This window comes from Myotis myotis, unplaced genomic scaffold, assembly GCF_014108235.1.
Source record: "Myotis myotis isolate mMyoMyo1 unplaced genomic scaffold, mMyoMyo1.p scaffold_m19_p_7, whole genome shotgun sequence".
In the NCBI taxonomy this organism is placed as follows: domain Eukaryota; kingdom Metazoa; phylum Chordata; class Mammalia; order Chiroptera; family Vespertilionidae; genus Myotis; species Myotis myotis.
The window spans coordinates 62964166-63175789 of record NW_023416379.1 but is presented as its reverse complement, the minus strand read 5'-3'; the positions used below and the strand labels follow the sequence as shown (position 1 = coordinate 63175789).

The window sequence follows — 211624 nt, the reverse complement described above, 5'->3', positions numbered from 1 at the left end:
CTGTTATTACTTGCAATTTACATGGTACTGTATATAAAAAACCCTAAAGATTACACACACACACACACACACACACACACACACACACACACAAACTATTAGAACTGATAAATAAGTTCAATAAACTAGCAGGATATGAAATAAATATTCAGACACTGGTTGCATTTTTGCACCAATAATTAACTATCAGAAAGGGAAACTAAGAAAACAATCTCATTTACAATTGCATTAAAAAAATACCTAGGAATAAATTTAACCAAGAAGGTGAAAGACCTGTACTCAGAAAATTATAAGACACTGAAGATAAAAAATGGAAGAAGATACAAATAAATGGAAGCATATACCATGGTCGTGAATAGGAAGACTTAGCATTATTAAAATGACCATAATAGCCAAAGCAATCTATAGATTCAACACAATTCCTACCATAATATCAATGGCATTTTTTACAGATAAAAACATATAATCTAAAAATGTATATGGAACCACAAAAGACCCCATATAGCAACAGCAATTTTAGAAAGAATTACAAAGTTAGAGGTATCACAATACCTGATATCAAACTATGCTACAAAGCTATAGTAATGAAAACAACATGGTACTGGCACAAAAACAGACCATAGATCAATGGAACAGAATAGAGAGTACAGAAATAAATCCATACCTATATGACACAGGAGGCAATAACATACAATGGGTAAAGATAGTATTCAATAAATGGTATTGGGAAAATTGGACAGATACACCCCCCCAAAAAATGAAACTAGACCACCTTCTTACACCATATATAGGAATAAACTGAAACTGGATTAAAGACAAATGTAAGACTCAAAACCATAAAACTCCTAGAAGAAAACATAAGCAGTAAAATCTCTGACATCTTTCTTAGCAATATTTTTTCTGATATTTTTTCCTTGGGCCAGGAAACAAAGAAAAATAAACAAATGGGACTACATCAAACTAAAAAGGTTTTGCATAGCAAAGGAAACCATCAACAAAACAAAAAGACCTACTGAATGGTAGAAAAATGTTTGCTAATGAAATATCCAATAGGGGGTTAATATTCAAAATTTACAAAGAATACATATAGCCCTAGCTGGTTTGGCTCAGTGGATAGAGCATCAACCTGTGGACTGAAGGGTCCCAGGTTCGATTCTGGTCAAGGGCATGTACCTTGGATGCTGGCTCAATCCCTAGTAGGGGGCATGCAGGGGACATCCGATCAATGATTCTTACTCATCATTAATGTTTCTATCTCTCTCTCCCTGTCCTTTCCTTTCTGAAACCAATAAAAATACATTTTTTAAAAAGAATACATACAATTCAACACCAAAAAAAAAATACAATTTAAAGAATGGGCAGAGGACCTGAATAGACACTTGTCCAAAGAGGAGATAAAGAAGGCCAATATATATGAAAATATGCTCAATGTCACTAATCACAAAGGAAATGCAAATTAAAACCACGAGATACCACCTTACACCTGTCAGAATAGTTATCATCCATAAATTTACAAACAACAATTGCTGGAGGAGATCTGGAGAAAAGGGAACCCTCATGCACTGTTGGTAGGAATGCAGATCGGTACAGCCACTATGATAAATAGTATTGAAAGTTCCCCCAAAATTAAAAGTGGGACTGTCTTATGACCCAGTAATTCCACTTCTGGATATGTATCCAAAGTAACCTAAAACACTAACTCAAAATACATACAACTTTATGTTCATTGCAATGTTATTTACAGCAGCCAAGATATGGAAGCAACCCAGTGCCCAACAATAGACGAGTGAATAAAAAAAGGGGTGGTACATATATGCAATGGAATATTATTAGCAAATATTACCATTTGCAACAGCATGGATGAACCTAGAGAATATTATGTTAAATGAACCAGTCAGAAAGAGAAATATAAATACCGTATAACTTCACTTACATGTAGAATCTAAAGAACAAAATAAACAAACAAAATTGAAATGGACTCATAGATACAGAGACTGAGGGTTGCCAGAGGGGAGTGTGGATGGGAGATGGGTAAAAAAAAGTTACAAAATAGTCATGGGGATGTGAAGTACAGCATAGGAAATGTAATAAAAATATTATAATAGCTATGAATGGTGCCAGGTGGGTACTTAAAATGTGGAGGGAATATTTTGCAAAATAGGATTGTCTAACCACTAAGCTGTACACTTGAAACTAATACAAAACAATATTGAATGTTAAAAAAAGACAGGTATTTTTAAAACTGCGTGATATTCTGCCATCAATTAGATTAATCAGTTTTATATTGTTGATCACTCAATCATTTGACTTTTTAAAATAATAGAAACAATTGTGAAATGATAAAATTTTCACATAAATTTTTTTTAAAACCTAGTGTTTTGAGTGTTTTTTGTTTGTTTGTTTGGGTTTTTGGTGTGTTTTTTGCTTTTATTTAATGAAGCTGCAAACACCATCATGGACAAAGGAGAACAAGGCGAATATCATTCCCTCCCACCACCTTGAAGAGTGGTCATTATGAAGAGGGCAAAGACAGGAGGAAGCAGGAAGCAAAGGAAGTACCTTGTCAGAAAAGGAACAGAGGGCACATGGATGAGCAAGACTCATTAAAAAACACTTCACAATGAATGCCCCAAAGCCAAGGTGATAAGCAAATCCTATTAATTTCTGTATCCCACAGAAATGTAGCTGTGGGCTCACCAAGGGCAAGAAGGAACCTGAGTCTGAGGAAGGCACATGTTGAATGCGGAAGTAGGGAGAGAGAATATATGGTATCAGTTAAAATCTTCAAAGGTACAGAACCAAGTGTGCAGTGTGCAAATGTTGCTGTGAGCCAGTCTGAGATCTCTCAAAACAAGAAATTCCTGGAAACAGAGCGGGGAGGTTGATCATGAAAGAGGTAGAAGAATTTTATTAGCCAAAGAAAAGGCTTTCTGCAACTTGGAACTCCCTTCAGGTTAAGCTTACATGCCAAGAAATTATTCATGCCAAGGGTTTTTCAAAGAAGTCTGCAAGTGAAATAAAAACACCTGTCATGACTGTGGGTGAGCCCTTCTGGACAGTTTGGCACAAAAGAGATCCCCGTTCTCCGTGGGGGAGAGTGCAACCAATTACACGTTGTAATTATTGAGTAATCTGTTGTGTAGAAGGCATGGTCTACAGAGGCCGGCCTGGCACCTGAATTATACTCTTACATTCTGTAGCCCAGAGCATTTCTCCATCTTTAAAAGTGTGAGAATGTGTTTTCTATTTGTATGACCCAGTTGGGCCCGCTAACTACAACAAACTGCAGCATCGGCTCCCAACCATGCCTCACCACCCCCACCCGCTGTGCCTTCCACAAATGCGTGGGCCATGTGTGAGGCCTACAGATGACCCTACTGAAGTCTATATAACTGGCTGCCAGGCCCTCCCTGGGAAAACTAAAAAAGTAGGCAAAATTAATATATTTCTAATACTTGCATGAGGTAACAGCTCTCTCAGTGACTCAGGGTCAAAGTGATAATTGCCCAATGACCTGGCCAGCTTCCATTATTCCAGACCATTGTAGCTCCTTCCCCTAAAATCGGCTTGCCTGGCCTTGGTTACCCTCATTTTATTAAATGCCTATTGGTTTTATGCACTTAGTATTCTCGGCAAGCTTTAATTTGATGAAAGGGTTCTACAATGCTATCAGTGTTCATGACTGCAAGCAGCAAAAACCTACTAAGAAAAAAACATTTTAAGCATTTTTTTAAAAGGATCTATGCAGAGGCTCTCTAAGATGGCTGCAGAACCAGGAATAACACCCAATATCAAGGCACAGACTTAATCCAGTGAAGACAGCACAGGCAACACAGGCCCAGGCTCAGCCCACTGACACTACCCAACCTGGACATGGTAATCAACATGTGGTCTCACCACTCCCACCATCTTTTGCCAGAATTTAGTCCATATCACCCCTTACTCTTCTGTCACTAGGTCCTTTAACAATTATAAACTACATTTGTATTATTCTAATTTTACTTATGTGTGGATATTATAAATAAAACTAAATGTCTTTTTGAAGAATCTACAATTCAAAGTTTCTTGTGAGTCACGTGGGCTTTTTTTTCCCCTATAACTTATACCAAATTAATTATCTTTTTCTTATAATCAAATAAATTGTAGTTCACATCACGAAAAATTAGACATCATGTACAAAATGTCTGAGAAGACAGAAAGATAGGAAAAGTTTTAATTTTTAAAAATCCATGCTTGAACCCTGTTGTCTCAATTCAAATTTTTGATGGTTTGAGAGAAAACATGAAGTAGTGGACCTAAAAACTTGGTTTAAACTCATCCATGTGCATCCATGCAAAATAATATTTTGGAAATGATTTAATGATATGGCAAAATGCTCATATTTTTTGTTAAAGAAAAGGGCAGGTGACACTATAGTGTGACTACTATGATCTTAATTTAGAGTGTGTACCTGTGTACAAACACATCCATGTGTAAAGACTAGGGATAGATATTCCAAAATTTTTAATATTTTTTAAAACAAAGTAATTTTAACTCACAATATGTCATCTTTCATCTTAAAGTGGTAAAGTGGTCTACTATTGGGTGGTAAGGGTACTTAATTTTTTATATTAGTTTGCAATCAAATGCCTTTGGTAATCAAAACTTCTTGAATTATTAAACCAAGTATGGAAGAAGTAAAAAATATCTTCTACCCACTTCTAGCACTCTTTCCTTTTGTACCTAATTTTAAATTAAAATGTATACAACTTTAACCCTCATGAAGTTCTAAACTTACGGGGCTCAAAAGTGAGACAATATGGCTATTTTAATAAATTAAAGAATTTCAATATTTACTTCTGTCTCATAATGTTAAAAAAGGGTGCAGTTCATAACATCCAGCAACATTCTCCATAGTCCCCTTACCAATAGCCATACGATCAGACTCTGGAGACTTTCATTCCATAGCACCAACTCTTGATTTTTCCTTCTTTGCCTTTGATTTTACCTCTCTCTTTTCTGATTTCTCTCTTTTTTTACAGCAGGATTTGATGCTAGTTAGGAATGACAGAAAGGAGGCTGTCACTTGAGAAATTTGGTACAATGTGATAACATTCACTGATATAGGAAACAAAGAAGAAAAAAGGAGAAAATAGTTAATATTCATTGAGCACTTATAATTGTTGAAACCTTGCACAAAGAACCTTAATGAATTATCTCACTTGATATTTACCACCAACCAATGAAATGGATGCTATTGTAATCTTCATTTTATAAATAAGCAAACTAAGGCTTCAAGAAGCTAAATTACATGTGCAAGGTCACAAAGCTAACACATAACAGTAGCATTGTCATTTGAAAGGCAAGTGAGCATGTCATCTTAAATTTTTAGCCACTGTGAGACAGCATATATAATGACTTCTAGTTGGAATTTGGATAAACAGTTCTGACTCACAGAGAAGAACTCAAAGGAGGTGGATATTAGGTAACTGGAATGAAATCTTTGAAGAATATCATAAACCACTTAGACATTTTAAAGTAACACTGGGACTCTGTTTCGATCGCCAACATTCATAAGCTATGAAACTCATAGATAAAATGAGAGAATGGAATAATAGATATGATTTTCAAGGACTTTCTCTTTGACAATTTATACTTGTAATATTCACATAAAAATTGCATTTCAAAAATAAAAGCAATTTACTTTTCCATAAAGAAAAATCAGAGAGAATCATATTCAAACTGCAAGAATTCTTAAAGTTACCCAGTGAGTCAGCAATTTTGGGATTTGCACCAGAGAAAGAAGTGAGAAAATCAATAGGAAGCATAAACCTTCTCTATCCCAAATAAGTTCTTCCTCAATCTTCAAAACTGATTTTTTGTATTTCAAATATCTTGTAGGTAGCACTGAAGATTAAAATGAAAACAAATCTATTTAGTCATTTGGAAAGATGACTACATGCTATAATAACATTCAACTTGTCTATAAGTGTCTATGATTCATTCTGTCTCCTAGACAGGTTAAATGAAAGTCACCGTGTGTAGAAACTTGTCAATGAAGTAAGAGGGATAACTAGAAATAGTAAGAGGGGGAAAAACTGGAAGAAACTAAAACAAACTAAGCATTGGATAAATGATCTCAGCAAAATCATGAGTCTATGATTTTTATGGCACATAAAGCTTTATAGAGGTAGAATTTACATACTATATAATCCACCCATTATAAGTGTAAAGGCCATTGATTTTTGTAGCGGATTTACAGAGTTTTGGAACATTTTCATCACCCTAAAAGGTTCCCTCAGCCCATTTGCAGTAAATCCCTGCTCCCATCCCCAGCCTCTGGCAACCACCACTTTGATTTCTGCCTTTTGTAGAAATTTTATGCACTATAAGTGAAATCATATAATATATAATGTTTGTCTGGCATCTTTCTTTTAACACAATTTATGACATCTGTGTATGGTACAGCATATATCAAACAGCTTGTTTCTATTGATTCCCAAATAGCACTATATTGTATGGACATATCACCTTTTGCTTATCCTTCCACTAGTTGATGCAGGTCCGGATGTTTTTCTATTTTGGGGGCTACTGTGAATAATGCTGCTATGAGCATTCATGTTGAAAGCCTCTGAGAGACATATCTTTTGATTTCTCTTCAGTAGATACTTTGAAGAGGACTCCCAGATTTGTATTCCTTGACCTTCATCCTACCTCAAGACTTACATTTGCTGCTTCCTCTTTAATCTTCTTCTCAGTAACCTACTGCAGCTCCCCATTTCAGCAAATTCCTCTTCTTCATCCAGAGTCCTGATTCCCCCACTCAGTTTTAGGAATTGGGATCACCTTGCACCTAAGCCAGCAGCATAAAAGTCATCCTTGACTCCTACTCCTCTCTTTAATCTTCATATGTAATAAAATACCCATTTTGTGGATTTTCTCTCCTTAAGTTCATGTCTGATCCTCCCCTCCATACTAAATTCTTTTTTTTTTTTTTACCTTGGGGGGTGGGGGTTAATCCTCACTTGAGGATATTTTTTCATTGATTTTTAGAGAGAGTGGAAGGGAGCGGGAGAGATAGAGAGAATCATCATTGTGAGAGAGACACATTGATTGGTTGCTTCCCACACAAAGACCCTGACCAGGGCCAGTGATGGAGCCTGCAACCAAAGTACATGCCCTTGACCAGAATCGAACCAGGGGCCCTTCAGTCTGTGGGCCAACGCTCTATCCACTGAGTCAAACCAGCCAGGGCTCCATTCTAAATTCATATACCTTGGTTGTAGCCCTCTCATCTCTCACCTGAACTACCTTGTCCACAACCTATTTGTCCTATCCTTTGTATTGCTTCCAGGTTGGCCTTTATAAAATAAAAGGCTGATCATGTCTCTGCACATTTTTAAATCTGTCAATGGCACCTTATCACTTTCAGAAAAACAGCCAGCATCTTAAGAATGGTTTCTGTGCTTTGTATTATCTGGCCACTGTCTAGCTATTGTTTCATATCCTGCCTCTCTGAAGTCACCACCACAGGAAAAAAGAAAAGACAAATAGTATGAGATCCTCAATAATATGATGCTTGCTTCTCACATCATGTGTTTATCTTCTGCACATGCAGTTCTCTCTGTCTGGTGTGGTACTCGTCTCTGCCCTCTTCCCATCCCCATGTTAACAAATTTGATTCCAGGAAGCTCCCCCTGTATCCCTGAATTCCTTTGTGTTTCCAGGGTCTTTTCCATATCTTGTAATGACAGTCTCAGTCCATGTTGCAGTTTTCCTTAGTTTTCTGACTTCCCCACACCACTATGATTGGTTTGAGGGCATGGACAGTATTATAGCAATGTTAGGCACAGATTTCTTGGATTCAAACTTTGGCTCTGTCTCATAGTAAAACCATCATCTGGGCCAAGTATTTAAAGTCTCTATGCCTCCATTTCCTCATTGGAAAAATAATAGTATCCAGCGCATTGGATTTGGGGGGAAATAAAATTAGCTACCCCATCTAAGACACTTTGAAGGTTGGCATGCTTCATCATCATCATTATCATTATTGTCATCAGCATCTGTATATATCCAATTCCCAGCTAGGCACACAGCACATGGGATATGCTATTTATGGAAGAAATTCGTATACTAACAGCCTTTATGGAAATAATAGCCCAAGGAGAAGAATGTACTATTGCTCTCTCCCATCCCAAAGGCTACAAAGACAGAAATACACAGAGCCCATGAAACCCTAAGGAGTGCCCATGATTAGTGGGGGTGATACAGTGTTATAGGGGCAAGGGGAAAGGAGAGGGGATTGCTGATTGGTCTGGCATGTTTTGGAGGAAGTCAAGCAGACAAAAAACTGAAACTAGGCCATTTAGATCTGGATACTGATATTTTGGAGAGTGCACTTTTAGTGGAATGGGCACAATGTGAGTAACAGTGCTGGAGGCTGAGTGAGTGATGAAGAAGTTGGGACTTAGGTGCAGAACAGCTCATGAGACCTGACAGTCCATGAAAAGGGTAAAAGTAGGATGGAATTAAGGGGAGAAAGAGAATCACACCCGTCCATTAGTTTTCCCTTTTGAGGGGATAATGTTGCCTTTATCAAAGGAAAGAATTGCTCATCACTTCGTGGCCAGCTTTTCTATTCTCCAATCATTAGTATCTTGCCAAGAATAAAAAAAATAAAAGGTGACAAATCCTATGGGGAATGTCTCTTTTTTATTATCATTTTTTTTGCATTGCTCCATTTACTTGAAGAAATTCATCACACCACATTTTAAAAGTAAAGAGATAGATGTGGAGAGAGAAGAGCAAGGATGTCACCTGCTTGCTAAGACTTGTCAGGAATATATTAAATGACTGAGTCAGAGATATTAATCAAGACATGAGTCACTTTTACATCGCTGATCATGAGACACTATAAATTTTAAAATTCCAAGTAAACTAATCTTACTACTAAAAATAATACTGAATTTTAACTTTAAAATGATATTTTTCTGATCAAAAACTATACTAAATTTTATGTGAAAACTATAAAAAAATACAAAGTATACAACACAAAATTAAAATCTACTGCACAGCCTTTAAAATTTCTCTTCCCTTAAATTAATCCAGTCTAAACATATCAGTGATGGCATGAGCAATCTAAATGTAAGCATTCTCCACCAACTTGGGAAAGTACTTCCTTTTTTTGACTCTTTTTAAATTAAATTTATTGGGGTGACATGGGTTAATAAGGTTATATAGGTTTCAAGGGTACATTCCTATGATACATCATTTGTATATTGCATTGTGTGCCCACCACCCAAAGTCAAATCTTCTGTCACCAATATTTGACCCCCTTTACCCTTTTTTACCCTTACCCCCTTCCCTCTGGTAACCACTCTACTGTTGTCTGTGTCTATGAGTTTTTGTTTGGTTGGGGTTTTGTTGTTTGTTCATTTGTTGCTTTCCGTTTTATATCCCACATATGAGTGGAATCATATTATGTGCCATATCTTCTTTATCCAATACTCATCAGAGAACACTTAGGTTGTTTTCATGTCTTGACCACGGTGAATAATGCTGCAATAAACATAATAAACATAAACATCTTTGCAAATAAATGTTTTCAAAATTTTGAGGTAGGAATTCATATTCCAAAGAGATTGTTTTTACCTGAAAACATTAACACTGCTTAACCTTGAAAATAGCTCTGTATTTGACAGGAGAAAGCAAAGATTTTGGCATTTTTGAGAGGTTTGGGGTCTCTCTGTTTGAAGATGCTCTAATAGACAATTCTGAGACCTATGAATAAAAAAAAGATATGATAGTATTTAATATAATTCAATAAGCTTACCTTTGTTTTATTTGCAAAATAATTAGAAGAAATTATTTCTGTTCATTGTAAAAAAGTAACTTTACAGAAGATAAAATTCCTTCTCATGGTCCAATTACAATACTTACATTATAACATGAGAGGCCTTGAAGCCATATTTAATGTTTCCTTGTCTCCATATTTAATGCCTTTGGTTAATCAGTCCCAAATTTCAAAGCTAATGTTACTGATCCAAATCTTCTAGGAAATCTGTAGTGATTTGGCACTGGTTTTGATAGACTTTGACTTTTACTTGATATAAACTGTCCTATAGTTTCTTCTCAAATATCATTTAGCCTGAAGCTTTACATAAGAACTTAAAGAGATTTATGGTGATCTGAAAAATGTAAGTATTAGATAGGAGAGAATGGCTCTCATGTTGAATAATCAAATATTAGAATGGTTGAACTACCAATAGGATAGAGATGTTAGATTAAGCAATAGCTGGTGCCCAGAACCTAAAGTAACAAGGAAATAACAAGGAATCAGGTCACAATGGATGTGTGTATGTATGCATGTTGGGCAGGAAGAAAAGAAGGAATGGGGGAAGGGAAGAGTATGGTAACCAACGTTTTTTAAAAACTGATTAGCACATATTTGTAAACATAAAATAAAAATGAAATTTTAATAGGGCACTTAAGTGCTCGTTCGGTCCCACAATTAGCCATTACAACAAACCTCAGCTATTCAAATTAATGACTGAGCATTAGTTAGCATTTACTCTATGCTAAGCTGTCTTCTAAGTGCCATCTCCTCGACGAGCAATGAAAACAGTCTGCAGTATTCCAGCAGTTAGTATCCCCGGGCTTAAAATGAGTACGTAAAACTTTTCTATTGATTTTTCCTAATCAAGCATTGTGTTAACTTTTGTACAGCCACATATATTGAAGTAAATCTTTAAAGATTCATTTTCTAGGTTGTAACTTAAAATTCAAAACCTACTATATTTAAAATAACAAGTTCTATTTCCTAAATGCATTGTTAGTTATACTTAGTGACCCAAAATCAAGAAAACGCACTCCTGTATTGCATTGAGAAGGTTTGCCCCTATTCTGATTGCCTTTCAGAGGATAGAGTACGTTTTCTTATGAAGTATAAGATAATATCTGCCAAACCTGTATGATATTTATAGTGTCTGGCATTCAATCAAAAATTACCAGTGCTCCCAAGAAACAGAATCAAGAGAATAAATAGATTAAAATAATTTACTGGTGATGCAGAGTTTTGAGTTATCAGAAAAAAACCTTTAAAATAACTGTGATTAATTATTTAAGAAAATAGATGACAATAGAGACTATAGTTGCAAAAATTTAAATCTATAAGAAAAACATAAAATAGAAATTCTTACTTAAAGATAACTAAACCAAGAACACAGTGAATGAGTTAAACTTATAGAATGGCTATCACTGGAGAAAGAAATTGTGAACTAGAAGACAGATCAACAGAATGTTTCCAAACTTTCACATAAAGAGAAAGAATAAAGGATATGGAGTAGAATGTGAAACATATGGACCATAGTGAATGTTTACATGTGTCATTTGAGTCCCTGAGGAGTAAGGGAGAGAGAAAAAATGGGGAAGAAATTATGTTTAAAGAATAATAATGTTAACTAGGTTGACCAAAGAAAAAAAGATTTAAATTACTAAAATCATGAATGAAAGAGGAACATTACTACAGACAGTTGGAAAAAAATTATAATGGAATGTTATAAATAGCTATATAGCAACAAATTAAATAAATTAGATGAAATGGAAGAACTTCTAGAAATATAGGATTACCAAAATTGACTGAAGAAAAAGGTAGAAAATCTGAATAGAACTATAATAAGAGAGACTCCCTTATTAATTTTAAAACTCCACAGAAAGAAAATCCCAGACCTTAATAGATTCCTGGTAAATTTTACCGAACATTTAAGGAAGAATTAATACCAATATTTTCACAAACACTTGCATAAAATAAAAGAGAAAGGAACAATTTCCAACTCATTGTATGAGGATAGAGAATTACCCCTGATACCAAAACCAAAGACATAACAATAAAAAGTAAATAACTACAGATCAATAGCTTTTTTATAAACATACATAGAAAAATACTAGCAAACTGAATCTAGCAAACTATAAAAAGGATTATATCCTACTAGAGGCTGGGGTGCATGAAATTCATGCATGGGTGCAGTCCCTAGGCTTGGCTGACGATCAAAGCGCGGACGTCTGGCATGGAAGGGCAGGTCCCAGCTGACCTCTGGGCCCTGGGCAGCATCTGGGCCCCCAGGTCATGGCACCCCCCTCCGCCTGAGTCACGGTGCCCAAGTCCCCATGCAGAGGTGCAATGAGCATGGCTGAACGCCACAGGTCAGGGCACAGCATTGGCCTCTGGGCCACCCAGCAGCACCGCATGGAAGCCAGATGGGCAGCACGCTCTCTCCTGTCCACCTCACAAACCCACGGGGAGCCCAACCAGCCCCGATAGTCAAAGGGGCTGTGGCCTGGCTCACCTGGAAGAGGCCACGTGTGTTCGCGGGATGGGGCTCCTCATGGGCACCTGGAACCTGAGCACAGGGGCTTCCCCAGCATGCGAGCCCTGGCGTCCTGTCCTGGGAGAGGATAGCAGGGGGAGTGAGAGCGAGCTTGGCGGACATCCTGCATTCTCACCGCACCTGCACTTCCGTCCCTGTCACCCCTGCCCCCAGGTAGCTCGTGAAAGGTCGCAGTGCATCTCCTACACCCACCATATTCCGTGCTACCCCCTGGTGGTCAGTGCATGTCATAGTGAGCAGTTCAAGTCCTGACCTCCCAGTCCAGTGGTCGGCAAACCGCGGCTCACGAGCCACAATGGCTCTTTGGCCCCTTGAGTGTGGCTCTTCCACAAAATGCCACGTGCGGGCGCGCACGTACAGTGCAGTTGAAACTTCGTGGCCCATGCGCAGAAGTCGGTTTTTGGCCTGGGCGAGTCTATTTTGAAGAAGTGGCCTTAGAAGAAGTGGGGGGTGTCGGTCAGTCGCTACGGGAGAGGCGGTGCAGGCGGGCCTCGGGATAAGCAGCGTGGGGCAGGCGCACGCGATTCATGCACAAGTTGAGTGAGCCAGTCAGTCAGCAGTCTCATGTGCAGTGGTTAGTGCTAGTAGCGTCTGCAAATCGCGCGCGGGTGACAAAAGATAGACGAAACCATTATACAAGACGAATGTGGATGGGAAAGTTGGAAGGTGTCAACCTCAGCGAACGTACCTCAATCAGATTGAGAACACTTTTAGCAAAGGCCAGCATAGGAGTACCCTAATTAAGTTAATAACAATCTACCTACCTATATAGTTTAAGTTTAAAAAATTTGGCTCTCAAAAGAAATTTCAGTCGTTGTACTGTTGGTATTTGGCTCTGTTGACTAATGAGTTTGCCGACCACTGTCCCAGTCAAACTCCCTGTCAAATGATGGCCAAAGGGGACAATTTGCATATTAGGCTTTTGTTATATAGGATAATTATTTCAGGAATGTAAGTTTGTTCAAAATCCAATTACTATAACATACTCTATTAGTAGAATAAAATACAAAAACCATATGGTCATTTCAATAAGCACAAAAAAAGCATTTGACAAAAATCCAACACCCTTTCATGACAAAATAAATAAATAAATAAATACACACTTAATAAACTAGGAATAGAAGGAATCTTCCTAAACCTGATTAAGGGCATCTATGAAAATAACAACTAATAATGGTTGGAAGACTGAATACTCTCCCCATATGATAAGAAACAAATCAAATTATTTGCTCTCATTACTTCTGTTCATCATTGTACTAGAGGTTCTAACCAGAGCTATTAGACAAGAAAAAAAATAACAAAGGCATCCAATTTGGAATGAAACAAATAAAACTAAATTCAAAGAACATGGTGGTTTAAAGAAAACTTCAAGAATTCACTAAGAGATAATAAGTGAGAATTTTCCAAAACTAATGACAAGTACAGCCATAGATTCAGGAAGTACAAGAAATTCCATGCAAGATATAAACAAAGAAAACTACACCTAGGCACAATTTTTCATCACAAATAAAAAACAAAGACAAAAATATCTTATAATAACCATATAAAAAACCAACCATTATATTTAAAGTAGCAACATTAAGACTGACATCCCACTTGTGAACATAAAGAATGGAAACTTTTAAAAAATGGAATCACATCCTTAAAATGCCAGAAGAAAAAAAAAATTGTCTAGAGTTCTATCCCAACAATTTTTAATTGAAGTTGAAATAAAGATGTTTCTGAACAAAAGTAAATTAAAGAACTATTTGCTAGAAAGCCTAAGGAAACAATTATAAGTATAGTTTTTCAAGCAAAAGGAAAATGATCCTAGATGGAAACATGGAAATGCAGTAATGAAGAACAATGGAACGTGTAGATATGTACTTACTCTTTGGTCATATTTGCTAAAGCTGAACATCCTATGAACTAGTAATTTCATCTATATATATATATATATATATATATATATATATATATATATATATATAATGTCTCTTAAAATGCATGCTTATGTGCACCAACAGTCATGTATGAAAATGTAGAGTATAGTTATTATAAACAGGCAAATACAGGGGGGAAATATCCATCAACAAATGTCCACCTACAGAACAGATGAATAAATTGTAGGATTTTAATACAATGGATTACTATTCAGAAGTGAAAAGGATAAACAACTTATATACACAAACATGGATGATCCTTTAAAACCTAAAAAATACCTACTATATGTCTTCATTTGTATCAACCTCCAAAACAAGTAAAACTAATTAATAGTGTTACATATCAGAAGAGTGGTTAGTTCATTGGAAGTAAGCAAAAATGGGTTGCAATGGTCAACATCTTGAAACAGGCACTAGTTATATGAATACATGTATTTTGTGAAAATTCTTCCAGCTATACGCTAAAGAATTGTGCACTTTTACTTATGTACATTACATGTCAATCAAAAGTTTACTTGAATAGTCACAAAGATGTAGATTACAGCATAAGAAATATAGTCAATAATATCATGATAACTTTGTATGGCACCAGGTGGGTACTTGAAGCAGTGGGAGTTCCATTGTGTGAACTATGTGGTTTTCTAACCACTTTGTTGTACATCTAAAATTAATACAGAATAACATTGGATATAAACTGTAATTGAAATATTTTAAAAAGAAGTTACATTTTTTTAAACGTTTACTTTAGAAATACCAGTATGGTGGTTATGGTATTTGCAATGATACATTCTCACTTCACAATTTTACAAATAAGTTTCCAATGGTCCTTGCAGACCCTTATTGGGTGTCACTATGTCGGCCTCTTGATATCAGGCTTGAAAGTGGCCCTTGAATAGCCTGAGACTATGAGAACTTGACCACTATTTCAAATGCCTATTAAGGAGTAAAGGCCCAGTAACATCTTTATCTTCTTCCGGGATCAGATTCAGCCCTGCTCAAGATGGTCATATTTCACAAATACCTAAATTGTAACTTTTTAAAACATTTAATGTTAAGAGTATTAATCTTGATTACACCCCATTGCAGGAGATAAGAAATAATAATCTTTCTCATTGAAATAGAGCTATTACTTCTGTGTATTGTCTTTAGAATAAGATGTCAGTAGGTATCACAAACATTCATTACACAGACATGTTGGCTGATATTCATGCCAAAATAAGTTATTGCTCACTCTCTGCAGGATTTGTGTTTCATCTGCAATAGACTGGGTGGTTCCTCACACCCTACGGCTTTGCATGTAAGTGCAGGCCCCTGTAATCTCTCTCCATGCAGATCCATTATTTGGGTCTTCCATTTGAAATTATTTTGCACCCACCTAAATTCATACTGGAAGGGAGGGAGGCAGAGAGAGAGCAAGAGAGAAAAAGAGAGAGAGAGAGAGAGAGAGAGAGAGAGAGAGAGAGAGAGAGATCAATGATTGCAAAACTATCTTCGTAGTTAATCAGGTGTGTTGGACAGGCAGACCAAAGGCCATGCCAAAGCCATTTGTTCTACCTCAGATAACCCCTTCCTTATGTGATTGGGTATGATATACATCTTCATCTTTAAACTTGTTTGTTTTGGCTGCAAAAAACAAGTTCACACTCTTGCAGGAGAGCAAGTGAAAGAAAAAAAAATCTCTCTTTTCCAATGTTCGAGAGAGCCTAACACTTGGCTGCATTTTCTTGGCATTTTCTGGCTGGGACTCCATCTCACATCCTAAGTTGTTAGGCAGAATCAGAGGCTAATAAACCTGCCACACCGAAAGGGCACCACACTCCGAATGTCTCCTGGTCGCCTCCGCCAACCCCAGACCAGCTTCGAGTCCTAAGATCTGGCTAGAATAATGATGTCAACCACAAAGGTTTCCTGTAAGACATCACTGATTAATGGCTAAACACAGATATAATAACCTTCAATTTGTAAAACTCTGAGAATGAATCAACATTCTTTAACCAAACTCTGTGCTTAAAAACTAGAATTTAAAAGTAGTTTTAATTTCATAAGCCATTCATCTGCTTGGTACGGAGACTGCAGCCAACGCCAGTATCCCTTTAAACACCATCACATCAATTACTCCTCTGCTCAGTTCCTCCATGGTTTCCTCCTCCCTCAGAGTTAAAGCCAGAGTCCTTGCAATGGCGACAGGCCAGTGAGACCTGCCCATCCTTCCTCCCTCCCTAACCTCTGACCCCTTATTCCGGACACGCCCACCTTAGCATATTTGTATCGGCCATTCTCTCTGCCTGACATCCTCTCCCCAAGTTTATGCACACCTATGACACTTCCATGCCTTTCCTGAACTATCACTTTCTCTATGAGGCCTTATTCAAAGTTCTAACACCAACCCTACCCAATGCTCTTGATTCCTTATTCTCCTTATCTTCTATGGCAATTGCTACTTCCAAAAAAGTATATAATTTTCTTTTATATATCCATTATTTATTGTTGTACTCTCCCCTCCAAAATGTAAGCCCTGTAAGGCTAGGGATTGTTGTTTTATTTATTGATTTATCCTAAGCATCAGAACAGGGCTTGGGGCATAATGGTTGCTCAATAAATATTTTTGAATGAATGAATTCCTGAAACATACACATTTCCTCTGAATTCAGAAACTTGACAGTTGCTAGAACCAAGTTTCAAAAACATCCTCCCCACTTCCCAGGGGACTGACTCACAGGACACTGTGGCCATCAGAGCTCTGTCCTCAACTTCTAAGCAAGGTGCAGCAATCTTGAGAAAACAATAGAAAATAATAGTACTTGTTTAGTGCCTTAAAATTCACAAAACATTTTATAAATATTGTCTTGTTAGACCTTCACAGAAACTCTGTGGGGACCTTATTGTCCTAATTTGTTCAATGAAGAAATGCAAATCATATATTCAAATTTAGTTTTCCAAAGTCTCTTCATGATTGATAGGACTTAAAAGTGGATCCAGGTCGTGGTTTTCTACCATCCCCAGCCTCTCCTATGATAATACACATAACGGGGAATAGACCAGAGATACTTAAATTTAATAAAGATGTAAAAAAATCACAGAGTTCAGTAAAGGACAGACAAGCACTTCCCAAAATCACATCATGAAAGATCTAAAAAACCCGAGCCTTATAACCATGTGCATGTGACATAACTCTGGCCACTTCTCTTGTTGTGTATCAGTGAAAGATAATGTCAATATACTTATCAGACAAAAAGGCACCTTATGGAAAATCTAACTGATATCTGTAATATTTTTTAAAGCAGATTAATTTCAAACAACCAGAACAGTTTTGGAAAATGCCCAGAACTTAGCCACTATAGATCATTTAATATAAGAAAACTTATTTTATACACATAATAAATATAACATTTTCCATTATTCCACCATTTCACAAAAGGAGAATAATGTGGCTCAGTGGTTGAACATCAACCTATGAACCTGGAGGTCCTAGTTCAATTCCTGGCTAGGCACATGCCAGGGTTGTGGGCTGGATCCCCAGAAGGGGGCATGCAGGAAGCAGCCAATCAATGATACTCTCACATTGTTGATGTTTCTATCCCTCTCTCCCTCTCCCTTCCTCTCTGAAATCAATAAAAATATTTTTTTAAAAAAAAAAAAAAGCAGAAATGCTGGTGTGGACAGTCTAAGCATTTACTGGGGATTACTGAGTTTAAACAAATCAGTCATTTTCTGAAGTAACAACAGGTTAAGGCCTCGCCCATAAATTCAGAGTATCGTTTACTTTAATTCAACATCTATTTATTGGGCACTTCATAGATGACAACCACTTGTAGAAGTATAGAAAACAAAGACAAGCATTACAGTAGTCTCTATTCTCAAGGAGCTGACTTCGTGAGCGTTTCCAGGCAGCAGTGCCGAGAGGGGGGTCCCAAATGGAGCCCCGGGAATTCCGTGAGTTGAAGAGATGGAACTGAGACCAAGTGGCTAGAGCTGAGAGGACAGAGTGCTGACAATGGGAGAGCTTCACAGACAAAGAACTCAGGAGACGGCAAAGGGCTTCCCCCTTGAGTATTTAGCAGACTACTGATCAGCACATACATGTGACAAAACAGCCCTGGGCCAGGCACAGAGCCATGGGATTAGAGAGAAACATGAACAGTGCTGACACAGGACTGGGAATAGTATCTGGTCCTACCAGGCAGATAAAAAAGACACATAATCCATATGACCTTGGATAGAGTAATTAGAGGGATCTTGCCTCCGTGGTGGAAAATAACCTCTAGACTGGTCCCATTAACAAATCTTTTTATTTATTTATCTTTATTGTTGCAAGTATTACAGATGTCCCCTTTATTTGTTTGTGTGTGTGTGGTCCCCATTGACCCCCTCCACCCTGCACCCACCCCACCCATGCCTTCACCACTCTATTGTCTGTATCCAGGGCTATGCATATATGCATATAAGTTCCCTGGTTAATCACTCCCCTCGGACTCCCCCCATCCCCACCTTCCTTCTGAAATTTGTCAGTCTCTTCCATGCTTCCATGTCTCTGGATCTATTTTACTCATCAGTTTAGTTTGTTCATTGGATTCCACACATGAGTGAGATCATGTGATACTTATCTTTCTCTGATTGGCTTATTTCACTTACCATTAACAAATCTTAAAGGCATGGCAAAAAGAATCAAACAGCTTCCAAGTATTTTAACTGTGTCCCAGAACAAAGCTCAAGAATACTTACAGGCATACAAATATATCCATGTCTAAGAAGGCAAAATCTCAAAATATTCTGAATGAAGGAAAATAAAGCTAGACCAAGAACAAGTACATACTTTATGCTTCCATGTAGATGAAACTTTAAAGAAGCAACCTAATCTATGGTGATAGAAAGCAGATCAGTGATTAGTTGGAAAGGGGGTGGCGAAAGGAAGAAATTATAAAATGGCACAAGGAAACCTTGGGAAGTGATGGGTATGCTCATTATTTTAATTATAGCAAGAGTCTCTTTGGGTGTAAAAACTTTTCAAATTGCACATGTTAAGCATCTACAATTTACTGTATATCAATTATAGCTCAATGGCACTGTTTAAACAAAATGTATATAACTGCTTCACTAAAAATCTTTCCCTGCTTGGGTCCTATATTCATGTGAGTTTGCAAAAGAAGAGCATGTCATTTTGTTTAATGGAATGCAGAATATATTTGGAAAAATAGCAAAGGACACACAGAAGGGAAAGCTATGTGGATAGCTTTAAATGGCATCATGTTTGGGTGGGAAATGAGTAGGCTACAAAGGGTTTTGTTGTTTTAATTTTTTTTCCAAAAGATTATATGCTCAGAGTTACACTTGATTAAGCTAAATTTGCTAACTTGGGTAGTAGTGTTTCAAGATGTATAGAGAAGACTAAAAACATAAAAGTTATTTCAGAAACCATCCCAATAGCCTGATTAATGAAATAAAAGTTGAACCACAATGGTGCCTGTGTGATTTTCAAAGAGAGGATAAAGATAAACATTTTTGACGAAATAGAGGAGGAGAACAAGAAGGAAGGTCTTGATCCAGCATGATCAAAACAGAGGTGCTTTTGACAGAAATTATCCCAAGGAGTTGATTTGGGAATAGGTAATAGTAATTGGTTCAGATTCATAGACACAATTTCATTCATTTAATAGTGATTTAGATGTGCACCCTTATAGTCTATCTTAGAGTAGCCTAACTGGGAATTCACTGGTAGATCTGTGAAGGAAAATATGTTTCTAACTTCTCAAAAAGATAGTTTATTCCCAAACCATTGTTTCATATAAAATGTTCTTCACATGCATTATTTTTAGGATCACCCAAGAACTCTGTTACACTGAATCTCTTTTTTTTTTTCCTATTCACTCTGCTTATAAAAATCATCGCTGCCAAATATGCATAAAGTGTCCATTGAGAAGTTTATAGCATCATTGGGAGATTAAAAAGACTCATATCCTGCCAGAAAGGATCAAATCCAAATCAACAGATGTGATGGAGAAATAAATTTCTTTAATGTCCATACAATGTTCCAAGCTTGGTAACGGATTTGACAGACAAGAATGAAAATTCTGTTTGAGAAAAACTAGAAAGAGGCCATTACATTGATGTACAACCACAGGATTAAAAAAAAGAAGAAGAAGAAGTAAGAAAAAAAAAAACTGCTCTGTTTAGAGTCCATTTAGTTTTAGTTTAATAAATGGAACCACCATCAGTCTTTGAATTAATTATGTGGGTGACCAACTCTTTCAAAAAATTCACTGTAACTAGAAAATATATTATGCTGGTGGATTTTTTTAATATCCTTTTAATTGTGAGGGTTTTTTTAAAATACTGCGATAGGGTATCGGTTGCAGAGGAGGAGAGATGGATGGGGATGAGAGTGCCAGAGACCATGCGTAACAGTTTATATTTCCAAGGGAGCAGGAGAACAGGAGGAAATGTTCATGTGAAAGTTAGTGGGTTATATTTAACAGTCTCCAGGTGGATTTGCCATAAGCAGTTCCATTTTCACTTACAGGCTTTCAGCTACCATTTTGTGAAAAGGTGGTATAAATACATGGATTCAGTAAGTCAGATTTAACCAGCTCTTAGGCTGAATTGCAGGAGTTCACACTCTCAATCCTTTTATCCTGCCTGGCTGTGTTCTCAACAGTGGCATTAATTTACATTAGCAATCACATACGCCCCACCAGAAGTGCTGGAAACTTTACTCAGATTGAAGACAGGAACTTTGGATTAAATGGAAGCCACTAACTCTGACATGCTGAGAGTTAGTGTCTGGATAAATCAGATTCTCCTGTCCTTTAATTCTTAATATTTTGAATATGTACAAACTTTTGGGCTAAAATACTGTTCACTCCATTTTTATAACTGCACTTCTTTAATAAATCCTTCCATAGAGGTCTTCTGTGAATTGCAAATCAATAAAGCTGCAATTGAGCAAGGTATTGAGATGATGGAGGTGAGTAACAAAGATATCCTAAAGTTATAAAGATTTCTTCCCTGAAAATAAAGAGTATTGTAAAAAAATAAATAAATGACAAAATATTCACATGGTATTATGTTATCAGCAATATTTAAACTCCTTATATAAAAACTGTTTAAACAATAACAAAATCTTCATATCTTAAACTGCATTGCTGGAAAAGAGAGAAAGAAAGAAAGAAAGAAAGAAAGAAAGAAAGAAAGAAAGAAAGAAAGAAAGAAAGAAAGAAAGAAAGAAAGAAAGAGAGAGAGAGAGAGAAAGAGAGAGAGGAAGGAAGGAAGGAAGGAAGGAAGGAAGGAAGGAAGGAAGGAAGGAAGAAGGAAGGAAGGAAGGAAGGGAGGGAGAGAGAGAGAGAGGGAGGAAGGAGGGAGGGAGGGAGGGAGGGAGGGAGGAAGGAAGGAAGGAAGGAAGGAAGGAAGGAAGGAAGGAAGGAAGGAAGGAAGGAAGGAAGGAAGATTGAAAGAAAGGAAGAAATAGTTACATAGAGGTTTACCTAATACCACTGCACAGAACTTGTCAAATGGTCTGAGTTTAACATGACATTGTACACATTGTCCCATCAGCTTCCAACAAATACTTGTCTGTGACTGACAGTAATTAGAGAGAAGTAGAATTCTATCTCTCCTTCCCAAGCATTGCATTAATTTATGAGAGAGAGAATAATTACTATTGAAAACAGAAAATAAAATAGGTAAAACAATAAAATGGAACCTAATCTACATTTGTAATTTCACCTTTTGATTCATAGAGCCATCTGCCCATCCACCTGCTCTTTCCTCAGGTACACCCTTTTCGTGTTCTGGTGCCCTTAGCAAGTACTGTTTCCCTCTGAGACGCCCGCCCCATCTCCACTTGCTCTTAGCTTCAAAAGCAATCTCCTTTTCACAGTATTTCCTGACTCTTCCCCATAGCTCCCTAACACCTGGAGTGTACTGCCCCGCACTCAGCACGTTGCCTTCTTCATGTACTTTATGTCTCTCTGCTGACAACTAGGAGCCTATTCCGGCAGCAGCCACAGTCTATCTCTACATCTCCAGCATCTGGCACTGGGAGCATAAATGCAAACCCTGCATACATCACGCTCAAACTCTGAGCAGCGTGAAAAATTGGTTTTGGCTGCAACTGAGTTAAATGCTGTGATGCCCATGTCTGCCAGGTGGAAGCTGGAGCTGAGCAGGTCATGTGATGACTGGGAAGCACAGAAGTCACCTTCTTGGAGCACTCATGCTCCAAAGGCATGCCTGGCATTCCGCTCCAAAGACAAGCATTTGCTTCTCAACACCAAACTGGAGCTTGCCTTGGAAGCATATTGAAAAGTCAGGTCATAACATGGCAAACTCTGTTATCAAGAATTCAGAGCAACTCACTAATGTGGTTCCTCAGTTTGTCCTAGGCTACCCATTTGTACACAGTTTTTAACAAACACTTTTATGCTCTGTATGTTAGGACAGTTTTCACTGCTTTACACTTCTGATTTTGCAGTGATTTTCTTTTAACTCTATAGAACATTTTGGATTATTTTTAATAATAATTTCACTACTATACATACATTTCTTAGACAATGTCCAAATAACAACAAACAAATATTTTGAGACGGAATTAATCGGGAGAGAAAGGATTAGTTTTTCCTATTTTACAAATGATTACACCTGTTTGGGCCATGGTCAATTCTACAAAAACATGGACTTGAATCTCTTTGCAGTTTATAGTGGCATATTTCTAAGCCGGGGAGAAGAAAACTAGTTGACCTTTCCAGGAAATTTTTAAGCCCCATAATTCTATTTTAAAATAGTTTTAATTTGTCACTAGATCTTCTCAAATCCAGCTGGAAAATAAGTCCCTCGAAATCACTCTAGGAGGCAAATGAAACATGACGTCAGTAAGTATATTTTCATTTTGTTCTCTATGAGTATATTTAATGTTATTTACTGTCAGTTTAAAGATCATATGCTGATTCATTTGCTATAATTTACCATTACAAAAATGTTATTTTTAGTTGAACTTCTGAATCAACCATTTACATGAAAGAGTAAAGGTGATGATTTCCAATTTGTATGGTTAGCATTAGGGTTACAAATGGAATTCATTCATTTCTGTTGGCAACTTGGGGCTCTTACCAAGTGAGCTTGAAAGAGCACTAGAAGTTAAATAAAAACATTCTAATTAGCATATATCTGTTACACTTGGAATTTCCAGCATAAAATGGTTCCCATCTCCAAAGATCTACATGCTATTTAAGAAGACAAGATTGATGCAAATGCCATATCCAGAATTCAAGAAGACATCTGTCCAATAATGAAGTGTAAAGTCAGTGAAACAGATGCTAAGTGTCTAGGAATTTAGAGAAAGTGAGACCACCATGGCTGGCACTGTTAGGAAGGCTCCATTGAAAAGGACATGAGGTTTGACCAGGGTCCTTGAGAAGATGTAAAATTTAAGAAAAAAAAACAAGAATGAGTGGCATGGCATAAAGAAAGGTACAGATGTGCAAACAACTCAGTGTGTACAAATCACTGTGAGCATACCAGCCTCAACAAAACAATGTTCAAAACCAGCGTTTCCTAAAGTTCTTCCAGGAGTGCTAGATCCCAGGGAAAGAACAAATAATCAAATGGGTAAGCATGTGGTCACCAGAGACCAAATAATTGGTTCTGAATCCTACCCCTCCACCTCTGGATTGTGTAACCCTGAATGAGTTACTTAACCTCCCTTATAAAATGAGGATACCAAGGAGGCCTTGGTATTGATACATTAACTATTTTATTAGTACCTCCATACAATAAGCACATGATGTATGTTAATTCTCATTAGTTATTATATTTTTCTAAAATACATTGTGTGATCAAATATGCCTATGAAGAAGTAGTAAATAAAAGTTCACATGATTTTCCCAAGATGTTAATAGAACAGCAGATGTCTTGCGAATCTGAAAACACGCAGGGTTTCACATATTTATTAGGCTATGGAACTCTTTTGGTGTGGAGCACAGTTAACCTTCTGTGCAAAGTTTTGGAAAATACTGTCATATATAATATATGGTAACGTACCTACCCCACACAGTAAAATTGCTGACATATAAAATAGTTTTTATTGTTATTAACAATAACATACACTGTGCATCATGCTTTTAATTCTGCTAGCAGCAATCCTGTGAGATAGATTCTATTATGATCACCTCTTTTTCCATACAAGGAAGCTGAGGCTTAGAGAAGTAAGACTTTAAGGTTCACAGACCTAACACATGGCAGAGCAGAAATTCCTATCACAGTTCACAGACGTGACCAGCGATTACGCTGTACTGTACAGAACAGCTCTGTCCTCTTTTGTTTCTTATGATCTCACCTTAAGCTACAAGCTGGCTTATCAAGGACTTTCTTCTTTTTTATTAAAAAATATTTTTATTGAATTTATTGGGGTGACATTGGTTAATAAAATTATATAGGTTTTAAGTGTATGTTTCTATGATACATCATCTGTATATTGTGTTGTATGTTCATCCGCCCAAAGGCAAGTCTCCTTCTGTCACCATTTATCCCCTAGATGCTTTTTTCTTCCTCCCCCAACCTCCCTTGCCCTCTAGTAATCACCATACTGTTGTCTGTGTCTTATGAGTATGGTTTTCTCTTCTGAAAAATATAAAAAGAATTTTTATATTTTATAAAAATTATAGCTCGGTCAACTATAATTTTATCCATCTCTTTACAGAAAGCAGGCACTTAGGAAATTGCATTCCAAAGCATACACTGTAGGTTTTTCATGAGTTTGCCATTGGCTTTAGTTCAACCTTCCCACACACCATGAGCCCTTAGTTACTCAGCCTGTCTTGGCGCTTTAAGAAGTGTGCACATTTCAGAGCCAAGCATATTATGTTCTTTTCTTTGTCATTAATTATGTCCCATTATCATGTGCTGCTCCACACCATGCAGAATTTCTTTTCTGGGAAACTGAGCTTACTATGGACAGTAATGTCAAAGACAGTTCTCAAAGTGAGGTTCACTGCTGCCCAGGGCCAGTCCTGAGCTCTTTGCTGCTTTCTGCGATAGAATTCATCCAGAACTTGAAATGGGCGTTTATAAATTTTCACAGCAACCTGACAGAGTAATTTTATCTTTGTTAAATCTAATATAAAATGTGAGGGCTTATAACTTGAATGTTTTGGGGTCTTTTGTTATGAGTTCATTGACTTTCACAAAGATAGCAGTCTACAAAAATTGGGGGAAAGCTAGTTTCCTACCACACAGTTTAAGAAGAACCAACCTAGAAGATAGGAAACAACTTTAGAAAGCCAATTCTTGCCCACTCTAGACATTTTATCATAATCTAATATTCCCCTAAAATGCCCAATGAGTTCCTACCTAAAGTTACATATTCAAAAAAATTAGCCACTTTAACTCTGGAATGCAAAACTGAAAATGGAATGTGAGAATAAAATAAATTCCTATTTTGTCCCTTTTCTCTTTTTTACATAGCTTACCCATGCAGTTTATATAAAGCCATGGATACTCTAGGTATAGGGACTGATATTACAAACCAATATATTACAGGAAACTTTATTATGGAGGTTAAATTTTTCACCTTTTCATTGTGGTTTTATGAAGGGAACCATGACTTTCCACAAAATGCCCTGCATGCCACTGTCAGAAATGGGATTATGAGTTGAATGAATGACATCACTGCACAATATGACATTTATTAGATATTTCATGTCTTGCACCAATACAGAAAGAAGGAATAAGGTAAGAGTGTGAATGTTTCTTGCTGAAGGAGTGTGTGATCCAAAGGATGGGGGTGTTGGGAAGCACATGAGACTTGGTTGGAAAGTTTGTAAGGAGCACATTCTGAGAAAAGGGAAGTGTGCTGAAGGCAGCCTGTCCTGTTTATCAGAATTCCAACTTAGGGGAGACTAAGGTGAGTGCCAAAGGTGGTGCCCCTAATTATTCCTTGACCTTTTCAAAGAAGTCTGTGCATGAGCAGACCCCCAGGTGTTTACTGGAATCCTTATGCTTAATCTTTGGGTTTTCTTGCTTAAAGGACACTGCAAACACTTGTGTCCTCCCAAGATTACTTATCCTACTGATTGTATCTAAAGGATAAACTTTATCTCAAACTGCTGTTACAATAAAAGCCTAATGAGGCAGGGGATCGAGGCTGTCTGGTTCCTTTAGCCAAGCAGTCCCTTAGCCCTCTCTTTCACAGTGAACCTGTGTCAGAGTAATCATTCATCCTTCACTCAGGGTCTGCTGGTCAGCTCTGGCATGGGAGCTCTGAGAGAAAGCAGATGACCTGCCACGTTGCACATAGGAAAGAGCCAACAGCATGCAAAAAGGGACCTATACGCCAGGTAGATAAAAACGGTCTGGAGAAAGGAAAGCCAGAAGGCATCACCACAAATATTATATTACCTTATCCAAAGTGTTCAAAGAAATCCCTTCAGAATTGCCTATTAAAACTAATTATTCACTCCTCCATTTTAATTGATAATTCAATGTCACTCTAGAACGAAAAGATTAAGGGCCAAAATGGTTCTTCCTGCATTGTTGCAGAAAGAGACACAGAAAACTGAAAGAATTTCCAGACATTCATTAGTTGCTTTTCAGTATTTAAAAAAAAATAACACCTGTGTTTTTGCTGTTTGCTTTTTAAATTTGCTCAACTTGTATTGGCCTGGAATGACTTGGCTACTTCACTGGCACAGAAAGAATTTGTGTGTGTGTGTCTGCATGTGTAATATACATCTTTACAAACAAATTCTGTGTATCGTCTGCATTTCTATTTTCTCTCAACCTTCCTAATGCCGCGACCCTTTAATACAGTTCCTCATATTGTGGTGACCCCCAACCATAAAATTACTTTCGTTGCTACTTCATAACTGTAATTTTGTTACTGTTATGAATCGTAATGTAAATATCTGACATGCAGGATGTATTTTCATTGTTCACGACCCCACAGGTTGAGAACTGCTGGTTTATATGATGATCATATTGTATTTTTTCTAGTCTCACTCCACATTCTAAAAAAAAAAAGAACCAAAGGCCACAACAGCTATGTAATAAAAAAAACTCTAAATAAGTTTAACCCACTTTATAGTTTCCCTTCATGTAGTAGCTGTGCACTATATTACTCTTCTTAAGGACAGTTTTACTTTGAGATGCCTTGTTCTCTGACAGCTGTGTTTATGCTGTCCTTGCCAAATTATTTGTTGCCTTTTGCTGTTTAAAATTGCTTTCTTCTTACATCGCATGTTCTGAATTAATCTTATTCATCTTTTTACTTCTACTTATAGCCTCTATTTCTTTCACATTTCTGCTTTTCTTCCATTCTGGTAAGATTTTAGGGATTTAAAAAAAAAAGCCACAGTTTAACTCTGTTACTGTATTCTTTCTTTTAGCATAATTGTGCTTGCTAAATACAGAGAAACATGGATCGAGACATGTAAAACCCTTTTTATGCCTATATCACTACAACATCTTCCTAGCTACTCTTCATTCAAGCTACCTACTACCTACAGCCTCCTGCCAAAAAGCTTTGTTAAGCACATCTTTCTATTATGTGACTTTTCTGTTGGAAAGTCTATCCTAGCTGACTCTTTCCTCCAGCTAAGTTTCAGGTCTAACTCTCTCTCCCTTATCAGAATACCTAGTACACTCCTCTCCCATCCTACCAACCCAGTGTTACTTCTCCCCATTGTCCAGCACGGGTTTTCCATGGGGGACAAGCTTTTCTTGCTGCTCAGCAAACTTGGCAGCAGCACCCCTGCCTCTGGGAGGTTGTTTGTGCTGTTCCCATCCTCTGGAATGTTCTCTGACTTCTTTATAGTTCAGGAGTTCCCCTTAAGAATCTTTCTTACTGCCTTCACACTTAACTTTTCTCTTGTTTACATATTCTCTTAATCACCAGTCATTTTAAGGTTACATTTGTTGTATCTTCTTGATTAAAATATAACCCATCAATTTAGAGAAAGAAAGATTACATAGTGCTGGTGAGGATGCTGGTAAGTGGACAATCTGATTTTTGCTTGTGAAAATGTAAATCCCTACAATCTTAAAGGAAAGTAATTTGGTGATAACTATTAAAATGCAAAAATATTTCTCCTTTAACACAACAATCCTATTTCAGGGACTCTCAGAAGAAAAAAAAAAAGCACTAATATAGAAAGATGTATGAGCAAGAATGTTCATTGTTGTTCCTTTTGCTGTAACAAAAGTTCATAAACTTCCTCAATGTCTATCAGAAAGAGATTGATTAAATGAATTTTAGTACATTCATGCTATATGCTGTAGAGTTAGTTAGATCAAAATAGTTTGACCTTGGAGAAAACTCATATTATGTTGTTAAGTAAGAAAAGCCAGTGGCAGAGTTGCTGGGGTCCTGCCCCAGCTGTCCAGGGGTTCCGAAAGATGTGGACTGGACGGAGTCGGCGAAGAATGTTTTACATGGAGACAGCGTTCAGAACTCTCTAGCTCTCTTTAGTCTCCGTGGATCTTCCTGTGCCTGGCTGAGGCCACAGAAAAAGTTCCCGAGGCAATCTGAGCCTTTATTTTATAGTCAGAGGTAAACAAGGTAGTGGTTACCAAAGTTACACTGTTCTTGTGAGTTTCACTTGTTTACACTGTTCTTGTGAGTTTCACTTGCTTTTGTTCTTGTTGCACTTCCCTCAGCCCATTAGCTTCCCAGGTAAGATCTAGGGAGCGTCATAAGGTCAAGCCTAATTATGCTTAAGAGGACTGTGCCCTCTAAGCTGGGACTTGTTTGTGACTTTGCCAACAGGTCAGTCCGAGGTTTAACCCTATAGAGGCTCCCCACACAGAGTAACATATATAGAAAAAAATGGCTGCATTTTTATAAAAACACTAGAGGCCCACTGCACAAAATTTTTGCACTGGGGGCGGGGGAGGATGTCCTTCAGCCCAACCTGCACCCTCTCCAATCTGGGAGCCCTTGGGGGATGTCTGACTGTCTGTTTAGGCCTGATCCCTGTGGGCAGTCGGGCATCCCTCTCACAGTCCAGGACTGCTGGCTCCCAACTGCTCCCCTGCCTGCCTGCTTGATTGCCCCTAACCGCTTCTGCCTGCCAGCCTGATCACCCCCTAAACACTCCACTGCCAGCCTGATCGATGCCTAACTGCTCCCCTGCCAGCCTGGTCGCCCCTAACTACCCTCCCCTGCAGGCCCAGTCACCCACAACTGCCCTCCCCTGCCTGCCCAGTCATCCCCAACTTCCCTCCCCTGCAGGCCTGATCTCCCCTAACTGCCCTCCCCTGCTGGCCATCTTGTGGTGGCCATCTTTTGACCACATGGGGGTGGCCATCTTGTGTGAAGGAATGGCAGTCAATTGGCATATTCCTTCCTTATTGGCTGTGGGCACTGCCATCTTTGAGGGCGGGGCAGTCTATTAGCATAGGCCCTCCTTATTGGCTGTGGGTGCCACTATCTTTGCAATGGAGTGAGGGTCAATTAGCATATTCCCTCTTTATTAGATAGGATAACAAGTTGAAAGACATTCATTCACTAGATTGTGATACTGGCTTGGGACATAGAAAATTAAAAGGAGAGAGGGGAACAAAGAGTAAAGCGAAATGGAAAAACGCATGTCATGGTCATTCATTCTGCTCACTGATGCTTAGCACTCCTCACCTTGAAACACATGAAACACAAATTTCCTGGCATTTTTGTGGTTGGGTGGAGTCATGTGACTAGCTGACCAATAAGTTGTGAGATGCAGTAATGTGTGACACGTCTGAGCCAGAGCACTTAACTGCCAATTAGAAAACTCCAGAATGTCCTTTCCACTGCCACAGTGATTGATAAAGCACTAATGATACAAAGCCTCCATCTCAGGGTTTTAAGTGACTACAGAAGAACAGAAATCAGAGACTTTTGCTGAGTCATGTTAGACATGAGGCTTAGGCATGTCTGCTGAATTTGTGCAATTGTTTATTAATGCAAAATAACAACCCATCCTAATGGATATAATAAAAGGCCATTAAATTTTTTATATTTATTTTTTTATTTAATGCAGATACGTAGCTAAAAAGAAATTCAAAGAGCACTAAAATGTTATTAAAGAGAAAAAAGAAATCTTGCCTTATCTTTATCAAAACCAGTTCCACTCCCCAGAAGCAACTAATTTCAAACTGTCAGCTAATTTTATGGTAGCCAACTCTGTAACACTAAATAATGTGCTTTTACTGCTGTTCCTTGATATATCAATTTTAAATACTGCTTCTTATTATGGCAAATCACGATTGTATTCTCTTATACCACAACCACAACTCCCAACATCACTAACAATAATAAACTTACTTCACCCCTCCCTATCCTCCTAATATATCAGTTTTTTGGTTAAAAATAATAGTCAATGTTTACATTATTATGATTATGGGTATGATTGTTCACAAGAATAACTGTCACCCTTAGTGTTCCCTTGGCCACCATTCTGAGAATCCATTGTCTTTAAAGTTTTATGGATCCCATATTTCTATTTCCTAAATCCTCCAGTGGTTCTCAAAAAAGGAGCAAGGACAGATGAATTTCCAAGAACTTGAACAATCTAGTACTATAGTTTCTAGGGAGGATATAATTTTTCCTCACTAATCTGGTGTAATGAGCAAACCAAAATTAAATTTATATTGTAATAAAGAATAAAAAGCATTTATTTGAGCAAATTAGCCTGGGAGACAGATTTAGGTAGCAATGTAAATTGTTCTCCAGAGAGAACAAAGAAAGTCAGGGTTTATACAGGCAAAAATCATGGAATGTAATTCTTTCATGCAAATGAAGGACTGCAGACAAGGTTAACAAGGGTTGGTTAGTTTCAATGTGCAAATGAGAGAGGCAAAAACAAAAGGAGGAGGTAAAGCCCATATGTGTCCAGGCAGCAGCTATTCTTACAGGATGTTCATGGGTCCGCCTTGAGCTGAGTTCAGCAACAGGTTTAGCAACTTAATAGCAGCTCTGAGAATTGGGGCACAGGATATGCACAGGTCCCGCTTCCATAATATCCTCCCGACTCTAATTTAAGTGATTCTGTTAGCAAAGCTTATTCCATTTTAATTTTTTTCCTAACAAATGTCTCCAAAAAAACAAATCTCCAGGCCTCTACACTAGTAGAGGGGAGTACTCTCCAGTTCTCCAAGAGGGAACAAAGACCAAGGAGTTTGCTTCTACACAATTTTTCAATTAACCCTCCTATGTTTAGTCCCATGGCTTTGTGGCACTTGGGGCGCCTACCTTCTGAGGCTTTGCAAGTTCTGTGGGGAAAGCTCAGCTGGCTTTCCTGTAGACACTTTCAGCTGCATCTTTCATTTAAATCAGTTAAAAACCTAATTTCTAAGTTCTGAAGAGAGACTTGTTGACATCTCTCACATGCTATCTCCTCCCTCTGTCTCTTTATCCCTTTGCGTTTCTATCTATTTAATTTCCTTATCATTATTTCAGCAGTGTTCTGACGTGGAGCAGATACAAACACTTGTGTTACTTCTGTTAACATTTATCCAGAAGACAAGTATAAAATTTTAAATAAAATAACTAACAAGAAAATCCATGTTCTTTGAGGACAGGCTCACACCCCGTTGACCAGGTCACCACAGCACCTACTGCAGCGAGGAGAAGACAGGAGTTCCTCGCTAAGAGCTCCATTTACATTGAGAGGCGCTTACACCTTATTCTCTGAGTGGACTGGTATTTCAAAAACTAGAACAAAGGATTTCTCACATACTGTGATAGGGCCTCTTTCTGGAGGCATTTACAGTAAATTTGACCAGATCCTTCTCCCACTCATTCTTCTATTTGTTTTCATTTAGGATAAAAAAAGAACATAAGAACATTCTGTTTAGTCTTTTTCTCCTGCCGACATGTGTAGGGGTGGGAAATGGAAAAGGGGTTCGGTTACCATTACTCACGGGGGTTACAGTGGCCTGGGAACCCATGCACGTGGCCTGCCAAACCGCAGCCTGTGACCCACAGAGCACAATGCTGACTTTTTCCACGTAGCCATCCCAGACAAGTGTACGATATGTTAAGGATGTTGGAGCTCAACGGTCCTAGAGGACAGCAGTGGAAGGAGAAGGGCACATTTTTTAATGGTGTGTTGTTTGTCCCTTCCACTGCACAACCTGGGCCTCCTCAGAGCCTGACACTGAGGGATTCAACAGATGGGGGAATGTGGTTTTAAGTTTGCCGAGTTCATTGTACTTTTTCCTATTCACGGCCCACAGATTTAGATATCAGAGATGCCTGGAGCCTTCATCTAAATAAACAGACCCAGTGATTGCTGGAGGAGCATATCTGGGTGATGTCTAAGTAAATCCCTCCTCTATGTGCCAGTGTCACCACAAAACCCTTTCTATGTGATTCTCTTCATGGAGTAGTTGTGACTAGGGGTTTAGCTTATTACAAGCTGTGGGATCTCCATTATGTTATTCCTCATTTAAGAGTCCGAAAACAAAGATCTTTTCAAGAAAGCTTATAACAAAATTTAATCAAAGGAGCATTCTTGGACTTATAATTAAAATTCCAAAATGAACCACAAATTCAGCTATTTCAGCCTCAGCCCCAATCCCACCCTGCCCTATCACAAAAACATCACCATTAAGCAGTAGCAAGCAAAGAGAAGGGGAAGGAGAGAGAAATATTAGGTTTTTTTCTATGTTTACAGGTTGCAAATTTCTTTTATCATAAATTTAAATGGTATGGAGAATGAGTAAACCATCTGCTATTAAATATTTTAATTGGGTTTTATGAAGATCATATTTGAAGGGGAAGAGGAGAGGTTCATAATTTTTTTTTAGTCCAGTGCATTAAGTGGAGAAGCATCCAGCATTTGTTAGCTGTCTACTCTGTGCCAGGCACTTTGCTGTTCCTTTATATAGATCCTCTCCTTTAATCTTCGCAGCAACCCACTAGAATAGGGGTTATTGTGCCTATTTTACAGATGACAAAACCAAGACTTGGGTGGCTCAGTTAAGGCTGGGGCTAGCTGGGCTTTGAACCAAGTCTCTCTGAGTTTGAATTACGTGAGAGACGGCACAATATAAAGCACAGAGTCTGGCTCAAGATTGGCTTCATTTGAATCCTGACCTCACCCTTTCTAAGCATTAGGCAAGGTGTTTCTATTCTCTGTGCTTTAGTTTTCTCATCAATAAAATGGAGTCAATCAAATTAATAATCTCACAGGTACCTTGTAGAAATTAATGAAGAGATACAAATCCGTAAGCACAGTACTTTGCAAATAGTAAGCATTCATTGTATGTTAACTGTTATTATCATATTGTCTCAACTTCCATGAAAAGATTTTTCTTATTATTTCTACTATTAAAAATTAAGAAATTTTATAAATAATTAAACTAGTAATAAGACATTCACCTCCCAAAATGTACTTCATACATATGAATTGAATTTTCCCAGGCATTTAACCAAATTGGAAGCTACAAATAAACTTAGTCATCTTGCTCATTTATATATCCCAAAGGACTTCCAATATGTCCTTAAAATTTCAAATATTTTCATTGGGTCTGACATACATATTTTGATATTATAATATTTGAAGCATAAGAGCTTATTAGGAAGCAGTTGGCAGCCTTTATGGTCAGAAAGTACTTTTAGTTATCCATATTAAGAAGAAAAAAAGGCTGAAGTCTCAAGTACTGAATCTTAAGGGGAGGACCATGATAGACAAAATAGTACAGTGAAGTTACATCAGAGTCTACCAGAGATTTTAAAGAAAATAAATTTTACAAATTATGTCCTTTCTGTGGACACTGGCTTTCTTAGAATTGATTAAATTAGCTAAGCATTTATAGTCTTCAGGCTATTTCTTCAACCCATAGAAAGAAGCTATTCATAGGCTCTCGGGGGTCCCATAAATATTTAGCATATGCTGTTTTAATGCATCTCCAGGTTAATTAACATGTATCTAATCAACGTGACAATATAATAGGTGGGACAAAAACTGGAGGTTGGGGGGGAAGAAAACAGAAATTTTTCTGCCAACAAGAATGTGTTTACATTTACATATAGTCTTATAAAATTAAACAAATTGAGTCATAAAACATCAGATCAGGTATGTTCTTATGGTTTGTTAAGTGGTTTGCCTTTAAGAAAAACAAAATACTTTTAAGCTGTCCATCTATTTTCATAAATATCTTTTTTGAAGTATAAAAAATGATTACATTGCATATATGCTCGTGTGTGTGTGTGTGTGTGTGTGTGTCCAAAAACTGATGCCACAGCTGGATGAAGACAGATGTGAAGCAATGTGGAAGAGAATCAAAAAGAGTCAGGGATGGTAAATCCTCAAAACTGATAATAATTGAATCTTCAACCTCTTCCACAAATACTACCATTGCCCCACATCCAAAACAGCCCACAAAAATTATGCAAGATTTTGTGTCATACAATGAATCCAAGTATTCCTTTAAAATACAGTATAAGGGAATCTTACTTAAATATTTTTAGGTCCAAAGATATGACATTATGCCTCATATGTGTCTCCTTTTTACTAAGAGGCTTTAAGTGGCACCAGATTGGAGGACAGAAGGAAGTTGTAACAACTGTCTCTCTCTTCATAGTGACTGACAGAAATAAAAATAATAGCTATGAGTTATTTAGAACACCAATCTCTATATTTCACTTACATTAGCATCAATCCTCATAGTTGGTCAAGAAGGTAGTTTCCTCTTCCTTTGAAGACAAGCAATTGTTCTTCAGTGATGTCTCCTTTCCACCTAGTTAAAATGATTCAACTTGTGTCTCTTACTATGTGTCGCTATTTTAGAGCATTTTTCTTGGGCATTGAGATGCCAATTTTATTCTACAGAGGGCTGAGTTTCAAATATAGTGTGTTTTCCAAGGAGCTCAATCATATGACCTTGGGTTAAATTCAAGAGTAAAAATGGCCCAGCCAGTGTGACTCAGTGGTTGAGCATCAACCCATGAACCAAGAGGTTACTGGTTGGATTCCTGGCCAGAACACATGCCCGGGTTACAGACTCAGTCCCCATTAGGGGACATGCAGAAGGCAGCTGATTGATGTTTCCCTTTCATCTGATGTTTCTATCTCTCTATTTTTCTCCCTTTCTCTATCTCTAAAAATCAATAAAAACATATTTTTTAAAAAAGAGTAAAAATAAAGAACAATAGCACAATTCTAAAACAGGTCTTGATTTTTTTTATAATCAAATTCTCTATGTGTTATTTTTCTTTATATTTTTCTCAACCAGTTTTGGTTGGGAAGATCTCCCCTGACTCTAGATAACACATCTAGTCTCCCAAATTTTCTTGTAAACTTTTATTTATTTTTCAATTTTTGTTATTCTATCTGGTATTTATATTTGTGTATATATTTCAAGATAAGGGTTCAGTTTTATTTTCTTCCATATGACTAGCCAATTATATGATAGCACCACTTAATAGCTAAGTACGCATTTCCCACTAAACTGAAATACCAACTTTGTCACATGTTAATTTCTTATACCTATGGGAAATATTTCTGCTTTAGCTACTTTATTCTTTCTACTTATTTTCTATTCCTATATTAATATTGTATTGATTTCATGACAGAGATTTTTAGCATGTTAGACTTTTGGTAATATCTAAGGAAAACAAGTATGTATTTCAATCTAAATAAGCATTTTTCTATATTTTCTATCTATATGGGGTAAAAATATTGCTTGATATAGTTTAATTTATGTATCCTTCGGTAATTAAAAATGCAAAGTATCTCACACATTGAAAAGTCAATAACTAAACTAATTTTTTTCAGACTAATGCCAATCATGAGATTAGTTTCAAGTAAACAGGATACCCAAGCCTGGTAGTTGGCAATACCTTAAGTGCAAAGGACACATCGCTCTGCTTTCAACCCTGGACTCTATTCTGTGATTCTATTCTAGATTCTATAGTAATCCTATCCTACCCTTTGATTCCTAAGAACTAAAATCCTAATATAAGTACTAATGCTCTGCAATAGTTCTGATTCAGGAAAACAATCTTTGCAAACATCATACTGTTTCAAACTGAGTGCACACAAGAAAGGTAGTCAGGAAGAGAAAAGCCACTCAAAAGAAAGCCTTGGGCCTAACAGATGTCTGAACAGTGTCACTGGGGCCAAATCCATAAACAGGTTCAATATTAAACTAAACTGAAATATTATTTGTCCAGGCATCATCAAACAGTGGCCCTGAAGAAACCAGGCCTCGGAAAGAGCGCCATGCTCTCCTGTAGCAACATATTCCAGCTGCGAATGAGCAGCAAGCTCTGGAATTGTACTTTACCTGGGAAAACTGCAAAGACCCCAGGTAGGTCTGTTGGGTCAAGTTTCCTCATTAACATAGTTAGAAAACTGGAAATCGTGGTCCACGCAAATAAATGCTAATTGGTTTAATCTAAAGTACAATGTGTTTCAGACACTTTATTATAAATACACATAACAAACTTTGGTAATACTGAATCTTTTATAAACTAAGCATGCAATGTTTCTAAGGGGGAAATATTTCAGCCTAATGACCAAATTGACTTATTCTTCATCACAAAACTCTAATATCCAACTGATCTGAACAATCAGAAGTACACCGTGTACAAATTAGATTTCTAGGGCTCACTCCCCTCTTATTTTGTAGTGTATATTTTTGGGGGTAGAAAAACCAGTATATATATATATATATTTGTGGGTTAGAATCCCACCTTGTTCTAAAGCAGTGACAGCATTATACAAAATAAAGGTAGCATAAATTAAAAATAAATGAGAAAGGAAAATAAAAAAATAGATCCAGGAATAAAGCAAATACAAAAATTCATGTCACAAATTTCCATATATTTGGTGCCAGTACAACAAAGGTAGATCTAAGATTTCCAGCAAATAATATGGTAGCCTCATATCTCTAGTACTTTTTTGTAGATTATCTCACTACTACCACTGTGCCTGCAATGCAGGTGAGGTAATCCATTACTCTAGTGTATATTCTAACATTCAGGACATCATGGAACATAAAGCATTAAGGCTCTCAAAAAACAATATATCCCATAAACAACCTCAAAATTTTCTTAAAGAGTGCTACGGAAGTATGATACTTTAGGAAGCAAATGGAATATATACAAAAACAAAGAAAGTTATTGAAGGTCTATACTCTAGGCCAGTGGTTCTCAACCTTCCTAATGCCACGACCCTTTAATACAGTTCCTCATGTTGTGGTGACCCCCAACCATAAAATTATTTTTGTTGCTACTTCGTAACTGTAATTTTGCTACTGTTATGAATCATAATGTAAATATCTGATATGCAGGATGTATTTTTCATTGTTACAAATTGAACATAATTAAAGCATAGTGATTAATCACAAAAACAATATGTAATTTATATGTGTTTTCTGATGGTCTTAGGTGACCCTGTGAAAGGGTAGTTCGACCTCCCAAAGTGGTCGCGACCCACAGGTTGAGAACCGCTGCTCTAGGCACTTTTTATCTAAATAATTTATTACTGATGAGGCTCTGAGCTGGTTAGCAATAGCCTTGTTTAGACTATGCGAAAACAGAAGATTAGACAGGTGAAAAAACATACACAAGCTTGCACAGCTAGGAAGAGTTAACACTGGGCATACTAGTACATCCCAGCTTTGGGCCCAGCGCCAGTGTCCTTTCCACTGCTGTGTGCAAGTAATGGCTTATTTTAGACTGAGGACCTCCATGAAATACTAGCAATCCAAAATCTCAGTTCAAAATGGGCTACAAATTAAATATAAACTTCCTTACAGCTGTTTTCATTATTTGGATACAATGGAGTGTCTAATCTAAGCTTATTTTATACTTGGATTGGGTCTTCTAATCTATTATTTTAGTAGATTTAGTAAACATTTTACTCAAAAGGCATGAAATAAATGTCTATAACAACAATGATAATAACTGTAGTTTAGAGTCCCTTCTAACTCTGATATTCTATAATTACATTCCTGAATTTTATATATCAGTTTACATGAATCTCAGAATGACTCTAAGTTATGTTTAATAGGTTTTATACAAATTTTCAATTTCTATATCACAAAATAATTAAAGTGAGGTTCTTCTTTAATGGGTTCAGTATCCTGATGCTCATTTTCCTGAGAGAAAAGGAGAATTTCCAAAGTAAAGATTTTGTAATTGACATCAAAATAACTCTAAAACTAAAACAGATACTTTCTCTGCCTCAATAACCAAAGCCATACAACCTATAATAAACAAGCAACCATTTAACAGATATTATTATTGGCAGAATAACTAAAAAGAGCTTAAAGAAGATTTAGGTTCTGTTGATAGGTTTTAAAAAATCCATGAATAAAAAAGCAAATGAAAGTAATCAAATGATTCAAAAATGTAAATAGATATACTGAGGCAGATTAAATATCGTGTCAAAATAGTAGAGATTCTTCTAACGGAAAAAATTACTATGCAAATGAGAAAGGCAAAATTCTTGTTGAAAAAAAATAAGAAACATATACATAAACAAAAAATCTGTATTTCATAATAAAAATAAAGAGATTGTAGTATCAGTTAATTCTGCCCTCCAATAATTTTAAAATAGAGAATTAATATTTTGCTAAAAGTTAAATTGGAAATTTTAGTCCTGAATTTGATTTACCCTCTTTCCCATCCTAAATAGTCCTCAAATATTATGCTTTATTGGAAAATTATAAACATTTGAATAAAGCATTTCCCTTTGACAAATAAATTACATTTAAACACCCATTCTTTATCTAAAAGCAAAACTACATTTGAAACCTAAGTATAACACATAAAATTCTTATTCTTGGAACCTTCCATAAAGCTTCACTTCCTAGTGGATAGGGCCCTGTTAGGCAGAATCTCCCACTGACACTCAGTCAGCATGAGGCAGGCTCTCGGAGGAATCATCAAGGTCCAGCAGTAACAGGAATTAGAGGTTATCTCAGTCCAAACTCCTCATGGTAGAGTTGAGGAAACTGGAGCCAGAGGGTTTAAGTGACTCATTCCCATTTACATAATTACCAAGTGCAGAGTCTGAACTTGAACCCATATATCTCAACTCCTGGCCTGGTCTTCTTTCCACTCTGACCTTCTGACTTCTGGTTCAGTAGATAGAGCTCCAGACTACAAATCACAAATGGTTGCCAACTTCACTTTGATCACTAAGCACGAAGACTATAATTTCAGAGAAAAGTTAGGCACAGCAGGACTCATAGTCATGTACACCACATTAGTTTCCATTGCTGCTGTAAGAAATTACCACAAACTCAGTGGCTTAAAACACAAATTTATGGTAATATAGTTCTGTAGGTTAGAAGTCCAACAGAGGTCTCACTAGGCTAAAATCAAGGTGTCAGCAGGGCAGCATTACTTTCTGGAATCCAGGGGAGAATTCATTTCCGTGCTTTTCTGGCCCTAGAGATTGTCTCCATTTCTTGGCTTGTAGTTACCTTCTCCATTTTCTTTTCTTTTTTAAATATATTTCTACTGATTTCAAAGAGGAAGGAGAAGGAGAGAGAGGTAGAAACACCAATGATGAGAGAATCACACCTCCGGCACACCCCACGCTGAGGATCAAGCCCACAACTCGAGCATGTGCCCTGACTGGGAATCAAACTGTGACCTCCTGGTTCATAGGTCGAAGCTCAACCACTGAGCCACACTGGTTGGGCCTCTTCTCCATTTTTAATGCCCACAACATTGTACCCCTTGACCATTCTTTCGGAGTCACATCTCCCTCTCCTTTGACTACAGCATGGAAAAAAATCTCTGCTTTTAAATATTCTTGTAAATAGATTGGGTTCTACTGGATTGTATAATCCAGGATAATCTCCCCTGGTGGGTGGAAAGAGCTTGCTACTAGTCCATCTCCAAATAGAATTTTAAAAAGTTTTAAATTAGGAGTCTTGAGACTCTTGTGTCTGAAGGCCAGTGTCTACCATTACTGATGGAATTTCAGGTATAAAATCTGAGCAGTGGGGCAGCAGGAGAGCCCTCCAGCATTCCTGGAAATATTCTTAAATCTTACTCCATCTATGTAAGACCCTTCTAGCCAGAGATAAGATCTCCACTCCCCTTCCAGCTTCCTTACTGGCAAGAAAGGAGTTTATAGTCTATTACCATCAGAGAACAGAAGGTACTCTGAGTGAAAATTTCCAAGTATCAAGGAAGGGATCCCAAACTGAGTAACTAAAGCATCCTATTCCAGCCTGTCTCTCCTCTGAGTCGAAACCGGTATGGATCAGAAGGGGTCACTGTAACTCTGTCAGATGACCATGTCGTTCAGCTGCCATATTCAATATTGACTGAGGGTCCTTAGATCTTCAATCTAGAACCCTCTAGTCCCGAACATCCATGATTCCTGACTTTTACCTTCCTCTTTAGTCTCTAGAACTTACACTAACCAAATAATTATACCCAGTTAAGATTCAACAATATCAGTAGATTGGATGAATGCTAAAACTTGAAGGGAATTCGCTGATGGTATAATTCAATCCTCTTTCCCCTCCCCCACTTTGCAGACCCAGAAGTTTAAAGGTCTATCCAAAGAGATCCCTCTTTTGGTCACAGTGCCAGAGCTTGAACCCAAGAATGGGACCAGGGTTCTTTCTAAGGCATAATGCTTTTATCAGTCTACCCTCCTAATCTTTTGGAGTTTATAATAAAATCTTTGTCTTTATTTTAGTGTAGTCACTTTTGGCTGCAAGAAACACAAATTGCTCAAAGTGAGTCAAGTTAAAAGGAAGAGGGACTCACAGATCTGGGAGATAGCAGGCATCATGAGAACCTGGGAGTAAGAACCCAAAAGCCCTCATGTCCCCTTGTGGGACAAATAGTCCCTCTCCTCTGATCTCCTCTAGTGCATTTATACATCTGCTTTCTTCACTTACTCATAGTCCAGTCAAGCACATGGTACAATAGGTCACCAGCTCCAGTGTTCCTCTCATCATCTCTGTAACCCCAACTTCCTGCTTCCTTCTGTGCCCCCTATTTCTAAGTCTACAAAATGAAATCTGGGCAGATAAGACCAGCCATGTGTGGTCACAGTTCTCTGCTCTAGAAATACACATGAGTCAGTTGTCCTCTTTTGGTTCAATCAGTGGCCACATCTGAATAAAATCTTTTTCTGCTTGGTGGGTGGTGGATTGAGCTTATTGGAAATATGGATATAACAGGGATATTGACTTATATGCCTGGAACTATCTCTCTTTGACACATTTTTCCCTTTTAGATATGGAGACCAAATTTTCTTTAATAATTAGTTTTTTTAATTTGCCCAAGTTCACGTTGTATGCTGAAAGACTGAGTGTGCTTGATTCACTGTAGCCCCATAATATCAGCCCAGGTCAGAGACTAGGAACCAGTGGATTTTCTGACGCTCAAGGCCAGACAAAGACACAAGGGTGCCATGAGAAGGCTAAACATTTAGCAGCCCTTCAAACCATGAATAAATATAATCTCCTTGAACCTTTGTTTAATCAGATAAGGAGAATCAGATTTTTCTACTAATAAAAACTGTATGTTCTCTGTTCATATTCAAAATAAAGGATTTGTTATATGCATTCACTTCATGTACTTCTGAACCAGTCAGTATCTTGGGAGGCATATGAAAGGGTTTCACTTTAGATAATAAAACAAGCCAACTACCTTGGGAAATACCCCTATGTCATACATCATTTGGTTTCAGAATCGCTGCTAACTATGCCTGACAACTTGAGAAGAGGGAAACCCTTGTCACTTGGTGAAGTGGTTTGGAATCATTCCATTAAATTTGCACACATTCTTAATAGAGACAGACAGGCCCTGGTGGAAAGTGTTTGAATTTCTACTAAGGGCACTGTCTCTATCTGCTGGATCAAGACAACTTTCATCAATTATGTAACTCACAGTGGAAACCTCAGTTAACTAGTACCATATTTCTAATTTATTTTAGTGACTTTGTTTAGCACCTTTTAATCTGAATCTTGTTCAGATTGATGACTTGAGCCTATGAAGTCTGAGTTTCCTGACTGTAATCAGACCCACATATTTCCTTAAGTATTATTTAATAAAAAAAAAAAAACTTCATATATGCTTTTCATGAAGATCCTTGTCTATGAAAAAAGGCTTGGTACTCCACTTCCCGAATATTATTAATTTTAAGGAGATAAAGTAAATCCTCTCCCCCAAGAAAGTGGAAACAAATGTTTGAGCTGGTTTTTGCCTCACACAAATCTATAAAGAATCCTTGTAGGACTTCAGACAATATTCTAACTTTAAGTTATCGATCTCATAGAACAACTATTCTAATTAAATACAGAGATCCCCTACCAACTTTAATCCTCAATTAAGACTTGTTTTAAAACACATTAAAATGAGTGTCATTAATAAAGATGCTGACAAACTTATGACCATGGAGAGCAGAAAATGAGTTTTCAATGAGCGTGATGGTTACTGTTGCTATTATAATAAATGAGGTCCTATAGCAAGGAAGGTCTGAGCACTTCCCTCATGCTATTGAAATTAATCCATAAAACTCTGTATGTGCAGTTTGTTCCACACACACCCTGAAAAAAGAAAAAGAAAGTGCCTATGTCTACTGATTGTAAAGTATGCTCACTCAGAAATCCTTTGTAAAGGCTTGGATGTCCATGATTTAGGTCAATATTCATACATTGAGATGAAGAGAAACATCATGGATACTGCTCTAGAAACCTGGGTGCTCAAAAATCTCTCCCTACTTTACAGCTGAAGAAAAAAAAAAAAAGGAAGAAGAACAAATCTATGTACAATAATGACCCTCACAAGAGACTTTTGTTTCCTGGTTGTAAGAACTGTCTCCTTTGTACCTCAGTCACTCTTTCTTCCTAAAATCTGAAGAAATGAATGTGAAAGTGTAAAAGTTACATGGAGTAATTTATACCACTTGTAATTTTTAAATTCAAACTTTGGAAAAAAAAATTGCTATACGTAGTTGTAGGAAAACTTCTTTGAACCCAAAGTAATATTAACTGGTTAATAAATAGAACATGCTGCTTTATAATAAATGTACCAAAATATTATTTCAACCAAAAAAAAAAACTTACTGAAAGGGAACTAATGTGGAAGAAATTCATTCTTCTTCCAACAAATACACATCAAAAGTTGGCATTCTACAATCCTTAGGCAAAACTAGCATTCCATTAAGAATCAGAGATGCAATCATTTTTCCAGATAAATGAATTTTATTTCTGATCTATTTCTTTGAATAGTCTTACAACTTAGTTAAGTAGATGGCAGTGCAGGTACACTGCATCTAACACTCTCCAAGCCACAACATCCTGGGGGAAATCATCAGTCCTTGTTTCTAACATTTATAATTAACAAAAAAATTGTGAATTTTCCATATGCATTTCCACATCATAACAATATAGATTTTAAAATTATATCTGAGTGAGAAACAAAGAGGAGGGCATGCTACCTTCCTAAATGGGAATATTTACTACCATTAAAATGGTCATTTTATCTCAAAATAAAATACAAATTTAAGGAAATTCCAATTAGAATCCCAATGGGGTTTTATGTAGAACTGATTAAAATAACTATATGTTTCATGTGATTAAAATGTGTATAAATGAATAAATGAGTGAAAATTGCCAAGAAGTGTTTAAAAGAAAAGAGGAGGATTGAGGTGGAAGAGACAATTAGGGAATCTTGCCCTCCTGCATATTAAATATGACTATAATATTACTATAATAAAAACAATATTTTTTACATGAAAATAGACAAACAAATAACTGGGATTAAGTAGAAAGCCCAAAGAAATCTTGCTACATGACAAAAGTAGCATTTTAGCTTTTAATGAATATATTATTTAATGATATCAGCACAACTGCCATCTATCCAAAAAAATAAAATCATGTCATTAACATAAATTTCAAATGGATTAAAGATCACATTATATATGGGAGTGTTTTAAGCTTTTTTAGATTTTATTTTGGTAAGAACACTTAGCATAAGATGGTAGATTTTTAAGTGCTCAATATAGTATTGTTATCTATAGGCGAAGTGTCAGACCTCAGGTTTCTAGAACTTATTCACCTAGAATCACTGAAATTTTATACATGTTGACTATCAAGTCTCCATTACCCTGGCAACCACCATTCCATTCTCTACTTCTATACGTTTGACTATTTTAAATTTCTCATGTCAATGGAATCATGCCATATTTGTCCTTCCATGACTGGCTTATTTAATGTAGCATAATGTCCTCCAGGTTCATTCAAGCTATCACATATTGCACATGGAGGATATGTATAGACTTCCATCAGAAAGAAGAACCCAGAATTCCCAAAAGAGAAGATTGGCAAATTTGACTTCATTAAAATATAAAATGTCTCCATGATAGAGATTGCACTTTCTCACTAAAAGAAAATATTTGCAACCCTTGTAACTAACCATAGGTAAATATTCAACAAAAAGCCCCTCAAATTGTCCATTAGCAAAATGAACAAAGAACACAGAAGAAAAAAATTGAACTGCTAATAAGTATATGAAAAGTACTCAAATTCATTGGTAGTTTTTAAAATGGGGAGGAGGGGGCAGCTAACAAAACTGAGAGGCCACTTTTTACTCACCAGATGAATAAAAATTAGGACTCAATAATACCCAGTATTGGGAGGGAATACTGGTGGTGGGAATATGAGTTGATACATTTCTAGAAAGTGATTTGACCAATCTATCAAAACTACAGATGTGTGTAATCTTTGTTCCATGAAGTCCATATCTAAACTGCTACCCACAGAAATAAGATGACCAGAAGCCTAAGGTGAACGTTCATTAGTGCTTCTGCAGCACTGTTTGTAGCAGTAAAAGCTGTTAACCTATTATCTTCATCAGCAGAGAAAAGAGCTGGAAAAACTATCATAAGATCACCCTGAGGAATATATGCAATCTTTTATAGCTACTGAAAATAATAGATTTAATTGATATATAGTGACCTAGAAAGATATTCATTATATACTTGTCACATTAAAAAGTTACCAAATAATATGTATAGTATAATATTAAAAGTTTTAAAAACTTTGTGTCTGGGTCTATTTGTAGATAAACAGAAAAAAGCATGGAATGATATATACCAAGTGGTTACCATTGATTTCAAAGAGGACAGAGAGAGGAACTATAGATCAGAAAGAGAAAGGACAAGGCTAATATTTGATTTGCTACATTATTACTTTAGGAATTTAAAAATATAAATAAATTTATAAAAGCATCATAGTACCATTGCTCACTGATGCGTTTTTTAATTTAAAATTTCACCTGTTCCTTTGGCCTACATTTGTCCTTAGCCCTGTTTTCTGGCCTTGCAAACTTGGTCACTCAGGGATAAACTGATCAATCTAAGACTTCGTGTGAATCCAAGCATTTTACTTACTGAAACATTGCCCAAGTGTGAACTAATAGAGGCTCTCTAACAATTAGTAATAAAAAGGAAATAACTTAATTTTTCCTGTGAGTTTTAAACAAAGAGAAGAAAAAATATAATTCAGACCTCTGATATTCTTAGTCTTAGAAACTGTGAAAAATGATCTGTAATCTGAGCTTTCTGTGGACATAGGAGGAGATATCTCACACCAGCTCAGTTAGTTACCAAATTATTCTCTGAAAGCATATTCATGGACACATGAGTATTTTTATACACAAATATTAATATATTTTTACTTCCTAAAGAACAGGCAAAATTTCAAGCACTTTCTTATATTTAAAACAATAACTAGCATATGTTTTTAAGGCTTGCCTTGTGTCAGGTGCTGTGCCAAATGCTTCATATATATAATCGCCATTACAACAATTCCATTTGGCAGTTGCTATCATACGCTCTATTTTACAAACAAAGAAGCTAAGGTTCAAGATTCTATGTAATCTGTACAAAGGTACACAGCCATGAATTGCCACTTTGCCCCCTACAGAGTAGCAGAGGTCCCAACTTGAACATGGGCTCCCTCAGAATGTCCTTAGTGCTAGTGAAACAGATTGGTCAGAGGTCCACTCATAGGCAGGACCACAAATGTTCTAGAAGTTCCATTCATCCTTAGGGTGGACATGGTTCAAGAAAGTGAGCCATCTATCAGCCAACAAGTTTTTACTTCACTACCTAAATCCTATAGCAACAGGGCTGTGATAAATGAGCAGGTAAACACTATAAAAATAGAAACATTGCCAAAACCGGTTTGGCTCAGTGAATAGAGCGTCGGCCTGCGGACTGAAAGGTCCCAAGTTCGAGTCCGGTCAAGGGCATGTACCTGGGTTGTGGGCACATCCCCAGTAGGAGATGTGCAGGAGACGGCTGATCGATGTTTCTCTCTCATCGATGTTTCTAACTCTCTATCTCTCTCCCTTCCTCTCTGTAAAAAATCAATAAAATATATTTTAAAAAAAATAGAAACATAATATTTCCATAGGACACTGAGAATAAGAGAAATCAACAGACCTTAGATCTGCACAGGATAGCCATGGACACTTTGCTATTCATTCATTCCCCAGGAGCAAACCAGAAGCAGACACATTTAGAGATGAGTCACAGTGGTAAGAGTTATTACCCCAAGTACCAGAGCAACAGGATCGGGAAAAGCTGGTCAGCAAGCATGTGGTTCTGAGTAGGCCTACACTCAGTAAGCTTCTGAACTATGCAAAAGCTTCCATCGAATGAGTAACATGCAGAAAAATGTTTATAAACAAGCATCATCTTTGCTAAAGCTTTCCTAGATCTGACCTAGATTTCCCCACACAAAGAATTTTTGAGGAGTCTTCATCATCTTTTAATTCTTTCAGGGAGACAGCATTTAAGGAGAGAAGTTCATTCTATGTATATGTGAGACTCAAACATGGCATTAAGGTATATACAACCATAGATAAGAGAATTCCAAAAACTTACAGAACAGAATCTTGGGGCAACAAGTTTTAACCAGATTGTGTTCAATTAACTTTGTAAATACACAAAACTAAATGCCTATTGGAAATACAAGGTTGATTTTCCAGTTTTTTTATTGCCCACGGGAATTTTCTGATTAATTGATTTCAATTTATGGAAGCCAAGTTAAGAAGTATATGGCAAGGCATCAGAGAAGTAAAAAAAAAAGAGAGAGAGAGATTTGTGGGAGTGATCCTTCTATATCAGTCTAGATACCAGCAGGAAACAGATAATATGTTCAAATAAAGAAAATATGAGAAGTTTAAGAAAGGACTGTTTACAGAGATGTAGGCAGGGTATAGGGCAGTGATGGCGAACCTAAGACACGCGTGTCAGAGGTGACACGCGAACTCATATTTTTGGTTGATTTTTCTTTGTTAAATGGCATTTAAATATATAAAATAAATATCAAAAATATAAATCTTTGTTTTACTATGGTTGCAAATATCAAAAAATTTCTATATGTGACACGGCACCAGAGTTAAGTTAGGGTTTTTCAAAATGCTGCCACGCCGAGCTCAAAAGGTTCGCCATCACTGGTCTAGGGAAACCAACGAGGCCTCAAGGTTAAGCTGTTCTCATTACCACTCCCACCACCTAAAGAGGGAAGGGGAGACAGTGGATACCAAGACAGTGGATACCTGTGTAGAGGAGACCATCTTATAGGAGCTGTGACCCTCAAATGAGAGACATAATAATCAGCTACTTGAGAACCCACAGGTAGGAGGGCCTCCCCACTGACCAAATTTAACTCATAACCACATAGCAAGAGACTATTGATGCAATGCCCAAAGGGCAGCCTGCTTTCCATAGACAAAGGAGCAGTAGGATAGAGAGTGAGTCTGGAGAGACAAAAGGAAGATACCCAGTACAGCATGTATCTTACATCTCGGTGCCTGCAGCAGGCTCAGCTGATGATGGTTTAAAACACAGTATCTTTTGGCATAATCCATAGAACAGAAACATTTCATTCAGATCGCAAACTGAACGGCACAAACATGCCTTTGGCAGTGAGGTCGGAGGACAGGGATTCATTCACTGCTAGGGAATGAACCCTTTCCAAGAACAAAAAGATCATTAATTTTAGACTTGGCATCTTCTAATCTGTTTGTAAAACCCAAATATACTAGAAGCATACATATCCGCAGGATCAACATAAACCCATAACCCCATTTCCATAGCTGCTTTCTTTATGGCACCCAACCTAGACTAGAAAAAAATAACTAGGAAGAAACAGAAAGTAAGAACGATGAGTGTTCTTAAGGTGATTACAGGCCACACACACATATTTTAAGCATTATTTGTTTTCAACAGGTCAAACATTTATTTCTGGCTACATGTAGGGGAGGTTATTGTGATGGTCTCCACTTGGGCCAATAATCATCCCATGTGTCAAGGAAGGTTCATTTTCCTGTGATAACTATTGGCAAACTATCAGCATGTACACAGGGCCTGGACTTCCTATCTTGTTGGAATACTGCAAGAGTAATCTCAACTAACATCCAGGATTTGTGACTGTGAGATAAGACGTCACTATGAGATTACCATTTAACATATGGTAAGTTCAGATGTTAACCTAAGAGTGTCAGTCATATAGATTAATACCTCTATAATGAAAAGTATGCTAAAATATATTTTATATGTCTGCATGCTAGGGTTTGCAACATCTTAAAATAGTTTTTTCCTACTTTTCTACATTTTTTTAATTTAGAAAAATAAAACTTGGCTTATTTCTTATTTCTTATTCTAAACTAGAGGCCCGGTACATGAAATTCATGCATGGGTAGGGTCCCTAGGCCTGGCCGGCGATTAGAGCTGATCAGGTTCCCCTCCTCCCCACCTCCTTCTTCCCCCACACCCCTGCTGGTAGCCTGCCATGTTCCACATCGCCCCCTGGTGGTCAGCGCACATCATAGTGAGCGATCGAACTCCAGTTCTCTTGGTCGAACTCCTGAGGGGACATTTTGCATATTAGCCTTTTATATATATATATATATATATATATATATATATATATATATATATATATATATATCAAACTTTCATCAGAGAAAAGTTCACACTATACCAAAAGGAAAAAATTATCTCTTTCAGTAGTCAGTTATTTGGTTAAAAAAATTTTTTTCTTTGTCAGAGAGGGATTCACAATGAAGGTCTCCATCAAGCATCCCTCCTGACTATAATGGAATGAGCCCTGTCTCTAGAACCCAGTCACTGAATGAAGGCTGATTGAGAACTCCAGGCTCAGATGGTTTCACCGGTGAATTCGACCAAACATTTGAGGAAGAAATGACACCAATTCTGCACAATCTCTTCTAAAAAAAAAATTAAAAAGGAAAGAACACTTCTTAACACATTTTCTGATACCAACAGTATTGCCCTGATACCAAAATAGAGACATTACAGAAAAACTATGGACCAAAACTACAGACCTAATGAACATAGACCAAAGGTCAACAAACTAAAGTGTATGGGCCAACTGTCTGTGACTAAGTGTTATTGGAACACAACCACATCCATTCATCTGCCATGGCAGAGTTGAACAGTTGCAGATGCAACAGAAAATATGTGGCCCACGAATCAACAATATTTACTATATGGTTCTTTACAGAGTTTGCCAACTCCTGACGTAGATGCAAAATTCTTCAACAAAATAGCCATAAAGTTGAGTGAAGCAACATATAAAAGTATAAAATACACAGTGGCCAAGTCCACACAGAGGGAAGGGAGGTGGGGTGCACGCCAAGCTGAAGCAGGCTGAGGAGGGCAGGATGCATGGGGACAGGGGCAGCAGCCCAAGCAGACACAGAGAGTGTCTTTCCAGAGTGGGCAGGGACCCAAATAAAATGAAAAGGATGTCACATTGTAGGTGACAATGGCAATAAGAGAATAGTGAGTCACACAGGGTATTGAGAGACAACAGGTAAACATACAGAGAAAAATCTTCTAGCACCAGAAGGTAACTAAAATTCCTGAAATAAAGTCCCAGAAGAATTATGAGGATATGGCTACAGGTAACAGGTGCCAGATTCAAGGGCCTCCCGCTGGCCAAATTGTGGGCAATTTGAGCTTCAAAATAAATTATAATATTAATGGATTATAGTCGACTGAATAAAAATGAGTATCAATGAGTCCATACTTTAAATAAATAAATAAACAAACAAATAAACAAGCTGTTCTTTAGGGTTATAAGTCCAAATAGTAAGTGTCCAAGGAACTATTGATAATAATTAATTCAACCAAGAAACACCAATGGATATTCAAACTGGAGGCATTGGTGGGCTGGAGTCAGTTGTTAATATCTTAGAGATTTTTTGTGACTCAGTTATTAAAATTATCAAAATTTAAATTCTATGAATGTGCAATTAAATAAATTATATTTTAACAAAGGTAACAAGTAATCAGACTTCACCACTTGGCTCAAACACCTCTCTCCAAGTCACTACAGTCCTGAGCACATATTTATTTGCTTTGGCCCTGACATCCTGCACCACATCACTGCTGCCCCTGCCCCTGTATGGGTGCCTTCTTACCTTGCTCAGGTTCTAACACCCCATCCTCCCTCCCTTCCTCCTAGGTGGGTACCTATCTCATTTCCTTTAGTGGAGGTAAAATTGTCACCTGCAGCTCTAAACCTATATTTTAAGAGATCAACATTGCCAGAGACAAAATCTTTCCTTCCCAATAGTTCTAGCAATGTTCCAAGGCTGTCACTGATTGGCTCAACTTAGGTCACACAACTATTCCTCAACCAATCACTGTGGTAGCGGAGGGCAGAGGACTGAGGAGAAGTATGCTGACTATAGAGCTGAGTTGGTCCCTCTGGGACGACATAGGCTGAGAATGACATGCAAATTGATTCTCTGAAGGCAAACAGAGGTTCTAGAACCAGAAGGAAGATTGGAAACAGAGGAGGCAAGAAAAGCCTGTAGGTACCCAACAGAGTTAGGAAACAAAGGGGAATAGAACTATCAGACAAGAAGTTTGGCAGTAAAAGGAAGGAAAGAGATAAAGTGTGCAAAGCCATGATTTTTAAAAGGGTAAAGCCAAATACATTTACAGGCAGACAGGAAGCAACTCATAAATTGTGCCACTTTTGAGAATTCTCAAAGTTTATTCAGATAAAAGGATTAGATAGTTAATTGGCTATTATTTGAGCTGTGCTCCAAATAATGTTACTTTCATATTTTCTAAGAAAGTATCCCATGCTGTGTACAAGAACTTGTAAAGGACAGGGAGTACAAGTTCTTGTATACAGCATAGGATAATCTTACTTCCTGGGTTTACCAAGAGGCTCACGCAGTGCTTCCGAATAAATTAATAAGAAAAATACATATTTTAAGTGTGCTCTGTTAAAATAGAAGGCTCAAAATTAACACATTGCACTTGGAAAGCCTCAGATTTAAAATCTTCACTATCAAGCAAACAGAAGCAGGCGAAGTAAAACAAAACCTAGCCAAAGCTCTGAAAATCCCAGAGGATGTGTCTGAGTAGCTTAGCCTTGACACTGGAACATCATATGTCTATAAGGCAAGTCATTCAGTTCCCAGGAGGATTTTGCTCAATCATTTATTCAGAAAGTATCTGAGTACCTGCTATGTGTTTTCATAATAACACATTTATAATGGGTGTTACTGTAGATGAAGAAGCTCTTTTATTTTATTGTTTTTTACACAACTTCTCTAATTTTTCAGTATAACCTAAAAATATCCATCACTGGGACAGTATTCCTGTTTGGAAATCTTGATGCATTTGCAAATAATGAGAACACACTGTGCCTCAGGCAGGAACAGAATCTCCTTGTGTTCTCTATTCTCCTTCCTCCTTCCAGCAAGACTGGTTTAGAAGCCTGATTGTCCATTTGAATAGTGAGCATAGCTGCATGCTCCAGAGAGTCCTTCTAAGTCTCCCTCTGCATAACCCTCATGAAAAATGAGAATAGGGAAGAAGTGAAGAAAAGTCCCTTAATAGTAATATAATTCCTCTCTCAAGATCTGTAGGATTTGAGTGTCCATTTAGTCAGAATTGGCTAGGAAATTCAAATATGTGTTAAATGCAGCAAAGGGCAACAACAGATGCACCACAATGAAGAGCTATTGCTCTTCTGGTCTACTGACTCTACAAACAAAGAAATTGTCAGGTCACCTAATAGATATTTTATAAGCAAGCTTAGCTGTCCCTTTGAACTTAGCAAAGTAGTCATCATCCCCCAGGGAGGAAAGGAACTCTAAATAACCCTCTGCCACAGTCTCATCCTTCCCCTCTGCCTCCTGGCTGTCTTTCTGTTTCCCAGCCAATGACTGGAAGAGAGAATGCCTGAGTGACTGTGAGACCCATCTGTGCCAGGGAAAAGCCTGGATTAAATGAATGGCAACTTCTGACTATGTCACACTGAGAAGTAACTAGCTTCCTCTCCGTCATCTCCATGCTCATCCTCAAATAAACGCTGAGTTTCTCAGCTAGACCACAAGACCTTTGCTCTACCATCTGGCTCCTGTTTTCCTCTCCGAACCAAGCCCTGTGCCTGCCCCAGTCTCCCATTCCCTCATCCCATGTTCCTTGACACTATTTCACAAATGGCTCCATCAGCCAGCAATGTCTTTCCTCTGGGAAACTAAAATTGCCTAGTTATGTTGCAATGTTCTTATCTGGAATATAGAGTAACATCCCAAATGTAGGTGCCTCATTGGTACCTCTTGTCACCTACAAAATAAGCCTAAGTTTCGGTCTCAAGTTTTATTTTGGGCCTTTTTTAGGAAGCCTAAACTCTATCTTTGGTAATCTACTCTGAATTGGTAGATCATTAGGATTCTAATGGAAACGAGAATAACACCAATGAAACATTAAAGGAAATACTCGAAATTATATATATTATAGGCACAATTTGACTTTCAGTTAACTATGTATCTATATATATAAAAGCCTGAGCGACCGAATGACCAGAATGACCAGTCACTATGACATGCACTGACACCCTCAACACAGGAGCTGCCCCCGGGTGGTCAGTGCACTCCCACAGCAGGACCACCACTCAGCTGACGAACCCGTCCCAGCGGCCCACAGCCCGATGACAGACACTCACTCCCTCAGTAGTCCTGTAGGTCCAATCTCCTGAAAACAGGCCAGGCACTGATGGACCAGCGCTGCCAGCATGATCCTGACAGCACTGCTGGCCTCCTGGAAGTCAGCCTTGGGCACTGCAGCTGCTTCCCCCCCTAGACACTCTGCAAGGAAGAAACAATATAAAGGCAGCCACCAGGTGACTCCCAACAACCAGCGCGAATGTGGGCAGGATGGGTCCGGATTCTGGGCCAGCAAGGGCATCCCACCACCCACCCAGAAGGCTGATCAAGTCCCAGCCTCTCCACTCCCCGGGACCCCACCCATGCACAAATCGTGCACTGGGCCTCTAGTTATATTGTACACTATATTTGAAGCCACTATTGCTGGCTACTTTTGCTCACTTATAGCTGAAGCGCTGAAGGATTTATCAATGGCAATGACTGTCATCATTTTAAAATAAAAAAGCCATTTGAAAACCATAATTAAGCTCATCATTTTAATTTTTTTATTTTAATCCAGATTTTTTATTTTCTATTACTCATCATCTTTCTTTATTCTGAAGTCCTTGGTTTCCCTTTGCTGTCATTTCACTTCAGCTTAAAGAACTTCCTTTAATATTTCCTTTAGTAAAGCTCATCATTTTAAAAGTCTTTGGAACCTATAATTTAAGCTTCTGGGACACGTATGTATTCAGAAGTTCATTTCAAATAAACTCGCATAACCATTACACATCATTTCTATAAAGACGGCTATAGCACCAGAATAACCAGAAATTATTTATAGCTTTTAGTTTAGTAGAGCTATTTATTCTAGTGATTTATGAAGATAATGAACCATTAACCTGACTGGCTCAGTGATTGAGCGTCGACCTCTGAACCAGGAGGTCACAGTTTGATCCCGGTCAGGGCACATGCCTGGGTTGTGGGCTAGATCCCTAATGTGGTGTGTGCGGGAGGCAGTCAATCAATGATTCTCTCTCATCATTGATGTTTCTATCTCCCTCTCCATCTCCCTTCATCTCTGAAATCAACAAAAATATATTTTTTAAAAAGAACCACTAGAAATTTCTTCTAATCTATGATAAATAATAAAAGAGAATAATATCTTAATAATATTTATTGGAAGATAGAGAACTGGTCCACCAATATCTTCTTTTGTGTTCCTTCCATATACTTTTCTTTCTTACATCCCCAAATTTTCATGGCTTATACACTAAAACTTAGGCCTTCTATGGGTTTGCCCAAGATAATTTCTTGGTGTTTTGGAAAGAAGGAACATGAGCTATGGATAAAGCAACAAAGAAAAAGAAGATGAACACAGACTTAAGTGTCATAAATAATGACCATATACATGCCAAAAGATGACATACTAACAGAATGAAGCATCTAGGTCTTGATGTGCCAGAGTTGAATTGATTCAAGCTGCTCTTGAAATAAAGATTCCTTGGAACCTTGATGTGAAGATGATTCTGGCTGGGGGAAAAAAAATCCCAAATAAAATCAAACATTACTGATGGAAGCTGGAAGAACCTCAAAAAGAAATCCATATGGTATTGGAATAATAGAAAGTATTCCTTAGCTTTGAGAGCTAAAGAATTCTTACACCTAAAGAAGCTATTCCAATCACAGACATCAATCCAATGCTTGTTCTCAACTCTTAATGAGAATGCCTGTTCTCCTCTCAGTTAGCTTTCTTTTCTCATGCTGAATGGGAAACAATGAACAAAATCAAGGGATTGGTGTTATTCCATTTTGTTATATTTTCAAAATTTAGCAATGATATTAGACAACTGTCCTTGAGATTTCCCATAAATGCACCCACCCAATATTTATATGAATATTTTATTTTGGTAAATCACCATCTTTAGGAGATTTTAAAAGTATTTGAAAGTATTTCTTTAGGAGATTTTACTTCCAAATTAAATATTCCATAAAAAGTTCTAAAAATATCACTGAGATAGTTTTCCTTTCTTGTACATTTGGTCAATAAGCTAACATATGATAGCCATCATTCTTCTTCCCATTGTTGAGCAAAATTTAGCTCTCAATTTCTCTGTGTTTCTTTCCAAATATATTTCTTCTCTTCACCAATTTCTTTATTTGCTTATTTTTCTGCTTACTTTCCCTCCATACTCTCTAATTCATCCCTACATTTGACGTTTTAGTAGCCAGCCTTCTAAAAAAGTCCTAATAGCACATCAGAGCCCTCCAGGAAAGCAGAACTCTGTAAGCCTAATGAATAAATATGCTTTTATTGAACATTTGCTTTTTAGTAAAAAAAGTAATAGTTTTTTTTCAACCGTTCTTTCTTGTACTTTCTGAAAGCTGGGAATGGAAAAGTAAGTTTTAAAAAAAGGGTTCATTCGGAGTGGCAAAGTGGAGCCTGATTCGCCAGCTTCCACTATCTACAACTGTCCAGGTTTGTTATTCAGCCCAACCTGCCGCTTTGTCTTTCAGGTCTAAGAACTGAATGAAGACGCTGGACCTAGAGGTGCGAACCTTTTGAGCTCGGCATGTCAGCATTTTGAAAAACCCTAACTTAACTCCGGTGCCCTGTCACATATAGAAATTTTTTGATCTTTGCAACCATAGTAAAACAAAGATTTATATTTTTGATATTTATTTTATGTATTTAAATGCCATTTAACAAAGAAAAATCAACCCAAAAAATGAGTTCGCGTGTCACCTCTGACACACGTGTCATAGGTTCGCCATCACTGACCTAGAGCGTTCTAAATCTGGAGTCCACCGGGATGCGAAATCTTCCGGCTGCAACTCTCAATGTCTGCTGTTCAGCAATGATGGCAACCCACTGGTGCTCTTCTGTGGCATAATTCTCCTTCCAGCATTTAGGAATCAAGGGAAAAGCTGCCTTCTTCCACATGAACTTGCAATTCCAGTTCTCCCCAACTTTTGTGCCATTGCACCAGTTTTCCTTATCTAGAGGAAATCCAGCCTTAGATCATATGTGGCTTGAGACAATTTTCTTAGTGTTCCTCCCTTACAAAGATAAAATTTCCCCGCAGTGCCTGAGATGGCTTCCAGTTCAGCCTGTTTGTACTGTTCCCACGATCTAAAAATGATGAGACTTGTCATCTAATCCAACTCCCCACTTGCATCTTCAGCCTTTTATGCCATCTTTGGTTCTGAGCCAGAGAATAATTTCCTGTCCTTATTACACTAGGTGAAATAGAGGCTCAGAAAAGCTAAAGCACTTTCCCCAAAAATCAATGAATCACTTAGTGGCCAATCCAGTTCCAATTCTAATCCGGTGTTCTTTTCTTAAGCGTCGTTCCCTGTGTTATCAGTCAGAGTCTCAGAAGAAAAGAAATTTCTCCCAAAGGGCACAAATTATAAGGCTTTAATAAAGGGATAGTTTCTAGAGGTGTGAGCATGTTAAGAAAATCAACTAAGAATGGTAAAGCATCCAGAAACTAGCAATGGGGACTTGCTAATGGAAAGGCATTACCACCCTCAGCATAGAGACTCAGAGAGCAAATGTCAGGGAGGAACATTGCTATTGTTATTGTTACTGTTGTCAGAGTTCAGTGAGAGTGAAAGCTGAGGAGAGGAAGGCACCCAGCAGGAGGCCTAGTGTGGTAGGAAGTAGCTACTGCAGGAGGTGAGACTTCAAAAAGAGTGGTCTCCTCCTCCCTCCCTTCTCCTGCTGCTGTTTCTCATGCCTTGAACCCATCTGTGAACTAACAAATGTATTTTTCAAAGTGTCATGCATATCACTAAAGATGTGAATTATTCCCATTTAAAAGAATCAGGTTAACACTTGACTTGAAATGTCAACCTTGTGTAATCTTAATTATAAAAAGAACATATAACCTCAAATATTCCTAAAAACTAGAAGACTCTTGTTCTCTGGCCAACCCATCATCCAGCATCAGGCAACTCACGTTACTAAGCCCCGCGCTTTCTGAAGTGCAGGGAGAGCCTCCCTAGGAGATTCCACATAGACCACGTGAGTATGTTTAATGCCCTTTCTCATGGCTGCCTCCCCTGAAAAAGCTGGAGAGAGGTCTGAACATGGGCTCAACACAAAACATCCTAATTGGTGAGCTAACACTTTTTCTGAGCACTTACTAGTATAGTCACTGATTCAAGTGCAACCCTCCTTCCACTGCTCCAAGGACCAAAGCACCCTGCATCTCATCAAAGAAGAATTATAATTTGTTCCTGACTTCTATATTTTACTAGTCTACAGAATTCTTTATCAACACTTCCTATTCCACGTTTCTAGCAGTGCTTTGTCATTTGATCTGCATATTTGATCTCCACTAAGCAAGAGGACTATAGCGCTCTACTGTCTGCAATTTGTGTTACTAACAGAATAAGTATATTGAGCTTGAATCTGCAAATATCCACCCATTCCCATCCTTCAAATTCTGACAGGATGCTCACCCATCCCCAGGGAAAATGCTCCCTCCAGTAATTGAAAATTACTAACCTAGAGTCCCTGGCCACATAAGTAGATAGCGTTCAGGCTGAAGATACCTAAACTGTATTTTGCTAGCCCAATTTTCTCCTGCAAGTATTCCCAACATCCCAGATAGGAGTTCCCACAGCTTTCCATGATTTGGTCTAGACTGGGCCTGTCACACACATATATCTGATACAGCTATTGGCTCCAGAAATCCACATAAAAGTGGAACAAAGACTTTCTTGGCCAGTCAGACCCACATCGTATGGAACATTTACCTGTGGAATTAATTCATGTCTACAAAAATGTGAGGTCTAGTTTGAGCTGTGGTCTTAACATCTCTTTTCTATTCTTCTTTTCATGGTATCTGCATGGGGTTCCTGCCTAGTTCCCTGGCCAAATCTTTATTCAAAATGCATTTGCCCTGAAGTATAAATCATTAATAAGAACTTAAATTGTTTTCCACTGTCCTCACACTCACACACAAAATAGGACTTGACTAAAAGCAATGATCAAAATCAGACATGCAAGGACCAAGCCACGCACCTATGGAGACTGAGGGTGATCTCCAAAAGAAACACGTCTTTGCATTAAGTCCCCTGAGTCTATGACCTCCACTCAGCTTGCCCCTGCTTTTGCTTTCCCTTCCTAGAATTCTGGGATCCCTCTACCAGGCCCAGATGCTGGCCTCCTTTTTTTCTAATAGAATAGCTTTACTGAGACACACTTCACCCATTTAGTGTGCATAATTCAGTGGTTTTACTATATTTAGTATATTTAGTAATATTAAATTCATGTGTGGTGTGATATACTTTCTGGTATAGTTCCAAAGAAGTTGCATCATTTTGCATTATCATCATCTAATGTATGATGGATCCAATTTCTCCACATTCTTGCTAACACTTATCTCTTTTTTATTATAGTCATCTTCATGGGTATGAAGTGGTATCCTACTGTGGTTTTGATTTTCATTTCCCTAATGAATAATGATACTGAGCATTGTTTCAAATGCTTATTGACCATTTTTATATCTTCTTTAGAGAAATGTCTATTGAGGTCCTATGCCCATTTTTAAATTGGGTTGTATGTCTTTTTAATACTGAGTTGCAAGAGTTCTTCATATACCTTTATCAGATATATGATTTGCAAATTTTTTTCCTATATTGTTGGTTGTCTCTTTGCTTTCTGGATGGTATTTTTTTAAAACACAAAAGTGTTTAATTTTGATAAAATCCAATATATCTTTTTTTAAAATTTGGTGTTGTCTGGTTTGGGGGTTTTGTTGTTGTTGTTTGTTTGTTTTTTATTTTAGAGAGAGAGGAAGGGAGAAGGAGAGATAGAAATATGGATCAGCTGCCTCCTGCAAAGATCCAATTAAGGATTGAGCCTGCAACCCAGGCATGTGTCCTGAGCAGGAATCAAACTGGTGACATCTTGGTGAATGGGACAGTGCTCAACCACTGAGCAATACTGGCTAGGCATCCAATATATCTACTTTTTATTTTGTTGCTTGAACTCACATCTAACAAGGTTTTGCCTAAAACGAGGCTTCAGAGATTTACTCCTATTTTTACTTCTAAGGGGTTTATAATTTTACCTCTTACATTTAAGCTTGTGACCTATTTTGAGTTAATGTGTGTCTTGTGTGAGGAAGGAAATTATTTCATTCTTTGCATGTGTATATCCAGGAGTCCCAGCTTGAAAAGACTATTGAAAAGATTATTCCTTGCCATTAAATCGTCTTGTCAAAAATCAAATCAACATAAATGTAAGGGTTTATTTATGGACTTTCTATTTCATTCTATTGTTCTGTGTGCCCATCCTTAAGCCTGTACCACACTGTCTTGAGTACTGTAGCTTTGTAGGAAGTTTTGAAATTGGTAAGTTCAGGTACTCCAACTTTGTGATTCTTTTTCAAGATTGTTTTAGCTATTCTAGTCTCCTCGAACTTCTATGTTAATTTTTAGAAGCAGTTTGTCAATTTCTGCAAAGGAGCCAGCTGGGATTTCGATAGATTGTGTTTTATCTATAGATCACTCTGAAGAGTATTGCCATCTCAACAATGTTATGTTTTCAAACCATGAATTTGGAATATCTTTCTACTTAATTAGGGCCTCTTTCATTTCCTTCAACATTTTTTTTGTTTGTTTTCAGAGTATAAAACACTGAATGTACTTCTTTTATTAAATTTATTCCTATTTGAGCATATTTTAATTTTCATTTAATTTATTTGGGTGACATTGGTTAATAAAATTATATAGGTTCTAAGTATACAGCTCTATGATGCATCATCTGTATATTGTATTGTGTGTTCACCACCCAAAGCCAAATCTCCTTCTGCCATCTCCTATTTTATTCCTGTTGATGGCATTGTAAATGGAATTTTTCTCAATTTATTTATCACATTATTCATTGCCTGTGGGGCAAAACTATTGTATATTGATCCTGTATCTTGCAAAGTTGTACATCGCATTTAGTTTTCTTAGTTTTACACTGGATTTCTTAGGATTTTCTATACATTATGTCATGTCATCTGCAAACACATAGTTTTATCTCTTTCTCTTCAAACTGAAAGTCTTTAATTTCTTTTTCTTGCTTATTTCCCTGCTTAGAATCTCCAGAATAATATGAATGGAAGTGGCAAGAGTGATCATCTCATTTCCCTGATCTTAGGGAAAAAACATTCAGTCTACCACCATGAAGTATGACTTTTACTGTGAGGTTTTTGTAGAACCCTCTATGAGGTTGAGGAAGTTCCCTTTTATTCCAAGTTTGCTGAATGTTTTTATCCTGAGGTAGTACTGGCTTTTTTCAAATGCTTTTTCTGAGTATATGGAGGTGATTGTATGGTTTTTGGTTCTTTGTTCTATTGATATGGTGTATCACATTAATTGGTTTTCAACTGCTTAACCTTCCCTGAGTTCCTGGGACAAATTCCACCTTGGTCATAATGTATATAATTTTTTATATGCTATTGAATTTTGGTTTGATAGTATTTTGTTTGGAATTTGGGCTTCTGCATTCATAAAAGATATTGGTCTATAGTGTTCTGTTTGTTTGTTTTTTATGTATTTTAATCTAAAGTATGTCTCATGTAGACAGCATATAGTTGGATCTCAATGATTTATCCTATCTGACAATTTCTGGGTTGATTATATGTTTCTATTCCACATTTAATGTTATTTTGATATCATTGGGTTTGTGTCTGCCATCTGCTTTTTCTTTTCTGTATGTCTCATGTCTTTTAACTGATTTAAATCTCACTTAATTAATAAATTCTGTTTTTGAGAACATACAGCCTACTATCATGGCTTTTTAAAAAGTGAATAGCAATAGTTTAGGTTAAAGTAATGTGTATAACCTCATTTTTGCCTTACTATTACCTGATATGAATTTAACTTGTAGACTTTTAGTCACTAATTTTACTAAACTGGGAATAATATTATAATGATTTAGAGCCTGGGTTCTCAGAAATTCCTGAATTCCAATCCCAAATTTGTTATTATATAGCTCTGTTGTCTATAAGTAACTTACTCAATATCTTCAAACTTTGTCCCCTTATTATTACATAATATATTGTATATAATTAGTATCATTTTAATAATTATACTAATTGCTAAAAATGTTTTGAGCATTTACTATGTGCCAGGAACTGATTAAGTGCTTTCCATGTATTAACTCATTTATTACAGATCATATATTGGCACCATAGTGACACAAGATAAAGCACTTAGTAAATGTTTGCTATTATTAACTAGAGGCCCAGTGCATAGATTCATGCACATTGAAAGGAAATGAATTAGAAGAAATATTTTAACATCACTATTCGCCCTTTCTCTATAATAGAAGTGTCAACCAAATTCACAATTGACAATGACAGATCAAAACACACATGTGCAAAACACACACGTGGCACCAGCAAGAGCTTTGTATGTATCATGTATGCACGAGTCAACTTAGCCTTTTATAGATATAGAGTAAACTTGCTTAATTAGACCTGCTTTCTGATTTAGCTAAACTTTTTCCAGCCCAGTGAAGCACTCTAACTTCTCTTTCAGGAAATTGTCAGCAACACAGCAGTAAATATCAACACGAAGCAGATTATTATTGTAGATCACACAGGGAGAACAAAGGGTAAAATATTTAACTGCAGCAATGTTTGACTATATTCTGCACAGTGAGAAAACCTGAAGTCATTATCAAGGTCCACAATTTCTTACTTCTTTTTAGTCAGGTCAAGTTTCTAAACTTTCTAAATCTCTATTTTCTGGCTAATGAAAAGAAAATAGGATTCTACTGAGTCTCCCATCTACCTACTTCAGGATTTCTGTGAGGATTAAATGAGATGAGGCATGGGAAAACATTTCACAGACATTTGATTAAAGTGTGAAATGTTTGCACCTGGCTATAAAGCAAGTCGTGTCCCTGGGCTGAAGAAACTGCAAGGAGGCTGGTTGTTAGGGAGAGGATGCCGGGTGTTGCTATGTGACATCATTACCTGGAGCCCACAGCCACCATTTCCAGGCTGGGCTGGGCTGTGGGCCACATTTTGCACCATGGGGTCTCGGCAGTGTTGGCTGTGATTTAGTGGGGTGTCTTTCCAGGGTGGTGGCAGGGTCTGTGTCCCAATTGGAGGAAGCCGAGTGTTGCTTTGTCAGCACCAGGTCTGTGGTGCCATTTCTTTGTAAATGGCCAGTGTGCATCACAGCAGCTGCTGCATTGAACATCTACCCCCTGGTGGTCAGTGCATGTCATAGCAACCAGCCAGATGGTCAGAGGAACACTTAGCATGTTAGCCTTTTATATATATAGATGTTAATGAATCAACTTAAATGTTAACTACCCTTTAAAAATCAGAAATAAAACAAGGAACCCTCACTTTCTATAACAATAAAGACTTCCCTAGCCTTTACAGAAGATACTCATTCCACATATTTTTTCCAAGTATGTTGTAGGAATGATGCCACAATGATTCTAATTTTACAAGAGATTCAAATTAGCACAATTCTTGATGGTGATAAAAGGGAAGGCTTTTTTCTCTGTTTTAGCTCAGGCATAATCTTCTTCACGAAGATTTCCTCCTACTGAATCCCCCACTGCCCCTCACCCATCCTGCCAACCTGGTCCTGTTGTTCCCATATCACCCATAACTCTTCTCATATTATGACACTCAATATTTTTTGAATTTTTATAAGAGTTTATTTAAGTCACACTAACATGTGCCGAGGAGCAAGATCTCAAATGCTCCAAAGAATAACAGTTTTTAGTTTACTTTATGCATTCAAAATTATGTAGGAATCATAAGGAAGATTACATGGAGGTGGAAGAAGCAAGGCAGGGATTAGATTACAGAATAGTTAAGATTCTGTGCTCTCTTGAGGGTGGTTATTTCAAAGGTAGGTTAACCCAGATGAACAGAAACAATGGACAGGGTTTGCTTATGGCGAAACTAAACCTTTAACTAAAAAGTTATATGCATGTGGTGTGAATACTGACCAAGATGTGCCCAGTGAGGAATTTATAATCAGATCACACAGTGAGATTACTTTCCATAAAACCCCTTTTTTTCATCCACAGTTTCCCTTTTGGTCATAAATTGATCTGAAGGATTGATGACCAACCTTTTGAGCAGACTAGGCATCACACTCAATTTTAATAATCTCTTTAATAAGACTTCACTGAAAAATTGGTATATGAGTCCCCAGTCATTTTAAGTGCACTAGTCACCAAAGCTTTAATGGGCCAGATTTTTAAGGAAGTTTCTCGCTATCCACAAGTTCCAGGAACAGACTTTGGATTTCAAATGGAAAGTACTCAATGGTTATGGCTGTTGGCCCACAAGAATCAAAACCCCAACCAATATCCATCTGAAATAAAGTTCCTGTGTCCCACCCAGCCACATGCCACAGTATATCAAAGAGTGTTTTGACTCCTGGTTGACATGTGTGATTATTTTTTTATCCAATTCTGAAAGAGTGGAATGTTTTTGGTGGTTGAAAAATTAAATTTGGCCAAAAGACATTAAATTTGTCCATAAAGAGACTATGAAGCTCTAAATTTGTTGAAGTGATTTTCTAGACATGTATTTTATTCATCTGTAGATCAGAACATTTTCACATTGAATATGCTAGAAGCCCAAGGAATAATTCAGTCAACAATTCACTCAATGACCAGCCCAATTTGAGGAAGCTCTAAGAATGCCCAAGATAAAGATATCTATATCTATATATAAAAAGTCAGTGATTGGAATACTGTCACAACCCAAATGACCAGTCACTATGTCACTATGATGCCTACTGCAGCCAGCAAACCCGCCCATGGGGGTGGGGCTAGCTAGCCAACTCCCCCTCGGCTCCTCCCCCAAGCCTGTCCCGTCCCCTACCACCCACTCCTTCCCCAAAAGGGGGCAGAGATGGCTGGCCAACCTCCTCCTGCAGCCCCTCCCCCCAGCGGCCCCACTCCTGATGGACCCTCCACTCCAATCAGGGCCAGGGCCGGCTGGCCAACTGCCTGCAGTCCCTCCCCCCAGCTGGCCCCACTCCAATCACCACACACACACCAATCAGGGGCAGGGCAGGCCAGTCAACAATCCATGGTCCCTCCCCCCCAGCTGCTGGCCCCTGATTAGCCCCCCCACTCCATTTGGGGGTGAAGCCAGCTGGCCCACTACCCACAGCCCCTCTCCATGGCTGGCCTCAACCCCAATTCATCCCCCACCCCAATTGGGGGTGGAGCCCACCCGCCAATTACCTGTGGCTCCTCCCCCCGGCCGGCCCGGCCCTGATTGGGCCCCAATCAGGGTGGGCGGCCAAACTCCCACCATCTCCTCCTCCCAACAGGCCTGGCCAGCTGGCCCCCACCCATGCATGAATTCGTGCACTGGGCCTCTAGTAGTAAATAAGTGGAGTGCATCCAGCTCAGACAGTAAGTATAATTAACATCCTGGTGCCATTATATGAATTGATAGGTCTTATAAACTATTTCACTAGAACAATATCTATCATTTCTTTAAGACATGCCTTTACTAACATGATGGCATCTAATCTTTATATCAATTCTAAAGATAGTTACTAGCTTCCCTGATACTCCTTAAGACTTGAGATAGATCTGTGCTAAGAAATATGCCATGATTATAATGCTACTAAACAACTGATTAATTTGAGGACTGCGGAGGAATTTCCAGTCAGCTATAATTTAGACAGAGTATAAAGAATGTTTTTGAGGAAAACTATTTTTTTCTGGTACATTCTCTCTAACAGCTTGCTGGTATCACACTCATTATAATGAATGACAGAACATCCACATGGAAATAATTCCACCCATTTAGGAATTTCCATTAAATTAAAAACATTAATTACTATAGATCAAGTGTTTATACGTGTATTATTTCTAATACAATATTGCAAGAGAGATAGTATACCCATTTGTAGAGTAGAAAAGTAAAGCTCAGAAAAGTTTTTACTTTTCCAAAGCAGCTAGTAAGTGGCAAAGCCCACACTCACGTCTAGGTCTTCCTGGCTCCAGAGCCTCTCTTTTTCCACTCCTGCACTGCCAGTCCCCAGGTGGGCTCCTTGCCCTTACTATTTTATCCTTACAATGTAACCCTTGGCTCCACAACCTAAGAACACAGTGTTATTTAAGAAAGACATAATTCCAATACCTTTAAACAGTGTGGAAATACCCTCATTAACAAATTCTGATAGAGATTTTTTTTAAAGTATTCCCAGAATTTTCCTGTTTCACACATCACTTTTATTTTCCTCCTCTGCATTCTTCCATTTGGTTAAATCAAAGCAAGGACTGTTCAATTCCTGTGGTATAAAGTTCTTACTAAAACCTTGTGTACGCGTCTTTTCCATGATCTCCAAAAAGCATTGAGAAACCCAATCACTACATTAAGACAAATTTACTGGAGCTATTGGCTGGCAGGAGCAGGGGGAGAGGCGGCATTTATAATTATCTTCTGTCACTCCATTGATAAGAATGAAAAGATAAGGACAAAGCTATTAAAATGTGAAAGGAGAAACAGATGTTAAAATTTAAATTATGGCATGAAAACTGAAGAGAAAATAAGAAAGTGGGGTGACCACTTTCTGCTGGAAAGTGAACTGGAACAACCCTGTTAGGAGCTGAATGACGCCTGGTGAGTCTCTAATGCCTTCTCCCAGGATTGGTGTCTTGATTTTTTAATAAGCTAAAAAATATCACAAATATTGGCTTTGATCTGCCCACATCTCTAGAGGTAGGTATGAAGCCCAAGTTTTCAGAACTTTGGAACCAGAGAGGTTAAGAAACTTCTCAAAATTACATTTAGAAAGCATCTGTGTCAGGATTCAAACCCAGATCTATATGGAAGCAAGGTCTGCACTCTTAACCACATCATGATTTACAGACAGGATTATACTTGCATGGCTGCAGGTACACACTATAGACAGCATCATGTAGGAGAAAGGCATGGATTGGAAACCTCTGCGTGATCTTTGGCAATCCTATCTAATAAAAGAGAAATGTGGTAATTGGTGTACGACCGCTACCCTTCCCATTGGCTAATCAGGGGCGATATGCAAATTAACTGCCAGCCAAGATGGCGGCCGGCAGCCAGGCAGCTTAAACTGAACATGAGGCTTGCTTGCTTCAGTGACGGAGGACTGCAACGTTCCCCGCCTGCCTTGCCGGCCTCTGAGCCTGCAGTTTAAGAAACATAGTAACAAATATAGAAGCTAAACAAAACCCCAGAAACCAGCTTTCAGTGAGCTGGGATCTCAGAGCTGGAGTTGATACAGAGTTTCGATTATAGAACCCAAACAAACCAGATACCTGCTTTCAGCAGCTGAGGCCTCAGAGCTGGAGCCAGAGCTAAAGCTGGCCCAGAATAAAAAAGAAAAAAAAAAAAAAAGGAGCAGTTGGGAGCTTCAGTCACCCGCCAGCCTGAAAACAGCCCTCAGCCCCTCACCCAGACTGGCTAGGCATCCCAGTGGGGACACCCACCCTGAAGAGTGTGTGACCAGCTGCAAACAGCCATCATCCCCTCATCCAGGCTGGCCAGGCACCCCAGTGGGGACCCCCACCCTGATCCAGGACACCCTTCAGGGCAAACCAGCCAGCCCACACCCATGCACCAGGCCTCTATTCTATATAGGAAAAGGGTAATATGCCTCCCAGCACCGGGATCAGTGGAGCTGCGAGGCCTCCCGGCACCGGGATCAGCGTGACAGGGGGCAGCGCCCAAACCCCCTGATCACCCTGCGGCTCTGTGTGTGACGGGATGGGGCCACAACCTCCCTATTGGCCCTGCTCTGTTCCTGACAGGGGAAGGTGCCCCAACCCCCTGATCGGCCCTGCTCTGTGGGTGATAGAGGGCGGTGCCCCAACCCCCTGATTGCCCTGCGGCTCTGTGTGTGACAGGGTGCGGCGCCCCAACCCCCCCATCCCACGGGCCCTGCTCTGTGTGTGACGGGGTAGAGCCATAACCTCCCCATCGGCCCTGCCCTGAGTGTGACAGTGTCCTTGCAATAATTACACAGCTGAGAAAAAACAAAATACATGTTTCCAAGAACATCTAAAGTTTAAAGTTATACCAGTACACAGAAGAAAAAGTGCATAAGTTGTCTTTGTTAGTTGAGCTCCATTCTAACAAACTGAACTTAAACACCGTGTTCCAGTGGCATTTGCTTTGAGGGATTTACACAGCAGAAATCTAAACTGATCAATATCTCACATCTGCTTTGATCTGACAACCCTGGACACTGTTCTGATTTAAGTTATTTCCCATTTTACATGCTTGGTTTATCTTATTTGTGGTAACTTTAGCTACATTCAAAAGCGCCAGTGACTGACAACAGTTCTCACCAATAATTCTCTCAACAATTCATAACAAACTCAAGTTTATAACAAACTCCATTGTCTAACTACCTTGTTGGGGGCTGACACTTAGAGGAGTAGCTTGGGCAAAAGAGAACATCCTTTCTTTCTTTGGCATTTCCTGAACACCCAAGGCTTTTTTCATTAAACTCAATGAGACTTTGCAGCAACCACTATCTCTTACTTTCCAGTTATGAACCTTAAAGAAGAGAACATGAAATGTTTCCGATAGTCTAGCCCAGTGGTTCTCAACCTTCTGGCCCTTTAAATACAGCTCCTCATGTTGTGACCCAACCATAAAATTATTTTCGTTGCTACTTCATAACTGTAATGTTGCTACTGTTATGAATCGTAATGTAAATATCTGATATGCAGGATGGTCTTAGGCGACCCCTGTGAAAAGGGCTCATGACCCACAGGTTGAGAACCGCTGGTCTAGCCAATTATCTACTCTGTATTGCTCACATTGCCTAGGATTCATAAATATAGATGCTGATTTGAAACCTCCAGAGTTCTCCTGGTGAAATTTAAAACAACCCCATATATGGAGGGCAGGGAGAGACCCAAGAAAGAGACAGACCACTCCAGATTGGTGGGTGGCAGCTTTAATAAGCAAGGGAACTTACTTATTAGGCTTGTCTTAGGTGCAGAAAGATGAGTAGATGTCCGCACCTGCCCATCAGAATCTTAAAAGTTCATATAGAGGCCTTAATTGGGGTCAGTTACATATTCAGCCCAAATGGTTTCAACAACCCCTTACTATCTCAAGGTAGTGTTCTTGAAACAGCTCCTAGTGGGGGAATGGGCGGCAGGAAGTACATTCCAAGGATAGGGGAGGGAGGGAGGGAGGGAGGGAGGGAGGGAGGGAGGGAGGAAGGGAGGAAGGGAGGAAGGGAGGGAAGGAGTCTCTAATTGCCCAGGTCCAGCTTGCAGGTCAAGGGGTGGTCATATTCTCCTGATGGCCTCCTCCAACATTCTATCCCTTGTGACAAGCTTCTACAATCTTATATGTCCCTTTCTTCAGCAATGTGCCCTAAGAAGTCAGCAAGAGGTTTCACTAGCGCGCAGACTGCTCATTAGGCAGCTGTCTGGCTGCACTGGGGGCAAATACCACAGCAACAATATAGACACATACAATAGAAAACACAGATTACAAAATAATTCCCAAAATGAGTACCAATCTTTTTCTACCAAGAGCCACATGACCCAAACCATGGATTTAGTAAGTCTCCTAGGGTGTTCACTTGTGTTCTCATGTGATTTAATAAAGATGCTACATTAGCTAACTCATCAACATTCCACTTGGATAATGGCACAGGTGCCTCCTTGCACGGCAGTAATAATGTCCAAGGCCATCCTATCCTGGCGGACAGCTTTCCTCAGTAGATACATTTCAGGGTTCAGTAAGGACAGGCTATCACTTAAGGCTTGTTGGGTGAGTGTAATAAGGGCTTCTATGTTTACTCTAACATCCTCCAGGTCAATGGAAGGGACAAAGACAGTGGCCAAAGGATTGTTCCCATGGAAAACAGAACATGTTTATCCCATTACTGGACACTGCAGGGGCATCAGAAATCTAAGGTCAAAAAGACAGATATTTACTAGGAACTTGAATGGGAAGGTGGACCTCTTCTATAGGAATCACACTTGTGGCCTGCTCCTCAGATGTTCCTGTGGCTGTAACTTTAGGAATACAGCCTGGTGGTGCATGCTGTACATGCTGGCCAGGGGAGGCAGCACTGTCAGGTGTGAGGAGAGAGACTGGGAGCCAGATATGCCAGAACAGAATTCCCCCCTTTTCCCCCTTCTCAGTGGAGATGGAGTGGTGCCCCCACCACCAGGGGTGCAAAGCAAGTCATCCACCCCAATGGGGCAACCCATTGCAAATTCCGTCCCCAGGTGTGATAGGACTGGGTATGCTCAGCAGCATAGCACATTGAGCCACAATGAGAGTTGAGGCAACGGCTTGTTTCCCGAGATTTCCGTACCTTTAAGGTATTAGATCTCAGCAGGGTACCCAGGGAATGGGACAACAGTTCCTACAGGTTGATCATTCAAATGTACTAAAGGCTGGGATAGCACTTCAGTCTACCCAGCCAAGGTGGTTTTACCTGTTAGTAATGTAATCTGCTTCATTAATATCTCATTATTCCTTTCTGCCAACTCTACTACTTGTGGGTTGTAGAGGAGATGGAACCCCCATTTCATGTCATGTTCTTTTGACAGTTTTGCATATCATGACCTTTGAAATGTGACCACCCCCAATCAATAAGCATATACTTGGGGTAAGACAGGTGCATTTGCAGTGTCCACACAAACCGAAGCATATTTAGAACCTCACTCAGAGGCAGGGGGCCAATGTAATCAATTGCAATCCCTCCCTGGATGGGAACTTCAATTTATGGCCTCAGACTCCTTTGGCAGTTTGCCTTGGGCATGATTTAGAACACACAGGACTTGCTGTTAACTGCAATAACCAAATCACTGTATTTCAAGGGCAATCTGGCATATCTGTGGTAATATGCTATCCTATTCGCCCACCCTGGTGGCCATTCTTTCCATGCACCTGAGCTAGGGCATCAGCTTACTGATTGCCAGGGGGGTCAGCACCTGGCAGCCTGCCAGCCGGGATGTGGAGGACAGTGAGGAGTGCCTCAGGCTCTTGCAGGCAGGCAAACCTCAATGTCTTTCCACATATCTTGACCCCACAAGGGCTTATTTATGATCATATGTCCCTTGGTTTCTCACTGTCCAAGCCATAGGATTGGTTCCTTCCGAACAGCCCAACTGTCAGTGCAAAGAGTTAACAGCCAGGGCTCACTGGCCACTGCAGCTCATTCCTGTTTCCGCCCAGATGGTGTCAGTGTTGGGATGAATAGCAACTCCAGTCCTTGTGGATGCATTGCTCTGATTAGACCCGTCTATTTCTCAGGCATTAGTAGGAATTTCCCACCCACCCTCTCTACAGACTGAAGGGGTGGCCACAAGAATAAGGGCGGGGGCATTTGGAGAATCTTCATACCAGTATCTACAGGGCCTAGGAGCGCGCACATTTCTAACCAGTTGGCTGGTGGACAGGGTGCTTCTCTGCTGCAAATGGGTACGTCACTTGGACAAAGTGGATTTTGCGCCTTGGCGGAGGTGGGTGGGTGGAATGTATTTTCAACCCCACCCCTTGATAGGAAGGGAAATTCTAACCATGATGTGCTATCATTGGTGAGAGGCTCTACCTGGAGGAGTGCCATGAGCACAACTAGGAGCTGTTGCTTTATGGGAATGTATTGGGGTGTTTGCCCCCTTTTAGAACTGAGACCAAAATCCTAGGGGTACTCTCTCCTACTGCTATCTCTGCCACAGTGCCTGACCCATACCTTCCAGAGTCAGAGACACATGCCGCTCAAATGGTAGCCCTGCTTGGGGGATGCCCAGAGCTTTAATCTGCTTCACTGGAATATTTGCCTTCTCAAAGGTGGCTTTCTGATCAGCCCAATATCCTACTGTAAATGACTTGTCCCATAGCTAAGCTCAGCATGGTTATCAGAATCTCATACCAGGTGGGGGGAGCGGACTGGAGTGTTTTGGCTTTTATTTTGTGGTGAATGTGGCCTGACCAGGGCTTTCAAAGACAGGGGCATAGATGGCCTGTCTCATTCCCAACTCCCTAAGAATTTGTTGTGCCTCCTCTATAGATTCTCAGGGTCCCGTGTGATCTTCCTCATTGGGCCAAGCCACCCAACAGGCTAGAATAAACCAATCTACAAGGTAGTGTGTGCCTTGAAACGAACCCCTCTCCCTCCCCCAGTGCCATGCAAGTGCCGGTGGAAGGCAGGGTGTATGGTGATATTGCTCATTTTCTTTACCTCCTGCTGATCAAAGAAATGTTATACCCCACCTCCCCAGCCCATCCCTGTATCCCATAGCTGCACCAACCATGCCTGGATATTTTCCCTGGCCTTGTGCTGGAACTTGGCAGCTATATCAATAAGCTCAGTGGGAGTATATTCTCTCATCATGAACGCTTCTTGAACTGGGGGCTGCCCCCCTGGCTGGACTTCTGCTTTCCTTTGTATTAGGGGTCAGACAGCTCAGGGAGTTTGATCCATTTCCTGCCAATCACCAAATTCTGCTCCTGGTCCTCCTCACTTTCCCAGGGATTCCACCTGTTAGCATCCCAATCAGGCTTTGTCACAATGCTCGAACCTTCACTTGTGCCCTCCTAGCTTTTCAAAAATGGCACGCTAAAGTCTCCGACTTATTATCCTCCTCTCCACCTGTCTGCCAGCCTGAAGCGAGGAGAGTAGTAAACAACCACACATTCTTTTCTTCCAACTTTCTAACTTGAGCTTCAGCCTCTGGTTGGGCATAGGTGGCCAGCCGAACTGCCCATGATAGGGACCAGCCACGGAGACAGCCATCACATCCCTTTTTGGCTGCAGGGGACTAGGTGCAGTTCCTCAAACAAGCACATCAAACCAGCTGGTGTTTTCCAGGCATTCAGCACCCATGCAAGCATTTAGCACATGGGCCACACCTCCCCACATAGATGCTGACAGCCAGTGCAGGATTTCCCTCATGGATGCCTCTTTCCTAAGTGCTGGAAGCCAGTCCACCCTTGCTGCTTGACACAGTCGCTGCAGGGAAGAAACATCTGCACAGCATATGTTTCAAGGGACCTGGCTTAATGCATACTGTTCTTAATATGTTTGCTCCCCTTAGCTTTATGTGTTTTAACCAAGGTCACCTCTCCGAGAAAGGTTGTTCCCCCAGGTAGGGATTTTTCCCTGAAGTTAGGGAGGGAATAAAACCCCTTAACTAAGTGCCAGGCAGGTAGTTAATCACTTTAACTACGAACAATCACGCTTAAGCTACATAATCTTTACTCCCTGGAATGGAGATAAGAAACGCCCTAACCTTTGGAATAGAAATTGATAGGATTAAAATCAACTGGTATAAATACAGATGTAACAAGACAATAAAACACAGAACCTGGCTGGAGAACCTAGTGAGAGAACATGGCAAGAGAACCTAGACAGAACCTGGCTGGAGATCCTGGCTACAGAACCTGGCGGGAGAACCTCGCTATGCTGATCAACTGAAGGCAGCTTCCATGTCCTTTCTTCTTCGCTGACTCCATCCACACCTTTGGGGACCCCTGGACCTGCTGGGGCTGGACCCCAACAGTGAGGGAAACTCCCAGTATCCTCGGTTAAGCAATTGAGAGGGTGGTTGTACCATTCACAAAAACAAGAAACGTCTTGTAGTAAAAAGCTCCTATGGAAAGGAGGGTGAGGAATATCACTTTGTTCACATTGAATTTGAAATGCCTATAAAATGTCCAACTAGAGATGTACCAAGGCAGTTGAACAGACATGCCGAAGGTCAGAAGAATGGACTGGGCTAGAAATATCGTTTTGGCATGAAAATTGTATCCAAAGTCAGAGAGGTGTAAAAGTTTCCCATCCTGGCTGATCATATGACTCAGCTGAAGAATATATTTAAAGTAGACATATTCTTGGGCCTCCTTTTTTAACATGCTGAATTGGAATCTCTAGATAGCAGTTTGGCTCCTTATCTGTACTTTATAATTACTTAGAAAGCTTTTAAAAAGTCTTATCAGCAGATTTCACCCTAGTCCAATTAATCAGAACTTATGAGTGGGACTCAGATTTGAGGATTTTTTTTTTTTTTAAGTTCCAAGGTGATTCCAATGTGTATGAAAGTCAAGAACTACAGCTCTAGGGAGACAGCTGGTCATCTACATAATTGCAAAGCATCAGATTACACAATTATCAGCCAGATTTGAGCCTTGTGTTTGCAGCCACCCTTCACTTGGGTCTCTGCCAAATGAGCATTTCCTCACCACGCTACCTAAACTCAGGCACATGCCACATGTGCTCAGCATTATCTATCCTTCAGCCCTGCTCCCTTCCCTTCATCGCCCTTATCACCCTCTGCCTGTGTATGCTTTGCCTGTTTATTTGTTGTCTGTTTATCACTCGGAAAACGAGAGCTCCATGAGGGAAGCGACTTTCCTGTCTTCACTATAGAACCCAGCACCATTTCTAACAGCACCTAATACTTCTTAGGTGTATAATCCAGGATTTGTGGAAAGAATCAAAAGGGACTCAAAGTTCAAGGAGTAGAAAGGAAACAGGAGGAAAGGATGGGTCCATAGGCAGGCAGCTTTGTAGCCCTGATGGTAGAGAAGTGAGGTTCCAGTTTGGCTTCTTATTCCTGTATGAAATAGCTGCTTCGATGAGAAGTACCAGAAATCTCATAATCAGGATGAGGCATAGGATTGAAGTTTGGGAATTTTGGAAAGAGTTGGAAATATAGCTGGTCAAATTACTGAGCAGTGCTCACAGGCAAGTTGAGGTTGGTCATATGACTTTATAAACATAACAATCCACCCCTCCACCCCCCTCCCCACAATGGGTGATTTTTTCCAACTGTGCTTAGAATCCTGGGCACAGTCATGGAGACTGGAGGTGGGATTTTACTACATAAGTGTGACTAAAGGATGTGGGAGTAAGAAAGTTTGGCTCTTTTGATTAATGGGATATTAAATAGGATTTTGCCTTTGACTCAGAAGTGAACAAATGGCCATAAAGAAGAGAAAATTATGAAGCATCACCCTCATGTAAAGAGAATCATAAAGCACATTCCCTTGGTACTTCTAAGAATTGGAAGAACTGGCTCATCCAAACTATCTCGTCATCACCCCCAAGCAGCTTATATTTGCAAAATAAAGAATCTAGAAGAATCCACTCAAGCAAATTATCATTGATATAAAGCAGAACATTTTGGCTTTTATTTTCATTATAGAAAGAATGCTTCAGACCTTCACGCAGTGAGACACATGGGAGAATCTTTAAAAAAAAAAAAAAAGAAAAGAAACAACTCATAGAAATTGAGGGGTATCTTCAAGAAAAGCATATTATTCCGTGGATGAGCATTTACTACGCAGTAGACTTGCTGACCTAACTTGCAGGCCTATGTGCTTGAATGGGGAAAAATGAATGGGAGGCAGCTAGAAAGGGGGCGCTTGTGGGGGCAGACTTTCTTCTTTCATTTGGCTTGACAAGGATGCTTGGGTCTCCTGTGGTCAAATGAGCACTTAGAAAGTAGGCAGACGTGAGCCAGCTTACTGGAATCCCTCCTAGGAGGGCTTCAGGTTAGGAGAGAAGACCTCAGTAGCAAACAGCTGTGAAGTACTCCATGGGAACGAAGCTCAGCAGAAGTTTGAAGAGGTCATTTTGGAGATAACTGGACAGTAGACAGAGCCCCTGCACGCCCTTCTGCAAAGCAGGCACAGATACCCAACAAGAGGAGCAGCATGTGGGCACCTGGCACACAGTGAGCATTGACATTCAAGAGAGGATTCCAGTGGCACATGTAAATGGAAAAAGCCCTTACCTCCTTTTTCCCTAGTCCTCTTCTCCCACCTGAATTCTTAAGAAGCTGGGGTGAAAGAGCTGGCCTAGCATCTCTACTGTCTGCGTCCATAAGTCTAAGTTCTGACTTCAAGGTAGAAAGAAAAATGAGTACAAAAGTGAATTTGAGATTACATTTTTTCAAGTGGATTAAGTTGCACTGGAATGGACTGGAGTATTCACGCTCAGAATGATCTAATAGCAATGGGGCCAGCTGGTGTGGCTCAGTAGTTGAACATCAGCCTATGAATCAGGAGGTTGAGCTTGGATTTCCTGTCAGGGTACATGTCCAGGTTGTGGGCCCAATCCCCAGTAGGGAGTATGCAGGTGGCTGCCAATCGATGAATCTCTTTTATCATTGATGTTTCTATCTCTTTCTCCCTCTCCCTTCCTCTCTGAAATCAATAAAAATATAGTAAAAGCAATGAGATTTATCTGAGGTATGCTAAGGGATAGAAAAAGAATATATAATAGAACATAACTGAAGGAAATGACTAAAGAAATAGAAACTATTTTGTACTTCTTGGAGTTCAGTATTCAATAAACTGGGTATGTTACCAAGACATGGAATCCAAGTTGGATAAGGAAGGAAGTGAAGACAAAGAGGAGCTGATGGGTGGTAAGAACATGGAAGGCTCACTGCATTGAGTGTCATAATGAAGCTGAAAACAGTTTCAGTGGAGGTACTTGAGCAGGTGAGCTGGAAACCCAAGGAGAGTGGAGGGTCTAAGTTAGTGATTTTAAAGCACTGACAGTTAGACACAAGTCCAAGGTAAGTCCTTGGAGATACTGAGTAGCTTAGGCCAAGTAAAAGAAAATGCCTTTGACAATAAGTTCAAATAACTGAGATAATGTTAGGTTTGTTAGCCAATGGATACGATACCTAGAAGATGGCAGATACTGGGGTGGATAAAAGCACTAAAGCCTCTTCTGAATGAGGTGGAGTGACCATGAGGGGAATAGATGATAGTGATGGGAGTCAGATATAAGCCTCAAACAATAAAAGGTTTTTATAGAAGGAAGGATTGTTGGTCTGGAAACAGTGCTGAGGAATGAGGAGGACATGTCTCCATTCACCAACTCTGGGAGGCATAAACCGTCTCTACAGGTTCTTCAGGGTCATGCCAAGAGGAGCTGGGATTGTTCACTGCAGAGGCTAAGGATTTGGAGAAGTTTGTCAAAAATGGAATAGGAATTCCAGATGGTCCAATGAAAGTGTTGGTGATAAAGGAGGAATAGGGAATTGACAGATGGAATCAAGACTTGCAGAGAAGTCCATACACCATGTGAAGAATGTTAAGCAGGGGACATGACATGGTCAGGCTTGCATTTTAGATAAATCATTCTGATCTGTATGGAAGATTTATTTGAGAGCAGCCAAGTTTACAAGAAAGGAGACCATTTACGAGAATGTTATGATAGTCATGACAAGAATCTCAAGAGTCTGGAATTGAGTAGTAAAAACAGGGTGATTATGATATATGTAGAAGCTCAATCGGCTATAAAAAGTGAAAGAATGACAATTTTACAATGACTCCCCCAGGCCTGGGGAACTTGGTGGTTGGTGGGCTCAATGAAGGAAAATAAAATTTATGGGGAAATATATTTAGATTTGAACATTGTGTCAAAGACTAAAGACTTGAGTTGACCCCCCATATTCATTTCCCCTCTTATATTGTAACACATATAGTTTGATTTTAGTTTGGCACATGGCCACCCAAAATAAAGATAACATTCCACACTTACAGCTAGATGTAGCTAAATGACTCAATTCTGGCTAATGGTCTGTAATATAAATTTGTTGTTTCAAGTTGTGTAAGAAGCGTCCTTAAAAGAAGGGGTGGCATTTTCTTCACTTTTTTCTTCCTTCCTGCAGGGGGAATATGGACATAATAGATAGAGCTCTACTAACTATCTTGGACCATAAGTTTAACTTGGCCCAAGAAACTGCAAAAAGCACAGCAGCAAAATAGAAAAAGCCTGGGTCTTTGACATCTTAAACATAAGAAGTAAAAAAAAAATTCTATTTGTTTAAGTCACTGTTATTTTGTGACTTTCTGTCAGTCACAGCTGAATCTAATCCTAATAAATACCAGATGCGTAAATTTTGAAGTGTTTGTGGAACTTCAAGGGGGTATACACAGTTGGATATACTGATAGGACAAGAGATCAGTGTTGGCCCTAGCGGCTAGGTCCTAGCCAGTTTGGCTCAGTGGATAGAGTGTCAGCCTGTGCACCCAAGGGTCCCAGATTCGATTCCAATCAAGGTCTCATACCAAGGTTGCAGGTTCTTCCCCGGCCTGGGCCCTGGTCAGGGTGCATGCAGGAGGCAACCAATTGATGTGTTTCTCTCACATTGATATTTCTTTCTGTCTTTCCCTCTCTCTAAAAACCAATGGAAAAATATCTTTGGGTGAGAATTTTAAAAAAAGAGAGAGAGAGATCAGTGTTGGAGACAGGTCTGTGTGGCCAGCATAAAAGGCATTCCCTGAAAGCATGTCCGTGTGATTTTTTCCAATAGCCTTCAGCAGCCTGGATCTAAGAATGACATGTTAATAATGTTCATTTAGACATTCAGATCTAAATCCATTTTCTAAACACAAGTAAAAGGAGACTTAGAAATCAATATAATTTGTATTTAAAAGATTGCCTTTGAAAATAAAAGATTTACCACAGCTCTTCTTTGTATAATTGGTCACTCTTTATAAGGCACTCAGACCACGTGAGGGTATATAAAAACCCTTTTGTTATGGAGCAATTAGAACTAAAACCAAATGAAAAATAATCTTATATTCCAAATACAGGACCATGGACATAATAAATAATAAATACTCAGGGAAAACTACACTGACCTCATTTGTAATGTAATTTTGAGCAACTGCATAGACAGCGTAATTCTTTACAGACGCAAAAATAGACCCTTATAAATCTGAAAAAAATATATGAGTTAAATGTGCTAAATGGTTAATCCCATTGTACAAAATATTCTATAAAAAACATTCAGGATCTATTTAAGTGTATTGAAATTTTGAAACCTTTCTTACTATAGCCCCCTTTAGAAGCTGTCACCTCTTCCCACAGTTATTTCAAGCTAGTCTCTTAAAAATCAGAGCCTTAGTTTCAAATATAAATTATAAATAACAAATTTCTTATAATGCTTTTAAATTTAAAGAGCTAGAAGTTGTTCTGTAGTCCTTCAAAGAAAGTTTGAATAAATAAACCAGCACCTACAGGTTTGATTTTGTGGGGTATTAGCATTAATTTTTAAACCCAGACCACCTGGCCTTTTCTACCTACACTTTCAGTATGCGCTCACTCAGGGGTAACAAAAATTATTTTCATATAGATTCAGCAAACTTAATTACGGAAGAAATAGGCCAGTGATGGTGAACCTATGACACGCGTGTCAGAGGTGACACGTGAACTCATTTTTTTGGTTGATTTTTCTTTGTTAAATGGCATTTAAATATATAAAATAAATATAAAAAATATAAATCTTTGTTTTACTATGGTTGCAAATATCAAAAAATTTCTATATGTGACACAGCACCAGAGTTAAGTTAGGGTTTTTCAAAATGCTGACACGCCGAGCTCAAAAGGTTCACCATCACTGAAATAGGCTATGAAAATAAAACTTACAACATGTATCTCAGCTGGTTAGTAATTTTGTGCTCATCTCTGAGAGCACAGATTAGAAGTAGAAAATGGGTGACCACCAACATTAGGAATCAAACCCACATTTGCCACTGAAAGAAGATGGAATTCCTTTGTGCCTCAAATCCCTGTGGCCTTGGAACCCAGCTGAGTCAGTGACCAGGAACTGAACCCATCTTCATGCTCCTGATACAGAGGCTCTTCATCAAGGAGCATCAGAAACCTAAATGAGTCAGAAACTAATGAAAATAAATTCGTAGAACTTTGAAGTTTGAAAGCTCCTAACAAGGGAGTCAGTGTTCCCAGGAAAAGAGAAGGAGAGGGGGTGGAGGAGAGTATCTGATGATAAAACAGGGTTAAGAACCACAAGACCTAGAAGTTTAGTCTTGTTCTGATACTACAGTACTTAGCTGAGTCTGCTTCTTCCTGCATAAAGCAAAGAATTGAACTGGAATGATCTCAATGGTCTCTTCTAACCTTAAAAATATAGATATTGGGGATTACAGATGAATACTATGAATTTAGCAATCTGCTGGATACCTGGTGAACACAGTACATTCATTTATTATCTATTCCTTTTGATCTTGGTTGCCAGAAAGTATTTAACTCAGATGTTTTGCTCTGTGGAAAATTTTCTATCACTACCTTTCTCCAATTGGTGTTGGTTCTTACATTATTTTCTTTGATATTTAGAATGATGTTATTTGCATTTGTAAAATTGTAAAAGGAAGGTATTCAATGTAAAAATTTCCATTAAGGAATTTTCCATTTTGCAATTAAACATGCTACTGGGTAAAGTATGGTATAGGAAAGTGATTAAATGCATACTAAATCATGTGGCTTGTTAAAAGTTATTTGGCTGTTTGGGGTCTCCTAGGATACCTAGTTGTTTTTCCACCAACCCACACATCCTCTACATTCCTAATAGAGCCTTTGGAATCAGCTTGGCTTTTTGAGGTTCTCACCACTCTCTTTCTATGACTTCATCATATCATTAAAAATCTAAAGTTATTTAGCATAATTTAATATATTAGCAAGATCTGTAACCGTATCCAAGGATATAAACTTGTTTGTTGTAACAACTGCCTGAACAGTCCAAAAGGCCATTCAAAGAAAAAAACAGACCATGTCAAATTTTCAGTAGTTTTATTGAAAAATGCCTCTTTTGTTTCAGAAATAAATAATATAAGGCAGTGAAATTCACAATCTGCAGTTAAAATATAAAAGCAGCAATTCTATGTTCATAGTCTTGCAAACATTTCCAACTGCTTTTGATAACTAAGAAACATGTTCTGGAAAAAAAAAAAGTTCATACTAAATATACAACACAAACATGCAATTCCATCTCTGCAGAATAATCTGCAATTTGGCATAAATGTTAGTGTGTCTACAACAAGGAGGTTTAAGGCAATATGAAGTTGTATCCAGTTGATACAATCATTTCAGCTACATGGCTTAAGGTTTGTGGTTGTTAAAGGAGATGTATAAGAGCATTCTATGCCATAATGTGTAACAGAAGCTAGAAGAGGAAGATAAATACTTGCGATGCAGTTGACCTTTCCCTCCTTTTTGGTTTAGGAGGGGCATTCCTTGAATCGTGGTGTAATTGAATTGCAAATAAGTATTGGAAAAGATAAACTGCCCTCTCGAAATATACAGTAGTTCTGGGTTCCAGGACTCACTGTTTAACCTAAGAGTTTCACTGAGGCTGCCCGCTGTGCTAACGAAAGGCACCAGGCACATTCTCTCCTTGCAGCTTTTGTGAACAGAGTATTTTGCAAGCATTTCTGGGCGAAAGCAAAGACGCCTACAGACTGCGCGCGCGGCTGGCTAGGCTTCCTGCAGAAACAAGGTTCTCTACAGTAAAAAGGGGCTCTTGGACGAAGCATCGCCGGAAGAAACATCGCAGATACGGTATGCACTGCTCTAGTTGACCTGTAAATGATAATCTCAACACCTCCCCCAGCCTGGCCTCCCTGGGCGCCGTCTCAGGTTCACGGCCCCAGGCCGCGGGGCAGGGCGCGCCGCCAGCGCGCGTGGGGAGGATGCTCATGGGCAGGCTCGTCGGCGCCGTAGTCCTCGTACTCCTCAGTCCGCTCCGGCTCCACCGGCACGATGAAGGGCTCGCGCTCAGGCAGGTAGGCCCCGCCCTCGGGCACGTATGGCTCTGTCCGATTCAACATTACAGTTATGATTTGGGAGGTACAGACACAGCAAAAGCTAAACCATCACCCGAGGCGATGGCACTCCAGTCTTAATCTCCTAACTATAAATATATAAATTACAATGTTCTGATTACTAACATTTGCATAGAGAATTTGGTGATGCTCAAATAAAGTGACGGACTTAAAAAAAAAAACAACAAAAAAAAAAAACCTTCAAAGATCCAGCAGTAGATACAATCATTGCACAAATACCTGGGAAGGGTCAGACTGGGCCAAAGAACTGTAAACGCAGAACCTGGGTAGGATTTTCGCAAATCCCCAAGTACCTGTTCATGACTTCAACTCCTCAGTTCAGAGAACAGTTTGGAAAGGTGAGGAGGTGAGGGGACGTATTGTTGGCTCCTAGAAACTGAACTCTGAAGGTGAAAATCAGCTATCACCAGGTAATATACAGTACATGACAATTTCTGTGGCTGTCTCCCCCACAGACTGAGTTACAGCTGGTGGGCGAGGAACACCAGTGGCTACAGCGCAACAGGAAGAAAAGAAGTGACTAGAGAACTTTGGTTTGAAAATGGCAATGACAAAACCCAAATGAGAGTACATGTACAAAGAACAGTACTAATGAGTCGCATGCCCTGAATCAGACACATCGCCAACAAGCAAGACAGAGGAGGAGATTCCATTCGGTGTTATTCCGGCACAGAGCAGGCAGCAGGCTTGGGTGCAGAAGCTTACTGTAGAATTGTTAAGTGATTTTAGTGGACAGGATCACATACAAATCATGTACAAGCCACAATTAGTTTATTATTTACATCAGACATTTCTCTGTAACCAGGTTAATTGTTTTTCTCGAAATGGCACGATCTCCGCTGGTTAGTAGTTTTATTATGCGCCTCTTTCACAGTCGAGGCTCCTCATGGCTGTATGTTTCAACTTTTTTTTTTTTTTAATAATATTTTTCTACATTATTACTGAAATGCATCAGGCGTATAGGCTAACACCACTGCTTTTGTTGCATTCAAGTTAGTATAGAGTCTCCACCCTCCTTTATGATGTTGACCCGGTTCATTAACCATATCTGTGGTGAGATTTCCATACAGACTCATTTCCTAATAAGCATGTGCGCAAACATCTCAGAAACAGGATTTTCATGTATTCAAACTGTAAGCAGCACTGGCGACTTAGAAAATGTTAGCCGGAACCTGAAACAGGTCAAAGATGATAGTTTTAAAAGTTGAATTACTATGCAAAAAACATATATACACATCCATCTAAGTATGTAATGGTTAAAGTATATATACATATATATCCATATATTTCCAGTTATTTGTACATACCATAAGGCAAAGGTAATTTAAATTTATTTTATAACACATTATATTATAATTTTGTGAATGGGTTGTATGAGAAATGTACATTAAGATTAATTATAACTTTGGCCAGATGTAAGTTCTCACATAAATATATAGATATATAGATATTTAGATATTCAACTACTCATGCACTATTTGCTAGTAGCCAATCATATCAAACAGCAGTATCATTTTTAAAACTTGCAAGATGCTTGAGGGTGCACTGATGAAAAGGTCACCACTGACCACAGCATGACTTTCTTACTTCCAGATCAGCATATGTCTGTCCCCTGTCCCCACAGTCCCAAAATCAGACATAAGAGAATTGAAACACTGGAATTTCATTACTAACTCTTTTTAAAAATTACATTCCAGATCTTATAAATATTATTTCTACAATGTGAGTGAACTATTGTCAGTTGTCTGCATCATGTTATCAAATGCTAGTTTGCCTACACATTAGATTCCCAAAACAAATATATATGTGTGTGTGTGTGTGTATTCTTAGCATTCTACAATTTTATTCAACAAATCACTGTTCCCAATCTTTAGGTTAGGAAGAAAAAAGTCAATTGGTAGCTTTTCTTTGAACTTCTAGGGAAAATAAGGAGAGTTTTATTATGTGACTTGGTAATTGCAGAAATATTGGAAGGGAGAGAAAATAGTTATTTAACTCCTAACAGTGAAGTAATGGTGTATGCTTTGAGAGAGAGCAATATTACTACATAATCAAAACACACAACTGGAAGAGTTGCTTGCTATCTTCAAGAAATACTCAAATCCATCTTCCTTCAATCCTACGGCACTTCATTTCTATAAAGGTTCTTTATTCAGGTGAATTTGGGTTCCTACAATGACAACCACATACCTGGATAGCCTTGCCCGTTGTATGGGATGCTGGCACACTGGGATGAGTCACAGTATCCAGGAGGACCTGGGGGTCCTCGGATACCTGAGTTTCCAGGACGACCAGGGGGGCCTGGGGGACCTCTGGAACCTGTGGACCCTGGTGGACCCGTTCTGGATTCTCCTTGTGGACCTAGTGTGGGTTGAAACAAATATTTCTCCTCTTGTTAAATACATCTCCTGAGGCCGTCAGCAATACTTTGGCCCCTCCACTGCCTCAAGACTAGGCGGCTCCCTACTGTATGGTAAGAAAATATTTCCTTACGAAATCACCAATATGAACCTAAGTCTGGAAATTTCTTACCAGTGATTCATAAGAGTTAAAGACAGAAATCTAACTACTTCAATGATTTCATTCCAAGAAAACGGACTGAGCAAGAATGAAGCCCAACTAAAGATATCGATGAGTTCTCTGCTTGCTCCTACTCTCACAGAGATAAGACCACCTGAAGGAAATGGCTCTATTAGCCATATTAGACTGCCGGGAAAACACGGAAGTACCCGCTCCATACCTCTGAACTATGTGAGGCAATGTCATGTCTACATCGAGTGGTACTTACAGCTAACATAAACCTAAATATATTACCACTAGGGTTGACCTTGGGTTGCAAGGGTCTCATGGACACTATCATGAATAAAAAAATTCATTTTCAACCCAGTAAAAGAAATGCATAAAACAACTAGATAACTATTTCTTTCCAAAGCGTCAATAAAGAACCTGTAAGTGAAATCTGGTGATGTCTCTCTCCAACTTTTTAGTGAGAATACTTTTTTTTTAGTCTACTAGCAACATCTTGAAGAATACTAGAAAAAAACAGGAAGTGATACCATTCTTAAAAGCTATGAGGCCAAACAAAACAAATTAAGAATTGCATAAAAAAGAAAACAGCAACCCTCTGTGTCACTGAAACTCAATCCTTCACATATTAAAGTGACAGTGAATGCTTAAGAGAACACATGCAAACATTTTTTGAGCAAAGAGAACATAAAAATGAGGAGGTTATACGAGTTCAACTTCTTGCTAAAGTGTGAAAATACCATGATGATAGCCATGCCTGAAGCTAACATGATGAGGTTGTGAATCTCTTGGGGGTAAGGGGGCTGTATGCTCTCCCAGTAGTTACACTGTATTATTTTATGTACCAGCAGACCTACCTGGGGGGCCAGGCGGACCTCGAGCCCCTGGAGACCCAATACCCCTTTCGCCTTTCTCTCCTGGCAAACCTAAGGAAGGACAAAAAGATAACGCACAGGAGGAAAATGATCAGGAAACATGCAGTCTTCCTTTTAACTGGTATTACCTGATTCAAGTCATTGACTTCCCTCAGTGAAAGCACAACCCAATGTTTCACAGAAGTTCACTCTTTAAGCCAGATTCTTTCTAGACATTTGTGTAATTCCAGACTCATGGCCAGGAAACAAATGTGGCTACACGTCAGGGGAAAAATTATTTGAAGAAAGCAAACACATCTAACATATATTTTTAGAAACAGTTGTTACAAACAGAAATCAAATAAAGAGTTACAGCTCATTGAAAAATATCTTATCTTTAGCAGCCCTATTTGTGCAACATCCGAGCCATCAGAATTACAGAAATATCTAGGTTTTCTATGGAATGTTAACTGCAACTTTGACAAAATCAGTACCCAGAATCCTGAAACATCTGGAATCAGATAAGACTATTTTTCTTCTTTTCCTCCAATGACACTTATCTATCATGAAATTAAAGTGAAACAAACATGTAAGACCAGTGCCAGGCTCTGAATAAAAGAACAACAACAAAAAAATTGGATCTAAAACTGTACATTCAGTTGCTGCCCAACTCTTGCCAGTCACAACAATTAACAAGCTTCTAGTGCCTGATTTAGTTTGCCAAGATACAGGTTTTTCCCATTAACAACAACCAGAAATTCACACGATCTTTACTAAGATCCTAAGCTATGGGGCTCTGTGGCTTGTAGCCACCTAAACAAGACAGGTTCAGGGACCATAGCTCTTCTGGGACTGTTCAAACTGTTGCCAAGTTCAGTCTTCTATGCACTTTTTAACATCCCCAGGCTCCTACACGTGTAGTTCCTTCCTTTATGCTCATGCTGCACCCAGATACACCTACCTCGTTCCCCCGGGGGACCCTGCATGCCCGGCGTGCCCGGGAAGCCTGGTCGCCCCCCAGGTCCGGGTTCTCCCCTGGCTCCTGCGCTGCCCGGGGGACCTGGAGGACCTGGTGGGCCAGGCTGGTTCCGATTGGAGTGGTAATCATTTGGAATCTGATTTAGCATTTGATTGAATCTGTTCATCTGACCTATGAATAGAAATAACACTTGTTAGTAAGAACCCTAATAAGGGAGGGATGCAGGGTGAAATTGTTTTCTCTTAGTATCTAGTGAAAGACATCTCTATCCCTCCCCTGTCCAGGAGGCATTCCAACCTGAACCCTAAAAATAAAACTCTCCAGTCACCAAGGACAAACTGATCTCTGATAAATAGTTGTCTCCACAAAATACCAACCAAGTAGGCCACCAGGCTTACTATAAAGAAAAATGAGTTGTGGAAGTTTACTATGGCTCTGATAGAAACCCCTGAGATTTGCCCAACAATGTCACTCAAAAGAAAAACTTTTTTAAAGTAAGAAATGATGCCATGATTGTGTGTACACAAGGCAATGATCATTAGGATTTAGTGTAAACTGAAGTTGCCTGTTGGATATGTTGAAAATGCAGATTTCTGGGCCTCATCTTCAAAGACAATGATTCACCAGGTTTAGAGTCTGGCCCAGCAACCCTAATTTCTAAAAGCAACATAGGTGCCTCTACTGCAGGTGTTCCCAGGGCAGCACTTCAAGATACAGCGATTAAAACTTCTGACAGAGGGAACCCCGAGTTTAAGGCCACACTTGGTGTTCAGGCACTGAACTTTATGAATAAACTTAATAGGCCTCATGGAATATGAAGAAAGAGTCTGTAAAAAGTAAGGAGGCAATATTAAAATGTCCCCGTCGAGAAGGACTTTCTATGATTAAACTGGTCTGGGTGGGTGGGCCTCCTTCCTTAAAGTCATACAACAACTTAAAGGTTTTAACTTGAAAGATCCAATCGCTGCTGCTTCCAGATATGCCCAGATGGATGAAGATCACTAAAAATCCTACAATATGGAAATTGAAAAAGCCCCTTTAAAATGTGATTTTGTATCAAACCAAATGTAAGGATAACTGCCTTTATTTTACCTTAAGTTATTATTTTATCTTCAGGACAATCATTAAAATATCACTAACTGGCTACAAAATTGACAATGTATAAAAAAAAAGAAGATCATCAAAAATGAAATAGAAGCATACATCTTAGAAAATTTATGACTCAAACTTTGCATTTTCCTGCAATTAAATAAAAACTTTTCATACATTAAAAAGAAAGAAATTTACCATTTATCAATTGTTCACAGACTTGTCTTGCAACTGCCCGCATCATGTTCTGAGAAGCAATGTCTCCCTTGTTAATTAAATCAATGAGAATCATTAGCATATTACTTCTATAGTTTCAGACTTCAATGTTTTACACACAAAATAAATGTATGTCACATTTTAAGAAATACATACTCTATCGCCTTTCTCTCCTTTCAATCCAGAGGCACCCTAAAATGCAGGAATTTCATGTATTAGAAAGTGACAAACATGATCTAAAATGATTCATGAACAAACATGATGATGAAGATCTGCTTTCTAATGAATTAGCAAAATGACACCACAGTCACATCAATGTTATTCACATTGTCTCATCTATAAAAGCAATCTAATTCCCTCTCTCACCTCCTTCTCTGGGAAGCATATGACCTCCGAAAGAGTGCTGAGATGTGAATTTGAGGATAACAATTTAAAAGTTATGAACTATGCATACATTTTATGATGCCATTCACAATACAGGCCTGGAACTGAAATGCATGTGAAAATTGCTCTTGTGCCATTGTATTTTCTTTTATATCACCACAGCTGGGTAACTCAGCTGGTTATTGTGGATTCTCCATGACATTCATCTTGATTCAGTTCCAGTAAGAACTATTGAGCTTTTGTCAATTCCCTAACTAAACATATAACTACTTCCAGTGGTTTTTTTGTGTGCATTGAGTAAAAAGGAACCACATGTCTCCCTTATTAGATAATTCAATCCAAATGGTGGTCCCACATCCAAACACAACTACAGAATATTTGTCCCTGCTCTGTCAGGCTTCTCATGGGCCATGAGAGGATCCTGGGAAAGTTTTCCTTATAGTGCAAGAAGTTTTTGTGTTTTAGTAATGAACTCCCAGGCTGCCAACTGCTGTCATAGAAGGAACATCTGAACTATTGAAAAATCTGATCGTCAGATAATATATCCCAAACCAAACCACATCTTACAGTCTCCAATACTTTTGCCTGAATGACTCCAATATCCTCCTAACTGGTCTTCCTGCTTCCTGGATTGTCCTCCTAGAGCCTATTCTCCACACAGAAGCCAGACTGACATTTTTAAAAGGAAAATAAGATAATGTCACTCTTTTGGCTCCAGGGACCTCTGTGACACTTAGAATAAAAGAAGTCCTTCTCATTGGCCAGATGACCCACATAATCACCTCTGCTCAGCTCTCTGACATGATCTGTCATCTCTCTCCCTCACGCCCTTGATTTTGGGTACCCAGGGCTCTCCACTGTTCCTTTCATACACCAGATTCCTTCTTCATTCGGGGCTTTTATTCATGCTGTTCCTAGAGCCTGGAATCCCCTTCCCACAGCTCTTCAAACAGCTTGCTTCCTCAATTCATTTCACCGCCTCCAACAGGCTCTGACTACTATGTCTAAAATAGCCACCTCCCTGCCGTCACAATTACTCTCTAGCCCTCAGTCTGTTTCTGTTTTCTTCATGTCACTCATTATCACCAGAAATATTTATGTACATGTTTTTGGTCTATATCCCCCACTAGAATCTCCACGAGGGCAAGGATTTTGTCTTGTTTACTCTTATATCCCCAGACCCTAAAACACTGACTAGCTCATTTAGGCACTAAACAAGTAGGTGTTGAGTAAATGAATAAAAATAGTCCATAAGCAGTTTTTGAAAACGTCCACTGTACCACATCAGGTGTTGTAAGTTAGCAGGAAGATATCAGCTGGTTATAACAGCCAATGACATAACTGGTGTGCTGCAAGAATTTTTAAAATATGCAGTACCTGAGTAGTCAGGGGACACTGATCTCTTTTCCCTTAGATTGTCAAATAAAAAAAATGACAACAGCCATCATAACAATAGCCATACAGTATGAATAAATCAAAATTATACCTATGTTGTTGTTTTTTTGTCAGATCGGCAAAAAATAATTATATATTTTGGTGTGTCAGAATTTTACTAATTAGTTGATATGCGCCATGAAATGAAAAAGGTTGAAAATAACTGACAATAGCTAACTAATTGAATCAAGGTCTCTCCTAACACCTCTGCTACCTACTTTGGTGAATAGAAATGAAAGGTAAGATAGAATAGGTAAGAAAAGAAGAGGCAACTTGCCACCTTAAAGGACAAGAAAAATTAAAAGAAAAAGGTCAATAAGGTCCAAATAAATGTTACAAGTTACAATCATAAGATAAACTAGAGTTAGGCTCTCCCTTTGCCAAAAGTACCAGACACTGTTAATAGAAACATATTATTATTGACTTTGGAGCCTTATGTAAATTTCAGGGATTTTTTTTTTTTTTTACATTTACTGCTATTTTGATATCGTTCCTGGTGGTGTTGGGCTTTTTTAATTCACTGCCACTCTGAGATTGTTCTGGTATAGAGGGTGTGTGGAAGTCGTTGTCATTGCCAGGATCTAAGGTCACATTTCAAGTCAAGGAAGGGCCAGTTTCCTTCAGGTTTCCAGCGGCAGCCATCAGTTGCATCAGGAAGAGTCTTGTGTGAGACTCTTCGGTCACAGCAAAACAAAATGGAACCCTGAATAGGCAGAAGAGTTCCATGTACTTTAAACTGCTCTTATGATGTTTCTGCCATGATTCATTGAGGAAAAGAGAGTAATAAGATCATATGTTAGGGTACACACAGATTATAAAGTACTTCAGGAGTCCTTTAATCTTTACGTTGCTTGTTTAATTGTATGTAAACATAAAAAGCAACCAATGTTTCATAAAGATTCTACCCTAAATTTGAATGGCATTAAAAAAGTTTTTTAAACTCAGGTTTTTGTCAGTTGGACAATACTTAAGAAAACAGAAGTCCAGTCTGGAGAGCAGCTAATAGTTGGACTCAATTATCTTTAGGGTAACTTTTTTATATTTCAGAATTCTATTTAGACAAGATATATCCACAATTCATATGCAAAATAAGGAAGAACTTGTAAAGTATGTGAAGCCCAATAGCCATTACAAATACTTCTGGATATGTTAAGGACGCCAAATTCAGTTTTGGAGATACTAATACCAAATATAGTAGATGGTATGCACAATACCATCTCAATGACTATTTTAACCAAAACACCTGACTAAAGGAAAGGTAAAGCGGACATAAATTGGGCAGTATAAAAAAGTAAAATAGCAGATTCGATCAATGCTTTTAATTCTGGGACTAATGTTCTTAGCAACCTCGAGGAAAGAGAACAGAGCAAGTGGCCTGGCTGGATGATTCTGCCCCAGGGTAACATCCGCACACTCCCTATGGAAGCACCATGCACCACCACCATGTATTTTTCTATGTTAAGCAGCATAGCACTCCTAAATAAAGAGAATCATTCTGCTGACCCAGCTTAAAGTGTTAATACAGTGCAGAAATATGTGTCTTGGCTCATCATCCCTTTCTCCTTTTAAAGAAACCCTATAACCACAGTTTTCATCCCAGAATATTCTAACTCAGAGAGAAAAACTTTAGAACTAGTACCAAGTTAATTCCACTGGTTTGGCATGGTTTCGACAAACGCTTCAAACACATTACAGCAAAGATAACATAAATATGCCGGAGCCTTTCAGTGTCCTCATTATTGAAGGCAACAGTGAAATAACTCCAGACGTGCAAGCGGTCCACTTACTGGCCTGCCGTGGTCTCCGGGCTTGCCTGGTTTCCCACTCGGTCCTGAGACTCCTGGGGAGCCTGGGGTTCCCTACAACACGCAGGTCGGGAAAGAGGATGATATGATGAAATTAAAATCCCATCTAAAGTAAACTAGTAAAGTGGCAGCTTTAAAAGCTTTTCAATGAAGCAGACTATAATCACATTTTCAGGAAGAGGAAAACCAAACTTTAAGTTGACACAAAGAGAAACAAATCTTGAAATTTCCCATTTAATTTTTATTGACTGTATAGTTCTAAAATAAATGTTTAGGCCATTTGAAATATATCTATATCTATATCTATATCTATATCTATATCTATATCTATATCTATATCTATATCTATATCTATATCTATATATATCAGTTTTACAATTCACAGACTGTGATCTCAGTAAATTGGTACAAAATGACACTGCAGAAAGCAATTCCTGTTTTTTAGTGTATTTCTATTACATATCCAGACAAGCCATCAAAAGACAGCAGTGCAAACTTTGGCTGGGGAAGAAATGAAGAAGGTAGCCAGTTTTTTGCTAAGTTTGGCATCATTGTGGCAGAGTCTCCCCTTGTCTGCTGGAAATTGCACTCTCAGCCTAGAAATTCACTTTTTCTTTGGTGCATTCTCCACATTTCCACTTCCTTCTGTCACATCAGCACCCTTCACCCCATCAAAACCATAAGAATTTCTCCCTGTTTCTTTTAACCCAGCTTCAAGACACATTAGTCATCTTTTGTAGAATATACAGGGTGAGCCCTAGCTCAGTGGATACAGCGTCAGCCCTCAGATGGAAGGGTCCCAGGTTCGATTCCAGTCAAGGGCATGTATTTGGTTGCAGGCTTGATCCTCAGCCCTGGTAGGGGCGTGTGCGGGAAGCAACCAATAGATGTGTCTCTCTCACACCGGTATTTCTGTCTCTTCCTTCCACTCTCTAAATATCAATGGGAAAATATCCCTGGGTGAGGATTAACACAACAACAAAAAAGAATATACAGGGTAGGGCAAAAGTAGGTTTACAGTTCTGAGTCTATGAAACAATTTATTATTGTATTATTACTTATTAATTATTGTATTTTTCCGCATGAATGACTGTAAACCTACTTTTCCCCACCCTTGTATATAATACCTACTAAGCAATACATTATGTTCTAAAGCCTAAAATTTCCTTAAAATGAAATAATCAGATTTGGTAAAATAATTAATCCTTTACTTCCTCAATTATGCAAATTTTAAGCTCTGTAGTAAATACTTTAGATGAAAGTTTACTATACAGTTAAACTCCCCCTTACCTGAAAATATATATATTAGAAATAAATTAGATTATTTTAACATATGCTATTGAATCTTCATATCCCACCATTTTACATGAAAACTTCCATCATCTTAAACAATTTAACTGTGATCTCACTGGAGACAGGCATACAAATGCCACTTGCAAATCATTGGCTTTAGTATTGTCCCCAAAGATCTTAATTAGAAGACCTACTTGAATAAAACTTAATTCCTCAGAATGACTGATAACTATGCAGTAATAAATGTCCTTAAAACTCAAATATCATAGACCACAGATCCTTAAAATTGTATAACAGGAAGTAACCAGTCAGGTCATAAAATGCCACAACTCAGTGTGGGGATGGGGGGACTAAGGCACTAATAGCTAGTGACCAAGTCATTTAGGGATATTTTCTTATTTTTCAAATATAACTTGATTAAAAAACAAAACTGTATTTTAGCACATCTGTTTCCTCTAGCCCAGTGGTTCTTAACCTTCCTAATGCCGCGACCCTTTAATACAGTTCCTCATGTTGTGGTGACCCCCAATTTCATTGTTACAAATTGAACATAATTAAAGCATAGTGATTAATCACAAAAACAATATGTAATTATATATGTGTTTTCCGATGGTCTTAGGCGACCCCTGTGAAAGGGTCGTTTGACCCCCAAAGGGATCGTGACCCACAGGTTGAGAACCGCTCAGTTTTGATTTAGGAAAATAAAAACTAAATGGCAACCCCAATTGTGTACCCCCCAGCACAGGAGCCAGGTTACCAGGCTCTTCTCTAGCAAAGTGGAAAGACAGCGAGGTAACGAATCCTGTTCTTACCGGTGGCCCAGGTGGACCCCTGGGTCCCATTGCACCATCTTTTCCAGTAAAGCCCTATTGAAAAAATAAAATTAATTAGAGGGTAGTGAGAGAATGACCACGTGAAAAGGAAAAATGCTAAACAGGTTGCTAAGCATGAAGGGTGAAGAATTTAACCCAATTTGCTGTTTGCAGGTCATCTTGCAATATAAAGGCAAATATACTACAAAAAAGAAAAACACTTTCAAATTTAATTTAATGCCTTTCACTGAATACTTAATTTCTATACTCATTCATTTATGTAGTTATAAATACAATCATTTTAAGAGTCAAATTCATCTTCTGCAAAGAAAACATTTCTTTCTTAAAGATACTAGCTTTTGCTTTTGTAAGAGTATAAAGTCTAAAGGAAAAACTAACCCTTTCTACTGCACAGTCCATGTCCACACACTGGCCCAGGAAGGATAAAAATGGGATGAAAGATGTGTTGCTGAGAAAAGCACGCGGTCTCATAAAAGAGGAAAGAGAGCCCAAGCAACTGATCAGTAAACTCCCTTGCTCATTCCCAGAGCAATGGCCAGGGCAGGACTTGTGAAGTTTCCATTCCTGATGAACTCTCCTTCGTCCAAAAAAAGAGGCGACGAAGAACCCGCTCCATCAGAAACAAAGAAAACCTCAATCATGTAAAATTTTTTTAGTGGCCCATCTCTCCTCATCTCACAGAGAAGGCCAGACCGGCATTGGTGTCTGCTTGACTGGGAAGGAGAGAGCTGCCTCAGGAGCCCAGCGCATCTCCACACAGGCTCACTCTTTGGCTGTCTCGCCCCATCTGCATCCAGTGCCAAATGACCTCTGTCTGGAATGAGTCACTGCTACCCAGCTAGCATCCATCCCAATAGCAGGTCTCTGAAATCCAGCCGAGGATTTCTGAGTCAGATCGTTTTTTATGGTTGTCGCATTCCTCTGTTGAAGGAGATGTTTGTCTCATTTTCTGCAGAGAATAGGAGTGATAATTTCATCCATATTCCTGGATTCTAGCAAAAATCAGGAACATTTGGATTAAGTATCCATTGATTTTACAATAGGAAGTTTAAATTATTTCTTTAAAATGGTGCTACATATATTCTACTATAAAAATTTCTGAAAATGTTTTTCAGAAAATTATAGAGATAAAAATTTCAAACTATTTTCTGGAAGATCTAATCCTGCTTAAGGAAAAAACAGATTCCAACTTCATCTGCTGTAACGTCAACACTGCTTCTGAGAGCCACTTAAGCAAAAATGCGCTGGTAGTAGTATTGCTTGGGCAGTCTGAATAGGTTTTCTTCCATCTGAATTTCTCCAAATGCTATATAGGGCATGCCCTTTCTTTCTTTCTTTCTTTCTCTCTCTCTCTCTCTCTCTCTCTCTCTCTCTCTCTCTCTCTCTCTCTCTCTCCTTCCTTCCTTCCTTCCTTCCTTCCTTCCTTCCTTCCTTTTCTTTCTCTTTCTTTCTTTCTTTCTTTCTTTCTTTTCCTTCCTTCCTTCCTTCCTTCCTTCCTTCCTTCCTTCCTTCCTTCCTTCCTTTCTTTCTTATAACTATCATATTTCTGAATAACCCTTCTTAAGTCAGCCTAAGGACATTTTTTTCCCAGCTTTGTTGAGGTATAATTGACAAAAGTATCTATAAATTTATGGTGTATAAGGTGGTATTTTGATAGACGTATTCATTGTGAAATAATTACCACAATCAAAAAAATCACCTTAATCATGATTATATCCATCACCTCACATAGTTAATTTTTGAGTGTGCTGAGAACATTTAAGATCTACTCTATTAACAAATTTCAATATACAATATAGAATTATTGACTATAGTCACTATATATACTAGACTGTAGATCTCCAGAACTTATGCATCCTGCATAACTGAAATTTTGTACCCTTGACCAATATCTCCCCATGGTCCCCTCTGTCTGCCTCTGGCAACTACGATTCTCCTCTCTGCTACCCTGCATTCAACTCTTCTTTAGATTCCATACCTAAATAAGATTATGCAGTATTTGTCTTTTTGTGTTTGGCTTATTTCACTCAGCATAATCCTCCAGGTTTACCCATGTTTTCCCAAAAGACAGGATTTTCTTATTTTTTAAGACTGAATAGCAGTCTATTCTACATATATTACAGTTCTTTGTCCACTCAGCCATCAATGAACACCTAGGACTGACCAACTATCTTCTTTCAGGAGAAACATATGTAACTTGTCCTCAGAAGGACTCTCCACTGAGGCAGCTGCAGATCTTTGTGCTATAACTTTTTCTTTATTATCAAAGCTCAAAGCTCTGGCAGTTACTGCTGCTTGCCCTCATGGAAGTGGGGCTGAAGAGACTTATGGCTGTCTTCATAGATACACACGTATCCAGTACATGTGGTACTTTTGTTACTTTTTAACACTCCCCAAAGCTGTGTCTTGTTTTGAAAATTGTCTGTGTTGAAGACAACCCATGCATTCTGTTCCTAATAACTCCACCTTGGTAACAATCTTCCTTCTCCACCATGATCCTTTGGCTTGCTCTCCTGAGCGTTCTCTTCTTCTACCACAGGGTTTGAATTTTGTTCTTTCTTTCTCTCTCGCTCCTTTTTTTTTTTTTTTTTTTTTTTTTTTTGCTAACATGCTAACATGCTTGCACCCAAAGTCTACCTAACTTTCCAAAATCATGTTCTATCAGTACTGTACTTTCAGTATTAGTAGTAGAAAACTAAGTGGTAGATAGGTGTACAAGGCTGTGAGGAGAAGAGTGGAATGATTTTCTGAAAAATCTCCTTGCCCTAGGAGACCTGGGTGGCCTCACCACCAAGTTGGATTCTCAGGTTAGAATCTGAGAGTGAAAAGCAGAATCCTTCCCACTCCCTCATTTTTCAGGGCAGCAGTGACAGTGGTGATGGCTGCTGATTTCCAGTTCAAAGAGAGCATGTCGATGGGGTTTGCACTGGCGACCCACCATGTCTGCATGAAGCCCACCCTGGGTGGTGGCAATGGGCCCAATAGGTTTCAGTAGTAGCAGCTGCAAGCAATTCAGCCCATCATCACTTCTTGTATGTTTTTGGTTTTGGTTTCTAATTGAGTAGACTGACTCTTGCAATCTCACTATTGTCTTTTATTGTTAAATAAGAATTTTTAAAAAACTAATTCCAGTTTCAAGAGTCAGGAAAAAAATGCATATACACACACACACACACACACACACACACATACACACACTGATATGTGTGTGTGTGTGTATGTACTAGTATATATATATATATATATATATAGATATATATATATATGAGTATATTATATTATATATATATATGTGTGTGTGTATATATATGTATATATATATATCTCCAGGTACCAGACTCACAGAGAATACCATTTTCTCTCTGACTTGTCTCCTTTCCCAAACTCTAAAGTAGGCATAGGAGCAAATAAAATTCATTGCCATATCATTCACCATTTGGTATTATCTGGGAAAATCCTTGCTTCATCTGAATGACCTCCTTCTTCCATCCAGCGGTGTCTTGGAGGTATTAAGGTAAGCAAGTCAATGTTTTCAATGACAGCTCTTACAGCACCAAGGGCCCTCTCAGATTCTGCTGCTAGTCATATGTTTTAACTTTTGATTAGGCAGAATACAGACTACTCTCAGACTGTTGTCTGAACCATAGTATGCTAAAAAGCCCTTAGTTCTTTGTTCTGAGCAATTCTAAAATCTCATTAAAATATTCATGAATTTTTATGAAACCAAATATTTCTATAATATTAAATAGAGCATAGAAGCCCTGTTTACTGTACTTATACTAGAAAATATTGGGTTTCCTGCACTATTTTCATAGTAAGTCAAGAGCAAATCTGAAATCTGTCACTACTGAGCAAAATTCCTACTAAATACCATTTGTCTATCCCATCATCAAGGCCTAGATGATACTTGAGTTCTAAAGATGTGCTGACTTCGAAAAAAAGTGCCCGGAAAATAAAGATTATTCTCTTACCTAAGAGCTGCCTCATAACAAAGATTTTAATTTTAAGATTTAAAACAATCTGTAATACTATCAACAATAAAAAATATATTTAAAAAATTAAAAAAGAAAGAAAACAAAACAATTTGGTAGAATTCTTAAATCTCTTGCTAATAAGCTGAAATTCTCTTATGGATTTCTTTTTCTAAACCTGATAAGTTAAAAAAAATTTCCCAAATTAAAATTTCAAAGACTCCCCTCAAGTCCTGCCATTTTGTTTCATAGACCTTGAGATTGATCTGATGTTGGTTGAGCCACTGATAATTGTTTTTCAGTCTTCCACAAAATATGTGACTTCTGCTTTCCAGCCAAGCAAATGAATTGTGGAGGCTTCTTAATTAATAAGCAGCGAGGTGATATCATTTTCAGCATAATCCTAGCTTGCCCAAGAAAACTTACTCGATCTCCTGGTGGTCCCATGGGTCCTGGTGGGCCAGGTAGTCCTGGGGTTCCCTATATGAAAAGAAAGACAGTAATGTACTTCCTGTGTGGAAAAAGATACTTGTTATTCCCCCCCAAATTTTTTTTTATAAGAAAGGAAGTTCAGGGGGCTTCTGAACAGAAACAGAAAGCCAGAAGCAAGCACAGTGTCAGCCATGTTGTAGGTACTTAGTCATCAAGCAGGTACCTGACCTGACAAGCATAGACTTAAAGATTAAGACCAGAACATGAAATGGAAATAATGCGAAGGACACAGCCAGGCTTCTGCTTTGCAGCTTAGCCTTGGTTCACCGTCTGAGGCAGTACAAAGGCAGCTTGTCAAATAACACTTGACAAGTGAAAGGAAAGGTAACTTCAAGAAGAACTTACTGCTCGGCCCGGAAGTCCTGGCTCGCCAGCGTCGCCCTTCATCCCTTGGCGACCCTAGAGAAAGCAGCGGAAACACAGTTCCCAGGCGTTTTACAGAGATTAAGTGGAAAAGGAAGACATGAGTCATCTCTGAGATCTCCATCACTTCATAAATCCAATGTAAGAATATTTTTGAAGGGAGATGAATACATCACTTTTGGTATTGATGCTCACTCTTTAAACTACAAATGCCATACTATAATTTTCATTTATAATGCTATGGGATAATTTTATATGATTATGGGATAATATGCCTACTTTAAAAGAACATCCTTTAACATAAGGGAATTTCATTGAAATAAAATGTGAAGGGAGAAAGCTATTTTATCTTAATATATTTAATTTGGTGCTAATATTAATAGATATTCAATGAAATGTTCTAAGAAGATAACATAATTTGGTACTTATTACTACTTGTTTGAAGACACTTCTTACAAAGGAAAGCTGAATTAATTAAAACCGATAATTTAATAGTAGTAGTAAAAGAAAAGAAAAGGTAAAGCCTCTACAACTTTCTTTTGGACACAAGAAGCTCACAGTAGATGCATTCAACCCTCTTGAGAAAGAAAGCCCTGTGCCTTCACACGTCTCATTTCTAGCTATATCTAATATAGATTTGATTTTCTTTAAATGCCAAAAAAAGTAATCTATGTTCCTAAAAGGGGGTTTAGACTTAAATTTAAGAACTATGCAGTTATTGTATTCTTATTCGTAAAGTATATTTACTTTATCTTAATATACAGAAAAAGTTAAATATAGTATGAGTCTTAAAAGGTAAAACATCCTTTATAATTCAGATCAGCATTTAAAACAAAATATGAGCCTCTAAAGGTCAAACATCCTTTTTAGTTCCGATTAGCATTTTAAAATGTTTAAAGAAGTAATGACCTAGATAAACAATGCAAGCTTGCCTTGAGGTCGTAGGTATTAGAAAAGGACTTTAGGGCAGCCACAGATGGAAAGCAATTTCAAAGTCTTCAGGATGTTGAAGGATATATGTATTATTTATTTTAAAAATTTTATAGGTCAAAGAAGTAGAGTAATTTTTGTCTACACAGTTATACATTATTACATATACTATTTACATGTCTGAAATCATAGTCCTCATAGGAAGTTATCTCAATGACTAACTGTTGAGTTCTCTGAGAAAACATTCGATTTGGCAAAATATAGTAAAAAAATGTTCCAGTTAAATTCAGTGTTAATCTGCCATCCTCACTTAATACAGAAAGCCTTTGTACTTACTTGTTCTCCTGGAATAGAGAGTCCGTTGGGTCCCTGGGGACCTGGAGGACCCTGGGGGCCTGGAGGACCTGAATCCCCACGAGGACCAGGGGGCCCCTAAAACACACAAGGAAGAAACAACCACATGGTCATGTAATACTCATCCAGTGCCTCCCTAACCTTAAAACACCATCATATAACTCTTCATATAAGAACAACTGGAAAATGAAATAAATTCACAAGAATACTTAAATTTCCAAAACTCTGAAATAAATTCACAAGAATACTTCAATTTCCAAAACTCCTATTAGAAGTACATTTTTTGAAGTAAAACATACTGACTATAATGTATTCAGATATTTATATTCATAAACTCATGAGATCAAAATTCAAATGTGATTGGATTTGGTTTATTCTAAGCTAGTCCTGAATTCTCTTAGACTTGGGCTTATTTCTGGAACGAACATGTATATGAATCAAGCAAGGAGCAGAGAGCCACTGAGTAGATGCTCTGTACTGAAGCTTCTTTGCAATGAGTCTAGGTGTAAAGGGCACAAACTTGGAGTCAGACAGACCTGGGTTAGCATCCCAGCCTCACCCTTTCCTGACTGACTTAGTTTATCATTTGTGAGATTATGACAAAAGCTACACATTATCTTCATAAAATATGCCCCTTAAAAAGCTTGAGGTGGTTTATGGAAGACCAGTGTGAAACTGGTCAGAGGGGCAGGTGACCCCCAGCAAACGCACATGTGGCTGCCCAGCTCTTTCTCTGAGACAGGTGTAAGGAGGAGCAGCGGACCTGTCCCCCACCCTCCCCAGCTCTCTCATGGGACTCTGGCCCCTGTGGGGTCTTCTGATTGATGGCTGGGTCACCCCGTTTCCACATGTTGCAGCAGAGCCCATAGGTTCTGCAGATTCCCATGTGCAATTCCTACAGCAGTGACACACCCTAGACATTTATTTCTCTGGTCCATCATTTTGACATCCAAAGACAAGGCAGAGATGATATATTGCCTAAGGCACACTAAACATGAACTGACTTGCTCAAGGTCACATACCCCCCCTTAGCAGAAGTTTGAACAACCAGCCTTCAACATATAGATGAACATTTGAATGCACTCTAAAATATACTTACGACTGCCCCATTGATACCTCTTTCACCTCTGGGACCTTTAGCACCAGGTCCTCCCTAAAATACACAGTAAGAACACATTTCAGGGCGAATGTAAGGAAAGTAGGAAAAAGTTGATACGTAAAAACTGTTTCAAGAAGCAGCGTCTTGTCCAATCAATACTTCTGTAGCTACTTACAAAATACTGAAGTAAAGACTTTATATCCCACAAATAAGTGGGGAAAGGGAATTTCAAAACCTTGTACATCCTACGTGTCTCATTTTTACATTGTGAACTTTCTTAATTGTTAGCAAATCTTGAAGTTTATTTGAAAATGTGAGGTTTACTGGAAAAAACAAGCATTATTTAAATACAGCAAAGAGAAAGTTCAGCTTTGGAATTATATGCATGCATTCTTCAGGGGAAATAATATACAAAAAGAAGAGTATCTTGGATCACTCAGAATCTCGGAATATGTAGTTCAGTAACAGGAATTCAGAGACTACTGACCAAAGAAGAAATAAATATGGTAGTGATATCTAATAATGTTATCTTACAATGAGAGAAAAACATCTCTACTTCTCAAAAACATTTAAGTCACGTTGGGATATAATTTTATGATTACAAATATACATCAGGTAAATCACTATTAATAGAAATTATGGTAATTCCAGTGACATTCTGATTCTGTACATGAGAAGCTGGCTTATAATTAATCTAAAATCAATTTACATTTTTTGTTATAACCTCTGTATAGTAAAATTGGGTATTATAAGAATCTCTGAGCTGTTTCTATGTTAATTAATCATATTCTTAAAAGAGGCCATTAGAAGAATGACTACCACTTCTCAAAACCAGCCCAGCTCAGATGTTGGATTGATAAGAGCAAAGGGTTCCACGTTGATTAATGAGACATATCACTGCAATCTTCAATGTTTTGTCTACACTTTCTTGGTCTCCCCTCCCCCATAAATAGATGTAGATTTTATCTTATCATTCCAGTTACTTTAAACCCCAATACTTTCACACCCAGAGTTTATATCATCACATATATAACATCTTCATATGTTATTCCCATGTGATGTCTGCAGCATAAGGTACACATATCCTTGCTCTAAACAAATTGTTCTTGGGTTAGCCACTCAACTGTGGTTCCATAACATCTACACAAGAAGCTTTTAGGAGATGTAAGGAATTTTTAGAAGCATGTGATTACAGATGGAAACCCAGATTCACAACTTTAAGAGAAAAGTTCTTAAATAAGAAGCCGGTTTCATTCATTCCTGCATGTTCAAATGTGTTTAAATTTTCTTCTTGTATTACTCCACTAAAATATACCACAAAAATGGTCTGCAATATGGCGTGCTCTGTTCCAGAAAATGTGGATGGCTAGAAGCATTTTATGCAAAAGAATACATGGAACAGACAGCAGAATCTCAGAGGAAAGTGTGGGAGCGGGGTGTGGATCAACCAAAGAACTTGTATGCATACATGCATAGCTCATGGACACAGACAATGGGGTGGTGAAGGCCTAGGATTGGGGGGGGGGGAGGCTAGAAGGAGTCAATGAGGGGGGAAAAGGGACATATGTAATACTTCCAACAATAAAGATTTAAATTTAAAAAATAAGAAAGAATGAATACTCCAAAGCTTTAAAGGAAAACCTAGGGCTTTTTCAGTTTCCTTACAGCAGGGCCTGGTGGTCCTGGAGGTCCAACGCTGTCCTGTGTGCATGTGCAGGCATTCGGAAGAGCGGGGCATTTTGCTTCATCTCTCTGAAATGTTGAGAAGAATATTTACCTTTGAATTGAGGGTAAAAATGACTCCCCATCCCCCATTTCCATTTATCATATTTACACAAGGAAATCTGTTTCCCAGTGTGCAGAAATAATTTTAGTTATCATTGCAAATAGTCTTGGGTTGAATCTTGCTTTGCTCCTTTATGTCTTTATTTTACAGTTACTCTAGGAAACCTCACATAACAAAGAAATGTCTACAGACCTGCCACTGCAACCACTGGTTGTCTAACCAGTTTCCTCTAATCTGGTGGTAGAGAAATGCCCATTTCATTTAGAAAACCGGAAGTCCTTCCCATAGCCTACGAAGCTTTACATGCTCCTCAAAGCACCACCGTGGTCGTCCCACTTTCCCCATTCGCTCTGCTCCAGCCCCACTGATCTGACTAATATTGCTCAGATCTTGTGGCACATTGTGGCCTTGGGGCCTTTGGTTTTACAGCTCCCTCTGGCTCTGGCTCTCGTCTCCACATTACTGGCTCCTCACCTGATTCAGGTCTCTGCTTACATCTCACCGTATCACTGAGGGCTGATGGTACGCACTTGGCCATCTATCCCTTTACCCTGGTTTTTCATCCTAGGACTTTCGCTCTATACCATAGTCTATAGCTACTTGTCCATTCTTTCTCTTCCCTTGCCTTTCACTAGAATATTTACCTTTCACTGCTGTGGCCCTAGCACATAGAATAGTGCCTGGCTTATCACAGGTGCTCCATAAATAAATGCTGAATAAATAACGCACCCTCATCCTGGAGATGTATGCAGTTTATCGCTTGCCCAATGCTTCAAATCCGTCATCAGCATTTAACTTTGTAACCACTTACCACTCACACAGATACTATGGGAGTAAGTCATCATCTCAAAAACAAATCCAGTTAGTCCTAAACGTTAGTTATCCAGAGAGGTGATGGCTTATTCTATAAAATGCCGAGATTTTATAAACAACAGAAGGGATCTGTTGGAGGTGTGTCAAACATGCTGACGCAGCAGGACTTTTCTAACTTGCATAACACCCTGGCTGCTGGGGAGAATTGACAGATGCGTCTGATCCATTCTCCGTTCCTGGCTTCCTAGGCTGGGGTCCCTGGCCCAAGCCCTGGTAGCTGATTAGCATGCACAGAGATGTGTGCGTCCGAAGAAGAAGTTGCTGAGTGCTGCTTCCTCTCCCAGCCCATCCGCATCCGGATCCCTCCCTCCCAGGGGGCTAATGAAACGGCCACAGGCTTCCATTCCGCGTTACTCACCCTTGAGGGAATATCACAGCATCTGTCTCTACTGGTCCACACCGGACTGCAGACGATATCGAAATTCTGGATTTGGAACTGCAAACAACCAACAGCAACATCAGCTAAAGATGCATGAGAAACATCTTATACTAACGTTTCCACAATTTAACCTTTGCCTACTTCTCTGTCTCAAGGGTGCATAAGGAAAGACCATAAAAGCCTGTGCCTAAGATAAAGAGACAGTAAAGCAAATGCTTATGTGAAATTCCCACTTCTGATTCACTTCCTTGGCTAAAAAGACATGTTTGATTGAGTTTTGTTTTTTATTTTTTATTTTTTTTTAAATATATATTTTATTGATTTTTTTACAGAGAGGAAGGGAGAGAGATAGAGAGTTAGAAACATCGATGAGAGAGAAACATCGATCAGCTGCCTCCTGCACATCTCCCACTGGGGATGTGCCCGCAACCCAGGCACATGCCCTTGACCGGAATCGAACCTGGGACCTTTCAGTCCGCAGGCTGACGCTCTATCCACTGAGCCAAACCAGTTTCGGCTGAGTTTTGTTTTTTAAAGAGAACTAATTTCTTTGTTTAATTGTGAATTTGTTCCATTAAGAATTTGAAAACAACACACAGTTAAATCAACTTTCAATAGCCTATCCTTGTAGAAAAGTAAAATTTCAAAAGCCATTCCGCATTTATTCTACCATTGACGCTCTTTTTTTTTTTCAATATTTTTTTAATATATTTTATTGATTTTTTACAGAGAGGAAAGGAGAGAGATAGTTAGAAACATCGATGAGAGAGAAACATCGATCAGCTGCCTCCTGCACACCTCACACTGGGGATGTGCCTGCAACCCAGGTACATGCCCTTGACCAGAATCGAACCCCGGACCTTTCAGTCCGCAGGCCAACGCTCTATCCACTGAGCCAAACCGGTTTCGGCTCTTTTTTTTTTTTTTTTTTTTTTTTTTTTCATAAATTCTTACCTAGGGGCTGACCAATAATTTTTATGATTACCCTTAACTATTTCAATATAGTACAGTCCTCCCTTATTATTCACAGAGGGATAAATGCCAGGACCCCCACAGATACCAAAACCCAAAGATGTTCAAGGTATGTAAAATGACCTAGTATTTGCATAACCTAAGCACATCCTCCCATATATTTTAAATTATCTCTTGGTCACTTATAATACCTAATACAACATAAATTCTATGTAAATAATTATTTACACTATATTGCTTAGGATTTGACTTTTTGGAATTTTTTTTTTTTTTAGTATTATTTTCAATCCTCTGTTGAATCCATAAGACACATAATCTATAGTTACTAAGGGCCAGCTATAATATATACTTCCTATCTTTCTACTTTTTAAAAATAAAACTCTTTTAATAAGAGGGAAAATATTTTTTTAGCTATAACTTATTTTATATCTCTGATATAGTTATTCTATTTAAACATAAAATACAGTAGTCAGTAGAAAGTCTGAATTTTAATCACAATTATATTAAACTTGCACTTATTGGTTTTCATTATAGAATAGAAATTTCAACGTTTGAATCTAGGAGAAGAAAATTCTGTCTATGGAAGAAAGCTAAATTAAGTAAATATAGTTTAAAAATTAATAGAAGCCAAAGGTAGCAGACTTGCTTTTAGAACTCTGTGGTTATCATTTGACATTTAATATGAACTTCAATGTTCCTACGGCTTGGTACAGTGAAAACCTCCATTTAAAACTGTCTCACTAGATAGAACCGTAAATAGGATTGGCACGCTCCTGCCTCAAACATGCGCCAGTGAACTTGTTAGTAATGCGGTCAGTTGGCTGCTGTTCTACACTGATTTTCCCTCGGCGACAGATGACGGCTCCTCTGCGAGAAAGCGCGGGCTCTGGTGATGGTCACAGCCAATGTCCACAAATGCTTAACGTCCCGACTGCACAAATTTGTATTAGCAATTACTCTCTTTGAAGAACAAAAAAGTGAATTATTTTAGATTTCACTGATCATCCTGGCAGCGATTTGTGCTGTACTCTCCAATTTGATCCAGTTTCAAGATGATTGCATGATGTTCTCTGTTGCCTTGACATCTTATTTTGTTTTAGCAATAAAACACACTATTATATTCTGTCAGTAGCATATTTCCTGAATATTACTTTTCCCAAGTTTCAATCCGAATAAGAAATTTAACAATTTAAAACTCACTGAGAAAAAAACAATTCACTTGTTATTTAAAAAATGCCCTTTTAATCTTGACTAAAGATACCAAGAAAAATAAAAATGCGTTACTTACTGTGGCTGATTTCCTCTCCCCTTTAAGTAGTTTCCCAAGAATTTCATAACCATCAGTTGTGATATTTCCAGCTTCCTTGATGTCTTTTTCTATAATTTCATAGCAGTCGATGTAAATCTTAATACTTTTTGAGGTCACTACGATATGAACCTATAAAGATCATTTGTTTCCATTATAAATTTTTCACCACCAAAAAATTGGCTGACTTCTTCATATTTCATATCACAGGTTTAAAAATGTATTCTTTAAGCTATTCTCATCCCCCAAAGAAGCATTTTAGACTAAAATCCAAGACCAGGTTGCAATGTCTTGTCATTTATTAACATCAAATCAAATGACCCATGTACCCTCTCTAGGTCAGTTTCCTTCAGCCACATATACATGCATAATTTCTTATTTTCCCACCATGTACTGTTTGTTACTAAGATGACCAGAGATAATATAGATGAGATGATTCTGTAAACTATAAAGAACTATTCAAACACAAGCTAATAAACCAATAATTTATTATTATATTCAGTAAAACAGAGCCTCGAATGTCTTTCACTGACTTTCTAAGTTGGATTTTTAATTTGTTTTCTTTTATATTATTTATTGATTTAAGAGAGAGACAGAGACAGAGATAGAAACATCGATTTGTTGTTCCACTGTATTCATTCATTGGTTGATTCTTTTATGCGTCCTGATCAGGGATCAAACCCACAACTTTGGTGTATCAGACGATGCTCTAACCAACTGAGCTACCTGGCCAGGAATAATTTTTTCCAAATTTCAGTCAACAAGAACTTTCATACTATATAAATACCTAACATAGTAAGAACCAGCATACGTCTTCTATAGAGATTCAGCTCTAGAAACCAATAGATCAAGATTCAACTTTATTCTTTTGTCTGATATTGAGTACACTAGGAATCTTAAGAAATCTATGAGGACAGATAATTAATAAAACATGTGTATCTCAACAATGTAAAAAATGGTTTCAGGTAATCTTTAAAGTGTATAGTCTTGTTGATAGTTTTCACTTATCACAGCACAAATACTTAAGTAAGCACTTGATTATTTTGAAAAGTTCAGCTCCAAGTTAAAAGAAACAGAAGTTCCCTTAAATGCTTTGAGTCAATAAACATAAGGACAATCCCTAGAGATTTTTTTAAAACAGTAACTATTTTTCCCACTGAGAATCACCACCAAAACACTAATTTAGTGCATCTGTAAGTGGCAAATATGAATTACATATGGCATTTATATAAAAGTAATACATAGCTTACTAAAAATAAAGAAATTTTAAATGCTCACAGCACAGTCATCTAACATTGAATTCAAGAACAGCATTATACAAGCATTCCCAAGACATTTATTATCTAACTAGAGGCCCAGTGCACGATTCGTGCATGGGTGGGGGTCAGGCCAGCCCACCCCGATCAGGCAGATCGGGCCAGGCAGCCGGGGGAAGGGGCGGCAGGCGGTTGGTGGGCCAGCCCCGACCCTGATGGTGGGGGTGGGGATGATCAGAGGTGGTGCCAGCCAGGGGGAGGGACTGCAGGCAGTTTTCCTGCCGGCCCCACCCCTGGTCAAACTCCTGGTCGAACTCTTGGTTGAACTCCTAGTCGAGGGGACAATTTGCATATTAGCTTTTTATTATATAGGATAGGAAGTAAAACTTGTTGTTGTTGTTGTTGTTTTTGCTTAATCCTTTCACCCTTTTGGACACAGACAATAGTATAGTGATTGCCAGAGGGAAGGAGGGGTGGGAGGAGGTGGAAGAGGTAAAGGGGAGATAAATGGTGGTGGAAGTAGACTTGGTTTGGGGTGGTAAACACATGCAATATACAGATGATGTACTATAGAATTGTGTACCTGAAACCTGTGTAATTTTATTAAGCAATGTCACCCCAATAAATTCAATAAAAATTATAAAAAGGACTAAACCTTATTTGTTAGCTCTTGTGTGAACAATCACAGAGGTAAATATTACAAAGTACTTTAAAAAAATTATAGTATCCAGAATTATGTCAAAATCAAGACTCTTAGTTTGTACAAAATTATCCCAAATATACTGGTCATTCAATGTCAACCATACTAAGCACATGCTAAAAACATGTTTTACTACAATCTCTTCTGCATGTTCTACTGCATTTTAAACACATGCATAATCACATTTTAGAGTGGGCTCTTCATCTGCAGACCCTCGTCCTAAGTACTAAGAAACCATCTCTAAACTGTGAAAATTTCACAGACCAGCAGAAAGAAATAGAAGCACTCATTCTGATTCATCTCCCAGCCCATACTCTGCCATTCTCTAAAAGTTCATTTTTCATCTATTCCTCTTTTACCTCTTAACGGAAATTTCTCACTTGGATATATGTCATCTGTCACAACAGAATGGAAACACAAAAAACTTTTCAAGAGAATTTTCAAGAATCAATAGCTGTCTGCTAGTCCCTGCTGAAGCTCTTTTAGCCTACCCTCTCTTTCCCAAGAGCCCCCTGCATGTCATTTCCACTCATTCCCTGCTATGGGAGTGCTACTCATCCCACGGACTGAAGGACTTCAGTCCCTGGATTAGATGGAAAATCAAAGAAGAATGTTTGAATCCTTGAATCAGTAAAGAATGTAATAGCCAATAGTGATTGAACTTGTTACTTGAATTGATAGATAAATGATGTAGGAGAGTAGGTGAAAAGAATGGGGTAAGGGAATGGAAGAAGGAAGAGTATAGTGAAAAAGTGGAAAGAAAAAACTAATAAAAAGAAACATAGTATGGAAAAAAGAAAGTAGAGAATTTGAGGAGGGCAGACTTGTAAGAAGAAAAACCTAAGACTACAAATACCTTTCTATAAAGGCAAATGAAGCAATGCCAAAAATAACGATCTTGGATTTGCAATAATTGACTGTCGCTATAGACCTCTGCAAAATATTTCTTTTTTTGCTCAAGTAAAATGAAGCATTCAATGAAAGTTCAAAACTTAAAAATAAATGGCTATCAGTTGGCTAGTAGAAATTAAATTTCTAATATCTTTAGAGAGTATGGAAGGAAAAATGAAATAGTCCTTTTTAACAGGTTACTCAAATATAAATTTAATAGGTGTAGCAATGAGCCAAAAAAAGTTCATAAGAACTTTGCCAGATTCATCATCTAATATTGGATAAAGAGAAGTTGAAGCTAATAATATTTGCCAAACTAGAGTTTGCTTTCCCAATGAGGCATTTATTTTATTGCATGCACTTCACCATGAAAGTCAATAAACTGTGAAGTGGATATTCCATTATTCTCAAAGAGCTTTGTTTTCTTTCATTGTATTTTGCTAATGTGCACATTGGGAAGCCTCTTTGAGCTTCCTGGGAAGAATCTCTTGCCATCCTGACTGAGAATTTAATTCACGAATAAGAAAAGCATTCTGGAAAGAACCCAAATTCTCAGGAATAGAATCAGCAAGAAATAACAGCTACATCTACTCAAATACAGAGAAGTTTTTCACTTTTCACTTGAGAATCAGATTGAACTGGAAATACTTGTCTTCTATATAGGAGATTAACTTTTTGAGTGTCATGCTGGAGAAATTTTAGACCACTTGTGCAACCAGAGGTATTCCTCCTGCTAACCCAATGGATGAAGAAATACTATTAAAAAGTCCGTTCCTAACCTAGCTTATCCTTTTCTTTTCTAATATGTCAAACTTCAGTACTTTTGTCAATTAATCATCTTTTAAAAATCTTACAGAAAGTCTCTATTATCCTTTGATGTTGACATGCACAGGAATTAATTAAGATAAACAAAAATAGACAATCCCATAAGAACGCATCTTAGAACTTCCAACAAGATATTTTAGAAAATCCACAGTGTGTTAATGTAAATGTTAATCATATAAACATTTATCTTTATTATTTTGGCAGATAGTGATAACCTTTATACTGGCATGTCTGTAACTTTACCATAAACAAGCAAGCAGAAGCAGCTTTATAAAATAATAATCCTATCAATTAAAATATAATAAAAAATTAAGCTTTGGAAATAAAATAATGTAATGGTTCACAATAAAATGGTAGCTAGAAAAGGTAGTCATGCTACATGATTCAAATTTTTAAAAGATATTAGCATAAGATTTTATTTTTAAAAGATATAGTTATATTTTACCAATTTAGCATAACATTTTAACAAATAATAAAATAAATTAACTTAAAATATCAAGCCATATTCTTTTTTCTATAAGTAACCAGATAATATTTACCTTATGAAAACTTCCATAAAATAATGACTTCACTTCTTCTGTGTCGAATGTAATAGTCTGCACCTCACCTCTTGTATCCTTGTTAAAGAATGATAATGTCTTGCTAGAAGCTGTAATTAACACGTAATTGTTACTAAATCACATGCCTGGTATACTTTATATTGAAAGTATTCATGATGGCTTTTTTTGGTAAGATGTCTAAAAAATTCAATAGTTTTAGTTGGGATAAAACATAATTAAAATATTTACTAATAAGCTACATTTTTTAAACTTTAAACAAAAGCATATGTCAAGTAAATATATACAGGGTGGGGCAAAAGTAAGTTTATAGTTGTTGTTATTATGGAAAATAATATAATAATTAATGAATAATACAAAAATAAACTCTGTGTTTCTCATATTCACAACTATAAACTACTTTTGCCCCACTCTGCATATTCAGAAGGTCCTTATAAAAAGAAGTCAAGAGAAAACCTAATCAACAATATGTACACATGTGCCTTAAAATAAGATAAAAATCCTTACGATCTGCAATCACTCCAACTTGTGGTTTGTAGTCTCTGTCTGTGATTTGCCAAATTGCAAAAGGGTCACTGGGAGATTCTGGGAGAAGTCTGAACAATAATATAATCGTGTATGAAGGAGGGAGTCCATTTGGGTGTAGATCTCTGTGGATAAAACAAATGAATGAATTCACTAATAAAAATTTCTCATCAGAAATAGAGAATATTTTAAATCTTTGGACCAGAATCTTATTATGGGTAGTTTTAGAAGTCATTTATAATAATCTGGCAACATATTAGAAGGGGAAAATTTTAGGAAAGACATCAAAAGAACAAGCACTAAAGGTCCATTATGTAAGTAGTAATAGATTATTTATAACTAGGGGCCCGGTGCAATGAAATTCGTGCACTGGGGGGGGGGGGGGAGTGTCCCTCAGCCCAGCCTGCCCCCTCTCACATACTGGGAGCCCTCAGGCATGACCCCCATCACCCTCCAATCGCAGGATCGGCCCCTTGCCCAGGCCTGACGCCTCTGACAGAGGTGTCAGGCCTGGGCAGGGGACCCTCATTTCCCCCCATCACTGGTTCTGCCCCCAGCCCAGGCCTGATGCCTCTGGCCCAGGCGTCAGGCCTGGGCAGGGGACCCCCAGACCCCTCCGATTGCTGGCTCTACCCCTTGCCCAGGCCTGATGCCTCGGCCAGAGGCGTAGACCCCCATCACCCTCCAATCGCCTGATCGGCCCCTTGCCCAGGCCTGACGCCTCCGCCAGAGGTGTCAGGCTTGGACAGGGGACCTCCATCTCCCCCCGATCACTGGCTCTGACCCCCACCCAGGCCTGAGGCCTCTGGTCCAGGAATCATGCCTGGGCAGGGGACCCCCATCTCCCTCTGATCGCTTGCTCCACCCCCTGCCCAAGCCTGACGCCTCTGACCCAGGCTTCAGGCCTGGGCAAGGGGACCATCATATCCCCCCAATCCCCGGCTCCGACCCCCAGCTCCCCGTGGTTGCAGGCTCCGCCCCTGCCCAGGCCTAATGCCTCTGGCCTGGGCGTCTGGCTCAGGCAGCGGGGACCCGCAGCTGCAGTGGCCCCGCGATCGTGGGCTCCGCTTTAGGCCCAGGCAAGGGACCCCTAGCTCCCGGGACTGCCAGCTTCGACCGTTCCCAGCTCCCATCGCTGGCTCCACCCCTACTTCCTGCTATCACTGGCCAAGGCGGCAAAGGCACCTGATTCTCTGATCATGGCGCTGCCTTTGCCCTGCCCCCCAGCTCTTAGCTCCCCCCTGGGTTTCCGGTCACTGTCAGTGGCAGGGGGCTTCTTCCTGCTTTCCCTTTCGCCTCCCTGCATTGTGCCTACATATGCAAATTAGCCGCTATCTTGTTGGCAGTTAATTTGCATATAGCCCTGATTAGCCAATGAAAACGGTAGCACCATACGCGAATTACCATTTTTCTCTTTTATTCGGGTAGATCTGATAAAGTCACAGAAGTCTGGGAAATTGCCAAATGGTCTTTTATCCTAACAACTAATTTTTTCTAGACACATAAACAATTGCAAAATTACATACTAATTTTAGAGTGATAAACATTATACCTATGGATGTAACTTAAAGAAAATGAATCTCACTAAATATACTTAATTCCCAGTGTCAGGGGTATAAGATTATAAAATAGCTTAAGGTTTTAATTTCTCCCTCGCTTTCTCCAGTAGTTTTTACACTCCCAAATTCCTCCCTTGAAATAAATAAATCACATAATCTCCAGAAGCTTACATGTTCCTAAAAAGAAAACGAGTAATAAATGTTAAGGTCATGTACGTGTGCCAAGCCAACGTTTAGTGCTGATAAAGGGATGGAATTCAATTAAAGGGAAATGTTGCTTTGCTCTAAGGCTGTTAGACAAAAACATGTGGTTCCATGTGTCCTCCCAGAGTTGACTCCATCGCTATTCAGGGGAACCATTAAAGGTAAATTGATGGTTTTCTGTCTGAGACTATTTAATAACATTTTATTTCTGAAGGCAGGAAAAAGGCCTTGATCATCAATTCTCAGACAAAGGAGAACCTATTCTTCTGTGAATCTTGACAGAGGGCCCAGAATGTCTCTTGAGGTTTCAAGCCCTTGCACCAACCACACCACTGGTACTTCTGGAATATGATGCTGCTCTGCCTTTTAAACATGTATTCTGGGCAAGCAGATATAATAACTTCTGTGTGTTCAAAAGCCTACTATCTCCATAATAGCCCATGTTAAAAATAATATCTTCTCCATATTAATTTATGTCTAACCTTGCCCATTTTTTTTCTTCTTTCTCAGTTAATGAGTCCTTCATTAACTGAGCCATAAGCTCTGACTCATGAGAGGACAATAGGCTGTCATGAGTAAAAAGGTAGGTATTGCCCAGCCGAGGTGGCTCAGTGGCTGAGCGTCGACCTATGAACCAGAAGGTCACGGTTTAATTTCCAGTCAGGGCACATGCCCGGGTTTCGAGCTTGATCCCCTGTGTGATTCTCTTTCATCATTGATGTTTCTATCTTTCTCTCCCCCTTCCTCTGTGAAATTAATTTTTAAAAAATCTTTTAAAGGTAGGTATCAAATCTTGGGGTGACTGAGAGTTAAACGCTGGGTCTGAAGGTTTACTGAAAAACCTAAAATTGGGAACCAGCCTGGTTGACCATCAAAGAGTTAGGAACTTCAGTGTGGCCCCACTACAATACGATCTCTGCTTCCTTAAAGGAAATTAGTTTCGGTTTTAGTCTGAATTTTCCGTCAGCTTTCCCAGAGCGTTTCACATTTCAGGCAGCATTTTCTGACCCTGTCCTCAGTTACTGAAAGCTTTATTTCTGCGTGTTCCTTTCGCTCTCTAAGTTGCCAAACACATATTTCTCAAGATTAAAATGTTTCCATTCTAATGAATAAAAAATACATACTTTGGTTATCGTTCCCAGGTGCAAACTTTCATGGAGTAAAAAATAACAACATCTAGAGCAGTGGTTCTCAACCTTGGCTGCACATTAGAATCACTGGGGAATCCTTTTAAAATCCTGATTTCTGGGCCTCATCCTCCGGAAATTCCGTTTCTTTGTTATGGGGTGGGGCCACAACATTAGCAACAAAGAAACAGAATTTCCGGAGGACGAGGCCCAGAAATCAGGATTTTAAAAAGATTCCCAGGTGATTCTAATGTGCAGCCAAGGTTGAGAACCACTGATCTAGAGCTCCCCGGCAGATCGTGGGAGCAGCGGCCAATAAAAATCAACCGCAGCCCCTCAGAACGCGGACAAGCAGAGCTGCGAGGGCTTTCATCTGCTGGAGGTTGTGAAACCCTGAAAAGAATGCTGCTCTCCTCCTGCGCCTATTGCAGCAGTCCCTCTGCACCACAGGGAGCAGCGTTCCAAATAAGAAGTTGCCTTCCTGTTTAAACAGCCTCCCTTAGCAAAAGCATAGATATGATCCTCGCCTTGAATTCAAAAGGGCCAGGAATCCATAATCCTACAGAACCAGGGTGAGATGCTTAGGTTTGAGGAGACCAAGGCTGGAGTCCTCATCTCCTGTGTGACCTGGAGGAAGACACTTAACCCAACTGCATTGACAGAAATTAAGCTAGGTCGTTCATAAGGAGTCTTCTGACCAATCGAAAGTTCCAGGATTCCAAGAGCCTCAAAAATCATCATTGTCAGAAAAAGACCCGCCTGCTGTCACACTTACGCTGTGGGCTGATTTACGAAGGCGTTCTTCTGAAGCCTGTAGGAGGAGTAGCTGGGGAAAGACCCTGACTCCAAAGAGACGCCTTGGACGGAAGCAAAATTCTTCTCTGTGAGGTTGTATGCTTCAAGCATCTTAAAACCTTTACATCAGAAAATGAAATATTGAAGTGAGGTCATTTAAATTATGTTTTGGCTTGAACCCTGAAACAAATTAGCCCACGCTTATAAATGCTTACCTGGTGAGGTGTAGCCATCCAAATAAATGAGAGGGCAATCTGCAATAGACAGTGCTCTTTAAGTATGATTCACCAACGCAATATGCAAACATTGTATCTGGACACAAATCAGCGATGTACATATATCAAATAATGAAATTGTTCATGTATTTATAAAGACTCACATTGATCTAATTTTTTTATAATGGATTTCTTGTAGACTTCCCATGTGTAGGAGAAATTATACTATTGACCAGTATTAGCAATGTCTTCTGAACATTCTCCAACCCAATTAGAATTCTACAATGTTCTTAAGAATAGTAAAATACAATTAAAGGGGGAATTTCAGATGTTTATAAATAGCTTAAAGAACTTTTTTTTCTCCCACCCGGGGAATTTCAGATTTTTGCAAAGGCAAGAGGAGTATGTTGCCATCCAACTCTCTTCTATTCTCTGTCAAGCTTGCCTACCAAACATCGTGTAACAATGACATGTCTACAGCAGTTTTCACACTGGGCCCCCCAGAGCCAGGAATCCCAGAGAGTGGCTTTCAGGACCACTGGGAGTGGACATGCGACAACTGTAGTTCCCTGCCCACCTTGCACCAGGACAGCTCCTTTCTGAGTTTCAAGGTCAGTTTCACAGTAAAGTACTGACCATTGTTTACTATTGCCATCTCTCCCAGACCTCTGAGGATTTAATATAATGTTTAATAGGGGAAACTGTAACACTTACAAATCATAGCCCTGCCTAGGATCAAAAGTCTAGACTAGCTGCACAACTGCCTCCATAATCTAATGCCCCAAGAATCAGTGTTAATGGGTGGGGAAGAGGATAAATTGACAAAAATAATGGACGTTTTGACCTTCACTGTATTTTAAAAGTTGAACATGAGATCTTGGCATAAGGAGAAAAATCTATAACCAAAACGACAAATGGGAACCAAATAAATTCCTATGGAGCACACATGTACAAGTCAGTTTTCTCATTGCTCCCTTGAAGCCCGGATGTTGACAGAACAAACACCAATTGATTACTAATAGGGGCAAACCTTCATCTCACAGTAATGCTTCTATAAACGCATTCCCGAAGCTGAAGATTAATTTACTCAAATGTCACAGGCATTGGGATGGTGGGGAAAGGATGTATTAAAACACTTTATTTCCATATAAGGAATATATTACATCTTCAAAGCTTAAAATGGACCTCTGACAAGCACACATTTAGCACAATCTCAATAGGAACAATGACTCATCGGGTTCTCAAGGGATTTCCCAGGATCTATTTATGCACAGGCTTGATCCCATATAGGATAGGGAATGGCCTACCAAATAGTTATTTTTCAAAACAAGTGAGATTATGGTCCCATGTGGACCATGACTTACTTGAGGTGGCAGTTTCACAGACAAATGTGATGAGGTTGTCCTCTATCTTCTCAAAAGATTCAAAGTCATCCACAATGAACACGTGCCGCTCGCTTGGTTTGCTGGCAATATTGGCAAGCTCGTTGTACTCCACATCAGCCACACCAACGACAAAGACACTGAACCCTGAAAAGCATGTTTACAGAGTGAATTACATACCCTTTCCCCGTCTTTTATTGTTTAAACAACTCAAAGTAAAATCTTATCAGAATCAATGCTGTATTTCCTCAGTGTGTGCAGCACGTCCTTTTAACTGACACAAACTCTCCTTAATAAATATGTCCTTTCGCCCTAACCGGTTTGGCTTAGTGGATAGAGTATCGGCCTGCGGACTCAAGGGTCCCAGGTTCGATTCCAGTCAAGGGCATGTACCGTGGCTGCGGGCACATCCCCAGTAGGGGGCGTGCAGGAGGCAGCTGATCGATGCTTCTCACTCATTGATGTTTCTAACTCTCTTTCCCTCTCCCTTCCTCTCTGTAAAAAATCAATAAAACATATTTTAAAAATAAATAAATAAACATGTCCTTTCTCCAGGTCTTCCTATTTTCTGGATTATAAAATTCAATTAATTGGATTTCCTAGAATAAAATCCTAACAAAAGGCAAACATTTTCAGAGCAGAAAGATTAACATGGTGCTCATTTCCTTCCACAGATCTACAGTGCTGATAGACCCAAGAATTCTGCAGCTCTCTTGGGCACCATTAACATTTTAAGCTTATGTGACTCAGAAACCAGGAATGGGCTCACTTAAAAATTTGATTCTCAACAAACTCAAGCTCAAAGGCAGCATTCTGGTCACTTTTAAAATGAAATATATGGCCCGGCCAGCATGGCCCAGTGGTTGAGCATCAACCTATGAACCAGGAGGTCACGGTTTGATTCCTCGATCCCCAATGTGGGGCGTGCAGGAGGCAGCCAGTCAATGTTTCTCTCTCATTATTTGATGTTTCTATCTCTCTCTCCTTCTCCCTTCCTCTCTGAAATCAATAAAAAAAGAAATGTTTAAAAAGTAAAATGAAATATACAATTCCCACTAGCAATAACTTTATTTATTTAGGTTAATACAAGTAAAGTTTTTACTCCAAAAGCTTGATTTGACTGTTAAAAAATAACTATGTAAGGAATGAGTTACATAATTCGGTATAAGTAAGGTAATATAAGGAGTAAGTATTCATAACCCCAAACTTAAGTCAGCTAGGAGCGCGAAATATGCTGAAATCTGATCAAAGTGCATAAATCAGTAGCAGTAATTTATAAAAAGATCAGTGCAGTTCCATGTAACCAAGTACTTTTCAATCACTGCAATAGATAATGCACAACATATGTCTACCTTGGACCTGAGGGGGCTTCAGAGAGGGCATTAATGCAAGTACTGGAATTACCTTGTTTCATCTCTAATAATCCTAAATAATTCATCCAAAGGGCAGTGTTGCCAGGAGGCACTAAGGATGTTTGTTTGCCAAGATGTGCCCCAGAGACGTGTCCCTGGGACCTGGCTGTTCCTCCTGTGCAGTGTACCTTTGAGAAACCTGCTTTGAGCCTGCACCTGCCAGGCTGTGCTAAAGTGAAGGCTTCCCTATGTTCTCCTTGCATAGGAGCCAGCATCAAGACTCACTTCTGCTATGGCAGGAAGCCTGCTCTGGGATCATCCCATGTTTGCATTCCACAGCCTTCCAGCCCCCATGAGAAATCTAGTTTGCTCATTGACAGACCCTGAATCACTTCTTACCCAAAGACTATACACCATGCTATTTCTGAGCAATCACCAAACCATCCCACAATTAAACATAAACTAATATTATAAGAGTATGACATACAGATTCAACAGGAACAATAAAGTAAATCAGAAATGTGGGGGTTCTTGCAATCATTTCTGAATGTTCAAAACCGTTAACATATGAGTGCAAGCACTAAGCATGGAACTCAGGCCGGGGCTTACCTGACTGCTGGATGACCGAAGCGGCTTTCTTCACCTCGTCCTGTGACCGACCGTCTGTGACCACAACCAGCACTTTGGGGACATTCTTCCTCATGCCACTCTCCCAGGTCAAGACCTTCTCCTTGATAAACGTGAGAGCCTTGCCTATAGAGGGCGGCATGAAACATTTCAGTGTCACCTCAGTGCAAACGATCCAAGTGCCATTAGCCATGCCCAACTGTTAAGAATTCGAATGTTAGAGGGAGATGGTACACTCGGTTCTTCCACTCCAAACACTCTGATCAACTGACCTGTTCTTGTGTTTCCTCCTCTGTACCTAATATTCTGGAGGGCCCCGAGGGCTTGGGCCTTGTCATTGTACGTGTTCAGCTTGAACTCAGACTTGACTTCATCACTGTACTGTACAAATGAGACCTGAAAGAAAATGTGGTTTGTGGGGAGGGTCAGTCATCTCTTTTTATGTTTCAATTTTCCAGTGAATCCTCTAACTGCCGAATGGGAAAAGGAAGTGTCTCAGACCTGACAGAGTATTATAAAGCTCTTTATAGCTAGTATTATAACACTGACTGCTGTTGGCTCAGTAAATTAATTTCTAATCTTTAATGAATAGACAATAATTGATATGAACATATAAATATACTATATTCATATGGCACCTTTCTCCAGGGTATAAGAAGGGATGGGTAAAATCGAGGAGCAATGAGAACACACTCTCTTGAACTCAACTGTGGGCTAAGCAATTGGTTCTGCAGCCAAGTGCTCCTTCTCACTGACCACATCCACTCCTTCGGGTAATACGAAAATATCACATGTGTGATAATAATCAGCACTCATCACAAACTTAGTGACAGTGTGATTTAGTGGAAAGAGTACAGACTTTGTAGTCAGGAATCGCTGGACTGAAATCCTAGCTCTGCCAATTAATGGCCATGTGACCCTGGGCAAGTTCCCGACATCTCTGGGTTTTAGTTTCCTCCTCAGAAAAATTGAGATAATTATACTAGCTTTCTAGGATTGTTGTAAAAACACGTGTAGTAATCATGTATGCAAAATAGTTGGCACAGAGAAGTTAATAAAATATGATAGCTATTTTTTTATTTTTTATTAGATATCTTAAATTTCCAAAAGGATGGAAAACTGGCTTAGCTGTTGACACATTAAATTGAGAGTGTAACTGGCCTGACTTTTTACTCTTCTTGGGTTGGAATAATATCCACAAGGTTATTTGAGGATTTGAAATTTAGTATAGTCCATAAAGTACTCTTCCATAAAAGAAGACATGATTTGCTTATGAAATTATTTGTGGTTTATGTCAAAATCTCTTATTTTCATAATGTCTCTAAGATGCCACATGAAAAAGTACAAGCTGCCAAAATAAAGAAAAAAATTCATCAGCAGGAATGGGGAGAGAAAGAAAAAGATTCGGAAGAATGACACAATATAGTCCCTTGCCTTAAGGAGTCAATGAGTTAGATAGAAGAGAGTCACACACAATAATGACCATATAAAGTGATACTTGCTATATAGTAACCCAGACAATATCCTTCAGGAGCACGGAATGCCTAAAGCCATCAAGAAAGCCACTCCAGAAAGGGGGGAATTTGAAGTGGGTCTTCAAGTTTACAGAATCCAAGAAATAACTAATAACAGCTTTATTCAGATTCTCAGAGGGACCTGGGAAGAAGGGCTCACCAAAACATAGTTTAGAGCCACTGGACTTAAGTGTTCAGTTCATTGGTTTATTGAGAGTAGTGAAGGAGATTCTCCAATTTACAGGTAAGTTATGGCTATATGCTGAATTATTCTTCAAAGCCTCTTATGGAAAGATAAGCTTTTCTAAGTTCCAACTCTAGTAAAACAAATACTTTTGAAGTAATTTCACAGCAATATAATTTGTAGCTATTTTAGGAAAACAAAAATGAAATACCCTCTGAGTCAATAATGACCATTCTTCTGATCAAGGTGGTATCTGCGACACCATGACCGAGGGGGTAGCAGGGCTCCACACACCCACTCCAGTCACTATTCCTCACTGACTCCGCTGGCTTAACAGAGGGTGATAATCACAATGCATTTAATTTCCAGAGCATCGGCTGACCTTTCATGGAAGTGTTTCATTGTAAGAGTTTTAAGCAGGAAGTTAGAACCCCCTAAATTATTCAATAGGATTATCATCTAGCCAAAGAGAATACCTAAAGGAATATTTATTTTTCTGTTTATTTACCATTTATACCCAACTCCTTCCCAAAAATGCATGTGTAATGAAAATATAAAATGACAAAAGTCAAAACATAATTTGTAGTGAAAAGTCTTTCTACTTAAAAAGAGAAGGCTGAAGGACATAGCAAGACATTACAAGTGAATAGCCACCATGAAAAGACACCCACCTGAATTCCACCAGGATTGATTTCATCAAAGGCTCCCACAGTATTGAAGATGAACTTTACAACTTTGTTAAAATTGTCATCCCCGATACTCCAGGAGGCATCAGTCAAGAATACAATATCTGCCTTGGCCCCTTTGCATACTGGGGAAATAAAATTAGAAAAAGGAAGCTCCAAATCTCACGAATTCTTTCATTCAAGTGAAATTACACAACTGAGAAATGCAGCCTATCACCTTGCTACTCAAAGTATGGTTCGGTGGCAATAGCATGGCCTGGGAAGCTTCTTCGAAATGCAGAATCCTGGGCCCTACCCCAGAGTTCCTCAGTCAGAATCAGCAACAAGATGCCCAGATGGTTCCTACTCACAATAAAGTGTGAGAGGCACTATCTAACTGGCCCTCAGTTTCTGCTCTGGAATTACTCCATCTATTTAGATCCATTGTGCAAATATATGCTCTTTCCTCATGGAACTCTTCAAGTAGCCTCAGGCAATAAATGAGGAGGAAAGGAAATGAAAAGCAACAATGTCCAGAATTTAACAAGATTAGAAATTTTGTATATACTTATCAAAGATTTGGTGCAAATAAGGTGTCTTTTAATTTTAAATTGGGCCACTATGATTATATGGAGGGAAGGAAGGGACGGAATAAAATAAATATCTTTCATTGAATCTTCAAACTTGAAGACTAAAAAAAAAAAATCTGAAAATAAAAATTTAACAACATTTTATTCTATAAAAATGTAACATGTAGATTGTACAACACCAAGAGTGGACCCAAATATAACCTATGGATTTTGGGTGATAATGGTGTGTCAATATAGGCTCATGGACGGTAACAAATGTGCCACTTTGGTGCAGGAGGGTGATGCTGGGGGAGGCTGTGCGTGTGAGGGTACAGGGTATAAATGGGAACATTATGTACTTTCTGCTCAATTTTGCTATGAACATAGAACTGCTCTAAAAAAAATAAAGTATTAAAAGAATGCAACAAGCCTAGATTATTTACTGAATTTCTTTCAACAACCTAAATTTCAAGAAACCCATTATTGTTTTACCCTATAATAATACACTTTTAACTTTTATCTTATTTAATAGGTTTAAAGAAGTTGTGACAGAGCCTTCTAAGATAAAAGAAAAATACTTTTAAAATCTGACATGCTTTCAGTTTAACTCAGAAAACAGAATGTGGGAGGAGGGGGAATAAACCAGTAGTTAATTAGTTTAAACTTAATTTGATAAAGCACAGAGAACTGCCCCAAATTACTTGAGAGACCAGCTTTAGTGTTCTCAAGTGACCATTACGCCTCAGACTTTAGTGAACAGAAATTTTTTAGCTTTGTGTAATCCAGGGCACTTCTCAGATCAGAAACCAGGACTTCCAAACCCAAAGGCTCAGGAGTTAGCTTGCAGGTAAAGCCAAAAAGATTCATGGATCCTACTGATGCCAGCAGCCCATGGAAACAAAGGCCCACCAGGTGACCGTGAACTATGTAAGGTATCATGAGACATTAATCTGCAAAATGAAGGAAAGCAAGTTCCAAATGAAGAGCTGAGGTAGTTTAGGACTGATTGCATTCACACCAAAATGCTCCTGGAGGGGAAGAACAAATCGCTGGCAATCTTTTCTTTTAACCTAAAAACTCTTCAACAAGAATCATAAATCAAAAATGTTCTCTATCAATTGTAAATGATATGCAGGCTACATTCGTAAGAAGGCAACAAATCCCTTCTTACTTATTACATTTCCAAATCAACTGGACTTACCATCTCGAGCAGGTGGAATTGTGGGAGGGGGAGGAGGTGTGGGTGGCTCGGTAGGGGCTTCTGTTGGTTTTACGGCTAGAATTTAAAAAAATAATAATTAGAGAAGCACAATATGTGCACTTTCCATAACACAGAAGGTAAATTTTAAGAGCGATTTAAATCCTTGGTGACAAAATCAAGTCTCATTGGCATGGACACACTGGGAATTCTATTGTATCCAAATTGTATTCTATCCAAATTTGGTGTCAATGATAGTCATTCAACATTGACTATAGCTACAAAACACTAAGCCAAGATTCAAAGGGTGAATGTAAGGCCTTCAGACAGGGTCAAATGAGTAGAGGTCAATAATAATAGACGACCATCAACCTCCCACTGTCCACTGGCCCTCCTCTAGCCCTTTCCTTAAAAATACCACCAACTCTGTGACAGAGGCAACATGGATTTTCTCCAGGTAAAGGTCCTGAACCAGCCACAGACTCCACCTTCAAGAATCTGCCGTCATTACATCATCACTGCTGCCCATACAGAGAAGTGCCTGTTCAGGGGTCGTAAGTCTCCCGCCCCCAGAGCATTCCATTCTGAAGCCTGACAGGCATTCCAGGTCACTCAGACACTTACTGGTGTGTTCTCTGACAGAGACACCAGGACCCTCGAGGTTTGGTGTCTGCACGAAAACAGTGACGCCGTAGTCAGTATCTGGTGTAAGGCCAGTGAAGCAGTGACTGGTTTCTGATCCACGCACTGTAATTTCCTGTCCTCTCGTTCCTGGTCATGACAACAAAGGAAAACGCCAGTGTCATCCTCAATTGCATTTAAAGGCATATTATACATATTTTTGTAAACAAACTGGCATCTCCTTTACTGAATTTTAAAATGTTGCTATGAGCTCCAGTTCTTTTCTTGTTCTGCACACGTACCATCTGCAGGGTTTAGCTTTAGCCTGTAGGAGGTGGCTGCCCGGTGAGGTGACCATCTAACACAGAATGTGTCCCACCCGACCTGGTAAGGGGTCAGATCTGTCACATTTAAATACACTGCAAAATAAAGAAAGAAAGATGATAGATTTACTTTTTAAACAAAGGCAGGAAAGCATACTTTTAATCATAACAAAATTTTAGAATTTCCACTTGGCTAAAAAAGAATGTCTGAAATCTTGCTGTTTCCATATAAGAAACATACATGAAAATGTGGAGCAGCCAAAACAGGTCTCCCGTTCCATCACTGATTTTCGAGGGAAAAGAAATATCCCATAGGCCCTCTCAACACTACAAATGTCAAAGACATCTCATGGAAAATAAGAAATTTTTCCAAAAGACAATCTGCCAAGTCCTTAAGTGATTATTAAAGCACTTGGTGATAACAAATTCTATCTGGGCTGAATCAATAATCATGGCATTTCTGGGAAAACTTTCAATTAAACCAATGCATTTAGGTAATAGATGTTTTAACATCAAATGTCAAGAAAAACTACAAAAAAATTCCTTGCACCCCAACTCTAATTCTACAGATCATTCATGATGAAATGAAATCATAATTTTTAATCTTTCAAAATTCAAAATATAATATTTCTGTGAAATAAACATATCTCATCATACACTGATATTTGTATATTGAATTATATTACTTATAGATTTGTTTAGCTGGGCATAAAAGATCACCTACTTATCTCTGAGGAAACATGCATATGTTAAGAAGAAATAATATTAAAACAGGCTGACCTGATAATTTGTACTATACTTTTTCTCACAACCATGCAAAGACACATGACTCACATGTAGTGCCTTGGTCCGTCAGGGGAACACTAAGTCCAGAATCATACTGAGCATAAACATTTACATCATAAATGGTGCTGGGATTGAGATTGTGTAACGTGTATGAGGTCACTTCTCCAACAAAGACTTCCATGGGCTCATTGGAACCTTTAATAACAATCACGAAAATACATAGATATACGTTATCACTAATCTCAAATTTTTCTTAAAATCAAAATGCCTTAACTTATACTCAAATGATAGTATCAACAGCATTAATTCCAAAGCCCCTTATGCTCTTGTTCACTGTAGCACAAGCCACATTATATGGTGAATACAAAACCGCAGGCAGAGACTGGATTCTTACCCTCTGATTGTCAAAGCATAGCACAGTACCTGGAATGCAGCAGGTATGTCATCACTGTTCCTTTAATGAGTTAATCAGTCACACAAACAGCTACCTTAGAATCACAAACCCCTTCTCAGAGCCTCCTTTGCCAGCACTGTGCTTTGCCCATAGTAGCTGCTAAATTAACCTCTTTAATGTACTGTAGAGATGATTTAAGAACATCCATCTTGGACCTCATTCCAGTTACGAACATCTCTTCCTCCTTTCAGTTCTCTCTCCGTTACTTACACAAGCTCACCTTCCCTTTCTCTTTCCTTCTCTATGTTTTTCTAGGAAAATTTTCTAGCTCATGCCATTCCTAGTACATGGAAGATTCCCTAGCAAATTTAGTATAAAGAGTATTTTCTTCCACTGTTCTAAGCATGTAGATAAAACAGAAATACAGCAAATAATTTAATAAAGGTTTTATCCAGGATCAATGGGAAATTGAAAGCAAGCCTGTCATAAATTAAACTAAAATACATATGCCCCAAAAGGAATGAAACCTTGGCATCGTGGGGAAAATACAGAAGTTTGTATTGATTAAATATGCATTATTTCATAATCATAATAGCACATGGGATGTCTGAACACAAACATTTTCAATATGTGCAATTTGATGGACCAGATAAAATTTTTAGTCATGAAAATCTCATCTACACCCATAGTAACAATGATACTAGAAATCATTGGCTTAAAATGCTATTTCCAGAAACACCTCTGATCAAAGACTGATATGATAACTGAATTGTCAGTAGAATCTAACCATAGGGAATGGAACAAAGAATACCCTCATACCCAAATAACTCTCCAGTGCATTTATATGATGACAAAGGTGCTTTCTTACCCACTGGCTTATACACAATTTTATATCCAAGAACCGGAGAGGGCGAAGGATCCCAAGATACCCTGAATCTTGTATACCATTCATCAGAGATGTGTATGTTCTGAGGTGGAAGTAGTCCCACTGCAAACAAATATTGGCACACGTTACTGACCTTTTATTGACATACAGGGAGAGCAAAGAACTTGATGAGCATAGATTATAAGTATTAATAGTAAAATCCCATGCAAGAAATTTAATGATATCCCATAAATTCCTTATTTAGAAAACAAAAGATATTAGAATGTTCAACAGAAAGCTTAGGGGTTTTTCAAATTCAAACTGCAACTCAAATGGACTTGGGAACTGGTGATTTCCAGAGCTGTTATATGATGCAGAATGACAGAAAATAGGAAATCTCATACCACTTTTAGGTCGTTAGAGAGTACAGATTATTAGAGCCAACAAGCAATTTAGACACTATCTAGTCCAACCACCTAATCACATAATAAGATATGATTTGCCCAGCCCTACCCGGCTTGGCTCAGTGGATAGAGCGTCAGCCTGTGGACTGAAGGGTGCCAGGTTCAATTCTGGCCAAGGGCACATGCCTGGGTTGTGGGCTCGATCCCTAGTTGGGGGTGTATAGGAGGCAGCCGGTCAATGATTCTCTCTCATCATTGATGTTTCTATCTCTCTCTCCTTCTCCCTTCCTCTCTGAAATCAATAAAGAAATATATTTTTAAAAAAAGACATGATTTTCCCAAGACCATAAAGCTAGCTCATGACAAAGATGGGTTCTTTCGCAGCACCACTCTACTCTCCAGGAACATAACCTAGAGCAGTGGTCGGCAAACTGCGGCTCGCGAACAGTTTGCCGACCACTGAAGAGTAAACCCTCAAACTATCACAGGCACTGCCTCCAGCTCCACGTGCTAAAAATCAATGCAGTTAGGCAGCATGTGAAGTAGATGCTGAGTTATTATTCATCGAATTACACAAATAAGGAATTCATCTTGAAAAACTTTTCCAGAAGAACAACTAGAAATGGCTTTGAGCCTTCCTGGAAAATTCAATATCTAGGAAAGATTTTTTTAATATATTTTGATAAGCACAAAATTCTGAAATGTGCCATTTCCCCTGAAAAATATCAAAATATATTCTAAAACCTAAGGGGAAGTTTTAAAAATGGGAAGTTGTTAAATTAAATCATCTTGATTTTAAATTCAAATCACTAAACTGAGTCTCCTTTGACTCAGTCCTATAGACAATAGGTGTCAATAAATATATAAATTCCTGGTCTTGGGAGACTGAGCTGAAACCACTCTAGTCTGGCTTTTCTCTTAAGAGCTTGCAATGGTAGGTCTTTCAAATTCTATAGCGTTGCCAAAGTCATTTAAGCACAAAAGGAGTTTGGGCAACTGAGCATAGTAAGGATCCTGAAATCATGCTGAACAAAGTAAAAAAAAAAAAAAAAAAAAGGAATGCCAATACTTATCAGTAACAGATCTATAGCCCAGCATGTCTTTATGCTGAAGCCGTGGCTCTCAGCCTTGAGTGCACATCGGAGTATCAGCAGCATATGCACACCTCATCCCAGTTACATCAGCAACTCTGGGGCTGGCCCCCAGGCAAAGCAGTTGTTAAAGCTCCTCAGGTGATTCCAATGAGCAACCAAACTGGAGAACCTTTGCTCTAAGCCCCAAGCAACTGCCACCAGTGTAGGCGAGAAAGGGGGAGCGGGCCTCAGCACTGGTAATTCTTTGTAAAGTACTTGTTACAATAGAAAAAATATTTTTGTAGAAAAGCTACATTTGTAAAGAGAGAGGTAAATGCTAAACATCTCGATTATTTATGACTTAAGATTCTATCATGGTGGAGTGATTTTTTGCTAATACTAAATTGACGTAGCAGCTACAGGCTTAGCTGACACCACACAAACTAAAACAATACTCAGAGAAATGGTTTTCCAAAGGAGAAGTAAAACTATCTCAAGCAAAGCAAAATATGGAGATTTTTTCTCCTTTTTCTTCTTTAAGTGGACCTTTAAACAGTTAAAATACAAGTTCTGTTCTCATATCAATTTGACAAAATACAATGCCTAATATAAAGTTAATGCAATACCAATGTAGTATTTGAGAGGCACTGGTAAAGGCAACATTTAAAGATTGTAAAAGGTCTAAGACACTTACCAGTTCTTCCATTTCCTGTTAGATGGCTACCATCTCCATCTTCATAAATAGGAATAACAGTAATTTTATATGGAGTATCAGATTGCAGGGGCTGCAGTATTACATTGTTCCTTCTTCCTGGGACGGTGGTCTATAGAGGAAGTTAAATTGCAAGTTTATTATCAGCTAGAGGACTCTCAGATCAAAAGACAACATTGTTTTATAGATTCCCATAAACAGTACTGTTTTCTTCATATTTTCTTTTTGTTACCCAATAGCTCATGGCAAGGCAGATCATCCACACTGCCTGTGTGTGGCATGGGAGAATGGCTTTAGAGTAAACACATCTGGGTTCAAATCCCAGATCAGCCATTTACCAGCTTTATGACTTAGCACCTCTGAAGGAAATTGTGAGGATAAAAAGCAATAATGCGTACAACACCTCCGTACACATTACTGAGTACTGCAGTGCCCAGAGGTTTGTTTTTCTCCTTCACCTCTCATTGGTACATGTTGCATTTCTGTGTACTCCTTCAACAAATGTGTACCAAGTACCCACTGTGAGCCAGGCATGGGCCCGGCCACTGGAAATACATTGGTGAGGGTTGCTGCTCTCAAGAGTATCAGTTTGGCTGATACTAATGATGTGAAAAAGATGAAAAAGAAGAAATTGAAAATACATCTAACTTCCTCCATGAAGAGGAAACGAATCAACTAGATCTCTCTCTCTCTCTCTCTCTCTCTCTCTCTCTCTCTCTCTCTCTCTCTCTCTCTCTCTCTCTCTCTCTCCCCCTAAGCTTTGCTTCCATAAATAGTGTGAATCACTTATGCCAGTGATTCCCAGAGTAGAGTTCCTTGCTTGCAAATGGTAAATTGGGGAAAGAAATTACATTTTTACAGTTTTCAGAAACTGAAGGGAAATTGCTTAGTTGTACCTGGGAAGACTGAACAAACACTAAGGCATGGGCGCCTTTGCTTTGGCAAACCAAGTGTGGCAATCCGGCTCATCTCATTTTGATCAGAAACACTAAATGGCAATTACATGTGTTTCAGATTAATAAAAATGGGGTGGGACTTAAATTAAAGCTTAATATATCAAGTTCAAGTAGATGAAATATTTTATAACGTAGGAATAATGGAAGGAGAATGATCAAATAGAATGTATGTAGCAAAATGGTTGCAAACCACAGACAAAACTGCTTTATAATCAGCACTATGTGTAATTTTCCACTAAGCTATCACTGAATTTTAAAGCAAGTGCTGACTTCTCCATCCATAACAAATGGACATGCATAATAAGGGCTATGCTACCAGAAACTTGACTCTGGTTCTGGAGAGATAAAACATGACACTCAAAAAGTTTGAAGCTGATATTAGAGTATGTATATTCCAAAACAAAAGGGTACTGAAAAATGTTAAATTTAGAGGCAAGGCAGATCAATTTGCCTGAATATTTAAGAAAGACCTTGTAAAGAAATTAGATTTAAAGAAAAGGTGAGATTGGAATAGTCACAGCATTTGACCATTAATTTAGTTAGCTCAGAATAATTGGTACCATGTTTCACCAGAATTAATTCCTATGGTATAGGTAGGTGGTTAGAAATATGCATTTCCTAAGATAAGACAGTTTTTTCCCATCTATATTTAGAATAAAAATTGAGCCCAAAGACATAGATTCTCTGTACTATGGAAGGCCATACTGGGCACATTCAGGTGATCCCAATCTCATGTCAGAGAAAGTCATAGAGAATGTAACTGACACACAGAGGTCAAGGACTCAACTCTAACCCTAGCACCGTCCTAAAGAAGAAAGCTGAAGCTCACACTCCAACCTGGTCAGATTACAAAATGCTCAAGTTAATGAGAGTCAGACTCACGTATTCATCAATTGGATCGCCGACGGTGGGAGAATAAATGATCCTGTATTGCTGAACTGGCCCGTCAGCATGATCCCAGGCCACAGAGAGGCTATTGGTTGTCTCCCCAAAGACTCTCAGATTTCTTGGTCCACTCCGAGGTACTAAACAAATAAAACACAATAGAGTTATGTGCCTGCCTGTGAGCCTGACAGACATGGGAAGGAGAGGAGGGGGAGGAAAGAATTTTCCCCTGGCCAGATTAAGGAAGTGATTCTCAGGTGTTTCACCATTTCACTAGGGTGTTCACTCCCTATGCTAAAACACACATCTTCTATGGTTTTAACGTGAAAACATAAACCTAGAAAGTGCTGCATTTCAGAGCTACAGTTGCATGCTGAACATCCAGTGACATAAAACTGGGCTTGAGCCTAAATGCACAGACTGGGAAAGAAAGGGATGATTTTAACCACTATAACCACTTCCTGTTAAGTGAAATATAGAGGCCAAGTCCTCATGTTTGCTAAGTACCACACACCTCACTCAGTCAGAGAAGCCCTACCAACTGAGTGACAAGGGAATGGGGTGAAGAAAGGATTTCTGCCTCACGAGTTCGGCCCTGGGCAGGGCTGGGGTTCCCCTCTCCATCCGAGTAGAGAGCCACCACGTTCACGGAATAGGGTGTGTCCGGAATCAGCCGATCCAGGTGCACCGTACGGGTATTTCCCGGCACCACAATCTGGAGGGGAGGAAGTGCCAAATTCTGCCTGATGACAACCCATATGCTTATCAAGTATTGTATTAGTCAGCATAATAACTTTGATCATAAAAGGCTGAGCCCAGACACGTCAGAAGCCAACTACAGTGCTTCTTCATGAGATCTGCCCAACCCACACCATTAGATGCAATTTATCCTCAAAACTTTCCTCTCCACCCTAACCGGTTTGGCTCAGTGGATAGAGCAGCAGCCTGCAGACTGAAGGGTCCCAGATTCGATTCTGGTCAAGGGCATGTTCCTTGGTTGCGGGCAAATCCCCAGTGGGGAGTGTGCAGGAGGCAGCTGATCGATGTTTCTCTCTCATTGATGTTTCTAACTCTCTATCCCTCTCCCTTCCTCTCTGTAAAAAATCAATAAAATATGTTTTTTTAAAAACTTTCCTCTCCAAAGTTAGTTCGCACTTGATTTCAGTAACTTCAGTCATCTTGCATTTACGTTTATTGTAAAGATTATCAAATATAAATAATATCCAGGGCTGAGTGTAACCCAAAGAACATTCCTCCTGTTGTTAGACATTCATAAGAGATTTCTACGCTGGTGGGGGAGAAATTTTGTATTAAACTAGAGAGCAACTCTATACAATGGATAAGGACAACATTGTGTGAATATATCCTATCATACACAGAAACATGCAGGTCAATTATCTTACAAAACACATGTATTGTTCATCATTGTTTTTCATTATTGTTTCTTTTTATAAAGACTTATAGTAAAATTAGTTTATAAATTTACTTTTTCTTACGTGTTCTGATATTTTCCTTGTTCAAATTAGTAATTTTGATTTCTAAATTATCAATCTACTTGCAAAACTACACAGTGCTATGAATTGAGGAGAGACTGAGCAATTTGTATGAGCCAGTAAAGAAATACTCTAAGTTTCATAAAACATTTGTACTTTACAACAAAAGCCCATATTGACAAGGTTTAGCAATAATTTGCAGTTTATTACTGGGGTTTTTAACTCATATTACTAATTTGCATTTTCCCCAAAATTCACTTTTGCTAACTAACTTTATAATGAACACACCTGCCTTAATTCATCAAAAGCAATCATTTAACCATTATACCCTGGCATGTTTGTGGTTTGCACTCTCATAGGCTACTCAACATGACACAGACATGAGCCTACATTCATCAGGAAACGAAGTTTCCCTGAGACTCAGTGCCACTCCAACAACTAGCCTATTGTCCTGGGCCAGCAGCCATGGCAGGAGGCGCAGTGGAATCTACAAAATTCACTGGCTGCGCTCTAAGAAGACAAAGTCACTTACAGATTCCGAGGGTCTGGTGCCATCCACAGGAGTGTACACAATGCGATACTGCTGCACAGGCCCAGGGGCAGGGTCCCAGCGCACGTCCAGGTTGTTGGGCGTGGGATTGTACACTTGGACGTTTCTCGGCAATCCCCTCACCACTGAGGAAGGAAAAGCCAAGGCATATTCTTAAGTCTGTTTATACATGTGGAGTTTTTGTTATCACTTCTCCAGAACTTACACTCTGTAAAAGGGCAAAATACTATCCTTGAACTCCTAATTATCTATACAAAAGCCGATTTAAACTCTCTCCAAATCCAAATCTGCCAATGTGAGCCAATATGGCCTTTATCTATATGGAAGCAAAGTTGTTGCCAATACAAACAAGCTAATAATTGTAGTAATACTGGGCTGGCCATAAAGGGATAAGGAACACAAAACTGGAAAAGAAGCTTCAGTTTTCCAACACAGGCAATGGAGAGACAGAGAGGAGGAGTTTCATAGTGTTTCCAACTCTATGAATGTCTTCTATGATTAAAACTAAAGGCAAAAGGAGGGAGAAAGAAGATCAATTATCTGCCCCAATAGGGACTTAAAAAACATAAACTAGATCCACATATTAACCCCAAACTGTAATCAAGTCAATAGCATCATCTTTCTAGACTGCTAATCTTTTATCAAAAGAAGCCATCCATACTTGCTTCATTTCAGGTATCAGAAAGTATATTTTTAAAGTATATTCCTCAAAGAAATATTTATAAGTACTTTCAAAAACCTGTATGCAATACTACAAAAAACAAACAAACAGTAAAATCACTATACACTGATTTTCAAGTTAATGGCAAAGGAAAGCACACATATTTTTAATGCCAAAAGGCACTTCTTCAGCAAACCAGAGAAATGTGCAATCAAGCAATGTCATGAACAGATTTCAATAATTCACACTATACAGCCAATTACAAAACATGGCTTCACACAGATTTATAAAGCACAGAGCAAAGTTCAATGATTTTTTTTTTGTCAGTGGAAAAGAATGAACAAAGTGGCATGCTAATTATTGTATATACATTTATAAATCTTGAAATTATTATCTCAGATGACAGATGCCATTGTAAATTTTCTATTTCATATACTAAAATAGTAACAGTTGATGTTTGGGAGGTGAATTATGGGTAATTTTTATGTTCTTATTTTATTATTCTGAATTTTCCAAATTTTTTCTAATGGGTCTATATGGCCTTTATAAAGAAAAGCAAAATTTATCATGAAAAGGCTAGATTTTTCTGCCTTTTTACTTACATGTCCTTGCAGTGTCTGAGGTGCGCCCTCCATCACCTTCAGTGTAAGAGGGAACTACTGTGATAGTGTACGGGGTATCTGGCTGCAGATTCCTAAGAATGGCATAATTGGTATTCCCAGGGATTGGTACCTAAAGATTGTAATAAAACATAAAGCACTTGATTTAAAAAAAACTTGTAAAAAAAATAATAGCTTCAAATAATAGAATACTCAAAATCCTAACTCAAGACCAAGTCAAGAAGCAAGCTCTGTAATATTGGAATATAATGCCCTCCTATAAACTATTACATGAGGTTATGAAAGCTTTTGTAGCCCTGGCCAGTTTTGCTCAGTGGATAGAGCGTCGGTCTGTGGACTGAAAGGTCCTAGGTTCGATTCTGGCCAAGGGCACATGCCTGGGTTGCAGGCTCGATCCCCATTGCGGGGTAGGCAGGAGGCAGCCGATCAATGATTCTCTCTCATCATTGATGTTCCTATCTCTCTCTCCCTCTCTCTTCCTCTCTGAAATCAATAAAAATGTATTTAAAAAAATAAAATAAAATAAAAAAAGAAAGCTTCTGTAGACCCCTACACTCACCCTCAGCTCCCCCTTCTGGAATGATTGCTTCCCCCAGCCCCAACTCCCCACAATCTCCTTATCACTCAGGCACTAAGGCCCCATCCTACGCTGTCAAGTTCTATTAAATGAATGTAAACTTCATGGATGCTAAAACAAGTCTGTTAACTCCTTTAGCTCCACTCATTCAGCTACAGTTTAAACCCGCACATTTTTCACTATAGGAAGTAATTACCAGCTCCTCTGGGCCACCCCCTGTTGGTGCATAGAAGAGCTTGTACTGACGAGGATTTCCATCTGCGTGGTCCCAGCGAACATTCAAGGAACTGGTAGAGGGGTCATACACTCTCAGGTTCCGCACAGTGTTCAGAGGTTCTGGAATGCACAGAAATCACGTCACTGTATGATCCTAACAGCCACGCACACAGGAAACACAGGTTCAATGGTATCTCCCAGGAGCCCTAGAACATAGCAGGCACCCCATAGTAGGCACCCCACCAATATCTGTTGAAGCAATGAATAAATGAAAGAATGTCTGCAATAACCTGGTACACATGTCTCATCTCACCACAAGATATTTTTTTTAATCCTAGAAAATAGTAAGTGACTTTCTCCGCAAACAGAGAGTTAACTCCAAGCAAGGATATTAAATCAATATTGTTTTTAATGCATTTTCAATATTATTATTAAATCAATATTATTTCTAATGCATTTCAGAGATTAGCAAAACTCTGTGTCACCTCAGTGTTTCTGGATAAAGATGTGATTTCATTCCAATTGCAATTATTAAAGAAGCTACAGGAGTCTGAGTTCACTTACTGGTCTTGCCTGTTCCCGTCATGTGACCTCCTTCACCATCAGAATACAGGGAGGTCACAGTGATCTCGTAAGGAGTGTCAGGCTTCAGTTTCTGCAGGAGCACACTGTTCTGTCTTCCCCCTATTGTGGTCTTGAGTAAAACAGGAATACATGTTAACCTTGTTCTCTCCATCTCACTAATCTGTTAGAAAAAGCTCTTTCTACAAGGGAGCTGTTCGAGACCCTTGCCAAGATCTGGAAACACATACAACAGTGAAGGTTTAGGCGATATCTTATGGTTTAGGATATATTTTATGGTTTCACTCTAAATATACACTACACACATCAAACCACATAAAGGACCCTAAGCCTCACACCGGCAACTCAAAAAGATATTTCAACTTGCTCATCACCAGCACTGAAAACTGCATCCAAAACACATTTCACAGGTCTCTCCCCACAAAGGCATTAATCATCAGTGAACTACAAAGGAACTTGGAGATCGCAAGGACTTGCACACTATTAGAGGCTCAGCACCATTCAGTGTTATCTTTACCTTTTTTACAGATGTTTTTTATTTGCTTTAGAAACACATTAAAATGATTCAGCAAAAGATCTGAAGCTTTTGGTGTTTCCCCCCAAACAGGGCCACTCTCAGAGCGTTGGCTGTGTGAACCACGTGGCAGGCCCCTTTGCCAGGACACACTCAGGCAGCCATTCCCAGTCATCTCCACGCAATATGATGCTTTTTTGACTTCCTTCAATCAGAGCTCGTGTTTTAATCATTGCTTAAGGCCATCTAGCTATCTTGTTGAAAGAAAATTTGTATGATTTGCTAGCAGTTTACCGAATTCAGATGTCTGTGCCACACTAATGAAAATCACACGAAGATGGCAGGCTGCCCGCCGTGAGTGCACATGTGGGTGGCTGGATGTGCTAGCACTGTCCAGATGTTTCCTATGCTGCACTCGTCCTTCCACGTTCCTTCCAAGTTCACAGAGGAAGCCTCAGTGAATCACTGTCGTCGTCCTAACAGAAGCAAATTGAACTACAGTGGCTAATTTTAATAAATTTAATATTTGAAGTGATGAGAAGAAAGTGTTGATGTCATAGCAAGCCTTTGATACTTAGCAAATCTGGAGGCATCCACTTAATAGAACTAGCCTATGACTAAGCAGAAGGGAGCCTGCCTACTTCTTCCATCCAACTCTGCAAGATAATTCTAGCATCAGTGATTTGTTACTTTCCTTAGTTCATGAACTATCATTGAAGTGAGAAGATCCCTAATAATAACAAACCTTAGGGGATCATCAGCTAAGAGAAATGTTAAGGTCAAGTTCATCCTGCTATGCAGTTTTACCTAAATCTGGCCTGGCACAGACAAAGTAAGTTATGTTTCTGATATTAAAATATCAATCCATCAAATGTATCTTACTTCTTATAAAAGCTATATGAATACAGTTGGTATTTAGTTTACTCAAATAGACATATTTTAATCCAAATGTATCAAACCACTTAAGTCAAATTCTATGGAAACCTCAAAAGACCAACTCAAAAGTCACAAAGGGGAGGGAAGGATTTCTGGTTCAGCTAAACCCACTTACTACTATAGACTACCAGAGACCTTTCACCCCTGCCAGCATCTACCTCTGCAGACCCCTCTAAACTGGTAGGAGGTATGGCCCACTGGCTGGAGCTCAGCAAGTCAGATGATTAAGGGTTAATGACTCATCTGTCTCTCTCTAAAGCTACGTGAGGAAACATTATAGCACCCCCCCCCCAAAGTCAACAAAATACTGGACCTCACTAAAAGCATCACCCCATCTGTATAACAATCACGGTGCTTTGTGAGCTAGGATAACGTGTAATTCTAGTCACACGGCTCATAAAAACAAAGCTGTAGAAAGTTCAAAGAGAGACGACTGAAATCAGCAAGGGAATGGACAAGGACTCTGTTAAATAAGGGAAGACTAGGAAGAGAGGCTGAGTTTCTAGTCCTACCATTTTTCTTAGGAAAGTCCACTTATATAAATATAAAGATGACAAATAGTATGAATTAGATCTGGAAACACCAGATCTAAGATTTATATTATGGCATGCAGAAACAAAAATGGAAGTTTAGGGAACTTTTAGCACTGGGTTAAGACAGAGCGATATGGATTGAAAAATCAAATAGAATCAAAAATCTAGATATCTTCATGAATAACACAACCTGAGTAGTTCTTAAGGGAAATGTGGATGCATTGAGGCACATGTCTGATGCTGTGAGGCTACTGTGAAAAGCAGTTCTCGTCTCCCATGAGAATGCCCGCTGCGTCTCCATCATGGAGCGAATATTTCCATCTAATACAGCAAATCTTACATCTCTCAAAATAATAAGTGTGACTAACTAAATATTGTGGGTGAAAGGAGTTTGAAGAGGAAAGAATTTGTCCAACTAAGAGTTTTTTATAAAACAAATTACCGTTTGTTCACTGCCTTCACCTATGGGAGGGCGGTAAGTGATTCTGTATTTCTGCACGCGGCCACTAGCAGGATCCCACTTAACAGTCAAGCTGTTAGAGGTCGCATTGTACACCTGAAGGTTTCGTGGACCACTTTTTGGAGCTGAAAAAAGTTGTTGAGAAACATAGTAAGCACGCAGAACAATGCATCCCCCCAAAATATGCATTGTTCCCTAGGAAATCAATAGAGCTGTAAAATCACTAGGTATAAAGCTAATTGGTCATTGAATCCTAACTAACTCCTTAGCAAAGTTTTTCTAGAAAGTCCTGTTTAAAATAGGTCCCGATCAATGCCTTGCAATTTAAAAGCAAAAAGCCTGTTTGCAATAGATTTAATGGTGCTTTTCCTTCCTTCTTTCCTTCCTTCCTTCCTTCTTCCCTTCCTTCCTCCCTTCCCTCCTCCCTCCGTTCCTTCCTTCTTTCCTTCATCATTTGGTCATTCATACAATTCAGCAAACTAAATTCTTACCTTGAGTTGGTGCGGGTTTCACACGCACTAAAAAAAGAAATTTTGAAAAATATTAGTAATATAGCTATAGCTCTTTCTAAAAATTTATTTTAAAATAACAATGTCTGAAAGCTGAACACCTACTTGTGCGCTCACTACCAGTCAACCCATCGCTTTCTGACTCATCAGGATAGATGGCAGTCACAGAAACTTCATAGAGAGTGTTTGGGTTCAGGTTTTCAAAAACCAAAGTATTCTCATCTCCATTTAAGATGGTCTTAGGGAAAGAGGAAGAAAAAACAAACCCATACAAATTAAGTCACCATATATATCATACACTCAGTGGCAGTTTGTTGACATTATTTAGCCAGATGTTCCTGCTTTGATTTCATGCCATGAGTTCAAATATCACTAGTAGGAAAGGATGCTTTTCCAGCAACATAGGTAATACCTATTTAAAACAAGATTTCCTATCATTAAATGGGGCACTTTTAAAAAAAGAAAAAAAGAGTTAGCACTACCTCCATCTTATCTGAGCTTCCAAAAGGTGCCCAGGTTACTCTGTAGAGAGAGACATCTGAAGCCGCATGATCCCAAGTTCCTCTGAAGCTCTCTGTGGTTACGTCCGTAATCTGTAGGTTTGTTGGGGCTGGCACCTTGTCTGTCATGAGAAAAGGCAGGACTAATTTTTAATATGATCTACAAAATTTAATTTAATGTAATGAGCCTGCCTTGTTTTATTTTAATGGACATGGAAAAATTGACTGAAAACATTGTTTAGAAGAGAGTATCTCCCCAATTCAGTTCATTTGAAAGAAAAATACAAAGAGAACTCTGAAAACTGGAAGCACTGTATAACGGGTGACTCATCATTTATTTTTACAGGTGATTGTTTATATTCTATTAAAATGGGGATTTTTTTTAAAAGGTAATATTTAGTCATACTCTCCTAATCAGTGGTTCCTAGTCATTTTGCATCTCAAACTTTTTGAGACTCTAATGAAAAGCATGGGCCCTCTCACACTGCAGGACACTTACGCAGAAAGTCCGGCGTATCATATGAGAGAGTGCATGAACCTTCATGGTCCATGAAATGTTATGATCGAAGTAATCCGTGCATAAGCTTTTCCTATAGTCACTAACCTCAAACACAAGGTGAAGCAGACGGTAACTGCCCCTGTCCAAAGAGAGGAAACCCCTGCAGTGCTGATGACTGCTGCCATCCCAGGAAAACAGTCCTCCATGCATCAGGCACACTGGTGAGTGTGCAGCACAAGCAGTTTGGAATGTCTGCCACCAGCCCTGAACTTTCACTGTCAGTTATTTCTCTCTCTCCTGGTAACCAAAGCCAACTACACAAAACCCAGAGCCACAAAAACTCTGTTTCTAATAATTACAATGAAAAGGCCCATTGACATAAAGAGAGTGGTGCCACTTTCACAAGCACATTTGCCATCAAAAGATCTGTTAAGGATGTACTTTGGGGGTATCCCAGTTATTAGAAACTATTAAGGATTAAAAACATATATGGACAGTATTCGTTTAATATACTAAATTCCCTGCTTTCACTAACCTTTTTTCCTGATTTCCTTCTCTCTTTACTACACATGTTATGTTTATGCAAAGCTGTCAGTCTACGCATATGCATCAATTTTTGTCCCCAGCCACTACCTTTACCAGATAAGAACTGATTTCAAGAAAAAAAACGAAATTACTAAGAGATGTCACGTGATACGAAAATAGCAGAGGACGCCCTAACTGGTTTGGCTCAGTGGATAGAGCGTCGGCCTGCAGACTGAAAGGTCCCAGGTTCGATTCCGGTTAGGGGCATGTACCTTGGTTCCGGGCACATTCGCCAGTGGGGGGTGTGCAGGAGGCAGCTGATCGATGTTTCTCTCTCATCAATGTTTCTAACTCTCTATCCCTCTCCCTTCCTCTCTGTAAAAATCAATAAAATATATTTTTAAAAAAATAATAAAATACAAATTAAAAAAAAAAGAAAATAGCAGAGGTGGATACTGCAGGCTGTGACATTGCACAAGGTGCTCTGATCATGTACAGACAGCTAGGCACTGAAGGAGAAACTTCTGAGACTCTTTTTGGGGATGGAGTTGCTGTACAGGAAGTAAAAGTTGCCGACCATAGCACTGATCCCACCACTAGGTTACTGGACAAGGCAAGTCATTTAAATTCTCCAGACCTCTGCTGCCCATTCTGAGAGCCACAAGTAGCTACTGAGTAGCTTGAAATGAGGCTAATGCAAATTGAGAAGCGCTGTATGTATAAAATTAATACATGATAAAAATGTGAAATAGCTCACTCATAATCATTATACTGATACATATTGAAATAATTTCACATTATTAAAAGTAATGTTATTTATTTATTTTGACCTTTTTAATGTGGCTACTAGAAAATTTGGAATTACATATGTGCCTCCCATTATATTTCATAGGAACACTGCTGGCTCTAGACTTCAATTTCCTTTTTTTTTTTTTTTCTTAAATACATTTTTATTGAATTTAGAGAGGAAGGGAGAGGGAGAGAGAGAAACATCAATGATAGGAAAGAATCATTGAGCGGCTGCCCCCTGCACGCCCCACACTGGGGATTGACCCCACAACCTGGGCACATGCCCTGACCAGGAATCAAACTGTGACCTCCTGGTTCATAGGTTGACGTTCAACCACTGAGCCAAGCCGCCTGGGCTAGACCTTGATTTCTTAACTGCTGTTTAATTAGGAAATTATGGGCTAAGCACGTGCCAGTCACTGAAGATACAAAGTTGAACAAAATAAATATGTCTCTACCTTCATTAGGAGGGAGCAAGGGGAAAGTGGAATCAATAAAACAGACCGACAGGCAATGATCATTCGATTAACTGCTATGGAAGTTCCACGAGAAGGAGAGAAACTAGGGTCCCTCGAAGAAGCAACAGAATGGGGCAGGGAAGGGGGGATGAGGCAGGGTGTTCCGTATCTCCCGACCTTCCCACCGTGGCAGTCTCCCCTTCCTCTGAAATCCAAATGCACACCATCTGAGTGCCATATACCTCTCCTTCCTTACATGATCCTATGTCTTGTTCATTAATTTTATCTCCACAACAAAATCATGAATTATTGAGGGCAAATATGCTTATATTTTGTTACCCCTCATGGCCCTTTACATACAGTAAGATGTCAAAAAATATTTGATAACTAGCGAAACTGTCCCAGACAAAATGTCCAACTTATATTAAGAATGTACTGTCTCCCCTATCCCATCCCCAACCCCACACACACCAGTTAAGTATCTAGAAGATGAATTAAGTATCTATTAGTGGCTGAAGAATAACTAGGATAGAAATTATTTAAAAAATGGACATAAAAGTAGAAGAGGAGAAGAAAACAAATGAAAAACAATCCATGAATGCAAACATTATGAAATACTGGCAAAAAAGAGCATTAAGAAATGAAATGACCCAATAAAGCGTGATCACCACTCACGGGTTTTTTCTTGAGCAGCCACTGGGGGAGACTCCCCCTCATCATACACGGCAGAAACGCTGACTGTGTACAAGGTTTGTGAGGTGAGGTCTTTGAGAGGGATGTTGGTCTGTGATCTGTCCACCTCTACCTATAATAGAGGAGTGGAGCTATTTTTACAAAGGGTTGAGTTTGGACATCTCTCTGTTATTGACTGAAACTCTCAGTACAAGAGCATGCGAATTGTGGTACCAAAAAAAGCAATGTTTTCAATTTGCATGAGTCCAGAAACTGGAGACAGTTCCTGTGTTTCTGAAGTGGGAAAAAGAAGTATGTACTAGAGCCATATCTGACACGGTAAATGATGGCTGCCTACGGATTCAAACAGCTGAATCATTTTTCAAGGGTTTCCCTTCGTATCACTGCCTGATTTCTTTTGGAAACGTTGTCCTGTGCATTATCTCATTTGCTATGCACAAGAACCCTGTGAGACCCATTGTACCTCTTTTGAAATTGAAGCCCATATGAAATGCATATGTGCGCATGGATAAATTAGCTTTTGTGGAACCCAAATGACAGCACAATCAGTAACTGGGTTCCCAGAGAAGCTATTTCTATATGCCAAAGATTTCAACATTAATGCCCCACCCTAAGTACACACATGTTTTAAACCCATTCACTGGAGAAGCCCCTCAATTTGCTCCCTCTTTGAGTCAGGTTGTCATGGAAACAGCTCTCCACCCCATATTTACTCAAAAACATTCACTGTCAAAAGGATACTCCTCTAACAACATATTCATCCTTTCTCTCTGTCCTTTTCAATTGTCCTATCTTCCTATTATTGGACAAACTCCCCAATATTCCCTTGCTAGCTTTTATTTTTAGAAACATTATTGACATTTTTTAGTAATTCATAGAATGCAGAGAACCGTATGAGGCAATTGGATGAAAATAAAATACCACCTAAATTATATAACTCTCTAAGGTGTGATGTTTTTGAGATTATTATGATATATATATATTATGATAAATGCAAGACAGTCCAATATATTATCTATATTCAAAAAGTGATTTATTAATATAACAATTTTTCAACACTATATTAATAAAATGACAATATTCAAAACATGCTATCAACTATATTGTTTAGGATCTTTTGTTAAACCTGCTAGGAAAACAAATGATTCCAATCCCATTCTAATCGCCATCCTACCTGTTTGACATCCTCCTCTGGTGTTCTGTAGCGCACAATGTATTTACGGACTTTTCCAGGTGCAGGTTCCCAGGAGACATTTATGGTGCTGTGGGTCACGTCTCTGAGTTTCAGATCTCGAGGTTTAGGTAAAGGCACTGGAGGTGCATGAGAAATTAGGTCCAGATGTGATTCTCAAACAGGAAACTCTAAAGAATCTACATAAGCTTTCAAGAAGTTATTTGGAGAAAACTTAAAGGTGTGCAGCAAAATAACTAAAAAAAATGGTTAGGACGATAAAAGTACTATGATTCTACCAGGTAGAGCTGAATTATTCTTAAGAAGGATTTTTTAAAAAATAGAATAAATTGAAATGTTTATGACAACTCTACTTCTCATGTATATGTTAATGTCTTCTACTCTATTTAAATAAGATCTTATTTGCATAATGTATCATAATTCACCACAAGTTTATGGCTCATGTTTCTTTAGCAGTATTTAAAATAATTAAGGTAAAAAATAAAATCAAAAGGGTCAGGCTCCCATAAGAATGTAGTAGAAAAACAACTTGTTATGAGAGTGAAAAATGAAGATGGGTCAAAAGCAAGCATCCAATAAGCTTATAAGAAAATCCACAGAAATCTAAATGGTTAAGAGAAAATGCAAATGATAAATTTTTACCAAGTCAAACAAAGCTTTACCTTAAAAAGAATGGGAGGAGGATCACTAATAATGAGGTTTTCTATTGTTATGTCAGATACATCTCACTCTTTCTAGCTGCTAATTTCCTTTGTCTCCTATTGAAACTCTATACATCTCTCTTCCTAAATCTCTCTCCCTCCACTTCCATTTCAGCACCCCCATCCTTTCAATCTTTTTTATTTCTCTGTGCTCCCCTCCCCCACACAGAATCAAAGTCCAGCCCTAGATGCCAATCCATGGCCACATTTGTCTTTCAGCCCACTATGGGTCTTCGTTCCCAGCTTTCTCAGAACACATGTCTTCATCCCTGGGTGGCTCCCAACTCTTTCCATCTGCCACTAGACACTTTTCAATGAAAACACCAGCTCCAAACAGGATCTAACACAGAAAAGGTGATTTTTTTTTTGTCCATGAATTTATATGGCCCCACCAAGCAGGGGCTCTTTCTCTTTTCTGCCCCATCATGCTTTTGTCTCAGGCTCTTTTCCCCCTTTGAAGATTCCTTCCAACCTACTTTATTTCCCTAGAAATGTCACCTGAGGCTCAACAAATATAAGCCAAGTCATTTATCCCAGCATGCCCACCTCAACAGGCATGAAACAAAACTCCCAGCTAGGTCAAGCAAAGGTCCTAAGTGCAATCATTGTCACTTTTCAAAAAAAAAAAAAGGTAATAAAACAAACAGGAAACACAAAAAGGGATAGTCAAGACAAGTGCAAACCATGAAAGAATCGATGTGCTCTATCCTGCTTTGTAATTATTATTGATGCATCCCCTAGCACAGTGATTGAAGTATAACAGATGAGCGATATATTTTTTGATTGAGGTGATTGATTAATTCATATAATTGAAACTTATTCATATGTGCCATAGTTTCTACTTCAATAAAAATTTGGAACATCTTGATCTTAAACCGAATATCTTCCTCCAAATCACACTCACCCTACCTTCCATTCTCACCAACTATATTTCATGGATCTACAACATCAATTGTAAGATGTACCATTGTTTTATGTTTTATGCCATGATAAACATCTGGCTAAGAATAATTTTAAGACAACACTGATTATTAGATACATCTCAATATTGGGCATGTCAAATGTGAAATAAAAAAAAGTAAATCCTAGAATAAACTTAAGATGCTGCCATAAGTCTAGAATTGATCTTCATTCTCAAACTTGATTGCCATGAGTAATAATCCTATAACTTATGCACAAATAATCAAATGGTGGTTAGCATCATTGGGTAAAAGAAAAAGCCTAATGAACATGATTGTTACAGCAAAAGGAAAGATGAAAAATTAGCAATGTCTTACAGGTGACTTCCCGAGCAGTGACCGGTTCACTAGTGAGGTCATGCAGGGCGGCCTGGACCGTGACCATGTACTCGGTGTTGGGAAAGAGGTCAGTGAGCTGCACATCATTCACTGCTGGCCCAACGCGCTTCTGCATAGGGACATGCCCAGGGGAAATCAGACATTCAAATCAAACATTTCCACTTAATGGGAACAACCAATTAAAGCCCATCGATTACAACACAACTTTGACTTTTAATTTTTCTGAACTGCATGTTCTTTTTCAGGCCAATGTTTTCTAAAAATGTATCACAGCCCACAAATCTATTTTCTATTTTTCTGTTTTGTGTGCAAAGGTATAAATGAGTTAGTTCATAAGTAACTGCAGTTAATAAGGACTCTAAAGCTGGGAAGTCTCAGGAAGGCCCAATGAAAAAGAAACAGTATCTCCCACCTCTTTGGGTTTTGTCGGTTCTGTGGCGTTGAGGGGTTCGTATGTCAAAGTGTAGCCAGTAGCCCCTCCCACTGGCTGCCACTGCACGTGCATGGTGGTAGGGCCAACATCATGAATATTCAGGATGATTACAGGGACAGGCACTGTTGGAATGTAAAACAGACATCAGTCTAATTCCTGTCATTTTACTCATTTTTTAATTGTTTCCTACTTAGTTATTGGCATTTGTATATGGTAAATAAAGAATGGGTTGCTATGAGAAATCAATGAGAGTTAATATCATCCTTTCCGCTCCATCCAAAAACGCTAATCACATTGTTCATTGCGACCTCGTACTCAGGACTGTGTGTTGCAACTATTTTGTAGGAGGAAGAAAGTTTAAATTTCAAATAGCATTCTATTGAGTCCACATGGAAGCCAAAATAGATACCAACTTCCTAAGATTTCAATCTCTTTTTCTGGAACATCTCCAATTTGACTACTTTCTTTCTTCAATCACAGAAGTTCATACATAAGTGACCAACATAGTATTTTATTTCACCTTTCTTAAAAAAAACTTTAGCCCTAACCGGTTTGGCTCAGTGGATAGAGCATCGGCCTGGGGACTGAAGGGTCCCAGGTTCGATTCCAGTCAAGGGCATGTTCCTTGGTTGCAGGCACATCCCCAGTGGGGAGTGTGCAGGAGGCAGCTGAATCGATGTTTCTCTCTCATTGATGTTTCTAACTCTCTATCCCTCTCCCTTCCTCTCTGTAAAAAATCAATAAAATATATTTTTTAAAAAAGAAACTTTAACTGAGAGTACCATACATTAATAACTGGAACTTTGGGGAGTTATGGGTTGTTGAAGTCAAGCCCATGAGGCAGAGTAAAAGGCTTACAGTTTCCTCTTCACTTAATACCCATATAGCTTAAAAAAAGATTGAGTTTAAAGTTTTAAAGAATTATCAAATTAATCCTGCCTACTATGAAATACATTATTTCCTATTCTTATGGTCTAATATGGAGGGAAATAAAAGAAAGAAAGACGTAAGGAATGGAACAATAATAGGTAGAGTCAGTTTCTGCCTTGGACAGTGATACCCACTCCCTTCTCTTACAAGTGGCCTCCCTTTCCTCTGGAGCCCAGACAAGAAAATGGAAGAAGGAAAGAATATTTTCATATGGCTTCATACACCCTACCAGAAATAGGAGTGAGAACCATCTCTCCTCAAAGTTCTACTCAAAGGTAAACCCATTAGAACTTCTCTAGTAAAGAAAGGCCAGAGGGCAAAGGACAGAAAAACAATGAGAAGAGCTCATTGCCAGCAGGCAGATCTGGCCAACAGAAGGAAAATAGATCATCTCTGTACAGCTCCTCTTCTTAATCTTAGTCCCACTCCCCACATGGTAGCTTTCCTTAAGAAGTGAATAACTCTATGAAAGGTACATTGCACTCTAAGTTATCACAGCTATGACTACCCATTCCACCGGTGGGCCCCATGATGGCAGGAGCATCCAATAAGAGCAGAAAACCACTGAGTATTTATTGAACACCTACAGCAAGAATGCACTCAATAAATACTTGTTGAATGGATATTGAATAAAGGAATGATTCAGAAGACTGAGAAAATTCCACATGGGCTGTCATTTCTTTATCTTAAAAAACAAAAGAACAAATTTTTATTTTTATTCTGACTTACAGGTTTTTTCTGTGCCCTTCAGAGGCTCACTATATTCATCTTCTACTACCGAATACACGTTCACAACATACTCAGTTTCAGGCTTCAGATCTTTCAGTACTGTGCTACTTTCCAGTCGGCTCACATAAAACTAGAGAGGAAATTTTAAACAATAACAACATATTATAATCACTTCCTTCTTTTCTACTATAAAGTAGTTAATTGCAATGAGCTTAGAAATTATATTTCAGTAAGACCATTGTCTTTTGTTCTTGCAAATTACCAGATTACAATCTTGGACAATTCATATAATTTATTCTCCCACCTGTTGTTTCCTTATTTGTAAAATGAGTGGGTGAAACTAGATCATCTTTAATGTTCCCTTCCAACTCTATGATTCTAGTATAAATTCATGAACCAATCAAGCATCCTCTAATTAAATTTTAATTAAAAATCATATTGATATCATTCAATTCTTAGAGACCTTAAGAATTTAAGCAAAGCTCTTTTCCTTTAATTAAACTTGAATGGAAGTGTTTGCTAGCAAAAAGTAGAAAGCACCATTGTTGACTCAGTTCTGCATTGCTCTACATCCTTCTTGCTCCTCATCCAACATTTTTCTGAGCCCTAATGAAGAGGACCCATTCTGAACATCAGGAAGAAGTGGACTATAGGTGTTGACTACTCACTTCTTGACGTTTCCCTCCAGAAACTGGGTAGTATTCCACCTTATATCTATCCACACTGTCAGAAGGAGGTGTCCAGCTCACTTTAAAAGAACGATGAGTTCGCTCTGAAATAACTAGGTTAGAAGGCGCTTCCAAGTCACCTACAAGTGGAAATAAAGTACATATATTTTTTCATTATTATTACATCAAAGTGATAATATTTGAAATTAGATTGAAACATTATTAGTTTCCAAATTAAGCTTGTACACTCATCCTTTCACATACTAAGTGGCTACAGTAAATCATTAGAGAGGCCCATCACCCATAAGACATCTCTGAATGGTTGACCAGAGGGTTCTTGTGCTCATTTTCTCTCATTGAAACTTGATCCCATTCTTCCTTATGGCATCACATTTCCCAGTCACCTACTCTCAAAACCTCTGACTCATCCTTTGGATACTTTCTCTTCTCTCTAGCCTTGTTGCAGTCAATTTATAATCTAGTAAACTTAGTAATTTATAAACAATACAAATCTGAATTTATAATCAATAAAAAAGGATATGGGGCCTGACAATTGCATTGTCATTATCACTATTGGCACCACCCAAGTTCACTGCCCTCATTATCATTTTGATTATTTATATTCATGTCTTATTCTTTAACTATAGGTTGCGCTCTGTGAGAACAGAATTGATTTCTTATTCATGTTTAGTTCCCCTACAGGACCTAGTTCAGTGGTAAGAATAATTAACCACTTCCATACTCGAAAGAGAGAGAAATAATAACCAATTTTTGTTTAATTTGGTAAAAATCATACTGTCTGTAATTGTGCTCTCTGTGAGTAGATATAGGTGAAATGACTAACACAGAACAAGATCTGAAATAAACATCAATGAATATAGAAATATTAAGCTCCATAGGACCACTAGAAAGATATACAAATAAAAATTTAAAGAGAATTAATTCAGTGACTCCATGAGCATGGCAAATCATTCTCATATAAATTCTTTCTACTTTCTTTGTAAGCCAAAGCTGGAGAAAGCGTTTCCATTCTTAGTATCCTAACCTTTATTGTACTTGGGTCATAATCAAGCCTACAAAATTATCAAGCAATTTTACTGTCTGGGAAACTAGAATGAATGCAACTATTACATAGTTGACAAAAAAATAAAATAAAGGAAAATAGATAAAAGATGTTTTCATCCCTATTCAAAGTTCTCTCCAACTAAATAAAACTACAACTCTCTCAGCTAATCCAGAGCCAGAAGCCTACAAATTCTGGCTTCCTGGCTGGTCCATTTCTCCAGGGAAAAGGTCAGTCTGTTGTACAAAATCCAAAAAGAAAATCTGCAAAAGTTTGGAGCGAGAAACTCAAGAAGGAACAGTCAAATAAATGTATCCTTAGTTCCCAAGGCATGTGAAAAATTTTACCCATTGTTTGTAAAATTCATTCCAACTTTTCCAAAACCAGAACAAAGTAATAAAAGTCCATCTTTACCATAATCTGCATTGCATTACAAGTACTTAAAAGAAACTTTTATCATATAATGTCATTAATTTTCCAAACACCTTCCATTTTGATGCTCACTGTGTTTTGTCCTGTGATCTATAAAGAATAATCATTTTACTCTATCCTTTGTCAGTACAAATTCAGTTCCATAATTTTATTTCTAAATCTTAATTCCTTATCTTTTCTTTAAGACCTCTATAAACATCTCTAACCATTTGACCCTGAGTAATTTAACTTCTCTAAGTCTCAGTTTCTTCATAGGTAAAGAAAGAGTCTATCATTTCTAAAAGTGTAAACTCTAAAATTGCAATGTCTCTGTATATTTAAGGGTTACAAGTGACAAAGTATCATATCTGATCATCTATAGTTGAGGCAAAGCAAATCATATATAAGATCCCTCTTTCATTCTTAATGGAAAAAAAATTGTTACCAAATTTTAGAAAACAAAAGTCTGGGAATAACCATTTAATAGAAACTTAATAATTATAGAGCAAAGATGCTTTAGAAAAGAAAGCATCTCTCTTCCCCAATCACTTTCGTGTGTGTGCGCAGGCACATATAACTAAAAGTATCCTCAAATAAGCTAGAAGTCATTTCTAGTTTGATGACATCTGACTCAAATCAGAGACTAAACCAGTGATTCTCAGGGGTAATGTTCTCCTCAGCAGACATTTAGCGATATTTTTAGTTTTCACAAATCAAGGGATGCTACTGGCTTCCAGTGAGCAGGGCACAGGAATGCTACTAAACATCTCACAATGCACAAAAAAGTCCCCTCCCCCCCATCCAAAATAGGAATTATCTGGCCCAAAATATTACAGTGCTAAGGATGGAAACCCTGGTCTACCCTTACCTGGGCCCTTGACACTGTTACACAAGTTGTTGGTGAGGTCGTCCACGATCCTGGAGAGCGACTCAAAATCTGCCACATTGTATACGTGGATCTCATCGGGATCCGATCCAATCATCCTCAACTCAAGCTCATCCGCATTTTTGATACCTCAAAATGAAACGGATAGATACTAATTAAAAGAAAAAATTCATGGAGTGAAATAAAAATTTTACAGGCTACCCTTACACAGTCAAGGTTAACTAGAATATATGTATCATTTTCCTCAACAATGAAAGGATTACCTACCTATAGTTATAAAATAGAAACAAATAAAAAATAATATAAACTGAAGGCCACTATGCATTAACTACTTCTCAATGCTTCCAGCATTAATTTTTCACCAAAAAGTGTCTCTTCAAATATATTTTCTGAAAAGTAAAGTAATGGATATCAAAAATAAACATGGTGCCATGGAAAACCAAACAGGACTTTTCTGAAATCCTATTAAGAGTACATTTGTCCTCTTGAGCCATTACTTTCTTCCAAGAAGACATGTAATGTTGTCTCATTACAAGGAGAAACGAATCAACTCATTTTGGTAAATTACGTGATAGGGAAAATGTGTTTGTTTTTTTCACACTTCAGAAAATATTTTTAACTGCAAAAATACCCTCAGCTTTTGTAACGCCGAGAGCATTGCTAGCCTTCCCAGTGCTTACCAACAGCAAACAGCTCTACGCCTTCATCCCTGAGTTTCTTGGCAGGTGCCTCAACATCATCTTGGGACTTGCCATCGGTGATAAGAATACCAATTTTTCTAGCTCTAGGCCTCATTCCAGCTTGGGTTCTGAAGCTCTGTTGGCGAATGAAATTCAAAGCCATGCCTAGTGGGATTTTTAAAAGAAAATCAATCACGTCATTATTTAGCCACAGCGTTGACCAAAAACAAGAGCTAAAACTCAACAGAGCCAGCCTCACCCACCTGTGAGCGTATTGCCTCCTTTGTACGGTAAGTTTGCCACCGCTTGCAACAAACTCTTCTTGTCTTTGTGAGTGTTTAACTGCCATTCTGTTCTGGGGTCCCCACTGTACTGAGCGAGGCCTAGAATAACACCATTGGCGTTAGCATATATAAAAGAGCATAATGAAAATGTCTAAATGGCTTCAATGTCATCAGACCTACCAATCTGTACTCTTTTGGGGCCAATCTCAAAGACCTCCACAATGCGAGAAATGAAACTCCTCACAGTTCTAAAATTTGCCCGGCCGATGCTCCACGATCCATCCACCAGCAACATAAGGTCTGCTTCGGCTCTGGTGAGACACTCCATCCCTGACACGGCAACGGTGAGACAGGACAGAGTAAGGAGCACATTCTCAGCGGGCTACTTCTCAGCCACGCCTCTGCCACCCCCCCCCCCCCCCCAAATGCTCAGTGCTGCCTAACTGTTTCAGTTTTGTAGCTTTGGAATTTGAGACTCTGAAAATACATCCATGTGATTTATTAACCTCAAAAACAGTCATGAGAGTCATCAATTCCTCCTATGCTTATTTCAGTGGCAAATTTTCCTTCATCTGTGACTATATTTCCTGGCCACAGTTGTAGGCCCTGGAGACAAATTAAACTATCATTACAAATTTGAATGAGCTCCCAAACTCAAGAGCTGAAATAAATGTGAATGTATAGTCATCTAACTCTAAGGTGTTAATAATTTTAATACAAATGTAATGTGATCTGAAGATCAGATTTGCATTTTTCTATAATAGTCAGTGTCCATTAGCAGACAAGTATGAGATGAACTGATAAAATGTGTTAGCTAGAAAAGGTTTTAATGAGCCAAAAAATCTATTAAACTAATTAAGCTCCCACATAACTACTGCATATATTATGAAGGAATAGGAACATTACTCAAAATTAGAACTTTTTAAAGTAAAGATCATTGTTTTAAAACCTGGTAGCTATTACATTATATAGTTATTAACTGCTCAATTCTCTGCTATATATGACAACCAGGTAGATATAGATAGTAAAGTCTGCACATTTAAAGAATCAAGAGAGAAGGGAGACAATTTAGAAAAAGTAGGCAAACAAATATACAAATTGAGAGCTGTAGAGATAATAGGCACAAACATTGATACAAAGCTAGGGTGCTTTGGAAAGAGAGAATAATCCCAACATCCTCAGTGCACAAGCTACAAAATAAAAATACAAGTCAGTTAATATCATCATAGGAGAAACAATAGAACATTCCAGCAAAACAGCAAGCTCTGACATTTTATGTTGTCCACATCCATATTTTCAAATGCTCTCTTTTCCAGGAGCTTACATTACCAGCTATGAACTCTCCCACCTCTTGTGATGCTAGCCTCTGATCTTTCCATTACAAAAAGAAGTCACGGGGGGAAATTGCACAATGCTCATCATACTGCAAAGCTGCCATGGTGTATTATACACTAAGTCAGGATTGTGGACTCCCAAATGCCATTCCAGGCACCTAAGCCTTTGCAAGCCTGCTCCTGGGCGGCCCAGATCTACTCTTTACTTAGCAAATGATGGAAAATATTTAGAAGTCAATTCTACCCACCACTTGCACCTCTAAGAATGTTCGAAACTAGCTCATGTACCCGAAAGCTGTAATCGTGGCAAGCACAAAAATGTCTTAAAGGGTGTATGTTACCATTTTGCTTCCCAAGTGGTGGTTCCCACCTATTTATGTAACCCAACTTTGCTGGCTCAGCCCAAATGAATCATTTCTGCCATTACTTTAACAAAATCAAATTGCCTTTTAGTCGTTAAAAAGAGAGAAAATGTACATTATCTAACTATCGTAAAACTCATCTTTAAATAAAATAGTCCTAGGTAATGAATGCAATGCTGACAAGAAAAGCCTTAGCACTATCATGTAAAAAAGTATGCTTAACTGGATTCTTTAGGAAATTTTTAAGTATGAAAATCATTTAGATAAATTTTAGTGTAACATTTTTATAGCCACTTTTCATTGTATGATTAACCTAATGATGACTATTTGAAATAGTTTGACGATATTGAGGTTTCTTAGGGAAATGTCACTCAATTTCTTACCAGAGGATAAATACGGAATTACAGTTGTGTCAGAAAGGGTTGTCATTTCTTGTCCAACAAGTGGTGAACTTTCTCCTCCATCGAACATTCCAAAAACATTTACCTTGTAGGTGGTACCTGCCCTGAAATGTGAAAACATATAGTCTGTATGTATAATTGTCCCAAGTGGTAGCATTTTTTGCTTTGTTAGAGATATCAATCTTTATTTATAAACTTTCACTACTCAAAGTAAGTTATCATGCATAGCTTTTCAAGGGAAGAAAAATAATTTCCATCACATTCTGGTTCAAGCTTACAGTGTGAGGTATCAAGGGAAGCTAGCTTAGAGACTAGTAGGGCTGCACAGCACCAGCTTCCGTCCTGCCTTTCTCCCAGGTGTAGAATCTCCACATGCCACTGAGCCTGTCGAGGAAGGATCTACAGCCTACTGCTTCTAAGCAATGAGCTTTAAGAAAACAACTTAAATGTTGTACCTTGCAAGGTAACATAAAGCACCCAGCGCAATGCCTGGCACATAGTGGGCTCAGTAAATTTCATCCTCCCTACTCTTTATCAAGTAAATAGCAAGCTTTTATATAGACTTCAATGTCTTGAAGGGCTGAAACAAACAAACTTTAAAAAAGGCACTGCACAGTGGTTCATTCTTCCTGCTTTAATGAATGTAGGGTGCTGTTCAAACTCAAACTTCCTTGTTTTCCACTGCACAGCCTGGAGCGAGACTTTTCATCAGCTCACCCTTCCCCGATCTTGCCAGCTGGCACCACGGGCAAGTCCTGCCTTCTCTCTCCATGGCCCACCCCAGCAGAGGATTCACCCTCAGAAGCTCCGTGTGAGTCACCTGGGCCTTTCCAGAAGGCGCAGGAACCCCCACACTGCCACAGAGCTTCCTAGGGAAGGGCTGCTTTTAGTAAAATTGTGTAATAGGAATGCTAATTTTTTTAAAACAGGGGGTTATAGAAAAAATGCCATCCCTGATCACTTAATACAAAAATCATTAAAACATAACCAAAAAAAACAAAAAAAAAAAAAACCTGCTCAGGCCTAAATTCTGTTGCTAGCCTCTGAATCCAACCTCGTCTTCACCAGCACCAAGAATAAGAAAGCAACTTCAGTTGCTGGCAAACTCTGCTGTGCAAGGCCTGCTAATTTACATACGTTATTCAATCTTTTAACACAAACCAAATACAGTTCATTCCTACCTAAGTTCCTCCAAAACAACTGTGTTGTCATAAGGTCCAACCACTAACTCTCCCAGTGTCCTCTCCTCCCCTGTCGGGTGGAACGTGACTTTGTAACCCTTCACTTCCCCGGGGGCATGCTCCCAAGTCACTCGGAAGCTGGACATGGTTGAGTCGGATGTTTTGAGGTTTCTGGGTGACTTAAATCGAGAAGCTGTAAAGATAAGATTTTAAAATATTATTCATAAGACTAGGCTTTGGGGTTTTTAATTAGTCCCTACAATAATAAATCGAATTGGAAATGTCTAAGTGACATACATGAGAATCGTCACAAACATAACACTTCAAAATGTATATTTACAGGAACATTAAGGCTGACATCACGATATATAATACTCAGTAAAATGCTGATTCACAGAATGCTCTTCAAGTGGAAGTAACTCCTCTGACAATTCAGAATATTACATTAGCATGGGAGCATTAACATGTAAAATCACTTTACCGGGAACTCCATTGGTAAAAATAATAGGCCATCAGGCATCCTATTAAATTTTCTAATTTAATACATTACAGAATTAATTTAGACACAAATAAAGTAGATGCCTAAAGTCTTCCTTAACATATGACACACTTTCCAAAAAAAGTGATTGCCTTGTACCTGTTGTTCCCAATCCTTGCCTAAGCTTTCCTTCTCCTGTCTTGTAAATTGGGAGGACTGTGATGTTATAGGTGGTCTGGGGTTTAAGCCGCTTTAGCACTGTCGAGGTGACTGTGGGTGACACTTTGGCAACCATCTGTCTTCCTCCCCCGCGGGGGCGGTATACAACCCGGTAGTTGACAACTTTCCCTGGTGCTGGTTTCCAGGTAACTCTCATGGTGTTTTCTGTTTCTTCATCCACTTTCAAGGTTCTCGAGTCTTGGGATACTGTGAGATAAAAATTTAAAAAAATAAAAAAAGATTACAATGTGTACCACGTTGAAAGAAAATATATATCTCCACCTCCCATTTATTTATGTGAAAATAAACTATCTATGGTTTCTTCAATATGTACACTGTTCTCTTGCTGAGCATCATGGTCTCTCATAAATTCACAATACCCTGTGAGCCTAATCTCCGTGAGATCACAGTAAGATTTTTTTTTTTCTTCAACTGGCTAATAAATAAAAAATGGAGGTTCATATGGCAGAAATTTCCTATTTGAATTCTAAAGATGCATTTCCAGAGATGGGCTCTTAAACTTTTTATTATATTTCCATCTGTAAAAACTTACTGTAGCAAACATGCTGTGGGGAATAGTAAAAATCATGAATGCGGAGTCAGAAGTCTCATTTGGGTCTTTTAAGAAAAAGACCCACAAATGACTAGCCAGAATGACTACAGTTCACACTGTTCTTTGTGATTGCCATGAGCATGTCAGACTATGAACACAAAGGAAAAGGAAACAACACATAAAAACATCTCAAGAGCTCTAAAGACAAGACTGAGTGTTCTAGGAAGCACACTGTATGTAAAAAGTGCCTGATTACTATATAATAATTTATCATGAAATCATCTTTATTAATATTTCACAAATATTAATAATTCTATCAATGCCCATAAATAGCCAACATATCCTTTTTCTTATACATAATCAGAGTTTATAAGCAGGATCATTTCATTCAGTTCAATAATCTTTTAGCAATTTAAAAGCCATACGCATTTTCTATAGGAAGAAACTAAAGCTTAAAGAAATAATGCAAAGAATTTTTCTTTTTTTAAAAAAAAAAAATGGGGCAAAATTAACCATAAAATAAAGGTTTCTCTTATCTATCTCTAGCAGAGAATAAAATAAGTTTCTAAAAGATCAAACCACTTCCAAGTAACTTAGCTACATCCCAGAATAAAAATTAAAGATGTTTATAAGAATATAAAAGTATCTGGCATCCAACAAATTCACAATGTCTAGCATGAAATAAAACTTACAAGGCATGCAAAGAAGAAGAAATTATGACACATATGGGCTGAATAATTGTGTCTCCCCAAAATTTTATGTTAAAGGCATAATCTCCAATGTGGTGGTATTTGGCAATGGAACCTTTGGGGAGGTTGTCGTAAGTGTTTCCCTCCACCTCCTGCGTGGTTCAGGGTTTGGGTCTGGAAGAGGAGCCGCACAACAAATGAAAAAGAAAAGACACGCGATAATTTGGGAATATTGTGGGCGAGTCCAACTCAAGAGGAAGGACTTCCACTGTGCTCAGGCCTCACCAAGCTTTTTATAGTGAGGTAAACAAGGTAGTGGTTACCAAAGTTACACTTTTCTTGTGAGTTTCACTTGTTTTTGTTCTTGTGAGTTTCACTTGTTTACACCATGGTTATACTTCCTGCACTTCCTCAGCCCATTAGATTCCCAGATAAGATCTAGGGAGTGTTATAAGGTCAAGCCTAATTATGCTAAGAGGACTGTGCCCTCTAAGCTAGGACTTGTTTGTGACTTTGCTAGCAGGTCAGTCCAAGGCTTAACCCTATATCAGTTTCCCACAGGAGGTAATTAGGGTTAAATGGGGTCATGACAGTAGGGCCCTAAACTGATAAGAATCCTTGTAAGAGGAAGAGGAGACACTAATGGAATTGAAGTTAAATAACGTACAACATTCCTCATCCTAGTTGTAATAGAAAACTTGGATTTTAGGGAGAAATTTTAAAAAGCTTTGTTGGCTTCCTATAAATAAAAATCAATTTTTACTTCATTGATAGGTGTGCCACATCTATACTAATAAAAGGGTAATATGCTAATTAGACCGGACATCCATCTGGATGTCCTTCCGGAAAAAGCCACAGTGGCGGGGGCCGAGGCAGAGGCAGTTAGGGGTGATCAGGCCGGCAAGGGAAGGCAGTTAGGAGTGACCAGGCCAGCAGGGGAGGGCAGTTAGGGGAGACCAGGCTGGCAAGGGGAGGGCAGTTAGGGGTAATCAGGCAGTCAAGGGAGCAATTAGGGGCATCAGGCAGGCAGGCAGGTGAGCGGTTAAGAGCCAGCAGTCCTGGGTTGCGAGAGGGATGTCCAACTGCTGGTTTAGGCCTGATCCCTGTGGGTCCTGGATTGGAGAGGGTGCAGGCCAGGCTGAGGGACCCCCGTACCCCCATGCACGAATTTTGTGCACCAGGCCTCTAGTGTTATATAATGCTGTAATACTCACATTGTTAGTTCTATTCCTGTATCAGTAACTCTCAGAAGCTTTCCAACACCTACTGCTTTCTGCTAAACCAGCATTGGAGGGCCAGTAGAAAGTTTCTCATCTGCTGGCTTTTTAGCCACAATGCACAGTTTTCATTCTATCAACAGCCTGCATACCATGTCTCTGAGTTGAAATCAATCCTGAAAATATTTCCAAAATGTCGCCTTGGAAGTTTATAAGGAACTCTATGAGCATGACCCAGTGACTCTACCCACTTAGCCACATTTTAGGATTCACCCACCACCTAAATACCACATCTAACTCTGATTGCTCAAAGTACTTTCTGAACTTCTTTGCTTTCCACAAAGTGGGCAAAGTAAAACAGCAAAATGGTGGTAGGACAAACAACAGTGCCCGGGTTCTCTCATATTTGCTTAGATGTTTAAGCAGTGTGCATATACTATAAAGTGTGTGTCTCATTCCTGTTTAGTCTACTGCTGGTTCAAAAGAGGACTTTATCTTCCCGCACCTTTAAATCTAAAATTAGCTAAGAAAAACTTAAAATTTCTTAGATGCCCAGCTTCTTAGAAATGAAAGATTATTTAGGATTTCTCTTACCATATTTGCCTTTGGCTCACACATGTTCCTTGTGGAGATTTTTGATCATAAACAAATAATTGAAAACTCAGTCTTTGGGGAGAAGAGGTATTTTTAAAAAATTTAAAAAACACACTTTTCTCCCTCTAAATACAAATACTTGAATAATTTCTCAGCCACATGAATTGTATTTTTACTCCCACAAATAAATTTAGCTTTATGTGTCATATTTGGCCTAAGTTTACAACATAGCTTCTCTTTACAACAAATTAATTTCTGTCAGAAATAGAGATGAATTTCTGCCAGATTCTTAAACAACACCAGCCAACATATTCAAAAACAAGATTTCATTCATTACTATATAAACCAATCATATTTTTCATATCTGAGAAATATGCCTTTCCAACTACTTAAATTTCCTAAAAGGAGCTTGATGGGTTGGTTTTTTTTTATTGTTAATTTTGACAGAAATTTAAGCTTAGACATAGCCAACTGAGTTTTCCAGTGATTAAAAAGAAAAGATGAATTCTCTCAGACCAAAAGATTTTAATTTAAGAATAACTTAAGATCAAGATATAAGACTTAACTGAAATTGTTCTTTGCCTAAAAAATCACCCAATCCCTCCACTTCTTTCTAATAAAAGGAAATGTAAGAATTCCCCATTCTTTCCTCTTTCCCTAAAATTTTCCTAAAACAAAAGAAATAAAGTTTTCCCCTATAAATTCTGAGACATGCCCATGATTAACAAATAACTTTTTAGGAAAGAGAATTAAAAAATATGGACCCATATTTTACCAGCCAGCTGATAATAAATGATGGTATGTCATTCAGAATTATTCACAAGAAAGAATATTAATGGGATTAAGGCAAATGGGAGCCACCAGAAAACTGAGTGGACTTTTGATTTAACCTCACCAACCAGAGTTAAAGAATCTGAGATTAATCATAGTCTCAGTAGGCACTATTATTTACCAGTCATCTCTAAGTGGCTAAGCACTCTGCTTGGTGCTTTGAACATTGTTGTTTCATTGAACCCTCAGGACAATTCTTAAAAGACTGCATTCTACAGATTAGAAAATTGAGGCTCAAAGATTAAGTAACTTGCCCAAGGTCATATAGCTATAAACATGCCCAAATTCTCTTTGTTTCCATAGCTCCTGATCTTTTTACTAGTTGAGTTTCTTATCTAGTTGATCATTCCACATAGGTGTGTGTGGGGGGGGGGGGGAGGATATAAATTTTATTTTTTTAATATATTTTTATTGATTTCAGAGAGGGAGGGAGAGATAGAAACATCAATGATGAGAGAGAATCATTGATTGGCTGCCTCCTGCATGCCCCCAACTGGGGATCAAGCCTTCAACCTGGGTCTGTGCCCTTGACTGGAATCGAACCTGGGACCCTTCAGTCCGCAAGCTGATGCTCTATCCACAGAGCCAAACAGGCTAGGGTTGGGGGTTATAAATTTTAGATACTAAATGAACCTGAATTTAAACCACATTGGGTTTTGTGTGTGTGTGTGTTTTAATCCTAACCCAAGGATATTTTTCCATTGATTTTTAGAGGTGGAAGAGAGAGGGAAAGATAGAGAGAAACGTCAATGTGAGAGAAACACATCGATTGGCTTCTTCCTGCATGTGCCCTGACCAGGGCCCTGGCCGGGGAGGAGCCGGCAACCAAGGTACATGCATGCCCTTGACTGGAATCGAACTCGGGACCCTTTGGTTCACAGGCCGACACGCTATCCACTGAGCAAAACCAGGTAAGGCCAAACCACATTCTTTCAAGGTTCTAATTTTTCAGTCCTCAATGATATAAAGAAAAGAAAAAAGCAAGCAGTTCAACTTCCTATCGCTTGAGAGGGTAGCCAACACATTTGTGATGTTACCTACATTCAGTTGTGGCTTCTCCATTCAAAGGTTCTCCTTCTCCACTGCTGTAAACGGCAAATACTGAAAGTTTGTATTTGGTCTCCGGCTGCAGGTTTTCTATCACCGTATGAATTGCATCTTCAGGAAGATTTTTCTCTCCAGCCTCAACATCATCATAAAGCGATTTCCACGAGACCCTGTAACCTCGAACCATGCCCGGAGCAGAGGTCCAATAAGCCCCAATTGATGTGTCCGTGATATCTTTAGTAATTAAATCCCGAGCTGAACCACGTTCTAGAATAGAAATTAAAAGGGAATCATTATTTAATGTCTACGAGGTATGTCAATATTACTTCGTCCTGGTAGACATCCTGACTTGCTGGAATCAAACTCAATTCGTCTAAAGTTGCTCATTGCTCCTTTCTGAGCTGACTGCCCTGTTCTGTGAGTGGAACAGACTGATGGATAGAATATTAGAACTGTGTCTGATTCCTGCCTAGCACCCCGGCCCCGATCTGTCCAGTCAGATGGTAAGGCCCTTTAGAACAAGGGTCACATCCAAATATGAAGGGGTATATGCCTAACAGAAAGTTGTCCAAAGAAAAGAATGCATCCGAATCCCAAAGTGTTACCACATATCAGTCCATCTTATGACATAGCACATGGCTCACAAAGATCTTTATTTCTTTACCATCATCTTTTCCTCTCTAATTTAAATAAGCTCAGTTTCAATGTATGATTTGCAATCATTTCAACAATGTCATATCACTCACAAATCTTAATTCCGACAATCATTTTTTTGGTGGAAACTCTATTCGTTCATGCAGAAGTGCAAACTTTCAATTCAGCTTACCCCTAAAGAAACTAAAAACCACCAATTCTTCTGGAAAACCTAAGCATGATTAATCATCAAAATAAAACACACCACTTGTTCTAGCTGATCGAAAATGTCTGTTATGAAATTTTGGTTCTTTCATTTAAAAAAATACAACCCAAATGGAAAAATATGGAAACCTCAACTTAATAGGAGGCACAGATGTCTTCCAATAAAACCCTCACTTTCCATAATTTAAATGTAAGTTAAACATACAGGTCACTTTATATTGGCTACCTTTACTAGGGTTTATGCCACAGTATGACATAAATATAAAACTATCTGCTCCTACAGCATACATTTTACCAGTAATTGTATATTCAAGCAAATGACATATAATACTGTTACAAGAATTTTGAAGACTATTATTTCACTTGAATCAAAGGATAAAAATGAATATAACAAAAATATTCATGCTTACACAATTAAATTTCAGCACCAAAAGTATAGATAAGAAAAAAATGAAAAAGAAATCTGGGTGAACAAACACCTATCATATATGGTAGACTTTAGAGGGGAAAAATAAATAAAACAGAAGCTGGGCACCCTACCAGACCCCAAGTGCAAATGGAAAATTCTAACTCCATTATAAATAACTTTAACTGCTGACGAGACATTTCAACTCTAGAGGGAAATTAGTTACATATTTCACTGTAACCAAGAATACTTATTTTCAAGAACATGTTGACTTTTTTCCCTCAATACTTGAGATTAACTTCATCTAACTGTCTTCTTTACCTGTATTTGCTACTTAAATGGCCATACATCTTTATATTTTTCTCTACTAATAGAAATGTAAGCAAACTTTTTCTTTGGTTTGGTTTGGTTGGTGTAGGTGTTGTTTTTTGGTTTTTGGTTTTTAATCATTGATATCCCCCCATGGTTTTCCATGTGCAGCGCATGTTTGTTTGATATATAGCCATTTATCATATACATCTGTCCTCCTAAATTTCCTAAGTTGCAGTTAGGAACAGCTGTTATAAAATAATTGTATTTAAATCTGACTTTGAATTTAAATGAGCTAAAAACTGCATTAATGACATTCCAAAAAAAATATATAAGACAAATAAAGTTAGCTAGAATGTGGGAATTATCTTCCAAATTAATTTGGAGTAATTTACAAACAATAATTTTAGCTTCTAGTCTTCCCAAGGCCATTTTTCTCCCTACTTTCTTCAGCATTGAATTTGTGACATTGTTTCTTTCCATGACAACAGACATCAATTTCACAAACACAAGCTAATGATGTCACTGTGAGAAAATAAGAAGAGAATTGTGTCTGAAGCAAAAATACATTCACAAAGACATTTGTAGGCTACAAACAAAAGGTACTTAGATCACTAGACATGTATTCCCATGGATTTTAATCAACTATTTTAATACTCTCAAGACCTGTAAAATGGCAATAAAAACATTTGCAAGGTTTATCAATGTCTTGAAAATAATCTGTAAAAACACATTTTAAGATATAAATAAAATATTAACTAAAAGATATTCCTGAGTTCTAATTAATGGCTATCAACACTAATTCAAGCGAATGCTAAGTTCTCAATTACAGGAAAAAAAATCCTCAAAAAATTATAGTTTCTGCATGTGTCACATAAAGGCATTATTTGCAGGCACCGGCATTGCAGCATTCCATGTTAATGATGAAGAAATATGGGAAGAAGAAAGACAACTCAATCCAATAGCCAAGATTGAAAAGATAAGCCATTTCAATGAGCTTCTTATACTTCAGATAGCTTGATCAGAATACTGCTAAATATTAAGTTTATACTATTGTAAAACACACTGATAAACTTTTTCTAAAAAAAGAAGTAGAAGGGTTGTGTATTCCAGCTGCTGCATGACACCCAAGAATTTTGAGAATATGATATACTCAAGACAGTAAACTTCATCTGGCCTATAACCCTTGAAGTTTTTAAAAATGGAATCTTGGCTTGGCCAAATATTAGATTTCAAAAAAAATGAAGCAATCACTTTGTACCCTATGATTTCATTGGCAGGCTGCCAAGTGGCAACGCTGGTCTTAAAACTAGATATGAAATCAGCTGACCAGACCACCAGCAGGCTGGGTCACCTCCTGGGACCCTGGGGTCCTCAGGACCAAAATTACTGGACTGGACCTAATCAGATACATAGAATCGCCTAGAGAGCCAAAGACTAGGCCGGGCCCAAATCAACTAATTGGAATATCTGGAGAGATGCCTAAGTACTGATGTTTCCTAAATCTCCTCTGTGATTCTAGCTCCTCTACAACTCTATTCTTTTCTCCTTTCTTTCTTTTCCCTTCTTTCTGCTACCCCTCTTTTATGGTCTAGAGAGACCTTTATTTGGAAGGTGTGATTGATCAGTGTGGGAAGGAACCCTCATACTTGCTTTCAACTCTGAAATGAGGCTCCTTCCAAATAAAGACGCCTGGAGAAAGCAAAAATGGCTCATAACTGTTGAACACAGTGATGCTGTGCCAGACTGCTTGATGGTTCATATATGATGCGGGTCCATGACCATGCACAACAAATCACCTTTAGGTAGTGGAACAGGCTAAACGCTGACCCTCCGGAAATTAAGTTGATTGAAGCTTCTCATCACATCCTCTCCATCCCAAACACACATGGGATGCTCGCCCTCTCTCTTCCCCTTATTCTGTCCCAAAAGGAGACGGCTCTCAATACACAGGGTGGGGCAAAAGTAGATTTACAGTTGAGTATGTAAAACAAGTTTATTCTTGGATTATTATTTATTGGATTATTTTCCACACAAACACCTGTAAACCCACTTTTGCCCCACCCTGTATGCTTCTCATTCAAGAGTTAATCACATTTTCCTGTAAATGAGGTTCGATCCGAGTGTTACCCAGCAAAGCATTTGGTTTGGCTTAATATATTGAATTGTAGGTTTTGTCCCCAGTCTAAGAAACGTCAGACATCAATGACTGCAGAAAGAGATTATTTGTCTTGGTTTCATTAGAGTGGGTTTTGGAGACAGTTTCTTTTTAGAGTACCTGGGAAGGGAGAGGAATAAGAAAGGACAAACATCATGAAACCAGTCTGCAGCCTCTCTCCAGGGAAGACTACTGTCCCTCAAAGGGGAAGGCAGAGCAATGGTGGCAGTCAACAGAAACCAGCTCTGCTAGACTGTTTACCACTTTGTCACTACTTTTCCCCAAACCTGGTTCCAATTCTGCTCTAGCAAAGGCTCCCTTCCTCTTTGAGTTCCTCCTTTCCCTCTGCCCAAGACCTACAAATGTGTTTTTGTCTGTTCAGGATTTTTACGGAAGTGATACTCTTTTCAATAATATTTAAGCTCATAGTTCTGTACCACATGCCTGTGCTTTGTATGTTACTTTTACCTCTAGTAATAGAATTTCTGGCAATCGTAACAAAGAAGTCATCTTCTACACTGAGGGTATGCCTTCATCTTTATTCCTTAGATTTTTTCTCAATAGTTTTCTCCTCTACCCTATTCTCCCCAGCATAGTGCCAGTATAGGAATAAGGAATAGCAATGCTTTTCTATCATAAATTTAAATATACTACAAAACTCATCATTTTTGAAATGTTGATACTCAGCATTTCCACCTTGATTATAAAGTGTATTAACATAAGTTCAAAAGGCACTTTTCTCATGCCTGCTTGCATACATCTCTGTGCTGCTTCTGTGGGAAGTAATTTAGACAGGTGCATTTCTCATGATCTGAACATCTACAGGGGTTGATTTCTACTTTTTTCCATATACAAGGCCAAAGAACTAATGCCTCATTTAAGTAACTTTCCTACATATCCTCAGCCCTTTTCCATTTGCTTTCTGAAAAGCAAATCAGCATCCAATTCAAATATAATTATAATACAAATTAGCCAATGATGATAACTGAAAAATTAATCACAATGAAATGAAACTATATTTCATCTTATAGATTGTTCCAGCCAGCTTTCATTGAGTTTCACATACCACTTTCAAAAATAGAAGTTAAATTGAAAATGTAATGTAAACCCTCTTCTAAATCAATTTGTCTTTTCCATTAGAGCTCAACTCAAAAGTCATCCAACTTTCCACAGCAGAATACGGAAGACCTGCTTCTGGATAATGTACATGTGGAAACACACTTGATTTACAACCAATGAATTAGAGCCACCTTTGAAAAGGACAAAGTTCACTATTGATAAGTGAACTTAATTACTGTAAGCAATACATAGTTCTTAAAAACCTCTTAACGATTAAATCATTCTTCAGCCTCAAAGCCTGTGGCATTTCTTCCACAATTGTTACCTCTCCAGTTTGATTTAGATTCTTCTCTGATGAGCCATTAATTTGCAGAAAAGGAAATGTGAATTACTGTTTGGTGATTGTGCTAGCTCCCTGGAAACGTCAGAGTAGTTATACCCAGAATGTATGATTTTTTCAAGTTATGAGACAGCAGTAAATTTAGGGAAACATAGAGGCCTTGTTCAGTCCATCTTTGAGAGGGCCCATGTTACTCAACACCATGCAGAGGAATTCCTTGATGTGTTAAAAACCTCATTGTACCAAAATGTCAGCTGCGTTAGCTTGTGTGATGTACAGGAAGCCATTCATGTCTAGGACCCTGGCGGGTTGCTATAGCAACTGAAACAAAGGAAATTCTGAAAAGTCATCTTTTCCATTGCCAGAAAACAGCACTCAAAAATAAAAAGAACCGTATTATTCCCAAACTGAAATTTTCATTCATTTGTGGTAAAACTCTAAATTATTCATTTCGAGGTTTATAAGAACCGGTTTTCCTCTCTCTAACCACTAACAGTGACAAGCAAAAGTTCGACCAAACTTCAAGTGCATTTACATCTACAACAGTATTTTAGTAAGCACATTAAATCTACTTTAACAACAACCAGAGGGGGAGGGTAATAATGTAAATCAAACCTACTGGTTTATGCTCAGATTCCTCTGAAGTTGGGATCTGAAATAGTAATAAACTCTGCCTTTGTGATTCTATTTCATGCAGTACTAGAGCCAGCCATGAACTTCCCCCATGCCAATGCTAATAAATCTCTCTTCCAGGGACAGGGGAATTTTCTGATCATTGGCTGCATTTCAAGAAAGCACTAGGGAACATTTTCAAGTTAGGGATGGTTGTAGACCACACCAAATATTGTTTTAATTCTTTCTGAATTAAATAGAATGCACTTCAGGCAATCTATAAAATTTTCAACCTACAGAATGCTCTTGCCTGCTGATCCATGCCTCCGGATGAAAGGAACATTCCTGCCTGGTAGGCTCTTACCACCTCCTCTCCCAAGAGAAAAACAGATTAGAAAAACAGCAGCCCTCAAGAGCACTTGCCTGGCTTTGTTTCTGGCTTTCCATCCCCTGCATTTACCATCATATCCTATTCCTGTATATGGTATGTGGATTTGGCTGAGTTAATACAATAAAATGAAATGGAATAACCAGGGGCAAAAATCTTCTATTATTTTAATTTAGTCACAACTATGCTTTCACATATTTGTCAAGTTTACCACACATAATGCAATGGGATAAATATGTTAATAAAATCAGGCTGGCAGCATTTAATAAAATCCTCCACCATGGTAAAGTTTGGTATAAATTGAAAAAAAATTATTTTGGCAATTTAGATATGAATTAACTAAATTTTTAAAGAAAACTTACAAATCATCTAGCTCGCCTCCTTCTCAGGAAATGAAACGGGATAATTTTTTAAATTTATTTTACTACCCATGTATCTCCCTTGGCGATAATTTTTGATCAACTACGTCCTGGAGCATACACTCATACACGCATACAAGTTGGTAGATTTTCTACACGACTTGTGCAAAGCTATAAAATTATAAGCAATTTAACCATACACCTAACCTAGAAAAATCACAGCCCAACAGAATGTGTTTGCTAGTTAAATTAAAATTTGTATTTTGTTTTTTCAAAAGTTTACTTATATATTATTCTTTGCAAAAATACCATAATTTTTTAGAATCGAAAAGATTTGTGCTAAATATGAATATATTTTTGAAGTAAGAACATGCAGAAGAATATCAGAAGATTAAAAGTTACAAGCAAAAGTAAAAAACTATTAAACTATTTCCAAGATATTCCGTATATGGGAGAAATTTTCCCAAATGCAAATAATCTACAACTGCTTTGTAAAAAAAATAAAAGCTTGAAAGTTTATCCTTAAAAAAAATCCTATGAACAATCTGTGTTGAAAACCTCTGGAAAGCACATGAGAAAGAGAACTTCAAAAGGTCAAAAGGAAAGGACATACTTCTCAGGAATTCTGGACGTCGCTCCAGCTATAAAGATCACATGCTTTTATTGTTTGGATTATGTCACTGTAATGAAGGCAATTTCTATTTCTAGTTCTTATTGTTTTCAAAACTTTAGTGTAGCCAATTAATGTCTCTGAAATACTTATGAAAGTATTAGTAATCAGTTCTAATTACTAATAATTTCTTATTGATACACTTATAGACATAAAGTATTTTACAGTTCCCAAAGAGTTTCACTTACATTCTCCCATTTGATCTCCAGAGGTCTGGTAGAAAGGGGTAACAATGATCATTCCTTCTTTACAGATGGGTAAACTGAGGCTCAGCGGGATTAAGGAATTATTTAAAGGTTACATGGTTAAGTAGCCAAACCAGGACTCTTCTGGTAATCAGTATTTTACACACAGGTATTTTATCTTTTTTAATTCTCTTCTAAAAATATTATAGACTATTGGAATTGAATTCTTGATCACTATTCCAGAGACAATTTTAATTTGAATATTTTTGTTTTTATTTGTTTTTAATTCTTGACTAAGTCTTAAAGCTTAACTACCTACTGTAAGCCTGTCCCTGCTAATTAAAACATCTATAACCCTCCAAACTTCTGGATCCATCAAATTTAATGGATATTTTGCAACCAACTATCACTGTGATTTCACATCACAAAAGATACTTCAGATTTGTTTTCTTTCTATGACCATTTTAAATATGTTATCTAAAAGAACGTAATAACAAGAATGAAAGCTATGCCTGGTTTTCCATTTAAGCCCCCAACTATGGTACTGACTCATCACTATAACCATCCACTGACATTTCTTTTTAACATTATATTCCATTCTCATGTGGTTAAGTTAAATGTATATTTTCTCTCTCTTACATGACTTGCCTCTGTAGTTGTGGTGAGTTAATTCTAAGCTTCCATTATATTTCAAAGGTCCTAAAAGATATGAAACTTTCTGACAATTTACTCTAGAGAAACAGCTCCAGTGTTGTTCTTTCTAAGTACTGCATTAACTTTGAACGTATAATATACAACTGAAATTTAGAGGTCAGTTGAAAAATAAACTAAGAGAAACTTGGATTTTCAGATTTCTCAAGCTATTATGAATGCTTTCCTACCTGGTGAATGAAGAGACTGGGAGTCAGAAAAGGGCTCCTATCTGCTCCTGGGAGATAGAAGCAGCTGTGTGACCATGGGCTCTATCCAAACCCTCTTCACCCACAGTGTTTCCCAAGCTGCCTTCCCACTCCGAGTGTCACACACCTATTCTCCATTTAACCAACCCATGGCATTGCAACACATCTTTAGGGCCTTAGTATGCACCCAGCTCCCCAATACACTTCTTTCTAATCAAGTTAAATTTTTCAGTTGCTTATATTCTGCATCTCTGAATAGGAGGAAGTTTTATGATAGCTTATTTTTCAATACAAATGTCTTTTAAGAGAAAGGATTGAACATTTCTAAATTTCATTCACTGAAAACGTTCTCAGCTTCCTAAATGCAATGGCAAACAAGCTGGGGGGGGGGGGGGGCAGGGGGGTCTCTATAAACTATGACAGCAATTACCTTCAAGCGTTGTTCCTTCTCCAAAAAGGGCATCGCCGGCCCCAGAGGCATACAAGGCCGTCACGGATAAGGTGTATTTTGTCCCTGCGTTTAATCCCCTCAGAACAGCGTTGGTTGTGTCGCCCCTCACAGTGACCTCTTGAGTTTCACCTCCTGCCACTGGGGTGTATGTGACCAGGTACTGTTTCACTTTTCCTGGTGCCGCACTCCAAGATAATTTCATAGATGACGTGGTAGGGTCAGAAACTCTTAAGTCTCTTGGGTTCCCTCTAACTTCATTAAAAAAAGAAAAAAACATAAAAACTCATTATGTAATAAAATGACTTGAAAAACGCTTTGCTGCTGTATATGCATATGTGCATATGAAATTAAATTTATATCCTGACTGTTGACTACCCAATAGAGTTCAAGCACTTCTAAATTAGGCCGCACAGTATATCAGAGAAAACAAAGCAAAAGTTCTGCAATGCCTCTTCTGTGCTTACGGGATTGGTTAAAGTCTGACATGTTAGAATCTGTCATGTAAAAAACTACAAGGTTTTCTCTAAAAGTGGAGAAAACACCATACAGTACGTTGGTGTTTTCTCCATACAAAACACCGTACAGTATGTTGATTAGTATCACAATGTGGATTTTAACTCCTCTAAGAAATTTGCAATAAAAAGGGTTTATTGGCATGATGCTATGAATGTCTAAATCAATGGTTCTCAACCTTCTGGCCCTTTAAATACAGTTCTTCATGTTATGACCCCCAACCATAAAATTATTTTCGTTGCTACTTCATAACTATAATGTTGCTACTGTTATGAATCGTAATGTAATATCTGATACGCAGGATGGTCTTAGGCGACCCCTGTGAAAGGGTCGTTCGACCGCCAAAGGGGTCGCGGCCCACAGGTTGAGAACCGCTGGTCTAAATGTAATGGCCAGAAAATACACTAATGTGATAAAAATGATAAATGTAAAATATTGCTGTCCCTTAAAAAATATGTAAGAGAGGAAACAAGCCTAAGAGAGGCCTAGCCTGGAGTAAAATTCAGGGGCTGTCCATCCCTGTGCAGCTGTGCTTGACATGTCATGACTTTCCTGCTAGAGTGGCCGTATGGCCTCTGAAGGGTCTCAAGGCACCCAACTCTGTGACATTCCACTGGGCACACAACAGCCAGCCACTGTCACTCCAGAAAACAGCCAGATGAAGTCACTGGGTCTTGTTTGGATACCCAGCACAGAGAGCCCTAGATCCCCAGGAGAAAAGAGACAAAGGGAAACAGTGACTTTCCAAAGGGAAGAGAGGAGGAAGAAAGCAGGTGGACAGGCCAAGGCTGGTGCAGAAAAGGCTAATTAGCTACATTACTCTGGGAGGAAAACAGTGATCCAGGCCGAGCTAGAACGGATATTCCTTGTGAATGTCTGCACTGGGGCAACAAAGTGCACAAACTCAGACATACAGCTTATTAGCAACATGAGTCGTTAGCCTTGATTTTCTTATAAAACTAGAATAATAAAAATAGCAACTTCATTGGCTCTATGCAGGGTTCAATGAAATAATACGTAAAAAGCCCTTTAAACAGAACCTGACACACACAGGTGCTCAATAACTTTTCATCATTGCTAATATGGTGTTGTTATTATTGTTATGTTTTTAAAACTTTAAAAATAAGGAATAAAATGAAAATTATGAATGCCTTATTTTTTTCTCAATGAATAACATTAAATATTAATCATTGGCCACAATCTATCCTGGGAGCCAAATCACACCATTTAAGTAAAAATAGGTCAATATTCTAAAATCTTTCTGAAGAAGTAATATATAGTCTGTTTCAACAGTGCATAGCAGTTTGATTTTTTTAATTGCTAGTAATCCTTAAATTTCTATTAAAATATTTAATAATATTTTAAAAATAATATTTAGACCATAGCATAGCAATGGTCTAAATGGTCTAAATAGACCAGACCATAGCAATATTTAGCATTCAAGTTCTATTGAACCAAATAAATGCTATCATGAGAGAGTAAAAAATGTAACTCAAGTCTAAAAGGACTATAGTCCAAAACACTCAGATAATTGAGACCAACTGTCTCAGGGCTTGTAGTAGCTGGACAGTTGTCCAAAGTCTTTCCTGCAGACCAAGAGTTGAGTTGTTACCACGTGGTCAGCATATTTCCTTTACCTTCTTCCGTGGCTGCATTTCCAGTCAATGGAGAGCCAGGTCCTGAGACATATTCAGGAATTACAGAGACTTCATATTTTGTGTCTGGAGTCAGGTTCTCCAAGGTTCTTCTCCTTTGATTGGCTGGAGTGGTAACTTCTTTGCTTTCTCCTCCAGCAGTTGGTCTATATAGAATTCGGTACCTTAACACTCTCCCTGGAGCTTGAGTCCAGGTAATTTTAAAGCTATCTGTAGTCTCATCTGTCACTTGTAGGTTTCGAGGTGCTCCTTTTACTGAAATTTAAAAAATAAAGTTGCCTATTTATATGAAAAATATAAAACTAGCTTTTGATCACTAAATTATAGCAGTGCTCTAAACAAAGCCATGAGCAGTTTTTTGCCAAACATCCTGGTTACTTCATTCATTTAGCCAGACATTAACTAGATTCTGAAACAGCAAACAAATACAATGTCAAGAAACAGACCAAGTACTATTAACTTTTTAATCAAATAGAGAGGTATATATATATATAATAGTAAACATTTAGAATCATAAATACTCTATTAAATGATAAATTCATATTGACATAAAATTCAAAAATAAAAATTTGTTTCTTCAAATATAAGTAACCAAGGCTTTCACCCTTACCAGATTTTCTTAGGAAAGTAGGAAAATAATACCTAACACCCAGGTCTACCACATTTACCCACTTGAATGAATTGTCTTATCCAGTCAGTCCCACAACTAACTTTTTATCTGCACAGTCATTTGACTTGGAGAATAATTAGACCATACATGTGCTGGACCAAACACATTACAGATACTTAGTGAATGCTAGTCAGATCTAAATCTCAAGGTTACGTTGCAATGTGGGTAACATGAATAGACTCACAGTCTTAAATGAATTTTTGATTGAACCCAAATGAGAACGTCATTTGACTCTGTGTTTAGTAAACATGCTTAAATGACCTATTTGTTTAATGGGAAAATTGTCCACACAGACATCACATTCAGGAAATGAACTAACAGTTTTTTTCTTCCCAATCCACTGGGGTAGAACCACAGAGTAACATGCCTTCATACACCTCTCATACAATTAGAAGTTTATATAAAAATCCAACACATAAAAGAGAAAGAAATTATATCCCTTAAGAAAAGAAAGAAATGGCTGTTGGCAGACTTGCACCCCTGATATGACAAGGAAAAAGACTAACTTATTCCCCCCAAATTAGGCAGATAAACTAATGGGTTTGAATATAGGCTCTGAAGCTTAATAGATGTGTGATTCTAAGTCTCTACCTTTTAAATGTCAAATGTAATGAAGTGTATCAGAAAGTATTCAACTCTACCTAGCAAAGAGAATATATCTAAACAAACAATGCTTAAAGCATTTGGTAAAATTTGTACATTCATGTTCTTAGCAGCATTATTTACAATAGCAAAAACATGGAAACAACCCAAGTATCTATCATGGGTGAATGATAAACAAAATGTGATTTATACATCCAATGAAGTATCATTCAGCCAAAAGAAGAAAAGATATTCTGACACATGCTACAACATGGATGAACCTTGAGGACATTATGCTAAGTAATATAAGCCAGTCACAAAAGGACTAATATTGTATGATTATTCTATTCATATGAGGTATCCAAAGTATTTAAATCCATAAAAACAGAGAGTAGAATAGTGGTTGCCAAAGGCAGGGAAAGTGGGATATGGGGATTTATTGTTTAATAGGTATAGAGTTTCAGTGTTGCAATATAAAAAATTTCTGGAGATGGATGTGGTGATGGTAGCACAACAATATAAATGCCACTGAACATACACTTAAAAATGATTGAAATGGTCAATCTTATGTTATATAAATTTTACCACAATTAAAATAGAAAACATTGAAGAGAAACCAAGATGTCGGCATAGGTAAACACCTAAAATTGCTGCCTCGCACAACCACTTCAAAACTACAACTAAAGACAAAACAGACATCACCCAGAACCACAGGAAGGCTGGCTGAGTGGAAATTCTACAAATAGAAGGAAAGAGAAAAGCACACTGAGACTCAGGAGGTGCGGAAGTAAAGTGCAGAGGTACGGAGGCATGCGCGCGGAAAGGACTGGCAACTGAGGACGCCAGTGTCTTTTTCAATCGGGAGGGAGTCTCAAGCTCCCAAAGGCCCTGACTCCAGTTCCTCCGGGCGAGTCTCTACAGACCCAGACTCATACGGGGAGAAACTGGACTGTCTGGCAGCGGGCAGAACTCGAGGGCAGCTTTCTCAGAGGTGCTTGCAGCGATTACTGAGGGACACTGAGACCCGGGGGCCTCTTAAGGCAGGACTGAGACCAGCCATAGCTGTTTGCTCCGCCCTGTTGATTCCCTGAGACCCCGCCCCACCCAAGCTGTGAGCAGAGGCTTTTCCATATGAATGGGCTGGCCCTTTGAGATCTAAAATTACCTAACAAACTGCAACTGGGTCAGAGAGAACCAGAACATCCAAAAGAAGGCTCAAGGTCCCACAGCAGCTTGCATTGCTTCACAGCTGGGCCTCATCTGAGCACCTCCAAACCCCAAACAAGGAAGAGGAATCTGCAGATCTCTCCATAGCTCCTGCTGGGTAGCCTCAGGCAGAGGCTAAATTAGCACCTCCTTAGAGATCCAAGAGCCCGTGTACCTAGTGGTCAGAGTGGGACCATCCAGATTACAACTCCTCAGATCCATAAGGGACACACTCAGGGAGCAGACTCAATGAGCACCAAAGCCCCACTGAAGCAAGTCTTGCCCCATAAGGGTGTCTTCAGCACAGAAGTTCTCCCATTGTAGACACAGCTGATTCTCACTGACAATTGGCCTAGAGGCCAATTCCTCCCAGTGATACCAACAACAATCAAGGCTTAACTACAACAAGACTGTGCATACAGCCCACAAAGGGGTGCACCAAGAGTGTCCACCTCAGGTAATTGGGGAGGCTGAGCCACTGGGCCCAATAGTACACCTAGCACACAAAGCCACTCTATCAACACAGGGAAGCAGCCAAAATGCGGAGACAAAGAAACAGATCACAAATGACAGAAATGGAGGAAAGCAAACTACTGGATATAGAGTTGAAAACCATGATTATAAGGTTTTTCAAGAATTTTCTAGAAACCGCTGATAAATTTAGTGAGACCCTCGAGGATATGAAAAAGGACCAACTAGAAATTAAGCATACACTGACTGAAATAAAGAATAATATACAGAGATCCAAGAGCAGACAAGAGGATCCCAAGAATCAAGTCAACGATTTGAAATATGAAGAAGCAAAAAATACCCAACTGGAAAAGCAGAAAGAAAAAAGAATCCAAAAATATGAAGATAGTGTAAGGAGCCTCTGGGACAACTTCAAGCGTACCAACATCAGAATTATAGGGGTGCCAGAAGAAGAGAGAGAGCAAGATATTGAAAACCTATTTGAAGAAATAATGACAGAAAACTTCCCCTACCTGGTGAAAGAAATAGACTTACAAGTCCAGAAAGCGCAGAGAACCCCAAACAAAAGGAATCCAAAGAGGACCACACCAAGACACATCATAATTAAAATGCCAAGGGCAAAAGACAAAGAGAAAATATTAAAAGCAGCAAGAGAAAGAAAGTCAGTTACCTACAAGGGAGCACCCATACGATTGTCAGCTGATTTCTCAACAGAAAATATGCAGGCCAGAAGGGAGTGGCAAGAAATATTCAAAGTGATGAATACCAAGAACCTACAACCAAGATTACTCTACCCAGCAAAGCTATCATTCAGAATAGAAGGTCAGATAAAGAGCTTCACAGATAAGGAAAAGCTAAAGGAGTTCATCACCACCAAACCTATTATATGAAATGCTGAAAGGTATTCTTTAAGAAGAGGAAGAAGAAGAAAAAGGTAAACATACAAATTATGAACAACAAATACATATCTATCAACAAGTGAATCTAAAAATCAAGTGAATAAAAAATCTGATGAACAGAGTAAAAAAATAAATAAAAGAAAATAGAAAACATTTGGTAATATATATTTATCATTAGATTTATAAAGTAAGGCAGTTTCAAAAGTATTTGAACATGAGACTATTGAAACTTGGGACAGAAATGCTGGATAAACAGTACTTCAAGAGTTAATTGCATAATTATTAACAGTTCTCTAAGTCTCTTACCCTCAAATGCACCAAAAGAAATCCAGGAGTTTTACTTAAAAGTTTTTTTCTCTTTTTACGAGGGTTTATGTATAGTTGTATTTTAAAGATGCTAAATCTTACAAAGGCATTCACAGTTCTGAACTATAAAGGAGATGGTTATTTCAAATGCTAACTTTGTTCTACAATAAATTCCTAAATTTTGGAAAAAGTGGCAGAAACCCCATCACACCTTCTTCGGTGGTCTCCTCTCCAGCCAAGGGAATGCTGAAGCCATCTTCATACTCTGCAGTCACATTGACCAAGTACAGGGTCTCTGGCTTCAGGTTGTTGAGAACGACGCTGGTGCTGGTCGCTGGCTCCACCACCGTGACCTCGTCATCCCCAGTAGCTTCTTTATAGGTGATGTGGTAGGAGAAAACATTTTCTCCAGCAGGGGACCAGTTAGTTTTAAAACTGTAAGAAGTCACCTCAGAAAAGCTAAGATCCTTTGGAGGCACATAAGCTAAAAAAAAAAAAAAAAAAAAAAAAAAAAAGAGGACATAGTTTACAATTTTTAAATCTATACAGCAAACAAACATAGACTTAATGACTGCATGTTTCCGAAATGGCTCATAGTCACTTGGGAGAAGAATGCCACTGAGGCTTAATAAATATCCTACACATGACCATTGAGAGACCTCTCACAGCCCTACAAGGAGGTCCTGATCATGTGTCTTGACCATCCATAATACTAAGTTATAATGTTTAAATGACTAATTAAAATGGAATTTGAATCGTGAGCTTCTTAAGACAAAGCAGTAATGCGATGGTCCTACCCACTAGTGGGATTTTAAATAGTAACAGACCTAAGCAAACCTTCAAAATGTTCCCATTCATCCCTGGCAATCATATATTAACCTTTGGTGGTAAACAGTTTATTTCAAAGTAATAATAAATAAATTTTTTCTAACAAAAGAATATTTATTAAACTAAAACATAGAAAGAGACTGTTTAAGGCATACAGCCTGTCTTCAGGAGACATACATTGGAGAGACAAGAGAGTGTGAGGATATCAACAAAACAAAGCAGTACGTATGAACATCAAATGACTGAAAGTAATGTTATAGCACTAGAACAATTAAGAAAGGCTTAATGAAAGAGATGAGATGAGTAACAATGCTGAAAAAAGGGAATGTGAACAAATGAAGAAGAAAAAAGAAGGATAGGGAAGTCTGGATGTAAGGAATGGTGCACAAAAATGGTCCAGGAAAAGGAATGCATAAAATAAATTAAAGATCCAGGACTATGTTCTAGTTGCCCTTGATTCAAAGGACGTAGCTCAGCATCCACCACACAGTAGACACTAGGATCAGAAACATCTCATGACTCTATAAAGTAAAAATGTCTAGGAGAAAGTCATATCTCAGAGTTAAATAAACTAACTTTGACAGTTTTCAATAACATAGGAAAGTTACTTTTTCCTATCTATAAAAAGAATTGAAGAAGCATATTATCCACAATTTTAAAACCAAAAATTCTTTGTGCACAAAGAGATAACTTTTATTCTATAAAGACTACCAACCTTTTTTCTTTATAGCTGCCAACTCTTGCTCAATTCTAAGGCAGATGGACTGTGTGAGTTCAAAAGATATCCTCTGAAAAGCATCAAAATCTTCCACTGTGAACACATGGGTCTCAGCAGGAGGAGAGGCAATAGCTTCCAATTCTGAGCGGACGGCATCTTTCACACCAACTGCAAAGATTTCAACGTCTGAATTTCTTAGCTTTATAGCAGGATCTCTGAAAGCATCTGAAGATTTGCCATCAGTGATAAGAATCATGACCTTTGGTACGTTGCTTCTTGAACCCTTGCTAGGCACAAATATTTTCTCTCTGACATAAGTCATTGCTTTCCCAGTGTTTGTTGATCCTCCTCTGTAGGGGAAGGTGTTTATTGCTTCAATTATATCTTCAACTTTGGTGAATTTTTCCAAAGTAAACTCAGTATGAGGATCCCGGCTGTACTGGACAAGACTTATCTGTACCCTATTTGGTGAAATCTCAAAACTTTTTATGAGAACTTCCAAAAAGGCTCTAACTTTAACAAAGTTGGCAATCCCAATGCTATAGGAGCCATCAACCAAAAACACAATATCGGCTTTTATATCCACACCACGTGAGCATTCTGTAAAAAGAAAGAAATAAGGTTCAAGAAGTATGAATGAATCACTAAAATACAGCTATCTTGTTTTCTTAGTAAGCATGCTTTTTTCAAAGAAAACTATTGCAAATATGTTGTTTAAAACTAAATCTGAATCAGTAAGACATACTATCAAATGGACCTTCACATATTCCAAACTCAGTGATCCACCCGTTGACTCACCCACTTGGACTTTCATTGGCTGAGTCTTCTCCATTATTGAAACAGGTTCACTAGATGTCAGACCCTTCATGGCTGAAACACTGATCTGGTATGCCGTGTCTGCTGAGAGGTCGCGAACACTGAGTGTGGTCGTCTGTGGCCCCACACTCAGAGCATGCTGTCGGCTGCCAGTGGTCATTGGTATAAGGAGGACTTTATAGCCAGTCACTGGGCTTAGGGATGGAGTCCAACTTAGCTTCATGTATTTTGATGAAACTTCCGTGGCAACCAAATTTGAGGGAGGTTCAATAACTAAAAAGTAACAAGCAGAACAGTGATTAAAAATAGCGGTATGCAACCCTATTAATTAAGGTCTTTAGGTTTGGGCCTTTAATTCCCCTTCTTCAAATTAATCATGAATATATCAGGAAGAGTTGCCCAACCTTGTTCCACATCCGCCTGTACCCAGCAAAGCAAAAGACACTCGGTGCCAGATTTTTATCAGGGAGCTGAAGTACAGCAAAAAAACACAAAGTCCTTGGAAGAACTTAATGATAGAACATCTGATGCTTAATTCTTCTCTGGGACCAAGATTTCCATTTTGGTTTTGGTATTTTACTCATTGCCTTTATTCTCAGGTATCAGGGTAGGTACTTGATAAATATTTGTTGAATCAATTACTTAAATTCAAGTCTTCAGAAAGGTTTTCCCTTTTAATTATACTATAAGAATAAAAATATAATCTTTAAAAAAAATACTTTATAGTATGCAAGAAAGATAAACTCAGCAAGTCCAAATTGACAGGTTTTTTTTTATTTTAAACAGTTTTATTCCCACTTTTTTCAAGGTAAGAAAAATAGTTCAATGATGTTCATAATGCCACCAATGAGAGGTAAAATGGTTTACAACATGCATCCCGACAAACAAATATTGAAATCTAAAGAATTTCTATCCTTACTCAATGGAGAACGTAGTCGTGTACTTAACAGAAAACATAAAGTACTTGAAGATATTTCAGAGAAAATCTCCAAGTTTTTACATTTGTCAATGGAATCAGTTTCCCAGAAGATACAGTTTTAAATTTTACATCAGCCTGCAAGAAGTAGATGGTAAAACAGACACAAATTTTACTCATCATCTCCTCAAAAAGGCAATCAGATGTAGTATTTAAATGATGCCTAAAGAAATAAGAAATGGTGGAAGGGAAGCAATGGATGTGCCAGCTGGAAGTCTGGCCAAATCTTTTGAGTGATTCAGAGATAGTACGGGGAACAGACATCTCAGGCAAATTCCATCAAGAGCGAGAAGGCCATGAACAACACCTGCGACATGGCCTGCACCCATACAGGGAGGTTCAAACAGCGACAGAGCAAAAGTTCGGCCTTCCCCTAGTACATGCATGCCAGTGAAGATGAAGAGGAATTAGGATGCTTAACAGATTGAGTAAAGACAGGTTAACCAGAGAAAAGTGGGATGGAGGATGGATTTTGTACTAATATCAACCAAAAAAGTCAAACATTAGGCAGTTAAAGCAAAGAAAAGGATTCGGAACCTATGAAGTAATGAGAAGGAGTTCTGAAACAGAATTAGAGACAATGAACACTGCCAAAATACTTGGGGTTTGGAGATTAAAGAGTTTATGTAATTGAAGATGTAGCTATTTAGAACTTATCTTTAATCACTTGTCAATTCTCAAGCAAAGAGGAGAACAATCATGGAACTTGTGACTTTTTAATGCCCAAAAGGATGGTTATGAAATGTCTTCTCTTTCTCCCATATTTCCAGAAGCAATAGCTTATAAAAATGGGAAAATTTTCCAGATATGGAAGGATCAAATTGACTGATTTTAAAATATTCTTAAAGCTTTGAAAACATGATGCAGAGTGTGATGAAGGAAAACCCATTTCCTTCACCATTTAATACAGTGTTGCTATTAGTTTAAGTTGCAGAATGCTAAAATTAATGTCTCCCCAGACTGTCAATGTTTAAATCAGAGTATGAGATAATTAAAGCAAGTACCTGAATAGCATAATTATATACACTCAACATGAAAAAAAAATGGTCTTAAAGAAAAAGAGCAAACCAAACGTCTAAAAATATCTACACTATATTTTTATTGATTTCAGAGAAGAAGGGAGAGGGAGAGATAGAAACATCACTGATGAGAATCATTGATCACCTTCCTTCTGCACACCCCACACTGGGGATTGAGCCTGCAACCTGGGCATGTACCCTGACTGGGAATCGAACCGTGACCTCCTGGTTCAGAGGTCAACGCTCAACCTCTTACTAGTAGCCACACCAACCGGGCTAACAATATTTTTAAGAACTTTACAATGACAGAAATATTTTATCACTTAATGTTCCGCTGAGGGTAAAAAAGCAGTGCAAATGATATCAACAAGTTGAGTCACTAAAAAACAATACAAGTGGAGTACACAGTTAGAGAATCACTGGAGGATATGGCTGAGTAAATGTGCCTCCTCCTTGATCCTGTAAAGCTATAAATGCTATCAAATAATGAAAAAGGCTAACACATAGAACACTCAGCAGTCCACTCACCTTCTTCTCCACTAATCAATTCACCAAGTTGTTCATCAACACCTGAGCACACCTGGGAGATGATCTCATTCTGAATATCCACAATTGCATCAAAGTTGGCCACGTTGAAAACGTGGTTTAGGGAAGGTGTGGAGGCAATTTGTTTGAGTTCTTTTGCATCTGCAGCTTTAATGCCTTAAAAACGACATGAAAGGGCTATGGTGAAAAGGGAAATGTGCTGAATTGGGGAAGATCTGTGTCTTCTCAGTCTTGCACAAGTGAAGGCATTTTTAAATCTCTATTCAGTCATAAACCAGGATTGCTTTGCTTCGTAACGAATATGCAACTGTTCAAATGACAAGGACATTTTATAATTTCACATCCAGTGGCCAGCCAAAGATGAAAAAACGAATGCTTAGCAAAGCAGAGAGGGCCCTCATCCCAGTCATGCCATCATTTGTCCCTCCATCTGCAAAGATAATACTTTTTTCTTCCAGACTCCTGAATGAGCTGGATGGAACCCTCTAAATTCTTCAAGGATTACATAATACAGGAAACATAAAAAACACTTAATGATCATACAAGGAGGATCTTTATGAGGGTCATTGGCTCAGCATTCTTTGAAAAGTAGAGTGCTGGCCATGAGCGTGAATACCACCTCACCTGATGCATATGGTAAGGGAGCTGGGTGAGAGAGAAATAGACAAGCCAAATTTTTACTCAAAAATTATGCGGCTTGATACTACATTAAAAAATGCAGTAACATTTTTACAGCATCCTTCCCTGAGGAGTCAGGCCTTCATCTTCCTCAGCATTGGGTATTGAAAAGGTCCGAAGTGAAAATAACCAAACTTGGCCTACCCAAAGAGAAAACCTCCACCCCGATGCTGCGGAGCTCTCTGGCTGGAACTTCCACTTCGTCCTGGGATTTGCCGTCCGTGATAATGATCGCCACTTTAGGAAAGCCAACTCTTGCTCCAGCAGATTCCGTGAAAGTATTTTTAATTAGATAATCAATGGCATCCCCTGAAATGAAAGGCAGTGCTATATTTACTCATCCTGCTCTATACAGTTTTGCCCAAGTCAAAAACTATGTGATTGATTTAAAAACTATTTAACACATGATAATTGTGCAATGCTTCATTTCTTTCCCAAACAGGTCTTGCATTTGTTTTCAGCAATAACAACATTCATAAACATACCTGTCATTGTGTTGCCACCTTTGTATGGGATTTTTTTAATTGTGGCAAGAAGCTCATCCCTTTGGTAGTGCTGGTTTAAGTTAAATTCAGTCCTGGTATCAGTGCTGTACTGAATGACTCCAACCCTTGTCTTCTCTTCCCCAATGTCAAAAGCAGACACGAGAGCAGCAATGAAGTCTAAAATGTACTTGAAATTATTTCTCCCCACACTCCATGAGCCATCCACAAGGAACACTAAATCAGTCCAGGCACTGACAGAGCATTCTGAAATACATTGGAGATATTTTTAAGTGATGCGTTATTAAATCTATCCATCACAAAAGAAATACAAACTAACTTTGCAAAAATATTGGCTCCTCAAGTCATTTTGTTCATTAGGACATATTCACATTGGTCTTCACTCACAACTGACATGCACAAGAGAATATAAAATGTTATTAGTACACATAGAAGCATTTTCAGAGCCTTCATAAAGATGCATTTATGGAACTATATTTCTTTAAATTGCTAAATAAGAAATGCAAGAGCAGATAAACAGATTACCTACTCTCCACGAGCATGTGACTCTAGCATTTATGCTATAAACCTATCTATTTTTATCGTCTATTCCTCACTTCTCTTTTCTCCAAGTAAAAATTATACAAAACATCTGGGAGATATAAAAAAAGAAATGTAAGCAGTGTTTTTACTCCTTGGTGTTTAGCAATAAATAAATACAAAACAATTGCTGTACCATTCAAGCAAATGCAGTTGAGTTGAAGAAATGAGCAAATCTTTTTACATTCTCCTGCACTTTACAATATAATTTTCTAAAGTTTGCAGTGGGTTTGTCTGGACGGTTCATAAACTCTAACAGGAGTAAAAACAAGTATAAATATGATGCAAGATAGCCATCATATCTTGTTGTCCTAATTATCAATGTATTTGAATTGATAACTAAAATCTACTTTTATTAAACAAAGATGGGAAAGAATTTTTATTCAAAAGCAAAAATGCACATGGTATCTTTAAATTACTGAAATGCTTTTACAACTCTCTGGTCAAGGGAACAGGTTGGTTTTCATGAAAATCTGTATTCACAAAGCAACACTGGGTGAATTTTCTGAAGATGTTTTTGTACTTGCAGTCACTATGTGTGTGTATATATATATATATTATTGATTTCAGAGAGGAAGGAAGAGGGAGAGAGAGAGAGAAACATCAATGATGAGAGAGAATCACTGTATAGGCTGCCTCCTGCATGCCCCCTACTGGGGATCGAGCCCACAACCTAGGCATGTGCCCTTGACTGGAATCGAACCTGGGACCCTTCAGTCTGCAGGCTGACACTCTATCCACTGAGCCAAACCAGCTAAGGCTGATGGATGATTTTAAAAAAGGTTTCCCTTGGAAGAGGAGGAAAATACAGGTTGCATGCCCAAATAATTTTTGCACACTATATAATAAGCCAATTTAAGTCTATTGAAAAGTCAATATTTGGCAGAATGCTTTCATCTAAAATAAATATGGTGGTTCAGGGGAAATACTAGCATTGTAAGTACATACTTCATTTTAGTTTATTAGACATCACAAAGAATAATAAACAGTGATCTAGAACAAAAAATTCCAGATAAAGGAGACGTTGTGTTCGTAATCTTTTTTATTGTCTCCTGGGTCATAAGTCCAACTTTTACAAGGTAGCAAAGTTAGAAATCCAAGAAACCCCTTTAAGGGTCCATCCACTAAGTCAGACAAAATAGTATGAAACAAACGGAGGCTAGAACCTGCAAAACCTAGACTAAATAAAATTGCTTTCATGTTATTACAAACGCTCCAACTTACCAGTTATGTCTTACAGAGATTCTGTAAAGGCTACAACTGCCATCAACTAAAGTCATGTAAGTACCCTGGACATGAGCATAACATATACACAGACCTGGAAATACATTTTCATGGCAATAGAATTGCTTTAAACACTATGGGGTCATCTCCCTTCTGTTCCAGCCTTATATTTCTCATATATCCCTAAGCTGCCACCTATTTCTATTCGTTTATCTTTGAGATAATGAGTTAAGTCCAGTGATGAGGTTTGTTTCTCACCTACTGCCAAAATCGTGCAGGAAAATTTGGACACACACAAATTGAAAACACCCCCAGTAAAAAGAATCTTATATAATAAAAGGCTAATATGCAAATCAACTGAACAGCAGAGCAATGGGTCATTATGATGCACACTGACCACCAGGGGACAGATTCTCAACACAGAAGCTGCCCTTTGGTGGTCAGTGTGCTCCCACAGGGGGAGCACTGCTCAGCCGACTCACCACTAGCTAGCAAGCGCAGCGTAGGTGGCGGGAGCCTCTCCTGCCTCTGCTGCAGACGGGTAGTAAGGAGCGAGGGGTCCTGGACTGTGAGAGCCCCAGAATGCGGGATTGGGCCTAAGCTGGAAGGCAGACATCCCCCAAGGGGTCCAGGATGGCAAGAGGGTGCAGGCCAGGCTGAGGGACCACACACACACACACACACACACACACACACACACCATGAACAAATGTGATACACCAGGCCTCTAGTATTTAATAAATAAAGTGAAAATTTGGCTAGAAAGTCAAAACATAGATATTTTAACTACTTAGTCATATATTACTATTATATTGTCTGTACTTCTAAATAAAGCTTATAGAAAATAATACAGAAAGATCAGACTATGTATATAATTTAAACATCTCCTTCATATTACATTTATGACTTCTACAATCCAAGCAAAAATATTAAGGGGAATACTTACTTTGTATCTCTGTTTTTCCAGGTTTCTTCTCCCCTGGCTTCATAGGACCACCTGTTTGAACTGAGTCAAAAACCTGATTATTAAAAAAGGAAATGAACCCATACAAATACTTCCTAAAAGTAAAATACATGCATTGTCTTTCACCATTGTCTTTCAAATGAATGGTCCATGCCTAGCTGGTCATAGAATACAGCCAAATAAGTATTTCTGTGCAACTAAATCATTTTTAGTGAGTATTAGATATATTTCAAAAAGATACTAACTTTGTTGCTTGGCAAACTTTAATGTTTTTAATAGTTTTCATTCATAACATTCCTAATGATTCCAGAAACCAAGCTTATAAATCAAGAATGAGTTATTCGTATCCACTAATAACTAGGATCATAAAGATATGACTATTCTAGGAAGAATAGTTAATACTGATATTAATTAACTCTTCATGGTTACAGAATAAATGTGAAAGTGGGAGAAACCTTCTGCCAAAATATTAAAAGAATAAAAGTACTTTATATGTATGCTTACTTGTTAGTTGACCTATAACTGGTACACTTTCTTCTACTTCATCATATGAAGTGATTGTCACCACATACTCTATTTCAGGTATTAGATCTGATAATAAAGTTTCAGTGGTATCAGCTGCAAGGGTAAATTCTTTAGTTGGCCCATCTGGAAATATAGAAAGGAATATATGAATGCAACAAAACATTTTTACATATAACACAATATAATGTAATTCCCAGATATACTCAAAATCTGAAAAATTCAATATAGATTATTTTTCAGAACATCCAAACATTATTTTTTACTCTTCTTCAAAACCAAAACTTTGAATTCTAGAAACTCAGTAAATAGACTTGTTACAAGCATATCCAATATTTGTTTGAGGACTTAAGGAGTCATCTAGATTAAAGATAGTCCAGAACAGCAAACCAAAAATCTCTTATTATTTTGGAAGACTAATGATAGATAACGAAGTTTTTTATAAATGAGATATAAAGTAGGAAATAATTTAATATTAAAGTATGCATTGGAGGAGAGCAGAGAAAGCAAAAAAAAGGGGGGGGATGAAAATCGGCTCCTGGAAAACAAACCCCGCAGGCTCAAATTAACCTTTACTGGGAAACAATTGGTGTGGAAGCAATGCATCCTCCATACTCAGAAGGGGGCGTAGCTTGCTGGGTAACCGCGCCTCTGAATTCGCTAGGTAGCAAACGCTTCAAGGCACAGTATGCATAGTGTTTATTTACATATTAACCACTTTCATACTTCCTTCTAGATCAGCGGTTCTCAACCTCTGGGTCGCGACCCCTTTGGGGGTCGAATGACCCTTTCACAGGGGTCGCCTAAGACCATTGGAAAACACATATATAATTACATATTGTTTTTGTGATTAATCACTATGCTTTAATTATGTTCAATTTGTAACAATGAAATTGGGGGTCACCACAACATGAGGAACTGTATTAAAGGGTTGCGGCATTAGGAAGGTTGAGAACCACTGTTCTAGATTATGTTAAATTTCAAATCAATCAGGAGATACAGTAGTTCCAAAGGGCTAAGTGCCCATAAAGATTTTTAAATTATGTTAAAATTTCATCAAAACATAAATAATCAAAAAAGGTAACAGATGTAATAGAACTCTGAGAAGTGCTCTTGGTTTACATGTAGAGCATTGCAGAGCCAACCAGGGCCCTCACGGAACAGGAAGACAGCAGGGCGCTGCTGTGTCGGGTGGTCCCAGTACCAGCGTGGGGAATTTAGGAGTCAGTGATTTACAACATCTGGAAACAGAATGGATGCCTTTTCAACTGCTTTTCTGTTTCGGAATGAATGAATTAGTTGACTACAAATATATAGGGGGAGAAAAGATTCAAAGGAAAAGTAAATTCTTGACCCCTTTTTTAAGTTCTCAGATCATATCAAAAAATAGTTTCCCAATTCCCTGATAAATCAGCATTTCAAATTCTTGGTACTTTTTAAAGCCATAAATAAACACAGCTCTGATAAGTTATGTTGACATCATCCATCTCTATTGTCAGTCTATCAAGACTTGATCCTACCACTTGGATGGTGTTAGTGGAAATGGTGATTTTTCCCATTTAATGTTAGAACTAAAAGTTAATCAGCAGAGATTGGTTCCCCACACTTGGGCAATATCATGAACACTAAATATAACTCTTGAGAAACAAAGCCTTTTTTTTTTTTTTTTTAGACACTTAGCCTTGGATCTATAGAATCCACTCAAAGTAAATTCTTATCTTTTGTCATAGTAGCTCACCATTATCCCAGAATAACAAAATTCCCTTAAGTACTGAAGTGTGTAGGACATGGGGTAAGGTATAGCAACTCACTTTATCACTTGATACGTTACATGTTGAATATTAACTAATTCCAGAAGAATGTTAAGAAGTGAAAACTCTATTTTATAAAATCAAAGATGACCAGCAATATTCTGATCAGGTTAAAAAACAAAGTCCATTTTTAATAACAACAGCTTAGCACAGCAAACCATGTTAATGAAGCTCAACACTATAAAAATATAACAGTGAGTACTAGACTGAGCCCACCAAATATTTGGTGACATTGGCTAAATCTATCAGGTTTTCTAAATCTCAGATTCTTCATAATAAAATGAAAAGAGAGGAAAAGCCTGGATTATATTATCTTTAATGTTCCTGATAATAAAACTTACCTGTTGTAGGATCCACTGTTATTCTATAACCCACAATTGGATCAACTGGTCTTGCCCATGACATATGAACAGTATTTTCATCTATTATTTTAAAATTCAAGTCTGAAGGTGGGTCAACTGCAAAAGAGAGAGTGCCTATCAGTTACATTTTCCAATTTCAAAAAATGGTCAATTTAATTAATAAGAATTGTGTTGAGCAAAGCTTACTAAATTGTCTTTGCATAAATTTGTTTCCAACAAATATAAAAGATATCTTGTTGGATAAGAATAAAATTAAAAGCTGACAAGATATGACAAAACATCAGAGAGTATACATATTACAGAAGACAGCACAAAACACTTTTGATTCTTGAGTTGCTAGGTCATCCAAGAATGGCCAGCAAAATCAAGCATACTAGAAACATATTTGGATACAAGTACATACAAGTACAATGAGATCACATATAATAACCACATATGCAAACAATTCACATAACAATTAAAAGAATTTCAATACATGCTGAGTGCAATTTGAATAAGCATGCCATATCACAACCTGCTCACAACCATAGAAGTTCATTTAGAACATTGACGCAATACTTTTTTCCATAATGTGGAAAAGAATCAATGATATTTTTGGTTCATTCTCTGCATCCAAGTCTTGATTTTTGTTTGACACATCTCAATCTGTGGCAGAGATGAAACTGTATTTTAATGAAAAGATGGAATCATGGGAAATTTAGCACTGTTATGTTTCACAAAGAAATATACATCTAATGTATATTCATACAAACAAATATTCAGATAGTAATGAGATGTTAATAATGTATAAATAAATAAAGAGTGATAAATAGATGTTTATAAAAAGAATATTCTGCCCGTTTACACCAATTTGCTGTATGTTTCCAAGGTGTAAACCAACACTGTTCTTTTCCTTTGCAGCAGGCGTACTCCATACTAGAAATGGCATTTTAAATTAAAATGCCAGTATGGTCTTCTACAAAACAATGGTTAATTATGAAAAGACAACACCAATGTATATTTACAGACATTTATTTACGGAACTTAAAGAAAACAGTGAAGAAGGGTCAGCAATCTGGAGACATGACTGCGCATAAAAACTTGGAGAAGTCAATGGAAGGAATAATCGAAAAGTACAGAAAGAGTTTGCATACAAAACTGTACAGCATCATGCATGTGTCAATGAAATGTTGACTGGTTTTTAGTTTCCCACAATGAACAAAAGCCTCCATGTACAATAGTCATTACACAAAGACGTCTCAGAAATATTTTATAATGATATTCTCTCTGCAATGTTCATGCCTCATCATGCAGCATTGTACTGACTCACTGTCAGTGCATGGTCAATGCGTTACAAACTATTGCTCTTGAAGCAGATTCACAAAGTAAGACTTTCAGCCATACTCTTCTTAAGGTATTTAAGTCTGAACGTATTCCTGTGAGTCAGAATTTTTGAGAGATTAAAATCTCTTTGTAGGTTTTCACAGAGGTCAATTGAAATACCGCAGTAGCTTTGAGACATGAGTCATAGAATTTAACTGGGGTTAGCAATTTATGTAATATTAATACGTTTTAATGGAAATAAGATAAAGTAAGCAAACGTTTGCTTTCATAAACTGCTGCTTACAACTGTAGGAGATGGCTTTTTGTTTTTATTGGATAGACTAGTAATGGAACGAATGTTATTTTCTTACTATCCATACACAGGCAGTGAGATTAGACTATTAATCTACATGCACAGTTTAATTATCCAACATTCTGCTGTCTGTTACCGTATTGCGAGGTTCAGCTGCCATCATCACTTAGTATAACAAGCATGCAACAAATGTTAATAGGACAATAGCTATTAAGAATATCATTATAAAATATTGTTCCAGTAGCAATGGCTCAGGACAAATTTAATGCAAAGGCAGACATAACTGGCCTGAGCATGCTTTAAAAAAAAATCAGTACATGGAAAAACAGTACCACCAACCTTGTAGGGAAATTGACCTGAAGCGGCAGACATTAGGTTAAAACTGCTGAAGGGCAGCAGCGGCCCACCTTGTTGATTTCCAAATGACCAGGATTCCAGAAAAACTGAAAAATTGACTGTTGGGAAAAGTCTTTAACATTTCAAAGGAATTTAAGGTGTGCAAAGAAACCCAGATGTGGTACTTAGGAATCAAAAGTAAGAAAGAATGGCCAACCAGCATGTATACAAAGACAGCCCACCCCATTTTTCCTCTTGCCACTTTTATCACATAGAAAACCTTCCAGGATTGCCACGCTATGTATACATTTTTGGTTTGTTTTCTTTAAAAAAAAAATAAATAACTTAATTCAATGCAAAATGTATTTTCATTCATTTTAAAAATATTTTCTTTTACATAAAAATAATCCACAATTGCCCTTGTATTGTCACAAGCAGCATCTTGTGTTCCCTGAAATACTTTATAATTGTCTCTTTTTCTTCTCATAACAGCCCAGCATGGCAGGCCTTATTATCCCAGTTTCATAGATCAGTCAGTGAAATTGAGGGGTTAACACAGCTAATGAGCAGCAAAACTTTGATCCCATGATCTGACTCAGCACATATAATTTTCTTCCATACTGAGTTAAATGTAAAGAATTAGAAATATTTGAGTAAAATATTAACTTTAAAAAACAATATTTAAACATAGTTAACTATTAATATATACATATATTTCTCTATTTTATAAAAACCATTATTTGATGCCTATTCAATAATAAAGATATTCAGATATCTCCAAATTCTTTACACACTTGTTCAAGTAATTTTAAAACTAAAATGTCTATCTTGATATATAATTCTTTAAAAATAATGTTTTTAATTATGGCACCTAAAAGGCAGAAACATCCAAGAATTTACCAACTGTGCAGAGGTGGATGGATGGATGAATGGTAAGATGAACAGGTGAATGGGGAATAGCCTAAGTTTTGGCAAGTATATCAAATGTGTTATAAAGAAAAACAGAGAAAACACTACAAATAATAATCTTGATAAACTAGTAAGAATTTTAATCTAATCTTTGTGATAATAACACTGAAAATGATGCTAAAGTTCTCTAATGGTAGAGAACTTTCGAAATGTGCAAAGAATGATTTTGCTATATTCAATAGACATTCATTGAAATTTTCCATCCAAAGTTAGTATAAATTTAATAATTTTTGTCATGATATAGTTAATTTCATTTGTGTTTCTAAAATAACCATTTGAAAAATTAATATTTCAGACAAGTAATGAATCATTTGTACACATTATGCAATGTGTTCCCTCGTTAAACTAGCTAGGTTGACCAATTTTTGAACAAGAAAGAAGCACAGTATGGGCAAACTAGCGCTAAATCGGGACTAGAAGACCTGGGTCTTGTCTTCCTAAGTAACTATGTTAATTGACTAAATTATTCATCCTCTGTGTCCTCATTTTTTCATGTGGTAGAGGAGAGAATTAGAATAGATCAGTGATGGTGAACCTTTTGAGTTCGGTGTGTCAGCATTTTGAAAAACCCTAACTTAACTCTGGTGCTGTGTCACATATAGAAATTTTTTGATATTTGCAACCATAGTAAAACAAAGATTTATATTTTTGATATTTATTTTATATATTTAAATGCCATTTAACAAAGAAAAATCAACCAAAAAAATGAGTTCGCTTGTCACCTCTGACATGCATGTCATGGGTTTGCCATCACTGGAATTGATGATCTATGAGTTCTCTAGTTTGAAATTTCTGATACAAGTTTGACACAGAGTTATATAAATATATATATTAATTAGCCTCTTCATCTAAACATGAGATAATTAAAGCTTATGGCCTCAACTCACTAATGAATTGGTAATATCAAATTTTTCACTATATATTATAGAGGCCCAATGCACGAATTTGTGCAGGGCTAGCCGGGGGCAGGGGGCCTCAGGCAGTTGGCGGGTCGGCCCCACCCCCTGGTGGAACTCTTGGTCGAACTCCCAGTAGAGGGGACAATTTGCATATTAGTCTTCTATTATATAGGATAATTCTAGGTCATGCAAAGTACTGGCCAAGTGACAAGGTTAATAAAGTCTATGCTATGTCTAAAAATTACAAATACTAAAGGCAAAAAAAAAACAAAAAAACACTTACACCTTTATTTTTATAGGAAAAACTACTGTATTATGAAAAATAAAGTTCCTTGTATAAGTAGGTAGAAGGAAAACAAGATAAAGGTGAGACCACTTATAAAAGAGGAGAAACGCAAAAGGCGAATGCCAAATCTTTTAAATAATTATAAAAAAGTACTGGGCTATCAACATATAAAAAATTAAGTAGAAATTGATTGGTAAATAGTAGAAATACAAAAATATAAGTATGACTTGCAAAAGGGAAAGAAAAGTAACTATGGCTACTTTAAACTAAAATTAAAATGACATAGCAGGAAACAGGGGTACAACTTAAAATTTTGAAATGGCCCCAACAGAAATATTTCAAAGAAATTCTGTCCCTAGCCCATTGTCCCCAGAAAGGTTTTGGCCACGAATTTTGTTAGCCTTTCACAGGCTCCTGGGACCATTAGTTGGTCGTTAGCACAGAAGCTGTGCCGTCCAGAACAGGAGCCACCTGCCACACGTGGCTCTCAAGCGCTTGAAACGCGGCCAGTCCAAAATGAAACGCACTGTAAACTTAGAATACACACTCAACAGCAAAGACTAAGTACACAAAAGGTAAAATATTTTACAAGTGGTTTCTATATTGATTATATGTTGAAATGATAATGCGATATTATTAGGATACATAAAGTTATGTTAAATATATTATAAAAATTAGTAACTCCTGTTTCTTTCTCCTTTTTTAATATTACAACCAGAAAACTGTAAGTTACATATGTGGCTTGCATTTGTGGCTCTCAATATATTTCTATTTAACAATTCCAAACTAGAGAATAAAGAAAAAAAAGAATCCTATTAAAATATAATTATTAAATGCTGATGTCAGGGGGTGAGAGACAAGAAAAGACACAGCTTAAGATAGAAAAAGAAAAAGCTGTGCCATGTGGAAATAAATATAAATTAAAAAGACAAAAATGTGCGAAATGTGAAAATAATCAGTAAAAGATAATAAAATGTTCTTTTCAACTGTGCTTTGCTAACCAGCCATTATCCAATTCAGAATTGACTTTTTCCACTTACATCATTTCCAACCTAATTATTTTACTAAGAATTCTCAAATCTTTCTGATTTTCAAATAACTATTTTCTTAATGAGCAATAACTAGGCCACTTCAGTGAATTATCTAAAAATATCTTTAGTAGGGTTTCTAGAGTTCCTAAAATAAACTTCCTTCCTAACAATGACACAGAGAGGAACATTAAAGGCGACCTCATCTGAACATGACTTCACAGAGGCCACTCTGAAAAGCCTCTCCATTCACAAACTATTCATCAGATAGGACGAGCCAGCAAGTTTCTGTCACTTTTCTAAACGTACCATACATTCTAGAGACTCTCTGCTTTTCCTAATCTTCATTTTTTTGTACCTGCAGTCTTGAAATAGAAAATCAAACACAATAGAAAGTTTTTGAAAATCTCAGTGTTGCCACGAAATAGCTTTACAAGCTCTAAAGAAGCAGAATTCACCCTGAACTTCCACAGCTGGCCCATGCAGAGTATGTCTTTTTCCCTTAACTCCATCAGGGGCATTGCTTTATTGAAAAAGAAGAAGAAAAATATTAAGTTGTCTTTTATGCTATTACTCCATTTACCTTGCAGGACAAAAACAAAAACAAACAAAAAAACCTAGTTTCTCAGATCTCCCGTGATAATTTAAGGCAGACAGAAGCCCCCACTGGGTTAATATATAGAAATGGCTTGTTTAGCAAAATCTGAGAAATGAAGACACCAAGTGCACACAAGAAAAAGAAGTGAGGTCGAAAAATCTATCAGAAGCCCTTCGTGTCCCAGAGGGCAAGGTCCCTCAGAGCCATTTTGCAGACCTTGGGGTCAAGGCGACCCATCTCCCAGCCCCTGACCAACTCCATGGGCGGGTCTGACGCTGGAAGCAAGAGCGAGAGGGTGGTGTGCCCACCTGGTCTGGTGTCCGCTGGCTTCCTGGATTGGGAACTTTGGCCCAGGTCCAACTTTTCTGCTGGGCAACCAAACAGCAACAACCCTGCGCCACAGGAACACAATCCGGGCCCAGGATCTCTCCTTGCCACCCATCGCCTGGGGGTCTGGCTGCTACCTCGTTTGTCTGCACCATCCGACACTCCGACCGAGATGCCCACAAAACACACAGACGCACAGAGCCGGAGCGGTTGGAGTCTTTTATTTTGTATCGTCACCAAGGTCACAGCCCAAGCCTGGTGGTTACCAGCTACTCAAGCAAGCCCGTCCTGGAACCAGGGCTCCTGGGCAGCACCTGGAGGTATCCTGTTGGTAGACCTGGGAGCAGCCGTCGCCCCCTCCCGACGGACAGCTGGTCCTCTTGGAAGGCCGCGGCGTAGGTGGCAGTGTGGACAGCACACCGCAGAGACAAGCGCAAGGAGACCACACAGCACTGTACGGAATGGGTTAGGCAGAATACGAAAGAGCTGCACTTGAGAGCCGGGAAATGGACAAACCTCAGTAGAAGAGGGAGTTTCTCTGGAGGAGAGAAGCCCCAGGAGAAAAAGAGAAGGTGCGGGGAAACAGAACAAGCTATAGAAAGAGGATTCACTTGTTGTTCTTCTTTTCTTTTCTCTAATTCTACATTGTCACTGGGGGCGGGTGAAGGGAGAGTCTTTTACCTTCTGCCTCAGTGGAAGACAGGAGCAGGGCGGCACCCAGGATGGCGAGCGCTGGGGGAAGCCTGGTCTTCATGCTTGGCCTGGGCCTCGGAGCTCACAGCCACATGAAGGGATCTGAGGGAGGAAGCAGTCACTGCATCAGAACCGGGTCTGGGCAGGCCTAGAACCAGGTTAGAACTGGAGCGGGGCCCTGGGCTAGGACCCAACCAGATCTGCCTTGATAACCACCAGGGCCGAGCCCAGCATCTAATGAATGGGCTTATTGTGAAGCGGTGGAAGTCGAGTTCATCTAGAGCAATTTAATCATGGCCCTAAGAGGGAGTTCAAGTTTAAAGAGGGTCCTGTTTTCCTGGAGGCTGGTCCTGCTTAGCATCCAGGGTGAAGGCCCGACCAGACCCCACATGACTTCAGCCTGCCTGGGTGATGGCTAATTCAGAGGTCATTTTATCCCTGACTCAACCAAATGTCTCTTCCAGCTGGGGATTTTATTTGGCCGGCCACTTTTTCCTAGCTGCTGAACTCTTTAGGTAACTGTACTTTAGTGGTCTCAGGGTAATTTGGAAAAGTATAATAAACCTCTTTTACTCTCTTTTTTCTTCATTTTGTTCTGCCTACAAATATGCAGCTCTTTAGGTCTGAAATGGATTATACAGAAATAGGAAAGGTCCAGCTGAAACCTGACCCCCTACTAGCTGTGTTGTCTTCACATCTAATAAATCCTGCCCCAAAATTAGGGGAAAACAACTCTAAAATACATAATAAAAAAGGGACACGCAATAGAAGAGACAAAACACTCCTGTTTCCCGAAGATATTTTTTTATAAAAATTCTCAGTAATAATTACTCTTTTCATTTAGCTGTTCATTTATTCCAGAAGATTACAGGTATGTGTTCTCCAGGGAAGAGTATGTCCTATTCTGATTTTTCCTGACTTTGTAACTAGATTATTAACTCCTTAAAGACAAAGTCATTTTTTATAGTCCCCAGCACACAGTAGGTGCTTAACCCATGAGGGTAGGAGGGAATCTTCTAAAACATTCTAAGGTCCAATCCAGAGACCAAAGCTGCTAGCAATGAACTCAACTGGGAAGCTGCCAGAGGTAAAACATAAAAAGAGAGTTGACTCTGGATACATAAATTATTGTAAGGCAACAAACGAGGCCTCATGCTCAGGAATCCAAAAATGAGCCAAAGGTCGAACCCTCTCTGAGAAAAGAACCTGACAAGCTCCAACCAGGTCTTTCCAAATAATTGGCACAATGTATTAGGGCAGCTTTCCTCGGCCTGAGCGTAAATTGCATTTTAAATGTCTGCTAAGCAGGCATGCCAAATTTGCCTGGAGCACTTTTCTATGAAGCCAAAATTAAGATTTTGGCACTGCTCTGGAGATCCAAAGGCTCTAGCAATTTCTTTCTCCCTAATTAACAACAGTTTGACATTTCTAACCCTCTTCTACATCAGTGAAAAGCAAGAAGTGAAACTGGCCCATTGTTCCCGTCATCTGGCCTTTACTTTGCTATAATAATTTCCAACTCAGTTGGCAGTCGTGCTCGCGAAAAGTTAAAGGCTGACAATGTACCCACCGAAAAGCTGTGTGCAGATATTTTTTAAAACCGCTAGTCTCCACCAAAAAAAAAAAAAAAAAAAAAAAAAAAAAAAAAAAAAAAAAGCAGTGGAGGCACTTTTGTCTGGGTCTAGAGCGCCACCTATCGGGTGCCTGATTCAGTGGCAAGAATGAATCACATTGAGGCCGGGTATCTGAACATACATTCAGTTCAGCCAGCCAGCCAGGCATTCGTCCATATGTCTTTTTCTTTTTCTTTTCTTTCTTTCTTTCCTCCTCTTTCTTTCTTCCTTTCTTCCTTTCTTTCTTTCTTTTTTCTTTCTTTCTTTCTTTCTCTCTCTCTTTCTCTCTCTCTCTCTCTCTCTCTCTCTCTCTCTCTCTCTCTCTCTCTCTCTCTCTCTCTCTTTCTTTCTTTAGTTTTCTCTCCTTTTAGCCAAAATATTTATCTGAATGTTTAGCAACACTTCATTGAGCATTCTCAGACATAAATGTCTGAAAGCTGCCGTCCCTACGTGGCAGCGAGGATTCCCTCACTTCACCCTCATGAATGAAAATGAGTCGGTTGGGGGGCGGGGGGGTAGCGGGGGGAATCTTAAGGGATATGTCTCCTTCTGCCTATTTGCCCCCTCCCAACCCCGGTGGAAGGGGCCAGTTTCTTAACTTCAAGTTTAAAATGGAAATAAAACATCCCCACCCCCACCCCGCGGGGGTCCTTCTAGAACCCCTGCTTGTCATCTACCTCCTCTGCCCACCGCTACCTGGACAATAGTTGGCCAAGGGCGAGCTTAGCGCTCATTTCCTTCCTTGCCCCCTCCCACTCCCAGCGTACCAGCACTCGTTAGAAGGTCCAGGCTGTGGTGGGGGGCAGGGGTTCCTGGAAAGCCCCAAATGGTCACCGGAGGGTCCTGAGGATGCTGGGTTTGAAGTACCTTTTCTGTTCCCTGGCTCCCAGCCTCCGGTCCGTAAATGAACCCGGCGCCCACACTCCCTGATCCCTACAGTCTCTAGGATTTGGGATGGAAACTACCTAAGAGGTTCCACTGACCCCGGGCAGGGCCTCCACCAATGCACTCGGGAAAGAAGTCGGGAGAAGGAGCTTTCTCCGGGCCAAGGCTGAGTTCCCTAGAACCAGACCAACCCGCCATCGCGGACGCTTGGAAAGGCAGAGGAACGAGCCAGAACCCTCGACCAGGAATCTGTCTCAAGATGCCACCCACACCCGCGCAGCCACGACCGACGAGCTGCAGAGCACTCAGCCGGCCCTCCAAAGAATTCCACACGGTGCGTCACCAAAATACCTTCCCTGCGCCCGGCTGCACCACGGCACCCCCGGCAACGCTGCAGGCGCGAGACAATGAGGGGCCGGTGGCCACAAAACCCGGCGCGCCCTGCATTGAAATCGACAGCATCTATAGATGAAATCGCTCTACAAAGAGAAACATGGAACAGGGTACTGGGCGCACACACCGCCGCCTGCCTCCGCTCCTAAGAAAAGCTACAATTCTTTCTCTCGCAAAGATACAAATGAATCACAAAACCCAAATACACCTGGCAAATCTCGGGCACATCTCCACTCGTACAAGTCCAAACGGTCCTCGCCCGGGATCCTGAATGGCTTAGGGCGGAGCAAGCAACAGGCTAGAAGCAAGTTTCCCTCGTTATCGCTGGGAGGGATGGGGCCAGAGAGAAGGGCGAGAAGCCGAACCGACCTGAGGCGGCTGTGATCCAGGTGCAGGCAGCGGCGGCGGCTTTCCGAGGTCCTGGAAGACTGCGCTCGCTGCGACCCCGCCACGCCCGGACAAGTGGCGAAGCGCTGCGGGAGCCCCTGGCGGCTGCCGAGAGTTGGGTAGCGTCAAGGCCACCTGGAAGGAGGAGGAGGAGGATCCCGGGAAGAGCGGCTGGAGCGACTGAACCGGCGGAGACGGCCGGGGAGGGGAGCGCAGCTGCCGGCGCGCGGACGCGTCTGGGGCGGCTCGCCTTCGTCGAGTGGGAAGAGGCTCCGCTCCGCGGGCTACTTAATAGAGGGCTGTTCCCAGCTCTCAGTTTACTCGGTTACGAAACGCCTGGGAAGGTGGACGGCTGCCACGGGGTGATGTATGCTCCTCCGGCGGTGAAGGAGGTCTACTTTTGGGAACGTGTGCATACTTCGAGCATTCCTTCGGCGTGAGGTGGCGATCGCGGTAGTAGCAGTGCCCCGCCGGGGAGCGGGGGAGGGGGGTGCGGGGAGGGAGGGGGGAGGAAGCGGGGAGGGGGACAGCCGCAGCCGGGTTTACTGCCAAGGGAAGCCGCGCACGCCTCCGCTTGGGGCGGGCTGGGGAGCTCGGGTTTCCCCTGTGCGTGCGATTTCCTTTAATGAATTTATTTTTCTAAATTAAGAACAATGGGAGGGAGAGCAGCGACTCTCGTTTTCAAAACTGCGAGGATGTGTGACCGACCCCACCCCATCCTAGCCCCATCCCTCATCATCCCCATCTACACCTTCCTCCCACTTCGTCCTGGGTGCACTTAAAACCGATTTACAGGGTTTCCATTAACTAACTGTCTGTGCACGCGGCTCGCCTTCTGTCTTTTTCAGTCTCGGAGCGGCGATTGGAAACCCGGACAGCCGCCCGCGGCGGGATGGCTTTCCCAGTCTTGTCTCTCTCTCTCCCCTGATGCTTAAGGGCGGAACTGAGAGGCTTGGTATGAACCTAGGGAGAGAGAGCGACCAACGCTATGAAACCCCAGGGCCCCCCTAACAGGAAGCCGTTCGGGAACTAGTTCCATCCACTGTGGAAAGTGCTCACTCGGGTCAGAGCAAAGCCTGGCCCCGCGTGGAGGAATCGGACCAAAAGCTCTGTCCTTGAATCCCCGTGGGGTCAAGGCACAGAAGGGAAGTAAGTTCCCCCCCGCTGCTGGGGAGACGCGAGCCCAATGTGGGGCTGACATCCCGCCAACAGCATCTCCAGCTCGCCGCCTCCTCTCCGCTCCACTCCACCCCTTGGCCCCGAGCGGGGAGCCTGGCAGTCAGGGCTGCCAACTTGTACTAGGCGCACGGGAGGAAGCGCGGGCTCTGACATTGTGGCATCTGAAAAGCGCTTCGGGAGAGGTTCACGTTACGCACGTCTGTGCGCGCAGCACCAGCACCAGCCCTGCGCCCTTTGGCCTCTGGAAGCCCAGGGGTTCTCCCTTCAAGGACGAGCCACCGGGGATGGAGGAGGTGGCGCCACGGGGAACGCGGGAGGGGCGTCCGTGTAATTCACCGGATGCAATGCAGTGGAGGTCTGGTGGCCAACGTAAACCTCTCTTCCCTGTTTGATGTGACGTCTGCTAACTTGGCCTTCCCTCCTTCGAGCGTGATCCTCTCCGAACTTGCTTTAGATTTTAGAACGACAGGAACTTGCAGGGCGGCCCCCTGCCCTCAGCCCCACGCTTAGGCTGCCTCCGGCCACAGGCAGAAACGCCAGAGAGAAGGCTGGCAGGGGGGGGAGTGGAACTCGCCACCTTTGCACATTCCCCGAGTACACACAGCCCACTCGAAGTCCAGCTGGGCAGCTCGCACAAAGAGCCCACACACGCACAGCGCAGTCTTTTCCCTTCCAACTCTCGCAGCTCGGCTGCCGGCGCACACCCCCAGCGCGAGCGCGTCCTGGCCAGGAGCACCTCCCCGCGCACTGCAGAGCGCACGGCCGTCGCCGCACACCAATGAGTCCCCATCCTGGCCAGAGAGCACCCCGGCTGCTCCCCACCCGAACATGCCACTTCACTCCCCTCTCCCAGATGCCTATGAGCGGACGGCAGCCTCCGGGACGAAGCTGAGTAGAGAAGTCCCGGCAGCGCCTTCCTGGCACCCAGTAGGGCTCCACCGCACCCGCGGCTGTCCTGGCCCGCTCGGCGGCCTGGAACTACCCGGGACGCCCCTGGGGCACGACTCCTCCACCCCGGGTCTAGAGAAAGACTACTGCCCGTCGGCCTAGGCTGGCTGGGATTTGCATTTAGCCCAGGTCGGGGTGTGTGTAAGTGTATGTGAGTGCGCGCGCGCGCCTTTTCTACCTTGTCGCACTTTTTTTAAATTTGTGATAGTGATGTTGACTAGGGAGCAGTGCAACAGTGGGTGTTGATATCCTTGGTTTAAAAAGAGTTCCCTGCTGTTTGAGAGCTGCAGATGCATCTATCAGCCCGGAGTGCTGGTGTGAGCCAACCTCCGCGGAGCCGAGGGCACTGGCTGCCTCCTGTCAATGAGGCTGGAGAAGGCAAACTGGGTGCAAGAGGCTTCTGTCCCCAGGAGCACGCACTTTGCACCGCTCTCCAAACCGGAGCAGAGTGCTAGGGACCCGCACGGCCGTCCTCTCTTGTTCAAGGCATTCTTGCTCACGTACTTAGATTTAATGCATTTGCAAATAGTTGCTACAAAGGAATGTAGGTAATATAAACCCCTGGCTGCAAACGCCCTCTGGCCCTCAGAAAAAGGATTCCTACACAAAGTTTCCAAAGTAGGATGAGAGGAGGGGGAGGGAGGGGACGCCTGGGTCGGGGAGTGCACAGAAGCATAGCCACAAGCTCATCTCAACACATCCATCCCCAGGGGACACTCAGATGCATCCAAAGGGGCGCCTTAGGGGCCTCCCCCCATGACGTCTGCATTGTTTCTACTCTTGGGGCCCTTAAACTGAACATGCAGTCTGGTAAACGGACAAATGTGTCAAAAATGTGTAGGCTCTCTTTCCAACCTGTGCCCTTCAGTAGTGCGTCCAGTTCTTAATACCCCTCGTAATCTGTTAAAGTTTGGGAAAAAAAAAAGTAAAAGATGGTATTTATCGACTGAGGCAGAGATGGCTGCCTTGATTCAGTTTGGCTCTCATTCCTGGGGTTATATCCTGGGATCTACCCCACTCACTCTCCCTCGCTACCACTCCCACCTCTTCTCCCTCCGGCTCCTGGGTTCCCGGCGGCTCCAGAGCTTCCGATTTCTTGTCCGACAGCGCGATCTAGCGGTCAGCGCGAGCTCTGGAGTCGGAGGTCAAAGTCACAGCCTGGAAGTGAACAGTTGGGAGTTTTTGCAAAGTCTATCATTGATCTATCTGATTCCCAGGACTGACAGATGTAACAGGATAGAAGAACCAGTGGAAAAGTGACATAAACTTTTCTTGTACCCATGAATTAACCGCCTATAGAAATGACTGCCCCAGGGTTGCCGTGAGGTTCTGGTCAGGGGTACAGGAGGGAAGAGGTGCTAGTTTAGATTACAGCAGGGCCCTCACCTTCTAAAAAAGCAAAAGTGGCCCCCTCCTGGGTTTGCTTGGGGTTGGCTTCGTCAGCGTTCCTAGCGACCTGCTTCCCTTTATGTTCTTGCTGATGGGCCTTGTGGGGAGGGAGAGAGATAACCTGGTCTCAATATGCCCTGATCGTTCAGCACCTGGGGCTGCGCATGGGCTGTAGGGAGAGAGGGCTTTAAGGGTTCCACATGAAGAAAGCCCTCACAATCCCTTTGCGATAAGAATGTAAAGAGAGGAGGTAGTGCCACCAGCCCTACTTCTCGGCAGAGAGGCAGTGACCAGCAAGAGCCAGAAACACTGCATCTGAATCCTCTCCCGTAGGTCCCTGCGTGCTAGGCAAGGAAAACACATGTAAAGATCACCTTGTATGTGCCTGTGCGGTGCCAAGCTCAGAGCAATTGATACAAAGACAAGAGGAGGCTTTGCCCTCAAAACTCTAAGTAATACATGGGCACCTGAAGCAACTTCACATGCACCACTTAAATCTCCTTCAAGTGTTTTAACATTAAAAGCCAGAAGCAATAGGCAACTAGCCTCTCTGCCCTAGCAACGCTGAGGAATTCCGACACCAAAGCCATCCCTAAGGAAGGAAGAGGGGTGCAGGGCACTCCCTCTGCCTTCTTGACTGATTCTGATTCTTTTAAAAGGACTATTTCAGTGGCACCCACAGGCTTCCATCCAGGTCTTCTCACCTGAACCGAAACAGCCTCTCCCATCAGAGTGTGAACTACTCTGCAGCAGAAAACTCTAACTGCGTCCTATTTGTCCTGCTAGGCAAGGTGGCCAGCTCACATCTTCTGTGACCTCCAATGCTGTGGTGGCACGAAAAGCTATGAAGCTTTAAAAAACATTGCATCTGAATAAAACAGCTTCTTAGGATAAACGATCTAGATTTCATGAAAGTCAGGTGCTGCTAGGAGTTGATCATTCAGTGAGCTCTGACTTCCTGGAGCAAAGTGTCAAAGACAAAAGGAAAGAAATTCAGTTACGAGTTAAGAAGGCAACCCTCTGCTATTTCTCCCTTCGTTTCTATAAGATTCAATACTGCTCAAGTCAGACTTACCACTGCAGGGGACTTGGAATGTATTTACGTTGTGACTGTGGATGTAGCACAGGTCCAGAATATCTAGTCAGGCACTGCTCTGTGTCAGCAGCTGGTATGTGTACACTGACATACACTTTCAGGCTTGTGGAAAATGTGAAAACTCATAGGAATTCATTTTTCAAGATTTGACCTTGGTCTTCAAACTTACTACCTAGGACTCTGCAGTGCAGTCATGATGAAATCATAGCCATAAGAACTATGAAAAGAGGTCTCATTGTTCTCAGGTGGAGCGCCTGTGTCAGATGAAGTGTAACCAGACCAAGGCTCCACTGGACAATGTATTCTTATTCACTCACTAGTTAATTCAGCGGCATTTATGGAGCACTGGCATCCAGGCATTCAAAGCAGCCAAGATCCCAGACTTTGGAATGCTCCGAAATCCAGTGTGGAGTGCGCACTCTGGTGGGGAAGAGGGGAAGGATGGCCATTATCTGATCAGACTCATTGTGAAATCATTTTTATCTTGAGGATTAATTCAGCAAATGCTATTACTCTAGTCTTGATGTTCCCTAAAAAAAGCGGGGAGGTGGTTGTTGTTGTTTTTAAGGCAAATCAAAAGAATCCCATCCCACTGTGTACAGTGACCAGAAGTAAACATAAGCAAAAGTCAAATGATTTGAGATGTGGAGACTGTGTAATGGAAAGCTGAAAGACCAATGTGAAAAATAACATGGGGGGAAATACATGGTAGAGAGAAACGCAGGAAGCAGTCAACTCAAGCCACCATTCAGAACATTCCACAGGGAAAAAAATCAATTTCTCCACACACCAATTTCACTATAAACCAATCTCTCCACAAACCAATTGAGGGGGAGGGGAGAGCGGAGATTGTTATAAAAATATATTTAGGAGCGATGACAACCAAATAACAATAACAACAACAATAATAGTTATCAGGAACTCTGAAAGGCCTGAAATTTTAACCTACTTGCAAGCTAATAAGTTAACATGGTGCAGTTTGATGAATGCTGGCAGGTCACAAAAGGAACCAGAGACGGGGGACTACATTACTCACAGCAGTAGCAGTAGCCAGAGTACCATCATTTGTGCCGGTTCCCCAATTCCCACAGCGTGATGCAGAGAGGGCCTGGTGACCCTTGCATACACAGTGAGTTGCATTACAGGAATGGAATCTGAGCTTGGGGAGCCCAAGTCTTTTATAAGGACAGTTAGCCTGCTTGACTTTTGCCCTGAAAAGAAACATTCTCTTTGTTAGCGTGGGCAGTAAACAGAATTGCCCTTTGCTCCGGAGGGAGAAATTATCTCTGTCCTCCAAGGCTGCTAGTCTACAGATACCCTAGAAGAGGACATCTGGGACAACAACAGTAAGTGTCTCTGCTCAAAAGGCGTGCAGAAACGTGAGAGATCCGTGGAGAAATGTCTCCCACCAGTAAGAGCTGTTGGGCGTTCGTGGGAGGGAGAAAGCTGTATGTGAAAGTAGCTCCCCAAGAATTTCCAGAGGAGGAAGACTCCTAAAGGACTAGGAGTGGGCATTCTAAGCCCAAGATTCAAAATGAGAAGTTGGGAAGTGTAGCAGAGGACAGGAAATGTCTTGGGCAATAAATAAAGCAGAGTTGTTTTAGCAGAAAGTTTGTGAACACAACTGGAATAGCTATGGAACCTGGAAGTGGCTGAGTTTCTGGAATTTAATCCTCTAAATATGATAACTTACAGAATGGATTCCAGACACTGCACATGGCATTTTACATACAACAACCCGTGAAATATAATTGTCTTGTTATAGGTAAGGACTTGAGGCTCTGAGAAGTCAAGTGACTTGCTGGTAAGTTTGGAATCAGGACCCGAACTCGGTGCTCTCTGCCATCTAAGTCCATGGTCTTTTCATTCCATTAAAATAAATGCTTATTGACCTGGCTGATGCTAAGTGGTTAGAGCATTGGCCCATGCACTGAAGGGTCAAGGGTTCAACTCCCTGTCAGGGGCATGTACTTGGGTTGCAGGTTCAATTCCCAGTCCCAACCAATTGTGTCTCTGGGACATGACAGCCTGCAAGCAAGGACACGGGGAGATGCTGTGCCAGAGTCCAGGTAGGGGACACAAGAGGGTCTGATAACAGTGGCATGAAAGCAGGAAGATGACTGGCTTTAGAAAGTAAAGATGGGAAAATAGCTGAAGATGACTGAGCAAATTCATGACTGAGGGAATGATGACACCATGGGGAAAATGAGGGACGTGGGCAGGCAAGCCAGTTTTAAGGGCATGTGACAAAATGGCTTTATTGCCTTATTATATGATCAAAATCCTAGGGGGGTGTTTTTTCCTAATAAATAAAATGTATTGGTAACTTCCTATTATATTAATAAAATTAAAATAGCATCTCAGATTGAAATACCGATTTTTTAAGAGAGAGAGAGAGATGTACTTTTTTGGGGGGAGGTGGGGGTGGGCGCGGGGGGTTGCAAACTAAAACACAACTGAAGAGTCACATTTGCCACCAGCAGTTATGCAAAGGGAAAATGACAGCATTGTTGTTGTTCCTTGGCCCTCCTGCAAGCTTGTTCTCCGGTGGCTGAGGACATAACACTGCATGTGATACAGAAGGCATCTGGGAAATGCTTAAACAATTTTCTCCGTCCTCCCCCTGTCTATCTGCTGCCTCAGTGTTGGACTCCTCAGGCTGAAAGTACATCAAGTCCTCACTCATTGTTTAAATTAGGAAAATCATTTCAACTCACACATGGTCTAGTTTTTATTTTTTTAAAAAAAGTATAAATATAGTTTTATTTATCAAATGACTTCTTATCTTTACTTTTTTTCTTTTTTCTTGGTAGCGAGAGCTGGGAACAAAACCATGAACTGCCCCTATAATAAAAGATTCTAATCTCTGTTAGGAACGCGTGAGGCCGTGTTTACAGCAGGGAAGTAGTTAGAAAACCAAGCTTTTTCCGATGAAGTCTTGTGCCTTTGCTGCTTTTATTACAACCTAGAAGAATGAAGCTGCATGTCTGGTTTGGCATTTTTTAGCGTGACCTGATGCTCTTCCAGATTTTCACACTGGAGCTAAGGTGGTCTCAGCTGGTGAATAACCGGCTTCCACACTATGGCCATTATGTGGGCTCTGTGGTTGGCTCGGCGATATTCCTCCCACCTCTGCCCCTGCAAGGCCACCATGTGGCTTAAGGTGACCCTGGCAGGACTAAGCCAATGAGTCGTGCAAGCCCTGCCTACACAAAAGAATCGCTCAGGGAGACCAGAAAATGTGGGGAACCGATATAGGGTTCAGCCTCGGACTGACTGCTGGCAAAGTCACAAACAAGTCCCAGTTTAGAGGGCTCAGTCCTCTTAGCATAATTAGGCTTGACCTTATAACACTCCCCAGATATTACCTGGGAATCTAATGGGCTGAGGGAAGTGCAGGAAGTGTAACTATGGTCAAAACAGATGAAACTCACATGAACTGTCTAACTATGGTAACCACTGCCTTGTTTACCTCTGAGTATAAAAGGTCAGTGCGCCTGAGCACAGGTGGAAGTCCTTCCTCTTGAGTTGGACTTACCCGCCTGGCCCCCCAATATTCCCAAATTATCTCTTGTCTTTTCTCTTTCATTTGTGTGCACCTTCTCTTCCAGATCCTGAACCCTGAACCACGCAGGATGTGGAGGGAAATATTTACAACAGGAAAACATCTGTACTGGTGTCTGAGCACCACCCTTAGGCCATTTAAATCTGATCCCGGGGTGGGGCCTGGATAATCCTGATGGCCAATGAGGGTTGAAACAAACTCATCAAAGCCAAGCCCTCTTTGCTATCCATGAAGTCTGTGCTAAAGGTGCTGGGAACTCAACTGCCACTGGGAAGATTTAGAGGGATCGTCTAGAGCTGGAAGAAGGACTAACACCTTCAGGGCTGGTCCTCAAGTCAATGGTCGAAATGGGTGTTTACATTTGGGTTCAGTCTTGCCAGCAGTAGTAAGGAAAATCATTATGAGGAAACCAGCAAACTGGGGGTACAGGGATCATCCAGGGTCCTGGAGCTGGTAAGTGGAAGAGCCCTGAGCCTTCAGGACTCGCATTTCTGGGTTACAGATGGAGGGAATCTGGTTCATTGTTGCCATTGGCTTTGAAGTTAAATCAGACAAAAGCATGGTACAGTTTTACTTGCCAAAGCACTCAAGATGCTATTTATTTCTTTTCTTACTAATGTTGATGCTAAAACATACATCCAAAAATGAGAAAAATATGCTTTATTTCTTCTGATGAAAATATTGATGATATTTGTTCTACTGTATTTATATTTAACGGATTCATTGAATAATTTCAGAGAAAGGAATAAAACTGTAAGGTAGGTCTCATCTATTGAGGATAGGAATCATCAGAGTGATGGGACTAAAACAAATCTTAGAAATCATGTAACCTGCTTCCACATTTTTCATTTATAAAACCTGAGAATCAGAGCTGTTAAGTAGATGTCATGTTTCTATCAGCAGTGCCAGGACTAGAATCCAGATACCCGCTGCCTGGTTGGTCTTCTTTCCACTATTCTGGATATCCTATTCCTGGACCTGTCATTAATTTTGCAAACCGTGTTAGGACTCATTGCCTCATTGTCTCAAGAAGGAAATTGGACAAAAGCAGTGGAAGGCTGCCACCTTTCACAATATATCTGCATCTTCCATATTTTAAAATTAGAGCAAAACAAAACTGGCCACAAATAGGGGGTGACATATGCAACTACATGTACCTGGCCCCCTCAGCACTTAACAGCACAGCTGACAGAGATGCTAATAAGGAGATGAGATGCCTCGGGACCATTGATTCCTGCTCTGGAGAGAGTAAGATGGGGAGGTAGCCCCGCTACTTGCTGCAGGTACGAAAGCAGCACCAGCGCAGTGTTCTGAGTGCAGCTGAAAGGAAAGACCCAGCACAATGGACTCCTCCCAGAGGCCACCTCTGGGAATCGGTGAGAACATTGCCATGTCCACGAAAGTGCTTACAACTGGCAACCGACTGCATCAGGCATGCTCTGCTGCCAGCAACAGATCAGACATACAAGGGACTAAAACAGTCATGAAAGTCAGAGGTAGGTCACCTGTAGCTGATACAGTGGCTTTGCTCCATGGGGTCCTCAGACTCTCAGGTTCCCTCCATCTCATTACTCCACAGAGGCAGCCTCTATTTCAAGGTACCGCATGGTCCAAGTTGGTTACTCCAGCTTAAGGCATGACCCAAAAATGTCATCCAGAAGGAAAAAGCAGAGGACAAACAAAAAGATTCGGGGGGCGGTACGTGGTGATCTTTGTCGTCTTCTGAGGAAGGTTCCCACAAGCTGCTCTTTGATGATTGTGATTATATCTCATTGGCCAGAATTTAATCACATGGGCACATCTAGCTGCAACGGTGGCATGACAGTGTAGTTTATTCTGGTCACCCATGTGCCCATCTAAAACGCCAAGTCTCTATGATTCTGAGGAAGGAGAGAAGGGATGATGGAGGATGGCCAGCAGACTCTACCGCTGACAGATAGCATTCCAGTGGACATCTGTGCTGGGCACTTGGTAGCTAAAAAGCAAGCCAAGCCCTATTCAAGGTGTCAAATAGTAACTGACATTAGACTTAACAAGACTTTAATTGAAACTTTGACTCATGCCATTCAGTCTGGAGAACTAGCTGCCAAGTACAAAGGAATCTCCTTTGCACGGACAGCTGTCTTCAGAAATTCCTTAGCTCCTCTTCACTCCTGGCCCTCACACTTAGCATAATTCTGAGATGGCTTTACTTGAAAGAAAAACCATCCAGTGAGCTAGACGGCTGATGGAAACAGCAGGTCACCAGAGAACAATGGGGCCATGGAACCATCATCTGATGACATCATTGCAGAGACATGTGTTTTCCCTGGAGAGCCATTTACCCCATTAAAATTTCATTTCATCTCTCCTATCATAGGGGGCATTGGAAGGATTACATGACATCTTTTTTATAAACAAACATTACGCTGGAACACAGAGAAGGCAAAACAAATGCAGTTATAAATAGAAAGGGGATATAGGAACATTTCCAGGAAAATGTAGGCGTCTTATAAATGACCATGACTGAACTTCTCTTGCAAAAAGATTCTTGTGCTTGTCTTAGAGACAACAGAAAAGTCACAGGAGGATAACTATATCCCCTCAAAAATGAAGAAGGCTCCTTCTAGCACCTCAGGCTTTCTAGAACCCCACTTTGAGTTCATCGAAATGCAATTTGAGTATTTTTTGACATATCACAGAACCTGAACGGCATGTCCCAGTCGCATCTAAAACCTCACAATTTTGTTCTCTGGGTCTAAGATGAACTGGAGTGGAAAGGGATTTATGAAAGTGGCACAGATTACCTGCCCTAAAGTGGGTAGGGTGTTTTAAAGGGGCAGGGAAAGAGATTAAGTGAATCCGAAAGGGGACACCACTGATACAGTAGGTATAGAGTAAAAGTCAAAAGAGGACTTGACAGAAGAGAATTAAAGGGCAGAAACGCAATTTAAAAATAGACCGAATGAAAAAGGACCTTCATGAAGTATGTATATTGCACTTCAAAATATGTCTCAATGCAATGCCCACAACAATCATTTGACCCTGGTAGAGTTAATATTATTTCCTCATCATCCCAGACAAAAAAATAAAATGCTGATGTGTAAACAGGAGGTTACATAACTTACTTAAAGCCACATGGCTAGAAAGTGGCACCACTCGCCGCTCTCAGATCCAGATCTGTGGCTACAGCTGGCGGAGTAACGGGCTTCTTGCTCAAGGCCCCTTCCCACCTGGTTGCTGGCCATTTGCTGTTCTCTCCCTCGGCATGGCAGTCTGTTCCTCCTGTCTTATGCTCGTCCCTGGGCTTGGACTGTCCATTCTCAGAATGGCTGCCCCACCCGGCTCTTAGCTAGACCTTTGCAAAGTGGTCCTGATAAGCCTTGACAGAGTGACCCTATCAGATCAGCTTCCCGAGGCCTTTGAATTCTAACATAGTATTGGGGGCGGGGCATGGGATGACACTGCCAAGACGGCATTTCAAGTACTGCTAACTAAAACAGTGGGTGAATTGTTTGGGGAGGAATGGGTCTTATTCAACATTTTTCTACTCTAACATCCAAAAAAAGCTAAACCGCTGAGCACCTATCCATTTATTTTTTTAACTTAGTAATATCTGACAAGTACAAAACCAAAGATCTAATACAAGTAGACTTTGATAGTCATTTTAAAAGTCCTAATAAACTGAAAAATGCATACACTGCTGGTAGACTATAAATAAGTACAATTGCTTTGTAAAAGGTGAGCATTTTATTATAGAGTCAAACCCATACTTACCATACAACCAGAATCCCATTCCTATATATTTATCCTGGAAAAATGAAGATATATGTTCATATAAAGACCTGTAGATGAATGTTTATAGTAGCATTATCCATAATAGTCAAAAACTGAAAACAACTATAATGTCCATCAAGTGGATAAATATTTTTAGACCATGCATATAAGAATAGGAAACTACTTAGACATAATACTACTTAGACATGAGTAGGTAAAAACTATATGTGCAGCATGGATGGAATTCGGACTACTGTGCTCCATGGAAAAAGGTAGACACAAAGGAATATACACCACATATGATTCCATTTATATGACAGTCTAGCACTGGCAAAGCTATAGAGACAGAAGTTAGAGCAGTGGTCTCCAGGGGCTAGGGATGGAGTAGGAGATTGACTGCAAAGAATCAAATACTAGTAGAACTTGGGGGGTGATGGAAATGTCCTATATCATTATCGTGGTGTGGTTACAAGACTTTACACATTTGCCAAAATTCATCAGACTGTACAATTTTTTTAAATATTTTTTTTGCCCTGACTGGTTTGTCTCAGTAGATGGAGCGTTGGCCTGCAGACTGAAGGGTCCCGGGTTCGGTTCTGGTCAGGGGCATGTGCCTTGGTTGCGGGTACGTCCCGGTGGGGGATGTGCAGGAGGCAGCTGATCGGTGTTTCTCTCTCATTGATATTTCTGACTCTCTATCCCTCTCCCTTCCTCTCTGTAGAAAATCAATAAAATATATTTTTTAAAAATATATAATATAATAATATAAATAATTATAAATTATTATAATTATAATATAACAAATAATCATAATATAATATGATATTTTTTTAAATATATTTTTATTGATTTCAGAGAGGAAGGGAGAGAGAAAGATAGAAACATCAATGATGAGAGAGAATCATTGATCAGCTGCCTCTTGCACGCCCTCTACTGGGATCAAGCCTGCAACCCGGGCATGTTCCCTTGACCAGAATCGAACTCAGGACCCTCCAGTCTACAGGCTGATGCTCTATCCACTGAACCAAACCAGCTAGGGCCAAACTGTATAATTTTTAAAGTTAATTTCATTTTATATGTGTTACTCCTCAGTAAATTTAACTTTAAAAGTGTATTAAAGAAAAATGTGTTTGAGATTTTTTGAATCTCAAGTCTAAAAAAAAATGTTTAAAAAAGAACTTATGGCTGAAGCCGGTTTGGCTCAGTGGATAGAGCGTCGGCCTGTGGACTGAAGGGTCCCGGGTTCGATTCCAGTCAGGGGCATGTACCCGGGTTGCGGGCACATCCCCAGTAGGAGATGTGCAAGAGGCAGCTGATTGATGTTTCTCTCTCATCGATGTTTCTAACTCTCTGTCTCTCTCCCTTCCTCTCTGTAAAAAAAAAAAATCAATAAAATATATAAATAAATAAATAAATAAAATAAAAAATAAATAAAAAAGAACTTATGCATCTTTGCTATGACAGGCACTTTGCTAGGATATAGGAAAACAGAGATGAAGAACATAGTCCCTGACTTCAAGGAGCTTATAGTGCAGCAGAGGAGAGAGGGGCAGACAAAGCCACTGCACTGAGGAATAAGTGCATTGGTGGAGATATGCACTGTGGGTTGAAGCCACAGTGGAGTGTCTAAATCCACGTTCTGGGAAGGATGGACTCCCAGGGAGACACTTGAGCTGAGCCAAGATACTGGCAGCCTTAGCCAGATAGGAGAGAAGGAAATCCTTCCTTAGGAAGTGAAAAGTACAGAGAGAGAGAGGAGGTTTTAATGGATCCACTCTAGTTTTGAAAATGAATAATATAATGGATAGGAGAAATTTTAGACAATATGAGCCCTGGCCAGGTGGCTCAGTTGGTTGGAGTGTTGTCCCATATACCAAAAGGTTGCAGGTTCGATTCCTAGTCAGGACACATACTTAGCTTGGGAGTTCAATACCTGGTCAGGACCTGTACATGAGGCAACCAATTGATGTTTCTTTCTCTCTCTTAAAATCAATTTTTAACAAAAGCATATCCTCAGGTGAGGATTAACAACAAAATTTAGGCACTATGTCAGAAAATAAATGCCATGGCAGTGAGACCTATTAAAATGTGAGTTGTTCTTTCTAAGGAAGTGTAGATGTTCTTGATAATTCAGAAAAGTGAATTCAGAAAATAACAGGACTGCTACATATGAGAACGTGCATTCTTTGCTTTAGCACAATGATCTATCAATTCTTTAGTGACTCAAAGATCAACACAGACTTTAGTGATCTGTTCCATTTCTAATATCTACTTCTTTACTACTTCATGTCCTATCTGTTTACTTCCATTTATTGATTTAATAGCTTGACTTCAACTTTCTTCTTCCTATTTTTTTCACCTTTTTAAAAAATATTAAACACGCAAAAATCTGGTTGTCTATCATACTGTATCATTGTGGGACACACAGATATCATTTAGCATAACGGGTTCCTTCATAGTACAAAAGTCTCTTCCCAAAGAGGCAACAAAAACAGTACAATCCAATCATCTAACAAAAGCATATATGTCTCCTCATAAAGCAGGTGCCTGCAAGTTACTCCATAATACTCCTACTTCTATTCCATTGGCCAGAACTTAGTCACATGGCCATACCTAGCTGGAAGGAACAATGAGAAATGCAGTCTTTACTCCAAGCCAGTGGTTCTCAACCTTCCTAATGCCGCGACCCTTTAATACAGTTCCTCATGTTGCAGTGACCCCCAATTTCATTGTTACAAATTGAACATAATTAAAGCATAGTGATTACTCACAAAAACAATATGTAATTATATATGTGTTTTTCCGATGGTCTTAGGCGACCCCTGTGAAAGTGTCATTCGACCCCCAAAGGGGTCGCGACCCACAGGTTGAGAACCACTCTCTAAGCAGTCAAGTGCCAGCAGCTAGAGATGAAAAGAATGGGTACTGTGGGATAATCAGGAGTCCCTGAATCAAAGATGAGATCCCCTATCCTTCAGAGTACTGGGGCCATAGAGATAAGGCATTTTCTAGTTAAAACATGAACTCTAGAACTTACTTATCAAAATCTTCTTCTGATTTAGAACCACTTTTAATTTCTTTTTTTATCCAATATAACCCTGGAGCATTGCAGGTTACTTTACAAAGTACTAAAGTCAGTTCCTGGCACAGAGTAAGCGCTAGATAAATATTGGCTTTTTGTCATGAAGCCATAAAACTTCATAGCAGCAAAAGATATAGTAATTGAATCTAATCTTCGCCCCCTCTCCTGACCCCTCATGCAGATGTTCACTTACAGTCTTGGTAAGCTAGTTAAAAATAAGGAGGTGAATTTGGTACAATAATGCTATACAAAAGCAAATAGCATTTAATAATATGTAGGGTGTCCCCCCTCAAAATGTATATACACACTGTGAATAATTATAAAAGCAGTGTATATTAAAATACATTTCATTTTCAAAATTGAGCTATCAGCGGTTAAAATGTGTATACATTTGGGGGGGAACAACTTGTATTTCTAAAATGGGGGAAATGTCTTTGGTAGAGGTGTGTTTTCTTTTTAAAATATTTTTTATTCCATTAAATTCTGTCTCCGAGGCCTTCCTTAAAGCTTCTGGGCAGGTGGCTTGTCAAAGGTGCCTCGGGTTTTCTGCCTCTACTAACCGCAGCTTTTTGTGTGAATTCTTTCCTCATTTGCAAAGGTTAATGTTTGTATTCCTGCATGTGACAGTGCCAAAACTTTCTAAATAAAAAGTTCTATTTGTAGATGTATATTTTCTAATTGTTGATCATTAATTTATTATAACAGGCACATTTTTTTTTTTTAACAAATTGGCTCCATTCTTGGTAACAAAACAAAATTAGTTGCCTTTTCCGGTATTTATCCAGTAGTCTCTCCCAAATTTGCACAGCAATATATGAACAAGAATTACTTTCTTTTATAAATTCAGGTTTTTATAGCCAAGAATGTCACTAAAAACTGGGTGAGAAAATACTTTCTGTACAGCTTTCTGTGCACCTTTTGCTGTGAACCACAGTTCAAGGATTACCATTTTATTGTGTATGTAGTGTTCTATTTTGGTAGATACATCCTGATGGCTAATTTTGCAAGACAGACCTGAGAAAACCTAGATAAGATTATTGCTCTGTTATTTTATTTTATTAGAAAACATCCTGAGTAATTTCCATAGCATCAAAGTACCCGGAGGGGGGGGGGGGGGCGAGTAATAACTACATATTTCCATTAATTGCAATGTAATAACAAATAAATACTAGTGAGGACATTTCCATTGGATTTCATTTTTCTAGAAAATTAAATAGAAAACAGCATTGCAATTTACTTAGGAACAAACTGTTCTGAGAACTGAATTTATAATGAGGCCAAAGACTTAATCACCTTAATTATTATACAAAGGAAACAAATTAGCTTCCAAACCACCTCAAAAAGGAGTCAATCAATAGAACTTGGACCACTTTAAGAAACGAATTTACCTTTTGGGCACTCTCAGCAAAAGTAAAATCAAGTGTTTCCTTATCCACTAATAGGTGTAAAGTGTTAGCAATGTTTATGACATCTTTGTCTCACAGCTGAGCACGGTCTAAAATCAATAACTCAGATTTTATTCCATCTCTTATCCTTCCAAAGACCTCATTATCACAGGAAGTAGCTCCAAGGTCTCCTTCTAAGAATAATCCTTCTCTCAATCTCCTTTCCAAGTTGCTTATTCTTTCCAAGGTTAGATTGAGACCTGTAGGCAAACTGGAAGCCAAATAATTTCATGCCACCTTCAAACCATAATTTGTAAATATCTATTCAGCACACAATGTCAGTGGTAGGAAGCTGATGACCTAATGAGAATGCTAAGCCCTTCAGAAGAAGTGACACTGGATATAACATAGCACTTTAACTTACTTGGAAATGTTTCTTGAGTTGCAATTTTTTCATCCCTTCATGTATTAGTGATGAAAAAAAATGTAACCTACATCACCACAAGTCAAATGCCATACACCTGTTGTATTATGTTTGCCCGGACTTCCATACAAAATACTGCAGACTGGATGACTTAATGACGGAAATTTATTTTCTCACAGTTCTAATGGCTGGAAGTCCAAGATCAGAATGTTGAAGGTTTGGTTTCTTCTGAGACCTCTCTCCTTGGCTTGCAGATGGCTGCCTTCCCACTATGTGTTCACATGGTTGTCTCTCTGGGTGTACACCTAAGTGGTGTTCTCTGTATCCTAATTTCCTCTTCTTCTTTTTTTCTTTCTTTTCTTACAGCCATTTTCAGGGACCTTAATGACTTCCATGTCTTTAACGCTTGTAACATGGCTTTACTATTGCCAGCTTTCTCTGAATTTCTGCAGAAACACATTCAGGTCAGCAGACTCACTGGCTGGCTTCCAATCTCCTCTTCTTATAAGGACACCAAGTATATTGGATTAGGGCTCACCCTATGGACCACACTATAATTTAATTAACTCTGTAAGGCCCTATTTCCAAAATTTGGTGACATTCTGAGGTACTGGGTGGGGAGGATAGGGCTTCAACATATGAACTTGGGGAAGACATAATTCAGCCCATAACCACTGACTATCCTGGAATGTTAAAAACAGACAGGGAAGAATCTTATTTCAACCCCTGACTTTTGGTTACCAAGTCCTAAAAGTAACAATCTGACATAGCATTTCAGACTTCACTTTTGGATTCCAAATCATTTCCTTCTACACAAGAAATTTGCAGAAACAGAAGGAACAAAAGATTCATTCACTGATTTACTTCTACTTGCTAACAGTGTCCTGAGAAGGGGAAAAAACAGCAAAATAGTCCTTGCTTTTGTTAAGTGCTCATTCTCTGCTGAGCTTCCTTTGGGACTTTAGGAAGGTAACCTCTGGGGAGATACACTAAAGGCTTTTAAAAAATGTTTTTTTCCATTC

At 39.1% G+C, this 211624-nt stretch overlaps 1 protein-coding gene and 1 non-coding gene across 9 annotated transcripts; both read right to left on the bottom strand.

Moving 5' to 3' along the window:
* Positions 1-79740: 79740 nt before the first annotated feature.
* On the bottom strand, positions 79741-194157 carry COL12A1 (collagen type XII alpha 1 chain). Of its 8 annotated transcripts, none has more exons than XM_036318288.1 (66): positions 193761-194155; positions 190489-190602; positions 183729-183845; positions 181559-181702; positions 181037-181096; positions 178270-178533; positions 177929-178093; positions 177089-177262; positions 174548-174838; positions 173747-174349; positions 172415-172687; positions 168052-168324; positions 165881-166153; positions 157202-157474; positions 152217-152483; positions 151580-151772; positions 150381-150502; positions 148482-148631; positions 148281-148400; positions 148018-148182; positions 147320-147466; positions 144978-145117; positions 144310-144439; positions 142630-142772; positions 142197-142326; positions 140201-140337; positions 139009-139138; positions 136045-136184; positions 135668-135800; positions 135545-135571; positions 135036-135178; positions 132593-132722; positions 132009-132148; positions 131218-131347; positions 129937-130079; positions 128497-128626; positions 127909-128051; positions 126053-126182; positions 123885-124004; positions 122671-122817; positions 121816-121932; positions 121517-121663; positions 120896-120970; positions 119132-119271; positions 117035-117158; positions 116745-116888; positions 114766-114930; positions 113402-113440; positions 113167-113305; positions 109484-109626; positions 108959-109068; positions 104730-104879; positions 102449-102526; positions 101097-101183; positions 99432-99485; positions 98315-98410; positions 97031-97084; positions 96620-96673; positions 92202-92255; positions 90079-90150; positions 86630-86665; positions 86456-86522; positions 85151-85339; positions 84193-84261; positions 83000-83170; positions 79741-80778 (listed from the first exon to the last, which is right to left on the bottom strand). In XM_036318288.1, exons 2-66 carry the CDS (start codon positions 190559-190561, stop codon positions 80606-80608), a joined length of 9360 nt encoding a protein of 3119 aa, XP_036174181.1. In that variant the 5' UTR covers positions 190562-190602; positions 193761-194155; the 3' UTR covers positions 79741-80605. The 8 variants fall into 8 exon arrangements, 6 of the variants coding, with proteins under 6 accessions (XP_036174181.1, XP_036174182.1, XP_036174185.1 ...); XM_036318291.1 differs by lacking the exon at positions 79741-80778 and adding an exon at positions 81564-81981 and having other exon boundaries at positions 193761-194152; XM_036318289.1 differs by lacking the exon at positions 90079-90150 and having other exon boundaries at positions 193761-194157.
* Positions 194158-210960: 16803 nt separating this feature from the next.
* LOC118660887 lies at positions 210961-211090 on the bottom strand. The gene has a single exon (XR_004969077.1). It is a non-coding gene; the product is annotated as a small nucleolar RNA SNORA33 (small nucleolar RNA).
* Between the last annotated feature and the right edge of the window lie 534 nt (positions 211091-211624).

Excerpts from the sequence above, each read along its gene's own strand:
- COL12A1 (XM_036318288.1), bottom strand. The coding sequence starts at position 190,561 with ATGAAGACCAGGCTTCCCCCAGCGCTCGCCATCCTGGGTGCCGCCCTG. Across the intron at positions 109,069-109,483 it reads AGTTGGAGTGATTGCAGATC|CTTCTAGCAAGACATTATCA; the intron begins GTAAGGATTTTT and ends TGTTAATTACAG. Across the intron at positions 86,523-86,629 it reads AAGGAGAGAAAGGCGATAGA|GGAGACATTGCTTCTCAGAA; the intron begins GTATGTATTTCT and ends TTAATTAACAAG.